The sequence below is a fragment of the Aulonocara stuartgranti genome (assembly GCF_965226115.1).
Source record: "Aulonocara stuartgranti genome assembly, chromosome: 3".
Lineage (NCBI taxonomy): Eukaryota > Metazoa > Chordata > Actinopteri > Cichliformes > Cichlidae > Aulonocara > Aulonocara stuartgranti.
The window spans coordinates 51,755,907-52,044,264 of NC_138941.1; the positions used below are offsets into that span (position 1 = coordinate 51,755,907).

The following is a 288,358-nucleotide window of genomic DNA, read 5'->3' on the forward strand; positions in this document are numbered from 1 at the left end:
TCGTAGGCAACTCAAATAGAAGCAAAGACAGTGTATAGAAACCAGAATAGTCCTCATTATTATTAATAGAAGTCTCTTATTATTATTACCGTTATTATTATTACTAGTATAATTGTTATTAGGATAAAATAAAGTTCCTTGGCCCTTGTTGATGCAGAGAGAGAGGGTGCAGGCTATTGACAGCAGAGCAAAGGTTCCATGCTGCTTCTGTTCATCCCAGTGATTCGGTCAAATTTAAATCCATTGTTCCATGGTTAAAGGGGACGTTATTCCGTGTGCCATCTCCTTCCATTCAGCTGAATGTAAAAGCATAGTTCAATTCAAATTCCACTGGTTTTAAGATGATTTAATTCCATTTTTATTCCGATACAGATTCGAAGTTTGGTTAAAGGGAAAGAAACCATTATGTGAAACTTTCCAAACAGGGATATTTCCTTTTTGAAAAGTCACTTTGAATCCTTGTAATCCCATAATAATGATGTGTGTTTTAATCTTTCGGAAAAAAATAAAATGAACTCCTTTGGTCTCATGGTGGCATGTGTGGAAAATGGCAGATGTATATAAAGACAGTTTGGCTTTTTGAAGGTTGTGAAGATCAGACAAAAAGACGGGGACTGCCATCGAGAGGGAAAAATAACTCCTAACAGACCTTCATCACAAAACAAGAAATCAATGTAATTTGTCCAAGAGCTTACACTTAAGTTCAGTTCAGTTAAGTTCAGTATTTTAGTAGCTCAGGTATACTTAGCTCCATTTGGCAAAGTACTTATTTGGGATGATTGTAACCATCATCCTCCCCAACCCCTTTAATGCGGACCCCAGCATGTCAAAGCACCACAAAATTTTCAATGCAAAACCTGCCTCAAACTTTTCCTGTAATTTACTTTGTCCTCATTTACATCCTCATATTTTTAATTAGATACTTTTACCCCGATATGAAATTCATATTTCCTTCTCTTGTGTTTTATTCACAATTATTCATGAATAATTCATGAATATATATATATATATATATATATATATATATATATATATATATATATATATATATATATATATATATAGCCAATTTTAAATATGACATTGTGATATAATTTGGAAACTGTAATAGCGACAGTGAGAAAATGCTATCATCTTACATAGTTTTTATTTTGGCAGTTAAACATCTGCGGAATTGGATTCTAGCAATGAATGTTTCTTATGTATCCATGGATGGACGGACATGGATTTCTGTGACACTGAAGAAAACTTGATGATAAATGACATTTATCTGTGTTTAGCTAGGTAGCTAGGCTCTCTTGGAAATTCACTCAATGGTGAACTTGCGTGTTTCCATCTTAAAAAATCCCAGACAATGTCAAACTTGAGATACTTTGATTGTCTGGAATAAGTTTTCCAAATAGATATTTATGGACTTTTAACTGAGTTCTAGCAATTTATCTCCAGAACCTTCCAACAATAAAGTCCACATAATAGTGAAAGTGTCTGTTTAAACCCTGAAATATACCAGACAAACTGTCTCTATGAACATCTGCCACTTTAGGATGCCCTCTGTGGTGTTACCATGACGATCAAGTCAATCCTTAGAACCTGCTCCATTCTCGGGTGTGCTGCATTCTAGAATTCCAGAATCCCAAATCCATCCAGGTAAGTTCTAGAACGGATTCCACCAAATTCTCCGCCCTCTCTCTCTGTCTCTCTCCATCTCTGTATATATTCAGCCATTTTGCAAACAAACAAAAACAGTTTGGTAGTCCCTTTCTTCTATAGCTGTGTAGTGACGGAGTCCTCTATGACCTCGCAGCTGTCCTCGATGACATCATCGCAAGGTCCCACCCAACCGCCCATCATCATCACCCCTCCTCCTCCCCCTCCTCCATCCACGCTGCCATCACCCGATCCTCCCATGCCTCCACCCTGGAAAACGTCCTCACTGGAGTCCAGGAGGCGCGAGCTGGACTCAGACATGTTGGAAGCACAGTGCAGGGATTGGCAGGGGCAGGGGGGCGGGAGGGGCAGTGTCAAAAGCGAGTCTCGCCCATTCGTTCTCCGAGGAGAGAACGACGGGTTACTGATGTCAACAGAATGGCCCATCTCGTTCAGGTGAGTCTCGCTTCTGGTCACGTTGCTGAGTCCGAAGTCGGAGTGGCTGTGGCTCCCCAAGGGGCGGAGCAACCCGTCAGAGATGGTGTAGGAGACTGGGGACTGAACAGGGACAGGCATGGGTGGGGCTTTGCGTTTGGAGCGGGAGAACAGGTAGGAGAGGCGTTTGAAAGAGTCCGTCTTTGCACTTGGACCTGATAGGCGCTGCAGACGGCTCCTTGTACGAGCGAGTGATGATGAGAGTGCTGAAGAGAATGATGAAGATGACGACGGGACAACAGAGGTGGAGGATGGAGAGATGACGGTCGTCTTCAGCCCATTGCTCTTTGGTTTTCCCTCCTCTTCCTCCTCCTCTGTCCCCCATTCAATACCTTCCTCCAGCTCCTCCCCACCTACCCCCCTTTCTACCTGGGTCATTCCAGAAATAGAACGCACCAGTGCAGACACGCCGAGCGTTGGTGTCGGCTTTGTGTCGTCTTCTGCTGGAGTCATGAAGGTCACGCTCTTTGATCTCTGGACTCCCAAGCCTCCTCCGGTGCCTTCACCTGACTCGCTGTCGTCCTCAGATGCCATGGCACCATCATCTTTCGTTGTCTCACTGGAGGAGGAGTAGTTACGCCGAGGAGGACGCCGGTTCCCAAGGAGATCTAGGACCTCGTAGCGGAAACTGGAGATGTCTTGCTTCAGCTCCTAAAGATAGACATGAATTCATAATGTAAATCCTAAGGATATAACATTTCTTGCTATGAGAAGCTAAAATTGAGGTTTAAAAAAAGTAGCACTTCTACTTTTCATTCGGAGGGATGTACTGTTAATTCTAAATCCCTATATCAAAAAATATCTAATATCCAAAGGAAAACCAAGAAGTAAAAACCACAGAAAGGGAAGGCGAGGGTGAGGGTGAGGAGGGTAAGTGGGAGAGATGAGGCTGATGACTGGCTGAGAGAGGGGAGGTGAACCATTAGTTTGTAGAAGCAGAGGGTGAAGAGGAGGGTGATGAAGAGAGGAAGATCAAGGTCAAGAGACATGCAAAAAGAGAGGAAAACAGAGTGGATAAATCCTGAAAGTGAGTGTAAAGAGACTGGGGTCGGTGGAGGGGAAATGACGAGAAGCAAACATTTATTCTCAGTTTAGTTGGCATCAATGAAACTTGTAGGTTTAGTCTCAACTGCTTAACATAAAAGAAGAGAAAATAAAGGTTTAACATGGACAAAATGAGTAAGTCTGTTAACCCAACAGTATTAAAATATCAGAAGCTTCAGGGTTTACTCAAAGTTTCTTAAACTGTATAGCCACACATCTGACACCAAGTACTTCTGTACTGAAGATGACAGTGTAACAAGTATTTATGGCAATGCTAATAGCTAGATAGCCTGCTAGCATTGGTACTGTACTGTACTAATGATATAGCTTCCTCCTGCTGATGGAAAATTTGTTGGTAAAACTGATGATGAAGTGACCAGCGTTCCAAACTCAACTTTTTTGACTGTTATGAATACATCATCTTGGGCAGTAAGATTGCAAGTCAGCAACAACATAGTGCGACCCAACTTTGGGAGACACGAGTGGCAAGAAAGGGGTGAGATAAACTCACTGATGTCTCACACCCTGTACCCGATATCACCTTTGCAAATATCCTATGACCAGAGGTGTGTTATATCTTGCAATACAATTGTAAAGAACAATTCCAGGTGGTATGGTCCAAAGTGTCACTTAGCACTGAGTTGTATTTGATTTTGGGGAATGATACTAGAGCACTTTCTTGTGGTTTTTGTCTTTAATGTCTGTAATTGCCATTGTGTGGCATTGTCAGCAAAATATAATGCTAGATCAATGGAGCAGCTAACTTTCTCTGAGTAAAGAAAGAAAGAAGAAAGAAGTGGAAACGTTATTCTTCACGGTCTTTAATGGGTCAAACCCTTAAAACCCTGGTTCTTCCACTTCCTACAAGGTACTCAGTAACTTGAGACCATGAAATCATGATTTATTCTCCACACTTCCAATTTCCAAAGGACCTTGAGAGCCCTAGGACATACCCTCGTGTTTATTTGAACTGTCATTTCTTCTAAAAATTGGTTTACAGTACAATCTAAATCTGTATAGCGACCCAGACATTATGCGATATCTATATTTCTGTGTATTTTCATGGAACAGAGACAAATTAGATCAGTTTCTTCTGACTGAGAGTTCCATCATGTTGTTTGTTTGTATTTTTTTGCTTCAGGCCAAACTGTTAACAGTTTCCATTTGTTTATACTCCAAATCTTTTGCTTATTTGTTTTACAAACAATCTGCATTCGAATTGCTTTGAATTTCTCTTCATCATCCGTATGATGTGGGTCTTCGTACCCAGTTTTCTTACATAATAGCTAGAGGCTGTGGATGGGCGGGGCCAAGCAATTATTTGTAGCTGTTTATTTAGTGTGTATATTATGTAATGTTGCTTTGTTCTTTTTAAATTGAGACCTTTAGGACATTTTTGGAAAATGGGATTCTACATCTAAAAAGATTAGCCTTTTAATCATTTCATCACAGATTAAACGAATTATATTCCTTAAATCAGTTGGTTTCTAGAAATGGATAAGCATTGAAGGGAAGGAATTGCCTCTCCCTTTTCCCCCCAAGAAGAAAGTAAAACAACTATTGGAAGATTTTCACTGTGTTGCTTAGCTCTGAAGCATCCACCAGGGAGGAGGGCTGATGTTTATTCCCATTCAGATCACGTGCATCATGAATTTAGCCTGTAGCTTTAATACAGAAAATTACCATAAATGCCTGCATAAACATGCACTCTGTTTACTGTAACTCGCTGCTTGCTGCATTTTTCTCCTGCAAAACAGAGAGCAACAAGACCCAAATAACTCTGCTAAAAAAAAAATCCTTTTTGTCTGTCTCACCATATGGGATCCAAATGCTTCACTGGGGAGAGTAAAAACTGACTTCAGCATGCACCTGATCTTAGCTATGTGTTTTTAAGCACACAAATGCGCACTTTCTGCACAATTACAACTCCCGTATTCTACATTAGTACACACAGAAGTACACGAGCACACTCGGGGTGTGAACATTGATTGAGTATGATGTGCACCTGATGTTGTTTTTGCATTGAAAAACCCAGAGGAACTTTCCACTTCAAAGCCCAGGCTGGGCTCCAAGGGCTTCATGAGAAACAGACTCGGGAGGTAAAAGCAGCTCAGAATAATTTATGGCCCAGAATATTTTGGAAAGGCAAAGAAGCTCTCTTCAAGGGTTATTGACTTAATGGCTGGTATTGATGAGAGCTGTAGATTTGGGCAGGAGGTGGTTATTAAAAATCTTTTGATAAATCTCAGTAGAGACGAAGAGCAGCTCTGCATCTGGTATCAATGAAACCTGCACTATTATCACAGCACTAACATACATAAACAGTTGCTGTGCTCTGTTTCTGCAGACTGGCCTGTGAAGCTTTTAATTACAGATTTGCTGCAAACCTGAAGAAAGATGGATTTTACACTCATTACTTACAGCATGTGAGAGGTGTTCTGTCTTTATTCTGATCACCCACCTTAAAGTTTTCCTCTGTCAGTCCCTCGTCTGTCTTGGCACTGCGTATCATTGCTGCCACGTACCTCTTCACCAGGTTCCGGATCACTTCCTGTTGGAGACAGGTGCCATAATTTCATTGCTAGCATGTGGTTGTGTTTTTGTGATGGACCTGTCCAGTCTATGCTAACACCTGCTGATAGCTTCACACTCCACCCTCTCTGTACTCTCAACTGCTCTTTCGTTGGTTACAGCCAGTTCACAGGTCATTGTTGTTAATATCAAATCAACCAATCACATGAATTTAGGGCATGTAGAGATTGTCAAAAATCAACAAAGAACTGGGGTGCAAGGCAGGAGGACAATCAACCCCCACCCCTAGGGGAGGAAGCAAGAGTTACTGAGAGTGAGGGGCAAACAAAGGGCAAACGCACACTACCTTAAAAGGATTTGGGGGTCAGGGTGTCAGCACCCTTGGCCACTGTACTAGTGTATTTCTATTGTGGGGGGGAGGAGACCAGAGGTTATAACTGTAACTGTTGTGTGGAGTTCTTTAGATCAGCCTTTAGCATAGGACTGCATAGGAGTGCAGTGTGCTGATCTCCAGATGCATCTGTAAGAATAATGGGTAATAAAAGGATTGTGTAAAACATTGAAACATCTCAGCGTGATCTCTATCAGGACCAAAAGAATTGCAGAGACCGGCGTTGTCTCAACAGTTTCCAGCAGCTTGTTGAATCTGTGCCATGAAGAATTAAGTTAAAATGCTAAATTGGGGTTTTTAAAAAGCCGCGAGAGTGTCTTGTAGTTCTTGGACGTTTAAGCTTGTATGTATCTTCTCTGTAAATCCCTCCAAACAAATCGCCTCCAAATCAAGGATGTGCTCCTACTGAAAAAATAATCCCTACAAAGAGAAACTTCACAAACTTACTAAGTACTTACTATACTGGCTAAATCCATCTCCATGATACACTGACTTTTACTGATTTCTAATGTACTGAAAACCCACTGAATCTTTATTCATTCAGATATTATATTGTTGTGCTCTGTGTCTGTCTGAGCTGTGTGAACATTGCAATGCAGCACAATTCAACCCTGTGTAGGAATTTAAATGTTATTGTCTCATTAAGTAATCAGCCAATGAGGCGGGTCACCCTCATTGATTTACAGACCAAAGACAAATTTCACAAGCATTTGGTGCTCAGTGGGTGGCAATTCAAACCCTGACACACTGCAACAGTGCGCGCACACACTAACACACTGCATCCTCCCACAGTCAACACCTGTGCCTGCCAAACAGGACGGTCTGGCATGCTGTCACTCTCCGCCTCTGCCAAGACACACCACACACTCTTGTTAAAATGCAGGACAGATTCCTGCAGCAAACCTTAAAAAACATGGACGGATATCAAAGTAACAATCAGCACTGCCAAATACAAAGTACTGGCGTTCCTGCGTTTGTAGTCCCTGCCAGTGCTGAGGTGTCAAAATAAAAGAGCTCAGTTTTGGTTGATTTGCTCTACTAATACTGAAAAAAATCCCCTTAAAGCTGGACATCAAACGGAGGGTTACAGCTGCCAAAAACAATGCACGGTTTCGTTTACTGAAAAAGGTGCTCACTGTCTTTGTAACTCAAAGTAGAGCAAAACTCTCAAAACACAAATTCACTTGGATTCACAGTAATCAGACCTTTTGCTATTCACGAGATGAAAAGCACACAAGCTTTTCTCTAGTGATTTTTAAGGCCAAGGGGGTTAAAAAATTCTCAGGTGATAATAGTTACCTGACGTTCAAGAGAAACAGTGAAGATGTTTCAGAGCATCTGGATTACATTGGCCTTATCAGCGAGCCTTTACTGAACCCTACAGCACCCTTGAATCATACACTTTAGAATCACAGATTCACTGGTTTTCAATGTTGAAGCCTCAACATTTGCATTATGGCAGCCAGATGGAAGTACTGGCTTTCTGAAGCCACATGTGGCCATCTTTGGACAAGAGTCAAACAAAAGGAAGCGAGACCGAGTAGTAATACAAAGTGGGGACTTTACATATAACTCAGTGACTATAAACCTGAAGGCACTGAGTTTGCTGGCAAAGCAGTGTGGGGAAAAGTAGTAAGGACACTCCTACTGTATGTCAGTAAAGATGAGGACTGTGCAGGAACTACACACCTGGTAGTGCTGATTCTGCCTCAGACTGTCGGCATGACGCTCCTGCAAAGAGAAGAAACGTTGTGTTAATACATGGTTTTCCACATTTAGCAAAAAGTTATTTTACTCCTGTATCTCCAAAAATGTGCACTCCCTTACAACTAAACTGTACCCTCACTTATGAGCGCAGGGAACGCCCTCTCGCCACCAAAGACCAACAAAGCCTACATAAGGAGGCAAGGAGGCAACAATGACACTTTCATCTGGTATATTTGGGGTCAACTCCTCTATGGGACCATTTTTATTAAGGTTTGGCTCTTCTTCTTCTTGCTGCTGTACCCTTTTAAGGGTTACTGCAGCAGATCACCTGCCTTTATCTTACCCTATTCCCTAGCATCCTCTGTCACTTAACCCTTTGCATGTCCTCCTTCACTACACCCATGAATCTTCTCTGTGATTTGGTAGATTGTGTTAAACAGTCTGGTCACTGCCCTCTCTAATTGACTCCATACCTCCACAGGATTGTCATGAAGCATAAAAAGTTGTACAAAATGCTTTGAGTGCCCAGGTAGAGTAGAGAGGCACTATATAAGACCCAGTCCTTTTACCAACCACTCTTCAACCTCTTCAAAGCTGCCCTCACTTCCTCCTCACTAATCCTCTGCACCTTTTTATTCACCAACTTTCCTCTTTTCTCCCTCTCATTTTCTTATTTTTCATAAAAAAAAAACACCTGCAAGGTTTTGTTTAGAGTGTACCCTTTAACCAGATTACCCTTCTTAGAAGTTTCACATCCAATTTTTTGGGTTGTCAAAGCAGTTTGGGGAAGCTCTGGCTACAATATTTCGACTTAGCTTCTGACAACAAAACCCAATTTGGAGCGGGTGGGCAAACGTTTCTGCCTGTCACTGTTTCAAATACAGGTAAACTGAAAGAAAAAAAACTTTGCTGAATCAAAGGATGACAGCTGGTGAACTGAGCCCGGAAATTTGCTAATGTGTCCCCTCTTTTTGCTCTCCACATAGACTGTTTACCTTTGAGCTAGTCGAGCCTGTTCAAACGCGATTGTGCCACAGAAACGAGACTACAAACAGAAACCACAAATATGCATATTCATATCGGTTTATAGAGATCATCATCAGGATGATAAATCTGACATTTTTATAGAGAGTTTATCTGTCTTCTAGTGCCAAACTGAACCAAAAGCAGCCAGGTAACAAATTGATTTTGGGAATTTCATAAGAAAATTAAGCTTTTACAATCCTTCATACTAGAGAGGTGCCGAATAATGAATTTCATTTAATCATTTTTTTCCACTCAAAACTATTATATATGTAACAGTTTAAAGGGCCAAGTTATGCCCTTCATTCACATTTCAGTGCTGTCATCCAGAATCACAATCATTACAGTGGCAGAAACGAGCAGAAATGTGAATCTCTCCTCTATAAAAGGCTTTTCTCACCTTATCCAATGATAAATTAAATCGAGGCGAGCATGCTGGGAGGATGAAGGTTATTTTTAGCGGGCTACAGCAAACCAAACCTAAGACACAGGACTTGTCACTCTGCTGCAGACTTTGCTGAACTCAAGAAGACAAACAGACATGAATACGTGCAGATTTCGCAATACGATATCACATATAGAATAATAGATAAATCGAGGTGAAACCGTTAAAGGAGTTCAGAAAAAAGTAGAGAAAACATCTGTTTTCACATCAAACCCATACAAGTAACCACTGCACTAAAGTGACAACAGGTTTAAAAAAAAAAAAAAAGCTCAGAAAACACAATAAAATATATGATCGAATTTTTCCTTTTTATTATGAGTCATTTTACTTTATGTGTATTGTGTGCTGATGTTCTTGTAGCTAAGGATTTTAAATGCAGGATCTAGACAGTTATCTGATCACAACAAATTAAATAATATTAATAAAAAACAATAAATCTGCAGTTGGCAAAACACCTCCCACCTCCACCACGACAGCTCCTCACTTTCCTGCTGTGTGACTTCATGTAACATCTACTGTCACATATGTCTGCGCTGCTGTTCTTCCTGCCTCTGGCTTTCCACGTTTGCCTGCTCGGTCCCACAGCAAAACATGAACTAGTCATAAAAAACAATCTGTGTTTGTGATTCAGATGAGTTTGAAAAGAATGCATTTCAAATGGAAATATATTTGTTATCTGCAGCACGTGCACTCAGTGGCCCTTTTTTGGGTACAACTGCTCAATGCAAAACAGCATGGGCATCACATTGAGGAGGAAAGGAGATTAATTAATTAATTCTCTGCTTGGATTTTCCCACACAACCATCTTTAGAGTTTAATGAAAAACTATCCAGTGAGCAGCAGTTCTCTGGGAAAACAGAGCAGAACGGCCAGACTGCTTTGAGCTGATAGGAGCATAAACTCAAACAACCACTCGCTACAACCAAGGTATGCAGAAAAGCATCTCTGAATGCATAGCATGTCAGACCTTGAACCAGATGAGCTATAGCAGCAGAAGACCGGACGCCACTCCTGTCAGCTAGAAACAGGAAACTTAGTCTATTACTGTTATTTCTACCACCTCAGTGAAACTGGACAGAAGACTGGATAATAGCTTCCTGTCTGGTGAGTCTTGATTTCTGCTGAAACGCTGAGATTGTAGCGTCAGAAGTTGGTTTAAACAACATGAAAGCAGTGGATCCATCATGGTTCAGGCGGCTGATACTGTGATAGCATTGGGAATATTTTCTTGGCACGCTTTAGGTCCGTTAGAGCTTTGTTTAACCCATTAAAACCGCTGTGAGCACAAACTACTGTAACTCCTGAACCAATTGAAAAATTTCAGCAGTTCCTGAAAGCAGCAAGTCTGTGCTTTTCAGTGATATGAGAGTCACGGTAAACCCATGCAAGGTGCCTCCTTCCAAATCTCGGCAAATAACACAGGACACAGTAAAAATAATGGTACAAAGAACCCAAAGTCTGTCTCATCTGTCAACAAACCTTTGTCTTCTTGGGGCTGCTGTGACGCCATGACTGGGATTACTGTATTCACCCTAATATCATTGAAAAGTGCAGAGTTGCTGCTTTCAGGAAGCATTGGAATTACTTTAATTGTGCAAATGGTTCAGGAGTTCTGGGAGTTTCGGATGTTTAAAAAAATGTTGCAAAAACCTCTCTGACACCAGCAACAGGTTAGGCTTTAGAGGGTTAAATGCCACAGTTTGCATGAGTTGTATTGTTGCTGATCATTTCCATCCATTTATGACCACAGTGTACCAGGCCTCTGATGGCAGTTACCAGCAGGATAATGCACCGTGTCCCAAAGCTCAAACCGAATCCACAAATCTGGTTTCTTGAACATGACAATGAGTTCACTGAACTCAAATGGCCTCCACAGTCACCAGATCTCAATGTGATGCAGCACCAAACAGTTTAACCCAAACTACGACTTTCCAAAACATGTAGTTTTAATGCTCAAATCATTTTAAATAAAAAAAAAAAGTAAAGTGTTTCACATCCAAATGTAGACTTTTTCTCCTTTTTAAAAGTGGAAAACACTGATTTCACGTAAATGCACACAAATCAGTATCTGACATACGAGAGCGTGGTGTTCAGGGACACGACAAAAGCTGAAAAACTGTGTTCAGAAACATAACTCAACTGGTCATAGGTTGGGAGGATTTTGAACATGGAGGAGCTGTGGTGAGATCCACAAGTTCATTTTACATGGTAATGTAAAGGCTTTATGGGGCAAAGTATCATTTTTTTAACCTCACACATCAACTTTATCACAATCCTAGACACACGAGAAACAGAGAGCTCATTCAAACCAATTTGCTCCTTTTAAAATCTCAACAATATCAGAAAACAGACGAATATTTGGCCGGATATTTGTCGGCCGCAGATGCACGTCAGCCGTAACTCGATGTTTCATTGGCGTCGAGGCGACTAAAGGCTCGTCGTCCTTATCAGCATTCCTTCATTTCTGCATCTGTCACACAAACATCCATCATCTCTCTCCTGTTTCGTATCTCGCATTTTTTCATTTTGTTTTCATCTCGGCCCAATCACGGCCGTTTCACCTCTCCATCTCCACTTCATCTTCGTCATGTTCTACACTTGTCTAACTCGACCCCCTTCGAAACTGTCTCCCTCTCTTTCTCTCACTGCTTGCTGCTAATGCAAAAAACCCGACACATAAAAAACTTCACTCAACCCCGTCCCTTTCTTCAGAGCAATCATTATTCTTCATATCTCACGCTGTTTTTGTGTTTACTCTTAATACACACACACACACACACACACACACACACACACACACACACACACACACACACACACACAGGCTCTCTCCCTCAATCAGATCTCTGCAGTGCTGTGTGTGTCTCTGTGAACCTATGTGGGCTGGTTGGCTTATATAACTCAGCTGACTTCAGTTGAGGTGAGCATGCCAGCTGCAGTGTGTGTGTGTGTGTGTGAATTATCGCTCTGCGCCGCGTGCTCGCCGGCTCTCTCCAGCTGACTGGGCTGTTAAATGTGTTTATCTGCCGATGTTCCTTCTGTGATTATAGAAACGCAGCTGATGTTCGTCCACGTGCGGTGCGATTGTATTTGTTAGGCTTTTTCTGTGTTCGGCTCTTTCTTTGCCTCTTTAATCCACCCTCACTGCGAGCAGACCGAGTCCTTCTGCTTTGATCAGGTGGGCGACTGCTCAGAGGTCAAAAAAGCCACATTCACTGCAGATCATTTGGATCTCCATGATTTTATTAATCACAAAAAGAACATCAGCTGACAAGTCCTTCCTCCGCCTCCCCACTCACTTTTTGTACTAACTCTGCTGCTTTATGCTGCTTCTATTTCAGTCGGTACTTCACAGCAAACCAAACCATCAACCCGAAATGTTCAGTCATAAGAAGAAAAAGCCTGGATTTCTGTCAGGTTTCACAAATCTCTGTTACTCTAGTGTATGTAGGCTGATCACAGTTGTCTGTGTAATAAACCCCCAAAATTCAGAGTCAGCAGAAGACAAATACAGTATGTCAAAGTTTAAAAGAGAAATACTGCTGTAAATATTGTGGCTTTTATATTGGGACTACTGTCAAATCAATTTTGGCTAAAAAAAACCCCAAACCAAACCCAAATACATTATTTTAATGAGAGCTTTTTAAATACATGAGGCATAAACTCCTCACAAGCAGCTGTTCAGCTTTTCTCAGCTAATGGAAATGGACTGTTATTATCATTATTATTATTATTTAAATTAGTTTTGTTTCTTCTGTGATTCAGTCACACTCGAGCTGGGATGTCAAACTAATTTTACACCGTGGGCCGGACCAGTGAAGCTAATTAATCCCTGACATATCATAATATAAGAAAAACAAGTGCAATCTCAAGAATAAGTCCCTGATTTCTAAATGGCAAATGTGCAAAATAAAAATTCCTGGTAGCTTACTGCCCAGACTGTCCTGTATTTATAGTGGAAAATTCCTATGTTTGACACCCCACTAGAGAACCTAAAAATAGGTTAGTGACCTGATCGCTACTAGGAAAGATTGGTTGTCACTAGGGGTGGGTTTTAATAATCGATTCATCGATTAAAATCGATTCTGGCTTGGATAACGTGACATCGATTCATTAAAATCCTGAATTGATTTTTTAATATAAATGTATTTTGCCCAAAATTCCAGAATCTCAGGTGAAACCTCACAAAATTTCAACAACCACCAAACATTTAAAACTGTAAATGAGAGCAGGAACACGGCTTCTTCACAAAGATGTAAACACAAAGCGCCGACCCGCGGATCAGAATCAGTGAGATGTGACTGCACCTGACGGCACGCACACGGTCGGGGCTGAAAGCCGACAGCTCGCCGATTCTGATGTTTCGGCGGGTCGGCGCTTTGTGTTTACGTCCTTTTTGCGCCGATTCTAAAGCTGTTAGTTTGATCTCTCTCCAAACAATATTGACCGAACCAGCAGCAAAAGAAGATCCAAACTGCGCTTCACAAAAACATCGTCATGAATTCACTCTGACTTTTACTGTTTTGCTTCCACCACAATAAAATCACACTTCATGCACAGCTCTCTCTCTCTCTCTCTGTACTTCAAGAACAGTTTCAGTCTAAAAATCTGTTTTCTGCATTATTCGCTTGCTTGTTACGCACAAGTCTACTGTTGTTTACAGCGCTGTCGGCCGATGTTTTTTTTACTTACTTCCGAAAAGAAAACCTCATTTCTGCCGTTCAACAGGCTTCTGAACAAATGTAAACTTTTTAAAATACAAAATGCCTGTTAGCCGTGTCTCTAATAAAACCGCTGTAACTTCAGAGGTAATGTTCATATGCTGATTAATGGTTTTCTTTCGTTTCTGATGTACTGCAGAATACTTATATAAAATCCCAGGCCAGGAAAATCACCTTCATGTTTTTCTGTTTTATCTTCAGCTACTTTGACACAAAGGCCTCTGCTGTGATGCTCACACCTTTGATAAAGTCTGGAAAGTGTCAGCTTCCTTTTTATAGATACAAAAATATGTAAATGTACTGATCTGAATTATATTATTTCTGACTGTCTGAGGCAAAATTTCCCAGATTCGAATCGAATCGAATCGTGGATCAAATCGATTCAGGACATTGTGAATCGGAATCGAATCGATTCTAGAAATCAGTGACGATACCCAGCCACGCAGTGATTGCACTGAATTTGCTTTTAGAGGCCGATTAGTTGACTAAGTAGTTGATTGATCAAGCATTTTCAATTATAAGGCGATTACACATGAAGACACGGTGCTGTCCGACTCGGGCTGACTGCATTTACTCTCAGACAGACTGGCAAGTCAGTCTGGCGCAGACAGATTGTCAACACATAGCAATCAATGGGAGTCAGTCTGTGCAGGTTAGCAAAACGTACACACAGTGTGCCTTTTTGCAATAGTGAAGATGATTCAGCTGTTTTCAATCTGGTTATATTCCTATATAAATCAAGCACCGGTGTCATTTTGCAGGTAAATAACTGTCCTGCAGCGACTACGTCACTATTTGTGGACAAATTTCTGTCTCGGACATAAGAGGCAGATGTAAGATGGCCTATGCATGCAGCTGGCGACAGATCTGCAAGTTCCCATTTCAACTCTAACAGACAGAGAGTTGAAATCATTGCTGTTTTGCTCCTGCACACAAGTAATTTCAAAGGGAACAATCACACGTTTATTGGACAAGGTTGCAATAATCTGTCTTCCTTAGTGTGACAGCAGCATAAAAGTCCCCTAAGGAGCCTTTCTGAAGATTTTAGTTGCATCAAAGACCTTTGTAGTACAGTTTGGCTTTTAAGCTTTTCATTCTGATTTACAAGCTAAAGAAGATCCATCTTTTCATTTTCAGAGTCATGGAGGTGTTTTCCACCCATCACAGGGCAAGAGATGAGGTCCACCAGTCATTCAGCCATCCACTCTCACATTCACACATATGGCCAATTTAGAGTCATCGGTCAACCTATCAGACACGTCTTTGGATGTCAGAAAGAAGGGAATACACACACGGACAGGTAGAATGTGCAAACTCCACACAGAAAAGCCCAAGATTCACTCCATAGCAGTCTGTTGAAGTTTACCACAGTCATTCTTCAGGTCTTTGCCCCTGAAACCGTTGTTTCTCTTTTCTGAACTCAGTGGTTTCTGTCATATTTCAAACAGATTTCCAGTGAGAGTAGTCTCTGCCTCTACAGCTACCTGTAGAAAAACCCAGGAATGATTCCAATGGTCATCAAACCACGACTTTACTGACATACACTGAGGTGTCAAAACTTGTCATTAAGGGTATAGAGAAGATCATCGAATGTAGTCTTTATGAGGGAAGAGTTCAAACCTCCAGCTAAGTTTCCATTTATGGCCTGTAAATTCTTCAGTCTTCAGCCCAGGACAGTTTGTAGGCTTTGCGCACACATAGCATATTAGTTCACACATTAGCAGCGACTCCAGTTTTTTCTCAACGTTGTGAACTTTAAAGGTTTCGTCTGCAGCTGCTGTTCTGAGTGTCTCATAACTGCAGAGTTTTGATCCTGGCAGCTGCATCTTGTTCTGTCACCATCAGTCATTTTCAAAATTCATCTCCATCTTTCCAAATACAAACAGACTAAACCACATTCCTGTCTGGGACTGGAGTGCAGAAGGCAACAAGGATGACACAAAGAATAAAGGAAATAAAACAATACATGTGCTTCAGTACAAACAGTCCATCCTTCCCATCAAATATTTTGTACTTCACTTTTGCAAGAAAACAGGGAAATAGTTATAATTTCCATCTTCCCGTTCATATCCTCAACAAATACTGAACATAACGCAGAGAGGGACTTGTCCAGGGTGGGTGTCTCTCACCCAGTGTCAGAGTTATAATCTATAACTACCGCTTGTCCTCGACATCGTCAGCAAGATTATGAAACAACTTCCAGGTTGAATTTAATTAAACAATGTGTAATATTTCTATCTCTATAAATACATCAAATCTTTGGTTTTGAAATTGTGTCTAGAGAGCAGATTGTGTAGGTTTTTTGGGCTCTTGTTTTATCTGTCTTTTATAGTGTCCTTTTCAATTTACAATTGAAACCTTGCACCACCACAAGGTTGTGAAACCCTGCCCAAGAGTTAAACTCAGAAAAAGCAAATTAGAAAGATGCTGTGCAAACATCTGAACAGACTGTTGATGCTTTCAGTGACAAAATAATAATTTAAGAGGGAACCATTATGGTTAAGCTCAACAAGAATGTCGCAAACAGAATCCAGATACTGTGAGCCTCTACCTTATTCTGCCTCCACTTACCGTGAACTCCCGCAGGTTTTCACATTTGTGCGTCCCCTCCCCGGGCGGCTGCCCTGTCCTGCACAGCTTGTTGTGGAGCCACATGAGCAGGTACCAGAAGGACTTGGGGCTTGGAATGATGTTGAACGGAGGCGGCAGCGTGCCGCCCTCGTCAAAGTAACTCATCCACAGCTTGGTGCGTGCAAACTTCCACTCAATGTCAGCATGGTCCTGCAGCAGGAGAAGGAGGCACCTGAATTTACAAGCTCAAGTGACAAGGACAGACATCTGAAATCTCTGAATTCCTCTTCATTAATGGTTGATAACGTCCACTGAACTTAAATATTTGACTTCAATATTTAACATATCAAATTCTCTTTGCAGGGAGCAGTTCACACCATAGCATGAAATCTTAACTTCTTATAAAAGTAATTTGATGAATTTCATAATTATCATTGATCTTTCAGATTATGGAGAAAACTTGTGGCCATTTTTATAGTGTTTTGTAATTTAACATGCAGTGACGGTCGCATCCTGATTAAAACAGAAAGCACACTAACCCTAAACAAACAAACTTCTCACGGTATAGGAACTGAGATCAAGAGTGTTCACTGGACAAATGACACCAAACAAGCTTCCCCTCACTCATTAATCCTTTCAGCACACTCGTGCTTTCACTCACAGCAATGAGTTGGTAGGAGTTGTTCATCATGGCGATCAGCATGTTGAGCAGAACCACCAGTGAGATAACGTTGTACGTCCCGAACATGGTTGCCCCGACAAACTCCGTAAACTCGTGGCGAGCCTTCACGTTGGTGACGTACAGATTTAACAGCCCAAATATGGACCAGAAGAGAGACTGGAGAGTCTCAAATAACCTGAGGACAGAGAGAGAGGAAACTTCATAAGGTTCTTCAAAAGATCACAACAACAAACTGCTTTTAAACAAAAAGGATAATGCAACAAACCAGACAGACAACGCATAAATAGCTTTTATCTATATAAACCTGTCTCTAACTCTAAGCTTTAATTTGCGCATTATTTAGACACTCACTCAGTTTAAACCACTCGTCTCCCAGTTATGTGTGTTTTCAAATGCAGCTGACAAGCAAAACAAATTTAGACTGATTTGCAATTTAATAGAAATTCAAATCCAAACTGAACACTCAGCTAATGTTGTCAGCATGATTGATATGAGATTTAAACCACCCACAGGAAATGTCTTTTTGGGTAGAAGCAAATGTTATAAGCTGACAGATGTAAGTTCATTATGACTGGGCTAAGCAAAACTGCTCTCACATCGCTAAAGCTGCAGTGAGTGGAGACTAAAACTTTACCTGCATATGAGTTTAACATTTAAATGCACAAATCTGCAATTGTTATCAGAAAATGGCCACAGATCAGAGTTAGTAATATCAGTGCTGAGTTAAACCGAGTCGGCATTTGTTGGCACAGAACCTGCATCCAGATGGCAACACATTACATGCTGCAGCAGGAGAAAGATGAGCATCAAATACACAGTGAAGCAGTTTTTTCCTGCACTGAGACAATACGGCGATGTGTCCTTCCTAAGGGTAGATTACTGACCCGCCGTCACTCCAATGACCCTGAAAATGATGTCTTCACACATTTCATTTTTGGGTAATTAGACATTTGTTCGAAATCTGTTTGCTTAATTACAAAATGCACAACCACATTTCCATCTTGGCTCTGAATAAAAACATGAACAGAGAAAGATAACACTTCAATCCTAGAGAACTGGTTCAACGAACATTTACAGGTCAATCCTTTTCTTGGATAATTGACTGACTTTGTACCCCTTCCTGATGCAACCTTCCCATTAATCTAGGCTTGTGACAGCCTGAGGCTTGTTCTGTTTACCCCAAAGCTACTACCTAAAATGTTTTAGCATCCACAGGCCAGACCAGAGCGAATTTCTAAAATGATGAAATTGCTGTGTAAAATCGAGGTTATCAGGTGCACAGCTGTTCCCTGCCTCGGGCTCCCTGGGAGGTTTGTCCAGCTACACCTCACCCATCTACACCTTCACAAAGCTGTGTTATGACGTGCCGGTGATGTGGTTAAGGCTTGGCTTTCAAAAATTATTCTCATTTTACAAAGTTCATTCACCTCAGGTTGCGTCCGTGCAGCTCACGCCTGCAAACTGAGCTCTTGCATTTGTCTTGTGACCTTTTAAGCACAAATGTCACTGTAGTAAAAAGCCCCCGAGGGTCTGCCTGCAATGGCGTGTGCGTTCAATAAATGCTCAGTTTGTCCATGATTAAAGCGGACCACCTGTGCTTCTGCTGAACACTCGTTGTAAAGGCAGAAAATATGGTTCAAAAAACCAAAAAAGCCTCTGTACCTCACCTCGCTTCTCTGCTTTCTCCTCAAATATGACCCACAACTGTTAATCTTGAACCCAGAAGCAGCGCCTGGATGTAGGTGTGATGTGTGCATGTCACTGCAGATAAACAGCGAACCAAACCTGCTTCACTCGGCTTTGGTTACAAAATTTGGGTTCGGACCTAAAAACAACTCCAGAAGTTTCACTTCTGTAATCTTCACTTATTACCACCCCAGGTTTCCTCTCAGTTTCCATCTGCATTGATTTTTTCCCCACCCTCTCTCTTTTCTCCCCTCCTTCCACCGACTCTTATCATCTCCCTGTGTCACTTCATTCCTCTGTTTACCTCCTTATTTTATTTCCCTTCGCTGCTCGGTCTGTCTCGGTCTCTCAGTCTTTTTTTCCCCTCTGTTTGTGTGACAGTCCCAGTTACAGGGGAGGTTATTGAATTTTTGATGAAATTGGTAGCGGCCGACACTACATCATGAGAATGAAAGAGCGAAAAAGAGCGAGAGAGAGAGAGGTTTTGTCTGCGGGGTGTTATATTTGTGCTGCATAAAATATTTAAGACTCCAGCATTTATTCTCATCGCAGCAGGACTGTGTGTTGTCACCGGCATGTGTGAGTGATCGCTGTATCAATCGGCGTACAGGCTGCGTGTGAGCGATGGTTTCAATGTTTGTGTGCGCGCTCGCTCGGCGCAGAGAGAGACAGAGAGGGCGAGAAACTTCGGAGATTGTGTAAATGAAGAGAGGCGGGGTGAGGGAGGTTGGGGGGTGGGATTGAATCCACGATGAATGAAGCAACCAAGCGTGATATTGCACCACAGTTATGAAACGAGGGGGGGGGGGAACGTGTTTAGGAGGGGAATGAACAATGAGCGGGAGGAGGGAGAAACGAGAGGCGGTGAACTTTCAACCGAAGTGAGGAGGAACAAACCTCCTCGTCTTCTCCCTCGAAATTCTCGCCAAGCAACATTTGATGCAATCTCTAGTATCCAGTAATTCATTAGTCCTCCCCTTCTCCACCTTTCTGCTGTTTCCTGTTATCCAAGCTTGGTTTTTCATATCTCTGCTTCGGCTTCACCCACTTGTCCTCGTCCCCTTCGTCTTGCACGCTTGTACCTTTTATTTGATCTTCTCTCTTTCTTTTCTTTGCTTGTTTCTTCTCCTCTCCTCGTTTGCATCCTCTCCCGTCTCATTGACTGTGTCCTCATCTTTCACCTCACCTTATCTATTCTTTGCTCCTTGTTCTCGCTCATCTATTTTTGTTTCCTTCTCTCCGATATCCTTCTGTTTTTCTCCATTCCTCCTTTATTCTCATGTTCAGTTCTTGTTTTCTTCCCTCTTTACTTTAACTTTTCCATCTCCTTTGTTTACCCTTTCCATTCCCTGCTTTTCTCACTTCCTTCCCTAATTTTTCCTTTCCTATTACTCTTCCTCACTCTCACCATTTCCACTCCTATCCTCACTACCATCAGTCCTTGTTTATTCTCTATTTTTCTCATCCCCCTTTCTCCCCATCTTGCCTCCTTTATGCTTCTGTTCTTTGACCCTTGTGTCCTTATTTGTCTCATTTCTTTTTCACTGTTTTCTACTCTCTCATCATTTCTTCTTCTTTCCACTTTTTGTTTCAACTCCTTGCTTTCTCTCTCTGTCCTCCTGCTCTCCTCACCTTCAGTCCTTTCTCTTCTTTCCATTCTCGCTCCAAATCTCTCCTCTCCACTCCATATTTCTTCCTCTTTCCACCTGCTCCTTCTCTCACCCATAACTTCAGCACTATCAGCCCACTGAATGCCCGTTATCAGTTGTTATCGCTCCCATAGGTACCACCAGCAGGCGGCCTGCTCCGGCAGCTAGGTGAGTAAACAGTGACGAGGCCTTTGCCATTACAGCTCCAAATCTGTGGGACAGTCAGCCAACTGGGATCAGTGCTAACATCACCAGTGCCCTTTAAATCTTTTCTGTTATTCAAAGGATTTCATGAAAGCTTTATTCTCTTCTTGTCTTTGGTATTTTTTAGCTTTCATCTATAATGTTTTGTTTTAATGATTTCCATTTTGAGTTTGTTTTTTTTATTGAATCTTTTAATCTTTTTCTAAAACACATTTTATGGAACAAACATGTTATATAAATGTAGTTTATTTTGATTCTATTGCGCAAAAACAATCTTATGTCTTTCTGCTGAAAGGGCAAAAGAAAGGTGAGTGTTTCCTCCGTGACAGATCAAAAGTAGTCACACTGACATTGAAAAGAATCCACTGCATAGAGTACTGTGCATAAATCTTGTGCCACTCCTTATTTCTCTATTGTTTGCAATCAAAATGGGAAATAGTTGAAGTTTATTCAAACATATGTAAACACAGAATTACAGTATATGAGGCAAAGACAGAGTTTATACAATTCTAATGAGCTCAATAGTCAATATTTGGTGAGCCCACCTTTGTTCTTCAACACACGCTCTCTTAGGCAGCTTTCTTATCATTTCTTTAAGTAGTCTTCAGGAATAGTTCTCTAGGTTTCGTGAAGGACATTGAAAGCTGTCGAGATGATCCCCACACTGCTGAGGTCCGGGCTCTGGGGAGGCCGACCCATGACTGAAAGTGTTCCACTGTGTGCCTTTCTATCCAGGTGTGCTTTTACTGAACTACCAGTGTTTGGTGTCATTGTCATGCTAAAAAAGTGAAACTGTCCACCAATCAGATTCTTTCCAGACTGCACGGTGGATCAAAGTCTGATGGTACTTTTATGGCCTCACAATTTAATCAGTTTTAGGATCTCCAACGCACCTCCCTCCTGACCTATTCATTCGTCCTCGATCTACACAATTGTACAAGCAAACAACCGAGGACTCGCTTGATTTATGACCTCAGGAAACACGTTTCCACTTAATTTATGGCCTGAATTGCTGGTTTGATTCTTAATGTATACAAGAGAATGTTTATGGCGTTATTTTTGTGCCACTGTTCTGAGCGCACGGAAAAAAAAATTGCAGGTGCAAGTGTTGCATTTTGAGGAGAAGTTGATTTTGAACGAAGAAAAACTAAATTTGAGTGAATAAAATTCATTGCTGCGTGCAAAAAATGTATTTCAGTATTTGCTATTATCCACACACACACACACACACACACACACACACACACACACACACAATAGCAGCCCCTCTCGCTCAGTTTTTGCATTTGCACTCGCTCGCAATGTGTTGCTCACGCTCTCAACATTTCTGCCCGTGCGCGCTCAACTCTATGTGTACACCGTTATATTTGTGCCACAAAACCAGCCAATCACAGACTTGGATGCAAAATATCTGACTGGCTGTTCTAGTCTCCAATCAGCTCGAAATGAGGAAATGCAGTATCCCAGAATGCATTTCGTCCAAAACTCAAACGAGGCAGTGGCGGAGGAACACAGAGTGGCAGAGTTTGAAATATTACTCTTTCTGGGTCACAAAATAAACTTTTAAGATATTTTCATGCGAGGATGGTGCTGTGTAAACTTCAAATATCTGCTCGATTTACCAAGACATCACATATTTGCATAAGTGCTCTAACGTTTTCGGAGAGTTAGGTGTTCAGTTTTGAAAAATTTGGTCAATCCAGAATAAAACAGGGTGGAAAATTGAGTATGTCTGCAGTTTTCACACTTTTAAATCTGCCCTAGAAAAGAAAAAAAAGAAAAGAAAACGAAGATCTGACTGCTACACCTGAAGTTTAAAAGCAGTAATTCACAAAGTACTGTTGTCATATCATGGTGCTTACAGAGCCCAGAGTTAAATATACATCAAAACGATCACGTGTTGGAAAGCTCCATTTTCAGTGGGAGATTTTATTATTCAAGATAATCCTCGATAATCTGGCTGACTTTATGTTTATCAGTGATGACAATAAATGATAACACACCTTTTAGCTACAGGAGGGTGTCTGCATGTCAGATGTATGAGAGTGATACCAACTGATAACCACTATTTACTGGGCACGTGCGTCCTCTCATACGCGTCTAATTTTGTATCCCAATATCATCTGCCTTTCTCCTCCCTGCTCTCCATCCTCTCTCATCTTTCTGTCCACTAAGCCGAGCAGTAAACTGCTACAGCTGAGTCTCGCAGCCACGCAGTCATTTGACTGTTATAGTTCTGCAGCTGTGTGGGAGGCGAGCCGAGAAAGCGACTGCGTGCGAATGTGTTGTGCATTGTGACACAGAAACGCTGTATGAAGCGAATCTGTGAGAGAAAACAAAGTGTGTTTAGATTCAGCAGCCAGACAGTGTGCAATTAATCAGCGCAGCCTATAGCGCCGCTCTTTCTAGTAAACATGAACCATTTTTAGGGTGTGAGAAATCAAGCAGCCTGCTGGGATTATGAGCTGCCTGATGCTGTGGCACAGGTTATGCGTTCTTTGTTACATGTAGCGCTGTTAGACATGCACTCCTGTTCACTGATCTGATGTTTGCACAATCAAGTTTGGTCAGCAGATTAGACCTGATCCTTCCATCTCTGCACAGTTGACAATGAGCCGGCTAAACAACTGCAGCTGGTTATAAGCCAACTTTATGCCCGCTAGTTTTAAGCGTGTCTTCTAAAAATCCCGCTTTCACTCTGATAAACAGTTTGATTACAGAGTTTATTCATTAAATATCCGATTCTAATAATGCTAGATCCATTCCATTTTCACTAATGCTACCTAACAACAGCTAACAGGAGGTAACAGGAGCTAAAAGTGCCTAACAGTAGCAGTGTTTAATGGCAGAAAAGTTCAGGACATCCTAAACAAATCAACTCAGTGTCATTGTCATCACTGATTCATCGACTTGTAACAGATTCCTTTCACAAAGTTTTACAGCCTCCTCCAGAGTAAACAGACGTGGACACGCATTGATTTTACACATTGTAACTTTAACTCTTCTCAAATTAAAGAAAAGTGACTGAAGTGAGATCAAAAGACACCGCTGACAGACTGTTACCTAGGCAACCGAAGCTGGAATATGGGCTAGTGACCAAAGGCCTACAAAGAAACCACTTCCTGTGCAGACGCCACCTTAGGTCCACTAATTACAGTCAGCGAAACCATTCGCCACTCCCTCGTTCTCTCTTCCCACACACAGACAGCGGTGCGTCTGAGGTCTGAAACAGTGAGAGCCTCACCTTCACCACATAGATGTCCTGACTTTGACAGTCACTGCATGTGGTATTGAACAGTGCTCTAATAAACCCTCAGCCTGCTCTGCCTAAGGACTGTTCTGCCGCAAATCCAGTTTCTCATTCTGTGCACTCGGAAGATAAAGGGTGGTGGCAGCGCTGATTATTTTAATACATTACCATAAAAGTGACTCTAAATTTAGGAAATTCACATGCTCAATGTGGCAATCTGTCTGAAGAAAAACTATTGTGTTTGTTTGGTTTGTCCTGAGTAGATCTCGGCACAAGTCAACGACTTTTGGTCTGACTGTGCTCGACCCAGAAACGCAGATATGGATATGGGCGATCGTGGCTCAAAGAGCTGGCAGTTCGAGCCCCGCCTCGGACAGTCTCGGCCGTTGTGTCCTTGGGCAAGACACTTCACCTACCGCCTACTGGTGATGGCCAGAGGGGCCGATGGCATGATATGGCAGCCTCGCTTCTGTCAGTCTGTCCCAGGGTGGCTGTGGCTACAACTGTAGCCTCCACCAGTGTATGAATGTGAGAGTGAATGAATAGTGGCACTGTAAAGCGCTTTGAGGGCCCCAAAAAGTGCTATATAAATGCAATCCATTATTATATATTTTATATATCTTTTTACCTGCACACAAAAGCATTTTTTCACTCACACAAAACAGTCATTAGATCCTCCATAACCTGTTTTTTCCACAACATCAGTTTGCAGAATCATGTTTTTAAAATCCAACATTTTTTAATCAATTACTGAACCAAGTGGAAAACAATCTAAAAGTACTCAGAGTTCCTCATTTGAATCAGGTGAATCAGAAACCCCGCAGCTTCCCATGCTGCTGCCGCTGCTGCTGTGGAAAAGAGAGAGATGCAACGAAAGTGTGCAAATCCGAGAGAGCGCCAGAGTTGTGTGTGAAAGAAAATAGATGGGGGTGTGCAGACTGTGAAAGGAAATTAGGGATTATTTACAACATTTGTGTGAAAAGAGAAGGAGAGGCAGAGACAAACACGGTGAGAGACACACACACAGTGCACAGTGTAATCACGCTGACACATTAAAGGTGATAAGTGTGTGTGAAGTACAGATGAGCGAGAACAGGAGGAGTGGGGGGGACACCTGAGCAGAAACAGGAAGTGATCGTGTGAAATAACTCAGAAATGCTGATAAGTGTGTGTGAATTACAGAGCAAGGGAGCAGAACACACACGCAGGAATGCACACAGACACACACGCTCTTGAATGTTGATGCAGGCTGCGTTGCCCGCAGGGCTGCGATCGCTGTTTGCATAATGCGTCACTCTCAGCCGTCATCGCTGTGATCTGCTCGCTAGTTTAGCTCCAGTGTGAGGCTGATTTCTTTCCCCCCAGACTCTGGATCCACCACGTCAGCGCTGATGTACAGATGAGAAGCTTTGATCAGCGCGACATGTTTGTCACTTTGACTCAAGGTTTGCTGAGCGCGTTTATTCTTTTTAGCGACACAGAGAAGAAGAGTTACCGGTAAAAAAACCCTCGTGACTTTTGCACTTTGACCATCAAATAGCCGCATTAAAAAAAACGAGCCCCCCCCCCAACTTTGCATACTGGTTTCAAATGTTTGCAAATCAATAAAATTATGGTCATTTATATGCACAAAGATAAAATAATATACATTTTTAAGCCTTGTCTGAAAAAGGTGTAAAGATTGAGCCGAACACTGTAATTAATTATGACTGCAACTCCTACAGAAAGGTGTTTTGTGCTTTATTTTGCTCCAATTTTTAGGTGTTTATTGTTCCTGGACTATGATGGGATTTACTCCCCCAGAAGAAAATGGACTCCTAATGAGCAGGAAACATTTTCCAGTGATTCCAAAGCAGGGATTGACCAGTGAAAGTAATTCTGACGGCCTGCGATTCATAGACTGCATAGAAAAGATGGATGCAGCCACCATAACATCGTGCCACTGGCTGCTACATCCCTCCTTTGAAGCCACAAATTTGCCATTTGGGCTGACATCTTATGTTATTAAAACTACATGTGCGAGATGAGGACGGGTGGCTTTAATCTGATTGAGAGACACTACACGCTGTTATAATAGCGATTTGTCAAGGATAAGCTAGGCCTGCCCTAAAGTATACCCTGCTTTATCCTCGTTTTGGACTAATGAAAATCATAAAGTACATGTTAAACATCATGTTGTATCATGATAAAGTCTAAAACTTGTGACTGAGACCATCAACTCAGCAGGAAAGTAATCACTGAGCTCATAAATCAAGTGAGACTTTATGCATCTGATATGATTTAAGAAACGATTGTAGTTCAGGTTAAAAAACAAAACAAACACCTTTTATAATAATAACCCCAAGACAGCAACCTCCTCACTGCTTTATCAAAGCTGCCTCCTCCCTTACTTGGGTGAATGATGAAAGAGGCCACACAAAGCACATCCAGTAGTAAGAAAGTGTCAGAGAGAAGTTGTGTGCTACAGGAGAGAAAATAAAAAGTGACTCCTGACTTTCAAACATGTGAGCCTGCTCTGCTGTCTGTGAGTGTCCTGTGTTAAAGGTTTCGGTTAATAATTTGCTCTGCTGACAATTTAAACCAGATACAACCAGAAGAAATCTAAAAATCCCTGAAGATTATACTAGAAATGGCCACCTGCTGTGGTCTTCTACAGTTCTTAGCTGTGAGGAGTTAATATTACAACCAAGGCTGAGTTGAGCACATCTTCAAATAAACACTGGTAAGTAAGAAGCCATCTATGTCCCCTGTGAACGAACATCTTTGAACAGAGGCGGTGGTTTACAACAACTACTGTCTGCCGTCTATTATCCAGTTTTCAGATACCCACTCACATCCTGGGACATTTGACCTCAGGAAATCACATGATAGTGTGGGGCTTGGTCTTACAATGGGTTCACCAGAAACGTTGGCTGCTTGTGACCCACACCCATTTTCACACCTTGGCTCATATGATTAGGTAGAGGATCCATAGTGGGTCCATGACCCTCTTGGGGGGACACTCCCATAGGGCTCAAAATCTCCATTAATTGCACTTAGAACCGAAGAAGCTTCTCAGATGAGAGGTGAAACATCTTCAAGGAAACTAAAAGAAATGCAGATGTTTTTTTTCTCTCCAAGCTCCTTAGACTGGAAATGACATGTTCAGATTTATTTGACTTGAAAGTCTTGGTTAAAATGTAATTGTAATCGTTAATTCAGAGGGTCAGGAACTCCAGTCAGTTTCACTTCAGGCCACTGCAGTATTTCTTTAAAAGACCCACTCTCTTTGCCCAACAAGATAGACACCCTAAAAACAAACTTAGCTAAGGTCACAGTTTGACTTTTCAGCAGAAATAAAATCATTAGCAGCATCCTGGGTCAAACTTTACTTGCATGATAATCTGTGGTTGAATACATGGATATCAAACATACCTCTCTTTTTACCTTTAATAAAAGCAGACAAAGTTTAGAGTGGGAGCTGTTGTTTTAGCATGGTCCTCACGGCCCTATCATTGTACCGAGGACTTTACTGTAATGGAATTGATCGCGAATCAATACAGCTATTATCTAAAACAAACCACTGCCTTGATCAATATTCAGACCACTGACTCATCTTGGCTTTCACTCTGTCTCACTCAGCACTGAGACTCTGGATCTCTGCTGAGCCTGTGAAAAGCTGCTGTATGAACAGTAACTCAAACTTGGCCTCTCCGTGAGTGAAACCTTGACTTGCCTCCACATTTACCGACCTCACATGCAAAGAGAACACGGTATTAATATTCCCCAAGTTCACTGAACAAGCCTGAGCTTCTACTCGACACCAAAAAAATCATTTCCATATCATTATCTGGTGCAACGATGCACAAGACGAAGGTCTGCGCGAATAAGACTTTGAATTGAGATCAATGTAGTACTTCTACACATTTGATGTGTGCAATAAAATAGTCACACATACATCTAGTGCAACTTAAATGGATGTGTACATCACTGTAACCTGATAGTTTCACAGTTCATTTTTATCAAACACTGAAGAGCAGGTTTAAATAAAGGTTTGTTTACAGAAAAATGACTAAAGAAATATCATTTATATTCAACTTAACACAGACAGGCAGGGCAATGGGTTTGTTTCTTTGCTTTAATTAAAAAAAAGGAAAAGTAAACCGGGTCTAGAAATGTACGACCATCGATGGAATTACAGAACGCTACAAAATACAGTAAGTACTTATGTTTTAATCTAAATTTCAAATAAGTTTCATTTTATTTATAAAACAATGCATTTGTTTTCAATTCTGACAGAGAAAATATCAGCTGGAATCAGATTTTTAACTCCCCGGGGTCAATCACATGACCGATTTAAGACGACACAGCAAGAAGATGCAGCGACCCATTTCAACTTGGGTCGACAGTGCGGACTTCAAACTATATACCAGTTTAGGCCTGTGGTGTACTTTGTTGTTTGCAAAACTTGTGTATAATTTTTTAAAAACCATTTCTATTTGCATTTCAAGTTATGAAGATGATTTGTTAAACATGTTTGTAGTTTTTACAGTAAAAAAATAACTTTTTCTACTCAGATTTTATGTTTGTTGTATATCAAAGGGTTAAAACACTGGAAACTGGTCTTAAAAATCCCATACTGGTCAGACTCTAGGAAATACCATCAGCTTTCTGACATGCCATGTTCACCATCTTAGTTTGCAGTGCTAGCATACTAACATTTGATTTAATTAGCATTAAAGACAATTACCAAATGACAATAGATCACCAAATTTAATTCAGAACATCAAACTTTAAATTCCTGGTATTGTTAGCATGACTAAAACAATAAAATGTGACAAGAAAATTATGGAAAGGCGGGAAAATTTAAAGCGCACTTAAAAGGAAAAAACAAAAAACAAAACAGTTTTGCAAAACCAAAAACCAGTATTTATACCAAACTGGTGCAGTTTCAACCCTTTTTCACTTCCTAACAGACTCTACACGTACTCAAGTACATGCAGATATAGTTGGAAATGGTACTCACGTTGAGAAGGCGTTGTTCTGCCTCTCACAGCGGATGCCCTTGCAGTTGTTGGGTTCCTCTGATGCCTTTGTTTCATAGTAGAAATACAGCTGGTTCAAACCATTAGCAAATGCTAACAGGACCTACACATAATGAAAAACACAAGACAAAACACATCAGCGCTGCACTTAAACACCTGATCTAACACATACTCTTAGCAACCACGACACTCCACCCAATGATTTTGCGCCGTCACCTCGAGACTCCACACATTAACCACCAACATATAATGAAATATAATACTGATTTCTCAATATCTGAAAGAAAAAACCCTCAATACTTTTTCATTTTGAAGTGAAGCTCTGCAAATATAACATTTCACTTTTATTACAGGGATTGACCTTTAGTGCCTCCAGGCCATTTTAAAACGCAGCTTTCATCTCAAACAGGAGAGAGCTAACATGAGTAGTGTTACATAAAGCTGCTACTGTGTGAACATGAAGTATTACGGCGTAGGTGCCCGGGGGTTGCTGGGATTGGTTTTAAGACTGTCAGGAGCAAAGCAATTCACACGTGGATTGTGTTGTACGTTAGGAGTTCCTTTGGGGAGGAATTAATGAGTTTCAGATGTAATGAAATGGGCTTGTAATGTCCTTCTACCGCCAATCAAGGATGCAGCATGCTGAGAAATTTGCTTGCTTTCATCATCATCAAAGATGCAGACAGTACTGGATAAAATGGAAACTTCAAAGCTGCTTAACAAGAAACAAAAGAGGGGTGGCCTGAATTCAATTCCTACTGACAACCCGATTGTTGGATGTCTTCCTATCGTTGGGAACGTGTAATAGGCTTGACAATGTTCAAGGTAAATCTGGATGTTTAGCACATGTAAAAAGCAAGTAAGACATCATACTGCCTGTGTAGAAAGCCGGATTGACTGAAATGTTGCATGTCTGTTTCATCGGATGTGTGTGTGTCTGTGTAGACACAGAACCACTTAAACATTCAGACCACACACGCGAGTATCATATTTATATCACGGGAGAGGGGGGAGCAATACAAGCACCACACCAAGGTTATTTCCCTCCACCTGAGACTGAAGAGTATTGATCTTGGCAGGAAGCTACAGTACAGGGAGTGCAGAATTATTAGGCAAATGAGTATTTTGTCCACATCATCCTCTTCATGCATGTTGTCTTACCTCCAAGCTGTATAGGCTCGAAAGCCTACTACCAATTAAGCATATTAGGTGATGTGCATCTCTGTAATGAGAAGGGGTGTGGTCTAATGACATCAACACCCTATATCAGGTGTGCATAATTATTAGGCAACATCCTTTCCTTTGGCAAAATGGGTCAAAAGAAGGACTTGACGGGCTCAGAAAAGTCAAAAATAGTGAGATATCTTGCAGAGGGATGCAGCAGTCTCAAAATTGCAAAGCTTCTGAAGCGTGATCATCAAACAATCAAGCGTTTCATTCAAAATAGTCAACAGGGTCGCAAGAAAAACCAAGGCGCCAAATTACTGCCCATGAACTGAGAAAAGTCAAGCGTGCAGCTGCCAAGATGCCACTTGCCACCAGTTTGGCCATATTTCAGAGCTGCAACATCACTGGAGTGCCCAAAAGCACAAGGTGTGCAATACTCAGAGACATGGCCAAGGTAAGAAAGGCTGAAAGACGACCACCACTGAACAAGACACACAAGCTGAAACGTCAAGACTGGGCCAAGAAATATCTCAAGACTGGTTTTTCTAAGATTTTATGGACTGATGAAATGAAAGTGAGTCTTGATGGGCCAGATGGATGGGCCCGTGGTTGGATTGGTAAAGGGCAGAGAGCTCCAGTCCGACTCAGACGCCAGCAAGGTGGAGGTGGAGTACTGGTTTGGGCTGGTATCATCAAAGATGAGCTTGTGGGGCCTTTTCGGGTTGAGGATGGAGTCAAGCTCAACTCCCAGTCCTACTGCCAGTTTCTGGAAGACACCTTCTTCAAGCAGTGGTACAGGAAGAAGTCTGCATCCTTCAAGAAAAACATGATGTTCATGCAGGACAATGCTCCATCACACGCGTCCAAGTACTCCACAGCGTGGCTGGCAAGAAAGGGTATAAAAGAAGAAAAACTAATGACATGGCCACCTTGTTCACCTGATCTGAACCCCATTGAGAACCTGTGGTCCATCATCAAATGTGAGATTTACAAGGAGGGAAAACAGTACACCTCTCTGAACAGTGTCTGGGAGGCTGTGGTTGCTGCTGCACGCAATGTTGATGGTGAACAGATCAAAACACTGACAGAATCCATGGATGGCAGGCTTTTGAGTGCCCTTGCAAAGAAAGGTGGCTATATTGGTCGCTGATTTGTTTTTGTTTTGTTTTTGAATGTCAGAAATGTATATTTGTGAATGTGGAGATGTTATATTGGTTTCACTGGTAAAAATAAATAATTGAAATGGGTCTATATTTGTTTTTTGTTAAGTTGCCTAATAATTATGCACAGTAATAGTCACCTGCACACACAGATATCCCCCTAAAATAGCTAAAACTAAAAACAAACTAAAAACTACTTCCAAAAACATTCAGCTTTGATATTAATGGGTTTTTTGGGTTCATTGAGAACATGGTTGTTGTTCAATAATAAAATTATTCCTCAAAAATACAACTTGCCTAATAATTCTGCACTCCCTGTAGTGAGGTCAGCAACACATAGTGATGTGGTGGTGCAGAGACTGTTCTGCTAATCAAGCTAACCGTGCCATAAAAGAAAAAGAAATTAAATCTGCCTTCGAGAGAAGAAGGCTGAAGGGTTCAAAATTCACTGATGAATTCAAAGAGCCTGGTTCAAGAATTTTCAGCTACCTGCTAGCTGCAGCTTTGTCCTTACTTCTACTCTGCATGGTAGTAAGGGTGGGAAGGTGTGCTGTAGAACTGACAGATGGGTTCAAGGTGGGGGTAAGATTATATCAGACATCAACTCTGAGCCATTCTTGTTTGCAGTGGTGATGGAGAGGCTGACAGATGAGGTCGGGAAAGAGATTCTGTGGACTCTGGTTTTTACACACAACACTCTGATCTGTAGTGAAAGTAGGGAGCAGATGGAAAAGTGGCTGGAGAGGTGGAGGTATGTGTTGGAGACACGAGGAATGAAAGGCAGTAAGCAAGACAGAAATCATGTGTGTGAATTAGAAGAAAACAGATGGAAAAGTTGACGTGTAGAGTGAGTGAAGGTAGAGGAGATTAAATACCACTCAAAGCAGCAGCCTTTTAGATAAAATTGAAGTGAATGCTAATGTGGGTTCTTAACTTCAAAATGAACTCACTAATACAATTAGAATTCAAAAGACAAAGGCTGAGCATCCATCTATACATATTCTGTTTATGCAGTTCAGGGTAACTGGGGGACTGGAGCCCATCTCAGAGGTCAGGACGGGCTCCATCCTGCACAGAATGGTGGGCGATCGTGGCTCAAAGAGTTGGCAGTTTGACCTTCTTTCCTCCTTTATGTTGACTTACTTCTGATTGGCTGCCACTCATAAACCGAACATTTGAACAGAAGGTAGGTGGGGCTACTATGCTCATAGTCAGGGATGTGGGCCTGAGGGTGCATATTAGGGAGATCCCCTTTCAATACATAACATTTACAGCAGCCTGAATCCTGACCTTTGGCTTACAAAGACTTTTGAATGCATTTAATATGAGCATCCACCACTCAAACAGTGCATGTAATAGAAACTCAGTACTGTTGCTGCTGCAGTAACTTTAATATTCAATATTTTTTCCTTCATTGTGTGGAGCTGGAAAAGAGAACATGATGTGTCCTTGTAGCAGGGAGTGTCCTGCTACAGAGTGAGTCAGATGTTTTCTAAGTGAACATAATTACATTATTCTCCTCTAGAAAATAGAAAAAAATATTATATTGCTATGAATTATATAAGCTGCAACCAGTACTAAAATATAAGATGATTGAGTGATGGTACAGTTTATTAGATCACTGGCTCTCTCAGTCTGCATGTCACACTGTCCTTGGAAAAGATGCTCGAGCCCATGGTACTTGGAATGTATCAGCATGCAAATGTATGACATAAATAAAATGCTGTTTTGTTGTACTATAGGTTTCTGAGTGCTCACTAGAATCAACACTTCACTGCTCTCTGGTCAAGGCCCTGCTTATTTAAAATGATAAAAACCCCAAGCTTGAGCCTTCTTTTCTTAGCAGACACACACCAAACTTGTCATGTATTGCTAAGATCTTAGCAAAGGCTGTGGATAAGGAGCTTATAGCGGTTTTAGATAAAAACTGTATTCTTGATAAATGTAAATCTGACTTTCGCAGCGCTCATTCTTCTGAAACAGCTCTTTATACAGTGTCCATGCACAGTGATGCAGGAGGATGTTCTGTTTTGCTGATGTTGGACTTTACCTCTGCTTTTGATACTGTTGGACATCACATCTTGTACAATAGGGTAACAATAATAGGGTAATAAATCACTGTGTGGGTGCATCAGGATCTGTGTTGAAGTGGTTTGCATCATAGCTGCCTGAACAACGCTTTTCTGTGGCAGTTTCTCATACAGATCCTTGTTTTCTTCTCTTAGCGACAGTGTGCCACAAGCTTCTGTTTTTTAGCCCTTATTGTTTGTATTACACCTGCTCCCTCTTCAGCACATTTTGAGCATCTTTAAATGCATTTGTTACCGCTGCTATGCAGATGACATTCAGTTATGTATCTTTTTTACGCCTCAAGATGTCTCTAAGCTGTAGATCCTGAATAGGATCTATTAAAAGTTAGGTGGCTGACAACTATCTCCAACATAATGAAGGAAAAACTTATTTCTTTGTGTGTCCCTGATGTATTTGTGATTAAGATAAGCTCTTGGACCCCTTGTGACAATTGCTAAATCCTCAATGGGGATCCATGGTTCAACTTTATACTTGTTTTTAACACTTAAGTGTCACATTGTGTTCCATTTGTGTGGAGATTATTATAAATGCATTTATAATTGGTGTACTGTAATTCAATGTCTGCTTGTCTAAGCAAAAACTAGTTGAAATCTCTGCAGGTTGACGTTGACCTTTCACCTCTATATGCCCCAAATAGGTCCCTGAGGTCATGTGATCAGGGCCTCGTAGGAGTACATCATTTGAGGCTAAAAACTAAAGGAGAGAGCTTTTCTAAAAGTGGCCCCCAGACTGCGAAACTCCCCCCCCCCCCCCCCACACACACACACACTTACACAACGCACATGCAAGGTACTCTTTGTGTGTATGTAGACGTCATATGTTAATAAACCTATTTATATTCATGCAACCTCAATAACAGAGCAGTGTTGTGGGGGAGCGGACGAGAGCGACTGGGGTCAGGCGAAGGAACGGCGCTTGTCCAGTTCCCTCCTGTGCACGAGAAACATGAAGAACTTTGCCTACTCGTGTCTTGCTCTTGCTGTGTAGTAGACCTGTCTTGAACGTTCCAGCGAATAGGTTTAAGCTACAAACCCATCAATTATGTCTTACCAGACAGTAAATGAAGAGAAATTTGAGGATGTCCAGAAGCATCCTTCCTAAGGAGATCTGCAGTGGCCCAAGGTGGGAGTTGGCGGTGAAGAGGGAGATGAGTCTGAGAGAGCTGAAGATGTTGGCAATGGCAAACAGAGCCTCGGCTATCAGCGTCGGGTGCCACATCTCCCACTCCTCCCTAGGCCGAGAGGAGTTATACTGAAAGAATAAAAGATAGGAAGGAGAGTGAGGCAGGAGGTGAGAGGAACAGCAGAGGAAAAGATTAATAATATATATATATATAAATAAAACATTTTTTCCATAGTAGCTGGAAGAACATTAGATGGGAACAATGATGTAAGTTTTTTCTATCCATCATAGAGGGTTTAACCTCACTGAGCTGAATGCTTAAGAGGCTTTTCATTTGCCTCTACCCCACATCTCAACTAAGTTTTATCTAAAATGACTTTGTACTTTTGTGTGTGTGTGTCTAATCTCACAAACATCACAGAAAATGTACCTCCGCCTCCACTCTCCTTTTGGCAGAGGAATAAGACCTTTAATGGTGTCCAGTCTCTGTGCTATATTATGCTAAATATCTCCAGACTGAGTCAACCTTGTGTAAAATTGTTATTATTATTATTTTTTCTGCAAAACTGGAGCACAAACGCAGGACAGAAGAGGCAGGTAAACTGAACAAAAGACAAATGATTTTCTAGTTTGCAAAGATCCAGTAAAACAAAGTTCATCTTTTAAAGTGAGAAATTAAAAAGAGTAAAAACAACACAAGGAAGACGCAGGACTTTTTATACACACGGTGACCTAATAGGAAACTTTTCACAACTTCCAGGGAAGCAACTGAAGCGACAACCAATGACAGCACAGGATACCATCGATTGGCATAAGATGTGGTCGTAAGTAGCCTACATTACATGGTTGCCTAGGCAACCAGAGCCTGTAATGTCTGCAAGCCTGACCTGCAGTCAGCTTCAAAGCGATGCTCGACAAGCAGATCACTGCCAGCGTGGACGCAGATTAAAAAACATCAGGAGGGTGATCATGAAGCACAAAGCCTTCAGTGTTTCCCCACACACACACCTGACATGATTTTCTTGTTTAATCTACCAAGAAAACATTCACATTCACAGCTGCTTCACTAGTGGAAAATCCACTTGCTCTTATTTTGAAAGTTAATTTGCTGCTAACTATTTATCGCTTTATATTCCTGTGATTTTTATTTTTTATTTTTGGGAGCTGATGATTGTTTTTGGCTGTGAGAATATTTTATGTTTAATTTTTGTTTGTTGTTTATATGGTGAATGGAGTTTTCAGCTTTTAAAAAAAATATTACTCATTTCCAGTTGGTCCTGTATATATTTAATCCTTTGGATTTAGAAATGTAAAAACCGTGATTATTTTCTAACATTTCTTTTTCTACCCTTGTCAGTCAAGTCTGAGCTTTATTTGTATGTGCCACTGTATATGTTCAGTTATTGTTCGTTTTAGCTACTGGGGATGAACAGTAATTGTATGTCATTCTATCGTGTCACACTTCCTGTTTTATTTGGGTAACAGGTGTATTCCCTTGTTCCATTTCCTGTGTTATCCTAGATTTTTGGACTAATCAGCATTAAGCACTCATGTTAAGTTTGATGCCGGCCTTCTGTGGTTTACATCTATGTCCACAAAAAACTGCTCACACATCCGACACACGACTCAGGTGCTCAGGTGCTGTCGTTGATATCCTTCAGCCTCTTCCTGAAAGAATAAAGGTTGGGACTGTTGTGGACTACGATCCTTTTTCTTTGGCTCTAACAAGTCTAACTAAAGCTGGACGAGAGGTCAGTGTCCTGTGATGCGGTGCTCTTCGATATTATTCAGCTGTCTCTCCAGTGAGCTTCACGTTCAGTCATTTCATACCCCAACTCCACTTTCTCACTAAGGCTGCACATCGGAAGAGTTGCTAACCTCACTGGTGTATTGCTTTGTACACTTTGTATACAAAGTCATTCTATCTGGGTTTAATGAAGAACACTTTTTATAAGGTTCTACCAAGTAAAATATATTTGCATCTCCACTTCACTTGCAGTGGTCTCTCTTCCACAGCATGTCTTTTGTCCCCACTGGTCGCGGCAGATGGTTGCCCCTCCTTGAAACTGGTTCTGCTGGAGGGAGTTTTTCCCTTCCCACTGTTACTAAGTGCTTGCTCAGGGGGTCGACTATTGATTGTTGGTGTTTTCTCAGTATTGTTGTAGGGTCCTTACCTTATAATATAAAGTGCCTTGAAGTGGCTGTTGTTGTGATTTGGCACTATATAAATAAAACTGTATTGAATTGAATCTCCTCACTCTTATTTTGAAATGTCAGTCACTGCCAACCAGCTAGCCTGCAGCTTCTCCCTGTCTCATGTTTCTCTACTGGTGGTTTGCTGGCCTGGGTTGATGATGTGCTGGTTCCAGTGATTTGCTGCACTTTGGGCTTCAATTTCATGGTCTTGCCAAGTCCTCCAAAGCAGAACAAGGAGTGCAGTTGCTAACCACTCTTCAAGAAGCTGGAATTGGAGAGACTCACAGGACAGGCCTCCACTGTCTATTTGTTACAAAGCGGACTTGCTGTATTTACAGAGGGGCACCTTTTCATGACGAAGTTGTTATCGATTTCTTCAGATTTTAGGTGCAACTCCTTTCACAAGAACACACTACTGCCACAAACAGAATCCAAATTTCTGATAAACACCCCGTCTTTCAGAAGACAGTCCCATGAATCATTTTGTGAAGACCACACGCATGTTATACAGACAAAACAGACTAGAGTGACTCTGATATCACACAGCAGCGCAGGTATCCAAAATGTAGGAGCATTCCTTGAAAGATAAACACGCTTTAATCCCCAGGAGCTCCCTCAAGCTCTCAGCTGAGCCTTTAAATCTCTACACAGTTCACAGTCGAGGTCCTGTGTTTCTCTTTTTGCTGTTCCTAAGTCCACATTTTCCTCTGCCCCCAGCTTTCCGCTCAATCCTTCTTCGTGCCACGTGCTTGCACATCTTCCCCGTCTCCTGCCATTTCTCTTCTACTTTCACTGTTAATCCCTCTCTATCCTAAGCTCTCTCTTCAAGCCTTTATTCCCTAAAACCGTGATAAATAACCATTCATTACCCTCTTTCTCCCCCACTCCTCCATTCTCTGTTAGTGTTACCGTTTCTTGCTTCACTCATTTCTGTGACTGCTTCCATCCCATTTGCACAAACCTTCTGCACATCTCTCCCTCTCTCCCGGTTGTCTCATGCTTGGCTTCCACCTCATTATAAATTCAGCCATTAGAGTTCCACAGGACTTGTGTCTCGTTAACTCTGCCTCGATTAGCATTCACCGTCCTCTCAAACACACACACACACGTACATGAAAAACACGGGCCAACCAGAAACAGAAGCATGCACACAGTTGCACTCTCATTAATTTATGGACTCTCTTACACCATCTCTCAGATGTGCTTGCTCTGTGTGTGTGTGTGTCTGTGTGTGTGTGTGTGTGTGTGTGTGTGTGTGTGTGTGTGTGTGTGTGTGTGTCAAATCTTGTGACTCAGGAGGATTTTAAATGTTGATGAATATTTAAAGGAAAAATGAAAAAAAAAAAAGACAGAAAACTAAAATATAATGTGCCTGCAGCTGCCTCTCCCTTTGTGTGGGCATTCATTGTGTATGACCGTGTGGATGTTTATTCTTGCATGAATGCAAGGTTACATGCAGATGCAATGTGCACAACTGTATGTGCGCGTGTGTGTGTGTGTGTGTGTGTGTGTGTGTGTGTAGGACCTGTGTAGGAGGGCCACCCGCCGCCATCAGTGACTCACAGCTGCTGCAGATGGCCCAGCCGTCTGGCGTGTGTGTGTGTGTGTGTGATTACACTATTTGCTCTTAATAAAAGATAAATTGTATATGCATGCAGAGTGCGCAGCTAAACAAGGTATCATTAAAGCTAAAAGCTGAGCTGTGAAAGAAAATCACTGAGGCCATTAAAGTGAAACTGTGAAATATGTAATATGTGCGACCCTCGAAGATGAACAGCGACAAAGGCAGGCTCGTGTTTTTAGGTCAAAGGAGTTGCACTTCACAAAGGGCGTGGTTCAAATTCTTTTTATGGTGACGAATAAAAGGAAAAAAAAAAAACAGTGGCTGGCTGGATGCTACATTTTGTCTCAATTTGACATCCGTGTCTATATATTGGTTTTACTGTATATACATCCATATCTATCTAAATCTCATGTGCTCTCAGCAGTAAAATCGAAACATTTTTAAACAGCAGTTTTGCCAATACATTTTTCCAGAGAAGTTTTTTATTTTCATTTTTATATTTTATTATTTTCTCATGACACATTTGCACAGCCGATTTGTCTTTTAAATGCCTCTGTTGGCACATTCATGCTTTTCCTTGATAAGTTGCCTCAGCCAGCCGTTGGTGGAATCATCAGCAGGACCCATGTACATGTTCACGAGGTGCAAACATGTAACCCACTCTTGAAATCGCTCCCCTATGGTGCCCCATATATGTGTCGGGCTGTGCTCTCGGCATGGTCTCTCTTATGGTCAGTTAATGTTAACATGTCCTATTGTGCATCTGCAAACTGTCATTTCTACTATTTGAGTGAATGTATGGGACACTGCAGCGGGAAATGGTTATTGCATGACCAAAGCCATAAAAAAGAAATGCTTTTATGCAAAGGGGTTTTAATAGAATAAATCTTATCCGTTTCTTTGTCTCCAAATTCTTCCTACAACATCAAGAGTTGAGCAACCAAGCTTTACAAACAGGTAGATTTTAAGCTCCTGAAACTTCTTTCCATTATCAGACCTACACCGTTATATAAAAGCATTATAGGCATAACATAACCGCAACTTCTACATTTTATCCACAATACTTAAATTATGAATGATATACACCATCTAGCTGTCACCTAGCTAAAAAGGACCTTTTTCTTTACGCACTGTGGACTGTGGGGAGTTAGGAGGTTACGTTAAAGCCTTGGCGTCTTTTCTGCTGGTGGAGATCATGGCTAGCATTTCAATGCAAGGATTTCCCATCACCACATTACTTACTCTCGCCTTCTATGAGTGTATTTAATGCTATGTCTGAGCACTGTAGTGCTGCGACACTGCTAGCAGTAAAATCTCCACATTCGGATTGTTTAACAGTCATCTTTCTTCTTCCACACAATGCAAACAAAAGCGTTTAACAGACATTTGAGCTTTGCCTGTTTCCTGCTGTTCCATGAATGCATCATTACACAATCAGCATGTTACTCAGTATCATTTTAGTTTCATCTCCCAGCAAGAACATTAAGCACTGATTACCTCATAAACTGACTGACACTTTATATCTTTCACTGTGCCCATCATCCTCCTTCCTCTCATCCTCCTCTCTTTCTAATACACACATTCAACTTTACCTTCACATAGGCCACTATCTTCAGAGATATGGTGGCCAGATAGAGGGAGTTCATGGCGAAGTCCATCAGATTCCACCAGTCATGGATGTACTCTGTGAATCCCCCGTCCCACATCTCCTTAATCTCTGCCCAGATGAAGCCTAAAACACACATGCACAGTGTACACAGAGCTGGTTATTTACATGCACACACACAGTTGTGTCTATATGATCATTTAATGTCATCCATCAGTGGTTTTTGTTTGCCTCATTTCTGCAGTATGACAAAAGTTCTGCTGAATATTCCCCTTTGTCAGCGGCCTTGGAGCAGTAAGCAGAGAGCCATCATATTTGTTCTGTATGACTGGCTTTAGATAAAGTAAATAATGCACAAGTCATTTTCTATTTAATACTCTCTCCCTGGAATATCTGGCTCTTGGTTAACCTGGATCCCAAGTTTTCACGTATCAGTTTGCCTCTGCGGCACGGTGGGTCAGTGGTTTGGTGTGTTCCAGGAAATGTGACGCCAGAGGAGCTTCCAGTTGGTTCTTCCCAATTAGTTCCGAATTAGACTGGCCGTTACTACCGCCTAGTAATGTTTAAAAGACAGAGCTGGCGTGTGGTTCATTATCACTGCGGCCATTTAGAGAGATGCTGCAGAACTGCAAATGGAGAATGAAAACTAAGCAACGGTTATTTCCTCAGTCAATCTTCTGGGAGTTTTAGGGGTTTTTACAACATCTACGACTCTCTTCCTCTTTCATTGCTCACTGCGTTCTTCTTATCTGTGAACACAAACTCTGTCCTAGCAACAAATCCAAACATAGTTATTATTCTCAGAAACAACAAACAATATTTCCAGAGTGGTCATAGTCATTTAGTGGTGTGAAACAGATCCAACACAATGGATTCTTGGCTCTTGGTTTTGTCGTAAAGCAAAGTGAGGATGATGTTCAAGTATTATGTTATATGTCAAGTGTAGTGTAGAATGACCACAGATTCCATGATAAGATTTACATTTACTGGAGCTGAGCGAGTATCCTGATTACCAATATTGTGTTGCTATGAACTGCAATCAGGGTTTGTGAGTATTCTGTAAAATAAACAAATAAAACAAGCTGACTTTACAGTATTGTTGTATCTTAATTATCATTTAGTCACATCTGGACACTCCAAATGTCATTACTATACAAAATAAAGTAATGAGCATAAAAAGCAGAAGGGTTATATTTTTATGCGATTCAAATACAAGATGTTTACATTATTTTACATTTACATTATAAACAGGAAACATCTACAAAATTACTCTATTAAGCCCCAAATTAAGAACTGACATTCAATTCGTTTTTTAATCATTTCTAATGGAAGAAGTTTAATTATTCTGAAGGTAATAAAAAATGTTTTAAATAACCTCATAAATGCAGCCCTGTAACATATTTGGGGACAGGAGACAGAATCATTTAATCCCCCCCGCCAATTTTGCTGTACACGTACAATGACAATAAAGGGCTACTCTCTTCTATTCTATTCTGTTCTGTTCTTACAGCATTACATAGGTGAAATAAGTTAGAGCAAAATGAACAAATGGACCTGCTGTGAATACTGACAGCTGATCAGTCATATTTTGGAGACTTTTCAAGCGTTCCCTCTTAAAAGTAAAATTTAAATATAAATCAACTCCAACACATTTTAATTTCTGAAATACTTCTACAGATTTTTGCAATTCCATGCAAACAGTTTTAAACGAATGCAGTGATCGATTCAGAGATATCCAATAACACAAGTACTGTTATATAAATGTATACAGTCCACCTTTAATATAGCTTTTGTCTCTCCCATAAATAACATTCTGGTAGAGCGTACCTTACCATACTTTGGTTTTTGACAGCAAGAAAATGTTATTGCTGCTTATATTTCATTTAATCTAAAGTTTATTCCAGACGAAGGAGTTTTTGAAAATAATTTTTGAGCTACCTGTTGCTCATCTTTCAGTCCCAAGTCTTCCAAATCTTGTTATTTAATTTTACTTTAAAAATTATGTTACTTTAGCTTTATTTGTTTTTTAATTTAAAAATTAACATTTTAATGGAGTCATAATGTTCCAGAAAAACAAATATATTAGAAATCACCTAAAATAATGAAAATTAAAAACCACTGTGCTACAGAAAAACATGGAAGTAGTATTGTGTTGTACCTAATCTGAACTTAAATAAATGCATGCACATGTTTTTTAACATTAGACAGATACATAGACGAGTATTGCCACAGACTGCAAGAATGACAGACATGCTGAACTTTATTTTGAATTCTGGGGAGAAAACATTTAACCCTTTAAGACCTACCATAGAACCAAGTCCGCCAGAGCATTATATTTTTACATGCTGTAGTGCCATTTTTGGGAGCATTTCAAGTTGCTATACATCAATACAACTGTTATAGCCCAAATTTTAATAATATGTCTGCATTAAGTGCATAGTAATTACATAAATTGCAAGAAAGTGCAATAAACTACAAAAAAATTTAAAATCTTTTTTTTTAACATATATTTGTAGTTAGAGAAATTTAAGAGGCTTATCCCTCAAAACTGTAAATACAAAAAAGTTGCACAAAATAGTTTCCCACCACAGGAAATTTAATTTGAGTGTCTTCATAGTTTTATTTTTTAAATACACCAATTTTTATATACTGCAGGAAAAACGAAAATAAATATTATAGTGCAAATTTGCAAAAAAGCAGCATATGCATCAAAATAAACTATTTCCAGCAGTGCAATATGAGTCCTAAGCATCCCAGAAACGACACAGAAAGTCATAAAGTCAAACATAACTTTTAAAAACAACAGTATAGGCTCAAAAAACTACATTTCCGCGAAAATGACGTCACTTCCGGTTTCAGACAGGTAATGGCAGACATGCGATAGTTCGCGCTGACGTTGGAAGTGTTATGAACAGCTGATCGGATCGGCAAAGCTGTTTCTGGAATATTATGTTTTTGTTGCTGCAAGTGCTTTTTATGCAGTTTTTGCAAAGCTATATGTGGAAGGGAACTGTGACCGAGGACAAGCTGATGGCATAAGATGTAAGTACAACTCCTCTGATTTCATATGCAAAAAAAATTATTGCGCTAGCTTACATGGTTGCAGTTCTACAAGGATTTAAAAGTAGTTGCGCAAAACGGAGCGTGCCCGCTCTGACCGGTTTTGAAGGGTTAAGCTCTTTTGCAACTATGCCACAGTGATTCTTTGGTATTTAGTGCAGCTCTCATCTGAAATAACTACAAAAGGAAGCAACAGAAGGAAATGTTCCAGTTTTTACCATCAACATGACAACCAGTTAATGGTAAATCATGTTTCTTTTTGTCAAACATGTTTTGTAGCCGAGACTTTAAAAATGAGAAGAAAACAAGCGGAAGAGACGATGGAAGAGAGCAGATGGTTTTGTATTTTTCCAAGTGATTATGGACTGCATTTGGAAATGATTGGTGTCAGCTCTGAGAGAGAAGATGGAGATGTAATCACTCATTTCACACCCACCCACCTACCCACTCTCTCTCTCTCTCTCACACACACACACACACACACACACACACACACACACACACACACACACACACACACACACACACAAAACCAACTCCTCCACAGGCTTGAAAGCAGCCGACCACGCACCCCCACATCCACGCACTTTTACAGACACACTCCGGGGCCTCTTGATGATTAGCAATCAAACAGAAAAAATGAAGCAGATAAGTTTGACTTTATTAATTTAAATCTGGTTGTTTTTTTACTGTCTGGAGGAGAAAGTCCAGCTTCTTGCCGGGCAGTGACTCATTCAAGACTTTAAATGTGAAGTTCGTCGTTAGAGCTCAGCTTAGAATAGTTGATATGAGTCACTTATTAAAGACATATGAAGGAAAAAAGTGTGACATATTTCGTTTGTCTGTGCAAAATGTTTGTAAGCGCTGTTTAAATTTAGAGAAAATATACTTTCAATAACAGCTGAAAAACACTCACAAAACTAGTAGTTTCCTGTTGACGTCGGTTGTTTTGAACAGTCAAATGTTACTCCACTGACCCTCTCCATGCACCATTTCCTGAGCCAAGTCCCAAAGTCCCCTAACTGTCAGTCTGTAGTTGGCAACTTTTGAAACAGATTCCCATAAATCTTCCTCCAGCCTTGTTGTTCCCTCTATACTGATGTTTTAAAAGGTTACCCAGCCCATTTCTGTAACACCGTCAAACTCATGACAGCTGAAAAAAAACCCGATTCAAACTGAAGCAGCAGAGCCTGGAATCTTTTTTTATATAACTTCCAGTTCAGCTTCATCAGAGCCCGCTTTCCACATTACAGACAATAGCAGTGCAGGCATGAGCGTTTTTGGACATCGCCTAACAGAGTTGTTGAATCCGATGCAGTTGGACCGGACACTGAATGGTCCTTAATCTCAGCATCATAGCTGGCAGTTCCAACCCAATCATGCATTTCAGACAAGGTCAAAAAATGTTTAGTGTTTTATGCATGTTTGTTAGAATCATTATAATCTTTGTTTTGTGACTGTCAAGACTTGGGAGAGTAATTTTGTAAAAAAAAAAAAATCAAAACAAAAACAAACAAATAAACACAGGGTTAATTTTAGGGTAAAGGTCAGTGAAATGAGACTCTTTGGAGGACGGCTTAGTACAGCTTCAAATGAACTCCAGGGTGGTTTAATCTATGGTGTGAATGTAGACTTGTAGTCAAGACCGCCTAAACCAGGACCAAGACAATACCAAGACCAGAGGGTATCGAGACATCCAACTCTATATGAATGCGATCTGACCTTGATCCGAACCAGCTACTAGCAGTACGTTATAAGTTCCAGATAAACAAAAATTTCTCATAGCCATGTATGCTTAGTATTCTGGGGTGCGGCAAGATACTGTAGATGTGCAAAAGTATGTACATGACTAGCAAATAGCTGTGAAATGAATGTAAATTCTCCAATAGTCCAGAACACAGCAATTTCTTCATGTTTTTCCTTTTGATGGTCCCAGTAAGTAGACTGGACATTCTCACGTGGTTTGAAGTGACGCATTTTGTTTCACTTGGAGTCCACTTGGATTTTTCTCAGTGTGGAAAGAACCCAAATCTAAGGAAGAACCTAAAAGTTTGAAAACTCAACAATTGATTTGGACCTTCGAACTGTAAGTGTGAAAACGGGCTTAGACCTCACTAGGTTTCCTTGCCAGTTTCCTGGTAAAACGTGTGTCGACATGAGAGCATAATCTCTGAGGAATTCATAACAAGCAGGCATTTGCCCTGTGTCCTCCCCCCTGCATGCCTTGCCCAGTCAACACCCCTGGCTAAACCCAGCTGAGGACTTCTAACAGTGTCAACACACCTATCATTGTGAGAAAGTCCAAGTGGAACTGAATTCATGTGTGAAAATGACTAATTTACCGTGACGCTTTTGCCTGAGATGCTGCTAGTTTTGCTGAGAGCAGAGCCTGCAGCAGTGGTGGAGGGGGCTCCACCGGTGTGGTGAGCCTGCGTCACAACGCCACGCTGTCAAACTGATTTCAAATTTCAAAACTGTCAGACACTTGAGGACATTTATCAGGTCTCTCATTTCCCTGGGGTGGCGCAAGTCTTTCTTCACAGTCTAATTCATAAATGGAATACATTCAATTTTCTACCTCTAGATTTTACAGATTTTATGAAAATTCTTGGAACTGTATTAAAAATAAAAACAAAAAACATGTACACATGTATTCATAGCTTTTTTTTAGTATAATGATGCTACGAGGTTAACACCTATTTTCTGTTTCTTCCATAATTCTTTGCAGAACCTTTTAAGCTCCATCAGGTTGATAGGGACGCATTGCCCAAGGAACAGCCAAGTAACAAACAGGAAGCTAAAAAAAAGTCTTTCTGTAAATAACGCAGGGCTGGCCAACTCCAGGCCTTGATGGATGGTGTCCTGCAGGTTTTAGACGTGTCCTTGATCCAACACAGCTGAATCAAATGACTAAATGACCTCCTCAACACGTCCTGAAGTTCTCCAGATTCAGGTGTGTTGACCCAGGGGGATATCTAAAACCTGCAGGACACCGGCCCTCGAGGCCTGGAGTTGCCCACCCCTGAAATAAAGCTAAGCTGAGGTGAAAACATCACCATTTACCAGGATAAATGCAAAGTTGCTTTTTGAAAAAAAACCCTTTACCATGCTGAAACTCATTGACTGTGTCACAGAACTATTTTATTACATGAAAACATGTCTTCAAAGTGTGATTTGAAGTGGCTGATGGCACACATTTCTCACAACACACAAAAAAAGCAGAATAAACAAAAAAAAAAAGAGTTACTGTCCCCGTCTGTAAAGTCTTTAAGTCCAGTAGAGAAGAACAACAAAGGCTCTAAAAGCTGGATTTAAACTTTGTTCTTGCCTTCGGCAGAACTTGGTTTTGTAGGCAGACAGAAGACATCTGTCGGATCATGAAAATCTTTGTAAAGATGCAAACCCCTGTTGGATACCAGCCAGTGTAAAGGATGCTATGTGACTGAATTACAGAGAAACTTCCAACAGATCTGAGGTCAGAGCTGCAGAAAGGCCAGCCACAAACAGAGCAGATCATTTCAGCAGGTACAGAGTTTTTAAGCACAATCCTCCGAGGAATACTCTGAAAACTTACCCAGCACCCACGGCAGAATCATCCACTCCACAATGGTGGGTGGGGGTCCCTGCATGTGCAGGTTGGTGCGGGCGATGTGCTGCGAGGCCAGCAGCAGTAAGAAGAGAAAGGTCAGGTAGGATGCCGTGTGACAGATGAACTTGATGAAAGGCTTCTTAATGAAACTTCCCAGAGCACTCTTTGGAGCCAACAGGTAGATCTGAGGAGGATGGAGAGAGGGAGATGGACGGGGGGAGAATGGAAAAAGAAAGGATTTCAGTAAGAGCACAAAAGAAGAAGGAGAGGCAAGATAAGAGGGAGCCTGCTTTGTTATTAAATGAACTTTAATGACCAAAAAAATTAATTAAAATAAAATCAGCCGATGGAAGTGGCTTGAAGGCATAAAAACACAGGACTGAATGTCTGCAGAGACGTGACTCTCAAAGCATAGCAACACAAACAAGAAATTTGACATTATGTAACGATTAATGAGTACAAAAAACATCACCTCAGATGCTTGTTGATGCCTTAAACTGATTTTGTCCTCTCAAATATTGTTCTTTTCCCCTCAATTTCAGCTCAACAGGGAAGAAAAAGAAGAAGATGTATGTAAGTCGATAAATGTCCATGCTCAGCCACCGTCACCTCGTGTTTCATCTGTCAGCGCTGTTATTGTTATCGCTGGCGTTATTGCCGTTATGATGCTTGTTTACTTGCTCTGCTCGTCTACTTGCTGCTGGCAACCTCGGCACACTGAGTCACGCCAGTGAAGCTTTTTAACTCGAACTGAGTCGCACGTCGACAGACTCAGAAACAATAAGGCCGAAAGAGAGCGAGAGGGAGAGAGACGTGTGCTTAAATACACAATTAAAACATTAATAACTAACCCCACTGCGGCACCACTCTGATTATTGATATGTAAGCACTTTATGTTAATTATCTCACTCACATCAGCAAAAACATGCAGTGTAAATAACCTCAATTAAGACCAAATTACATGTCGGAGTCTTTGAAGACACCACAAAGGTCACAGTAATAAACGAGAGGAAAGAGGTGCAAATATTTTCCCCTTTTCTAATTATTCTTCCTTCTTAAGCTTTATAGAAAGACAGAAAAGTAAACTAACATTAAAAATGAGCTAACAGCATTCATCTAAGAAGGAGGAAAATTTTTAAGAAAGCCTGTAAGATGGCTCCGAACTTCCAGACCAATTATTGGGTTTAACAGAGTTATGTTGAAAATGTATCCCTGAAATGTGCTGCAAACAAATGTTTTACTTTTCTTTGGCTTTATGTGGGGAATCAGGAAACAAGAGCCAGTATGTAAGTTGACTTGTATTTTGGAAAACTGTGCCCTTTAACTGTCATGTGACTCTTCATTTTAGAACCGCCCATCATTCCTGCCAGGCTGTGAAAAGCAGCAGCACATGGCAGTGAAGGCAAGCACCAATTTTCTTTAGAAAACTGTCTTTGGCTCGTCAAAGTACAAATATCTAAAGCAATTAATTCTCCTGAAGATATCAAGTTTGTTTTTCCCTCTTGACTGACTTGTGGTTTTGTCCCTTTGCCTCAGATCTCCTCCTTGTTTGCATATCTATTGAGTTTCCTGCTGCTTCTTGAATGTGTCAATAAATCATTTAAAGTATTCCTGGAGTTCAGAGCAGTAACCCGGACGACCAAAGAGATATAATCTCTCCAGCGTATCCTGGTTCTATCTAGGGGCCTCCCAGAACATCTTCCCCAGGAGGCTTCCTAATCAGATGCCTGAACCACCTCAACTGGCTCCCTTAACGTGGAGGAGTAGCAGCCCAACTCTGAGTTCTCCCAAATAAAAATAAACTCTTCCCCCCTCCAGGAGGCATCAAAACCTGGAGAAATCTCATATCTGCTGCTGATCTTGTACTTCTTCCACCTTCGATTGCTGCATGGTTGACAAACCCCTGCTTCGGTCAGATAGACCCATGCAGCATGTTGGAGATTAGCCCACCTGGACCCTACAGAGTCATCAGGTGCTCATCAATTAAAGGCTCGCCAAGATCCATGACCCAGGAATGGAAATGAATGTGCAGTTTTGTACAGAATTTTGTTTATTTATTTTAAAATGGCCTGCATTTGTATAGCGCTTTACTCAGTCCCTAAGGACTCCAAAGCGCTTTACACTACATTCAGTCATTCACCCATTCACACACAGGTAATGGCAAGCTACGTTGTAGCCACAGCTGCCCTGGGGCGCACTGACAGAGGCGAGGCTGCCGGACACAGGCGCCACCGGGCCCTGTGTCCACCACCAGCAGGCAGACATGGGGTTAGTATCTTGCCCAAGGATATTTGGCATGCAGCCAGGATGCAGCGTGGGATCGAACCACCGACCTTCTGATTAGTGGCTGACCTGCTCTGCCACCTGAGCTACAGCCACCCCATGTTTAGAGAAATGTTTCTCAATTTCTCTAAACTCAAAGGTTTTAAAGATGAACAAAAGCAGATCTTTATCTGCATCCCAGCATTAATGACTCAGCAAGTTAACACATTGGCTCATAAGTTGGCTGAAGTTCATCTGTGTGTATTTAGTTGGCTCATATTACTGCAGTACCAACAGCATAAATAGACATTTTTCTGAAACGAAATCCTTTAAAACATAAAATGACCAGATTAAATATATAACACAGTCCGTATGTCTGTGACATCTGTTAACTTCCAGGTCCTCTTCAAAACCTTATTTCTTATTTTCCATCGTCCTTCAGTCAGTAAACCGTAACTTTGGTCTAATTACTACCTGAAAACAGTTTGAAAAAGCAGCAGTTTGGTTGCAGCTCTTTGACTTTATTACCCTATATTTCTTCTTTTCCCCATGTCATTGATTTCTTGTCTTTCTCCTTTCTAGGGAAATGATCATTTTGTCAGTTCCTCTTCTCGTCTGTCTTTCCACTTCTCCTGCCATTTATCTCTCACCTTCTTCATTTATTTTCTCTAATTCCCTCTTCCTCCTTTGAACTTTCCTGAATCTCAATATTTCCATTTTTCTAAATTCCTTTCCAATCTAGATTTTCTTCTTCTCTTCCTGTCTTGCTTCTCGAAATCTCGATCCCCCATCTATTGTCATCTTTTTAGAAAGAAAGAAGGTGTACTTTATTGATCCCCGTGGGGAAATTCCTCTCTGCATTTTAACCCATTCACTCAGTGAAGCAGTGTGCAAGGACGGTACCTTGCTCAGGGGTACCTCAGGGTAGCTGTTCAGGGGAATCGAACCCCCGACCTTCCGATCACGGGGCCATCACTCTACCTACTGAGCTATCCCTGCCCATCCTTTACCCACTTTCTTCAAATCTATATACTCCATCCTCCTGCACCCTCCCATTATTCTTTTTTCCTTACCAATGAGAAGACCGGGAACAAGAGTCCGATGATAAAGCAGGTGACCAGTTTAACCGCCCAGTGTCGTCTCCTCCAACCCGGGAAGCCATCATACCACAGTGTGGCCAGCAGCTGCTGGCAGTTTGGCTGTGCCACAAACTGGAAAGAGAACAACAGGGAGAGGAAATGCAGTTTAGTATTTGTGAAAAAGCCCTGAAAAGCCCTTTTAAACGTAGTTCATTAATCATACAGAGGCTTTTTTTTTTTGTGGGGGTGGGGGTAGGGGGGGGTTCACTTTAAAAAAATGTGATCACCCTGACTGCTTAATAAGTTCATGGAAACATTTGCCTCTGCCTGCTCAGTGGTGTTTATTTTGATGCTGATGCCATTACCAAATTATCTCCTCCTTCTTCACTTCATTCATTTTTTCTTAACTCCAGGAGGCTGCGGCCCTTTCATCTTTTCTCCCTCTTCTATCATACCATCTATATGTAATTAAATCATTTTGTTATTCACAGTCACACATTCCCAATAGAGTAAAACACGAGTGGCTCTTAGCGTGTCCTTTATTAGTAGTAGTCGGATATCAGAGTGAACTGTCATCTTGTTAAGGTCCATTTCCATCTCGACTGTGACATTGACTCCTCTGACTGATTTCTACTGGGATTGGGATTTGATTTCCCCTAACCAATCACAAAAGAACAAGGTATCCACCTGAAGCTAATGTGATTAAACTCGACACTGCTGCACAGCAATGCAAACATACAGTTTTTTCCCCAGGGATTTAGAAGCAAAGAACAAAGTACAGTAAAAAGAAAAATAGGTCTTCAAACGAGGTTGCTGGTAAACACGTAGGAGATAACCTTTGCAGATAATTTTCCAGGGTTTTTAGAATCCTTATCTTGTTGTATCCACTGGTGCATCAGTGGATTAAGCCAGGCACAGGAATTAATTAATAACTGAAACCTTTTAAGACTTAATACCGGACAGTTAAGGACACTCAAACAGACCAGACTCACGTCTTTGACAGCCAGAGAGCAGAAAAAAAAATCAGAACAACTGAGTCATTCAGCTACACAACATACATTCATACAGACGTGGCAGAAGCTCAAACTTAGGCATATAGACATAGCCAAGAAGTTTAAACTGAGAATCAGAACGAAGAAGAAAAGTTATTCTGAATGCACAACATGTCAAACCTTGAGGCAAATGTACTGCAGCAGGAGAAGACCACACCGGGCATCACAGCTAAAATAGGAAAAGGAGGGTACAGTTCATCCAGGCTCAACAAAAATGGACAATAAGAGTTTGGAAAACGTTCTCTGGTCTGATGAGTCTCGATTTCTGCTGCGACATTCAGGTAGTAGGATCACAATTTTGTATAAACAACATGATAGCGTGGATCAATCCTGCTTTGTCTGAACACCATTATACCACCAGGGTGCTGCATGTGGTGTCGTGGCGTTGGGGATGTTTTCTTGGCACAACTGGATTTTTTTGTAACTACCACACCCTACCCCAGTTGTTGCTGCCCATGTCCATCCCTTTGCTACCACAGTGTATGCATCCACTGATGGTTTCTTCCAGCAGGATAGCACACCATGTCACAAAGCTCAAATAATCTCAAACCGGTTTCTTGAACATGACACAGAGCCTTGTAGAAGCCTTCTTCAAAAAAGTCCTGTTACATTCAAAAATAAAAGCCCCAGCTACTTTTTAAGGAATAAACACACACACACACACACACACACACACACACACACACACACACACACACAAAGAAACTAGTCCTAATGGCTTTTTAGCAGCAGGAATCCCAGCAAGGACTGTTCTTTTCTGCCTAACTACAGTGCATCACAAGATCAGCACCAGGGACAGCTCTTTCCACACTCTATACTACAGGATGCTGAAATGTTTGAAGCAAAGCTGGTAAAAATTCAGACAGTCTCATAAAAAGAGCTTATGTTAAGTTATAGACAGTGCATATACAATGCGCCAGGATCAATTATCTCCAAGCCCACACTTACAGAAAAAAACACAAGGAAGTGAAGAAATCTGCAGTTATCACCAAATGTTCAGCCGTCAAAAGTTGCAGAAGATAATTTTTGACTGACAGTTTCAGGTGTCATCCTGTTTTTGTTTTTTTTTTCCTGTTCTTGTTTTCCAGTTTTCCTCTTCAATCTATTAGCTAAATGTTTGGTTCATAACAGTTTCCCGTCCTTGTGTGAAGGTGGATGTGCCAAATTGAGCTGGATGTTTATTTAGCTCATTTATCTAAAAGGATGTTTGTTTAAAGGAGAAAAACATTGTTAACATTCTCTTATACAGATACAAAGACACACAGACATGACTCGAGGTGACTGATAACCTTCAGTCTCTGAAGCCTTTTCAGAGTATGAGAGTAATTTACAGTCCTGGGATTTTTACCAAGATTAAAACTAATCACCGAAAAGCAGAAATGAGAAGGGAGGAAGTAAATAAATTGAAAGGTACTGAATGAAGAAAGGAAGAAAATGAAAGATGGGCCTGGCAAGAACAAGGAAGCAGAGGAAGAGAGAAGAAAAGAAAAAGGGGGACACAATGGGAGAAAGAAAATAAGAGGAAAAGTCAGACAGGAAGGAAAGAGGAATGGTTCTTGGTGACTCAGAGGGCACCTGAAGGTCTGATGGGGACAAACAGCCTTTGGCGTAATGCCAACAGTATTAGCGGTTGAACTGTAATGAGATGTAAATGGAAAAAACAGAGGAGCTACAAACCTGTCAGGGCTGAAAGTAACCTTTGGTTTGTCATAAAAGCTCACAGAGGAAGATAAAGCCTCCCCAGATTTACCCGTATGATGCTTGCTGTGGAGCATTTCTAAGTGTAAAGATTACACATGATTCCTTTGTCAGGACTCATGTCACCATTTTAATGGAAACAAAAAGGTTCACATTGTTTGCAGGGTTAGTGTATGTCGACAAGCAGCAGCAATTGCTACATGTTTTTTACATTGTTGAATTATTGTTTAAATCACCAAGATAAATACTACATATTAATGCTATGGAGCATAACAGTATGCAAAGTTCTGACTAACTGTATGGATTTCAGCTTATTGACTGTTGCTGTGATTTGGACCTATTTAGATAAAGCTTTAAATGTGATGTACAACACAAATAAGAATAGGAAGATTTTCTGATTTTTCCTTTTTCCACCAACTTAGCATGTTTTGTTTAATTCCACCCCTCAATTTCTTTCACCTCTTTGTTAAATCAGTTGTCTTTGCTACATCCCATTCTCAGTGTTTTCTTTTTCTTCTCTGTTCTACATCACTGAGCTTCTTTTCGTTGTCATCTTGTGTATTTTCTTTTTCATTATATGACCCCCAATCCTCTTTACTTCTCCCCTTCTATACATTGCATCTCTTCTCAACTGATTCTCCACCACCTCTGAGTTTGGTCTCCACTCCCGTCCTTCTCACTTTGTATTTGCTCGCTTGTCTTTCTTTTCTGCTCAGTCGCATTTCTTCTCCTCACCCCTTCTTCCTTACCCTATCCTCCCCTCAGCTCCAGCATGGTGTCCTGTTTCCATGGCAGCAGTATGCTAATGAGCTAGTTGATTTTTTGGCTTCACTAAACTACAGCAGTCTGCTCCTTTCTCTTCTTTCCTGTTTTGCTGTTGATAAATATGCTTGTCATGGTTTACTGTTGACACAAAAACACTTGCTGACGTAACAGCACCATTTGAGATGGCCTCTAGACCAATCAGAAAGTCAGAGCAGATCAGGAAGGAGAAACCTAAGAAGCAAACAGATCTCAGGCATAACTCTGTTTTTGGGATATATAGAACAACGTGAGACATCACTGAAATAACTTATAAACTCACAATGAATCAGAATAAATTACACAACACTCTGGAAAAGCTGGGGTGGTGGGTGGTATAATTTCATCATCAGCGATCAGTCAGCCAGTAGCATGAAGATGATAGAAATACATTGTCTGGATCCAGGCAGTGAATGGTAAATGACTGTGGTGGGTGACTCGGGTCAGCTGAACTGGGGACACAAATGACATCATTTTCCGGTCTGAACCTACATTAGGTTAAGAGATCTACATTTTACCTGCATCAACATTGAGACATGGATGAGTGGCAAATTCCAGACAGTCAAACTCCTACTGAAGTGGAACAAATGAGAATAGTGGCAATTTATGCCCTGATGATCAGTTTATTCTATTCTATTTATATTAAATTCTATTCTATTTAGCAATATTCCCACAGATATTCTCTTTTGATATATTATTCTTTTTTATCTTTAGAAAAAAAAAAGGTGGCTAGGTTGATTTAAAAAACATGCAGCAGCATCATTCATCATTTTCAATATATCTTTAACATGTCGTCATGATAGGAATCTTTTTTACTTCCTAACGATCTCTTTTCTTTTTGAATGAAGAATAAAATGGTTAAAATACATGGTTACCTAAAATTGATTGTAATTTGGCCAAATTGCACTAGCAGAAGGGTGTTAATAAAGTAAGAATTAAATGGTCATGTTATATAACTTATAACATGTGGTGGTACCACTATAAAGCTTAGCTGTCGTGTGCTCTGGAATATATTGTTAGCTTAGTAACTTGTCAGACGCAGCAGCTGAGACACCTGCTCTGTATTAATATCAGGCCTCCAGCTTGATACATTTTCTTGAAATACTGACAAAAAAGGAAGCAGGCACCATCAGTTTTTTTAGTAATTTAGTATTGCCCCCAAAACCAGACTGTTAATATGGCCCAAATGTAACTGCCAGCTCTGGGACCCGTTTTTTTATTCCACTGTACAAGTTAATAATTTTCTAAATTTAACTGATCCAGAATCCAATTTGCAAAATAAACTATCACATATTACAAAATACGAGCAATGGACAACACAAACAGCTGATATATTCACCCGACTGCCAAAACCTATAGTATACATTTAAAATGAGCTCATGTTTAATGGCAAACAGCAACCACACATGGATACTTATCAGGTTTTGCTGTCTTGTACTGAAATTCCTTTTGTCTCACACTCTCCGTCTTTCATGCTAGCACTGGAAAAGTGTCACTGCGCCACCATGACGAATTTCCAGTCCAACTTAAATTGATTACCACGGTCTCTCTCCGGCAGCGCTTTGCCTCCTTCTCCCAGCAGGCTGGGTCAGTGGTGTGAAAACTGCAGAGGATAAAGTCTTAAACTTAATCTCAGTGTGCCTGCAGCAAAGAAACCACACTCTTTCATGCTAATCCAATAGCAGCTTTACATAACACACAGTACTTTTACTGGTCGGGGCAAGAGAGAGTTGTCTGAAAATGACTTTAAGGGATGTAAACATGGGGGGGTTTCCTGTAGAAATAATTTAGCGACCAATCCAGGGAAAAAAACCCAACAAAAAAAAACAAAGCAAATCTAGCCAATGTAAAATTTCTAATTTTAAAACGCCACATCTTCAGTGTTTTGAGAAATATACAGATGTTTCCATGGTGAAATGTGGGGGAAAAATTAAGAGGTGGGAAATTTTGGACTTGGATATAATAAAATCTAATGGGCAACAGGGGGCAGCATTTCTCGATTAAAAAAAATAAGTCTAAATGTATGCCGTGCCAAGCCACTACCAATATGAGTGCACAGCTGGGTGTCTGTAAAAATGTCAAATCTAAATGTGAAAAAACAACCTGTCTTCCTGACTTACGATGCTCACTACAGGCCAGATCTTTCTGGAAGATCATCATAAGATCAAGTTACATCGCTCAAAACATTTAAGAGAACTCAGGAGACCGTTGATCTCAGTATAACACAAAGTCAGTAAAACATCAGGTATATTAGTCTGTCTACTTAGAAACCATAAATCATTGTGAATCCAGTTCAGCTGCTTTTGTGCAAGTGGAAACAAGTGCACTGAAGAAGCAACACTAAAACACACACAAATCACAAATGGGATGATTTCTGGAGGTGGTAGCCATGGACCATGGCTCTCTCCTTATCCCTCCTGGATAATTTTTATTACATCCTAAATCTGATCAGTTTAGTGTTTGTGTCTAATGTGAAGAACAGAAGGTTCTGACAAGACAATGGCTCAGGCCACAAAATAAGATATTAAAAATATATATTGTATGTGCTTCCTGTGGGCCCAGATCTGCAGCATTAACTAAGCAGTTTTTATTTTATTTCAGGGGGGCAGAAACCAAAGCTTCCAGGAAACTTTACTTAAGCACAGGAACAACGTGCAAACTCCAAACAGAAGGCGTCTCGTGCTAAGAGACAACACTCTCAGTACTGAATCACTGAGCTGCTTAACTAAACTATAAGAGTGTATTTAAAAAAAAGTTACACTGAAGGCTTATTTTACTTATTAGTATCATAAAATATCATTTTAAACCTCAAAGTTACTGCTGCAAAACAAAATGCTTCAAAGGCACTTTAAGCTGTAAACTGAACGACTGTTTTCTTAGATCATTTCTTGTATAATGACCACACAATATCTTCTAATCTCTCAAAGCATCAACACAATGTAACAACAAAGATTCAAATTTCCCCCCAAAAAAGAAGTAAAGTCAGCGCTGATCAGGCCTTTTTGTCACTGTATGTATTTTATGCCAGGTTTATATCGGGACAGCTTGTTTATCAGGATTTCACTGTCTCTATTCTTTCATAAAACATTTAAAGACCTGAACAGAGATTAAAAACAAAAAACAACTCACGCCCACGCAGCAACACATGCACCCACAGCCGCACACAATAACAACAGCAAGAAAAATATACCATGAAATCTGCACTGCTGGCAGCCCACTGAGTCTCAAACGACATTAGCAAAGTGAATGGAGAAAAATGCAGGAATGAATCACAGAGACGAGCATTAATAGTGAATTACAGGGAAGCGCAGTGGCCAGTTAAGACTCATGTTAGATAAGCATTCCTTATTAAAAGTCTTCATTCCTGTTAGCTGTGATGATAAGGACACAGACTATGAAAAGAAAAAAAAAGAAAAAAGTATTTTCATCACTAATAAATGCACCGAGTCATCCAGCAGATACTCCAGGGAGCTGGCACAGACAAGGAAATTAGCAGAGTGTGAAACCAGGCTCTCCAAAAAGGACCCAAACTCCTTTTTATTAAACTCCTCGCAGAGAGAGGCTCGGTCGAGTTGTGATGACTCATGTTAACCTGCTGAAAGGAGCAGCAGCCTGGAGTGCTGCGAGATGAATAGGCTTTTACATTATTTGCATTTCCGCTTGTTCAGGAAGCCTCTGCGGGTTACGTGATGGGCACAGCAACCGTTATACAAGAATTCAAACTTGACTTCTGTGTCCTACTTTAGCCCACAGACGAAAGATCTGGCAAATGTGCCGAAGCACTATCTAGAAATGCTCTGAATCTTTTAGTCATGTACATTACTTGTCCTCACTTTCCTTTAAAGCTCCCTTGATGGCTGGCAGCATGTTCTTCTACTTTGTTCATCTATTTTGTTCTTTCCCTGAGTGGGTCTGTGTTCATTGATTGGTTAATTTGTTGGCACACCTGTGCTGATGCAAACAGGACCAGCGTGCAAGAGATCAGCACCTCTTATGTGACCTGAGGAAAGGAACACGAAGAAGTGGTTCTCAAACTTTTTCCTGACATGGACAACTTGTGACTTCAGCCTCAGTCACATAGACCTAGAGACCGATTAGAGACCCACTATAGGCCCATCAGTTACTAGGGAAAATTGTGTAATTCCAAATTGGTTGGTGTGTGATTAGGCACAAACTGGCTACCAAAGCTTTACATTAAACGTAATTCCACAAGCACTGTGTTAGTGAAATGCAGTGAACTGGTCACGCTCCAAAGACTCCTCTGGGATCCTTTAAAATCCAAATGTAAGAAAAAAAGTCTCAGCCAATGCAAAAGAAGCTGAGCTAACCAGTTCATTGTTATCACACCCTCAACATGTTTGGGTTACTGCTTTTACACACGCTACCATCCAGCTAATACAATTTCAGTTGTCAGTTTAGTCACACAGGTCTACAGACTAGTCGGCAAAGCCATGGTAACCTCTTGCTGCTAAGGAAGAATATGTTTTCATAACGTGTTGATGAGCGATTCCCGGAAATTGCTGGGAGTTGCTAAGTGAAATTAGTCACTAAGAAGTATGGAATATAACAACTTGTCTGCAAACACTCACCAACTACTTGCCAAGTGGTAGTAAAACTAAAAAGTGTGTTTCCAGACAAGTCTTTGTCTTCCATGTGAACTGCAGGCAGCCAATCCCTTTTTTTCTTTACTAATATAAACCAAAGAAATCTTAAGATGTTTTTTCAGTGCAGCACTGCACTGAAAAAACATCTTTGCAACTAATTTCTCTTAGCAACTTCCAGCAACCAGTTGCCAAGGGACCAGGGTTGCACATTTAGTTTGAGTGGTCTGCTGAGCAGTCTGTAGGTCAGTGTGACTAAACTGAGGGCACAGAGACTAAATATAAACCAGCCACAAAAAGTAAAAAAAAAAACACAGCTAAACTAAATAATGACAGTGGGAAAAGACCCACTGGTAACCACATAACAAAGTAATCTGTGGAAAAATTATATATATGTAGATAGGGAACACAAACAAACGGAGGACTCACAGTGAGAGATAACTATTAAAGGGACAGAAGAAAAACTGAAAACATGGCAATGTTTACTTCTGATGTCATTATTTTTTGTTGTTTCTTTAGTTCTGTTACTTCTGGGGTCCCACTTATGCTGATGCTGGGAAATAAGAACTCCTGGCTACTTGAATCACAGCTAAGTTATATAACCAGACAAAGCAAAATAGGCCTCCTAAAAATTCAGCCCGCATTAAGGAAACACAATGTATGACTGGCTGCTTGTGTTTTTTAGTGCAGGTTGCTGATGCTTGTGGAGATGTTTGGTAATAAACACAACTTGAAGAACATTTATAAATGATTCAGCACTCATCTTCCTTTCAGTAACATACCTAGGAAAGTAATTTCCACTGAGAATCCTCTGCTCACTGCAGCTCAGACTGTTTCATACTGAATAATGCAACGTCGTATTTATGACCAATGCAGGGAAGAATCACACAGTCATTAATGAAGCAAGATGTTTCTTCTCATCTTTCCACAATTGTTTTTTTCCGCATTTCTAACCCATAGTTGATAAAATAATGTAAATATGGGCTGATTATGCCCAATTTTATAGTGTTTAAGATCATTTAATCATTATTAGGAAATACAGATAATACACTCAAACTGCAGATGTATTGAAGACATAATGCAGATTTTGTAGCTGTTAAACAACACCCATAAATAAATAAATCCATAACGTTAATAGTCGCTAAACAAAAACTATTCTCCTACACTGTAGTATCATTTTGATCCACTCTGCAATACCATCTATCTGACTGATAAGAGCTTCATTTGTCAAACATGCTACTTATGCAGAAAAAGCATTACTGAAACACAGTGAGATTATCTCGACAGAGAACAGAACAAAAACACAGCATCCAATGAAGAGCTTTGAATGTCCTTCAAGAAGCCTGGAGAAGTATTCCTGAAGACTGAAGTTCAGGCTAAGAATAAAGGTTTTCATATTAAACGCTGATTTTAAAGCTTGTTAAAAATCCACAAACTCTGTTTTGTCCTCTATACTGTATTTTCTTGTATATTTGCACATTTCAATAAACTGCTTAAACTATTTCCCATTTTCCCAGCAAAATATAACAAATATCTCTGTGAAACCATCTTCTATCTGACTGCTTCTCCCCACAAACACTGCTGGTACTTCAAATGATAGTAAACATCCTCTAATAAATGACATCATTGCCCACTTGCATGTAGCCAGGCTGCCGTACACAAGCTATCAAATCTTTATATCAGACTTTGTTCTCCAAGCACTGCGACTACAGGCAAATGTAGTCAGTGGTCCAAAGAGTCCTGCCGTGTCGTCAATATCAAAGTGCGATAACGATTTTCAGCCAGTGCAAAAGATGCTGAGCTAACCAGTTCATTCCCCCCCCCCCCCCCCCACACACACACACACACGCGCGCTTGGGTCACCGCACTTCCTCCTGCTTCTGACACTAAATGGCAATCTGCTACACAAACTACTTTCCAGCTAATACAATTTCTGGGCATTTTGCCTCAACCGCTAAACCACTAAGAAATATGCTAACCGCCGCTACACAGCAGCAGTTAATTCAATTTCTCTACAGCCTGATGTAATCTAAACAAAGCAATACACTAACTCAAAGCCATGCTAACACTAATTCATTTTGGCTGTCCACATGCTTGTGATCCATATGCAAATACCCTAAAGCCCTTGTGTGCGTCTGTGTGCTCCGTGAAGCTGATTCATGTATTCATATTTGATCTGACGTGCTAGGCCTTTCTTCTGTTAATCCTCTCTGATTTCTTTTTTTATTTTGTCTTTTAGAAAAAGAAATCTCTCTCTGTCACACTTTCTTCCTTTCCATCGATCTCTCTGGCTCTCCTTTCTCTCCACCCACTCAAACTGCCCTCCTTTCTTACACTGCTTTCAAATTATTCTCTTCAGTTCAGCAATGGAGCATCGTGCAGTCATTTTTGGATCACAGAAACTCGGCACTGTAAGCTGCTTTCTCAAAAACTTCAAGAAATGTATTAATTAATAACTACTACAGTGAAAATGTTTTTGTTTTATTTCTTATATTCTTTAGATTTATCTATAATTAATCTATCTATAATTAACTTTAATATCCAACAGGTTGTAGGCAAACAGTATGGGACAAGTTTAGGGTCAGATTGCACTTCAGTCAAATGTTAAACAAGCTCAGATTCATTCACCTCTCAGCTTCAACTTTTTTTATATAGCACATAATTTCTAAATTATTTTATAGATAAAATCTCATTGTTAAGGGCCACACATTCTTTGGTAGTAAATCAAGCCCCAGCTTCTGAATGTTCAACGGTTTTCCAACAGTTCGAACCTGTGTCATTTTTGACTTTAAAGGAAATAATTAATAATCTGAGAAGCTCAAATTCTTTGCACGACATTATTCCCTCTCGTATCATTAAGGATGCATTGAATACAATCGGGTCTTGTATTTTATTTCTAATGAACTTCTCACTGTCATCTGGCTATGTTCCGACTGTCTTTAAACATGCAGTCGTGCAACCTGTCATCAAGAAAAGTTCCCTTGATCGTAACATTCTAGCTAATTACAGGCCGATTTCTAAACTTCCTTTTATGTCAAAAGTCTTAGAGAAAATAGTGCTTCGGCAACTACAGACCTATTTAGAGAGCAACGGTATAAGTGATAAATTTCAGTCTGGATTTAGACCGCGTCACAGCACCGAAACTGCCCTACTAAGAGTCTTTAATGACCTTCTCTTAATTGCTGACTCTGGGCGCTCTGCGGTCTTAGTACTATTGGATTTGACCTCAGCCTTTGATACGGTTGATCATGATATCCTTTTGGCAAGATTGGAACATGTAGTAGGCCTCAAAGGAAATGTTTTATCTTGGTTTAAATCATATTTTTCTGAGAGGTCGTTCTCCGTCTCGATGGGAAAATATTCCTCTTCTTCTGCCCGTTTCCGCTGTGGTGTGCCCCAGGGCTCGGTACTGGGTCCTGTGTGGTTTTCTCTGTATATGTTGCCCTTGAGCTCCATTTTTGAAAAACATAATGTCTCTTTTCACTGTTACGCTGATGATATTCAAATCTACCTTCACCTGACTGGGGATGCTTTATCCTCACCACATCCTCTGTTTGATTGTCTGAGTGATGTCAAGGACTGGTTATCACGTAACTTTCTTACTTTAAATGGAAAGAAGACAGAAATTATTGTTTTTGACCAAAATATGCCTCTGGGACAATTGACTGACACATTTGGGCCTGTTGCTAACTACCTTACTGATACTGCCAGGAATCTTGGAGTTTTCATGGATAGTTCCTTCAAACTTGACAAACAGGTCTCTACTGTGGTAAAAACTAGCTTTCATCAACTACGCCTAATCTCTAAGGCTAAACCCTACATACCACACAAAGATATGGAGAAACTCATTCATGCTTTCATTATGTCAAGACTGGACTATTGTAATTCTCTCTACTTGGGTCTACAATCTTCTCTTCTGCAGCGTCTGCAGCTGGTCCAGAATGCCACAGCACGTCTCTTGACCGGCACTAGAAAGTTTGACTCTATCACCCCTGTTCTGAAAAATTTACACTGGCTTCCTATCAAATATCGAATTGATTTTAAAATTCTATTGTTTACTTATAAAATTTTGAACAATATGGCACCTGACTACTTAGCTGATCTCCTCTGTCTGTACAGCCCTCAGAGAGCACTAAGATCATTGGGCCAACTGCTCTTGGTGCAACCTAGGTCTCGGCTGAAGACCAGAGGAGACCGTGCCTTTGCCGTTGCTGCACCCAGGCTATGGAATACTCTCCCTCTTCATATTCGCGCGTCAGATTCCATTCAGTCTTTTAAATCACGTTTAAAAACGTATTTGTTTGATCTGGCATTTAAGGCGAATTAGGGTAATTTACATCTGGCTCTGTATTTAGATTATGTAATTATCTTATATTTTATATATTTGTAATTTATATTTTATTGTGATTTTATTTGTACTGCGATTTTAATGGAAAGCACTTTGGTGTACTTCGGTCTTAAAAATGTGCTATATAAATAAATTTTGATTTGATTTGATTTGATCTAGAACAACAATAGTTAACCAGGGTGCTGTACAGCTTCGGGTAGCAATAAACCAATGACAATAAAGATAAGAGAAAACACCAGAATAAGATAATATAAAATACAATAAAACAGGGATGCTCCGAGATGTCTCAACACAAACTAAAAGCAAGAGAAAACGGTTTGAGTTTTGAGAAGGACTTGAAAGTCTCTAAATGACTGAACACATCTGATGTTCTGAAGTAGGCTTTTCCATAGGACCGAGCCTATAGCCAAAAAGGTCCCATCCCCTCCATTTCTTTAGCCCGGGAACATTGAGTCATCTGATTATACGACCTTTGTGGGGTCTTGTAGCTGGGGTGTGGATAATTAAAAGCTCAGATAAATAAGGAGGGGCAAGCCCATTCAAAGCCTTAAAAACAAGCCATACAATCTTAAAATTCGTTCTAAAAAGGGGCAGGAAGCCAGCGAAGAGGGGATAAAACTGGAGTAACGTGCTCTCACTTTTGTCCTGGCAAGAAGCCGAGCAGTCGCATGTTGTACATATACAAAATTCATATGGTTACTGTAGTTTGACGTTAGCCAACTGTCCGAGTTGATAAAGACCTGTTTGAGGACACAGCTAATCAGTTGATCAAATTTAAAACCACTGTTAAAAATGAAACCAAAATGCTCTGTAAAATGTCAAAATCAAGTCCGAAGTTTCAAAGTTTCAAATAAAAGTTCTTGTACTATAAGTGTTTTGGCCTCACAGGATGCTTCTTGTATTCAGGTATGCCAAATATGTTCACATCTGTTAGATTAGACGGATTTTCAACCAACTCTACCCTCAACAGGTGACTTGTTAAGACTATAAAAACTAACATGTGGGTAAAACGGGTTGTTTTAAGGATAATTCACATTATGATGGACAAATTTCGTTCTTGTACATTTAATCTAACCTGGGCTGCTTTTATGGCTCAGTTAACGAGTGCCAAATGCTTTGTGGGCCAAAACCAGGTCGGATGAGATGATCAAAAAGTTTAGACCAGAAATTAGTAAAAAAACAATTTCTTTTGTTTGTTTGAATCGATGGTAATGAGAAATGGGACCCGAGCAGTCTGGAGCAGTCCTGGCTAAAAAGTTTTTAAACCCAACGGCAGAGCGTCAGGTGAGAAGAGGTCAAGGGAAGAAGTCTGTCCTGTTTTTGTTCTTCTAACTTTCATCAGGTGTCATCCCGAGGCGTGTGAGGGGGAACAGTCACAGGAAATGATCCGAGTTGTGGTGTGTGCCAGCGTTCAGAGTCAACACAATCTTCGCTCACCACCTGGACCACTCACCAGATGTGCCTCTCTGCAACTTTGCTAACTTCCTAAAATTAAATCCAAGTTAAAGGATTATCATTATATGGCACTGAAAGAAACCCAGGGCTTGTTGCGTAGGCACAAGTGGAAAGAGAAATAATAGGTCTACTGAGAGATTGAAAACAAGAAAAAGTAGCTGCAGTTAAAAGTTTAGAAACTCATAAGAAGCTGATTGGGAAAATTAGATCGGCCAAATGTAAAAAAAAAAAAAGATGATGCTTTAGATTTTTGTGAACCTATCTTCTAAACTTTCTGATCACATCTTGTAGATCAGGGCCAGATTTGGTTAAAACTTGACTAGTAATTTGATATCTGGCCTATAAAAGGTGAAACTACGGCTGAGCTGAGTTGAGGCAGCCTGACTCGACACCATCAATCAAGGCCAAAAGCGAACAATAGAAAGCTTCCACTTTGTGGTCAAAAATATATTGGCATTCAGGGAAGAGGTTGTCTTTGGTTCGTTTCCAGATGGCTCTAATTCCCAAACAGGCTTAAGATGGTTTTGAAGAATGTGGCAGGTGGCTTAATTCCCCAAATTGCACCAAAGTTGAACACAATGTTATGTTTTATCATTTAGAGTAAAAGATTCAATCCAAACCTTAAAAAAAAAAGAAACACAAATTGAGAAAAAAAGGTCATCAAAATCATGTGTTAGTTATCTTTGCTGCTGATGCTACACTGCATTTTTGCCCACAAAGCCCTGCTGAGGTGTCCTGCTGTGTTCTGTCGAGAGTTGTATGAAAAGGCTTTATGTGTGTGTGTGACAATAGTCTGGGCATAAACACAAATGATTTAGTACAAGGCAGGATGCCGCAGTTACAAAAGACTGCAGATGTGGTGTGCTTGTGTGTGTACGTTTGTAATTGAGGACGTATTGATAGATTAATTAAAGCAATAATTAATTTGGATGTGGTGAATAAAGATGAATGAAGGTCAGCACATTATTCGGCTCCTGCAGCGGATTATTGAACCTCACGCACAGATGAAAACAAATATAGTAACACAACTGAACAGACACACACACACACACACACACACTCCATTTATTATTGAGACTGCAGTTAATGTATAATTTAAAAAGAGAACAGGTATCACAGGCTCAAAGAGAGAAAAAAGGATTTAAATGATTCAAATGCACACAAACAAAAATACGCATGAACACACACACACACACGCACGCACACACACACACTTTATAAGCTTTACTGTGGGTTAAATGGGGTTAAATGGTCATGATTGAAGGCTCTTTCATAAAACCTTCCTTTAATCAACAGGTCGACACTGGAGAGCAAAAAGAAGAAGAAAACAGTAGGAGGGAGAATGCCAAAAATGGCAGCGTGATTTTCTTTCAGTTTGCATAAAATTTAATGGAATTTAATAGAAAAAGGAAACTGGGAAAAGTGTAGCAAAGCACAAACCCTGCCACGCTCTCCTTCAGTGCTTCCATCATTTCTAATAAAAGGTATTTACCAGCCATTAAGGTTTGAATGTTCAGTGGAACATTTGTATATACCAGTACCAAGAACCACCAGAACCAGTAAAGGCTTAATCTGTATGGCCGCTGTTGTGGATTTGTGTCTCAATAGACAGGCGATAGACTATCCGTGAACGTGATGCAGCAGTTTTTACCATAAGTCTTCATATCTAACATTCACACTGTGATGGACCATCGGAGACCTACTTGTGGTTGTGCATCTTACTCTGGCACACACACCAGAGCAGCCAGGGATTGAACCACCAAACCTCTGATTAGTAGAGGGCCTACTCTACATGCTGAGCTACAGCCACGCTACATACTACCAGAATGTACTCAACTGGGGAATAACGTCATTCCTGAGATCCAGTATCCAACTTCCGATTTAGGTATGACAGTGACACTCTTGTTTCTATTGGTTTACAATGTACTCACAATTCGAAGTTTTTAACTCCGGATCCGAGCTGGCCGAGTGAGATCTCGAGGGAGAACAAAGGGAAGCGGCGGCGGCCTAGAGGGAAGCGAGCCGGCGTCAGGAACAGGCTGAGAGCTCGTGCACACCGCACACCTCTGCCTAGCATCCTGCTCGCCAACGTCCAGTCACTGGAGAACAAGCTTGACGACCTCAGGGCCAGGATAAAGTTCCAGAGAGACATTTGGGACTGCAATCTCCTCTGCTTCACCGAGACATGGCTGAACCCAGCGGTGCCGGACCACGCCATCCAGCCGGCCGAGTTCTTCTCGGTTCACCGCATGGACAGGACACGGGACTCGGGGAAGTCAAGGGGAGGCGGCGTGTGTTTAATGGTGAACAACAACTGGTGCAACAGTGCGAACGTTGTTCCTCTCACACGCTCCTGCACACCAAATCTGGAACTACTGTCCATCATGTGTCGTCCTTTTTATCTACCTCGGGAATTTACATCGGTCATTGTAAGTGCCGTTTATATTCCACCACAAGCGGACACGGTCACCGCCTTATGCGAGCTGCATGAGGCACTCACACAGCACCAGACACAACACCGGGACGCTGCGCTTATTGTGACGGGGGACTTTAATAGCGCCAACCTCAAACGCGCAGCGCCGAACTTTTATCAACACATCACCTGCCCCACCAGGGGTGAAAGGACACTGGACCACTGCTACACTACGGTCAAGGACGGCTACAAGGCACAATCCCGCCCCCCGTTTGGCAAATCTGATCACGCCGCCATCTTCCTCATGCCAAAATACAAACAAAGGCTGAAACAGGAAGTTCCGGTTCAGAGGAAGGTTGCGCGCTGGACGGATCAATCGGTGGCCGCGTTACAGGACGCACTCGATGACGCAGACTGGGGCATGTTCAGAAACAGCTCCGACGATGACGTCAACGTGTTTACGGAAGCGGTTGTGGGATTCATCGGGAAACTAGCGGATGATACCGTGGAGACAAAGACTATCACAACGTTTCCCAACCAGAAGCCGTGGGTGGATAAAACCATCCGCGACGCTCTGAGATCCCGCACCGCTGCCTACAACACGGGACTCATGACGGGGGACATGGACCCGTACAAAGCCGCGTCATATAACGTGCGGAGGGCGGTGAAAGAGGCGAAGCAGCGCTACGGGAGGAAACTAGAGTCACAACTCCAACAGAGTGACTCTAGGAGCCTGTGGCGGGGACTAAGGACAATAACGGACTATAAAGCACCAACAACCGGTATGACGAACGCAGCCGTGACTCTGGCAGACGAGCTGAACACTTTCTATGCTCGCTTTGAGGCTGCAGCTAAGGTCTCCAACAATGCTAGTGTTAGCGGCGCTAACGGCTGCAGACAGGAAGATACTGCCAGCACCGGAAACGTGCTCGTCATCTCCGAGCATGAAGTAAGGAGAGCCTTCAAGAGAGTGAACACCAGGAAAGCAGCAGGACCAGACGGCATCCCAGGTCGTATCCTAAGAGACTGCGCATACCAGCTAGCTCCTGTGTTCACTGAGATATTCAACATCTCTTTATCTCAGTCGGTGATCCCCACATGCTTCAAAGAGTCCATCATTGTTCCTGTCCCGAAGAAACCCCACCCTGCTTCTCTCAATGACTATCGCCCTGTAGCCCTCACCTCAGTAGTGATGAAGTGCTTTGAACGCCTGGTCAGAGACTTCATCATTTCTTCACTACCAGACACACTGGACCCACTACAGTTCGCTTACCGTCCAAATCGTTCCACAGACGATGCCATCTCTCATCTCCTCCACACATCACTCACTCACTTGGACACTAGAAGGGGGAATTATGTTAAAATGCTCTTCATAGACTACAGCTCTGCATTTAACACCATAATTCCCTCCACACTCACCACCAAGCTGGAGCATCTGGGACTCAGCTCATCTATGTGTCAGTGGATCTCCAACTTCCTAACTGGCAGACCACAGGCAGTAAGGATGGGCGGACATGTCTCAGCCTCCACCACTCTCAGCACTGGAGCCCCCCAGGGGTGTGTTCTGAGCCCCCTGCTGTACTCTTTGTACACATATGACTGTGTGGCCACTACCAGCTCCACCACCATCATCAAGTTTGCTGACGACACCGTCGTGGTGGGCCTGATCTCTGATAACAACGAGACGGCCTACCTGAAGGAGATTAGGAATCTGGAGAACTGGTGCCAGAGGAACAACCTCCTTCTAAACGTCAGTAAGACAAAGGAGCTGATAGTGGACTTCAGCACTAAGCAGGAGAGGAACTACCAGACCCCCGTCATCAACGAGTGCCCAGTGGAGAGAGTGGACAGCTTCAAATACCTCGGAGTTCACATCACGCAGGACCTGTCATGGTCCTGTCACATCAACACCGTGGTGAAAAAGACCCGACAGCGTCTCTACCACCTCAGATGCTTGAGAGACTTCCAACTGCCCTCCAAGGTGCTCAGGAACTTTTACTCGTGCACCATAGAGAGCATCCTGGCGGGAAACATCTTGACCTGGTTCGGGAACAGCACCATGCAGGACAGACGAGCTCTACAGAGGGTTGTGCGGTCAGCTGAGCGCACCATCCGCTCCGAGCTCCCTGACCTGCACTCAATCTACAGCAGGCGGTGCCGGACCAAGGCCAGGAAGATCGTGAAGGACCTCAGCCATCCCAACAACAGACTGTTCTCTCTGTTGAGGTCAGGAAAGCGATTCCGCTCCCTGAAGACCAACACAGAGAGACTGAGGAGGAGCTTCTTCCCGCAGGCGATACGGTCTCTCAATCACACCACCACACAGTACTGACCCACACATGCAGTTCTTACACACACACTGGACTTTCTGGACTTTGGTTTTGCACAACACTGGTCACTATATTCTTCATTTCCGGTTAATACTTGTACAGCTGCTGTTATTGTGTATATATTTATTTATATTTAGATTTCTTCATACATTCTTATATAGTTCTATATTGTGTATTGTGTATTTTGTTGTACAGTTATTTTATTTTCAACTTTAATTTATATATTTATCTTTATCTTATTCTTCCCAGTTAAATTTACCCTTCATTCTAATTTGTGTTGTACAGTTATTTCATTTTTAACCTTAATTTATATTCTATTCCTTCCTAGTTAAATTTACCCTTTTTAATTTTTCATATTTATTTCCTATCTTATTCATAGCCTTTTCCTTTTTTGTTTTCTTTAGGTCACGAGCAGTTGTCCAAGCATTTCACTACATATCGTACTGTGTATGACTGTGTACGTGACAAATAAAATTTGAATTTGAATTTGATTTCCAATATCCAATTTCTGCAACATGGCTATTTTGAGTTTCCTATTTTTTGTTATATGGTTAGGTTCTGATTATTTTGGTATCCTGTGTTTTGGTTTCTGTTTGTATTTTGAGCCCCCTCTGGTCCCACATCGCTGTGTTCCCTCTGTTGTCTTGTCCACAATGTCATAGTTGGCTGCTCATGAGTCTGTGTCTGTAAAGTTCAGTGTACTTCCTGTTTTACTTTAGCAGTCTTCGGTCTGTGTGCGTAATGTTATGTTTGCTCTCCCCTGTCTCGTCTGTGTAATCAGTGTCAGCTGTTTCCCCTTGGTCCTGTGTCTTCCCCTGATCGTTGTCATGTCGTCCATCATACTATGCTGTGTGTTCTGCCTGTTTGTGCTTCGTTTACATTTCCAGTTTAGCAAGTTTTCTGTTCTTTTGCCGTCCAGCAATAAAAGCTGAGTTTTGAGTTACTTTTGCCTCCTGTAGTCTGCATATTGAGTCCTACTTTCCTGCCTGCCGGACACAGTCCATGACAAAAACAAAGTAAGATGAAGAAGAGAAATAACCCTCCCCCCCAAAAAAGTGCTGACAGGTGAAAGTTACAACTTCCTATCTTACATACTTCTGTCACTTCCCTCCCTCAATCCTTGCCTGCTGCTCCTCAAAATAACTCCTTCCATTCTCACTTTCGTAATTACTTTTGGTCTCCCTCATCATCCTGCCTCGATTGCTATCATTTATCAAAATGTCACACAATCTTTACCCCATTTGTCTTTTTTCCCCTCTGCGCTCTCCTTTTCCTCCTCCTGTTTTCCCCAACTCACCTTTTTCTTACTTTAAAACAAAAACATTTTCTTTCTTCATTTCTTTTCTTCCAAACTTCAAGCCCCAAAAGAAAAACAAGAAAGAGAAGATAAATATATGTTTTGACCGCCCTGCTGTAATGTGACTCACTCGCTCTTCTGCTGACTCTATTTCTGTGCCGGTTCCCTCTGTTCCACCTCACTCAGGTTTTGTTTCGTCTCTCGCTGTTCACGTCTTCCCTCCACCTTCCGTGTCAGCTCATAACCACCGCTCTGTCTATCACAGCAACCCTCCTTCATCATCACCCTCTGCTCACTCTCCTACAGGCTCTCCACTTCCTGTTGCAACCCATCAAAACAAACCGTGTAAACACTGAATATCACAAAGTCGTTTAGCTGTATTTCTGTCAGCTCAGCTGTTGGGAAGTAAAAGCACTTCCAGAATGTCTGAAACAAGTACGCAGAGAAATGTGAATGTATATCAGCTTCTTCATTTTCAGTTTAGATTTAGCAACTGCTGCTCACATTTGACACTTTATAAGTTAAAAAATAAAAACAAAAAAAATGGTACATTATCTGTCTATATCTATTTTGCTCTATATCTAACGTTCAAGAGAGTGTTAGAGATCTAAGCATCTTGAATAAAAGTTAAAAAAAGGTTTTCAATTTTTAAATCCCATACTTGTAATAGAACTATTTTTTATTATTTAAGTGTCTGGGCCATCTGACCTCAGGAAATCACATGATAGGGTGGGGCTAGGTTTCACAATGAGCTCACCCGAAACCCTGGGCTGATTGTGACCCACACCAGTTTTCAAACCTTGACTCGTGTGAGGTAGAGGATCAATAGGGGGTCCATCATCCCTTGGGGAAACTTCCAGAGGGCTTAAAATCTGGGACTCGCCACCATTTGTTCATCTTCAAGGAACTTAAAGAAGTCCAGATGACAAGTCCTGAGTAGTTTACCATCTCTATCTCGTTATGGAAAATGCTTGCGTTCCCAGTAGTGTGACGTCAAACCATAAAGTAGAATTTGTGCTTGAATGACACACAGAAGTGACTTGTGTTTTTCATCAAGATATTTGTTTTATTTTCTAGGGTTTTAATGCATGGTTGGAATGACAGATCAAAAGATCCTTGGCTACGTCTTTGTTTTGTTTTTGTTTTTTCTTTATTTTGAGATCCAGGGATGCCAGATCTAACAATGTCTAGTCCAGAGGCTTCAACACACAATACATATGCATTTGAAAGGATTTCGATATCACTTTCAACTAAAACATGGACAGTAGGTGGAATTTTTTTTTGCCACAGATTGTCTCATTATGTGAAGGAGGACATGAAGAGATTTGATGTGACAGAGAAGGATGCTAGAGGCAGGGTGAGATGGAGGCAGGCGACACAATGTGGCAACCTCTAAAGAGGAAAGTCGTACGAAATATTAGTGACTGATGAGTAAAGTCAATTCAAAAGAAATTTGAAGACTTCTGTTCTTGTGAAATTCTTTTTGGCTGTGATATTGCTGCATACAGTTGCTGCTGCTTCTGCAAGCCACTCTGCAACCCATCTCCATTTCATGCCATTCCATACTCCGTGTGATCTCTGTTATGTCTCTTCTGTTCTGTGAGGCATCAGGGTGGTGTTCTGCCCTGTGTTCAGTAATTGTTTTGAACACTGACCTATGAATCATTCAAGCATAAAAAAGAGACCTAAACTCCAGGCATGAAGCAGTGTTGTGTCTAAACATAACAGACAACAGATTTTAAATGGTGTGATACTTTATTACTAGCAGCCTGTCACAAAAACACACCATTTGTTCAAACTGGTTTAGCTGAACCCATTCAAAAAGACAAAAACAACAAAATCTGACAGGATCACCATCAGCACAATTCCCCAAAAGCCAGAAATGTGGCATATTTGAGCACAGTGTGGATAAACTAGAGGAAAAAAGACACACTGTCTACAGCAGATGAAAAATATCTCAGTGTTTTTGTGCTGCACATAACTGTCATTAGCAATGAAACTATTTTAAATTGTATCTTTAGGCACTTTGTTACCAGCAGCCCGGCACACAAACAGACAATTTGTTACTTTTTCTTTTGTTGAATGTACGGTTAATGGTAAAGATAACACTGTTTGACAGGCATGAAATTGTATTTTTGTACCAACAAAGTGATGCATGTTTACACAATTCAATAATTTGCTGCACCTATTTCCCCATTTACCAAAGAAAATGTATTAAAATCAGGGGTAACTCATGACTTTTGCACAGTACTTTAGTGCTGTAATACTAATACATTTTATCAGGTGCAAATAATCTCAAAAAGCTGAAAGAAATTAAAACTGAAACAACAGATCTCAGGGGTCTCGACACAGTTGAACTTTCAGTTATTCAAATATTAATTCATTGAGTAAGTATTCTTTTTTTGAATGAAATGTCAACTTGACTTCCTTAGTTTGAATCACTGTTGAGAACTGTGTGTGCCGTCAACTGAAGCTTCAAACTATTTACTAATGACTCCCACAAAAATTATTACCCCTCCACAAAAACAGTTCTCAACAACGAACCGTCAGTCTGATGATAACGACTATATTTTCTAAAAAACTTTCCATCTGCATTTAGCCACACTGCGTCTTTACTGCCCAGTTATTTATGCTCGAACACAATGCTTAAAGTTACTGCAGCGTTGCAGATGTTTTCGTCGGCTGCATCTTGTTTTGTACTTCTCTACACTAATGATAGCTCCATCACCATCCCGCTCTCCTCCCGTTCTCTCGCTCTCATTTCTCTGCAGCAGCAAAAGAAGAAAGTGAATAATTTGGGCTGTTATGGAAAGCCTCCGAGCTTTCCCTCTCTCCCTCACTGTGTCAGCAGTGTTGGATGGATTAAAGCACACACGCACACACAGAAAGATGCCAAGAACCACGGTGAAGAAAAACTGATGTGAGGTGCATCATTCACAGCAGCCACTTCACTTCTTCCTCTGGCTCCATCCCATCTTCCCATCATCTCCATCAATCTTTTCTTTTCTTCTCTTTTGTTTCTGTTCTTCCTGTAATTGATCTTTCCTCTCCAGGTTATGCCTTTCTGCCATTCCTCTGCTCTTGTAACTGCTAACTGCACAAGCAATTATCAAAGCTATATAAATGAACAAATAAGTGAAGTTCTGATGAACGAACCAAAGACCAATCAATTACAGGTATAATTATTCGACACCAGCAGCAGCAGCAGCACTTTGTCTCAATTTAAACTACTGCGACAGGTTTTGATTTATCATAATTCTTAGATTATTCTCATTATTCATTCTTAATCACAGCTGATTCAATTTTTCTACCTATTAAATTAGCACAAACGCTCAGCAGCAATGTTCACTACCTCTAAACAAATGACATAAAAGTTCACAAAAACAAAGTTTAGTTTATCCAGTCGAAGTTGAACACGGTTGAAAATGTATCCCCATAAAACCACCATTAATTCATAATTCATCAATAATGCCAGTAACTCTAACTCAGATCACTCACGTGCTGGTCGTGTGTGGCAAAGGGGAGGGAGGTTTAACCAAGATGGGTTTGTGGTCAAACTTCGCCTCAGGGTGACCCTCACTCCTGACCTAAGCAATGTAAGGTCTCTCCCTCCTTATGGGGACGACGCTACCGTTAAAATATCTGGGTTTGGTGTTTCCAGCGTGATATTAGAGGACATCCAGTATTACTTGAAGCAATTTTTACAGTATTTTTTTATTGTGGTAAGTAAACAATTTGCATTTCAATAGAGAAAAAAAGGCTTCTTCAATGTTGCTAAACAGCTATTTATTCTCAGGGATATGGTCTTAATATTCATCAATAAATCAACAATTAATAGTTGCTATATATTAACAATAATGTTACAAAGACAATACTGAGCGTGAGCCAAGACTGGGACCTTCTCAGATTAGGATCAAACAACAATGGGATAAAAATCAGGTTAGTATCTGACAGGAAGTGCAAGGTACTACACCATCAGAGCCTGCAGTATGTATGTGTTTGTGTGTAGACTTAAAAGGAGGGCAGTGGTTTAACCAGGGAGGTCCAATCAATACAAGCACGTTTCTTTATGTGCGTTTCTATACGTGGTTGTGTGTAAACATGTGTCTGTTGGTCTTGTCCCTACTGCCAGCGATCCATGTACACAGACTTCCCCTTTAAATGGCAGCCTTAATTATTAAAGGTGTTTGAAGTGGATGCTTTTAAAGGTTTAGTACGTATAATCTCAGCATGAATAATACAGTGTGGCGTAAATACAGAGATGTGCTCAGATTTTCACTGACTTTCACCATATTTTTTTTTGTTATAAAAACAGACAAAAGGAAAGTCTGCACAAACCTGGATGAGACTCTACTGGATTAAAAACAATGACAGCTGAAATCATTAACTTAAGTATAAACAAACTAATATTTACCCAGTCATTACACAACACACAATTGAAATATCTAATCTCCCCATTACATTAAATATATGTCCAGCAAAACCTGGTTAGTGACAGTTTATGAACTCACTGTAATGTAAACAGGGAGTCTCTTTTACGTGAATAACGCTGCGTATTTCTCACGGAGTTGTATCGTGAAAATGTGTTGTGAATCAGTGGCTCTCACCCACCATCAAGGGAGATCGTAGCCACCATTATAGTGTGAGTAAGGTCAGGTTAGCCAAGCAGCTTCTAGGCATTCAGGCACAAACTGTACAAAGATCTGAAAGAGGAGGCCTGAAGAGTAAAGCCAGCATAGAAGTGGATTCCAGCTATTAACCCTTAGCTATTGCTGATATAGACTCTTTTTGGACCAGGAGTCTATGTGAAGATGGCAAAAGGTAGAATAAACACTTTCCTGCTGAGTTTATGGTCATAAACACTCATTTGGGTCGTACCTGATAAAACATTGTAAACTATTTATTGCACTTTTTGGTCATTCTAAGCACCAGCCTTTGAATGTTCTCAATAATCCTCCTTCCTAAAGACACCTGATTGACAAGTCATTGGCCAATTAGCTTCACAGTCAGAGCCACCTCTCGATGTCACATTCAAAACACTAATCTGGAGACTTCAAAGTGGGAATTCAGAAATCAGTGGGTGATGTCATGGTAGTTATATCCTTGTATATTATGGTATCAGTCAATTTTTAAGCTAAGATTAGTTAACCCGCGGAGTTAAAAGTAGCTGGCAGGTAATAGTGACTTTTTTCTGGCTAATCACACTAGTTTCTTTGGCTTACTTAATTTTTTTCAACCAAGTTATCACACTACACTGTATTCGAAACGAGACACTCAAATATGGGTGATATATTATTTTAAATACATTGCATTGGCCCTATCTTTGGAGTTAGGCCTAACAAATGGGATCAATACATTTGTTCTGGCCTAACAAATGGGCCAGAACATCTGTGCTTTTCTAACAAGTATAAATGGTTAGTTCTCACTGACTTGATCTTTTTTTTTATCCGTCTTCTTTTTGAGTCTTCACCTTTTACAAGCCTATTCTTATGATTGTTTTGTGATTTTCTGATTTCTTTATTTTGAGCTGGGGGATAAAATAAAAACCTATTTTCCAAACCGCACACCTATTGCTGTTTGTTCTTTCACTGCTGGCTCCCTCAATAACGAAACAATCGTACAAGGAGCTTGGCAACAACCAACACTATCATCTGTTAATAAAACGAATTTGTTGTTGTGGTCGATTTTGTATTTTCCTTATTTTATTATTGGACATGTAGTACTCAAAGCTTCTTCTGCAAGTAAACTGTTTTCTCTCTTTAAATCCCAGCGACTGGGACTATCACCACTATAGCTGGTACCACACATGCACTGCAGACTGGAACATTTGTAGACATTACTCGATGGAGGTGCATGTGACAAAGCACATTTCTGATGCATTCTAGGCAAATATTACCCGTTATTAAGTTCCTGTGTCCCCAGTACAAAGTCCGCTTGATGTCCGATTGAGCAGATTTTCACAGATTTGAGAACACCAGTAACAGTAATAGATGAATTTAAACTCCTTATGTATTCTGCCTCCCACACAGCCTCTTGATCTGCATTTCCTAAATATCGGAGGGAGGGGGGCGGGGCGCACACCCCCAGAATCCCACCTGTAATCTGCGCCTATGCCCATCTGCCTTTCTAGTTTGTTAAACTTTTAATCCTACTTTTTTTTTCCTCTCTTTGCACCTCTACATTCATTCCATCTCCTCACACCCTCTTTACTCGACCCTCCTCTGTTTTGCCTCTCTTCTTCCAGCCGTTCACACTTTTTTTCCCTCATTTATCAGCAGCTACCCGCCATGCTTTGCAAAGGTGTTGTGAAGGGTATCCGCCACTTTCCTACACCTCTCTGCCAGCCAGCTGGACACAGTTCATTAAGTCCCAGGTGTCAAACAGCCAATCTGAGAATTCATTTGACATTTAAATGCCCTCAGCATGAGGTAGCCTGTGGCAAGCCTGTGTGTGTGTCTGTGCGTGCGTATGTGCACAATTTACCCATTAAGTTGGAACCAGTGAGTTGAAACCCAGCGTTACATTGCTGTTACGCAACTCCTCACACTTCAAAACTTAATGCACTCCTGTCTCCCCCACCCACCCCCATCTCCTTGTCTCCTTCTGTTCGCTTTATCAGAAGAAAGGTTGGAAGTTCGATCAATAACCACGACCACGTCTACAGGGAGAAGACAGGACAGAAGACAAAGGAGGAGGAAAAGGCATGATGCGCAGAGGACAAGGAATAGAGAGGTGTGGAAAGCGGCGATGAGTACAGGAGCTGAGAGATAGGCAACAGAGAAGCAAAGATGATAAAGAGAATGAAAGGAAATGAGAGAAAAATGATAGACAACAAGAAAAGAGGAGAAAGTGGAGAAAAATTCAAGGGTACGACAGAAACAAGACAAAAAAGAAAAAGGAGAAAAAGTAAAGAAAGGAGGAGAAGCAGGAAAAGCAGGAGAGACAAGAACAATAAACCGGAAAGGAGATAAAAGGAGGCAAAGAAGAAGGGGTGAAAATGAAAGCGGAAAACAAACAGAAGAGAAGAGAGCATAAGGAAAAGAAATGAGGAGTAAACCACTAAAAAGAGAGGTGATGAGAGAGGTTGGAGAAGTGGAAAATGGAAGAAAAGGGTGCAGAAACAAAGATGAGAAGAAAGAGAAAGGGGAAAACAAAGGGAAAAGGGAGAAGGAAACAAGAGAGAAGTCAAAAGGAAAGGGAAAATGTGAAGGAAGAGGGGGGAGAAAATGAGAGAGAGTGGAGACAGAACAGATGGAACAACAGAGGTGATAAAGTCAAGAGAAGACAAAATAGCAAAAAAAAGAACATAAAGCAAAAAAGAAGAAGAGGAGATATGTGCAAGGCACAGAAAATGGAGGGAAAGAAGAGGGCACAAACAGAAGGAGGAGGAGGAGTGATGAAGAGATTGGGGAGTGCAAGGAATGGAGGGCAAGTTGAATTTAGAGATGCAAGGTTAAAAAAGGCAAAACGGAGAGAGACGCAAAGAATGAGTGTGTGTGTGTGTGTGTGTGTGTGTGTGTGTCAGTGTGTGTGTGTGTGTGTGTGTCAGCCAGCATGTATTGATCCCAGAGAAACATGGGGAGTATATTGGAGATGTAATTTGCATTGATCTTGCTGGAGAATGCTGACGAGGGTGTGCTCGTGCTCTCACGCTCTGGGACAAACGTGCACACACTTGCCGTACACCTCAACCCCGTTACACAGACAGGCTGTCGTGGTCGCTAGACTGCTGTCAGGTGTTAAAAGCCCCTCCCACCAAACAACACTGCAACTGATTGTTATTTCAGAGCGTGCATCGTGAAGCTCGGTTTAGACTCAACAGGTCAATGAGAGGTTGTGCTTTATGCACAGTGGAGTTTGTGCTTCCATTGTCTTTGTGGTGCAGACGCGTTTATGCGATTGGAGATGCGACCCTTCTAACCGAACCGGCAAGCACATTACCCAATCGGGAGAGCCGATGAATGCCCGCAGTTAATGTACACAACATACATGGGCATGTAATGACTCTTCCCTTTCATTTAAACAGAGGCATCAAAGTAACTGCCTAAACACATCACCATGATGGCTGGTGATTGGACAGACCTGCTTTTAGAAAGACTTTAGTTTAGCTGCCTGAGAAGAGCAGACTGTTAGCTGTGCTATTTGCACATGTCTATGGTAGCTGCCATCTTCATGCTGCTGCTGAATAAGAGATGACCACTGTGCAGTCACTGCGTGCAAAACACAACCACACTGTCTTTGAAATCCTTGTACTGAAGCTTCCTTATTTAAACACTTTGTCATGTTTTGACAAATGTGAATGACTTTTTCGCTGTTTTTGGATTACACACTGAGTGACCTCTGAAATACTTCTAGCCTGCATTAAGGTGGCCCTAATTTACTACCTCCAAATATCTCATAACTATACTAAAGTAGATTTGCATGATTCACAACCAATTTGAAATGGGAGGAAGACCATAAACTTTGGACTTTTAACTATTTTCTAGCTTTGCTAGATTCATACCACACCAAAATAACTGAGTAATAGAAAAACAACAAAATGACAGAAAAGTTCAGTTTTTACACTTTTTTTTATCAGTAAGAAACTAAAATGGTTGTGCATGAATAAAATCTTCTGTTTCATTATTATAAGACAGTTTGTGCACTGAGCTGCCAGGACCTTTTCTTTTCTTTCTTAAAACATAAGTCCAAAGAGTCGTGCTGACAGATTTCCAACATTTACCACAGCAGCATTTCTTCATTGTGTGGAAAAACCGAAACATGCACTTCCCTTTCTTATATTACCATTTCTCAGGGATTAAATGTAAAGTCAAACTTCTTTACACTGACAGAAAGGTGGATTTCACTTTTCACACCTTGAGGCGACAGTTGTAATTTGGAGCTTCGTAAATTAAATTGAACAGACTTGGTCCAACCCACTTAAGATCAGAGCTGGCTATATGTGGCCAACACTGTAAAAGGACTCTGACATCCCTGCTTTAAGGCCTTTAAGGTGATATTGCTCCTTGCAAATAAGAAGTATTGAACCGCAGGGTTGTGATATCTATTTTTAGTGACATCATAGAGATCCAAGAGTAGAAAAAAAAAAGACTGTCCAAAGTGGAGTGTTGAGAGTCATCTACAACCTGAACTTTTGGCTCACAGCAATTATCTGTACATATGTTAAGCAGCTTTAGTAAGAGTATCCACCACTGTAAAGGTTTAAATTTGCCAGTAAATAACAGATTATGTCCACATCAAAGTGTTTTTTTATTTTTATCTCTCTGATGTCACACATTTGGTTCCACCTCCATTGTGAACCACGACATTGTGGCTTAATTTCAAAGCCTTACTACAGATGTACATGTGATTCACATTTATTTTCCAATTAAAATGAATTTTTCCAACATCAAATGCAGCTTCATTCTTAATAAGCTTTTTTAAAACACATTCCTACAGACCTAATCTGTGATCGATGTCATGCCCACTTTATTATTTCTACAGTCATTTTGCAATTTTCTGTCTTTTTTCTCATTATTGCACTGATTTCTCAACTTTACCTTCATTTTATCTCCTTTCTTGCCTTACTGGGGGTCCCATATGTTCTCCTACTTTATCTATCAAACAATTTCATAAATACTGTTTTAAAAACTGCTGTATAAACAATATGATTACTTAATGAATACAAACATGAGTATGAGCTTGCAGATGTATGTGAGTCTTTGCAAACACAGTATGATTCAGGGACAATAAAAGCGTGTGCAGGGCTACGTTTTGTATCACAAACACGCACACAGAGTCACAGCATTATATAATTTGCTCTAAAAGCCTGGTGTTGGTGGAACAGTGTGGCAGCACTTAGTGTGCGACACCGTGACCTCTGTCATGCAGAACGTACACACCGACACATGCATAAGCAACACACACACAAACCATAGATGGTGAATACAGGAAGAAGGCTTGGAGCTAAGAGGAGGTTAGCCACAGAGAGAAACAGACTAAGAGAAAGAGATGAAAAGAAAACACAATGAGAGAGCGAGCGACTGAGGGAGGTCTGGAGCAAACCGATGTGGCAAGAATAAAAGTGATGAAAGGAAAGATGCAAGAGATTAAAGTAAAGGAAGATGAAGATTGTAAGATCAGGTAAGACAGAAAGAAAGAGGATGTCACCTCCCTTACTCTTGCTGTCAGAGAGAGGGGAGGAGAGCGAGAAGGCGGGAACGAGGTTGCAGTATGTGGCAAGCTTATGTAAGTGTACTGACGGCGTTCATCACCCGTCTCCTGAGAGTGCCACAGATGCATGTGTGCACGAAAGAAGAGAGAGGAAAAAACCAAACCCACACCCGTGCGCTCGCGTGCACTCAAATAAACACCTGCGTGCTCTCGCTCGCCAGTGCACCCATAGGCAAGTGCACACATGCACAAAGGGCGCCTGGAGAGGCTAATGTGGCATCACCAGTGTGTGAATGTGTGTGTGAATGGGTGGATGACTGGATATGTAAAGCGCTTTGGGGTCCTTAGGGACTAGTAAAAGCGCTATATAAATACAGGCCATTTACCATTTACCATCTGTTTGTTTGTCAACATCTGTTGTTGTCATGGTGTCCAGGGGCCACTGTTCCTGTCTGCAGCCTTTCTAACCACATGTCCCTGCCGTCTTTCATAACGTGCTCAAAGCTAGGGGCAAATTTAAATTGATAAACTTTCCAAGATTCTTAAGAAAAAAAAGCACTAAAAAACTTTTGAGTTATAAAGCTGGAAATGACCCAAATTCAGACATTAGGTGGTTTTCCCCTGAAGGACTTCCTTCATAGCTGTTCTAATGGAGAAAGCAGTATCTGCTCTGGGTTTCGTACTTCTGAGCGCACCAGCATTGACACACTTACATTCAGAGGTGCTGATAACAAGAAGCACCATTTTTAAATAACTCGGCCGCTTACAGCAGGAGCCAGATGAAGAACAGCATGACAAAAGTGAAAGTCACCAATGGATAAATGAGGTGCTGCCAGAGATTTTATATCAGAAAAAGATGGTGAACGAGGGAGAGTAGAAGGTGGAAGACGAATGAAGAGAGCGGGAGTAGTGGGAGATGAAACAAGGGAGTGAATTAGATAAATGAAGCAGTGTAAACAGGTGTTGCTTGTGACTCAGTCTGCTGTAATGCATGTTTGTCATGGCTGCCACACACTCAGAAAGAAGGGATGGAGACAGCGTAGAGGTAACCTGGTGAGTACTCGTCTGCAAAGGCCCGCATGTAAAAACATCATTACTTAGCTTAACTTTTGAAGACTTCCATCACGTTGTCTGAAGGAATCCATCAGTGCCATGAAAAAATGTCCAATTATGAAAAAACAGCTGTTAGCACAGTTAATAACACTGACTATGATTTAAATCACATCCATCCAGTTTTTCAAGTGGCATCATCCAGGATTCTATGGTCTCCCCAATTATTTTTACTGCTTACAGGTTAGGTGAAATGATTGAAAACATCCATCCTCTTCCACTTATCCAATTTAGGGTTGCAGAGGGACAAGTTCACTGTACTTAAATGGTCTCCACAGTCACCAGATCGTCATCCATTAGAGCACCTTTGGGATGTGGTGGGACAGCAGAGTCATATCAGCCAACAAATCTGCAACAACTGTGTGATGCTTTGGGGTGAATATGGACCAAAATCTCTGAGGAGTGTTTCCAGGACCTTGTTGAATTTCTGCCATGAAGAATTAAGGCAGTTCTGAAGGCAAAAAGTAGGTCAAACCTGCCACTAGCAAAGTAACTAATGAAATGGCTGGTGAGCATACTTATGAAGTATTATGGAAACAATCAACACTGACACTAACTATGTATTTACTAATATAGAAACCGTACTCTTTCTTCCCATTTCATTTAGACTTGCCTTAAGTCCTCATTTTATTAACCAATCACGACATTCTGCCCTGGTTTCCAGACCTAGATATTTCCCCACTTTCTTAACATCTCTCAGACAAAAATTCAAAAACACATTTTTGTTAATATCGTTTTCTCTTTCTCCTAAATTCTGTTAACTTCCTCACTCCATTTTTCTCTTTCCTTCGCTTCCAATTTTCCTCCCGCCTTCTTCTGTCTCTCACTTTATACCAAATTCGAGAAAAGCCTGATCTTTGCTAACAACTGTCTCTTCTCACTTGCATGCCGTCCTCCTGCTCCTCCGTCCATCTTCCACTTTCTTTCTTCTTCTTCTTCTTCTTCTTCTTTCTTTCAGATCACTCACTTTTATTGGTACGAACACTTATGTGTGACAATACTGACGGGATTCCCATTTGTCAGGGCATCTGTAGTCTGCAGACTTTCAGAGTTTTTCATACTGCCACATTCTTGTTGTGTCAACATACACAAACACAAAAACACACGTGCTTGGATTTCGGTAAGTTGAAGAAAGAAAAAAAAACAGAGTGCCTATGACTACACTACAAGAGGAACTCCAAGAACTTTAGTATAATATAAACAGTAAAAGGGAAACATTTTGTATGTGGTTTAAATTTCTTATAGCTGATCTGTAGCTAGCAGATCACGTGAAAATTTAAGTTCTTATCAGTCCTAAATCTGCCCTATAACAGACTCAATACACTGTCCTAATTAATAAAGGTCTAAAAGCCAAATCCTATGCTCGGTGATGGACGCAAACTGTCCAGGCTGTACCCTGTCTCCCACCCTAAGACAGCTCGGTCACTTTCCAGCTCTACTTTGCTCCAAATCAAATATTAGACATGCCAGGATTCCTAGTGAAGCCAGAACCTGCTAACGCTTGCTTTTAATGGACACAGACTGCTAAAACATTGCCATTCACACCAGTTACTCTGGTGTGCCCCCAAGGGCTTCAGATGACCGCTCGTGTTCAGCTTGTTGCTGCTACTGTGACTTGTGCTAAAAGCTTTAACATCCCAGTACACCAGTGTGTTTCAAGGGTATATATGTACAGAGTAGTTGAGCACTAATGATGTAATTCCCTATATTTAAGACTGTCCACTTGTGATCTGATCAACCATAATGTATGTTAAAACCAAATGTCAACGCAATAAATGGACTCAAATCCATCAAAGTTTCAGCCTTACTGTAGAGAAACTTGGAAGCAACCTACTTTTCCACCAATACCAATACAACAACAGCAGCTGCAGGAATGGAAACAAACCGTTGTAGTGTCTGACTCCAAACATTTCCAATTCAAACTCCCTCCAGAGATGAAAGTCTTTCTATCCTGTTCTTCATTCTCTAACTGAAAGCGCACGAGCTGGGTCTTCAGCTGAGCATTCAACTTAGTGCAGACTCCAGGGAGAGAGGATCAACCTGGGGCAGTGTTCCTGGATTTTCTTCCTGTACACCACTTAACACGCCAAGAGTAGATAACAGGTGGTTGTTGTTCTCCACCACCAGAGAAACAGAGTGACCCCGATTTTGGCACAGCTGTCACACCACCAGCTGTCAGATACAGAGATTTTAACATGAAACGTGTGATGTTAAGGAAACAGTAGTTCGTTGCAATATAGTTGTTGCTTATTTTAAACAGGTACTGCTTGATTTGAATAATTCAGTCAGTATTATATTACGTGATAACTATGCTATGTTTGTGTTTACCAAAAGACATAAATAAGACAAGATAATGTAATTTACTGTAGTAAGATCAAAATCAAAAGAGTTGTGTTTAACCCTTACATCCATTCATCATGCAGTAATTTTGGACTTTCAATTTCTTTGAACCGTTTTTGGATTTTCTCCAATCCGTGCATGGTCAGAAGTATTGGTTAAATGTTTGCTTGCACCTTGAGCCTGATGCTACCACCGCAATGCTTAACAATTAGTGCAGTGGTTTACGATGGAAAGGTTAACCTTTACTTCTCCAAATATACCTCCTCTTACTGAAGGCAGATAGCTCAATCTTTGGCCGTGTCTCAAATCAGGGGCTGCATCCTTCAGAGGCCTGAAGGATGTATTATTACCCACTTAAAGGACATGCATATCTCAGCTGGCATCTCTTTTGACCCAGCCATGAACTGTCTGCCTCAGTCGCAGCTTTTTGAAGACATGCATATTTTCTGCAGCAGCTCCACTTCATCTTTTTCTCAGCAAACCCTTCTCGTCCTGTTCATCTCCTTTTGCTTCTCATCCATTTCAGAATGTCTTATTAAGCACTGACAATTCTCTCTCTTCCTCCTTCCCTCTCAGTTGCTTTACTTCTTACATCTTCTCACTCGCACTCTTCCATTCCTCCCTCTCTCCCCTCAGTCTACATCTGAAGATGTCTTATTTTAAGAGCCAAGTGTCACTCGCGCAGTCTCCAGAATGCCATGGGATGTTTTGAAAAATACGACTTTCTGCTTTCTGTAAGAGTCTCGCTCAAAGGACTACTCTGCCAGCGCTGCAGCCAATTATACCTCCCAGCAAGGTGTAGTAGGTGTCAGCCCACTCCAGCACCAGCAAACAGCAGGAAGGCAGACCGTTAGTCAGTTTCCTCTGATTTAATGTGAGTTGCACTGCATGGAAGCATGACAGATTTTTTTTTTTAAATTAGTGTATTATTGTCACAAGTTGGAAACTGATGAACAGTGAACATGTTTCAATTGTGCAAACTGCCCATAAAGCTAGCTCCCATAATGTATTTACTTAGCTAAATCCCCACTGTGTATCAAAAGCTGTATTAAGTAGCGACATTTCTATTTCTTCTTAATGAGGCTTCCACTGCCTCATTAAACAAAAACAGTCATTTTGGGTTTTCCTTGATTCATCGACAAAGTATAAAAATTAAAATAGTTATGATGCTTTTTTTTCTCCACGTTTCCATTTTGAATTAAATGGGGTTTTTTCAGTTTAATTTCAATTGGTTTCCCGAGTGAGCTTTTAGGTTTTATTATTTAAACTCTTGAAATTGCTGTCGTTCAGTATTTAAACTAGTACAATTACCATATAGCTCCACTATGGCTACAAGAAATATTAAAAGCCTACACCAGGCTTTACTTGTACTAAGCGAGTGTAATAATGTTATAAAGCTAGATGCAAATGATTCATGCTTGTCTGATTTGTTTGATAAGTATGCAGTCCCATTGATCCAACTATGTTTGTTTGCAACAAACAGACTCAGACAGTTCCTCCCAAAAGCCATCAAATACATTTATGTCCCCTGTCAGACAAACAGAAAAGCCCTTCGAAATTACCGCCATGATCACAGCACTTATTGTCTGCGTTTGAAAAGATGTTAAAAACAAATTCAAGACACATTCAGTATTGGCTGATAGAGTCATACCAAAAAGAAAGTAGTCACAGAGCTCTATGCAGAGTCGAAGCATAGACTCGCATAGCATAGAAGTTGTTTTAGCTGCACAATGGATTCTCTAAAGCTTTTTTTTTTATGGCTCCATCAATTTATATGATAATTTCTTAGCAGGCTTGCATTATATTATCTCCTCTGTCACTAATACACAAGGACAACTAAGCAGTTTTCATCTCTTCCCTATGTCCCATTCACATCAGTGTTTTTCCACTATAACTACTCAGGAAAGACACCCTCCATAACTCCAACTCCCCTTCACGTTCTCTCTTTACTTCACTTCTTCCCACCATACCAGAGACATAAAGTGCCCTCCTAAATCTCCATGTCACCACGCCTGCCAAGGCAAAATAGCTCCTGCCTCCATCCTCTTAAATCCTTTGCCCTGGAAAAGCACTTCAAGCCCCCCACTCATCTTCTCTTTTTTAATATCCCCCATTCCCGTTAATCTTTTGCAGCACCAACACACCTTCAAAGGTGAAAAAGTCATTCACTTTTCCTGCTCTCCATGTCTATTTATACCTCAAACTACTACTACAACACTTGAAAAGCCTACACACATCTGTCATCCAAAAGTGGGCACACCAACTTTGTTTTCTGTCTGGGGATTGAACCCCAGTCTTTTTGTCTTTTTTGGTGTGGTTTTGAGTGGTACCAAGTACCAAAAGCAGCATAAATAAACATATAGTGCTCAAACACTTCCTCAACACCTTTCTTTACAGATTTGAATCACAAGTTTGCCTGTTTCAGCAAGTTTGTTTGTAGTGGGTTATCATTAGCATAGTCAGCATAATGACTGATACAAAGGTAGCATTCAAATTTTAAATATGCATATAACAAGTACAAGAACATTAGTAAGCAATCACAAAGTTTAAAAAAAATCTTATTCAGCTAATGTTTAATGTATCATTCAGCATGCTTTATTAGCATGTCAGCTGCAGGGTAGCATACACCATTGTTAGGCATGTTAGCCTATTAGCATGTCATATATGCATATTAAAAGTTTCACTTACAAGTTAGCATGTACAAATGATTCCGACATGATATCACATAAAACTATTAAACAGTATAATGGTTACCATGTTTAGCATGAAAACTGTCACTTTATTGTGGATATTGCAAACTTCACTAGATGTTCAGATGTTCAGCTCTGCTTGCAGGAATGTCTATAACCTTTAACTGTAAGACAGTTTTGAACATTTTGAAGATTACTTTAGGGTATGATTTTTTTCTGTGCTTTTAAATTTTCTCTACATTAAACAACACAAAAGCATTTAATGTTTAATTAGTAGGGCTTGTGCTAAAGATTAAAGCAGAAAATTCTGATTTGGTGCATACTCCTTAAAGCTTCTCACCTTAACCTGTTTGATCTTCCTTCCCCAGGGAGGGAGAAATGCCATCCCTCTGTCTGGCACTCAGCGTGTCTATAGCCTCTCTTCAGATCTTTACCTTTGTCACCTCTTGCACTCAAGAGAGATAAAGCATTTCATTTTCCTGCTCTTACGTCTCCCCCAGTCCATCTACGTATCTTCCTTGACACCCCTCCTCTCCTCCCCTTGTTCTGGCCTTTCACTTCTGCTTTCATCTGTCTGGCAGTATCCCTCTGTTCCAGAAAGTTAGAAAGTGTAGGAAACAGACATGTGGATGGACGGGAAGAGACACAGACTGCCTTGGGGTTTTCCAAAACTCTGTTTTGTTCTCTAACTCTATCCCATCAAATCTCCATCTCTTTCTCGCTCATGCACTCGTTTGATCCCTCTAGCTCTCCATTTTTTCCCCTCACTTTCTGTCCCATTAAATCTCTCATTTGTTTGCTGGCTTTGTATCTACTCACTCTTGTTCCAGCTCATTATCTCACTTTCCCTCCCTGTCCCTTTCATCCTCCCTCTTTTATTTAACCCTGCACCTCAACCGCTCACCAGCCTTCACCCTCTGTTCCTCCCTAGATTTTTGCTTCTACAGTGTACATCGGCTAGCATCCTCATCTCCTTTGACAAACCCCTATATAGTGAACTATTAGGTCCACCAATTCCTCAACAACATTACAGGAGGTGTTCTATTTTGTTTGTTTTTTTAAAAACAGAGCAGGAGTCGCAAGTTTGATTCCCACTCGGTATCCAGTAATGGTCCTGACTAGACCCCCTGCCCCATGCTAAAACTAAGCCCTGGAATGGCGCAGCTACATCTGCAGCCTGTCCGCAGCTTGGACACAAACATTTCACTACATGTTATACTGAGTATGTGACAAACAAAATTTTAATTTAATATATTTATATAAAACCTACTGATCTCATTAAATACATTAGAATGGGCATCATATGCATAGAAATACACTAATAGTTTAACCTAGAAACCTTCAATTATGAATGTGACTAAGATTGGAGAGTTTTCATCTGGCAAAGACCAATATAAATGTAGAATGTTTTGTGCTGGTGTGTGGGTTTATAAATCATAGTGTATGTGGTCAAACCCCGCTGCATGTTAAAGGTGCTACAATCATTGAGAATAACTGAATATGACACTAGACCACCAGCATCTTAGACCAAAACAAGCTGATTGGACACAGCTCCCAGCCAACAACAACAAAAGAACCCATGAACAACCACTGAACCGCTCCAGGTTTGTAAAATGACTATGACACTGTCAGCTTCTCTCTTTGCTTTTAATGGAGACAGATTTTTTTTGCCAGGCCTTCTGACATCTAAGATTAAAGTTATCTTAATCCCTCTCTCCTCTGCTCTGCTTTCTTATTGTCACTTGTTTTACTCCACTTATATACACACACAAAGTGAAATACAGGGAGTGCAGAATTATTAGGCAAATGAGTATTTTGTCCACATCATCCTCTTCATGCATGTTGTCTTACTCCAAGCTGTATAGGCTCGAGAGCCTACTACCAATTAAGCATATTAGGTGATGTGCATCTCTGTAATGAGAAGGGGTGTGGTCTAATGACATCAACACCCTATATCAGGTGTGCATAATTATTAGGCAACGTCCTTTCCTTTGGCAAAATGGGTCAAAAGAAGGACTTGACAGGCTCAGAAAAGTCAAAAATAGTGAGATATCTTGCAGAGGGATGCAGCAGTCTCAAAATTGCAAAGCTTCTGAAACGTGATCATCGAACAATCAAGCGTTTCATTCAAAATAGTCAACAGGGTCGCAAGAAGCGTGTGGAAAAACCAAGGCGCAAAATAACTGCCCATGAACTGAGAAAAGTCAAGCGTGCAGCTGCCAAGATGCCACTTGCCACCAGTTTGGCCATATTTCAGAGCTGCAACATCACTGGAGTGCCCAAAAGCACAAGGTGTGCAATACTCAGAGACATGGCCAAGGTAAGAAAGGCTGAAAGACGACCACCACTGAACAAGACACACAAGCTGAAACGTCAAGACTGGGCCAAGAAATATCTCAAGACTGGTTTTTCTAAGATTTTATGGACTGATGAAATGAAAGTGAGTCTTGATGGGCCAGATGGATGGGCCCGTGGCTGGATTGGTAAAGGGCAGAGAGCTCCAGTCCGACTCAGACGCCAGCAAGGTGGAGGTGGAGTACTGGTTTGGGCTGGTATCATCAAAGATGAGCTTGTGGGGCCTTTTCGGGTTGAGGATGGAGTCAAGCTCAACTCCCAGTCCTACTGCCAGTTTCTGGAAGACACCTTCTTCAAGCAGTGGTACAGGAAGAAGTCTGCATCCTTCAAGAAAAACATGATTTTTATGCAGGACAATGCTCCATCACACGTGTCCAAGTACTCCACAGCGTGGCTGGCAAGAAAGGGTATAAAAGAAGAAAAACTAATGACATGGCCACCTTGTTCACCTGATCTGAACCCCATTGAGAACCTGTGGTCCATCATCAAATGTGAGATTTACAAGGAGGGAAACAGTACACCTCTCTGAACAGTGTCTGGGAGGCTGTGGTTGCTGCTGCACGCAATGTTGATGGTGAACAGATCAAAACACTGACAGAATCCATGGATGGCAGGCTTTTGAGTGCCCTTGCAAAGAAAGGTGGCTATATTGGTCGCTGATTTGTTTTTGTTTTGTTTTTGAATGTCAGAAATGTATATTTGTGAATGTGGAGATGTTATATTGGTTTCACTGGTAAAAATAAATAATTGAAATGGGTATATATTTGTTTTTTGTTAAGTTGCCTAATAATTATGCACAGTAATAGTCACCTGCACACACAGATATCCCCCTAAAATAGCTAAAACTAAAAACAAACTAAAAACTACTTCCACAAACATTCAGCTTTGATATTAATGAGTTTTTTGGGTTCATTGAGAACATGGTTGTTGTTCAATAATAAAATTATTCCTCAAAAATACAACTTGCCTAATAATTCTGCACTCCCTGTAGAAAGCAGAGCAAAGCCTGCACTGTTTGTAATCACTCTTTTTTGTCTCCCTGTAACAGCCGAAATAGCCAACAGCTTCCAAGGCAGGAGCTCACATATATCAACATGAATGTGTGGCCGGACAGGGTAAACTTTATAAGGGAGTTGAACTTAATTTGTGGCTCCGGACACCTTTACTTCATTATTCACAAAGCAAATCTTTGACTTTACCGTTGGGTTGTAATGTTATGTTTAACTTTAGGACCAAAGTGCTTATTCAGCCAGCTGATGGTCACTCTGCTCACATTGGGTAAAAGTATAGCAAATATGAAAAAGACATGCTACCTTGACTGTGATGGTCATATATAAAGCATCTTGGACATTCACACAGACTGTTTTATTCATAAGAAACAGAGTGATTTGATGAGGAGTGGTCTGAAAGATTCTTTAATAGGAGTTCCTATCCAAGCCGAGTCCCTACCTCTTTTTGGTGGTACTTGATGGCGAGTTTGAGCTTGGCCAGATCATGGCACTGTCTAGGGTCTAGTTCCTCACTCTGGTCGTTGTCTCTGTGGTTCAGGATGGTCTCAAGTTCTCTAGAACTCCTGGCCTGATCCAGGAGGTCCTTGGCGAAACGCTTGCACTGCTGAGACAGTTCCTCATACTCCTGACGAAACTCATTCTCCACCTGAAATAAGGGTGGAGTAAGATTAAAGCTGTAGGATTAATGGGAAACATGTGATGGCTCTTTGATTTCCTCAGTTTTAGATTTCCATCTGGTGTTGGAATAGCTTAACAGCATCACAATCTCCTTGTGGACCCCAAAAATGAAAGTATTATTTGACATAAACCATTCTGAAGTCTGCATCATAGAGACTCAGTATTGGAGAAGAAGTGTGTCTGTTCTTGTTACCCGAGAAAAGACTGCAGGGATTATAGTAAGGTATGGTGAGAGTCTTTTTGCTGTTACTTTTGAGACGATAAATACTAGAAAAAATGTGAGGCAGGGGGAGACTAGTCACTCTTGACAGCATAAGTGAAAGAAATACTTGAGGCAAATGAGTAAGAGGAAGATGATGCTGAATGCTACTCCTTCCACAGTTAATTTAACATCCCATCAAGTTTTAGGAGGTTGCTTTCCTCCAGTACATCTGTACCTTGGCTGTTTAGAAAAGTAATGGGCTATGTATGAAGAGAAGGAGTTTTGTTAAGTTTCTTCTTTTGGTCAACAAACATGACATCAACATCCATACCTTGCTGAGTTCTTTGAGTTCCCAGCCCAGTCTGAAGGCAGTGAGGATGGGATCTTCACTGGACAACGCAATGAGAGATGGTGAGGCCAAAGCCTTGTAGATGTTGAGTCTAGACCGTGAGTGTCGAAGGCTGTCGACCTACAAAGAATCAGGAAAGGTTTTTACCCCTCCTTTAAGATTTACATTAACTACGAGACTTGCAGAAGGCACCGTTAACATTGAGAAACAGTTTCAATCGGTATAACAAAAACTAACACACTGGCCATCTAACGTTCCCAGAGTGGATGTTCAACATGCATGGTTCAAGTGTTTTAACTGCAGGCCAACTATGTCATAGGGTAGCATCTATCACAGACAGAACAAGATGGTGAACTTTAGTTTTTCAGTTTTGTCTTCAGATTTTGCACCAGCAGTGTGATAACACTCGTTTAACCAGTTTGTATGAGTGACTATGGTGTGGTGTGTCTAGACTATGAACAGTCTGTTAACGTTTAGTGTTCATTGTAAATATAGATTAATAGAGAAATATTGCCTAATGCTTTAATGACTTATTGTCTGTTTGAACAAAGTTCTTTTCATTTCATTCCCTGGGCAAGACTAAAAAAAAATAAGAGCAGCAAAGCAGCTTAACGGACATTATTTTTATCATTATCATTAGGGATGGGTACCGGTGTCCGGTGCGTTCTGACATAAACGGTAGTAACCAGACCGAAAAGCACCGCACATTTCGGTGCTTTATTTCGGTGCTTTTTTTTCCTGAGCTGTGATACACTTTAGATTCTAGCCAATCATTTTACGTTTCCGAGGATAGTAGGCGGGGCCAGGTACGTACGTTCTGTTAGAGCAGAGCTACAGATTAAAAATGTTCAAGGCGAAGCGGTCAAAAGTCTGGCTGTACTTCACAGCAAAATATGCAAACTCAGCAGCAACAAGTGCTTTAAGCTGATACTGTGATACTGTCAAAGGAGGTAACACCAAGAATCCGATGAAACACCTGGCGACGCATAGCGTTTTTTTTAAAAGCCCAGAAATGCGCCGTATTTGATAGCTTGCTGCGAGACCTCACACCGAGCACATCTACTGCGGGTGGGTTGCCTGTTATGCAACATCCCCCAAAAACAGGAAGAGGAGAGTCCTGGCCCCTAGTCCTGCCAGTGTAGCAGAAATGATGACGGATGATGGTGGCAGCAGCCGTTCTTCTCTGCGTGAGTAGCTAATTTACGTTGAGTAGGCTAACCACGTTATTACATTAATGCATGTAAGGTGAACTAGCAAACATCATCATAGCTACATGCTGCTGTCTTCTTGTTTGATGGCAGATACTCCCTTCACCCTGGCTAAAAAGGCTAAAATGACCAAAGAAAAAGTGGGAAACAGCTGAACATGAGAGGTTTAGGACAAAGTTTGTGTTTTTTTCCATTGTTTAAGCACTGCTTCCAGCCAAGAGTGATACCATATATGCCCCATAGCTGCAGAAAAGGCTAACATTGTTATATTTTTACAAAAAACAGCTGAACATGAGAGGTTTTTGGACCAATTTTGTGTTCTCCATTCTTTAAGCACCGGTTTAAGCACCGGTTTGAGCACCGGCACCGTTTCAAAAGTACCGATTTGGCACCGGTATCGGATAAAACCTAAACGATACCCATCCCTAATTATCATCATCATCATCATTATGGTGGAGCTGGGGTAAATTCGGTTTAAAGTTGCAGACTGCACCTTTTCAATTTATATAACAAAGCTGAGATCTACAGTATTCCTGTGTAATAGAGTTGGTGGTGCCTTGTATGGAAAGCATAAATAGAAGACAAGTCTATTTTTACATTGGATCTGAGGGAAATTTACTAAACCTATTTGCTGCTCTCAGGCCTGAAATGATTAAACAAGATTTCAAGAATTTACTATAAAGCAGTTTTGTACCATGACCTTCATAAAAATGTTTAAGTCTTCAAATGTAAGGCTCAGAGCCTGGTTATATCACTAAAGCATGCTCATTCATCTTTCATATTGTTGCAAAGTATAAAGTAAGAAAATTAAATGTGGGCGAGTTCAAAAAGTTGAAATGATGTTGGAAATTTCTGATGTCTAATCTAGGGTTCATGCTGGAAGTTAAAGTTTGTAAAAGCAATTTCAATATATTCAAATATAAATGTTTAGCAAACCAAACACAATGCAAGCAATGCAAAAGATGCAGCACTAAAGAACGAAAATCCCTTACCTCTGAGCTGGATACACACTCAACACAGTCGCATCGTATCTGATGTGGTCTGGGTATGGTGACCTACACAGAGCAAAAACATCAAACAACAAATCACTGATAAAATAAAGATCTCGCTTTATTCATTGACCATCAAGACAGACAAAAAAAGAGCTTACTACTCATTATGTTGATAACTTGTGCGTAAAACAACCATTACCTTCCGCTGGACAAGCAGCTTGATAATCTCATAGTTGTTTGTATGAGCAGCAAGCATGATGGGAGTTATATCTGGGGTGAACTCTGAAAACTGGCTGTCCATCATCAGAGAAGGAACCTGTAGGAGAACAAAGTAAAAACCTCTTAAACTGGCTGTTATCTACCTTTTAATATTTGGGTAAAAAGCCTACTGCCAACCGCCAGTTAAACAGGAAAAAATGACTAAGAAACACTTTTATTGTCCAATTAAAAAGCTTTGATTCAGCTCCACATGTGACACTGTTACATAGGGGGAAAACTGGAAGTGAAAGACAAATTAAGCAAATGATGAATCCAATCAAACACTCTTGAATCAGATTAAAACAAATTAAATTAGTGTAATATATTTGATAAAAAGAAATTTCCTGCTTGACAACTCTGCAGAGGTATATTATTTAAAGCCACATCCTCTCCAAAACTCATTTTATCCCTCATGGATGCAGCTCTGAACACCAGCTGTACCTGGGAGAGAAGAGGGGAGTGGAAGATTGTTTGTTTGCCACGTGAATACCAGGAGGTCTGTCATTACAGGAAGACAAAGGAGAGATGGAGAGAGAAAAACAAGAATGTAACGGCTGCATATAAATAAAGAAAAAGAAATGCAGACGCATGTTAACAAGACGCCTTAACTAAGAGGATACAGTTTTCTAGACTAGTGCCACGTCTTCAGTCTATGATGCTATCGATCACTAGGTTAGTCCAGCCCATAACGGACACGTTACATCTGCTTCATATAATCTGTACAAAATGTAAACACGACCACTTGTAGCTTTACAGTCAGTTATATCAGGGGGCTGTGTGCCAGACTGTTTCTTGGCCCAGAGCAGGAACTTTCTGGAATCTCTGCCTGGCAACCTCACAAAGACAACAACAAGAGTGCCAGCCATATGTAGCAGAGCTTGGAAGATTGTTTTTGAGGCGGAGATCACATCGTCTTCAAACAAAATGCTGGGATCTTCAAAACACCCAAAACAGCTGGGAGTGCACTGCCATCAAATTTGTAATCTGCAGCTTTAAACGTCAATATGGAGTTGAGTGGTCACAAATCATTTTTAAGACGCAACACAAATGTGCAGTATTTGCCATCAATTGCATTTTCCAAGTAATTTGATGTTATATTTATTACTGCGTGTTTTATTAATTGTTCTGCACTAACCTCTGTAGAAAGATAACTGCTATAACAATAAACTTAAAAAATATGTATCAATAGAAACGTGGATGGTAGATTTTCTTGAGCATATTTTAATAGACTCTCTTCAAAAATAACAATTCTTTAAAATCTCTTCAAAGTTTTGTTGAAGCATGCTAGAAATTAAAACTTCTTTGAGAAACTACCACAACACAAAGATGTGTGTAAAACTCCATTTACAGTACAACACAAACCACATCTGGCCAATGTAGAAAGACAAGGTACAGGCCCTGCTGCTGAGTGAAAAAGAGGGTAAGTACATCAGAGTGTCTGTGTACTGCTATATTATTGGGTCCTTGTCATCCAGGTCATAGTTGACCTGAGTTAAAGGCAACTCAAACTCACACAGAAGGCTTCTTCATTTTCCTTCAGATCAGGAGTCCCAGGTATTTAACCACAAGTGCAGTTTCCATAGGCTGGTGGTGGTTTATAAAGGGAGTAAAGTGTAGTTTAAGGTCCCAAGTATGTGCACACTTGAGCCAGTTGAGGGGTGTTTACCCACTGCAGTCGTGCTCTAGTCTAGACCTCCAAAATCCCAACTGTGTGTCTCTGGAAGTGGATGACATAGGCATCTGCCAAGTGCAATATTCCAGGAACAGGAGAGGTGTGAAAAAAAGAAAACCCTTCAAAGATCAAGACCACATTCTTTGTACACCGTCTCCATCAACAACAGAGCTCTCTGCACATAGATGGCATGCAGTGCTACACCAGTCTAGCAGGGGAAGCACTGCAAACAAGCTGAATAATGCGTACTGTTGTGTGGACTCTTTAGTCTTTTGGTAATTTCCAATTGTAAATGGCACAGAATAGGATTAATGGTTTAGAAAACAAATATTGCTCCAGACACTCAACTAGCCAAATGTCAACAAGCTTGAGCTTTGCTGAAACGACCAACAGAACATGGAACATAAGAGCGATCAATGTTGAAAATGAGTGTAGAGATCTCATTAAAAATAAAAGCTAAAATTTATTTAAAAGGGTATCTTAATCCACTACTAACAGTGAAGGAGACATTCGTGATCAATTGATGGTATATTATATAAAGTTGAAGGCTGTCTTATGCTGAAACCAGGACCCTAAAGTAAAAGTTAAGAATGAGGCTGACAGGGTGCTGGTATGTCAAAGAAAAGCACACACACATGTACTCCCAGACATCTGAAGAAGAGAGAGGAGGGGGGGCTGAGGAAGGAGGGTACACGTGTGGACTCTTTCATGTCTCAGAGGGAGAATGACGGAGAGTGCTTCTCCTCACCCTTCCAATCTTTCTGTCTCCATCTTTTCTGCTGCCTCATCTTCTCCTCGCCTCCCCTTTCCACATTCTATTTTCTCCCCCCCCCTCCAGCTTCTTGCATCTCTCTCATTTCCTTGTTTTCCCTTCATCTAACCCCCTCCTTTCCATCAGGTTACTCCCCTCATCTCTCTCTATCGTTGTCTCTTCCTCCTCTCACCTGCCACAACCCTATTTTCTTCATCCGATCGCTCTCTCTTTTTCTAATCCCTCTTTTTTTCCTGCCGTTATAAGGAGTGTGAGAACAGCTGCCACGGGCTGGGCCCCAAATAAAAATTAAAGAGACAGACCGAGAATACACAAACAAGTAAATATAAGCAAGGACACATGCAAATACAGAAACGGCAAATAACAGAATTTTCCCCCGATTTATTGCTGGCTGGATTATGTTCAGAGGAAATGTTTATCTTTATCTGCTACAACGGTGCAAAGGCTGGGTTTCATAGCTTGAGTCCCATCTAAACTTGACTGCCACTATATTAATCACCTGGCAGCACTTTAGTGCACTGGGTATCGGTCAAAATGACGTACTGAGAATCAGAATGAAAAAGAAAGGTGATTTAAGTGAGTCTGAATATGGCCGGTTGTCTGAGACAGGCTGATCTGAGTATTTCAGAAAGTGCTGGGATTTTCCCACACAACCGTCTGTAGGGTTTAGGAAGCCAAAGAAAATCTGCAGCAACTGTGTGATGCTATCATGTCAATATGGACCAAAATCTGTGAAGAATGTTTCCAGCACTTTGTTGATATCACAAAGAATTAAGGCAGTTCTGAAGTCTAAAATGAGGTCCAACCCAGTACTGGGTGTACGTAATAAAGTGTGCGTTGAACGTTTAGATTTAGCCAAGAAAAGCACTTTAAACTTTTGAGAAAACGTATGGTTTCAGTTATAAGTTGGTTATCAGGTTCATTCACTCATTTGTGGAGTCTTGAGTATTGAGCCAGTTTCTGCACAGAACTGCGAGTGCATAAAGTTTTAAAATACTGGTATTCTGATACAAGACTTTTGAGTCATTAAAAAATACTTTAAGGGATACTTAAATTACTGGAAAGAAATGATAAGTTACCATTGTGTGTGTCTCATAATCAATTTTGGATGGACCAAAAGACAAGTTTAATTCAAAGCACTGAAAGTCCCTGAGAAGGCAACTCCAGGAAAATAACCCAAAGAGTAAAGGTAACTTTGAAAATAATTAAGGGCAAATAAACTCACAACAGACACAGGAGAGATGAACAGGAGAAGATCTGATAAAAGCTTCAGGGTGGGTAGGACTATTTATAAACAAGTAACTGATAACTGAAGGGAAACAGGTGAAAACAATCTAGACTTGGAGAATACAGACAGGAAGCAAACCTGAGGCAGGAAACAAAGTAAAACTGGAAACAACCGAAGGAAAGAAAACAAGAAAACACAAAGTGGCTGAGGCATGGCCAAAGAATCGGGCAGGACACTGAGGGAATTAAAAACAAATTCAAATTAAAATGGGAACCCACACCATCAGTACACATGTACCAAAACTCCACAGAAGTGATAAAGATCAAAGCAGAAGTGAGAAACTCAAATATCAAAAGCCTCAAAGACCAACAACACAAACTACAGAACCAACACAAGACAATAATCAAGACACCATGTAGCATGTGATCCCACTGCGACAACACCAGTAATCCTGGGACGGCATTTGTCTCCACAGTCTGTCTTTACTTAAGTGTTGTCTGCAACCCTAAAGTCTCTTGACTGTGTCATGCTGGACTGTGACTATAGTCTTGACAAAATCCACAGACAGACACATAAACACAAGCCAAAGTACTCAAAACTACCTGGTAGTGGTAGTAACAAGTGTCTCCAGGACCATATGTTGCCATGATAACACCACACACACACACACACACACACACACACACACACACACACACACACACACACACACACACACACACACACACACACACAAGGTGAAAACAATTTCAGCCACGACAGAGTGGCACCTGTTAGAGCAGGTGTCTCTCAGACCACATTTTGCCATGATTACACACAAACACGCACCCACACAGACTTACACAGTGGAAAGAAAACCAGCTATGTCATTAGGAGGTACTAATACATTAAAAATGGCAATAAACAAAAGGGCTTTTAGTAAAACAAAGCCAGTGTATTTAATGGCAGGCTGATAACCAAGCAGTCTGATATTTAGAACATTTTATTGATCCCAGGGGGAAAGATAAAGCTAACAAAACAGTTTTGTGTTTCTCACTCCCAGGACTTCATCAGCACTGAATATCAAATATTAGTATCAAGACAAGACCTATATCAGCCTGCTCTATCCTTTTGCTCCTGATACCTGGTGACTTTATTCAGTAATCTGAGGTCACACCACATAAAACTTTATACCCAAACCTTCACATTAAATTCAACAACTCAAAATGTCTGGCGCTTATAGAAACTGAAGTAAAAATAAAAAAAACAAAAAAAACCCAAACTTCCTTAAAATCTGTCCACAAACATATTAACACCTCCCAAAGCAGTACAGCACCTTTAGTAGTAGCTCCAGGTCCTATAAGCATCTCCAGGACCATGTGTTGCCATGATAACCACACTCAGATGCACATTCACAATCCAAAACATTTTTCAGCCACAACAGTGTCGCTGTCAGTCAAAAAATCCAACATATCTAGGGCACGACTGCTGTTGACCCCTTGAAAGGAGAACGATTGAAAGCAAAATTTATATAAAAGGTTGTTTTTGACTCCAAACTGTGTCAGAATTTGGACCCCTTTTTATTCTGGACTCCATTTATTCGTGGCTATTATCTGAAGCACATTATGATTTGGCTCTCAAATTACCCATTCATACGCTGATGGCTGCAAGCTCTCGTGAAAGTCACTGCAGGAAATGCTGGGAACAGTGTGGGGGTACTTTGGGATGGGGGCACACAGAGCCAACCATCAAACTGGAAATTTTCCAAAGAGCAGTCAAATGGTTTCTGTAGTTTATCACAGTGGGTCACACTTGCTTTGTTACACTGTAATGTGAAGAAGAAAAAAGTCCACAAAGGAGCTGCTGGTTTACTGAAAATGGATCTCAGCTAGAGTCCTGTGAAGTTATAACAAGAAATTAGGAGTGAAATTGCAGAAAGTTTGTGCAATGTTTTTCTGGCTAAATCATAAAAAGATGTTTTGTGTTATGGATTTACTTTAAATTAGATTTCACTTTAAAAACAAAACCAGACAATGCATGACAATAAAAAATCCACTGTATTGTCTCCTCGCATCCATCAGTGCAGACACACGTGCATCCAATCCAGATGAATACGCTCAGATCAAAACCCAAATTAACACTGACTCCAGTTACACACATGCAATTCTAATTATTTGCTTCACACATCAAAGGACACACAAAACCTTCCTTCATCTGCATCTCTCTTCGCAACTATTTCTCACTTTGACTCCCTCCTAATGTGTCTTGTTTCCTATATTTTTCCTCAATGCCCATCTGATTTCCTACATGTTGCATTTGCTGTTTTTCTTCTTTGTTTGACTCCACTCCATCTCTGTTTGCGCTCTTCAGGGCAAAGAGCTCCAGATCTAATCCTTTTGTCCATGTTTAAAAAATAAAAATCATTCTCTTCTTCCTCCTTCCCTCCCTTTTGTTCTTTGGGCTGTTGCCTCAGTCCTTCTATTTCGAGTATGCTGGTAATGAAGAGTGAGGAGTGGATGTGAACAGGGGAGTGAGGGAGGATGGACGCAGAGATATAGAGAGGTAATCAAAGAAAGAGGGGGAGTCAGACTGAGTCAGATGGAGAGGGATGGCAGAAAGATCAACAGTTTAACTTTGCAGGAGCAGATAAAAGGCCCTGATTCTACCTGTCAGTAGAAAAGTGCAGTTTAGAAACATACGTAAACTCACAAAGCACACATCCAGCTCTTAATATAAGTATCGAGCACTGATGTGCGAGTGTGCATATGTTTGTGTGTGCAAAACTCAATACTGTGCCCTGAATATTGGTGAAATAGATAGTTTCAGGGGCGTAATTTCCAGGGGGGTTAGGGGGGTTATGACCCCCCAAATAATCAGATCAAACCAAAATAACCCACCCAATAAAATTATGAATTATCTTGCATAAATAGGTGTTGATTTTCTTTACTCATTACCAATCTCTCTGTTTGCCACACTGCTACTCGTCTCTTCCTGTATCCATCTTTAGACTTCGGTAACTGTGCAGCAGCAGAAAAAAATTTTAATATTGTAGTAGAAAAGCGTTTGGGTTTTTAAAGCCACCCCCGATGATAATTGTGCAGGGGTTGAATTTTTTTCTATAACTCTAGTTGGGGTTCATTTTTTCCTACAGAAACTCCCACAAGCACAATTTTAAGCCTGTTATTCACTTAGCAAACTTGGTATTCATGTAATTTCACCCTGAATTACACCCCTCGCTAACCAAGCTAGCCAGCACCAGCAGCTACACCCTCCAAATTCAATCCTGATGCCGTAGCCTACACACACATATTGTTTTAGCATGCTACAAGACTGAGATCTTATTGAACGTATTGGACAATTGAAATAAACTGTATATAAAAGATAGACAAAAAAAATAACAACATTAATATGGGAGTAAGTTCAATTTGAATTCTTTCTAACGGTCAGCAGGGGGACATGTAATTGCAAAATTCCCATACTCCACGACCTCAGTACTAACTTTTCTGAGGATTTTATGGTAACAAATGTTAGTTTCAAGTCTTTCTGGTTAAAGTATGATGTTTGTTTTAGTCAAAAAGGATAAAGTAACATTTTCTTGGGCAGGTCTAACTCCATGCGGTGTGATTAACAACTACATTATGAGCATCCGGTGACCCTCGGAATCGTGGTCACATCCATCTCGCTTATGATGTCCTTGACAAAGCTAATATGACAATGACCAAAATACTCAATGCTTCAACAAACCAACATCATGGTGGTTATGTGCATCTTTCATATACAGTCTGTGCAATTCTGAAACAACAACACGGTGCTGCATGTCTCTTGCTTTCTAAATCTCACACATAGGCCAATATTTTATACAAGACAGTAAAACAGATTAACATGTATGCGTTGCTGCCCACTGCTTTATTATCATTATTACAGAAATCTGCGCTGTGCTGACATCACTGTGTATTACGCATGTGTGATGTGTAAGGTAACTGAAGAGAGACAAAAAGTATGAGAAGATAAACAGAAACACTGGAAGAACAGATTTGTTCTCATCCACATCCAACTGAGAGGCAACCAAAACCTTCCCACAATCCTCTGCTTTGGCCAAGGGTTGGTTGCTATGGTGACATCGAACCTCACAGCCTCAACAGTCCAGGAATATTTTTCAAGAAGACGTCTTTGTTTCACTTATTTATTTTTTACATTTTGCAATTTACTTCCCGTTCGTTCCGTCTTCACATTTACTCCCCTGTCAGTTTGAATCGCTGTGAATCAGTTTTTTAACTACCCATCTCTGAATCTCTCCATCTTAACCCCCTAACACCTACTCTTTAAACTAAACTGTGGTGTGTTTTCCTTCCTCTGCTCCTCTTTCTCTCTCTGACACACAAACAGAAATGCAGCAGGCAGACAAACATGCTGTCTGTCTCCAAATCCTATTTCACAGTTTGTCTGTGAAACGGGCTGTTTAATTTCCCTCCTCTCAGCAGAATGTGGCATGGAGCATTACAATGAATGGATGTGCTGCTCATTATCTCTCTCTCAAACACACACACACACACACACACACACACACACACACACACACACACACAAAAATGGAAAAATACTCACACAGGCGCACATTCACGGATGAGTAAATGCAAACACGTGCATGCATGGATGTGTCTGGATGCAACACGCTAACATATACCCACAGAGGGCTCGCTCTCCCTCTCTGTTTGGTCTGAACCAGTGGTGTCGCCAGAAACATTTCCAGAGTCCAGATGGGGCCACTGAAAATGTGAAGTCGGTTCACCACAAACCAAAAGACATAAACTTTAGGCGTAGTTAAAAAGAAACATCCGCACACACCTGTTTCTCTCCGCTGGGCCTTTTGTGTGACAGCAGCAGTTCCACGGCACCCACCACCTCCTTCCTGATGGCGTACAGCAGGGCGTCGCCCGTGTGGATGCCGTGGTCGAGCAGGAGCTCCATGATCTCCAGGTTCTCGTTCTCGATGGCGATGAGGAGAGCACTGCGGCCCAGCGGGTCCAGACAGTTCACATCCATGTTGTAGTACACCTCTGCTTCGCGAAGGGCATGTTTCACTCCCGCATAGTCACCTACAGGAAGAGGATAGTTGAAGTGTGCAGGTGGCTAACCATGCTTCATCAAAAATTTCACTTTCTCACCCAAATTATTCTTTATGTGTCTACTGATGTGAAAGTCTGTAAAATACAAATCTGTCAGGGAGCTAATGCCAATACAGATATGTGTATGATATATATGCTTATTCATTTATACTTAAATATATATATTTATACACACAAACTCCTCGAAGAAGGGCCCACGCAGGTTTGTGATGAAATAAATGCCATCAAACTACATTTAAAATGCGGATATGAATAAAATATGTATAACAAAATAATTAAAAAAAAAAAGCAGGGTAAGGTATCCTGAGAAAGGGCTAGTTACTGTGCAACTTACTATTGTTGTTTGTTGAAAAGCACTGTACATGTGTGTATGACTAGTATCTAATGTATAATGATCTTTTTAAAAGCAGGGGTGTCAAACATAAGGCCTGGGAGCCAGAATTGGCCTTGCAAAGACACTTTGGAAAATGTGAAGGAGTGTAAAGATTTTCAACTTTTAACTGTGTTTTCAGGAGTTGAAGAACAAAACAAAAACAAAAATCATTATAAATACGGAATAGTCTGGATGATGGAGCTACATGAACTACTGTACTATTACACATTTATTATGCATCCTGTACTTTTTGTTACATTAAGACATCTCAGGGATTAAATATTTAGCTAAATATCTTTACGCTAGAAAATGGAGTTTCATTTGGCCCACGATGTAAACTTATTTAAGGTTGTCTTCATTTTTGTGTTTGAAATATGTTGATGAACTTGATTTAAACTTAATGCTACGTTGCTGTATAAGCTGCATGCAGGACTCTTGTGAAAACCTTTCCTGTGTTTCTTACAACTGGTTGCAGGAAAGTGACATATTTAGAAAGCATAGTCAGGTCGGCAAGTGTTTGGAAAATGACACTTTTTGCTCTGCATGAGCATCACCCAGTGCTGTGTTTACTTCCTTAAGGTGCTCTGCTAGGCCTCTACTCCAGCTGCTTTCAGTTGGTACTTTTCTGTGGGTCTCTCTGCCTTCAGATTTGACTTTAGAGTAAAATGCTCTGTAAGGTTGTGATCAGGTGACTGAACTCATTTCTTTGCTTTGAGAAACTCTTGGGTTGCTTTTGCAGTAGACTTCACGCTATGAAGCTGTGTCCGATTAGTCAATGAATTTCTGGTTGCAGCATCTTGTTCAAGGACGTTTGCTGCAGCACACGTTGCAGAGACACCTGTGTACTGACACACTGACTGAGCAGCTGCTCAGCTATCAGAAAGTATACAGGGAGTGCAGAATTATTAGGCAAGTTGTATTTTTGAGGAATAATGTTATTATTGAACAACAACCATGTTCTCAATGAACCCAAAAAACTCATTAATATCAAAGCTGAATGTTTGTGGAAGTAGTTTTTAGTTTGTTTTTAGTTTTAGCTATTTTAGGGGGATATCTGTGTGTGCAGGTGACTATTACTGTGCATAATTATTAGGCAACTTAACAAAAAATAAATATATACCCATTTCAATTATATATTTTTACCAGTGAAACCAATATAACATCTCCACATTCACAAATATACATTTCTGACATTCAAAAACAAAACAAAAACAAATCAGCGACCAATATAGCCACCTTTCTTTGCAAGGACACTCAAAAGCCTGCCATCCATGGATTCTGTCAGTGTTTTGATCTGTTCACCATCAACATTGCGTGCAGCAGCAACCACAGCCTCCCAGACACTGTTCAGAGAGGTGTACTGTTTTCCCTCCTTGTAAATCTCACATTTGATGATGGACCACAGGTTCTCAATGGGGTTCAGATCAGGTGAACAAGGTGGCCATGTCATTAGTTTTTCTTCTTTTATACCCTTTCTTGCCAGCCACGCTGTGGAGTACTTGGACGCGTGTGATGGAGCATTGTCCTGCATGAAAATCATGTTTTTCTTGAAGGATGCAGACTTCTTCCTGTACCACTGCTTGAAGAAGGTGTCTTCCAGAAACTGGCAGTAGGACTGGGAGTTGAGCTTGACTCCATCCTCAACCCGAAAAGGCCCCACAAGCTCATCTTTGATGATACCAGCCCAAACCAGTACTCCACCTTGCTGGCGTCTGAGTCGGACTGGAGCTCTCTGCCCTTTACCAATCCAGCCACGCGCCCATCCATCTGGCCCATCAAGACTCACTCTCATTTCATCAGTCCATAAAACCTTAGAAAAAACAGTCTTGAGATATTTCTTGGCCCAGTCTGGACGTTTCAGCTTGTGTGTCTTGTTCAGTGGTGGTCGTCTTTCAGCCTTTCTTACCTTGGCCATGTCTCTGAGTATTGCACACCTTGTGCTTTTGGGCACTCCAGTGATGTTGCAGCTCTGAAATATGGCCAAACTGGTGGCAAGTGGCATCTTGGCAGCTGCACGCTTGACTTTTCTCAGTTCATGGGCAGTTATTTTGCGCCTTGGTTTTTCCACACGCTTCTTGCGACCCTGTTGACTATTTTGAATGAAACGCTTGATTGTTCAATGATCACGCTTCAGAAGCTTTGCAATTTTGAGACTGCTGCATCCCTCTGCAAGATATCTCACTATTTTTGACCTTTCTGAGCCTGTCAAGTCCTTCTTTTGACCCATTTTGCCAAAGGAAAGGAAGTTGCCTAATAATTATGCACACCTGATATAGGGTGTTGATGTCATTAGACCACACCCCTTCTCATTACAGAGATGCACATCACCTAATATGCTTAATTGGTAGTAGGCTTTCGAGCCTATACAGCTTGGAGTAAGACAACATGCATGAAGAGGATGATGTGGACAAAATACTCATTTGCCTAACAATTCTGCACTCCCTGTAAACTCAGCATCATTTAACGGGTGAGTGGATCAGTAGAATGCATTTATGGAGGCAACTATGCGGCTAAAAAAAAGAAGATGGCTGTGCAAGGCTGTGTGTGCATTTACCTTTCTCTACAGCTGTGAGGTAGGCCCGCTCCTCAGCAGACAGCTCCACCTCAGCACGGACAATCTGAAGTGGGATGCGGTCGCGGTACGGCGAATATGTCGCCTAAACCACAAAAACAGAGGACGCCAACATGAGGCAAACTGCATGTAAGTAGCGACATGAACAAAAAACAAAAAAACATATGAGCCAGCTATGTTATTGAACTAATGCACGTGCAAAATAAATTTTCACCAAAGTTGCACCCGTGTAGTGGTGGGTACACAGTTGTTTTGCCAAAATACAGCCATCATGGCCATACATTTAGTTTTTTAATAATTTATTTAAAACTGTTCTTTTTCCCAGAGTGGTCTAACTGTACAGCTTTAATGACTTTACACAAAAACAAGACCTGGGTGTACAACTTATAACTTATTTTGAATTTAGAGTCAACAGTATACATACAGGCTCAAATATATACATACCATTATATACCATTTATATCTGGCACAACTTGCATAATTTTGGCTGGATATTTGACAGCTCTCGGTGGTCAAATGTAAGCCTTGGTGGAGTTTGAAGCATAGTTAATTCGTTTTTAACAGGGTTGAAATCGAACCTTAATATTAGCCTGCTTTATCCACTCTAAACCCACTTCAGGTGTGTGAGGTGAACTTGAAGAATTAGGAGATAGCACTCCTCCTCCATCATTTTATCCACTTTACTACCAGTGGCAAAAAACAGCCCCAGAGCATGACGCTACAATCACCATGCTCGCCAGCTGATGTAGTGGTCTTAGGTCTGAAAGCCTAATTATTACTTCTCCAAACAAACCTCTTGTCTTTGTTGCCAAATAGCTCAATCAGCTGACCATAAACCTTTCCTGCAGATGGCATTTGGCTTGACTATGTGGGCAGCTGCAAATTTCAGTCGAGCCTTGAGCAAAGGATTTAAAGCTGGCTTCACTGTGGACAGTAACCCTGGTGTTCCAGCAGTTTCCAGTTCATGCCAGGCTTATGCTCTGGTATTTCCTGGGTTGATTCTTAGCATCCTAGCCAATTTGCTCTCAACTGAGAGTGACAGTTTGGGTCTAAGCAAAGTGGTGAAACATCCAAATTGCTTGTTTCATGCAACTGTTTGAACTGATGATCTTGGAATCAGCAGTCGTTTTAAGCTCTTAGTTTTTTGGACATTCCCAGTGTTCTGATGTTTACTCAATCCAATGACCACTGTCAAACAAACATTTTATATGTGTAACGAGCAACTACCAGCTGTAGTCAAATGTATACTTTCCACCCTCTGTTGACAAAAACAGCATTTATAAAAATTTCAAATGTGTGTAAAAATTTGTGTTTTTTTTAATGTCATTAAAGATGTTTGCTGTACTATTATTATTATTATTATTATTATTATTATTATTATTATTATTATTCAGAATAGTTCACAGAAATCAGTAAAGGCATCAAACTAATACGAAATTCATTCTTACGATGAGCAGATTTAAAATGACAACAATTTTAACTTTATTGTTAATTAATTGATTTTTTTGTTTATGTTATTCGGAAACTATACGAAAAACATTAACATTGAAATTTGTGTTGATAATGTATATCTAGAAAGGGTTAATACCATAAAATTTCTTGGTGTAATCATTAATCAGGCCTGTTGGAAATCACACATCACTTATGTGAGGGGAAAGTTAGCTCGGGGCATTGCTGTCGTGGGGAAAGCAAAACAATTTCTGGATAGGAAAACATTGTATGTGTTATATTGTGCTTTACTATTACCATACGTGAGTTATTGTGTAGAGGTTTGGGGAAATACATATAAAAGTAATATTCAGACTATAATCATAATGCAGAAAAGGGCTATTAGACTAATAAATCAGGAGGGGTATAGGGCTCACACAAACACACTTTTTATTAAGACGGTGAAGTTTAAAACAGTGCAAATAATATATAAGGCAAGGAAAGGGATGTTACAAATCCAAATAAGTAAATGGTTCTTAGAAAGAGAAGGGAGGTATAATTGTAGAGGGAAGTGGAAATTAAAATTGCAAAGAGTAAAAACAACATTGAAAAGGATGTCTATTTCAATAGCGGGAGTTAAATTCTGGAATGAGTTACAAGAAGAAATAAAGGTTAGTAGTGATACTAACCAGTTTAAAATAAAACTCAAAAAATAAATTTTAAATAAGTATAAGAATGAAGAAAAGGCAATTAATGAAATGAAATGAAAGCAATATTAGGAAATCTTCTGTCTCTCTTGGCCACTTAAAGGGATCAGAAGCAGTTCTCATGATGACTGGAAAATGAAACTACTACCATTGGATAGTTTTTTTTTTTAATACTTCAGTGTATTTTAATGTGTTTTTCTTAGGGCAATGTGCTAAAAATTATTTCTGTCTTTAAGATACAGTTCATCTACCATCATCAATCAACAAGATGCAAGCACACTGAAACTCTCCAAGTGAAGCCTTTTCACTCAGGTATCTTCTCCACACACCACTGTAAACCCAGCAGAGTGATGGAGAGGCTGAAACACCAACGTGTCTGCTTTGTGCAATTCAGAACTTCTAACTTTGTGGAGATGAACAAGTTCCAATTACGAGAATGAGGTTAATTTTACAAATCAGCACATCTTGTAAGTTGGTTTCAGGATCAAGAACGAGACTGTTTGACTCACCTTTTTGTAGTACAACTGTGTCATGGGATTCATCTGGCCAGTCTGGAAAAAGGAAGAGAGAGCTGTGTTACTACCACGAGTGGAGCAAAAACAGTGTGAGGTGAAAGACAGGCGTGTGGACGGCTGCACAGGTTTGGTCCAGTTATCATTACGGTCAACAGCTGAAGCCACAAGAGCGGTTGCGAAAGAAAACTCACAGAGGTTAATCGAATAACGTGCAACCCCAAGCTCAGGATTGCGGACACCTGAAGTCTGCTTAAAACCAGACTCGTCAGTTCATGGACATTTTCCACTTGAGGACTTTTGCTTCTGGCCACGGAGAGAGCTTAAGCATTATCGAGGAAGAGCTTTTACTACTGCTGCAATCGTAGCACACAATGCTCCATGAGTCATGTTGTTCACACTGACACAGCACATATGCTTTTTATGACGATCATTTTATTTCTGTGCCATTTTCACTCAATGGTGTTATCATTAAAGGAGAACCATCACCTCATAACTTCAGGTTTTATGTAAAAATATTCAGGCTTTATATTTTCTGCAGGGAAGTAATCTCGTGAACAGCTGTTTCTAAATCTCAGGTACAATCCACACAAGAAACGCTAAAGATAATTCTGCCACTCCACCAACAAAAAACTGAAAAAGGATTTACTCCATGCTCATTTACTCAATACACGTTTCAGATCATCAAACAAATTTAGCATAAGACAAAGATAACCGAGAAAAAAACTGCATTTTTTAAATGCCCCCGCCATTTCAGGCTGGGAAAAGTTTGCAAACCGTTACCGTCTAATTTCTAAATAAAGAATGTCAAAATGCTGCAATCAATAAGTAAGTCTGCACCAATGAGTGCAACTCACCTCTGACACGACTCTTTGCAATAAGGGACTCGACCCACTCAAGTGCAGACATTTTTACATAAAAAGCAAGCATGCCAAATGCCGATGTAAGTTTATTATTATTTGTATGGGAATTTTTTGAATTTCTGTTTTAAATCTATGAGGTTTGCAGCACTACACTGAATTTGCACTTCTGTGTATTTAGATGGACAGACAGCGAATTTTGTCTATTTATAACCGTTGACTGCTTTATTCTCACAGACTTAATATAATTGCCAGGTTGACCCCATTCGAATCGTAACATAACAGCATGCGGACTAGTCTCTCTTTACCACTATCTTGTTGCGCTAAAGCTACTTTGAAGAAGGCAAAAGTGTGACTGGTTGCAGACCTGGTTCCGGTCTTAGAAGGAGCCACTTCAAAAGGAAATGAGATCACAAATTCACTGCACACAGTTACAGCAATAACTGTGCTCTTTCTTTGGTCTCCAACCACAAAATGCTATAATTGTAGCATTGAGCAGGTTCACTCTCAGTGACATCATGTGGAGCAAAGAGTAGAAAAAAAGAGCCTGAGAGCTTTTCGCTCATAGGGACTCCTTCCATATACAAATACAATATGAAGATTCATTGTAGTAACAACACATGTATGACAGAAAATAAGGAAAAACATAACAGGTAACCAACACCGATGTCTTTACAGAAACCATTAAGTAATTCTACTGGATTTACAGTCACTGTGGAAGACTTTAAAAGCAGCAATGAAGACCTAATATCTTCAAATCTACTTATGGCTTCAGCTAATTCTACCTGATACTTAAAGAGAAGCTGACACAATGAGCGACTGATGAACGAGTGGACAGCTGGAGCAGTGCAGAGTAGCGAATCCACATACATTCAGCACAATACACAGCATGCAGGATAAGCCTCCAGTATTAGTGTCTCCAGACTCATTAATACATGTAATCCCCATGAACCACTGACTCCTAGAGAATGTTTAGAAGCTCTTCATATTTGCACATCTGTGCGTGTGATTGTGTATGTTACAAATCACATAGACACTGCACAGTAATTACCCCACAGTTGTTTACTTTAACAGTAAGCATTGAGGATGTTTTCCTACACTGTGTGACATCCGCCTTTAGGTCAGGAGATGCACACGCCTACAGTACAGCCAGGGCTAATCTAAAGAAGGGCATCAAAAAAGCCAAACACCATTACAAAAAGAAGGTAGAAGAACACTTCTCCAACTCCAACCCCCGACGCATGTGGCAAGGACTCCAGACCATTACAGACTACAGGACCACCAAACCCTCCCCCGCATCCTCTGATGTCTCCTTCCTCAACGAGCTCAAAAACTTTTATGCTCGTTTTGAGCGAGGGAACCCCACAACCACAACCAAAGCAGACGTGACGCCAGACCACCAACCTCTGACTCTCTCCCCCACCGATGTAGGAGCGGTGCTGAGCAGGATCAATGTCCACAAGGCTGCAGGTCCTGATGGCATCCCCGGGCGTGTTCTCAGAGTGTGTTCTGGGGAGCTTGCAGGAGTGCTCACAGACATATTCAATCTGTCCTTGGCCCACACTGTGGTACCGGCCTGCTTCAAATCCACCTCCATCGTCCCGATACCCAAAAACTCCAACCCATCTTGCCTCAATGACTACCACCCAGTAGCACTCACCCCCATCATGACTAAGTGCTTAGAGCAGCTGGTCCTAGCACACTTCAAATCCTGTCTCCCCCCCACCCTGGACCCCCACCAATTCGCATACCGCCAGAACAGGAGCACAGAGGATGCAGTCTCCATCGCACTGCACTCTGTCCTCTCACACCTGGACAACAACAACACCTACGCCAGAATGCTGTTTATAGACTTCAGTTCAGCATTCAATACAATCTACCCCTCACAACTCATCAGGAAACTGACAGACCTGGGCATCAGTTCCCTCATCTGCAAATGGTTACTGGACTTCCTGACCAACTGCCCCCAACATGTCCGGCTGGATAACTGCTGCTCATCTACCATCACAATGAACACCGGTGTACCACAAGGCTGTGTGATGAGCCCTTTCCTCTACTCCCTCTTCACCCACAACTGCAGACCTGCTGATGGTTCCAACACCATCATTAAGTTTGCAGATGACACCACGGTGATTGGCCTCATCAGTGACAACGATGAGGCCGCCTACAGGGAGGAGGTGGATCGTCTGGCTGAGTGATGCGACAGAAACAACCTGCTGCTTAACACCGAGAAGACCAAGGAGCTCATCGTGGACTACAGGAGGAATGCTGAGCCACATCCACCCATCCACATTAAGGGGACGGCTGTGGAGCGTGTGAGCAGCTTCAAGTTCCTGGGAGTCCACATCTCCGAGGATCTCACCTGGACGACCAACTGCTCCAAGCTGGTCAAGAAGGCTCACCAGCGCCTCTTCTTCTTGAGGACTCTGAGGAAGAACCACCTGTCCTCAGACATCCTGGTGAACTTCTATCGCTGCACCATCGAGAGCATCCTGACCAACTGTATAACAATCTGGTACGGGAACTGCTCTGCCTCGGACCGGAAGGCGTTGCAGAGGGTCGTGAAAACTGCCCAGCGCATCGCCGGAGCACCACTTCCTGCCATGAAAGACATCTACAGGAAGCGGTGTCTGAAAAGGGCTGGGAAAATCATCAAAGACCCCAGTCACCCATCACATGGACTCTTCACCCTCCTGCCCTCTGGGAGGCACTACAGGAGCCTCCGGATTAAGACCACCAGGTACCGGAACAGCTTCTTCCCCACAGCTGTCAGACTCCTGAACTCTGCCTCCTGACATCTGACCCACGTTAACACATGGACTGAACACACACACACACCCACAATGGACAACCGTACCCTCAAACACACAATAATAACATGGACTGAACCACCACTCACAACCACTAGCACTTTATATAGCCTCTGTAGAAACTATCTACACCCTCACTTATCTTAACTGCACTACTGTATAGCTCTGTGTAAATAATCATTCTGTACATTCGATAATTTTTAACCCTACAACTGTTTACAACTTGCATAGTTCCCATTTCTGTATAGCTGTATATCCCAGATTTCTGTAAAGTTATTTATTTCATATTCTGTATAGTTTTTCATATTTATATCCTGTACATAGCCTGTACATAGCTTGTACTCACTACAGCCTGTACATACTTATAGTTATAGAATATTCACAACATACTTCATACCGTGTACATTATAACATACCATAATAGACCCATTTCTGTAATATACTCACATATCTATATTATTGCTTATTCGTTGCCCTGTACCTGTGCATGTGCAATGACAATAAAGTTGAATTCTATTCTATTCTATTCTATTAATAATCCAGCGGTAGGAAGCCATCAGAATGAGAGGGGGAAAAATGCAGATAACAATCTTCACGTGTCTTTGAGTAAGAAAGAGCAAATTAATGAAGCTGCTGGTTTGAATACTGATGTAAGCAAAGTAGTTAAGATCTTACTCGCTAATTACTGCTGTGGTGCTTCTGTGTGAAAGAAAAAAACACAACTCTTTAGTCAAAAAAGAGCAGTTCTGTAAGTCAGGAGAGACAACAGAATGAAAACGGTGGAAATCAGCACTGTGTTACATCTGAATATCATTAGTCACACAAGTTAAACAGAGGCCAGGGGCAAACTGCAGTCAGCACAGGTGCTCATTTCCAGCTGTTCTCTCAACCGTATAAACACCCGAGGAGGTAAAAATAAAGCACAGACTGCAGAGTTATGCAGAGCTGACTGCAGTAAACAGGGAAGGCTTTTGAGAGCTGGTTCTTAAAGCTCTGATGCCAACAAACTTAATAAGGAACCTTTAATCACCCTTTGCTCGCCCTCGTTTTTAACTGACGGTTGCTCTTTAGAAAAGCTGCTATTGTAAGTGGTGGATCAGATCAGCTGTGGCAAACCCAGATCACATTAGTTCAACACTTTAATCTGTGGATGTTCAGTTAGACATGTTTGTGTGGGGCTGGAACTTATCCCAACAGTTAGTCCAACCAGGACAAGTAAACAAATGGTCACATCCATGCCTACACCTAATATAGAATCGACAATTAACCTAACAGACAATCAACATTTAAAATGGCCTGCATCATGTAAGACTAATGTTAGGTGTCTGCTTAGGATAATTCGAAGCTTATTAAGTTACTGATGGCCTAGAGACCAGTTAGCAACCCCTTGAAACATTTGGTCACTAAGGCACAACTAGTCCTAAGTGGTTGGCGACTGCAGTCAGGTTGCTGCCAAGTGAAAACCGGTTCACAAAGAACTGCAGCAAAAAAACATTTGTGATTACTTTGGTTGTTACCACAATCCCCTGCTTACCCACAGTTTGCATGGAAGATACCAACTTGTCTCCAATCACTTGCCAACCAACCATTAAGAAGTCCTAAAAATTGGAAAAATCTAAACCAGAAACGGGAAATCTTTGCCTTCAAAGTAAAAGTTGTGGCACATCATGAAACCACCATTTTTCAAAGGGTGCGACTCTTACATTTAAGGCAAATGGTTATACTTTCTGGTTTGTGTCACACTTTTCACAATTTCCCTTCCATAGCAACTTCCACAAGACTTCTATACAAAATATATGCGACTTCAATTTTTTTTCTTCCCACTCTCACCAAGTGCTTGGTCATTTAGGAATTTGCATAGTTTGGTTTTTCTGAATTGCTGAAGGGCTTTTAACTTATAATATTTTATACATTTTATATTGTAACTGGCTTAGACATAATTGTTGAGTCTTTAAAAACAACTAAAAATAAAAAATGCTGATGATGAGCTTAATTGTCACATTAAGATAAGAAGAACACTAGTAAGCAACGGAGTTCTTCAAGTTCTAAAGGCTTTAAATGTAGACTCCAGTGATGCTCCAGTCTGTGACCAGCACACAGACTTATGGACATAATCTTGCAGATGATGACAGATATGCTAATGTCACAGATGTGGGTTAGGACTCAGTCTGACACTGTAAAATGAACCTATTATTGCTGCACCGATATAAATCTGCATTTCAACAAGGCTGTAATTGGTTTGGCGACGCAGCAGAGAGGGAAGAAGATGCTGATGGAGCACAGAGAGATATTTTTAGAGGCTCTGCCATTTGAACATGAAGAATGGAAAAAAAAAAGCACTGGGCTTTATTTGGTGAGGGGTATGAGCAGACCTGGTTTTACAACAGTGACTGAGGAGAAAAAAGAAGAAGTGCCTGCTGGTCACAAATAATGATATAGTTCTTGTACTTTGTTCAGGTGTAGCTAATTTCACAGTTCATTATCTTCGGTGTGTAAACATTAAATGGCACATCTCAGAAGACAATAAAGAGTCAGAACTTGATTGCTGGAGAAAATGGCAACAACAACTCAGTCTGCCATCAGTCTGAGACTGAATGGGGTCAAGTTGGCAATGTGTTTGTGATAATTCAGTGATTAACTGTGATAAATCAGCAATAATCACCAATCTGTTGCCACCTGCTGTGATCTACATACACATAAATTTACATTATTTACATATCCAGCAAGAACATCACAGATTTGAAAGAGAAACTCTTTCAATTCTTCCATAAACAGTGATGTAGTTGCTGCAGGACAGCAATTTAATCATAATTTAACATTCGGTTTGGCTGTGAAAAAAAAAAAAATCAGTCTGTGCAGAATGAAGTTTCCGTTCAGGACAAACATGCAACATGATCTAGAAACAAACTAGAGATAGAAATTACAGAACTGATTGAACTACAGTAAACTGAACTTAAACCACCATCTCACACATGCACCTCGATAAACACACTACAACACTTTTTTCACATTTGAATCAGTAGTAGAGTACCTTCTAGGTAAAAGTACCGACAGAAACAGTTCCAACATAGAAGAAGTGGTTGAAAGCTGAACAATACAAAATAAAGCCCAATAAATTCAGGACTTTAAGACCAATACTGATATTTGGTGATTTACGATAGGCATCCCAGTGTAGCTCACCAGTTGAGCCACATGGCTGAAATACATCAACCTGGGTTTGAGGCATGCTCTTTTTTACTTGCTACATGTGGTCCCTCTCTCCCCACTTCCTGTCAAATCAAATCTACCATGTAATGAAGGTAAAAATGCACAGTGCCCTCTGGTGGACAGTAGACACATAACATGCTTGAAGGGTGTTTCTCCCATCCCGTTTTTACTTAAATTCTCATTTATTGGTCACCGATATGTAAAAATAATAATAATAATAATAATAATAATAATAAGGTAATATTGGCTAACAATATTGGTTTGGCTGATAATAAATTCCAACAAATATAACATGTTAAAAAAAGGATGACTTTACAAAAACAAATGAATAAAGTTTATAAGCTCTCTGGGTCAAACTCAGACAGCTGCTTAATAAAAACAAGACCAAAAGGTATGCTTGTGTGAATATAGTCATTTATTAAAATTTATCTGAAATGGATAAAAAGCAGCCTAAAGAACAACTGAAACACAGGAACACTGTGTCAGTGATGGATGCATCACACAGCGATAGCAGAGGTTCTTGTTTCCGTCTCATCCTTGAAGACCTTTAATGGAGCTTAAAAGAAGTCTTCAGTGCTGACTCACTGCCCTCATCAGGACACCAAAGATTTAAAATACTCAAAGTCCACACACACACACACACACACACACACACACACACACACACACACACACACACACACACACACACAGCTCATCCTGTCAAGTTCAAGCAGTTTGCTTCTTTGGAGAAGAGCGACAAATCACTGGCACAAAGCTACAAGTCCTGAATTCTAAATGTGACCACAGAGTCCACTGTGAACGACCAGGTGGCAGGTTATCTGCGCGCGCGGATAGCCGTGGTTACAAATCAGAGATTTCTTCACCTGAGAGTGACGCAACCGGCTTTCTCTGCTGACACTGTCGCACTTTCACAGTATTAAGTTTGTCATGGGGAAAAAGAAGAAGAAGACGTCGCCGCTGTCAGTGGCCCCTTTATCAACAGTTGACAGACAAATTAATACCTCCAGTTACCACCATTGTCAAGTCAACTGAAAATGACAGTTGCTGACTGGCAGAGGCCGTTTCCATGGTGCTTTGAAGCACAAGCGCTACCGAGGGTTTTTACACTGAGTGCAAGGTCGACCGTCATCCCCAAATCCTGAAAGCACTTTGGTCGTTGCACCTCAGATCATTTATTTCTACGTTAATGAGACTGATTAGGCTTTATTAGCCACACAGGAAGGAGGGAAGAGGAAAACGCCGTGACCTCGGCGTCATGTATGTGTCTGCCCTTTGTGTAATGAGCTCTAGTTTGCCGTTTTGATGCAGCCGATTTATTATGCAATGAATTCATTCACGGCCAGGGTGACCTTCACACCAGTAGAGGACTGGACTGGATCAGGATTCAGGATGTAGAGCGGTGAACCAGTCTGAGCTGAGCTGGACTGCAGCAGACAAAGCTGGACTGTAATGTAACAAAGTGAAAGTGACTTGACTTGCATTAAGTGCAGTTTCATTTACTGTGAGTGGGCACTGCCAGGACAGTTTCAGTATGAAGGGTGGGTGAGAAGATGAACAGAGTGTGGTGTCCAGCAAGCAGCTTTTTTTAAACTATTGATTTTGTTTGGGACACCTAACACACATCAGCAAGTTGCTCCTCAAGGGAAAGAGAGCTGAAAAGTGCTGCCCCAAGGCCTTTTATTCAAAACTGAAAAGCTATTGTAGTAAAGTAGCTCATGTCTTTCATCCTGTCTTTTCATGCCTTTATCCCGTCTTCCTTCTCCCACCCCAATCGGTCGCAGCAGATGGCTCCGCCCCTCCCTGAGCCTGGTTCTGCCGGAGGTTTCTTCCTGTTAAAAGGGAGTTTTTCCTTCCCACTGTCGCCAAAGTGCTTGCTCATAGTGGGTCATTTGATTGTTGGGTTTTTCTCTGTATGTATTATTGTAGGGTCTACCTTACAACATAAAGCCCCTTGAGGCGACAGTTGTTGTGATTTGGCGCTGTATAAATCAAATTGAATTGAAAAGTCCAGGAACACAAGTGTGGAAGTGGGGATAATAGAAAGAGATAAGAGGCAGCTGAGCTCCTAACAAAGCTAAAGAGTAAGGGATGGAAACATTATTGTCTTTACCCAGGCACAATTCCGGTTTCTCATGCAAGTTAGCAACAGACTCTCGGACTAAAGCAAGTAGGCAAAAGATTTTTAAAAAAGGCAGCGGCATTTGTTAACCAGCCTAGAAGTCTGTAGTGTTGATGTCTGTGAATGTGCTGAGGGTGTTAAAGTCTGTAGTGGTACTGATGGGTGAATGCAGAGCTAAACTTTAGCTCAGTGCAGATTATGGAGAACCAGGAGAAGGAAAAACATCATAGTTTGTCTCCCTTTTATGTAAATACCTCATCAATAATGTAGCTTTCATCATTACTGTCTCTAAAAAACTCAAAAAACAAGACATGTCTGCTGCCGTGCTTTTCTTTGGTTTGCAGCAAGGTTACTAAATCTTAACTAAAGACTAAAAAGTAAGTGTGGGAAAAAAGTTTAAATATTCATAAAATAAGGAAACGTACAAACAATATTACAAAAAGTATTACACTTAGAAAAAAATAGAGGTGTCTGAGAGGTAACAAGTAAATGAAACTAAAGTGAATGGAGACTAAAAATAAAATAAAAATAATTAATCACAATGGCTCTGGACTGAACATCCAATGTGTGGGCAATAATGCAGAACTTTATTTAGTCACTCAAAGGTTTATTAAAGACCGACAGTCAGTGAGTTGGTTGTAATGGAGCTACAACAGGACAAACACTGCAGGATCCTCCCCACTGGGAAGTTTGCTGTTAAATGGAATAAATCCAGGTTGTTTGTGGTTTAACACTTATCCTACGACTGAAACAATGACATCGCCGTCTTGCTCAAAAGTGGTCCCAAACCAAAACAACAAAAACAGAACCAGGGATGGAAAAACAATGATGTTGATTCCACGTTTACTAGCAGGTCAGTTGGACTCAGAACAAAAGAAATACTGTTCATATCGCTGCATTAGAGATCGTTCCATTAAAGATTTAATACATTAACGGGAAACTAGTTTTGGTTGCCATCAGGCTGTGACTGAATCAATTGATAAATAAATATATACAAAAATTAATTAATAAAAAAATTAATCAGGAATTATGTCTTGTCAATTAATTTCTCTTTGCTGTAAGTTCAGGCAGGACTCCCAGATGGCGACATCACAGATTTAATGTAGGCACGGCTATTTTAGGGGACCGGTTTAATTTAATGTAGAAACCCTTTATGGGCGCGCGCACACACACACACACACACACACACACACACACACACACACACACACGTTATCGATAACCCGCTCACATATTAAAGGATGGATCGGTGCAGGCTCACTCCATCTACTGAGGGACCGTCACCAATTAAATAAGATTATAACACAAAATGAACCTAAAAGAAGATTGATCTAATTAAGTTACACTCTCTCACCAACCGATGGGAAAAACGTGTATATTTTAGCTCCACGTTTCACAGGCATTCATTTTCTCGTGCCACATATATCACACTGTACACGACTGGGAACATTTTTTTATCCGTACGCCTCATTTTTCTTGTTTTTCTTGCGGGCTGTTTTGGGGAATAATCTGTTATATCCTCCTTCACGGTTGTTTTGACAGCCAAGCGATGCAACAAATTATGCTTTTCATGCATCCCAGTATAGATGTTTTCCTCTGGCAGGTCACTGTGTGACAGAGAGAAGCCAGAAGCTTTTAAATCTCACCAAAAAACCCAACAAAAATACCCACAGCAATTTCGCCATTCCCTGCCTCGGACTACTGAGCGAAGCCTTATGTTTACTGCTGCAGAGCTCTTGCTGCCCCTTTGCTAATTAACTTGTCTCCCCCCCCCCCAGTAAGAACACAGGCAGAAACAAACACACAGACATGCTGACTCTGCTGCAAAGAAACAGCAGTTTGCTGATTTAGCTCATTTCTGCAGTTGCGTCTGACTTTCTGGCTCCCCTAACCTTTAGGGGAAGTTCTGAAAAAAATAAAAATTTAAAATAAAATTCACTAGAGATTCAGTTATTTAACTTTTATGAAAACAGGAGTTACACAAATCACGTCTTACTCATGCTTAGCCGAGCGGCTAAACAAGAATATTGTGCATTCACAGAAGTGGAAGTGATGGGATCTACTCGTGCCTGCAGGTCATTGTTGATGGCTGAATTATGTGGCTGGGTTTAACTCTGCAGTGGCGGGCGGGCAGTTGCTGGAATGCAGATGCGTTTAAGATCTGCATAGCGAGGAGGAATTTATGCTGATGGCTTTACAACGCTCTACTGACTTGTGGTACAGCACTGCAGATAAACCCTCTAACTCACCTCCTATCTTGCTCCTTTGCTCCCTCTTTCTCTCCTCTTGTATTTTATTTTTTACAAAAGTTTTTCACCACCCACGGCACACATCCATCTATCATTAACTCCCCGCCCGTGCCGCTTTCCTCTCTACCCTGAACTGTGTTCCCTCTTCCGATCTACCCTCATCTCTTCTCTCCTGCCAGCTTTCCCACCTGCGTTTTGTGCATGCAGCTATTTGTAACCACTCTTTATTTCCTCTCTTTCTTATCTGCCTCCCTCAGACGTCTCTCCAGCCTGAACATCCTCATTTTTCACTTCCTGCATCTTCAAATTTTCTTGTTCCTTCATTTATTTTTTCCTTCTTTCTTTGGCTCTTGTTTCCATCTCACACTCACTTCTCCTTACACTTCTAATCTTTCCTCTGTTTCCGTCTCATTGCTTTTGGGTTGCTGTTCCCATCTCGCTCTTCTCTTGGCTACAGCAGAAACAATCCTCCACAGCTCTGCACGCTTGGCCCACTCTCTTCTTCTCTTGCATTTCTTAAATCGTTGTGCTTGTTTACAGTGATACCACACCATCATCCCAAGCTCTTGTACAATTTCCTTTATTAAGACGAATAGAATAGAATAGAATTCAACTTTATTGTCATTGCACATGCACAGGTACAGGGCAACGAAATGCAGTTTGCATCCATCCAGAAGTGCTTTAGTGATATAGATATATTACAATATATATTAGCAATAATATAGATATGTGAGTATATTACAGAAATGGGTCTATTATGGTATGTTATAATGTACACGGTATGAAGTATGTTGTGAATATTCTATAACTATAAGTATGTACAGGCTGTAGTGAGTACAAGCTATGTACAGGATATGAACAGGATATAAATATGAAAAACTATACAGAATATGAAATAAATAACTTTACAGAATCTGGGATATACAGCTATACAGAAATGGGAACTATGCAAGTTGTAAACAGTTGTAGGATTAAAAATTATCAAATGTACAGAATGATTATTTACACAGAGCTATACAGTAGTGCAGTTAAGATAAGTGAGGGTGTAGATAGTTTCTACAGAGGCTATATAAAGTGCTAGTGGTTGTGAGTGGTGGTTCAGTCCATGTTATTATTGTGTTTGAGGGTACAGTTGTCCATTGTGGGTGTGTGTATGTTCAGTCCATGAGTTTAACGTGGGTCAGATGTCAGGAGGCAGAGTTCAGGAGTCTGACAGCTGTGGGGAAGAAGCTGTTCCGGTACCTGGTGGTCTTAGTCCGGAGGCTCCTGTAGCGCCTCCCAGAGGGCAGGAGGGTGAAGAGTCCATGTGATGGGTGACTGGGGTCTTTGATGATTTTCCCAGCCCTTTTCAGACACCGCTTCCTGTAGATGTCTTTTATGGCAGGAAGTGGTGCTCCGGCGATGCGCTGGGCAGTTTTCACGACCCTCTGCAACGCCTTCCGGTCCGAGGCAGAGCAGTTCCCGTACCAGACTGTTATACAGTTGGTCAGGATGCTCTCGATGGTGCAGCGATAGAAGTTCACCAGGATGTCTGAGGACAGGTGGTTCTTCCTCAGAGTCCTCAAGAAGAAGAGGCGCTGGTGAGCCTTCTTGACCAGCTTGGAGCAGTTGGTCGTCCAGGTGAGATCCTCGGAGATGTGGACTCCCAGGAACTTGAAGCTGCTCACACGCTCCACAGCCGTCCCCTTAATGTGGATGGGTGGATGTGGGTCAGCATTCCTCCTGTAGTCCACGATGAGCTCCTTGGTCTTCTCGGTGTTAAGCAGCAGGTTGTTTCTGTCGCACCACTCAGCCAGACGATCCACCTCCTCCCTGTAGGCGGCCTCATCGTTGTCACTGATGAGGCCAATCACCGTGGTGTCATCTGCAAACTTAATGATGGTGTTGGAACCATCAGCAGGTCTGCAGCAACAAATGAATTGATGCAGGAAGTTGCAACAGTCATACTGGGTGTGTGTTAAAACAGCCTGCTTTGTTTACCATTAGATCCTCATCGTGCACACTAAGTGGACTACAGACAGGGGCGGAGAGCTCGGGTCTGCTGATAACAATATGTCACCAGTTACTGCTGCTCTGAAGTGCTGATGGGAGTTGGTCCTGGCAAGCGCCTGATGCAGCACAGCCCCAATCTGCAGAGATGCTGCTCACTGCCAGCAGCACGTCACATGAACAATAGTGGCACTGCAGGCTGCCTCTCACTGTAAACGGAGCCTCCAAACAGCAGCATGACCTCAAGCCCCGAGCTGCAACCACAAAGGCTGAGAAGAGGCCGGCATGGTGTAAAATGTCCTCTGATGCAGGCGTCCTGTCGTGTTTGTTTGATTCCCCAATAAGCTGAAGCTTTGCAGCTTTTTGAGAAGTCAAACAAACACAACAGGGGGAACCAAAAGAAATTCGACTGTACACAGAACACTCAGACTGTATGGGGAACAATGAAGGAGTATTAAGGCCACATTAAGAAAAAAAAATATTGATAATTTTGAGAATAAAGTTGAAATATGGAGATTAGAGTTCTTGTTTAAAGGGAAAATGGCACAGCTGCTATACTCTCTACAAAAGTTCTTAGTTGGACTTTGTTTCACTAATACTAATGAGTTAGCACATAAACACAGTGTGGTGATAAGAAAAAGGATGCTGAAGGTGCAGGAAGTTGCATCTGGTCAGAAGTTTAAAAAACAAACAAACTTGGAAGAGTTAGTCAGATGTGCACAAAATGAAATGTCCCTATGAAATGGACACATGCAAGGTTATCCATGGTTACAGCCTCGTACAATAAAGAGGATATATGATGTATCACACACGATAAGGCGCCTGATCTACAGGGCATTTTGTAGAGGGTACAGCAGCAGTTTGTCTTAAAACAACTGTAATCATAGTTTATGTTGCTTTATAAATCTTTGCACACAGCGCTGTGCTTTTGCTCTCGCTTAAAAGCCCAAACTTCACTCACTAATTATTTCAGCTCCAGGCAAGATGATGTGAGGCTTTGGTCAGCAAGGTCTATCCAAAGGAGTGTAGGATGAACTTTTAACAAGGTTCCTGTCTGCACTCATGCAAAATCCCTCCACTGTCGCTTTTGTGCAGGTCTCAGGAGGCGTACCATTCTGCTGTTCACAGACCTCCCGTGGTGGAGGCTGCAGCTAGCTTGGAGCAACGGTTCCTCTTGTGAGAAAGGCATCATGGGTAAAAAGACCCCCAGTATTTTGCCTGGTCCAAGCACTAGACCCCCAGCACATCAACCCAAACCCATTTCCCCACAACTGATTTATTTTGCTCTCAGTTTAGTCATGTTTAAAGTTCGAGGAAATCACTGGTTTCGCACCAAATCACTGAAAGCACAGCTAAGTGCTTACTATTCGTATGGTTTGTAGTCTCAAGGGAGGTAGTACGCACTCCATCTGTTTGTCTGTTCGCTTGAAGCATCCACAGTTTTCAAGATATCATTCTGAGATTTTGTGTGATGGTAGAAACCAACAGCTGATTTAATTTAGGTGAAAACTGGGTCACACCAAATGTGAAAAATCTGTAAAACTTTTATATTACCAGCAATTTTTAGACTTAACAATATACTAGGCCTTGAGGGACGCAAGTATCTAGGTTGGCTAAGCATTTTACCTTTATTGATAGGAAGCAAGGTCAAAGGTCATCTTTAAAACAGATTTCAAGAAACCCAACTGAGTAATATGAAAGTAATGAAGAGAGCGTTACAAAACTGTTTATTTTTTCAGTATAAAGTCCAGCAACTTCATAATGATGCCATGATGTTTCACAAAATCAAATAACGAATAAATGAATAAAATGTACATTTTCAAGTTTTTACAGCTTGTAGAAGCAAAAGATTTCAGATTTCTTCTCCAACTATATGGGCAAGATAATAAAATACACTGTTTTAGTACATAATGTTTCAAGATCAGGGGTCAAAGGCCAGCATGTTGCTACAAAAGCAGACTGATGTTTTAATTAAAAACATCAGAACATCAACATTTTATTACAGCCTTTGCCCTTCAGAGGGAGTTGCACTCTCTCACTGCTCCTGTTTAGTTTAGTTTGTTATTTTAATTGTATGTGTTAGGGAAAATGTTCTAAAACACTTCTTCAGTAAAGACTCAGAGAAGAGAAACACACAGAACTTCTTGCTAGCAAGGGCAGTCTCCAGACTGAGAGACTCGCACTAAGAAACTGCCCCGGTCTTTATTTATACTTCAGTGTGTGTGTGTGTGTGTGTGTGTGTGTCCTGCTGATCAAAGGGTCATATAACATGAAGGCACAAAAGGTACATCCTTGGTCACAAAGAGGGCAGTCTCCCCCTCACCCTAAATAACATGGTGAGGAAGTCCAGCAGTTCATCTATATGTAAAGAAGCACTTAAACTAAAACAGACATAGCTACGTTAATCCTGCCGTAAAACAATAAGAGAAGGTATGACCTCTCTCGTGCTCCCAGGATGTGGGTGTGCATTCTAGTGTGGAATACACACCAAGCCTTTGCAGCCTGTTAGAGATCACACACAATTAATTATATGCCTCTAAGTATACATGGTTGAATATTTCCTAATACAAATGACTACATGCAGTATTCTACCATATGCAAACTTATATCACTAAAAGATTATACTGACTACTAAATACAATTTTCCATTAACAGTATGAAGGGAATTTTTTAGATTTTTGATCATCTGTTTCCAAAGTCACACAGCCTTAGTTTACGTACACTGTGAGCTACACTGCTGGAAATCAAAACAGAAGACTGAACCTGCCCAGACGTGTTCAGCTAAACAGATCTACAATCCTGCCTTTTACACAGATCTTCTACTTTTCTGTGAAGTTAAAATAACAGGGGTTGTATCAGCCAGTTCACCCCTCTCACATATTAAGGTATATGGGTTATGCAAATATGTCTTTGCAATAAATGAATTTCAAACATCTAACCTTCAAGTCCATATGCAATATAAATGAGCGAAAAGGTTTTAAAATAGCGGCTCAACGACTTGAGTCCATTAAATTGCTGCAAAGCTGTCAAACTGTATATTTATTAAAGCGAGTCAATTAGAAAAGCTAAATTAAACATTTGGACTGGTGTAAATCAGGCCCAGAGCAGCCAGAGCCTGCAGGTAGAGAAAACAAATGGTTCCTGTTTTAAAGTCGCTGCACTGGTTGGCAGTAAATCACCAAAGACGTTTTATGATACTTGTAGCAGCTACTAAAGACTTTTGATGGACTCGGCCCTGAGTGTATTAATGACCTGCCCGATGCTCTGACTTCCTGCCAAGCTCCCCTCACATTCTCAGGCTCTGTTCTTTCCAAAGTCCAACCCAAAACCAAGACATCAGGCCCTCACTGCACATCAGTCAGCAGCAGAAAACTCATCTTTATTAGCCTCAGCTTACTTTAAAAGATCACTGTTAGTATAGTGTTACCCAGAGACACCTGCACCTGAACAAATGGAAATAAAGGCTTTAATCTCTGACACTCGTAACTGACACTTTTTTGCATCGCTCTCCTCCCTTTACTGATGTTTTTGTGATTTTGAGTTTAAGTGATAATTGAAAAGGAAAAATAATCCCACTATGATAAAGTCTTCTCAAACTTAATGTTCAGCACATACAGTCCCGATCAGAGGTTTTTTGCATGCTTGGATCATAACAAGTTTTCCCGGTAGAGCTTCAACATGCCATGTCAAGAAGAAATGGGAGTGAGAACTTACTGAAAACAAAGCTTAAATTGAAAAAGGCTTCTACAGCTGATCTAAAGTTTAGCACCACATGCCTTTAAAAGGCCACATCTGTGCAAAAACGTTGATTCATTGTCATTTTCTGTCAGGTAGTCACACTGTCATGACATTCTGATGGCAAAGGTAAACAAAGTTTCCCCTTTTGGACGTGGTTGGGTTGTTGAACTGCATAAACAGGGTCTCTCGCACTGCGTCATCGATGCTGCGGTGGGACACAGTAAAACACTCATTTGGAATTTCTTACATGATACTGAGGGTTATGGAACAAAAAAGTCAAGGGGAAGACCCCAGAAAATGTCTCCAGCACCAAGCCAGAGGACCCAATTGGCTGACACTGGACAATCGTCAACCCAAATTAATGCTGTTACTGGTGCCGACTGCAGCCCCATAACCATCAGACGGCATCTGAGACTGAAGGGCTTCAAAAACAAAAAACGTCCCCTTGAATGCCACAGAACTGACCGTTCTGAGCACCAAACATGGGACATTGAAAGGTGGAAGAAAGTTTTATTTTCTGATGAGAAAAACTTAACCTTGACCTGTTTCAGTTTTTTCAAGCAGTCAAACTTTTGATCGGGACTGTACAAGTAACCATGTTTGGATGAAAGGGTGGAGTGCTCAGTGATGCATTCAAAGACTGCATGGGTGCAATGCACAAATACAGCTTACTGAAAGCATACTAAATAAATAAAAAAAAATAGTAGCATTAATTAATATCTTTTGATAACTGCATTAAATTGTGTTACCAAAGGGACAAAAAAAAAAAAAAAAAAACACAAATATGTTAAGATGTCCTACTGAATGCCTTGAATTGACTGAGGCAGTGATGAACTGACAGCTACTCTCCTAATCAGCCCCTTTACCTTTTGCTCCCACACCAATAATGCAGAACACATTTTGTTTGCAGGCTGTAAACATGTTTATAGCCTCTTTAAAACTGGCCATTTTAACACAGACTCTATGGTGACCGACCTGCTTTCGGAGCCAGCCTCTAGTGGTCTTTAGAGGAAGTGCAGTTTTGCACATTTCTGCATTGGCTTTGTTTTTCAGGACCAGGAGAAGCTGTTTGGTAATCATCACATAATCAGTACCAACACTGAATTTTATATGTATATATTAATATGTACCTTAAAGGAGAAAATCTACAATTCCCATTGAATGCCTAATTTTTTAATTAAGCACATGTATCAGCAGCAGAGATTATATTAAAATTTAAAGGGCAGACAACAGCAGAAAACAGCAGAATAAGCAGCGAGTGTCCTGTTGTCTTCAGCCACTCAGCAATAAAGGCTGCAGTCTAATGAGAAAGTGCAGTGAGGAGAACTTGAGAGCCAAGCACTCACTGCTTTTTATTGTATGTGGGTGGTTCTCTGTTGGTTCTCTCTCATCACTCATCCTTTACCATTTTTTCTTCCTCCTCTCCACTCGCCCTCCCCATCTCTCCAGCTAAGTATGACCGCTCTATGTTTTCCTAATGCTTCTCTCCAGCCTCAACACTCTCCCTCCTTCACACGCCTCCCCCACACTGTCACTCCCATCTCTGTCTTCTCTTCACTCTCTACTCTCCCCTTTCACTCATTTTTCAACTCATGTGAAGACTTCCTCTTTTACTTCCCTTTTAATTTTCTCTCTGCAATTCGTTACTCATCATTTAACTGATATATCCTGTTTAAGATTGTTAGATTATCTCGCCACGGTATAGCTCCTGCTGTCTGCAACCATTTCTAATGGTAATATGTCCTTGTATTTCTTATGTACAGGAAACGACAAGTTCTCAAAATTAAACAGCAGATTTTTTTTTTTATTCTTTTCCATAACTGGGCATAAAAAAATTTTCTTATCTGATGTTCAGGTTGTATATTTCTATCACTCTTGTAACAGTTTTCTGTGGTACTCCACCAGACTTCTGTTTGCTGATTTCTCATCAGCGTTCAACACTCTGCTGCCTCATATCCTGGCCACTAAACTTTCCTACCGATTTCACCTGGATGATCAGCTAATCCTGTAGATATTGGACTTTTTGACCAACAGGACTCAGAAAGTTCGGGTCAACAACTCTCTTTCTGGTCTCCGTTCCACTTCCACTGGCTCCCCCCAGGGCTGTGTGCTCTCCCCCTTGCTCTTCATCCTCTACTGCAGATTCACACATCCCAACTGTCACCTGGTTAAATATGCTGATGACACAGTTCTCCTGTCACTGCTGTCAGGCCCCTCACAACACCACAGGCCTACTCTGCAGGAGTTTGTAGAGTGGCGTGACAGCTCCAAACTTGGATTGAACGTGAGCAAAACCAAAGAGATGGTGATGACCTTCTCCAGCAGGCAGAGGGATGTGGCTGCTTCAGTCACCACCACCATCCACAGGAAGCCAGTGGAGGTAGTTGAGTACTAATACCTGGGAACCATCTTTGACAACCTCCTGAAATTCTCTGCCAACACAGAGGAGATTCTCAGGAGGTGCCACCAACGACTATACCTCCTTAGGAAACTCAACTCCTTTGGAGTCAGCACACCCATCATGATGACTTTTTACTATGCCTTCCTGAAAAGCATCATGACCTTCTCTGGCACAGGTTTTCAGCCAACAGGTCCTTAGACAGGCAGCCAAAATCATCAATGACCCCTCTCACATTCTTCACCCTGCATTTCAATAGCTCCCCTCTGGGCGACGCCTCCGCTGCATTTCCTGCAGGACTGAGAGGAGGAGAGCCACCTTTGTCCCCAAAGCCACCCTGCTTTTTAACTCCAGCAGATAAGAACATTTCCACAAACATAAACTACTCTATAATCTTTTTATACTGCCGACACTTTACTCACTTTGACTCACTTAGTTATTTATTCACCTATTCAGTCACTTTAATTTTAAAACTGTTTATATACTGTATATTCTGTGCATTTATTATCTCACTCTTACTGCCCTGTCCTTATCTTCAACGTCATGCTGCTCTGTTTTTATCTTAAATGCCCCTTGGGGATAAATAAAGTATCTTTGATTCTGATTCTGATTACAGCCTTAGTTGATGTTTGGCTACAAAAACCACATTATTTGATTTTTGATATTTATGATTTGTTCTTAGCTTTGGTTAAATGAAATATTTATTTCACCAGAAACTTTCAGCAGTCCTCAGCTAAAGGTTGCAATGTGCTCTGGATCTTGGCAGATATCCAGGGAGTCTGAGCAGCTGCAGTGGTGGAAATATATCTGGAGGTGCAGGAGAAGGTGATCTTGAAGGAAAGATGGGCCTGTTATTGCAAAATGGGCCATCAATAAAAATGTATGCTACATGGTATAAATATAAATATCCAATGTAACTACTATAAAAATCAATGATGTAAAAAATAAATAAATAAATAAATCAAAGTTCAGCAAATAGCTGCAATATTCTATGAGCTGAGTGATGATGATGATGATGCCAAAAAATAAATAAAACAAAATAAAAAACAAACCCATTTTGTGAGTTATGTTACATATGAGGTATTTGAATGCGTCTAAATAATTAAATTACATACAAATACAGCCACTGATGTAATACAAATAACCAGCCTTAAAATTACAGAAGAGAACTGTCACAGTCTGGTTATGGTTATATTATGGTTATACTGGTTATTAGGGGTGCAACGATACTCGTATCGATATTGAACCGTTCGATACAGTGCTTTCTGTTCGGTACGCATATGTATCGAACAATACAACATTTTTTATTTATTTTATCAACTTTCCTTCTGACGATGCTGTCTGTGTTGAGCGCTCAGTGGATCTGCGCTCGACAGTGCAGCCTAGGCGGAGTAGTCGAACGCAGATTCACTGAGCGCAGGGCAAGCTAGCGAGACAGAAGTTAAGCTCTCCTTGCAACATGGCAAATTGAACCTCCCCACCCTCATTCAGATCTGGCGTTTGGAACTATTTTGGTTTTCATGTGACGTATGACCCTGAAGGTAAGCGGGTCATGGACAAAAGTAAAACAGTATGTTGGATGTTTTATTAATCCTTTATTTATCTAGGTAAAAATCTCATTGAGATTAAAAATCTCATTTACAAGAGAGACCTGGCATCATAGCAACAAAAGTCACATACCACATAGGTATATAACATTTAAAACAAATACAATATCCCATACAAACATGTGTAAAATATACAATAACAGATCAAATTAAGAGTACATTAAAAACAATCACACTGAGTAAAAGAGCTGTTCTCTCGTTCCTTTAAGACAGACTTAAACTCTCCCAAGGTAACCAATTCTGATAATTTCAGTTCCTTCTGCAGATTATTCCAGGAAGCAGGGGCAGCGTATTTAAAAGCCCTTTTCCCCAATTCTGTTCTGATTTTTGGGACAATCAATTGTATGATTTTGTTCGAACGAAGGTTGTATTGGTTGTGGTTTTTACACATATAAACAAATAAATAAGATGGAACCAGCCCAAGGAGAGATTTATAGATAAAAATCAACCAATGGGAGAGTGTACGAATATGCAAAGATGGACATTTAGCAGCAGCATACAAAGAACAATGATGTACACGACTTCCATAGCCAGTAATAAAACGTAAAGCACAATGGTACACAGTATCCAACCTCTTTAGGTAGTGGGCAGGTGCATTCATAAAAAGCAGGTCACCATAATCTAATAAAGGTAAAAAGGTTGCACGAATCAAATGTTTTCTCACTTGGAGGGAGAAACAGGATTGGTTTCTAAAAAAGTAACCTAGTTTTAGTTTTAACTTCGACACAAGCCTTTGAATGTGAGTCTTAAATGACAAATTCTGATCTATAATGATCCCTAGATACTTGTAAGATGTGACCATTTCAATTTCAGATCCTTGAATTGTTTTAATCTTAGGAGACGTAGCTAACAACTCTTTGCCATTTTAGAATAACATGAACTTGGATTTCTCTGGATTTAACACCAACTTAAGTTGAGTTAAATGGGACTGAACGACATCAAAGGCAGACTGCAGAAATTGCAGGGTTTGTGCTACTGAAGGGGATGAACAATAAATAATTGTATCATCTGCATAAAGATGAAATGCTGCATTTGACAAATTATCACAAAGGTTGTTTATGTAAAGAGAAAATAGCAATGGTCCTAATATGGAACCCTGCGGAACTCCTTTGGATACTGGGAGAAAAGAGGAAGAAGACCCAGCAGCACGGACACACTGTTTTCTTGCTGACAAGTAATTTGAAAACCAACTTACAGCATTTACAGATAGACCAATATTGTTTAGTCTATTTAATAAAATAGCATGGTCAACTGTATCAAAAGCCTTTGACAAGTCAAGAAAAAGAGCAGCACAGTATTTTTTGCAGTCCATTGAATCAACAATGTCATTAACCACTTTAATAGCAGCAGTTATTGTGCTGTGTTGTTTTCTGAATCCTGACTGATGTTGGGAAAGAACTGAATTTTTGTCCAAAAAGTCTTTCAGTTGTTCACTAATGAACTTTTCTAGAACTTTTGCTAGAACACACAATTTAGATATGTGCCACGCAATGCTCATTTACATGGGTGTGAACTAGTGTGTTATCGCAGTTAGCTCGTTAACGTGTTTCCCGTCCAGCCCCATGCACGGGGCGATCCGAGGTAGCTCGTTAACTTGCCGTGTTGTGGCGTTAACGTCATTTCAACGAGATTAACGCTGACAGCACTAGTGGGAACACAACAAATATGACTGCACATTTACTCCGACATCATCCTAGTGCAAAGACAAGTGGAAGCAGACAAAAACAACAAGCACGCATGCTACATACTTTACCCGAGTCATATAGACAGCCGTTAGCACATGATTCTCCTTATGGTGACCTGATATGTTTAATATGCTGCTGAGAATATAGCCCAGAAGAAGCGTATAGTATAGCTTTTATTTTGGAAAGAGCCATTTCTCTGTAATAAACTCTCTTTTCCAAAGATGAGTGATTTCTCGATCAGATATATATATAATTTTTATTACTTTGTTGTTTCAGCAACATTAAATTTAAAAACTGTACTTTTGAGTTAAAATATATATTTATAATTTTAATAAATGACAAATTAAAATGGCATGAACATTTTTTTTTGTATCGAAAAACTATCGAATTGTGACACCAAAGTATCGAACCGAACTGTGAATTTTGTGTATCGTTGCACCCCTACTGGTTATATAATGTACTGTGTTTAAAAAAAAAGTGAAGATGTAATTCACAGTTAATGTAATAAAACGATATATAAAAATCAACTCAAAATACTACAATTCTAACAATGTACTGCAAGTTATTGATTATATCAACTGTAACATGGGTTTTTATGTGTAACTTTACAAAATACTATTAGATGTTTCATAGATCTGGAAAATGTCAATATATAATTATAGTGGATTTAGTCAATTTAAAAGACGTCTAGAAATTTTTCTTGCAATAATGTATCCTGCTAATTAAACAGATATTTGTTCTTCCTCTTCTTTGTGTCTCTCTTCCACTACCTCCTCTTCTCTGCACATTTTATAATCCCTTTAAATGTTCCAGCATGACTTTAGACATTTATCTCACTCTCACTACCTCCACTTCATCACTCACTGTGCCCTCGGGTAGCTTTTCCTCCGGGTGTCTTAGTCCATCTTTTCTGTACTTAATCAAACTCCCTCTGTCTGTCTTTTACTCCCACTTCCTGTCTCGGTCTTGTCCTCTCGCTTACTACAGTCTAATATGATCTCATCTTAGACGCTGATGTTTTTGCTACTGAAAATTTCTTTTTAGAAAACCATTCTCTCTTTTTCCCCTATTCACCTCTCTGTATCATTATCCACTGTACCCCCATATATTTTACCCCAAAACTCACATTCTTTTCGGTATCTCTGCTACCACTTATCTTTTGCTTTCTCCTTCTCCATTTCAGCCGCTTGCTCTTGAGTTTTCCTCACATCATTAACCACCATCTTCGCTGTTTCTGCTCCTTGGGATACCATATCTTCTTTCTCCCCCTTTCCCTCCATCAGGGCCCTTTCCTTTAAAAGTGTTTGCACTGCTTGTGTCATGTGATGAGTTTCAATAGACATTTATTTGACTCTTTTTAGGAAAATAACATGACTTTTTTTCTAAATTTTGAGATGCATTTGGTTGATTTACTCTACAGTTTAGGACACCATGCAGATAATCCATGAAAATCTCCCAAATATGGGCACACCAAAGAGGTTTAAAGAGAGAAAACCCCTCTAATCTCTGTGTCCGCAGGACAGCACAAACACAACATAATCAGCCTAAAAGGAAGAAAATGCTAATGTTCACGACCGCGTGCCAAACTGCAATCAGATAAACATTACCTGAAATTTTAGAGCCTGCTGGGAGATCAGAGTGCAAAAACACTGAAATTAGCAGCTTTGTGAATTGGGGGGTTTTCACAAAAACAGATGCCCTGCAGCAAGAAATACAACCCTCCTTAATCATGTCAGTGTTGGCACAGCAAGAGGTCTTGTCACAGAGGGCCAGAGCAATAAACAAAATGGAACAAAAACAAGAAAACTTCTGATTCGAGTTCCTGTTTACACCCTGTGAAAATTATTACACTCTTTACTAAGTAAAACAGAAACGGATGCATCAATATTGTACACAAATGTGGGCAGTACAGTCAGCACTTATTACTCAGTCAGTACAAACTGAAATCATTCTGACAGAAGAGTCTGGGTTGACTGTTTACACCAGATGAATTTTACACATGATTTATTGTACTGTGCAAAACTGTTCAGCCACTGCTTTTATAAAATGCTCTTGAAGAATAGTTCTCCAGCCTCCATGGAGACCTTTCTCTGGACATTGGCTGCTTTTTCACTCATTGCCAGTAAAGTTATACCAGGTTATATTTACAGAGAACAAATTGAACCATTGAATACCCAACTATGAATCATTCAAGCATAAAAAAGGCATCTGACTCAAGGGATGAAACTGTTTTTGGTACACAGCAGTCAACTTAAAAGTAACACAAATAAACAAAGAGTATCTTTTAATACTTGCTGTTGCTAGCAGCCTGTCACGTTTCTTTAGCTGAACCCATGAAAGATGAGACATGCCAATATTACTACAGTTTGACAGATATAATATAGCACTTCTGCTTTTAGCTGAAAACTTGGCATATTTCAGCATGATGTGCAGTGTTTCCTCCTTAATTTTGAAGAGGACAAAAGAAGAAATGGCAGGGATAAAAAAAATCTCTTCAGCAGATGAATGCTATCCTTTTTGGTGTAAAAGCCCAAGTATCCACAAGTGTTGGAAATTAGTAATAGCCACAAACTCTAAATATTACAAATAATCACTAATATTACTGATATTAAAAGTTCAAAGTACATGGTTCTGATAACTGTGACCGGCACTGATACCACTGCCTGTAGTGGTAGAATTACTTTTCTTATTAGACTGAATGTGAAATTGGTGTGGACGGATGCTCAGAGCTGAGCCCCATGTATCCATAGTCCCCAAAATGCTGTTAATGAGGAGTTAATGCACTGCAATGAGTGTTGGATGAAGGAAAAGAATCATTCATCGAGAATAGATTTCTGCATTCAGACTATTCTCCACAGCCGCACACTACCTGCTCATCTCAGTACAAAAGCTGCTCTGTTGATATTTTAAGCTTCTTTTGGTTTCATCTTCTTTACTTGTAGCAGCACCTCAACACACTAATATTTATATGCACTACTTTTAACTAAAGTCGCTCATTGATGACAAATTAAGCCATGAGGTGAAATGCATTTCCTTTTTTAATGAGAGCAGTTTAAAAAGGAGGATCATACATTATCGGATGGCAGACTAAAGGAGAGGAAGCACCAAAAAGATGGTTGGAAGAGCCATTTATTCTATTTTGAAAAAACGCATTCATGTTTTTCTGCTCGCACACACATTCCTAAATATTTAGTGTGGCCATGCGAAGTGAACTAAAATAGTATAAAGCGAGCCAGAGGAAAAATATGGGAGCTGATGGATAGAGGACGAGCAGGGAGGAGAATCAGAAGAAGAAATCCACGGCAACAGAAGATAAAAAAGGAAAACATGACAAAATGGGGTAAACTAGAGGACAGAAAGGGGTATTGCGTGGAGAAGAAAGAAGGACTAACACAGGAGGAAGAAAAGATGTGAATTTCAATGAGTGCCCTCACGTCATGTTTAGAAGAGATAACCAAAAAAAAAAAAAAAACCCACATCAAGCTCTGTTGTGTTTTGTTTAAGGACTACAGTGCTGCCTCTTTGATGAAAAAGGGCAAGAGGGGTGAAATACAGGGTAAAAGGGGATCCCCCCGCCCATCCACCAACGACCCCAAAATTCAACCTAGAGGAGCCTTCATCTGCTGTGAGCGAGGTTTAGGAGGATTTAAACCAAGACCTGCAGGGTTTTCCTCCTGCTGTTGGAAGGGTTTAAGGTGTCGGGCCCTGCCAGAAAAAGGGTTTGCCATCAACAGGGACTGGATTCAACTGGCAAGCTGCAAAACAGATTGTTAACAGTCCACTGAGAGCACATGCCCAATGCGAAGATCAAATTCATACGCTCAGCCAAGCATGTTAGAGCCAGAAGAGACCCAAAGTTTTGAATCGCAATGATCATCGTGTTAGGAGATTTAAAACTTTATTTGGTATATCAGAGACGACATTTCATTTTCACGTTTACTCTTGTGCAAAGAGAATCTCACTCAAACTGACTTGCTGTGCAATCGCACCCACGCACAAGCATCTTTGATTCAAATCTTACTCACTTAACAGACTTTATTGCATTTTAGTGAGAACCACTACAGTCAAAAGGAGAATATTTCCGGCTGCAGTCATTTCTATTTGACTGTGTAGCTCTGTCCTCCTCGGACCTCCTCACCCCTGAGCTACAGGGGTGGCTGTAGCTCAGGCGTTAAAGCAGGTCATCTACTGATTGGAAGGTGGTTCAATTCCTGGCTTCCCCTAGTGTGCATGCCAAATATCCTTGATCAAAAGATACTAACCCCAAATTGCTCTCCAATGCATCCATTGGAGTATGAATGTGTGTGTACATGTTAGTTAGAAAGCACTACTAAAATGTGGTTGTGCGAATGGGCGTGAATAGGTGAATGCACAAGTTGTGTAAAGCACTTTGAGTGCTCAGAAGAGCAGAAAAGCACTATATAAGAATCTGATTGGGTGAATGAAACTTGCAAAGCAAAGTGCTTTGAGTGCTCAAGTAGAAAGGCTCTATAAGGACCAGTCCATTTATGCAACAGCAGTCGCAAAATCCCCAATCACGAATGGCCACTGATATGACTTTAAGACAGTCCAAAGACATGCAGCTGGTGAGGTTAGGTATTCTAAATTGCCCATAGGTGTGAATGTGAGTGTAAATGTGTGTGTCTCTCTCTGTGTTAGCCCTGCAACAGATCAGTGGCCTGTCCAGGTTCTACTCTGCTGTTCGCCCTATTGTAGCTGGGATTGGCTCAAACCCTAACCACAATCCTGCAGTGGTAAAGTGGAAGAGAATTGATCAATGGATGACAATCTGACAAACACAGAATGATGTGAGGAGCTTGTCCAGAGGTGGGTTGCAAAGGTGCTTGCAGATATGCTGCAGCAATGGGCACCAAAAACACTTCCAGAAATTTTACTCTCAAGTGGAATGTGGGGGTTTAATTTCAACAGTCACATCAGACAGAAGTATTAGTGAAAAATGATACATGTTACAAAGGAAATCATTGGATATTTTTATGTTTAGCGCATCAACGGCACTCCAAAAAGGACAAAAAGAGTAAATTGTCCTAAATTTCACCTGGAATTTCTTCTATTGCAGGCTATGCTGCATCACACAATTCTCCCAAAGATCTCTCTATTAATATCTCAGATACCTAAAATTAGATTTCAGTACATGTGATAGTAGTGGACCAGCTGAAACACTGGCTGACGTGAGCTGGCACTGAGTTTGCTGTATTAATGCCACAGTTAAACCCAAGCTGAATATGAGCTTTTGTCCCAAATGCAGTTTCATTCGTGCAGCCCAGTACAAAAATTTGGTGAACTGGGGATTTGTAAGACAAAGCTAAACATGATTTCTGTGTAAATTTGTAGGTTACGTAAAACTGTGTGGAAGATGAATCCCTGCTCTGTGGGTCTCCTCCACCTGTTTTCTCCATCCACACCTAGATGGCTTTTTTTTAAAAGGCAGTTTTACTTCAAACTGTGGCTGTGCAAAGTGTTGAGCACCATGTGGCAAATTTGATTTCAGGCTATTTAAATAAAACTAACTCAGTTTGACTTTAGAACCTGAAGCAGCTTGGGCAGGTTGGATAAAATCCCCGGTAGGCTACTTACGGCACAAAATAACAAATCAAATTGACGGCAGAACAAAAACAACACAATGAGAAAACTCCTCAAAAAGCTTCAGAGAACTTGTAAACAGCTTTTCTGCTTCTTATTTGACCTCGGTTTAACATAGAGATGTTAATTACAAACAAACCTCAACCTCAACCTCAGTCTGGCGCAAGGCAGAAGGAGCCACTGAAGAAGAAAAAAAAAAGAAAGACAACAGAGAAAATTCTGGCAAACAAAACTCTGTTGGCAGATGATGCAATCCTTTGTTGTATAACACTCTAAATATAGACCCAAAAGGCATTCTGCATTTGGGAAGATGAGACCACAAGCTGAACTGAATATATCCCAACCCCAGTGCGACCTAAAATCCTGGGGGAGCCACTGCTTCTGTATCCCTCCACCTCTAATCCCTCTATTTCCCTTCTTTCCTTCTTCATCCGTCCCTCAGTTTTATTTCACCGTGACTAATTTCACCCTCCTTCAGCCTTTTCTCTTCTAATCCCACTTCTCCTTTTTCGACAATTCTCTTCCCTTCCTCCCTTGTGCCGGTTTCCTAATCTCGCACCTCTTTCTGAGGCTCTTCATTGCTCCTCCACGTTCATTCATCCTTCCTCCATCCAATAATCCTCCATTACCAATCCTACCTCGATTTTTGCCCTTTTTAATTCACTTGTCTCTCTTTTCTCCATCCATCATTTCCTGTCATCCTTCACCTCTCCCACCTTCATCCATCGTGCCATCTGCTAGCATTCCTCACCTCTTTGTCATTTTGACTGTCACCTCTTCCCTCCATCTTTGATCCCACCTCCCTACCCGCCTTGCTGTGCCCTTTCTTTTCCTCTTCTCCCGTTCATTAATCCGTCATTTTATTCCTCTTTCTCCTCCCATTTCTGTCACGTTCGATATTTCTCCTCATTTTTCATCTGTCTTTTCTACTTTCCCTTTCAGCTGAGTTTGATTTAATTAACATTGTCCTCCTCTTCCTCCATCTCTGTTCTCCAACCTCCTTTTTCCTTTTTCTGTTTTCCTGCTTTGATGCTTGCGGCCGACTCTTGCCCAGAGGTCATGGCACCTAAATGAGACACAGCTTGCGACGTTGTCAGTGTGTTTTTATAAAACACCTAAACAACAAACAGCCATGAACAACAAAAAGCTTTCCTCTGACAAAACACAGATTAGAGCAACAGCTGCGCTGATCATGCAATCTCTCTGCTCTCAATTAAATTAGGTTGCATTTGCAGAAACTTTGAGCGAGATTCAATTAAAACTCCACTCATGCATTCATTCAGCACTTTACCCCTCGTTCCTGATGTGACTTATTTGGTTGATATGGCAGAAAGAGCAAAATAATAAATAAATAAATAACTTGGCAGTTGGTTTTATTTGAGTTGGCATGAGAGCAAAAAAAAAAAAAATGTGTGTGTGTGTGTGTGTGTGTGTGTGTGTGTGTACGTACACGTGCAAGAGAGTGTGTAATGTGTGTCGTTGTCATGAAATATACTGCCAGAGGCAGACAGAGATGGATCTGGGAGAACCGGGCCATTCGCAGCCCCCCAAGAGTACAGAAGACTTAAGGCCACACATCTCGGTGATATCTGTGCACCCGTCACAGGAGGAGTAGCAGGGAGCACCTATATGGGGCGCCCACGACCAGGATGTGGGAGTCCCAGTGGACCAGAGGTAATGGGCCAAGGAGACCCCGGTGAGAGCTGAGATCAGGGTCTCAGAGCTCCCAGCGCTCAAGGAACACCCAGCCCCCACCAAAAGCTAAAGGGGGTCTGAGCCACCATGGACTATACCCACTGAGGGAATGGGTCAACTAATGTTGGGTGGGTGTGTTGTGGTGTGTTTGAGTGTGATCGTATAAAGGATGAGTAATACTGTATGAAAACTAGAGTGCTGCTAAAATTGGGGGAGGGAGGGGGCATAGCTTTTAGTGGCACTTGTGCATTTTAAGCTTACAGGAAGCAGCAGAAACTTTAGTGAGAAAAAAAATGCTGCCAAGAGTGTCCAGCCTCTAATTGACTTTTAGATCAACTTCTTCATCCCTGGATGTTCTTACAAGCTGCATTTTACATGAACAGATCAGTTTAACTTAAGTCAAAAAGTGGAGCGACGTCAAGTCAGTTCATCACGAGACACCTGCAGCACCATTTGACCTAGCAGGTAGTGTATGGGACAGTTTCTCTAAAGAACTTCTTTTTTCCCCATTTTTTTTAGACGTTACAATCTAAGCAACAAAGCAGATTTTCAACCTGCTGTACCGCATCATCTGTGTTACGACTGCTTTACTTTAAAGCTGTGAAACTGTGCAGTGAAATCCGTGCGTTTTGGTGCAATTTCTGCCATTAATTGGATTCACTTGCGAGCCTGATGCAAGTCAGAGCAACTCTTTCAGTAACAAGTTAAACTTTGAGGAGCTTTGGCACACAAATAACTTATCAGTCATCGCTACCTTCCTGATAAAACTTAACCAAGAGCAGAATTAAACCCCCACACCCTATGACCATGTTGGATGATCATCAATTTTCTACTATTTTTGAATAAAATCAACACCTGATAAGACTTCAGGAACAAAAACGAGGATATGTGTCAACTGAAAAGGGTGCCGTCAGGGCACAAGTTCCTAGACTGACTAAGCATTTTACCTTGACCTTCAGTTTTATACTGTAAGGTCAAAGTTGTTCTTGGGGAAAAAAACTAAACAAAACAAATAAACAAGTCATCTCAAACACTCCGGTTAGCATTCATCTAAAGTTCTGATCAATGATGGAGATACTGAGGTGAATTGGGACATGGCTGTAGCTCAGGAGGCAGAGGGAATCATTGAAATTGAATTGAAACGTTGATGCTTTTTGTTTGTGTTCCCTGGCTGCTCCAGTCTGCATGCCAAAGTGTCCTTGGGCAAGATCCTGAACTCCATGTTGGTCTCCAGTGTGTTCATCTGAGTGTCACTGCTAGTGAGAAAGATCTTGGATGTAGATAAAAGTACTTGTACGAATGGGTGCGAATTGGTGAATGAGGCATGTTACATAAAGCGCTTTGAGTGCTATATAAGAAACAGTTCATTTGTCCAGGATATCCTGAATTTTTCTGTCACAAGCGTTGCTTTTTTGCCAGTGTTAGCTGCTGTTAGCCCCTTTTAGGTGTTGTTAGCTGCTTCTTTAAAATGGCTCTGATGTTTTCACACTCTGGCCTGCAGTGAATGAACTAATTACATTCTCATATCATATCAAAGTGTTTATCAGAAGGAAAGTGAGATTTTTACGACACACACTAACATTAGCTGGCACACCATTAGCTTACAACCAGCCATCTGGAGACGGGATGTTCCCATGTCTAATCAGGTGACAAAAACGAACTGTGACAATATCAGCTTTATTGACCAGGTATGTTTACACAATTGTACTGTGCCTCTCAATTCATGTATCAGAACTGCCGACAGACAGTAGTGAAACGCAGCACATATAGCATATTTATATCATGAATAAATAACCATGTTTATGCATGTATTCTCATGTTAGAGTCCTGACTTCAGCTCAGCAGATGAGGCTTCAGCTGAAGAGTGAGTGAATGAGGTGGAAATGAGGCAGAAGAGAGCAGTGGAGGGGGAAGCAGACGCACAAAAGGAAGAGAAAGAGATAATGAAAAAACCCATTAAGTATTAAACATATTAAATGATCATACATAGTTCAAACAAGTTTTTTGTGATCTTTAAATTCAAACAAACTTATGACTGACACTTCACAGCAGTTATTTTCACTTCTCAGGAATCTTCAGCACCAAAAAGTCTCCTGGGGTACTCCTTTCAATTCCATAACAAACATAAAAAGATGGCTTTTAGACAGATATGAGATTGAAGTTGAATACATGTTTTAGTAAAAACTTTTGACTGGATCAGTCTAGATGTCAACATGTTGGTGTTTCAACCCACCAGTACTCAGGACTCCTTATTGCATTATGGGTCAGCACATACCCATCTTCAAATTTCGACTACAGTGTAGGCCGTATAGCTACAGCACGCCCTCATGCTGACAGTCAAGTGATGACCATGCTCCTGCCCCAAGCCCCTGATTGACACTTGGACACTGTGCACTTCTACTGAAAACTGATGGCTCGGTTTGACACTGAAGTTGTATTTTTCACTATGCAAGACTGCCTTCCAATCTCAGATCGCCAATGCCCTCCTGCAAGTGACCAGAATAAGATGTCAAAGAAGAAATCCAAAAATAGCAGGAGCTCTGAAAGCAGTGCAGCATTTCACAAGGAGGCAAGCTCGAAGGAGATAGTGGCCAAACTTAAATCTCTTCTGGTTTCTGCTTTTTATATTCTGCAGTTGTACAAACTCCTGATCCAACTGTAATACCAAGCTAGGTAAAAGGGGGACAATACAGTATACAAAAAAAAAAAAAAAAAAAAAAAAAGCAAAATACGGCATGTGTACAAATTTTCTAGATTTAAAGAAAAAAAACTTGCTTGTTACCTTCTCTGCCTCCTTTCTGCCTTTAATTTAGTCATACGTAATTACACAATGAGCTATAATTGAATTTGTTGCGCTACATCAGTCTTCTTAATTGGGTTAATCTGCATGTGTGTGTATGTATATGTGTGTGTGTGTGTGTGTGTGTGTGTGTGTGTTGGGGGGGGGGGGGGGGGGGGCTCTGCATGCAAATATTATGGTGATGGAGTACTGTGCAAGTATTTTCAAATCTGTGTATATGTGTTAGACTTTCACTGTTAATCAGTAAAATCATTGTCCTGATATGCATCGTTGGACCCCATATTAAAGGAGTGAGGTATCCAAACACACACACACACACACACAGAATTTTCTAAAACGGTGATAAACTGAGGTATTATCATATCCATGTGCAGCCACAGTGTGCTCTTTTTATATTTGTTTAAGTTTGTGTTAGAACTGTTTAAGAGCGAAATAACACATTAAGAATCTCACCACATTCAAGTGTGTGTTTGTGTGCGTGAGTACGATGCAAAAACAAAAACAAAAATGATGCCACAGTGCATATACAAATTCTGTTTTTCCTGGCATTCACAAGCTTGCTCTCTCTCTCTCTCAAACACACACATGCACACACGTCTCTTGTGGTGCTTAGTCATGACAGCAGAAGGGAAAAGGATCGCCATGGAAACAATACTTGGAGTCGACCAGTCAGAAAGCAGCTCTTATTTCTCACAACATCAGGTTAGAGGTTAAAGCAGCAGGTTTGTTCGTGTGTCTGAGTGCCATCCTCACTATCTCATCTGAGATTAATATTAAAGACTTCCGGCAGACTCCTGTCCCTTTCCAAAAAACCGACACCATCTGTCATTTTTAAAGCAGCTTAAAAGGAAATTCCACGGGCAATTTAAGAAGTCTAGATCTTTTTTTTTATTCAGCATGTAATACTATCAGGGAGAACGCTGATGGTTCCAAATTTACTCAGCAATAAAGGCAACCAGCCCAATCCTAGGGTCAGTTGGGAATAATGGGACGAGACATCAGAGCTGTGGCAGTTCTGCAAGATTCCAGAAAAGGATGAAAAAGAACTAGATCTGTTAACCAGATTCACTTTATAAAGTATAAAGCATTGACAAGTGAAAACTATTCACATTATTTTAGTAAACACTTACTTTCTGCAATATCTTTAGTGCAAAGTAGAAAAGTATGAAGTTTCAGCTAAAGGACTTCAGTTCAGCACCACGGACAGCTCAGTGACTGATGGGCATACACTGTGCAATCTTGGGCCATCCCAGAGGAAAGATGACCAGTGTGAATTATAGTGTCAGCTTTGATCACAACATTGAAACTGTGCTTCCGCATCACACAGTGAGGGTGGTTCAAAGTTGATTGTAGTAACCACAGTAACCAAAGGTAACCCAAATCTACTAACCTACAAATCTAACCAGCCAGTAGGAATCCAGAACAAAATGATGCCTTGATCATACTGACAGAGGTGCTTATGGTTGGGATTCCAACAAAGGTTCAGCAGGTATCATCATAGTTTAAATCTATTAAACTTGATGCCGTACCAATAACTATAAGAGCCACGTGGTACACTGTAGCAGTCCAGCTTTGTCAGACAGACCCTTCTAAAGGCACTAAAAGCAGGGATCTTAAGTGTGGTGTAACAGCAATGCTTGGTAAGAACTTGTTTGTCCCAGAAAGGCAACAAAGAAAGAATTTCCCACTTTTAACTGCACATTCTACTCATAGTATGACATAATAGAGCAGAGCAACACCAGCATTTCTCCACTAAATGTTCGACAGAGTTCATTGAAGTACGGTGGCCTGTTGGAAAATATGATTTTAATGTTTGCAGCCAAGTGACAGACAGACACACAGATATTGCCCACACACAAATGACCGTTCCTGCTGTAAAGTGGAGCCCTGAGCAGGAAAACAAACAGTAAAGGTGTTTGATGTCTGCATTTGTACTTGCATTTGCTCTCAATCTTATACTGGCTCTAGAAATTGGCACTCAGTCACAGAAACTTTTAAAATCCCGTCTAGTTGCCAACTAAACATTTGCTGTGTACACACATATACTTTGTTACCTATAGGGCAGGTTGGCTCAGAGCCTGATTTTGGCACTGCTATATTTTCATCTCCTTGATGCCTGTGTTTTTGTACCTAATAAGGACTTACAGGTGCAGTTGGTGGCACCGCACTAAGACACATACATCCGCTAATACAGATAATGAAATTAGTGAGCTAGACTGGAGGCACAAGTTCACTTTGTGCTAAACAAAGCCTGAATATTTGCCCAATGCTGTACTTTCAGCTGAAGCAGTGATCCAAAACAACATACAAGAGTTGGGTGATTGGACAAATATGGCAGCTGTTGGTGACTGGAGTCCATTGCTAGTGATTCCAGGAGCAATGCTTTTAACATTGCCCCGGACTTTCAGCAGCTCCATAAAGACAACTGCAAAACCATCTTGCTGCCATTTTGAAAATATAGCAGAAATTAAAGGATGTCCATCTAAAGCAGTTCCACAGAAACTTTTAGATGAATCAAACTGTTGTATCTCTTCCATTATTATATTCCATTATATATTATGCCATTTTATAGAAATACCATGACCCACAGCTAGCAGATGTATCTATGGTATAAATGTGAAAATACTAGAGTTTTTTTTTTTTTTTTTAATGAAAGTTGACCTCTGATCTTCAGGTCAAAGTTGCTGGGATTCAGACTCGTCTGAGATTTTTAGTAGATGCATCTATGGTTTTAATTTGAAAATCCTACATATCCTCATTCTCGAGTTCTCACATTCACACACTCAGGTGTCCATGCTGCCCACCTGATGACAATACCCCATCAGCCTTTCACCTCCAAGGAGTGAAAACGCTAAATATTTAAGCGATCACCACTTGTTGCTTGAGTGATCATGTGTTGTGTTGTCCTCTAGTATATTATTTACTGGACTACCAAACAAACAAACAGGGGATTTGATTTTGAAACAGCACTTTTGGTGACTGGTGACCTGTCCAGGATGTACCCTGCCTCTCGCCTAGAGGTGCAACGGATCACGGTTGATCCGTAACTCGAACCGATCCCACTCCACGGTTCGGCACGCACGTAATCCGAAGATTTGAAAAAGAAGGAAAAAAAGTATGTGTATGGTGCGCGTGGTCAGTCTGTCAAGCGATAGTTATGGCCAGCGCTAGCGGTGCAAGTGGAGGAGCAGGGGAGTTTACGGCATTTAAGCAGCCCTTTGCAGGCCAATCCGACCGGGGTAAAGCTATTACATAAGCTACTGGGGTGTTTAGCTGCAGACGGGAGGCTGTATTCCCTTGTGCAAAACAAGGGGTTTAAACTATGATGAACGTGCTTGAGCCACGCTATGACATCCCGTTGCACGTCCACTTCAGTGACAAGATCGTACCCAGGCATGTATGAGCAGGAAAAGTTTAAAGTTATGGCTGAACTGTCCCAGGCATCTTCTCTTGCCCAACTACAAATGGGTGGACCTCCAGGGCAACAGAAAGCTATGTGACTGCTCATTATATCACAGCGGAGTGGTAGATACAAAGCTCTGTACTACTACTGCCCTATATTGAACCTTAATTTGTTTTTATATAATTGCGTGGAATGAGTCTGGAGTTGAATGTTTTTAATAGCAAAATATACTTAAAAAGTTAATAAGTGAATGTTAAAATTTTTTCTTTTTTTCTTTTTTGCTGATCCGAAAATTTATCCGATCCGTGACTTAAAACCGTGATCCGATCCGAACCGTGAGATTTTTGATCCGTTGCACCACTACTCTCGCCCTAAGACATCTTGGACTCCAGAAAGGATAAGCAGAAGCGAATGGATGGACAGTGTTTTTGGTCACGTCTGAGATCTCTCCTTTGTTCACTCAGTGTTCCTTACATAATGGACATAATGGTGAAAAGTTGCCTGAGATCTTGGTTTTAATCATTAACATTTTTGCTTCATCACTGACAAATGGCAAAGGTCACTCTGGCTTCTTCATCTATACACCGAGAACACTTTGGGCTCTAAGAACAGCCTGAGAACACTTCCAGTGGATCCTGCTAACCTTTAACAATTAACATGTTCCTTTAACTTCCTAAGACCCGAATCCTTCCACGACAGGCATTTTTAAATTTCTCTTTATATTTGGGCATTTGGGCCCGATGAATGTAAAAACATTCCAGATTTTTTTTTACCTTATTTTTGTTTTTAAGAAAAATAAGAGCCACATATGAGGATATTCGTTTCAAATTTTGATAGAACAGTAGCAGTATAATGTCCTCGTAAGTGGATATCAGGCCCATGTAGAGCAGAATTGAGTATTTTGGTCTAAATAACCCAAAATGTGATGTCCACATATGCGGACGGCAGGTCCTAGGAGGTTAAAGTGCTTTAATATGGACACGTCCGTCACCTTGTTCACATGCTTCAAGTTATGATCACTTCTAAAAAAGTCACACACGTAAGCGAGCATGCCAGTCCGTATTAAAAAAAATTAATAAATAAAACAGGCCACAAGCTAATTAGCTTCCTCTGTATGTAATCTCCATGTTAGTCTGTGTATGTGTGTGTGTGTGTCTGTGCACGCATGCGTCTGTGCATGTGTGTTGGGTTAATTAGCCAGGAAGACGACAGGCAGACGTTAGATGGCTTCCTTTGATCTGACGCTGCTAAGTACTTCCTGGAGACACACACACAAACACACACACACACACACCTTCGAAACAGAGATGACAATAGCAGGCTTTGCTGTGACATCTGCACTTTTTCTAATTATAGATCATTGAGCTACACTCCTGAGGGTTACACTAACACCGTGTCCAGAGTTACCTAACCTGTGTGCGAGGGTGTGTGTTGATAGAAAGTTAGAGAACAGCAGGTCAAAGTGAAGGGCACTAAAGCACTTTGCACTTAAGAGTTAAAGCAAGATAAATGAGAAGAGAAGGGCTGAGAAATTGTGCTCAGAGAGGGAGCAGTAAGGGAGGAGGAGGATAAGAGGACAAGGGAATAAGAGATTTTTGAAAACAGCAGAACAACGTCAGGAGAGACGACAGCTACGTTTACACAGCGCTCAATATTTCTGTTCTAATTGGTCTAAAAACCCAGACAGAATAAAAATACTCTTTATCAACACTGCAGTGAGAATACAACAAGCCCAGTCTAAAAACGGTACCGTAGAAAACAATTTAACATGATTACTTTCAGGCAGTTTACTTCCCTCGCTCCATTTTAATTATGCTCCTCATCCCAAAATAGCATCATCAGAGCCAAATTGGCATTCTGTGAAGAGTTTGCTCAAACTCTTAAAGAAATAAGAGCAACACAGTAACTACAAATCCCCCAACAGAGGAAGGACATCCATCATCAGGGAGCTGAAACACGTGCCAGAGGAGACAGTCAATGAGGAAGATGAATACAAGACTTTCATCACCTTTGTCACACTTCCCTGATTTACTATGACATGTAAACAGCTTGGGATTGAGGACACACAGCGGTAAAGTAAACATTTTAATTGTACTTAATTATTTTAATACAGAGTGCATTTGATTGCAGACTGCCGTCGTCGCCTATAGTTTGCATGGAAGACATGGATTTCTCTGCAAACACTCTCCACCAACTTGCCAAGCAACTTGGAAGCTCAATAGTGTAATGCAAACTGGAAATGAAGACTACCGAACTTTACAACAAACTGCTGCCTTTAAAAACATGTTCGTTTCAAAAGTAGGAAGCACCTTTTCTGTTGCACTTTTCACAATTTCCCCTACGACTGCTTGTGCGAGTGTTTTTTATGAAAACTAAAGTGAACTGCAGCAATTTCGTAGTGACCAAAAAAACCACAAGGTCGTCTTTGTTGTAGCAACTACTTTGCCACCAATTTCACCCATTTGCCAATTAAAGGTATGATATGTCAACTCTTAGCCGTCTTAATTGAGGCTACGTCCACAAGTGTCCGGGTATTTTTGAAAACGCAGATTTTTCTAGGCACCTTTGGTCCACACGTAAACGGCGTTTTCGGTCACTGAAAACAGAGATTTCTAAAAACGCCTGCCAGGGTGGATATTTTCCAAAACTCAGTTTTTGCATTTACGTGTGGATGAGGAAAACGGAGAAAATGCAGCGTCAAAGGTGTGCGCCTTTTTTGACATCACACTGTGCACCACGTTATTGTTTAGGTTTAATGAATTTCTACAATACTGTTAATTGTACTCTCTGCAGTGTTTAAATGCTTACATATACACACACAGTTACTGTCCCTCCACATATAGGACTCTGTTTTGCTTCTATGCCCCATTTTTGTTTACTATTTCCCACCGAGGCTTCTAGACTTCTGATTGGCCAACATTTCTACACGGTTAGGAATATATCGCCACCTGTTGCTTTGGCATGTTCCTAGCAGCGTTTTCCTTCATTTCTGCCTTTACATGTGGACGGGATTATTTTTTAAAATGAAAACGGAAAATCTCTGTTTTCAAAAATACCCGTGTACGTGTGGACGTAGCTTGAATTGCAAACTCCTAGGTACGGTGGGCACTGTAGGACAAACATGTTAGTCAAACAAGAGGTTTAAATAAAAACAAAAACACTCAACACCATAATAGGCTGCAGCCGGTTGCTCTGCTTTTCCCCATAATATGCCAGCTATCATTTTTCTTTTACTGTTTGTGTATCAAAACATTCTTATATGGATTATATTTGAAAGTATTTGTATAATACAAGTACTTTTTAATAGGAATGAGAATAATAAAAATTTTATAAAATGGATTTGTGTCAATTCTGTGGCATAAATATTTTGCTATAGTTTTTTGTTTTTACCCTCAAGTTACCTCAAAACTCTATGCGCTGTTCATCTGTAGTGAGCCTAGGCTTGTAATTGACTGTTGATGTCGGCTGTTAATGTGCCAGGTGTCTACGTCCATTTACTCTGGAGGCTGTAAAACTTTGTAAAAGGAGTCTGATACGGGTCGAAGAGTCGGTGATCCTCACTTCTGTCCAATGACAGCAATACTGAGGTGAGTTGTTCAGGATATCCTGAATTTTTCCGTCAGTAAGACCTGCTGTGTTTTTGCTGCTATTAGCTGCTGTTAGCCTGTGTTACCGGAACTTTCTTTGAAGTGGATCTAGCATTGTAGCTCTAAGACACAGAAATATGTATAAACAAGTCTGACTTTGGTTCAGGAGATGACGCTTGAGGTGAGGGGGGAGAGGATGGCATTTTATCTTTTGCGGTTTTTGTTTATCTGGTGAACAGGACCCGTTCTCAGTTGTTTAAACACAGGTATGATCCTTCATATCTTTCAGTCTGAAGGTACAGACACAAATTAAAAATCACCTCCACGGCACACAAACGCCTACAAGTTTTCCTCTCCTCCACCTTTGGCATACTGCGTATGGGGCTCGGTCTCGAGCCTCATGCATAAAATATGATTAGGCAGAGAGGCGATGTTCATCTCAGTCACTGTATTCAAGAAGGCAACATGGCGGCTCCCATGAAACTGTGCCTATGTAATTTTAAAGAATTAATTCCAAGTTTATGAGAACACATCAATTTGTTGGAAGACATTTTTATGAGCAATGTAATATTTATGAGCACATTCTTTTCTTTTAGATATTAACTAACCTCAAAACCTTGACTGACTATACCTTCAGAGAAGCTGTTGTTGGAGATTACAGCTGTAAAACAGCAGGTTAATGCTGGCAGGTGTAGCAGCTAGTACTGAGGACATTTTCTGTAGTGTAGAGGCAGCTGATGGCAGGTAGAGAGCTGAAATCATTGAGCTCATATGAATATTTATCTCCATACATCGTCAGCTTGAATGTGTCATGCCAGTGTGAACAGTCTGTTCCTGTTACAGCAGACAGGATACATGATGGATTTTCTAGACTGTGTCGGTAGTTGTGTTTTTTCCTCTCTCCGCACTATGATCCATATCAGCTTAAGTAACTTTTAATGAATTGAGCAAGTTTGAAATTAAATCCCATCTCCTCCTCTTTTCTTCCCCCTCTCTCTCTGTCTGTCCTATAAAATATTAAAGTGATGTGGTCTTTCCTCCCATTAAATAGCTATTAGCCATTACAGACTGGGCTGGCAGAGAAATGAGAAAAACATAAAATTCTGATCATTAAAAACAAACCAAAAAAAAAAAAAAAAGTGAGTGAGAGCGGGGCAGAAAGAGTTATCAAGGAAAAAGAGGGACACAAGACAGAAGCACTGAGTCAGCTGCTCTTGTACAGTCTGTGAGATCGTGTCAGCTAGAAGTTGTCATAATGTCAAAATAAAATTGCAATGTCAAGGCAGAAAAAAAGCTGATCGGGAAATGAAGAATATCAAAGTGGGAGAATAATGATTGGCAGCTGGAAATACCAGGACAGGGAAAAAAAAAAAAACAGTTGAAAGACGAGGTTTATTTCCTCAAAAAGTGAGTTAAATTAAGACTTTTGAAGCTTCTATGCTGCAAATTATACCAAAAAATAAATAAACGATAAATGATGCATGGCTCCTAAATGGGGGGGTGGTTTGCCAATGAGCTTTTCTGCTGCAAAGAAAAACAATCAGACAGAGGAAAAAGTGGAAGAGAGATGAAAATCCAGAAGGAAAATAAAAGACCCAGACAGAAAAGTAGACAGATGGAGGAGAATCACTTCCTCCTTCAATGTGAAAACAGTACTTAATAAGAGCTATTCCAGGATAAAACTGTGAATATATCAACATGTCTTTGCTTCAGTGACATGAAGGGGAGGGGTCTAAATATTCATCGGTGAGGAAGAAACTGCCAGATAACTGTCTGACTGCTACCAGAAGAAGAGACACTGAGTCAGTAAGTCATCTAACTGTTCACTCGCTGAATTAATTTTCTTCTTAGTAATGGACATTTACTCAGACAGACACAATGGGAGAGCAGCCACGGCTTGTGTGCGAGTGCAATCAAAGCTTTGAAGCAGCAGAGTGAAGTGAGGGACAAACACAGAGGCAAAGGCAAAAGAAAATAAGTGAAATTGAGGAGAAAAAGGGGCGAGAGCAGTCTTGATTAAAGCTGTTGTATTATGCATATACATACTTTACAATGGTGTAAGATCATACTGAACACAGTCAAAGACACACAACAGAGGTCAACGTCTGTGCAAATGATCCCCGTGGGACAAACACTCAGACTGGCCTGTTTTCCTACTCTTGTGTCTGAATGATGTCAGTAAGAGCTGAGATGCCATAGATGGTCATATGAGCTGACTGTGAGGACGAAGAGAGTGTGCCCTTAAACAGAATGCAGTTAAAGCAGCTCGTTTCAGACAGCGAGTGAAGCACTGGTCTGCACAAAGACCCCACATAAGATGAATAACGATCATGTTATACTATGAGTGAGTAGAGTTGGAAGAGAGTGAAATAGACTGTTACTTTTCTATTCTAACTGATCACTCAAAGCAATTTTTACTTGAGCGAATCCACACATCATTTCTTTCAGCTGCTCCATTTGAGCTCATTCTTACATAGCATTTTTCTACTCGGAGTGCTTTATACAACATGTCATTTACCCAATCATACAAGCACTTTGTCCCATAGGAGCTTTCGTCCAACATTCACACACTTTAATATGCCGATGAGGTGTATTATAGGTGTCTTATACTGTATCTTTAGTATCTTACCCAATGACACTCTAGTGAGCAGACTGGGATCCAACCTTCTGATTAGTAGATGACCTGCTCCTGAACTACACCCACCCAGTTAAGGTGCGAGTTGTCAAAGCAGATAATCTGCCCCCTGTCACCTGTTCTCCAACAGCCTCCACTATCACACAAACCTTCTGCTTGTCCTCCATCTTCAGTATCCTTTGTCCAATATATCCACTATCCCTCCTCTGCACATGTCCAAACCTTCTCAACTGTGTCTCTCTGATATACTCACATCTAATCCAATCCATCCTAGTCACTCCCAATGAAAATCTTAACATTCCAATCCAGTCTCCAAACCAGAAATCAGTGCAGTTCTCACTAGTAATCCTTTATGCTTTCATACAGTGCTTTCTAACAGTGCTAATCCATAGATATTCTCATGCTGATAGTTTCATTAAAAAACAAAGCTGTGAAAAGGAAAAGATGCACAAAAACTGGGCGAGATTTTAAACTGTATAGAAACCTTGTGGGACCATAATTTCCTCATGTAGAATTTTTTTTCCCCTTCTTTTGCTCCATGGAGATGCAGAGTTACAATATAAAACATTGATATATTTATGATGAAAACACTTGAAGTAGCCATCCACTTTATATCCTCACAGGGAACGTTCAAGTCAGCAGTTTATGTTTCCCCTTACTTCTGTATGAGGTACAAAGTCCCTGAGATCCAAACCATAGCCTTTCAAATGGTGGCCCGACATCCACTGCATCTTCCTTTGTATGCAAATGTTTTATAGGCTGTGCTGAAAACAGAGGCCTGAGATGGTCCAGGACTGTAGGTCCTTGTCAGACTGATTAAGTAACTCTGAAGTTTGATAGCATGCTTCCTACCCCTTCTTTAACCCACATAAATATGTGTCGATAAAGCTGTTGGAGCGGTTCTATGCATTTCATCCATCCATTTTCTTCAGCTGGTCCAGTTGTGGGGCTTTGGGGCCTGTCCCAGCTGCCTGAAGCAAAAGGTGGGGTACAGCCACCAGGCTGTTGCACAGCTCTATATATTCCAATATAAAAGAGAAAATTACAACTATTCCAGGTAAATAGAAACAGAATCTCAGAAACTTTAGAGCAAAGCATCTACATTTGTGAGGGAAATTAACTAAAAAAAAAATCAAACATAGATGTTCAGAAAAAGAAAAAAAAAGGATGAAGAAAATCAGACAGCTCCCTGATTTAAGGGACTGTGGAAATGAGTTTTGCCAACTTGAGTGCAGTGAGGCAAAGCTCAGCTAACTGCAGAGGTGCTTTTAATATTTAGAGTACCCCCATCAATGCATAAATAAGAGAAAAAGCTCACAGTATAGCACTGTGCAGTCACTGCAGCCTCCAAAGGTTTCAGAGAAACCCAAGATCATGAGCCCGCCGATGGCAGAGATTGTTCTCATTATGTGGACACCATCAGCTGTGAAATGGGTACATTCATCATTGCATCATGAGTAGAGATTTATACAAAGTCATTACCTCGGCTGTTCCTAAGCTTATTTATTCTGACTGTATTGAAAACGCGTAAACTCAGAACCTGTAAATAAGATCTTTTCTATACCAGGGAGTGTGAGTAACAAGTGAGTGGAAAGAAAAGAAATCTGTGAATGAAAACGAAGGTGCAAAACACAAAGGTAACAAAACAGGACAAACTGTGGTCTCCTGGCTTAAAAAACTGTGATTGCCTCCATCCAAACTCTAAATGTAGACCATGCACCATGCTGAGAGGGCTGCTTTCTCTGTGTATTTTATTTCTAAAGCCAGTGAATCAAGGCACTAACACCAAATGACAAAGTATCAAAATATTGCTGGTGTTGTGTCCCAAGGACTCAGCTACATTCAGATCTCAATGTTAAGCACCAATCAGTCCTTTACAAGCATTAGCAGGCAGTTAGCTGGTACTGAGGACAACCTACATAGGGTTTAACATCAAAGGACACATTTTTTGTATTTATGAGACACAGGGCATCAGTCTTTTAGGCCAAGGGAATGAGAACAACCTAGCTTCTTTGATAAACATACTAATGAAAAATAGGAGATCTAGTAAGCGCCCTGTACCAGTTGTCTATAGCTGGTGCATGAAAAACATTTTGGAAAATGTTGAGGTTTGAAACCTCTGTCCGAGTGCTTCTTGTTAAAAATCTGCTACATATATACTGCTGCACACGTTGGCACATGATCCATGCTGAGCTGCAGTTGCTTTCTTTGTAATTTCACCATCATGCATGGTTTTAGGAATAAAAGTTGACTACCACCATGGCGGCAACAGATTGTACAAGAAAAGAGACAAATAATGTTCCAAGAAACAGGAGTCGCTGCCAGCTCCCTCTGACCCGTTTGGTGCCAGTGGAGTCATACAGATGAAACCACTATGGTGCTTTAAACCGGACCTCAGCGCTGGTGTAAAATGTGAACAGCTGACCTGTTCTAAACCGACGACAAGACCAGAGGAAATAAAGTAATAAGAATTCTAGATTCAGCAAGAGGAAGACGTGAAATGTAGCAGCGTTTCCTGTCCCGACGGTCATCAGTTGTTGCAGAGGCTCCCTAACGACCACGGCTGTCATGGTTACCAGCATGGCTGTCCTAACAACAAGCGTGGCATGTCATACAGCACAGCGCCGTCTGGGAACAATCTGTCTGGATGTGACACATCTCTCTCACACACACACACACTGACATATATGCCAGGACAGACACACGAGCCCACATTTGTACTCGCTGCACACTGAAATATACCAAGAGACAAAATGTACACACAGAAATGAACACTAAACACATACTTGACGATTAAAATGCTTAAATATAACAGGATTTATTCACTCTGTGGATCGGGCTTTAAATCTGCCCTCTATCAGAAGTGGAACCGTTAAATAGAGACCCTTAAGTATACAAATACCAACACACCATTTCATGAAAACACATAGCTTAACCTCATGATTTGCAGCCAGCGGGGCATCAGGGAAAAAGATCTGCACGCTCTCACTCATACACTATGTATGCATACACACTTTTGTTTATCCATTGAGCTGCATGCCAAATATGTGCACAGAAACACAAACACACACACACACTGCTGTGCAGGTCCAGCACTGACAAATGTCACTTCCTCTGTGCGTTTCTCTTTGATCTCTCTCTCTCTCTCTCTCACACACACAGCTGCAGTGGTGCATGGCTACTCTGCAGTACTTGAGCGTGTCTGCATTCAGATATAAATACACAAAAGCATGAATATTAAAACGCGCAGTAGGAATGACAAATTCTGGCTCTCTTGTGAAGGGCACTCTTGCACCATCTCCCCTTTTCTCAGGTCATGTGATCTCCTTATCAAAGCTAATGTGTTGCTCTAAGTGTCTTCAGAGGGCCATCCATCAATCAGACAGACCCCCTACAGAGAGCACAGATTCCTCCCAGGGTGGGTTCGGTGGGATTAGTAAGCACACTCAAGACTGCAGAAAGAAATGTTTCAACATTTTGCAACAAAAAAAGAAAAGAAAAGAAAAGGCACATCTAAAAAACTAAATATTGCACAGTCGTACATGTACTTGCACTCCTATTTTGCTACGCTGCAGGGGGAGAAGTGAAGGAACCTGTGCAAGGATTATTGATCCAGTGTCTGCTCTTAACACCTTTATTTTTGTTTCTCCTGCAAAGCTGCAGAATTTACATTTCACATGTTGTGTTTAGGGTCTCGCCCTCACTGTTGGATATACAGCCGCTTAAAGGATCAACCATGCGACATTTAAATCTTCACAGATGCAAATAGTTGTAGCAAAAAGTTTACAGTCAGTGGTACAGTCAACTCCTTCTGTGAGACTGAGAGACTCAAATCCTCTGTACACAGTCTTCGTGTTTTTATTATATGAACATTTTAGGTTATCAGTAAACTTTCTCTTTATTATTGTTTTAATACTGGCCTGGGAAACAAATTTGGTTCTTTCATTATTTTAATGATGTTTGGTTGTTCCTAATTTCCACTGCATCGTTTCCCAGGGGTTAAGGAAACCTGAAAGCTGTGGGAGTAGTTTGCATAGAGGGTGAGAGTGTAACCCTACTTATTTATCTAAAGCTACAGTTTACACATGTAAATGTCAAACACCTGCTACTGACAGCGTCTACTGAAAATACACGTGTGTAATATGATTTAATGATGTTACCTAAATGCCTGATGTGCAGTAGTTTGCTATACAGCATAGCAAACTGGCCAAAATTATGGGTACAGCTCATTCAAACATCTTCAAAATAGACACTGCACTTTCTTAAATGTGCCAAATACGAAAGACCATTGAATATCATTGCTTTATAAATACAACTGAAAATACTAAAAATGAGTTGAGTAAACACTTGTATATACCTACGTATGTCTTCTATGTTTCATAGTAATGTCCACATCTTCTAACTTGTGGCTACTTTTCTTTCAATCAGCTGATAACAGAAAAAAAACCCACTGAACATTGTCTACTTGAAAAGAATAATATATAAAAATAACTGAATGCTTGATCCCTTTCTCCACCTGAACATTGCCCTGTAGTAAATATGATCCAGCGCAGACAGATACTTTATCTCCCCCTTTTGACTCGCACACAGCCTCTAGCCAAAAGGCCATGTGCTGTCGTTTACAAAGAGACATGGGAGCTGAAATTTAATTTTACCACTGTGATATCAGCTGAGGTTAAGAAAAAGGAAAGCTCACCATAACATGGAACAGATATTGCTTAATGCCGAGTTAGAGCAGTGACAGAATCAGTTCTCTTCGAGTAGCTTTGGAGAACTAGCTCACGTTTGGGTAGCTTTGAGGAGAGATTATTAATTAGTGTCATTAGAAGCTGAGCTAATTTAGATTGGACAGAATCTTAAGGTCAGATCCGCCAATGATTGTTGGAGCCAAAGCATCTAGGTTTAGTTGGGCCTCACTAATCTTAACCATTCTCCAGTCAAGCCTCATTTCATCACGTTTTCCTCCTTGCAATTCTTAAAGTAGTAGTTCTAAAGTAGTCTTGACCAGTGTTGGGTAAGTTACTTTAAAAGTTACTTTAAAATAGTAACTTAGTTACATTACTAGTTACTTCTCTCAAAAGTAACTCAGTTACTTCAAGTTACTCGTTACTTTCAAAGTAACTAGTTACTAGGGAAAGTAACTTTGGTTTTACTCAGAATTCTCTTGTTAATGTGTTGCTTCCATAACTTTGCCAGTCTTCTAGCTTGCTTACTTGCCACAAGTGCACTGTGCCACCTACCAATAGAAAGGAAAAGATAATGTGCATATTTCCACGAGAGAAATCCCACGCCTGGACCGTCATTGACTGCTGCCATGATTCTAGCCTACGTCACAGCGTCACGTGCGCCTTTTACATCAACACAAAAACTGCAGTCGTGGTGCTTTCGATTGTACTCAGAACTCTGAAATTCTGCCTTCTGAATAGGAAGATGTAGGTAACACCAGACTGCAGATGAGCTGCATACAGGGCTGGACTGGGACAAAAAAATCGTCCCGGGCATTTTGACTAGAGACCGCCCACCATTATAGGAAAAATCATAAAGCCTTTGAATGAAAACAAACACTGTTGTGACAGTGATGTACACTGTTCTGATGGTATATATGCATCAATCTATCAATCGTTTGTTGTAAGATTCAGATAATTATTTTTTAAAAGCTAGACATTTTAAATAGGAATAAGAAAGAAAAGTATTTCTTTGTGCCCCCCTTTCCCTGTTAATGCCCTACATGCCCCCCTGGCAACACTTTGCTAGACCCGCCCCTGCACAGTTACCAGCTGTCAGCTACTTAGAAAAGGATCCTGGTGTTATTTGTCTCTCAGAAACAGTTCCTAACTTCCCTTCAACTCATTCATGTCACCTAAAAGGTAAACCTGTTTCTCCATCACCTGTTCAGCTCTGATGATCCAGTAAGGACATCTCCTGGTTTCATCTTCATGTTTCCCTCTCACCAGTTAACCAAACCATATCATGACCAGCAGGTTTACAGCTGTGGCTCCAGCAAACATCAGCTGATACTAGAAATTAATATTAAATAAATTCTAACAACAGCTGATCAAGCTTAAACATGCTGCTGTTGTTTAGCGCGACATCTGCTGGTTTCCTCTTTCGGCGCAAAGTGAGCGATAAACAAACAAGAGAGCCAATCAGCTGATCATTGATCAGTTTCATGATTGAAGTAGAAACGGGAGAGGGAGGGGGGAGGATGAGAGAAGAGGCAGCTGTGCAGCAAAGACACAGAGTAACTCCAGCTTTGTGTCTTTTTCATTGTAGCTGAATTACGGGACAAACTGTTCCTTTTCACCTCAATAAGAAACGCGCAATATTTTCTCTGAATACCAGACGGGATGGTTGGAAACTCTAATAACTTATGAACAAAATAAAGTGCAACATCATTAACTTCATAGCACCCACCCAGCTGTATAGAAACTCCATCATGCTAGCTAGCACGCAGTACGGAAAAAGTCAGCATAACGAAAATAAACTCCACCTAAACTTGGTTTATATCTGACCCAGAGAGACTGCAGGTCATAACTTCTTACCTGAAGTTCAGTTCACACTTGGACCGGCGGCCGCCTCGGGTCTCTTTTCCTTCTGCGTCCCTTTTCCTTCATCCACCTGCTGGCCTCCACCACTTGCTAATGTTACTGAATCTGTGGAAGCTCCGCGATAGCCACCACACGAAGTAATGAGTAACGACCCTATCTAAATCCCAGTAACGACTAACGCGTTCCTGATTTTGGCATAATAACTAGTTACCGTGCTCGTTACCACAATAATAACGTAGTTACTGTAACGCGTTACTTAATAACGCGTTAGTCCCAACACTGGTCTTGACCAATAGTTATCCATGCTTTCTGAACTTTTCAAAGTTCTTAATTGAACACTGGCTGCTTTTCCACTCATTTTCAGTCCAATCCTTGAATCTGGCCATTTTCAGATAAATTAGTTTATTTAGCCACATAAGCCTGCCCTATGAATCATTCAAGGCACCGAACTCCGGAGATGAGCAAGTGTTCAGTCTACACATAGCAGAAAAATTGGCCAAGAACCAATTTTGTCTTGTATCTTTAGGCCCTTTGTTCCTAGAAGCACATTTAGTTATTACAATTTCTTCAGCTTCATTTTAGAAAAATTCTAAAGAGAACACAGTTTGACAGGCATAAACAGTACTTGCACCAATGAGATGCTTCCCAAAGTGCTCTTACCCAAAAACTTGGCAGGCCTCGAGACCACCTACAAAAGCATCGGAAAACAAAGTTCTTAAAAATAAATTAATAAATTAATTTAATTAAATCCAGGAAAGACCTGACAAGACTCAAGAGATGCATCCAGGCCTTTCGTCAATATGAATGGAAGTGTTCAGAGAAGAGGTACAAGAGAGAGTGGCTACAGCCAAATGAATGAAACTCATGGTTTGGTGCTGCCAGTATTGTTGGAGATCAGAGAAACATGATGAGATTGCGATCCAACATGCTAATCAGGCCCATCTGGAAAGGCAACAGCTTCATAGCAGCATGACAATGACACCAAACACACTGTAAGTTCAGTAAAAGCAAATCTAGATTGAAAAGCACACAGTGCAACACTATCAGTCATGGTCTTGATGCATTCTCAATCATCCAGGAAAGTAAGTCTCCAAAAAGTTGATTCTGTTCATCTGGACGTGGCGTTTTGTGGGAGAAATGTTTCGTCACAAACGTTTTTCTCCCACAAAACACTACGTCCAGATGAACAGGATCAACTTTTTGGAGACTATCAGTCATGGTTTGGCCTCCCCACAGCCCAGATATGAACAATACTGAAGCAGTGTAGGATCATGTTGACAGAGAACAGAACAAAAGGAAGCCAACATACAAAGAAGAGCTTTGTATGTCCTTCAAGAAGTCTGAAGAACTATTCCTGAAGAATACTCAAACCAACAGTTTAGATCTTCTAACTACAGGTAGCAGAGAATCAGAAAAAGTTGCTTTAAAAGGAGGTGGAGGGGAGCTAAAAACTCCCTGTCAATTCACAATTCAACTTTTAGTATACTGAAAGAGATGTATTTATAATAATGTTCACAGTAAGACCCATTGCTTCTACACAGACACGAAACCCAAACTTTTACACACTCCTGGTTTGAATTATACATTAGATGTTGGTGAAGATCAGATCAGATTTGTCTTGGTTGGATTTGTTGAAGCTTAAAGCTCACAAGAACATCCAGGGTAACGGTGCAAAGCAGATCAGGGACAGAGGACACATGAAGACGTGACAATGGCAGAAAAAAAAAAGATCAGAACCAGAATCAGCGAAATCTAGAAGGGAGTTGTTCTGGTTTGCTGCATTAGGAAGACTGTCTCCTTCTGCTTTTTTTCCCCGTATGTGTGTGGTCTTGAACCCAGATCAATGTATCGATTGTTTCTCAGCATTTAGCTGAACCTCTACATCAGTTTGGAGCTGTTTCCACTAACGGCACCAGCTGACCAGCAATAAACCAACACGGGGACATGTTTACGGGCTAAGAAGAGTAGTGATGTAAGAGGTGAAATATCAATACAGTGCCATCACAGAGGGAAATGAGCAGCAGACTCCAGATAGGAGCTGCAATATTATTACATTTCACTGCAGGTGGTGAGAATCTCTGCCTGACCAGCTCTGTAGCAGGAGGAAATGAAGCTTAGAAAATGTTTTTGTTTTGTTCTGAAATATGAAAATGGTGCAAAAAGATGATTTCAAGAGGCAAACCACTAAATAGTGGGTGCATTTAATGGTTTTGTTTTAAATACCGGATTGAGTTGCATTGCAAAAACAAAGCTTTCTTATTGAAATAAATAATTCAATTACAGAATTAGAACTTTTCTAAACAGACTAACATTCAAAGCGCACACTGTAAGAAGTCCATGAGAAGCCCATTTGCAAACATTTCATTACTTCATACTTGGAGTGTTCCTCATCATAGCACGATGTGTTCATGTTATAACTTTTGTTGTAATTTTAAGTAAAAATAGACAATGTTTTTTGTTGTTGTTATGGTATATAACCAACAGGCACAGTTTATTCCAGAATTAGCAGCCCAATTAGACTGACCGTAAATGTCAATTTTAGATGCACCTTGTTAATCAAGGTAGCAACACTATTGCTATGGCTAATTATTTTTGCTATGCTACAATTATGGATTCCCAAGTGAAATTTATACCTTGCATTTTATATGCAGTTCCAACGTCCAAACATAATGTCCACTTCTTTAAAGCTGTCTGAACTTAAAGAGGAAAAACTTTATTATTCTTTTAATTACCGTGCTAAGCTGAGTGAATGTTTGTTCAATCTATCAATTCAGACAGCTAAAGAAAAGATACGTTTGATGTCATAATAACACTGAGCGTTAACTGCTAGACTGTAACTGATCACATTCTGAGAGCATCTCTACAACAAAGTATGTTGTCTGGATTTTGTTTTGGTTTTTTTGAAAGATGATGCAGTTACTTAATTTGGATTTTAATTAAAGGTCGCCTTTTTGTATCCTAACAAATGGCGTCCTTGGAAATTGAAAACCTTGTGATTGAAAGCATGCTCAACACTCAGAGGGCTCATTAAGCAGAGTATCTCATCCGTGGCTTTTTAATCACAGCATTGATGCAAACATTTTATCATCGAAAGGTTTCATATTACAGCTTTTTTATTCTTGACAAATGATGGAACAAGACTTCATATTATTGATGACAATCACTGAAGGAGTTAAGACACTGGTCTAAGGACAGTTTGTCACTGACAGCATTTATTGTCAGGCTAGATTTTGCAGTGACAGTGTACATGACTCCCTTATTTACACAGCCTGGCTATACAATTGAAACTATTGTTTCAAACTTGGGTATTCTTGTTAATCATCTACATGAGAAAAAATTTCTTACTTTTGAAAATAACCCATTTTCTGACGGGATTACATAAAAAAGATGATTTTTAAAAAAGGAAAGAAAAGAAAAAGATTTCCTGGATCTGTTCAAAAGGCAGCAAAATATTCTATCATCTTCTCAAAAAGGTCACTCATTAACTCTGATTTAATCAGATTAAATATTTTTTTTTGGCACCAGTTTCTCCTGAAGGAGTGCTACAATAGCAATATAGACTGATATTTTGTATACATACAGAATTATAAAAATATTGAGGTCAATGTTTATTAAAGTTTCTGTGATATGCATTAAAAGCTACTTACCAAGACAGCTTGACTTCTTATCACAGCTAAGTATCTGCTTAGGGGTGATGCTACTCTGCAACATGCGCTGAGTGTATTAACAATCAGCTCAGTCATGTCAACCAACTTTTTCTGCATTTTATTTTGAAAGGAAAATGTTTTAACTGGAAAATACAGGAAATACTGATCTTTGCGATCGGTTACAATCAGCCAATAATATTCGTCAGGCTGTACTTGACACATTTGCATTGGTGTGTGTTTCCTTTAGGCAGGGTCTGGTTATCCATTTCCATTTGTTTCCTGCCTTCATGCTAGGCTAAGTCACTGTAGCTTCATGTGTCACAGGTACTGTATGATTAACACGTCTTTCCCACATGGTTAAATTGCACAGCCCCAAAGGAGAAGTCTGTCTTGTTTTAGAATATCTCTTCACATAACGACAATTTGTATTGTCTCATAGTAAATTCAAATTATTTTGGCTTGCTGTGGTATTGGGAGACAAGGAGTTTTGATCATGGGGTTGAAAACATTCAATTGTCAAGGAGTTGAAGAGGTTTTTAATGTGCTATTGATTTTTCTGACTGTTAAATCAAATGTCAAAGCACTCTGTAGCTTGCAATGATAGACTGCAATAAGCAGCCCTTAAACACTGAGATGTCATAAAATTTAAACTGAGTGTGTGATCAAAAGTGTTTGCAGCTTCAAAGACACCGGGTGTGTTTGGTTTCCACATTAGCACACCGTTTCCCCCTTGATGTCGTCCATTAAGTGATGAAAACTGTTTCAAGTGCACACAAGTTTTAGCCTCACTACAATTCAGAATGAGAACAAGCAAAACTAATCAACTTAAGTTCAAAGTCCCATGGCCCTTGAAACCAATAAAACCAAACTGCATTAGATCCTAAAAAAGAAATAAACACAAAGTGCTTTGAAAGGGGCCGAGAGTAGAGCAGTGCCAAATACAAATTATAACAAAATTCATGCCCAACATTTCTGCAAGCTATTGTTTTTCCATAGAGCACTCGTTTATTTTACGATGAGACAGAGCATTTAAAGGATTTATTAAGCTCATTTCCACATTTAGCTACCCATCCTCCAAGCCAGCTTTACTTTGGTTGGCTTCCCCTCCTAAACAGAAGGTTTGAACCCCAGACAACAAAAATGCACATACATAGCCATATCACCCATTCATTTCTGCCTTGTGTGACTTGTGACTATTTGTCTGCCACCATGTTTTTATTTTTTCATTACCTTGAATCATATGAAGCTCATATGGTTGAAAGAGTAGAGGACTAAGCCCTCAGATAGTACTAGCATGCTTGGTTATCAAACTGTACCCATATGTTTTATGGCTCTGACCCTCAGGCACATATATGAAATAATTATTGCCAAGCAACAGATTCATAAAAAACAAGAATGTAAACAACAAACAAAAAAGCTAAAACATCTTGAATAAACTGTACCGCATAACAAGCCATATTTTTATTTAGATAATATATTAAAATGCTTCAAAATATTCAAAGCTGCACAGAAAACTGCACAGAAAATCCCAACCCAGATGAAGGGCTTAGCATGAGTAGTGGTCAGAAGAAAGCAGAAAATGTATACAGGGAACAAACAGAGCCATTTCCGCTATACCTAGTGCGGTGGGAAACATCAATATGCTTTTTGTGACATTTTGTTTGGTGGTGTGCTGTGTGGTTTTTCTAATGTGAAATATGTGCTCCAAAAGGTTGGGAAACACTGGTCTATGGGAACTGACTCGATTTTGAGACACCCCCAATGGCACTTAGAGGAACTGCTTCACTGTTTTTGTTACTTCCACACTGGCTTCATTTTTCAGATCCTGAGGTTGCTTCGTGGTTTGAACAGCAGGTGGTTAGGGTACCTGTGCTCACAGCAGAGCAGTGTGGCTCAAATGACCCTATTTAGATGACCTCACACTGACATCATAAAGGTTTTTGCTCAGAGAGATTACTTGCACACATGTTAACTTCATTCAAAAAGCTTTGCAGTGAGAATCCACCAATGAAGCCATATCTTAGATATGAAAAACATTGCAGTCAAAAACTTTACCGTTTTTCACTGCCACCTTTCCACAGTCATACTTTAAATTTTACTGCAGTTCACTTGGGAGCCAGATATGACATGTGTAATCTTGCTGGTAACAAAGGTAAAAACAAGGTGTTATTACAGCTTCTATACATATACACTCAAACTAAAGTTAACTTTCTCTGGCAGCCTATTTCATCATTTTGGGGGTTTCTTCCTTGATTTAAGGCAGTACGACATCTTAATAAAAATAAATAAATAAATAACTTGAAACAAAAGCTCCCACCATCTTCTCTCCTGGTGAAGTGGTTAAATGAGACATTTCTGTAGCTGAAGAATCTCTTTTCTTTTCAAAAACCAGACTGTCAAGTAACTGCCAAGCGTCCTTGAATAACAACCTGTGCCTCCGTCTGCTTATTCACTGTGAATCACACTGGATAAGAGCATCAGCTCAACACAATGAGACACATCAGTGTATCTCAAAAGCACACGCATCAGGAATTTGACACCAATTCTCAGGTTAAGCTGTAAATATCCCTTTGAGCTGGTAAACTATTTCTAGTTTTTGTGCTGAAACCTTGAAAGAATGTACGATGACATGGATATTATAAAAAAACAAAACAAAAACATTAACCTTGAGCCATCTATAAAAAGGATGCACACACAACATAAATCAGTATTAGGTCCTTATTAGCACAGGGAAAATGACCAATGGATGACAAAATTAAACAAAAGTACACAAATTCTTTATGCCAATTTTGTTTATGACTGAAAACTACTTAATTAACCAAAGTAATAAAAACACACAAAATGAAGGATTAAAAAACCTGAATAAAGAATATATTACGTTTTGTTTTCAGTTTTTCTGGCTGTCGATGTATTTGCATCAGTTGCTAAGTAGCGCAAACTGTGAGCTTCCAGTTATGCAACAGTCCTGTCAAAAGCTCATCGGTTAAAGGGTCCTCAAGTAGGAAGAAAATAGCTGAAGACAAAACCTACAGAATGACATATTGTCTTATCTGGGCAGTTTTAAAGAGCTGAAATTGGTGGATTTGATCTTTTTCTAAATGATTCCAAAAGGCTGCGAGCACTTCACATTTCATCATCTTATTGCACCACATGTTTTTGCTGAAGTGCTCTGATCTTGAAAAATCTAACTGTACTCAGAAAAAACACAAAAAAACAAACTCAAATAAAATACAAAACAATCAATAAAGAGGAGTCATTTCAGCACAATCTAGGGCCAACAACTAGAAGTTTGGCAATTACTGAATTAAGATTTAAAATGTTTTAAGTCTACATGAGTGGCTGAAAGTGGCAATGTTCTTTAGAAAGACAAAATAAGATTTCACCACAAGATGATCGGTAGAGTGTATGCCACATGTGTCAAAGTCAAGGCCACATCCGGCCCGGCGTACATTTATATCCGGCCCGCGAGATCATTTTATATAGATGTACTATTATTGTTATGCATGACCCGGCGATATGAGGCGCTAATAATATACAAACTACAGATCCCATAATGCAGCACTGCAGCCTCCTTGCTGAACGCTGGGCTAACTGGGAACATTCCCGCGTCAATCAAGTCAAACTTCTGTTATTACGAAGCTAGCCGCTCACAATGGTGGAGAGAAAAGTTGATTCTGAAAGCAGAGCCTTTCAGCGCCGGTGGGTGACTGAATATATGTTTACAGACATTACTGGTAAACCCGTGTGTCTTATTAGTGGAGCTAATGTGGCTGTAATTAAGGAATTTAATTTAAGACGGCACTACGAGACAAAACGTCAGGATAAGCTAAAAAACCTAAATGCAGAGAAGAAACTAAAGAAAGTAGAAGAATGAAGAAGAATCTGACATGTCAGCAGACTGTTTTCACCAGAGCAAAATCACAAAGTGAAGCTGTTGTGAAAGCAAGTTTTATTGTAGCAGAGGAGCCAAATCAGCCCGGTACCACTCTGAAGAGCTGCATGATGAAGCTGTGCGACGTCTTGTGTCCAGACAAAACGCAGATTTTGTGAGCCTGAGCAGAAATACGATTGCTGATCGGGTTTGTGAGATGGCCACTGATTTAAGAACACAGTTGTGTGAAAGAAGCAAAAACTTTATTGCATACTCTCTTGCTGTGGATGAAAGTACAGACATGATGGACATTGCACAGCTGGCCATCTTCATCCGTGGAGAGGAAATAATGAACATTAAATCGATGCACGGGACAACGACAGGCAAAGACATTTTTTAAAACGTATGTCAAAGTGTAACCAACATGAAACTGCCCTGGGACAAACTTGTTGGACTTACAACAGATGGAGCGCCGGTGTTGTGCGGTGAAAAAAGCGGACTAGTCAGCAGGATGCGAGTAAAGATGCAGGAGGAGAAATGTACCGGTGAGTTAACAGCATATCACTGCATCACACACCAGGAAAGGCTGTGTGGTAAAGTCCTAAAAACGGAGCATGTAATGATCACCGTAACGCAAACCTGCAACAGCAGAAACCTTGCATGTAAAACAGCTTCTATGGTCCAACGTTTTGTCAAATTTAATCTACTGATCCATGTCCTGTAAGTACTCATTCCTTATAATAAAAAGCTGGTTATGAAAGGTGGTCTTCAGGCCATGAAGTTCATTTTAATAAAAACCAAAATTGCTGGTGAATGTCCTTAATCAGGTCTCGCTCACTGTATGTCTGTGGAAATTAGTCTGTTAGCTAAATGACTCAAATGTAAAGTGGAGGCTCTCTGGTACAGCGGCTGTGTTATCGCCCTGTTTGCCTGCCAGGATCCCTGCTGTGCTGATGTTCCCTCTGAAGCTGTGGAAAAACCCCCAGACAGCAAGAATCTGGTCCTCTTTCACACTCGATCTAGCCAACAGGGCCTGATGCTAAGCACTTCAATCACAAATTCTTTTGTCTGAGTGAGACATCTAAGGGGATGGCTGGTGAAAGCAGCAAGGTGAAAGTGAGGTTGTTGCCTGTCAGAGACCATAAAGATATAGGATGTAGGTGGAGCAGAGAAAGAATAAAGTTGACTGACAGCTACACAACTAAAGTCACCTCCGGTTCATGGCAACCATGGCTAAACAGCCAGCGTGTAGCTGTGCGGACAGGATTTCTTTCTTTCATTGGTGGATGTGATTAAATATGTAACACATCGTTTCATTCCGTTATGAATGTATACAATTTTAGAACACAGGCTAGTTTTATGTAGCTCTGTATTCAACTGATAACACACACAAAGTTATAGCTTCAAAAAATTCTGCAGCCGCTGTGCATGTTATATGATGAACTTGACAGAAATAGTCAAAAAAAAAAAAAAAAAAAAAAAAAGTCAAACCTCTAAAATCTGTTTAATAATAACATTTATTAATTATTGAACAAATATATTATTTAGGTGTCCTATTATGATCACAAATTATATCAAAAAATATATTACCCTTTTAGGACTTTTTGCCATTTCATTTTTCCTGTCTTTTGTTTCTTGATTTCATAAAGTTTTTGCATTACCAAAAAATACAGAAAATCGTGCCACGTATATATGCACACACATGTGAGTCAAATGAACATGTAAGTCAAGTGAATTTATAATGCTCTACAACTAACAGGAACAACAAATCAAGAAACTAAACAAAGTGTCAACAACAATTAAATGCAAAGGAGTAAAAGGCAAGGTCCTAAATATAAGTCTATCGAGAAGGTACATATGAAATATGGATGTTTTCTCCTTCATGTCAACCATTGCTTAAGCTAGTTACTTTTCTGGTGCATTGAGCTGAGGCTTGTTGTTGCATGTCTCAAAACTGGAATTAATACATGCGGTGACAACCCCAGACAAGAAACTTGACAGTCACAAATATTTTTCACATTTTTTGATTTTAACAAGATCAGAGTTAAAGAAAAATAATCATGATGCAGAATTTGACACTTTAAAATAGAGTTCTATACAAGCAAATGTCTCTTAAACTCCCTGCTGGCTATTATAAAGAATGCAGACTTAAGGCACTTTTCTTTCTTTTCTTTTTTTTTTATTACTGGCTCAACTCCAATAAATGATTACTCCTCATTATGATATAGCTACAGTACTACTGACAGTACTGCACTAAACGAGTTTTAGCAGATGTTTCTTCAGATAGTTTTCAGGAACTTCACTAATGAATTCTGTTTACAACCACTGCAGCAAAAACGTCATTTTAAAAGTGCCTCACATATCCTGCGAAAGCCGATACAGGGAAATGGTTTCCACCTGGTTTCTGACAATACCGCATCCAATCAGTTGAATCCTCTAACCAGTATAATTACATCTATTTCCCCTGATCACTTTACAGATAATCTTATTACTGCTTATAGTTGAGCTTTCAAGCTATTTCTCAGGCTTGCCTTGTTTTCCTAGTTTCCAGAAAAAAAAAAGATTTCTAAAATTTCTAAAAAAGTAAAGAATTAAGAGAGCTTGACGCATCAATCGCCTTAATTGAAAGCAAGGAGGATAGTTGTAAGGGAGAAAACGGATCACTTTTACATGCAAAACAAATCACAACCACCCCCAAGTGCAAAGATACACCGGTTAAAGTAAAGAGAAAAACTGACTCTTGACATTATTGCAAAAGCCAATGGCTTTTACAGCTTCAGCTGGACCAGGGATGTCAACAGCCCTCAGCCCGAGCGAGCTGTATGTCAGGAGAAGCTGGCTAATGCTAACATGGTGTCAAGCAAGCTAAAGAGGCACCTTGAAACCAAACATCCCTTTAGAAAGAGAAACTACTACTTAGAAAAGCATTGGATTTGAACCAAGACTATTTTATTGTGAAAAGGCGTCTGATCAAGGCAACGGAGCTGTTTGGAGCTGTATGCTAGCAAAGTGACGGAACACTAGGTCCAAATGGCATAAACGTGTCATCAACAATGCCTTCATCTGACAATGCAATCAAAAGAATTGATGAGATGTCAGATTACACAGACAGATGCTATTTGCTCTGGTTTAATGGTTTACTGTTATGTAACATCACAAATCGTCCCAATAGAAAAATAAGGAACGAATTGACTAGTTAGTTTCAAATGGCTAGAAAACAAATCAGTTATCAAGAGAGCTGATAAATTATCCATTTCTGCTGCTCAATAATGCATTAAATGTCTCATGTCAGCTTCAGAGTGCAAAGAAAATGTGTAAAAATATATTTAAATAGGTCACTGAGAAGAAGACAGAAATATTAAGAATTGAAATTCTGCTCTTTAAACATGAGTGACCTATCAGTGTTTACACATTTATTAGAAGGGACATTTCCACAGTGGAAAGTCACAAAATCTCCAGAGATGCCAAAATTGCTGGATGTGAGTTCGTGAACCCATGAGGAGGCGTGTTCATAATAGGAGGTGAAATAAACAGCAAAAAGGAAAAGATGAACATGCAGTGCCACCAAAATGAGGTGGCAAATACTGCAAACCATAAATGTGGTGTATGACAGTGATTTCAGCAACCCATCCCTTAGCTGCTCTCCCATTTTCATTCTCGGTCTCAAACACACATATGTACACACACAGAGGGTGTTAATTTTTAATCCTATCTGCAGCCTGCGGATGGCCGGGATAAGAGTGAGTGAGTGAGCGAGCAGAGAAGGCAGCAGGAGCAGGAAAGGAGGGGGATGACAGATATATACAGCCAGAGAGATGATGAGACAGGCCATGTTGGCACACACACACACGCACACACACAGCAGAGGTGAGAAGATGGGCGAGAAGTAGAAGAGACAATGTGACAGCCAAGCGGATAAAAGTGGTGAGACAGAGTGGCATGGAGACCCTCTGCACTAAAGACGGCTTTCGCTGCTGCAGCTGTAGACTCCCAATGTTTCAGTAACCCTACACCCACAAGCTAGTGCACACTCTTACATGTTTCTCTGTAGCTTCATAGCTGTGCGTCTTCCCCAGTAACATATACACATTTATTCTCCTTAAGGTGATCTTTAAGACGCACTTCTCCCCTAGGCTGACTGCACTTTTGGAAGGTGGTTGAATGGGTGGTTTGGGGTTTTCAGAAATGGGAAACTATGAGAGAAACAGTGTAACACAAACCAAGTTTAAAAAAAAATTAAAAAAAATAACATAAACAAACAAAAACCATTATTTTTCTCTCCTCTGTCTTCTTTAGATCTAGGCTATGCAAGTCATTTCTTGGAAATGTGTATATTGCAGTCAATAGCATATTGACTGCAATATACACACAGGATATGTATGCATGAGGAAATTTGTTTTACACCTTCTAGCTTAAGGACACTTCAGCATGCGGAGGAGCCAGAAATTGAACCACCAGCCTTGTGATCAGCAGACGACCCACTCCGCTTCCTGAGCCACAGGTGCACCTGTGAGCTGAAATCATTAGTCAATCTACAGAAAACAAATTATCACAATTATAATAATTGATTGATAGCTGCAGCCATTTATCAAGCTGTAATGCTGAAACACAACAGCTCCATCCTCCTTTAAACGGGATGACTTGCTGTTTTTCAGCCGAGTATATACACAATACTTTTAACTGCATGAGGGGGACAAAAAAAAAGCAAAAAAAAAAAGCAGATTCTTTCAACCGATCGATTTCAATCTTGAAAACGAATTGATAGATGATTTGATCATCATGATGTGGAAATAATGCAGCTTCTTCTTCATACTTCATCATAGACTGAATCTGTGTGCGTTGAGTTTACACTCAAATTAAAACATGCCTAATTTGCATAAATTCAACTAATTAAAAAGAAAAACTGAAACGTAAAAGTTTTCTGGACCCAACAGGAAGTTCTCGGGTGTTGGGGAAGATCAGGCAATTAAGACTTTGACAAAAATTTCTATATGAAAATATATATTATTTCCTCTTACAATAAAATATTAAGGATCCCCCCAAAATAGGCTTTTTGTTTTGGTTTTAAAATTCATTCATTACTTCATTCATTTAGATGTAAAAATATCAAATATCCTCACATTTCTACAAATCAAACACAAGGATTTGACACCTTTTTAAAATCATGATATTACTGTTGCAGCTGTTCTTAAGACAAAAACAAGCAACTGGAAGGCAGCGAGTCTGGAGATGTTATAAAAAACTGTTAAGTTTCATATTTTACAGACAAGCATGACTAACAAAGTGCAGAAAATGATGGGAAGACTAACAAATGAAAATAAACTTTCTTAATTTTTCTTCAGGTTTTAACATTTTAGTAAATTAAAAAACAAACAAAAAACCCAAAACACTATTTGATGAGTTAGGTGGTTCATTCATGATCATTCATGCAATACAGTAATTAGCTGATCCACCTCCTGTAATAGTTGTAAAACCCTCAGGTGACCAGTTTCCCCTGAGAACCCCTGAAGCTGTAAATTGTCTATAAACAAAACAAATGTCTGTAGAGTAGAAAACAAAAGTGCATCATCATGGTGACGATGTAATCTAATCAGTGTAATTTCTAGACATTGATTTGATAATGGCATTATTAGATTTACATAATTTATAAAAGCAAAATAAATTTTGAGGGAAATCTAATTGCAAGTATTTGCAGCAACTACAGCATGATCTACATTTTTAAGGGGTGTGCATGTTAGATCAGGGATGGGGAACTCCAAGCCTTGAGAGGCGGTGTCCTGCAGGTTTTATATGTGTCCTTGATCCAACACGGCTGATTTAAATGGCTAAATTACTTCCTCAGCATGTCTTGCAATTCTCCAGAGGCGTGCTAATGAACTAATGTGTGTTGACCCAGGGTGAGACCCAATGTTCCCTCTAAGCTGCGCACGTGCGCAATTGCGCACTGTTGGCACGGTCTCTGCGCGCACAAAAAAATAAAAAAGAAAGAAAGAAAGAAAGTTGTGTTTTCGAAAGTTATTTTTACTTCCAATAGTGTTAACATACTACACAGGTCATGAACAAGATTTATTTATTAATTTTCATTGTAAGTGGGCTAAAGCACTTAATTAAAAGTAGTCTAACATAAATGTAAACGCTGTAATTTGATTCTTCTAATAAACCATGTAACTTGGATGGATAAGATGCCGGCGTGACCACAGTGCACACGTCTGCTGTTGCTCACAGTGGTCCACGGGACCGCTCAGGGAGTTTGTGTGTTCGCTCAGACACGTGAAAAATTAGAGGGAACATTGGTGAGACCTAAAACCTGCAGGACCCCGACCCTTGAGGCCTGGACTTCCCCCACTCCTGCTTTCTTTATGACCTTAAAGATTGTGGTCTGGTTTAAAAAGGAAGAGTCTTTGGACCTTAGAGATAGCAGGAAAAAAAATCTTTGAGATGAAGTTTATTTACATGTTACTTGTAGCCCAAACCTATAATCTTGCATGTGACTGTAGACCTTGGTTTTTGGTGGAAAACTGTATATTTTCTAACAGCTCACAAATATCTCTCTTCATTCATTTGTAACAGTCTGAATGTAGTCTAGTCAGGGTTTATGCTGCACCAAGAAAACAAATTTGCTGTATAAAAATCCAATTTCCAGGAGACACTGTTGGATAATTAACAACGGAAGAGAACTGATGAACCAATATAATAAAGAGTACAAGTAATCAAATAACAATTTTATATACTTTAATGGCACAGTGACAAATAACTGGATGACATTACCAAATCATGTCCAGAGGCCTGCAGTTACCGCCATTAAAAATTCAGTACAGTCATCAGTGAAATGGCAGAGCTGCACATCAGTGCTGCCGGTGACAGATTGGTCGATGTGGCACCAATCTGTCACTGTTCTGGGAACAATTTCCTGTAAAAGCACTGGATATCAGTGTATCAGGGCATGGGGAATTTGGTGTTAAAGGAACATTCATTGTAGGTTGTAAAAGCCTGTTTGTCAGTTTGAATCCCAAGTAAGACGAGGACACCAGAGGAGAATATTGAGGGAACACCTGTCAAGTCGCTCCCTGGTTCTGAATATGAAGCAGAGCAGAGGCCGAGCTCACGGGAGAAGCTCTGAATTGGACAAATAAAGATTTAAGATAAGTGCATACTCCTCGAGGGCTGTTGTGTGGTAGCACTGCTTTCTGCTTTGAGAACCCGACTCTGACTGATTTTCATCATAAGCCTCAGCGGAAGACGTTGGTCCACGAGCACAGAGATTTAGATCGTTTCTGCGATAAATCCCTCCACAGAGCTGAAGACCAAGGTTAATTTGACACAGTTTTCCACTCACTCTGGGTTACTGATTTGCAGCAAAGCCTTTTGACAAAGCTACTACATCTGGAATATTGCAATTAGATACTACTGCCATACCATAATGAGTGTCATCAGTCATTTCAATTTCTGAATCGTCATTCAGAAGATATGGGATGAGAAGGGCATTACTTTAGCAGCTTTTTCCATGAACTCTTGCCGGTATGTGCATTTGCTTTGAAACTCTCAAATTTACATTCCCTCAAACCCACTGTCCTTTTGCATTTCTGCCACAATTCAATAAACAGCACCATACCAACCAAAAATAAATTGAGATGTGTGCATGAACTTGAACATGAACAGAAGAAAATAGATGGACGGTGTCCTTTATAGCTGGATAAAAGACATTTTTGCTACCGACCCCTTCAACAGCAGTGCATTGTTTAGCATGGGTACTGGTACCTTTGTTTGTTTCTCTAAACAGGTAGTGTGCCAACTGCATCTCCTGTGGAAATACTCTAAGCATAGATAGTCGGAGCAGTCAGAAAATCATAAAACAGTCTTCAAGGAAACAAAGGTTTTCTTAACTGAGAGAAAACAAATGTAACCAACCATGATCCATCCTATAGTTAATTGTGATGTACTACCTTTCAGTTAAACATATTTGTACTGTATATATTGCTAACAAATATGTATTACATTAAACACACGGTTAAAGTGTGAAGAGAAACATTAAAAAATACAGCAAGAAGTTTAGAGGGGGATAAAAACTCATATTAGCTCGTGGTTAAAAAGAAAAAATGAAACAGAAATACCATTGGACTCATTTTGATTCTCTTCCTTTAGCCGACTTTATGAATCCCTCTGTTTTTCTTAGGTTCAAGTATATTACAGATAAAATGCTTTCATTGTTATCTTTATATGTAGTCCTGAAGAAATCAATGGAAAACTAATCGTTCAAGTTCTCTGCTCCTATTGTAGCAACACAGTATCATGTAAATTAATGTATTTAGACTCGACTACTTGATTCATGATTATAAACGATAATTGTCAATTTTATAATCAAAACAGTCGTTAAGGTTATTTTATAAATAAAATACTACATTTAAAGAAAGTACAGTGTTAAAAGGCTCAATTTTTCCATGTAAAAGTGACGTTAAGCAGGTGACACTACCACACATCAAACATTTGAGCCTCATCAGTGAGACATCGGTAGCAACCATTTATCCATTTATTTCAGCAGAGAGCTCTCCCTTTAAGACTTTGAACAATAGTATCTAGGAGCATTCAAGAGGTTCACTCAAAGGCAGTTTGACAGCAATGAGAACAGTATCCTTCTGCTTCTATAAAAATATTATCCACCAACAGGATGAATGAGGTATTCTGGATGCTGTAGCTGGAGGTTAAACACTTCACTTAAAGGGGCCTGGGTCAAAGAGGGTAGTGCTGCTCTCGCACATCACATTTGGCCTGATTTGTATTTCTGACCTGTTCTCACTGCCTCTCACGGCCTAAATCCCCTCTAGCTGTATCCTTTCTTTTTAATTTTCAAACTGCCTATTTTGATATGGCCCTGCTCAGAGCAGTGCTCTCTCTCCCCCTCTTAACGCCGTAGGCAAAGTGACTCGCTTTGTTTAAAGTTTGATCAGATCAAACACATCTCTATCCATTTGGCTTGGCCACTCACATACAAAAGGTGAATATTTCACTAACAGAAACAGCAACAAAAAAGGCATGAAGAGCAAAGGGTTTCTGGCCTGTTACAGTGTCAAGTATTTCAGGGTCTGTGATTATTCTAGACCTAATGTCAGTGCTCTCTGTACTACGTGTTAAAATCCACATACCTCACTGAGTGGAATTCATTGAGTTTTAAAGAAATGTAACAGATTAAATCTAACACACTTAGATCTTGTTGGTGGCAGGGAAGCTATAAACACACGCATGCAAGTACACACATGCGTGACCAAACAGAAGTTATTTTATTTGCCAAACACTAAATTTGCTGCTCTCCAGTCAGTCTATCATCCAACTCCACCATCTTGGACTGCATCTGCTTCATGTGAGCTCTGCGGAGCAGCACATGAAGCAGTTCTCAACATGCTGCAGGTTCTGGCTGCAGCAGATTGGAAAGATATCTGATCAAGAAAAATCATTATTGTTAGAGCCTGCAGTCTAACACAGGGTGATGGGTGAAAACATCTGGATAGCATCCAGCTATTGGAAGGTCAGTGGCTTGATCCCCAGCTCCTCCATTCTGTGTGTCAAAGTATCCATAATAAAAGCAGGAGGAACCACTGTGACTGCCCAACTCGAGTAGAAAGGCACTTTACAATTACCAGTCCACCAGACTTTTGAACTAAGAGCGAGTTAAAGCTAGTAAAGCAACTGTGGATGACGTAATTTAGCATAAAAAATATCCTTAAATGACTAAATGCATTTACATCTGGGTGCTGCGTCCAATCAAAGCATACATGTAGGAAACATGATTACTGACAATTAAGTTGGATGAACAGTCATGACAGAACAAATGTAACAGATGCTGGATCTGGCTGTTTTCACTGCAAGCATTTTAGTTGAAGTATTTTGATGCTTCCTCAGTACAATGTTCCAAATATAAGTGTCAACATAATCTCAACTATCTTTAATGAAGGTCTCCCTTCATCCTTTCCATCATCTTAAATTTCTCTCTTTACTATAATTCTCTGTACATTAAAATGAGAGGATCACAGTTTTTATGCTATTTGACTTAAGATCAAACCAGCCCTTCACACACAGGCAGAGGTTTCTGTTATCCCTGATTTAGGAACTTTAGGAACCTTTTCAAACTTTAAGTATTCCAAATTACTTTTTCTACCATTAGTCCTTTTTCCACAACTAACATGGGTTTGATCTAATTTAGAATCAAATCAGTAACTCAGATCAAATAAAAAGGTTTTACACATCACGTAGAAACATGATGGCTAAAAGCTTTTCAGTTGTGGATTATTAATCACCATGCAATATGACAAAAAAAAAAAAAAAAACTACATTCAAGTGGTTTGAATTTTGAATTAAAAAATTAAAAGTAAAAAAATATATATATTCATGAAGCAAGTCTAAATGGACATAACAGTCAACTGTGGCTAGCTCAGTGCAGTTCCAGTTAATGCTGTTTATTTGTAAAAACAAAAAAGAAATCCACTCCATGCTTTGTTAATCCTCCATACACTCCACATTCATTGAACACAAAAGACTCTGCTTTAGGTGCGTCAATCACGAAGTAAAATAAAGAAAAATCACAAAACCAAACCAAGGCCAGCGGTCTACTAGATCGGCCTTAGGGCAACGAAGTAAGGTCGGTAGTTCATGGCCCAGCTTGTTCCCAGACGTACATCTGGCTGGAAGATTTGCTTCCCTGGCTGAAGGGTCTGATTATTACTGATTGAGAAAGAAATTTTGCCCGAGAGGCTTTTCCCACACTGACCGCTAGACTGCAGAAAAAAGGGAAAATAGCCTGAAGATCTCCAGCACGCCAAATCAGACTGATCTAACGAGTTGACAGCCAGGAGGGTGTGGACGTAAGTTCAAAGGTAACCGTCGAGCAATCGCCACACAGTTACGCAATAGATAGATGTTTTTACTTTCAATTGTTCTGCTGATATGCATCCATTTATGTTCAGCAGTTACAGGAGACTAAATAATTTATTGACGTATGTAAACAACGTTAACCATGAGTTGGTACGATCCTGCTCCTCATGCTGAAAGTTGGAAATGATATCCCTGGTGGCTCTCTCTCCTGTCGTTCTACTGATACTGTTACTTTAAAAGATCTGTGCTGTGTCCCCAGTGTACCTAAAAACATGGCTGACGAGTACATCAAGACCTAAATGCATTGCTGTCACGTCCAATACACATCGTTGTCTTCCCTGAAAAGAATCTTGTATAATTACAAGCGTGCTGTGTGTGTTCAGGCACCATTTTCCCTCCCCTCCTCCCACTACCATGAGGCCTGAGGACTCTTGTGGCGGGAACCCTGATCGTCCCAAAGCAGAAAGTCCAACAGATACTGACCTACACGTGCACACATGTAGAGAAAGAAAAAAAAAAAGCCAGAGCTGCTCTCCGACACATGGAAAACACAAAATTCAGCCCATTATCTAGAAGTAATTGCTGTGTTTTGGTAATGGCTCTCTGCTCATTATTCGTCAAATTATGGATGACTGCTTTTCCCGCACATCAAAGGCCAAAATAAATTGCTTCATTTCAACAATGAGACTCTCATTGTGCTGCTGCTGGTTTTTCTTTGTCAGCTAATGGATTGGAGTTGTGTATTTAAACATGTCAAGCTGGATTCATATGAGGTCACTCTGCAATTTAGAGGATCATATGGGGCAATATGGTGACTATTATATTACTTCACTGAGTGCACGCCGTTTCTGGGGCTGAAAATACAAAAAGCTCACCTTTTTTCCTCCTCAGTTGAGAAAAAAGGTCTTATCTGTTCATGTGGGGACAGAAAATGACACCACCTATCTTCTGGTTACCTACAGCTCCTTGCAGAGACCCTGAGAGGATACAATTCTCATTACAAAACCAAAAATCAATAACATGCCATAAAACTACATAAATATTTGAGGATGGCACAAAAGTGCTGCATGGTAAAAATTTAAGGACCTTTCAGAATAAGGTCTGCATCACTTAACCTTTATGAATCAAAGCTGTGAGCCACCAGTCTCAGATCCACCGTTGCGGTTTTAGCATTATGCTAAGACTTGTATGTTTTTTGGTTAGGATAAGTGCTGTTTCAGTCTTTTGGGGACAAGATCAATTAGGCAACCTCGAACAGGCTGCTTTACCTCACACACAGTATCCAATAGCAACAACACTTCTCAGCAACATTGGCCTAGTGAAATACAAGAAGAAATACCAAGGCCTTCAAAAAGTCGGGGGAAGCATCTGAGAGACGCACTCAAATACACCTGGTGCATCGAGGCTCTACCCACAAACCATATAAGCCAAAGGGTCCAGACTCCAGAGGTCACTTGTCAATATGCTAAAAGGTCAGAACCGTTTAAACTAATATATTCGATGTGGTTTTACTGTGTGGCTGCTTGGTGTATAACTAGCTCAACATACACACAGATGCATGAATGTTTACAGTCCTGTGAACAAACACACAGGCTGCACTAAACATACAAACTGATGCAGAGAACAGACACAGGTGCTCACATACTTACAGCAGATAGCCACCATGCTAAGAAGACATGAGGAGAATGACTATTGGCAGGGGCAAAGGTCAGCAGAGGACGAGGTTACAAAGAAGTCTGCATGTCAGCTGGTGTTAAGGTTTCGACAGTGTAACCTGCCCTTTGAACTGCATGACTGTGAAATCAATGCCTTTAGATATGGAAGCAGGCTGTGTATGTTTATGTTTGTGTGGTTTACTGTGCAACTTTATCAAAGAAAGAGCTCAGGTCTAGTTCTTTTTACCCCTTTTCCTTGTATGGTCCAGTACTTGGGATTTCTGCTTCTCTTGCATTTATTCCAAAACTGAAGTGATCAATGTAATTTTATTTATTTATTTATTTATTTATTAACCTTTATTTAACCAGGAAGATCCCATTGAGATTAAAAACCTCTTTTTCAAGGGAGACCTTGAAAAAGAGGCTTTTACTTGTCAAATAAAAGCTGTGTGAATTTGGCTGAAGGTATTCTGTGAGAAACTTAACACAGTAACAAACATTTAGGCTTAAAAAGGAAATATTAAACTTGAGGCTCAACTAATACGTAGTCTTGTCTTTGTTTGATATGATAGTTTTGCATTTTGGATTGTTAACACAACATTTATACATGGAAGACAAACGACGCCCAAACCTTTCCTGCATTATTTATATAAGTTATATAATCCTTTGTCATTTTGTAATCAAGTCTGAATAAAGAAGTATGAGGCTGAAATGAAATTCATCCACCAAACTGTGGTTTTTATTGTTAGAACAGGACTTCATGAAGACACCAACAAATACCTCTGAAAACACGTGGCTTCTTTTTTTTTTACTGAGTAACTGAAATTGCTTAACTCCAGGGATAATGGGACAAAATGAAAAGCTTAAAATCTAACTAATGCCAAACATGATGCAAAGAATAAATATTTACAAATATACACATGTCAAGAAAAAAAAAATAAAAAAACAGACTAGAAATACCTTGACTAAACTCCCCTCACCGTTTCCCCATGTGCCCTTAAGCACAGAGGCTACAAACAAAGTTAAACACAGTAACCCTTATTTGCGTGGGCTGGCTTGAACCCCCCAATCCCACTCCAAAACCTCAGTTGCAGATAATAGGTATCATGATGCTCGTTTCATGGCCGTTTCATCCTGTATGCAACTTCTTCACTAGATGATCCCTATGAGTGCCACACATTCCAATTCCTGGAGTACCAATTACTATGGCGATTAAAAATGTATAAAGAACATTAAAAAAAAAAAATAGTAACATACAACATTGTTGCAAATAAGTCAAAAAATCTTTAATCTTGAGATTTAGTCCCCTGAAATCTCCATTAAACTTTTATGTACCTGGAAAATATCAAGCAATCCAGAATTATTTTGTTTTTGATGCATTTAATGGTATATTCCCTTTATTATTTTCCCACTTATTTTAGCAGTTTGAAGCCTGCATGCTGAGGAGACTAAAATCTAAAATTTTACCTATAGCATGCGCCATTACTCCCCTGGCTTCAGTTTCTCATCATTTTAAAGAAAAACACCTCATGCTTAGTTTTCCCTTTGTGAATAATTTAATGTTAAATCGTGGAGATCTGCAGACTGTCACAGGAGAGATGCAGTGACCTGCTGAAGGGGACACACAATCAGTGTTGCCAACTTAGCGACTTTGTCGCTATATTTAGCGAGTTTTCAGACCCCTAAAAAAAGACGTGAAAGTGCGTATGGCTTTTACTCTCAACAAGCAGCGGGTGCTGTAACGCAGTCAGTTCTTCTTTTACTCTTGTGCTGTTTTGTGGATCACAAGGTTTAAAACTACTTATAAACACACAAAGTAACTCCACCAGAGTGCCTATATTCCGGGTCACTTTTGCCGGTCCAAGCCTGGGTAAAGGAGCAGGGTTGGAATTGTGACATTAAAAAAAAAAACAATAATTGCTAAAAGAAATGTAATTTGTAGTTCTAAATAAACTCTAAATGCATTTAGGACCTTTTTTACTCACTTTATGTCTCTTCCACGATGTTATTTCTCTCCAACAACATAGGTTACAATTAGATTCGCATGACCAATTATGCAAATTAGGCAATGACGTCATTTAGCGACTTCTAGCGACTTTTAGGACAACCAATAGCGATTTTCCTTACTGAGGAGTTGGCAACACTGCACACAATAACTCTCTCATTGACCTCAGAGTCTCTCTGAACAGCTAGACTCTTCCAGCTTACACTTCTTCCATTACATTAAGTCTAGTCTGGATCAATGCTTTTAATACCACAGACCTCTTTTGAACTTGGTTATATAACCAAAGTGGGGAGAAGAACTTAAATTTACTCAGAATGTCACAAACAGCTTTGTCTGTTTTCCTCTCTTTCTTTGCAGCCATTTTCTGTTTGATTGAATTTTAATGACTTGTATTTGCCATTTTTAGATTCTGCTTCCTCTTTTTCCCCCAAATAATGATAGCGTATGTCACAGGGGGTGGGCTGTGGTGATGGAAAAATAAAATTCTGGCAATTTTAATTAATAGCCAACATCTACTTGAATATTTCACACTGTGATTTGCCTCGATTTGGCAAATGAACAGTAATATTACAGTGTCTGTAAAGCCCTGTGTATCTGAAGCCTGTTACTCATAAATCTGTCTTTTTGACTTTGACTCTCTCCTCAGTCTCACTCACACAGAAACACCTTCCTCTGAAGCCTACATGACTAAGCTGTGGAGGTCAAAGGCTGCACATCAAGATGTCTAGACAGCGTTCTCCAGACAATTTGACATTACACCCCTTCATGACGTCACTACAGGGGTGCGTTTCTGTTTGTTTGCGCGCATGTGTGTGCGTCATTGTGGTGAGAGGTGAGGACAATGTGTGTTATGACTGAGGGTCCGACTTACAGAGTGTCTGTGACACCGTGTCTCAAACAAGCCACCCCACCCCCTGAAAAAAATATTAAAAATTCTCTAAAAATCCTTCTGGAAGTGTTTAACAAGCACACAGACTTATTTCATCTTCCCCCCTCTTTTGTTACTCGATGTCACTTCCCGATCTGCTCTGCCCCATCAAAAATAGACCTCACTATTTTGAGCAACAGAAAGTGTGGAGCTACTTCTGGGATGCTTCCACAACTGATGGAACTGCAGTTGGAGCACAAACAATGCAGCCCCACCCGGCGTATTTCCAAAATTACTCACAATATGTCACCCGCAATTGTCAGAAATGATACGTCCATGGAGTTTCTTCTTTCATTTCACCCTCATTTATGGCAAGTCACAGAACAGAGTCAAATCAGTAGAGGATTATGGTTCATTGCAATCTGAGAATACAATGAATGCATCAATACCATTTTATCCACATGAGATGCAATTATTGTTTTTGACCTTGTATAAGTACGAAAACTGCAGGGGAAGGGCGAGATCCTCCTTTAACAGAAGATGCCATGCTATATTTTTCTGGTTAAAAAAAGAAATTTACCAAGACTTATGAATGTTGTAGGTCACTGATCAACGACAGCATTGCCATTTATTTTAGCATTAGCAGAAGAAATGGTAACTACATGCCAGAAACAATTCTTGCATGTTCAGTTTAATACATATGACTATGACACTGACAGCTGTGTTTTAAAGCCTGAATTATTTGTTCCCATTTTTAAGTGTTGTTAAGTGTTAAATCTAGATCAGTGTCTTAACACTAAGCAATTTACTTTACAACCTTTTTTTTTCCTCGTCTGGGAATGAGTGTGTACTTACCTAATGAATAAGATTCATTGGATTCGTCTGTTTGTGCTCCACATCCAATAATCCATCTTGCTTTAGCTTTGTTTAATCTCTAAATATTTACAGAAGAGTAAAACTAGTATGCGGTAACACAAACAACGTCTGGCCGCTTAAACTAGAATGAGAGGTTTGCCAAGCTCCTCCTGCCCCAGGTTGAGACACTGAAAAGCCTTTTTTTCTCTCTGATGGTTACATCACCAATAAATAGACGGAAGCACTGACTAATCAATGCAGTCCATTAACTCCATTTACAGAAATGAAATTGTCTCTGGTATCCACAAAACCATAAAGAACTTCTACAAAACCATCCATAAAAACATAATTGTTCCTAATCAGTATTAGCCAAAATTCAACTTATTGTGTTAGATTATGCTGAAATATTACCCCATTAATTATCTGCACAGGAAGTACTTGGATCATTGTCATGCTGTAGTGCTTTCCTGAATAATGAACGCAGTTGGCTGCTGGACGCTATAGTTTGATTTTCGTCTTTATTGACAGCCGTTTGAGACAAAGAACTGCAGGAGTTGAGGGAGCACTTTGTGCATGTCAAATTAACATTTCATTTCAGGAACAGAACAAAAGAAAACAGAAAGAAGCCAGAAGAATCATGACAGGCGTATTGCAATAATGGAGAAATCTGTCTGCAATATAAGAGGTACAACGTCTAGCTCAGAAAAACAATATCACATCCAGTGAAATTATATTTAACATCAGGTTTTAGTTTTCTGTAAACCTTTGCTTTTATGGTGACTTCTTATTTCTTGCCTTGCTAACTGGATATAGATCCTTGGAACAGCATAAAGTGGTCCCTCGCTATAACGCGGTTCACCTTTCGCAGCCTTGCTGTTTTAGCGCATGGTGTTCTCCGTCCTGATTGGCTGTAGACCATTGTACAGAATACATTCAGCTTTTAAAATTTACATAAATCTTTGATGGCTAGCAGTGAGTCTGAAGTGCTGTACTGTATGTTTGCAAGTTTTCTCCCCGACAAACAACAATGTCGACAAAACGTTTTGCACCGTCAAAGGCAACCGCGGTTCATTCTATAATATCATCATATCATCATTCTATAATAGCGACTTATTTTTCTTGCGGGTTATTTTTGGAACGTAGCTCCCGCGATAAACGAGGGACCACTGTACACCAAAATCCAGAATGGTTTGGTTACTACACTACATGGCAAAATGCCGGTGTTTTACATATGTACAAAATAGTCTGTGTCACTTTGTTGTTTAAAAGCTGGAAAACAAAAGTGATCTGACTTGACATTTAGTGAAGGTTTGCCTATTTTATATCTTATATATTTTATATAGATATTATTTCTCCTCCTATAATACTAATTATTTTACTATTTTAAGTATTTCTGGAATTTTCCCATTTTTTGAGCTGATCAAACTAATTATTTTTCACTATAGTGAATTACTGTGAATTTTATGTAGTCCCTACCTAAAAGTATGAAACCACATGAACACTGGAGCAGCTACAGTGAACAAGTTGAGGATTTTTGCTCGGGAAAATTATGAATAGAACCTAAACAAAAAATCACACTTTCAGTTCAGTTTTCCAGGTTAGATTTTAATTACTTTTATGTTAGCATTGAAAACCTGTAACACAACAATTAAAGTCGGTATATGAACTATTACTGATGTAAGCAGACGCTGTGTTTAATGTGAAGGAAAGGAGTCTTTCAAAATAGATTTTTATATAGAAAAAGTGGATAATAAAATTAAGACAAAAGTAAGTAATTTGAGAATGTATAAATGTCTTGTTTCTATAATTCTATATCGCTTTACTAGTCCCTAAGGACCCCAAAGCGCTTTACACATTCAGTCATCCACCCATTCACATACTGGTGATGGCAAGCTACATTGTAGCCACAGCCACCCTGGGGCGCACTGACAGAGGCGAGGCTGCCGGACACTGGCGCCACCGGGCCCTCTGACCACCACCAGTAGGCAACGGGTGAAGTGTCTTGCCCAAGGACACAACGACCGAGACTGTCCAAGCTGGGGCTCGAACCGGCAACCTTCCAATTACAAGGCGAACTCCCAACTCTTGAGCCACGATCGCAATACCTGCATAGTTGAGACTCTGCAATCGCCGGCAAACACTTGTGAATTGATCAGGGAATCTGAAGTGACCAGTGGTTACCAACTGGTCTCTTAACCAGTTATGGAGAGGTTCACTGTCCAGACCTTTAGGGTTATGGATAAATGATGTACAGTTAATTCACAGTCAGAAGGACTCTCATGTATTAAAAAAAGATAACTCCCCCTCGCAAACTACTAAAGAATCTGTAGTAGTTAAGTGGCACCCTGAGGCAGGTGTAGGCGATAATTATACTGTACATTAGCTGTGTTTGAACAGCTAATCTGATAATAGTGAGTATAATGCAAAAAAAAAAAAGAAGAAAAAAAAAAAGAGGTGACCATGTTTTCCAAACTCTATGGAAATGTCCAGTGTATTCCTATAAACAGTCTAACGCATAAAGATATTTGGAAAAAACAAAGATAATTTGTTTCTCTTTATTGTATTTTGTTAGAACTAAGTCCTTACTTTCCAGGACACAGACAAACAATTTTGTGGTATTGTAGTTAAAAATGACACCTTTTAAACTAGGGTTGTCAAAAAATGAAAATAAACTAGAAAAAGTTGCATTTCCTGCAAAAATGCTCTGTGAATGCTGTGTAGTGGAATCTGCTGAAAACAGCTGAATAAGGAAAACTATGTGCTGAAAGAAGGTGAAGAAAATGAAAATTATGCTGGAAACAGAGGAAGAAGCAGAAATTTTTGCTGAAAAGGGGTGAAAAAACTGAAAATTCTGCTGAAAAGTAGAAAAATTTCTGTTGAAAAATAGTTTTAAAAGTTTAACTGTTAACTGAAAAAAATGTTGCCATAAGTGGGATTCGAAGCTGGGCCTCCTGCTCTGAGAACAGCTGCTCATCTCACTGAACTAAAATACAGCTCACCCTGGCAAGCAAAATCAGTGACCACACTGATAATGTGGTCCATTTATTTTAATGGGACAAACAGATAATAATAATTTTAATATGTCAAAAAGTATTGAAGTTATAAGCACCGGAAAGAGCAGAAATAGCAGAATATTGTAAAATTTAAACGTTAAGTTAAGCGCCAAAAAACGTACGGAAGCAACTAGAATAATATAGTGGAATAAAGTATAAAGAGAAACTGGATCTCGGATTGGGCACTCATTTGCATGAGTTTCAATACCAATAGTGCCGTCTTTGTCTATTCCAGTTGACAAATAACCGCAGACAGTCGGGCACACAGCTCCTCCTTCACTAACAGCTGAAGTGTTTCACATTGACAACACTAAACAATGCTTCAGGAGGAATTTTGAGAGGTCAGCCTAACCCCCAAGAATATTCAAGTACTAAACAATTGTCATAAATGTTAACCTGACAGAGCACATGTTAACGTTAGCTGCTTAACTATTAGCAATTACCCTTTAGTCACAAATCCAGCCTCAGGGGGTCACAAGCTAATGCACTCCCAATAACTGGCACTAGGATAATTAGAATGGGTGCATCGGAAAGCAGAACTGGAATAAAATCTGTAAAAGAAAAAGAAAAAAAAAAAGCAGATTCATCTGCACCCAAACATACCTTTATCCAATGGCAACATTATCCATCTTTTAACTTTAAAAACATATTTATAACTCTGTTACCTTTATTAGACTGCCAAGTTACCATTAAGGTGACAGCTAGCCACTTTGGTTAATAACAAAATGGTAACATTAATGTGGGAGTTAAGCAGTAAATGATATCGGTCCTGCTCATCTCTACCATTACATTTATATTATTTAATTTTACAGGATGACACAATAATTTGTCTGTAGAAACTACGGTTTCTCTTAGCCTTCAATCACCCAAGTATCATACATTCTGCCTCTGCCTTAAGTGTTTTATCTGATGTAGGTTACTACAATGTTGTAATTTACACATCCACAAATATGTGAGGGTCCACATAAATTCAACTGAGGGTGAATGCAAGGATGTCCCCATATCTCTAATTTGTTGTAACCGGGCTCAAATACAAATGCACGTCTCCTCCAAGTGAAGTACAAAGTCATGTAGTAAGCACCACTGCTTTGTGTAGTGTCAGCTTTAATCCGCCTGATCTCTCAAACCTGATAACAAAGTTCAGTTTAAAATCAAGATACTTAGACGAGAATTAAGCCATTCAGTTGATAAATCGTCCAATAAAAATTTCCGTCAGAAAGCCTGTAATGATTGGGTGACTGTGTTTGACGGCCTGTGTGTGTGTGTGTGTGTGTGTGTGTCCATCAGTCCTTTGGCTCATTAGCTCAAGGTCCCGAGGGATTGTTTTGAGGCTGCTGTTTTGAAGGACTGGTGATGATGTTCCACTCACTGACAATATGACTCTACTACCAGCTGTATGTGTGACGTGTGTGTTCTCAGCTAATAAAGCATATATGACACTGATTAGTGTGAAGCTACAGTTGTGTAAATATAAGTGTGTGTTTCCATGCGTTTGTGTACAGAGTGATAAGTGATCACTCTGCTGATTAACAGCACCACCACTTCCTGCCCCATCAAAACAACTGCATTAAATGTGTGTGTGTGTGTCTGTGTGTGTGTATAATGTGACTGGATCAGCCACTTCTGGTGCTATCACACTGAATGAATAGCTGTGATCAGTGGTTATCGCTGATAACATGTTATATAAGAGATATAACCTGTAGGTGCAATGACATCCACCATCATTATCATCCATTGTAATCTGTGATAAACAGAAAGCTACCCACATTATGTAATAACTGTCTAGCAGTTGCATAAAATACATGTAAAAATCTCTGTTTAAAACGTGAGCTTTTTCACTGGTTGATAACAACATGAGAGCTTTTTTTTGGGTGCATAAACCTAACCAGCCTCGCACACTCACCTCCAGTTGTTTAAGATGCAAAAATATATTTATTTGCAACACTTACCATTACGCCTGCACCAGGCAAGTGTTTGATCACAAAAAGGCCATTTTATTTAAGAAGTGACTGAAAAACTGAAAACAGCCAGCGTGTTTCAATGACTGCAGTTGTAATTTTTTTCCATACGAATTAAGATCTGAAAGAATGATTAGATTAAGGTAGAGACGTAGAGTACCTGTGTTACATTAAGGCCCAATGGTCTGCAACATCATCAGTCCCTTTTATATATGCTTGCTCTTAAGGCAAACAAAACAAAACAAAACAAAAGGTTCAATGACTTATTTACACTAAGGTTGGGCAATAAAATCTTTCCAACTGACAATCGTTAGTCCAATAACCGACCATAGGGATATACTCAAGTATGTAATCATGCACAGACTGATTTGCATGTTTACAATTTCTAAGTTTTGTTATGAGGGAATATTTGACCTTTACTTGTTTGTTTCAGTATTAATGAAGCTACGTTTTGGATTATTCATTTATTTATTTATTTGAGATGCAACAAATCGCACAAAAGACTTAACTTTACATAAAATATTTTTTTAATGTTTGCTGGAAGAGAGATTTAGATTTTTGACTTACAAAATTAAACAAAAAGTATTTGTTGTTTGGTTGAGTGTATGAGACAGATAAATGCTGGAACAGCCTGTAAACACGGTTATCCAGTCTTTAAGCCTGACATAATTAGCCGTGCCTGGGTCCAAATTCTTCTGCAGATCCCCAAGTCACACGACCACTGCAGCATCACTGAGAGTTAAAAACTGTCCAAATCCTTTCATCTTTAATAAAGTGATCAGTGTTGCTGATCTAAAAGGTGTAACAATTAAGTTTAACGTCCAGGCATCCATGAAAACCGAATTTATGAAATTTAATGGAGTTAGAAGTTAGCAGGAAGTTAGCTTGCTAGTTTCCATCTAAATATCATATACCATGTTCTGACTGAGGGATTTATGAAACAAATTAAGACGTACAGCTATGGTATCATTTCTGACATAAATGAAGACAAGAAAGTAAACAGCAGTGACTTTTATAGGGTTACTGAAGTTTGGCTAGCTGGTATATAATGATGTGCTATGTGATCGCTAGCGACACAGCTATGTTAGCATAATGTAAACAGTGAAGCTGGAGGATGAACAGCAACTTTTTTTCCCACTCGATAAAAGTTAATGTGAGGGTTCCCGAAGGTTCGGGACAAATGCAATCGAATGGCAGGATGCAGTAAACAGACCAAGCTTCAGTCAGGAGAACAACTGAGATAATCAAATTCAAATCAAATTCAAATTTTATTTGTCACGTACACAGTCATATGCAGTGAAATGCTTAGACAACTGCTCGTGACCTAAAAAAAAAAAAAAAAAAAAAGGCTATGAATAAGATAGGAAATAAATATGAAAAATTAAAAAGGGTAAATTTAACTAAGAAGGAATAAAATATAAATTAAGGTTAAAAATGAAATAACTGTACAACACAAATTAGAATGAAGGGTAAATTTAACTGAGAAAGAATAAGATAAAATATATAATTTAAAGTTGAAAATAAAATAACTGTACAACAAAATACACAATACACAGTATAGAACTATATAAGAATGTATGAAGAAATATAAATAAATAAATAAATATATACACAATAACAGCAGCTGTACAAGTATTAACTGGAAATGAAGAATATAGTGACCACTGTTGTGCAATCCACATTATGTCTTGTGCAGTGCAAATATGCTTAAAGTGATTTAAGTGATGAAGTGAAAACAATGTCCAGAATGTCCAGTGTGTGTGTAAGAACCATATGTGTGGGTCAGTACTGTGTGGTGGTGTGAATGACAGACCGTATCGCCTGCAGGAAGAAGCTCCTCCTCAGTCTCTCTGTGTTGTTGTTGTGTGCTGTTCCCGAACCAGGTTAAGATGTTTCCCGCCAGGATGCTCTCTATGGTGCACGAGTAAAAGTTCCTGAGCACCTTGGAGGGCAGTTGGAAGTCTCTCAAGCGTCTGAGGTGGTAGAGACGCTGTCGGGCCTTTTTCACCACGGTGTTGATGTGACAGGACCATGACAGGTCCTGCGTGATGTGAACTCTGAGGTATTTGAAGCTGTCCACTCTCTCCACTGGGCACTCGTTGATGACAGGGGTCTGGTAGTTCCTCTCCTGCTTAGTGCTGAAGTCCACTATCAGCTCCTTTGTCTTACTGACGTTTAGAAGGAGGTTGTTCCTCTGGCACCAGTTCTCCAGATTCCTAATCTCCTTCAGGTAGGCCGTCTCGTTGTTATCAGAGATCAGGCCCACCACGACGGTGTCGTCAGCAAACTTGATGATGGTGGTGGAGCTGGTAGTGGCCACACAGTCATATGTGTACAAAGAGTACAGCAGGGGGCTCAGAACACACCCCTGGGGGGCTCCAGTGCTGAGAGTGGTGGAGGCTGAGACATGTCCGCCCATCCTTACTGCCTGTGGTCTGCCAGTTAGGAAGTTGGAGATTCACTGACACATAGATGAGCTGAGTCCCAGATGCTCCAGCTTGGTGGTGAGTGTGGAGGGAATTATGGTATTAAATGCAGAGCTGTAGTCTATGAAGAGCATTTTAACATAATTCCCCCTTCTAGTGTCCAAGTGAGTGAGTGATGTGTGGAGGAGATGAGAGATGGCATCGTCTGTGGAACGATTTGGACGGTAAGCGAACTGTAGTGGGTCCAGTGTGTCTGGTAGTGAAGAAATGATGAAGTCTCTGACCAGGCGTTCAAAGCACTTCATCACTACTGAGGTGAGGGCTACAGGGCGATAGTCATTGAGAGAAGCAGGGTGGGGTTTCTTCGGGACAGGAACAATGATGGACTCTTTGAAGCATGTGGGGATCACCGACTGAGATAAAGAGATTTTGAATATTTCAGTGAACACAGGAGCTAGCTGGTATGTGCAGTCTCTGAGGATACGACCTGGGATGCCGTCTGGTCCTGCTGCTTTCCTGGTGTTCACTCTCTTGAAGGCTCTCCTTACTTCATGCTCGGAGATGACGAGCACGTTTCCGGTGCTGGCAGTATCTTCCTGTCTGCAGCCGTTAGCGCCGCTAGCACTAGCATTGTTGGAGACCTTAGCTGCAGCCTCGAAGCGAGCATAGAAAGTGTTCAGCTCGTCTGCCAGAGTCACGGCCGCGTTCGTCATACCGGTTGTTGGTGCTTTATAGTCCGTTATTGTCCTTAGTCCCCGCCACAGGCTCCTAGAGTCACTCTGTTGGAGTTGTGACTCTAGTTTCCTCCCGTAGCGCTGCTTCGCCTCTTTCACCGCCCTCCGCACGTTATATGACGCGGCTTTGTACGGGTCCATGTCCCCCGTCGTGAGTCCCGTGTTGTAGGTAGCGGCGTGGGATCTCAGAGCGTCGCGGATGGTTTTATCCACCATCGGCTTCTGGTTGGGAAACGTTGTGATAGTCTTTGTCTCCACGGTATCATCCGCTAGTTTCCCGATGAATCCTACAACCGCTTCCGTAAACATGTTGACATCATCATCGGAGTTGTTTCTGAACATGTCCCAGTCTGCGTCATTGAGTGCGTCCTTTAACGCGGCCACTGATTGATCCGTCCAGCGCGCGACCTTCCTCTGAACCGGAACTTCCTGTTTCAGCCTTTGTTTGTATTTTGGCATGAGGGAGATGGCGGCGTGATCAGATTTGCCAAACGGAGGGCGGGATTGTGCCTTGTAGCCGTCCTTGACCGTAGTGTAGCAGTGGTCCAGTGTCCTTTCACCTCTGGTGGGGCAGGTGATGTGTTGATAAAAGTTCGGCGCTGCGCGTTTGAGGTTGGCGCTATTAATTATCTTTGTCTTAAAATCGTTGGGAGCCAAAATCGCAACTGAAAATATATTTACTGCACGGCCCCGATGCAGATCATAAATATCAAATAATGCAATTAAAAGAAAGCAGTGCCTCTAAAGACAATTCATTCAGCAATTACATTTTCCACCCCAACTCTGAAGGCAATTTAATAATACATGATGATGATGAAATTTCTAGGAGGCTGTGTTGCTGTATGTGTGAGTATGCACTGCAACACGTGCAGCTCCTGTCATGTATCAATGCATGCTCAGTCGAGTGTATAGGCATCTCAAGTGTGCTCACATGCATCACAGTGTGCGTGTGTGTGTGTGTGTGTGTGTGTGTGTGATGAGGTATCATGGCAATCATTTGCCTTCTGAGTGTCTCCTGAAAGATCATTGTGACTGTTATTACAGAGAAAAGAAGAAGAGTGGACATGAGGAGGAAGACATATTGGTTTCACAATACTGGCGCTAAAATTGTGACATTTTGACCCACTGTTTTGTAATTACCGTCACATGACTCTGTTTTTGCAGAGAGAAAGGCCTCAAAAGAGTGTGCATTAGGAGGCAGGAGTCACAGTGCTGTGGGAGACCAGGAAACAAGATCACATGAACATCAATCACATGAAGTACCTTGATTTCTTTTTCCCCCTGGACTTTTCACACTTCATTTCATTTTCAGTCGCTGTGAAGTACATACTCCACAACCATGTTCACCCAGCCATTACTGTAAAAACAACAATCTACACTGTGGACCAATGTACCGTTACACACTTTGTTGGTAGAATAAAGTGGAAGGGATAGAGGAAGACAAGAACGGGGAGGATGGTGAAAGGGGTGAGGTAAGAAGAGGAAAAAAGGAAGGGGACTAAACAAAGACTGAGCTATCATTTTAAAGAAGAAGAAGAAGAAGAAGTACTAGTACTGCAAGATGACGGAGAGAAAAGCAGCAAGGCGAGGGGAGAGAAACGAAAAGAAGACCCAAAATAGAAAACCAAGCAGAGAGAGAGAGAGAGAGAGGGGCAAGGAAAGAAAAGAGGTTGCGTGAGATAGACAAGACACTCGACGTCACAGCTTTGCCTTTGAGTGAAGTGATGAGAGGAGAACGGGGAGCGGAGGGAAAAGAAAGGAAGATGAAGGGGGAGAAAAATAAGACAGGAGGGCGACAAGTGGAGCGAAAGAGAATAACAAAATGAAGGCAAATGAGCTAAGTGAAAGAGGCGGAGTTAGAGAAGGAAGGAGAAGTGATGGAGGAAGATCAAAGAGGGAGCAGCATGGACAAGGGATCATCAGTGAGTGATGAGAAGGAGAAGGGGGGAGTGAAGAGTCCAGGAAGGATGGAGTGCACTGCCTGTGTTTCACTCTGCTGCACAAAACAATCATAAGCCAAGCACCTCTCTCTCTCAAAAATAAAAGAGTGGAGGAGGAACAAAAAAGTGATGGAAAGAAAGAGAGAGAGGACTGTGGTAGTTTAAAAAAAACAAAAAGTCCTCACCCACACAGGTCAAAGCTGAGCAAAAAAACCCAAAACGCTTCCTGTCAGCTGAAACCCAGCTTCATATCACACATGTGAAAACTCAAAGAGCTCCAAACACCATCGCAATACCAGCTGCACATTTACTTATTGCTCGTTTAATGACATCACAAGCCTACAAAATGGAAACGAAATGAAAGAAAATAAAAATATTCATTCTCAAGCTTTAGGCCAACAGTCTCTACGAACTCACAGTGAAAAGCCAAATCTGCAGTAATGTCAGCAGGCAGAAAGGAGCAAATCCTCATTCACAGAGGATGAATCTTTTCTTAATAAATGCCCAAACCTCTTTCTGCAATAGCAAATTCTGTAAAACTGATTTTATCCACTATTTAATACTTTTTCAATATATTTTCTGTTAGTCGTCCTACATTATCCCTTTAAAAGTCAGGGGCAGTGATATACTAGTGAGAAGCTTAGGGTAACATCACATTGAAACCTGTATGTGATCAAGTTCCCCTTTTGTTAAAAAAATGTTTTTAATTCTTTTAGCCACTTTTTCCTCCTTTACAAAGAAGTCCCACAGAGTAGGACTTAGCAAAAACGATTCTGCACTGTGCATGATACTCCTACTCCCAGCTCATCATTTTTCAAAATGCAGTGACTGTCGAGATGATGCATACTTTAGTCCAAACCGGGATCAACCTTTTCTTCTTTCAGCTGCTCCCTTCAGAAGTTGTAGTCGATCATTTTCATGATCACCTCCATCTCACTCTACCCTACCATCCTCCTCTGTCACACCAGCCTTATGCACGTCCTCTTTCACCACATCCATTAATCTTCTCTGTGGTCTTCCCGTTTTCCACTTACTTGGCAGCTCCATCTTCAACATTCTCCATCCAGTATATCCACTATCCCTCAGTTTGACATTTCCAAACCATCTCAGCCTTGCCTCTCTAACCTCATCTCCAAACTGCTAAACCACACCTGTCCCTGTGATGCACTCATTTCCAATCTTCTCCCTTCTGGTCAAGCCAATGAGAATATCTTCAGCTCAGCCTCCTTTTTGTCAGAGCCACCGACTCCAAACAATAAGTCACAGCAGGTTATACCACCAGCTTCTAAACCTTCTTCTTCATCCTTCTGGCACAAACTACCCCAACACTCATCTCCTCCCACTCCAACCTGTCTGCACTCTCTTTGTCACCTCTCTTGGGCACTGTCTGCTTTGAATGGTCAATCCCAGGTATTTGAACTTCCATCCCTCTTCTCTCCGGCGCTTACCTCCACCTCTCCAGGATCTCTTCCACCTGCTCCCTAGTTTCACTACAGGTGTCTGAACCTAACAAGCACCTGAAAATCAAACACATCTGGAATTGGAAAACAAACAAACAAACCAAAAAAAAAAAAAAAAAGAAGGAGGAAGAAAGAACCCAAAACACAAAGGTCTAATTAGGACGTGAAGCACAGCCTTCTGTCTCCTGAGGTTAATGTGGTTACTGCTGGTTAACTGCAGTTGTTGTGCCTGAAACTGCATGTTTCAGGCACAACAACAGTAACAGAGTAAAAAAAAAACATTTTAAGGACAAAAACCTGTCCTGGGAATTTCCCTGTAAAACACATGATATGTGAGCAGCGAAAGTAGGAAAGGAGAAAATAGGTGTAAAGTGCTGACAACAGCTTACACAAGGTGAGAAGCAAATACAACACACTGAATTCGCACATGATGTTATCCAGTGACTTGTTACCCCCCCTCCTGTCTTCCTCACGAGTTGCAGACACACACAAGCCAAATCTGTGTGACTTTTGTCAATTACAGCTCAGCTGGAACATAAACATGTTTAAAGCAGCCACGCTACTCCCAACTAAGCCCATGTTTTGTGGGCCTACAGACAAGGCCAATCAAACAGTTAAGACCAAATGTGACCCATAAAAGGGCTAATAAAGGAATGCTCATTGCTATCTGGATACAGCCATGAATACAACCTAATTCACTGTAAAACCTTTCTTCTCCACAAAATAAGGCAAAGTGGGGTGAATCTGCATGCATTCACAAATCTAAATATAGCCAAGCCTCTTCAAACTAAAAAACGAAAACAAAAAAAACAAAAAAACAACGCAATTCAGTCAATAACGGCGGAGCACGCATCATGTTAACAAACCTGGTGGATGATCATAAACCTTCAGCTGCTCCTTTTTCACATGTTCAGATTTTAGATTAACAGAGAAGCTGCAGCCACCTGATGATAATGTTCAACAATGCAAACACCAACTCCACTGGTTCTCTTATGCATGTTAAAGCCCTCTCAAAGCACTTTTACTCCCATGCTTTGGGTTCTCCACTTTTATCTCGTTTTTTCATCTCTCGCCTCTGTATCCCAGCACCCTCGTTGATGCTTGTGCTTAAGAAATGCTAGATGCTGGTTAAAAGTCACACGTCAACTTTCCATCGTTTATAGTGCAATTTAAGAGAAAGAAAGCACACAAATCTGACTCCAGTATAAGTCTTTAGAGCTCTATCTGCACACCTTAAATGCATCCCTCTCTGCAGCTGCTGAGGTAACATTTGGACGAAGCACAAAAAAAGATGGGGAGGGGGGCTCACTGAAGTGTGTTGCATAATCAACACCATCGGAACAAACAGCAGAAAAACATGAAAAACCCTGACATTTTGTGTCTTGGGAGACGTTCTGTGTCAGAATACAGATTGACAGACCACGTGACTTTTGCGCATTGCTTTGTGGGTACCCGTGGCAACAAAATCAAAACACTGCATCGAGCGCTAGTATTTCCAGCACCGGTAATCATTAATTCTGCGGTTTTAATCCCTACTTGCATTTTATTTGGCCCCAAAAACAGTTCTGTACAAAATGACGGAGAACACGGCAGGTCCGTACAAAGACTGACTGGACGAAAAGGCAAAAAAAAGGACGGGGAAAAAAAATCAAAGGAGTGAAAGGGTCAGACCCATACGAGCATACAGAGTGGAGTAAGGACGTTAGCGTGCTGCCCAACTTTCATCACGCACATATTTATTATTATATGGTAATAAGTGTGAGTGCATACACTCACAAAATGTTTAGTAACTTCAGATCCCTGCAACAAGCCCAGGTCCAGTTTACTTTGGTGATTTGGACTATTCCATTTCCCAGCTGTTCTTTTGTTTCCCCCCTTTATTTCCTGTACAGGCAAACACAATCGTTTCAGGTTGTAGTATTACACAACATTTTCAGATCTAATAGAAATAAAATGAGTTTTTCGTAATTCATTCAATTTATTGTCTTTATTTATAACTGACATTGTTTCATTCTATTATAGAATCTTACAGGAAAGAGGCAAAATTGTAAAAATCCATTATGCTTTATTAGCTGCTTCGGTGAAAAACAAATCAACAATGCAAAAAAACCCCAAACATTGCAAAACAACATATTGGAAAACATGTATTCATCACTTGATTGCTTCAATACAACCCTTGGGCACATATATGCGGGACTTTTCGTGGCTGTTTTGAGCTCTCTCTCTCTTAACCGATCAAATCTTGCTGTGGTAGCAGCTTTAAACTCGGTCTGACACAGGCTGATACAGGTTGATAGAGGGTGCCCAGTCTGGATCGCATTCCAGCATTTTGTAGGCTGGTTTTCCTACAAAACACAACAAACATTAGCCCACAAAGCCACAGTGAACAAAGCAGCATAGCACAACGATTTCAATTCAAATCAATATAAGACTTATTTGTAACCTACATCAACAATTATGTTATGATAAATTAAGTAATAACTACAACAGAAGATGTACCTTTGTGGAAATGCTTGGAGCAGACTAACCTGTGAGCTGGAGTGTTCTGGGACTTTATATTTGGTCTTCGAATGGCTGCAATCCAGGCCATCCGTCGCCTCTTTGTTACTTCGGAAACATGGCTTAAACAATTTCTCTTCCACGACGTAATCCGATAACAACCGATCTCTTTACCCGTCGGCTTCCCGTGGCTGACATGCGACCGGCTATTGCAGTTAATAATACAACAGCTTCTTGCTATTTTTTGTGTTTCTTTTTATCTCCATGTGACTGTTTTCATGTGAATGCCTGCGTACGCTAGTACCACTTGCCACTCGTTCCCAGAATCCTTTGCGGTTTTACCCCTGAATGACGTCACATTTTCAATCTCTATATATAAAGGTGGATGAGACTGACTACCCATCTGCTTTGATCAGAGCCAAACTGGATGTTGTGATATTAGTCAGTGCTTTAGCTGAATCTTCCTTAGACATTTAATGTGTTATGTTGATTTCATTTGATAGATTCCCCCCCCCCCTAAATACTTACTCACTGTTAATTATTAGATTTGCCAGGGTGATAGATCACCCAGTATTAGCTACAGTATTTGCTATATTATCTTATATATTCATATTTAAAATGATGAATGAAAATGTAAAAGGTAATAAAGAGACAGGGAACTTTGCAACGTCTCTGTTGGAAACACCACAAACACAATCAGTGTCTGATCCAAGCAGAGCCGTAGAGAGCTTAAAGGGGTAATCCATCACTCATTCTCACATTGACACTACATAACTATTGGCCGATATATCAGAAGATCTCATTGTTTGAATCTAGCTAAACAGTAGTTTGTTTAATTTGACATTTAACTTACATGAAAAAATATACAGTGATTGGATACATCCACCAAGCACCTCGCTCCTGAAGGATACCTGCAGTCCATTCTCATTCCCGAGGCACAATATACTGACGATTTGTCAAGTCCCGCGGCGTTCCTGAGGAATGCGAAAGGTGACCTTCCGCATTCTTATGCTACGTGCCGGGTTATAGATAAAATCCAGTACAATAACGCTCCCGAGGTAGTACTCATTCCAGCCATGTATTCCAGTCCTAACGCTAACCAGAACCTTATCCCAAACCTTAACCAGCACTTTAATCATTTTAGATAGTGTTTTCCAAAACGATTTAAGTAAAATGAAAGTACATATGTAGATTCATTCCAAATGGTTCTCATATTTCCTTTGTTTTGTTTTGTTTTTTTTGATCTTGTAATCTAGGGACGTCTTGGGTGCCTGGAAGTGTAATATATCGATGATTTGTCACCTAGCATATGCTTTGGGAGTAAGAACGTGTTAATACCTGCACACAGATCTGCTTCTGATATTTTGATGTGAATACCAACAAGAAGTCTACTAATATTCTATATTTCAGTTTCATATGTTTGTGAAACATATTACCCCAAATGGTAGAGAATTAGTCACCATAGACTGTAAGATGTTGCAAAGACTGGCGATCTTGCAGAGGCACAATTTCAGAAACTATAGTTAGATTAACACTAAGACTTTTCCCATCATGCTCCAGATGAAAATTTACCACAAAAAAGTTGATCAATGGATCACATACAGAAGCAGGTTTTTGTGTTTCTACTGAAAAACAAACAAACAAAAAAACAATACAAAAGTGTTGATTTAACTCGAGCATCAAGACCCTAATCCAAGACAGTATGAGCATTTATGTACATTAAAAATATAACTGTGACACTGAAAGTGTTGGAAAACTACTTCAGAGTAAGGTTGTCCATAACTATACAGTCAAACAAACAAAAACTGAACGCATAAATTGAACCAACCACAAAGCTCTTTGTCAGAGGTAATTAACAGAGACACAAAACAGACCAACAAATGACTAAGACAACGGATTAATAATCAAAACTGATTTGTGTCAAATGACTAATCACTTTAATTGTTAAAAAGGAAAAAAGGGTCTCCTCGAATCTGCTCCGGCAACAAATATTCAGCTGCTGCTACTGCTGCTGTAATTACTCGTGATAATTAGGAGGATCTAAATTATTTTGTTGTCCTTTTGTCCCGACTCACACAAACATGTCGGCTTTCCCTCACAGAGGCGTGGAGCTCGGGCTGAAATGAACGTTTCACAATTGCTGACAAGTAGATGTTTCGCAATTAATTAAAATCTCAAGCTACAACTGGGCGCAATAATTGTTCCTTTGCTGCTGGATGTTCGTGTTGTGGAGCCACTGCTGTGTGTGTGTAAACTTAATGTTTAGTCTGACATTTCAAACAAAGCTTCCCGTCAGAAGGAAAAGGGAAACGCTTAAATAAAAGTGTGTGTTGGGGGGGACGCAGCTTAATATGCAGGAAAAGCCGTTGGGTCCGCGGTGGCGTGCGCACTCATAAAAACAACACATGCGCACGTTCTGCAGCTCCATCCGTCTCTTCTCACTTTTTTTAATTTGTTTTTTTATTTCTTCTCTTATGTGCTCTCATATACACGCGCGCACGTGTCTGCATGAACAGAGAAAAGCACAGTCTAGCCACACGTGCACGCCCGCCCCCTAAACCCCCGCCCCCAAAAAACACTGCACAACATCCTTCTCGCACAGGCAAAACGCACGAACGCGCAAGAATCGAGCCTTCGGAGACCAACACAAACTCTGCAGCCCTCCTCTCTCTCCTTCTCTCTCACACACACACACGCGCGCGCGCACTCTCTCTACACCCCCTCTCTTCCCAGCATTAGTCAATAGAGTCAGGATACATAAACCACCCACCAGTCACCCAAAGCATCTCCCAGCCAAACCCTACCTCTCTCTCTCTCCCTGAAACAACACACATACAACCCGCAACAGCCTGAGCAAGAACAGGACAAGAACAGCAAGAACATTCAAATTCTTAAATTAAATCAGGCCGTGCCCAGAATTCATAAACACGCAACAGCACGAATTCAGGTAAGCAGCGCACCCAGGTTGGCTTATCAGCACGTATGAAAGCAGCTCCAGCTCAAGTGTGAAGGTGTAATACAGTCAGAACATGTGGGAGGGATGGACGAGAACTGTGGCACAAATTCAGTCTTTCTTTGGGTTTAAAGCACATCTGACACACTCCAGTCTTTTTTTTTTACTTGTTGTTGTTGTTAAGACCAGGCGTGTGGAGGAAGCTCTTAGTTGAGGACAAGCCGTATATAAAAGCTGTAAAAGTACCAGCTTTATTGGCCCTTCATTGCTGCTCTTGCTTATGTTAAAACTGACGCTCCAACACCATGGCCGACGTTTAATTTTGGGGAAACATGATAACAGGTACAGCCGAGCGCTGGCGCAGTTTCCAGGCAGCCTTTCAGTTATCTTGTTTATTTTTTAAAACCGGCCACAGCTTCAGTCAATTAATCAATTACGGACGCATACAGGTGTTAATTCGCGCTGTTTGCCGGTTTAAGCCGGATTTAGAAGAAGTCAATGTTTGGTGGCTCTTACCTTTTTGTCCGGAGACCTTGTTTCTCCGTTGGTGTGGGGAAAAAATAATAAATAATAATAAAAAACGGCCGCTGCGCTCCTCCAAAATGAACGTTAACTCCCTTCTCCCTGGAGGTCTCGCGCACTTCACGTGCGGAGCTTTCTCACTCTCTGCGCTTGTCTGTCCGTCTTTCTGTCTTTTCTTTTCTCGCGGGATTTCCTCCTCCACCTTCCAACCGTCTTCTTGTACTTCTCCTCCTCCTCTTCTTCTTCTCTGCTTCTTCTTCTTCCACCACTTTCTTCTTCTTCTTCTTCAGCTCGTTCTCCTCGCGCCATCCGGACGAAGACGGAGCGGCTCGCGACGCTTGTGCTCGTGCTGCTGATGCTGCGCCTCCATCCTGACGCCGGCGGCTGCTTCAGCGGGAGATAGCAGAGATGCTCTCTCTCTCTCTCTCTCTCTCTCTCTCTCTCTCTCTGTGTGTGTGTGTGTGTGTGTGTGTGTGTGTCTGAAATCTAAATCCTGTAGCTACAGGTGATGATTTTTTTTAAATCCGAGATAGAGTCTTAGTGCAGCCCACGCGGTTGCTTGCAGAGTGTCTTGTTTCCACAGAGAGGCGTCGGTAACCGCAGCGTTTGACACGGACGAGATACCACTTCACGTCCTCTCGATCTCTCTCGCTGTTGACCCCCATCAAACGAAATGGTATAGATCCACTCCATTTCCACTCCACTGCATTTGGAATAGGAACGCTCCTCTCTGTTTCTTTTTGATTTATATGGTCGTATTTTTCTTTTTTGCGACAGGCGTGTTTAATAAAGACTTTGCACGTTGATGTTTTCTACTCAGCTCAACAAATATTTGATAAGGCATCCAGCACTTTAATCGTTATATTATGGAGTTGTTAAAACAGTGGTGCTTCAGCATTTCATTACACAGTTAAGGATCTTTATGCTTCTTTTGTTGCAAGGAATACTGAATTATCTTTACCCTGCATTTATTTGTGACGTTTCTGACAAATAAATGCAAACTAAAGGATGGACAGATAGATCAATAGATGGTTGCAATAATTTTTAAGCATGATAACTTCATAAAAGCACAACACAAGGGGAAAGCATGACATTTAAGTAAATCTGTCAAAAACCAAAAAGAACATTTCAGAAAATAGCACACATAAAGCATGTTTCATACAAATAACTATTCAGAAAAGCAATGAAAGCAAAAACACCCGATTTCATCTATTTTTTTCATAACTTGTTCACTACACCAAAATAATCCAACTGTTTAGTTTTTTTTGTCTTATTTTCAATGAAACCTTCTGTTTAAATTGATTCTTAAACCACTTTTCACCCCTAGAACAGCCTGTAGACTGCGTATGTGAAATTCATTTTACATTGTGGGCCACATACAGCTCACTTTGATCTTAGGTGTGCCGAACCAATGAAATCCCTCTTTCTGCTTCTGGGAAAAGTGCATTTTCAACAGTATGTCTCAATTTTTTCACATGATAAAGAAACATTGCTGAAGTAAATGAAAGAAATCTCTCAGCGTGGCTGTTTGGGGTTAAATTATAAGCAATAAATGTGTAAAACTACAGAAAAAGTTCTGGTAGCTCGATGACTTGATTGTGTGGAATCTCTATAAAACAACACACATTTGGAGAGTCAACGGTGACAAAAAACAAATGAGTAGACTTCAGTTATTTGGGGTTTTTTTTTTGTCTGTGTAGTATGAAGGACTAGTATTAAAACACATTTTTAAAGTCCAAAATTTATGGCCTCGTTAGCATTTTCCAAAGCCCCCCAGTGGGCTGTAGTCTTTGCCGGACTGATAAAAATCTGTGATGGTCTAAAATGTTACACAGAGGTGAAATTGAAATATGAGTATTACAGTCTTAATCCATGACATGTAATCTGCTACCCTGCACCATCTCCGTCAACAGGATGGATTTAATGTTGTGGATTTGTTTAGCAGTTGCACAGTTCAATCAGCTGCATTACTTTTGCTCTTCCTCCCCCTATAGTTTAAACATTAGTAGGCAACTAATAGGTGCCTGGAATCTGATCATTACTGACCCTTTTGAAGGTTGTTTTTTTAAATTTCTCTTCCATTAGTATTACATCCTTAGGACTAGCTGAAGTTTTCTATCTGATGCTGGACAGTGTTTAGAGACTTTCGTCCATGCTCTTCTTGCTAATTAGAGCTGTCAGTCATTGCCAGGGGGCGGGTCTCAAGTGCAGAGGCCAGCTGGAAATTTGAGGGTGCAGCTTGAATGCTAAGGAGGCTTTGAAGCAAAGGTCCAGTTAGACGTGCACTGAAATTAAATGGTGACCTCTTGTAGTTAATTAAGGGCACAGCAGCAGTCCCCTTTATGAACTACAGAAAATAGAGACTGATAAGTTTGAGGAGATAACTATTTTCATTTTATTTTATTTGAAACAAAACTGGTGCCTTATTGATTTTCTGATGCCTAATGATCAACAGGTAAAGATTTACTGTGACAGACTGGCGACTTGTCCAGGATGTACCCCACCTCTTACCCTATGGCACCAGCTGATGGATGGTAAAGATTCACAACAAGAGGTCACAGGTGTGTGTAAAGTGTTATACTGCAGCTGGTTGTAATTTTCATGGTGACTGCTGTCCTGTCAGAGGTACACTAATGCCATAAAGCGGCTTGTAGTGCAAGAAGTTGTTAATACTTAAAGAGAATATCTATTTTCTAATTACAAACCATTGAAACTGTAAAGAAAATCCAGGAATATCTTTTAAAAAAACATGTAAAGCACTAGTTAAAGACTTCAGGCTGAACCACTGGAGCTAGACAGGCCTCAGACAGGTGTACATACAGATTGCAGTTACACAAGACTGAGACAATCATATGTTCTCCCACCTTGATGTAAAATTGAAGCTAGCCTTTATTGATTCCCTTAAATGGATCCATTGTATTTAATAATATTTAATTTTAATTATTAGGAGCATTGAGCAAGCATTGTGCAGTTACCTTGGGATGTTTGGAAGACTGTAAAGGTCAAATCTCAGACAGGAAACCAAAACAAGAACAGGAAGAACATGCAGACTTGGTATACACTTGCTGCGAGGTGATATTGTTTGCCACCTGGCCATGAGTTCTTATTGTTTTCATCAAGACTTGGTGTCCCATCAAGACTTAATATATTGATTAAAAACAACCCCAATTAACCAAAAAAGTTTGGATATTGTATGAAATATACATTAAAAAGATGCAAGAAGACGTTCTCTCTCTTTTCTCTTTTAAAATCTTTAAATACAGCAGCACAGACCAGACTGATGGGAGACTACATTCTGTAGTGGTCTTGCAGAAGCACCTTGTTTGGCCTTGGGGTTTACCCAGAGTAAAGCTGACCTTACTAGCAGGTCTTAGCCTCCACATTCTCTTTTGTCTCTACCATGAGGGGGGACAGAGAGACGAGAACCATAAAGTTAGAAATGCAACATGATTTCAGTGTCTTTTTATTCTGGGGAAACATTAGTCCTGTGCACACACAAAATGTGGACTCGAACTCTAAAAAGAAAACTGCTTCTTTAGAATTGACGTCATTGCCTTTGAAGACCAAAATGTACCAAATTCACTCCCTGTGTTCATCTCATCTGATGCTAAATGTTCCAAAAGGAAAGAATGAATACATTTGTGTGTGTGTGTGTGTGTGTGTGTGTGTGTGTGTGTGTGTGTGTGTGTGTGTGTGTGTGTGTGTGTATGGTAGCAAGTATAATCCATCATAACGCAGACACCTGGTGCCTCTGCTATTGCCCCTGCTTTTCCTGGACAGTGTGTGTGTGTTTGTTCTGCCCAGTGTGTGGGAGTCGGTATCCATGGGACGCCTGATTCAATTACTGGATCATCATGAAGAGATGAATGGAAAGATAGAGAGGGAAGGAAAGAGAGACAGGGAGGGAACAATTGTAGGAGGATAAGATGAAAAGAAGAAGAAGAGTTAGAAATAAGTCCGAGAAAGGGGACAAAAAGGAGATCAGTGGAATTGAGTCTGTGTGTGTGTGTGTGTGTGTGTGTGTGTGTGTGTGTGTGTGTGTGTGTGTGTGTGTGTTTGGGGGGGGGGCGTCACAGCGTGCAAGAAAATTGTTAGATGAAGGAATTGAAAATACATTAAAAGATGACGAAAGAACAAATTGAAGGGAAAGGACTGGAAGGGGGCCTAGACTAGTAGCAGAAAAGCTGGATGTATAACAGAGCCAGGTTGGGGGTTGGGGGGGGGGGTTAAAAGTGAGAGATGGATAAAACAGTGGAAAGATATAAGAGCGGAGGGAGGCGAGAGACGGTTGTTCATCTCTACAAGTGTGTGACATTTTCCAGAATAGCGGCTTGTTTAAACCAAAGCGTTGCGACGAACAAGCATGTGTGTTAGTAGAATCTGGCTCCGATAGATTACTCTGAGCTTAACCAGCACACACACACACACACACACACACACACACACACACACACACACACACACACACACACACACACACACACACACACACACTCTCTTTTAGGTATGCTACCATAAAAGCAGAAGGGCAGAAGGCAACCTGCATCTTTATAATAAATGGAGTAAGAAATATGTGTGTTTATAATTTTTCACTAATCCATCTCGGCTGTATTAGACTCTTACTTTTTCTCAAACATGAAAAGACCAGCTTGCTGTTCAGAGGCCATATGGGGCAAACAATCTTATCACAAAAACAATTTGTTCCCAAGAGACCCGGTTAACCTCACTGTAATGGATAATCATTGGTGAACAAACTTACAGTATACACAGAAATTAACAGCTGATTCAGTCACCACATCTTTCCAGTCAGAGTGGTTAGAGCCCATTACAATCACATGTTTTCCTGGACACTATGATATCATGTTATCATCATGATATCCAAACATATTTCCTGGGGTTGTTCAAGGAACGCACGTCATTGCTCCTGAAGTGTGTTACACAACGTAAAATCTGGGTAACAATTTGTGATCAAATTGAGTAGCTGAGGCTATGTGGCACACGACAGAACATCTGGAAAACCTTGCCTGATCTGATAAGGGTGATTTTTGCTGCAAAATTTGGATGCGAGAGTCAGAATTTGACATAAACGTGAAAACTCTGATCCATCCCCCCTTTACTAGTGGTTCAAGACAATCCAGGCTGCGTGATAAAATTATCTGGGGGATATTTTGTTGGCACACTTTGCTTCTGTGACCATGTGGTCACAAGCTTAGGTGGTGACTGAAGAAGGCAATCTTTCTCCAGACGGTGGCTGGCCTTCCCCTCAGAGATAGGGTGATGAGTTTGGCCATCTGGGAGGGTCTTAAAGTAGAGCCACTACTCTCTACACTGAAAGGAACCAGTTGAGGTTGTTTGGGCATCTGACAGGGACGCTTGGCACCTCCTGGTTAACATGTTTCAGGTATGTCCCACCAGAAGAAGGCCACAGGGCAGACCCAGGACATGCTAGAGAGATTATATCTCTCAGCTGGCCTGAGGACACCCCTTACAGTAGCCTAAGCTAAGATCATCTGATGAAAATGGACGAACAGATGGATACTTTGGTCACCCTTATCACCTTTTAAATGCCACAGCTCTCTGGGTACTGTGTACATTATTGTGTCCATCCCTTACAAACCACAGTTTGCCATCTTCTGATGGCTGCTTGTAGCATGATGACACACTACTAAGTTCAGATCAAACGGATGTCTTGAATGGACTCTAAAGTCTAATTCAATATGTGGTGGATCAGGACATTCACATCATGGATTTGCAGCTGACAAATCTACAACTGTGTGATGCTGTCATGTTGAAATGGACTGCACCATGAAGAATTAACCTCCTAGGACCTGGACATCAGATTTTGGGTTGTCTAGACCACGATACTAAATTTTGCCCTTTCAAATGAGCCCTATTGCTCAAAGGGGCAATTTGTTGCTTCTCATTTTGTTTTTGTACTCGGGAAAAATGCTGCTGTATTCACCAAATAAAGAGTTTTGCACATCATTACTGAATTGTGGCTTTATAGGTTTCTATTGAACACTATATAAAATCCCTAGAATATCCCTAAAATGGGGCAGCTGGAGAATACACTCAGTCATTTCCTGTCTCTCTGTATGTCATGTGATCTCTTGGGCAAACTGTGCGGGGTGGTTCAACAATTACCGTGGGGTTGCTGACATACTGGCCTCCTCTCCAGTCTCGGTGGCTCCAACTTCTGAACTTTGCCAACTATTGTAGTTCCTTCCCTACTCACCCCCCCCCCCCCCCGGTTTGTCAAGGACAACACTGCCAACTCACTGTCATCAGACTGGGCCACCGCTGCCTGCCTGCAGCTTCCACTCTTAGCTCCCCCCGTTCCTTCTGTCTGACTCTCACTCTAAGAGTAAACAGCTCTCCTCTAACTGCCTCCCAACCGTGGCTCCAGTGTTCCAGCTTTCACTGTGATCCATCTCTCTTCACTTCCATTCGTTCTCTGGCTCATCTCTCTTAAAGGGCTGCACTGACTTGGGGCAGCTCATTAAATTTAAAGTGAATTAACTAAAATAACAAAAAAAAGAGAGGAATTTTCACAATAAAAGCATAAAAACAATTCCAATCCATTTACTAACAGCACAGTAAATGAAATCACACAAAGCCATAAAAAACAACTTCATTTTGTGGAATGTGAATCATTGTATCCATAAAAAAAGCACACAAAGAAATGCTGCTGTTTTGGCTCTTATATAATCTCAGTTTATTATACTCGATAAATAAATAAATAACAGACACTTCAAAGGGCTGTCAGTGTTGAGGCAGTTGAGTTGATCTCGAGGCAAGAATGAAGTATTTTGCTATTGCTATTAGTGCATCTTGGATAATTGGTTCCCCACATTGTTTTGATGTCCCAACTTCCCCTTGTTCATACACGCAGGTGTCAAACTGAATGTAACGTCAGCTCAGAGAAACTTCTGCCTTCAGCAGATAAAGGAGAAAACAACCTTTTAGTGTCAAATCACATTGTTACACTCAACTATCTTTGCTTTTTTCCCCCCAAACTTTACTTGGAGAAGATTCTTTCCTTATCTCATTTGTAAAGCAGAGCCATGAGGGTGGATGCTGTACAATATATATTTGCAAGCACACTGCACAATAACTGCAATATTAGTCCCTCTGTTTTCCCTTTAACCATCACTTTTTCTGACCCAATACAATTCAAAGACTAGATAAAGAGAAGAAACTCTTTCTTTTGCCCAAGTTGAGCCTGCACATTTGATGGGGATCATTAAAAAAGTATATCAATCTTTTTTCATCATAAAATCAGTTTTATCTTTCTTTGAAGCTTCTACTTTGCAAAGTGTCCAGTTACACGTAAAAGTAATTAAAATTATGATTAACAGCCGATCTGGAGCATTGAATTACTGTTAAATCTCCTTCAGTTCTCACTGAATTTAAAAGATTCACATGCAAAGAGTCAAGCACTCGATGCTTGGTAGATATAACGTTCAAGGTGTTCTTTAATCTTTCAAGAACTTGGTCCTGGGAACCCAGAGCCCAAAACATCCTTAATATAAGATAATTAATTTAATTAATTAAGTTAATTAGTTCCTGTCAAAATTACTTTACAGGGTGAAAGGAGGAAGATTGCCTAAACTGAAACCTTTGCTCTCTTTCTAGTTGAGTTACCTTTTGCTTCACCTGCTGGTGAATCTCTTTATTGCACTACAGAAACAAAAGTACCAGTTAAACAGAACCTTGTTTTTGTTTTCTCCTTTTTTGCATTAATTTCACTATTCACCTTAGATACATTTAGATTTTACTCGACACCCAGAAAACAAATGTGTCATCACATTCTGAGGGAAATGAATTTAAAGGGATCTGTTTAGTGAAACTTCTGAAATTTGATTAAATAAAATAATTTATCTCACTTCAAAAAATGTCATGCAGGAAGATAAATCTAGAAGGACATCCTCCTTCACGCCTTTCTTAATCCCATTAATTTATGGCTTCTCCTCTTCTGTCTTTCCTACATCTCCTTGTCTCTTCCTTGTCCTCGTTTCGCTCTTTGTTTCATATTTCATTTCCTCTCTCCTCAATAACATCTCCTCCTCCTGCCATTTCTTTCTTATTTTTCTCCATTGGTGGGAGGGTGAGGGTGGGTGTGTGTGTGTCAAAAGGGTAGCTTTTATTGCTCTTGTCATGAAAACACCCAATTAAAAGAGTGAAGATTTAGTACTGGAGAAACAAAGCCAAAAGCTTTAAAGGTGAAGAGACAGATGGATAGGAAATTAAATGTAGTGCTAAGGAATAATAATAATAATCATGATAGTAATAATAAATGAATGACACAGAGAGCTACGTTAAGCGCACACATCATTTCACCGACAATGAAAATGATTTTGGCATGGACAGACGGGAACATGGACCTGATTAAATCTCCACTGCAGCGATTATGCCATCATCATCATCACAGATCAGTCTAAAAGCAACAAGAGCAATCTTAATCTGGGTGCGCTTTTATACTGTAACACGACTCAGAGAGGACACGCTACCCACTTCATGCTTCTGTCAGTTTCTCTAAAATATAAATGATCTTTCCATTTCTGCATCTGCCCTGATTTTCTGAGCCCGTTTCAATTGTTTTATGTATAATCTGCAATTGATTACAAATCACTGCAGCTCCTTTTTGATGAAACGTTGAAGTAATTTTTCAGAAAAACTCTGAAACTGTCACCAAACTTTAGCTGAAGTTCAACAACAGAAGCACAGAACATTTCTGCACTGGCAAAGTCAGATTCCAAGTTTATTTAATCAGAAACCAGAAGTCGGAGATATTGAGAAGGGGATTTTATTTATTTATTTATTTTTGTACAGTTTAGCATCACTTCAAAAAGTGCCAGTGTCAGTCAGTGAAAATGCGCATAAATAAATGTTTGTTCAAGTTTGTGTTTTTTCCATCATATTTCATATACACACTTTTTTGAAAAATGTATACCCTAATATGGCCTCAATCTAAACCCTTAAAGTGAAATGTGCTTAAAAAGAAAATCACAGAAGTAAAAAAAAGAAAAGAAAATATCATTTAATATGCTCCAATTACGCTCTATGTATGAAAGTTTAAATTTACATGAAGTTTAATAGGTTCTTTAACTAGTGCTGATGTTACATTACCCACAGTTACCAGATTTATTCTGCTTATTGTAGAATAAGTTGCACATTTTAGCTGTCGTTCCAGTTCAAGCCTGTCTGATGCTCTCTGTATCAGTGTATACACATAATCTCCTTACTGAGTGGCCTCTGGGGTGTGTTCAAATAGTTGCAAGCTTGATATCTTCGGTAGAGGGCAGAGGTTAGAAGAAATGGCTCTTAACTCCATGAGGTCTTTACATAACACCATAAAGCTGGTCTCATGTGAATAGACGACTTTGCAGGGAAAATTCAGCCGGCTGGAGGATTAGAAACACTTTTCTTTCTCTGTCTCTCGCTCTTCTCTTCCATCTTTTCTGTGTCACTTCTTCCCCTTTTTCAAAACTGCACTTCCTGTTCTGTCGTTTATCCTCCCGCTCTTCCATCCTTTGTTCGGTCTCTGTCTCCCGGCGGAGTTGTTCTCAATGAAAAAGAAAAAAAAAAATCTAATTAGTGGATTACAACAAAGTCACCTTGCTATGATATTTCAGAGAGACACACACAGGCTTATGTCTATCTATGCACTTTGTCTCACAACTACATTTCAGCATCATAAAGAAAATACTTGTAGACTGTGTGAGCTCAGAGGTACGCCGATGTATGGAAAAGAAACAAAAAAAAAGAAGAAAAGTTCAAATGAAGATTTAAGCCTATGCATATATCTCCTGGGTGTGCCTAATTCTTTCCATGGATGTGTAAGAAAAGCATTTTAAAGATAAGGTAAAGATGTGTGGTTTTCCAGGAACAGTCACTGTTACGATAATTCTCATTTTAATGTATTGTGCAGTTACTCAAATCTCCATAGAGTCATTTTATCTATTTTTTAGGTCATTATTGTGGTTTTCTGATCCAACCTATAAAAGCATAAAATGACAACCAAAGGCTGCTGTTTGATACTTTGTTTCATTGTTCATTTTTGTTTTCATGTTTGGTGTGGTAAACATTAAAAAAATACTTGATTTTGGTTGGACACAATTTAAACACATTAAGAAGAGCACAGTTCAGCTCGATCCAATGGGCCAGTTACTGGTTGTGCTGGTTGCAGCATTCTCCTGAATGATATGTGTCATCACTCAGACAAGCACTGATAAATGAGGAGAAGAAGTTAAAACCCAAATCAAGAAAGTTTTTCCCCAAATTTCTCCAACTGTTTCATTATTTCCCTCTATATAATTTATCATTTATTCATTTATCATTTATCTGTGAACTTCTGTACTGACACGTCATTCAAATGGCAGTAATAATCAGCATGATTGTATTCTTGTGTCCTTGATCTGATTGCAAGGTTACAAAATGTGAGAGGTGCCCAAGTGGCTGAAACAACGCCAAAGTGCCAGCAGATGTGACGTCATTTGTGTCATACAGCGCTGTTTGCTAAGAGAACAGCAGCGTAAACAGACCATTAAAGTACTGCAAGCTCGCTTTCTGTGCGCACTTCTTCAAATGATCACTAGAGATCTCTTTACTTTGAAACTGAGGGGCAGATAGTATCAGCTTTCACATGTTACTTCCTCTCTTGTCAGGGGAGTGTACTGTCCTTAATGATGTTGTGGGTCCTCCTGATGTTCCTGGTGGTGTAAATATCCTGCTGAGGTTGGAAGGATGCTCCTGAGATGAACTGTGCAGGCCATGCTTCCTTGTCACACTGTAAATGAAATGATGATCCTTACAACTGCACTTCTCTAGAAGTTGTTGATGATATCAATTGAGACCAGATGGAATCTTCACTGATGTAGGAAGGAAGTGTATTTTGGAGTGTGTTGTAAATTCCTCTTCCTTGATCTTTTCTGCATTTAGGGAGTTTACTTTCCTCACTCTTCTTCACTTTATTGCCACTTCCTTTCCATTAGTGATCAATTTGACAATCAGAACCACTCATTGGTTTTGGTCCATTGACCTCTGGGTTATGAGCATGCTTCCTCTGCAGAGTTAGCTAATAACTCTCTTCTACATATGTTCATTTTAGAGTCTAAGAAACTATGAGGGCTAAAGCCATAAAACTAAAGCTGAGATGAAGATTTGGTGAAGATGTGTAATCTGCAGATAGTGGTCACATATGTGAATTACTAGGCCCCACTACCAGACGTTATCACCCATAAAAATAAAATACATTTGAAAAGTTTGTCAAATAGAGGGTTATCATAAACATCAAGCGACCAAAAGCCAGGATGTGAGATTAGCAAAAATGTGATCAACATTTGCAAACAGTAAAATATGTTACCAAGTGTCAGTTATGGTAATTTTCATAGTTTTCAGGCTGTTCCCTCAGACACTTACCTCTGAAGCATGCTGACCCGTTAGTGGTGAAAGATGAGCAAGGTTTTCCAAGATGATGTTTGGCTGTGATTCAGGTATTGAGGGGAGTGTTGCTTCTAATAATATTTCAATTTAACCGAGTTAAGTGTTGGGCAAATACCAAGATAGGCATCACTTATCAGGAGCAAGGGAAACTGCTGAGCATCGATATCAGGCGGTGAGAGGGTGAAAAAAAGATAAAGGCAGACAAACCAAATTCTGTTATGTTGTATTATATTCTGGCTTCCACACAAGGTTATCAGGCGTCATTCTTTCACCTGAGCTGGGAAACAGATTAACGTCCCATCGTGAGAACACAGCAGCGCCAATCCCATCAACCCCCGACTTCCTGTGCCCATTATGCTTGATAACAGGAGAGGGAGGAGCGGAAGAGGATTTTTTTTCATCTGATGAATGGCAGCTCAATTTTACATTTGCAAAATGAGAGCGGACAGATATGATGGCAAGATGTAAATGCATGCTTGCTTAAGAGAGAACAAAGTGAGGAAGAGTCCAGGATAACTAACCAACGTGGAAAAAAAGAGGCAGTTTCAGTTCCACTACATTTTTTTTGGCAGAAATAATCACATTTGCTGAGTAACCCAAGTGGCTGCTGTAGCCGCTGGGAGCTGAAGAGCAATTTTAGGCTGGCAGCTGTAGTGATTAATGTGGGAAGTGACATTAAAGAGATTTTTGAAGAATTATATAAACACACTTATAGTAACATCCAGGCAGGGAGAGAAAGATCATCCCTGGTGTTGGGCTACAGCACATTGCTGTTCAGCAAGAGACTCAGATGGAAGACTTTTTTGGGGTTTAAAAAAAACAACCAACACTCTATGTCAGTGTTGTACTACAGCATCAAATAACATCTTTATGTGGAATATATTTCGTTATAGATAAATAATGCTCACAGATTTTGTTAACGAGCCATGATTACAAGTTTTTGTATATTAACCTGTTATTTGAGAGCTAATATGAGCTGACATCAACATACTGTCAAAGCTCGACAGCTTCTATTTAAGATGCGCACTAGCCGGGTATGGACTCCTATATTTCAGTATGGGTAAGAGAACAATTCAGTTCATCCAACCATTCTCTTCCCCTTATTTTTATCATGATCACAGGGTGCTGTGAGGCAACAGTGCTAATCTGTTCAGTTCAATCCAATTCTTTTTTATATAGCGCCAACAAAGGTGATCAATTGCAGGTATACAATGAGAAGACTGATGATAATTAAAAACATGGGGCAGACTAAACACAGGGCATAGTAGTGAGGGTAGTGCAAAAGATCATTAAGCAAAGTACAGAAAGACAGACAATAAAACTCTGGCATACACAAAGACCTGTAATGACAGGAACATCTTACACTAGTGACATCTGTGAAAGGTGGCACAATAAATAAATCGGGTGCCTTGCCAAAAAAAGTAAAAGGAATGACACATCACAGTAGTTTTAAAAACGGGAAATTAATGCTCCACTATTGCATCTATTGGCACAATTACTGCAGACAACCATCTGACAGAAGAATGCCAAGAGTAGTTTGACATTTCTTGCTATATTATATGCATGTATGGATGCAATAAAAATAATCCAATAAAAATGAATCCCATAAACATTTACTCTCAATCTCTGTTAAAGCCTATAAAGACGTAAGCTGTAGTTGATCTGCTACATGTGGGAACCTCCTGACTGTCCGTGATGGCTGGTGCTGAGTCATACAGCGGACAGCAGATGGCAACAAAAGACTACAATCTGAGAAACCATTGTATCATTGTATGTGTTCAGTTGAGTAACACATCAGTATAATGTGTAGATGGTGTTATGTATGTAATTTTAATGTTCACAAGTAGGGATGGGTATCGTTTAGGTTTTATCCGATACCGGTGCCAAATCGGTACTTTTGAAACGGTGCCGGTGCTCAAACGGTGCTCAAACCGGTGCTTAAAGAATGGAGAACACAAAATTGGTCCAAAAACCTCTCATGTTCAGCTGTTTTTTGTAAAAATATAACAATGTTTGCCTTTTCTGCAGCTATGGGGCATATATGGTATCACTCTTGGCTGGAAGCAGTGCTTAAACAATGGAAAAAAACACAAACTTTGTCCTAAACCTCTCATGTTCAGCTGTTTCCCACTTTTTCTTTGGTCATTTTAGCCTTTTTAGCCAGGGTGAAGGGAGTATCTGCCATCAAACAAGAAGACAGCAGCATGTAGCTATGATGATGTTTGCTAGTTCACCTTACATGCATTAATGTAATAACGTGGTTAGCCTACTCAACGTAAATTAGCTACTCACGCAGAGAAGAACGGCTGCTGCTGCCACCATCATCCGTCATCATTTCTGCTACACTGGCAGGACTAGGGGCCAGGACTCTCCTCTTCGTGTTTTTGGGGGATGTTGCATAACAGGCAACCCACCCGCAGTAGATGTGCTCGGTGTGAGGTCTCGCAGCAAGCTATCAAATACGACGCATTTCTGGGCTTTTAAAAAAAACGCTATGCGTCGCCAGGTGTTTCATCGGATTTGAGGTGTTACCTCCTTTGACAGTATCACAGTATCAGCTTAAAGCACTTGTTGCTGCTGAGTTTGCATATTTTGCTGTGAAGTACAACCAGACTTTTGACCGCTTCGCCTTGAACATTTTTAAGCTGTAGCTCTGCTCTAAAAGAACGTACGTACCTGGCCCCGCCTACTATCCTCGGAAACGTAAAATGATTGGCTAGAATCTAAAGTGTATCACAGCTCAGGAAAAAAAAGCACCGAAATAAAGCACCGAAATGTGCGCTGCTTTTCGGTCTGGTTACTACCGTTTATGTCAGAACGCACCGGACACCGGTACCCATCCCTATTCACAAGATCATTTGGTCTTATGTACATCGACAACATCAGATCTATCAGTAACTGTTATAAAAAGGTACTCAAAAAAGTCTTCTTGTCAGTCTTGATGTATTTACAGTAACATTTAATAATACAATATTGTTCTACAATAATAATAACATCTAAAGTCATTGCTGTTTAGATATGAGCATTAATGCATCTTAAAAGGCACCACAAAGCACAGCACTCCTTAGTTTTAAACTTTAACCCAGACATTAAGTAGCTGCTCTAGAGCTTGGTGAAATACTCTGGACAGCTTTTAAATGTTCAGGGGAAATATTGCAGTGTTATTAAACTGAAATCGGAGGCTTTACAACCTGATTGTGCCAGAAGTGTTTAAGAAATAGATTAACAATAGAATAACAGAAAAGTTCCTGTTTTTCACTACCATAGACATTTTGGTAAAAAAAATTAAATAAAATCAATTAACTAAAACTTTGATTTGAACAATGGGACAGTTTGGAATGCAGTCTAACTTCTTTATCTTATATCAAGAAATCTTTGGGATTAAATGTGTAGTTAAGCATCTTTTTATCCTTGATTTAAAATTAGTTTTGACCTTCCTGCTCTATATATAGGTAGAAGATCATTAGACATTAATTTCATAAATCCCAAAGTGTGATCTTGCATTTTTTAATAGTGTGCTGACAGCAATCCATCTATTTTCTTAGCCCTGAATTGGATAAGCAGTTCAGATGGTTATGAGGATACCCCATTGGGGTTCAGATAGAAAAAAGTATCTGGAGACAACAAATGGAGGCAAGGGAGAACGTTCAAACTCCACACAGATACCAACAACCTTCTTACTGTGGGCAACATTGGTAACCACTGTGTAATAAGGGAAAAGGGAGAGGGAAGTCCCCTTTCCATCAGGTGGAGACCATTGAAAAACTTTTTTTTTTAAATAAAGGGGTCATAGTAGCCAAACAGTACAAAACTCAAGGACCAAATACAATTTATTTAGGATAAAAATGAGAAAGAATGAGAAAAAAGTCTAAGGACTTCTTTAAGTTGCTTGGAGACGTTTCACCTCTCGTCCGAGAGGCTTCTTCAGTTCTAAGGTCAAATGGTGGAGAGTCCCAGATTTGAGAAATGACAATGAGAAAAAAACGAACAAAAACCCAGCTAAGAGTCATACACACACATATAATACATATGCACAAATGGTAAATGGTAAATGGCCTGTATTTGTATAGCGCTTTACTAGTCCCTAAGGACCCCAAAGCGCTTTACACATCCAGTCATCCACCCATTCACACACTGGTACAACAGTCTTGAAATGGATGCTCTAGAACCAACATCACAGAAATCACTTGCTTCCACTGGTTGTGTCTTGCTGTGAAAGGCCTTCTTACTGCATACAACTCCTCCACTGTATCTGGCACCAGTTCCGCAGACAGGGCCAGTCTCCTTGGCATCTTTCTGGCTTCTCCTTCCTGTTTCTCTCTCTCCTGTTTCTTTCCTGTTTCTCTCCATCTTTATAAACTAGCACCACTGAATAACAATGGGCTGTGAGGTCAGTTTCATGATCGTTAACATAAACATTGTGATGACATGATATCATGATATCATGATATCATGATATCATTGACATTAGTACCATACACCGTGAGTTAAGGAATGACTGTAATCACAGCATTGTACTGTGAGACAGTGAGAGATGATGAGGCACCCTCTTCTCAGTGGCCACGCTTTCAGTGATCAGGATGTCCATGTTCTTGACAGAGAGCCACGCTGGTTTGAGCGGGGAGTTAGGGAGGCCATTTACATGAACAGTGAGTGACCATCTCTGAATTGATGAGTGGGCCTAAGCACAGGTACACACTGGACAGGCTGCCAATCTGTCACAGGGCTAACAAAGAGAGACTGACAACGATTTACACCTATGCGCAATTAGAATCACTAACCCACTAACTGCATGTCTTTGAACTGTGGGAGAAAGCCAGGTGCCTGGAGGGAACCCAGGCAGACATGGGGAGAACATGCACTCCACACAGGAAAGCCCGAGTCAGATGATGGATTTGAACCTTCTTGCTGTGATACAACAGTGCTAAGCACCATACCCTGCTGCCCTCATTTATCATATTGGATGTGTCTGTCATCCAGTTTTTTTAAATATATGAAAATAATGCATGCAGAAATAGAAGGGGGCTGCAATATTTGTTCAACACAATACAGACACCACAGAGGCAAGATACAGGACAAGAAAGTTCAGACAAAAACACAGATAAGGTTTGTGTGTTATTAGTTTATTTTACATAGTATTTTGTGCATTTTTAAAACTGTATTTTAATATCACAGAACATGAAACTTGCTACATGGTGTGTCGATAGAGTGGGAACACTGATCATTAAACACTTGACACAGTGGGGTTTGCATATTTTCTTTGTTATATGGGCATTATCTAATCAGGTGAATTCTGGCTGATACAGTTAAAAAATTGTTCTTTACTTGACTGGTGGGAGTTTTTAAACTTAAAGCTGCATGTAATCATATTATTTACCCATGTAGACAACAGAAAAGATTTAAAATCTTTGACACAGTCTCACTGCAGTGTGTGTACCATAAATATTTAATCTATTATCTATTATTTATTTTCTATTACCTTGAAAACAAAAGTCGTGCTCTTACACGTTTGTGTAAATAAATTTCTCATCCTGATTTACATTTCCCTGAATGCAATGCAAATACTCGTTTCCCAGTCTGATCTCATGCAAAATATGAAATCGTCAAGTACAGTAAATGCAATTGCTGGACAACAAGTCACTTACACTGGAGATGAGAAAACTACTTTGGTTTTGATTGGTATTGGTAATTTTTTTATTTCAACATGTGAACAATATACAAGTACATTTAGAAAAGAAATAAGAGAGAGAGAAAAATACTATACAAATTACATACAAAAAAACATTCTGATTAATTTACATGTTGAAAGGGAGTGGGAAGAAGTATACACTTATTTAATCCCACCCCTTTGCCATAAATTATCAGTGAATATTTAGTCAGCTTCCTTACTGATATAATTTGTAATAAAAATAGTGAACAGATTTCTGATATACTATATACTATAATATCACATCATGAATTTTTTGTTTGTTTGTTTGTTTTTAAATAGAGACATTCACTTAATTTAAATATTTTCCTTTTCTTTATAGATCGAGAAGATCATATTTTTATAACTCTTTTTGAACAGTTTTATGTTTGGACATTGCTTTAATTCCATATTCAGTTTGTTCCATAGTTTCACTCCATGAACAGAAACAAAAAAGCCTTTTCTTGTAGTACGTACCTTCATTGTTTTGAAGTTACAAAAATCCCTTAAATTATAACTTCCTTCTTTCAAAAAAAACATACTCTGAATATTACCTGGCAGTTCTTTATTTTTTGCTTTGAATAGAATTTGTGCTGTTTGGAATTTTCTTTCTTTCGTTTTCTTTTGGTTATTATTTTTTTTATAGTATTTTGTTATTTCTAACAAACCAAAATAAACTGCTCATTGATTTAGAATTAAAAAAAATATTTAGGATTAAAATAAAATAAAATAAAATAAAAGGTTGCTACTTTTTTTTTTTTTTAACCACACGGTTTTCTTTTTTTGACCACTTAATTACTAGAACTTCATTACTGTAATGGTCTTTCTATTTCTGTTCTTTGTTCAGTCTATTATGTTAGGCCCATACATATTAAGTACTGTGTGTCAGTAGCAATATTAATCTTGTATACAGAGTCTTATTTTGGGAAGGGGCTCTGTGTCATTGCCAAAAATCTATTTGTGCCAGAAAACATTACAATGCATTCAAATATAAAAAAAACTGAACTTCCCTTCACTTGAGAAAAACAAATTAAAAAAAGCTATTAACTATTAACTTATTAAAAATTTCCCTTGGAGAAAACAAAAAAAGATTAATACCATTAAACACACTTTTACCCCAGTTTTTGTACATGAGGTCACTTTTCAAGAAAAAAAGAAAGTTTTAATCTATACATCTGATCTGCTTGTGTGTCAAGTTGCACTTTCTCTTCCAGACATGCCAGCCAGCTCCTCATCCTCCAACAACTCTCTCTCTCAGCCACCCCCTTCCCTGATGATGTCTAACCATCTATTATACATCAACTGCTTCACCACCAGACCCGGTTCTTTCATCTTAATGGCATATCTTTGCTTCCACATCCTCCTCTTTCCTCTTTGCATCCTCATCCTCTATCATGGTCTTCAGCAGTGGTGGAGAAAGCGCTGCACCTCCTCAGCAGTTGTAATAAGTCACTCTGACAGCTTCACCTATCATGTGGTTGTAATGGAGCTGATTTGTAACTTTGGATGTATCTTCACCATTTATGGTATCAATTCATATGATTCCAGCATAATGTTTTGGGGGTTGGCTCTTATTACGTTCACCTGGTTAGGAGAGACATTCTTCCATATCCTGACATCTGTGGAGCGCTATCTGGCTGTGCTTTATCCCATCACCTACGTTAGTCTGAAATATGAAAGAGGGGTCAGAATCAGAAATATCTGCATTGTCTGCATTTGGCTGCTTTGCTGTGTGGGGACAGCTCTGGTAGAGGTAACAGACTTGCTCGTAAACCTAATGTTTAGCCTTGTGGTGTTATGTTTTATCATCAACTCCTTCTGCAGCCTCTCTGTTCTCTACGTTTTAATACGTCCAGGTCCAGGAGAACAGAGTTCAAACAGGGAGAGGTCAGTCAAACTCAGGGCATTCTACACTATTCTGGCCATACTGGGAGCACAGGTGGTGAGGTTTGTGGGGGGTCTATCTTGGGGTGTGGCCAACATGTCAGGAGGAGCAAATGCGTGTATCATAGATGTATCCAATATGTGGTTTAATGTTCCCAGCACTCTGGTGTTACCTTTGCTGTTTCTTTACAGAGAATCCAAGTCTCTGTGCTTTAAGAACAACAGTCAGTGACTCAGAAAATTGAACAGGAGATTTTTGACTTTTAACATCTGTGTATTTGTGCTTTTTAATGATGCTTTAACTGAAACTGATGATTAAATCAAACTATGCATTTCCAGCATAGTGATTGTTTAAATCCAGAAAATAACAACCCTTAAGACTGGACTTTATAAGCATACACTCAGACTCATAGCACTATTCATTAAATGCTAACAACTTGATCCTGATGTAATATAGAAATGGGATCCATTGTTGTGCTGTCAGGGCCCTCAATACTGTCATTCCTGCCACTTGTTTCTGAATCTTGTCAGAACAATGGTTAGATTTTATGAGTATATGTCAGTCTCCAAGACGGCGTCCTCCACCTAGTAGTAGGCCACCTCATTCAGCGGTGCTCAAGATTAGAAGTTTTTTCACGTTAGCATAGCAATAGAAACATTTGGAATGATCCTGCTTACTTTTGTAATGTTATGAGATTGCTTTTAATTTTAAGAACATAGAAGAATTGGTTAGTGCTAAGAAATAATAATACTTTCAATTAGAAAACATCCTTTTATTGAGCCAAGCACGTTTGGTGTTTGCCAGCTCAAGATAGCATTGATATACTAAAGAGTTTCTGATTCTGTGTCCCTGAAATGTTTCATCACCAATAATCCAAGTGAAAGAGAATTCTCAGCTGATTGCAGGTTTCCCCAAATTTAGAAATAGTTGAGTTATATAATAAATTAAACTCGCTGTTTGGCCATAAGCACAGCTTCATTAACATTTAGGGACATTAATCAATGGTTATTCATTAGTTGCCATGAATACAGAAAGTTGGGGAATAATTGCCATCATAGCAATATAAAATGGTGAAAGACGTATTCTTAAGCCTTTATTCAGTGGTGATCATTTGCTTTTTACACGTCCAAGGATCAAACGGACATTCCACCCTGTTAAGGATGCATTCATCCTCAACACTGAAAGGGTGGCCACTGGCCTGTGGAGCACGTTTTCCATTAGTAAATAGTCAGATTGACTCAGCATAGTTCTGAATGGTTTTCAGGGTTTTCCATTAGGTCAAAATCAAGTAGTTTTTAAGTACCTGCTTGCACAGGGTTCCAAGTGATCCAAGCAGGTACTAAAATGTGACATCGTCAGACTGCATGCCACTGCTGGGCTGGTCAGTAGCGTAACTCAGTGAGTTATGAGAGCATCTCATTCACGGAAATTAAAACCGCCTGCTGTGATCCCTGTGTTTGACGAAATGTTCCAGACCGAGAAACAGGCATATTCTTGCCTCGACATCTGCCTTTTTTGTAGCATTTGTATCACATATTTATTATGTCGTGGGATGCTTAGATGCGTTGCTCTGATGACAACCATGCATGTTAGGTAGTACTGGATTGTAATGGAAAAACCAGTTGATCCAAGTCGAGTCATGGTAATCTGAGAAGGTACTAATGGAAAAGGGCCTTAGGTGTAACTAGAAAGGAGAGTACAGATTTCTGATCCATTTCACATGTCTACGGTATCTGAGTTGATCTGTGTTTATCAATGGTTACCATGAATGATAATTGTCGAGATTAGACATGAACTGGGAGAAAGACCAGGGAAGGCAGTAAATGGCCTCTGCATGAGACTTACAGCATTTACATGAGTCGCCTGCTCTACCCAGTAAATTAAGCATGTGCCACCAGCATATATTTATTGAATGGTACTACATGGCATTGTTAATGTATTTGTGAGATCTGTCTTAATAAATTGAAATTTTAAAATCGTTTATAGATTTATCTGAACACTATTTTATTAATAAAGTTATTCATAAAATAAAAAATAAAGAATGAAAATTAAGTCTGTGAAGGTTCTCAGTCATCCAGGTCATCGTAGTCAAAGGAGCTTGCAAAGAAAAGCGTCTGGACTTCTTTAAATTGCGTGAAGACGTTTCACCTCTCATCTGAGAAGCTTCTTCAGTTCTGAACTGACAATGAAAATTAAGATTCATTAGAATGATAATATCCAGATTTCTTGCCTTTAACCTTAATGCCAGGCTTTGAAATGGTTCCTGTTTTTTTGCTTTGTTGAATAATGTTATTTTTTGATTAATATTTACCTTTGATACCAGGTTCCTGTAAAAGCAAGTTACAGATCATTATTTTACTTCTCTTACAGTATATACTCATGATTACACAACAAAGAAACATGGTTTCCATAAATGTACATGCTTTGTAACGTTTTTGAACATGTTAACCTAAAAAATTAAATACAAAATACCATCAATAAAATGTGATTCTTATTGTGATGTATCACCACATTGATGTATCACCGCAGGTATGTTTAAAATAAAGTCCACATCCACAGAAACACCCACATAGCACACCATGAATACTTTAGTTCATACTTGATTACACATCACTCTGCTTCTTTCTGTCCTGTTAGAATAAAAACAAATAAAAAGACCAACATGTGGAGTGAAGTATGCATTCGAATGAAATAATGAAACACTTTACTGACACTAATAAATGTTATATGAGTATAATGCGCACACTTTGTACTTTTTCTCTCTTTGTATAAGGTTCTGTAAATATCTATTAAGATAAATCTGCTTTACTTTATTTGTATTTTACATAATAGATTTGTTTCTTGTCACTGATGTACATTAGACTCACTACTTGGATACGACAAAGGAGAGACACAAATGGAAGAAGCCCAGAGAAAAAAAAACACTGGCAAGGTTGATATTGTTAATGCTTTAGTATCAGCATCATTTGAAGTACATGCCAATGTGAATGAATTTTTTGAATGAATGAATTTGAATATCTGAACATTTTCTGAAATAATTCAGTAATGTTTATATTGTAAAAGTTTTCAAAGTGAGCTCTTATGAAAAAAAAAAATTAAAAGGGCATCATGATTATTTTACACATAGAGATCAGTTTACTAGTTATGTAACAGCAAGTGAAGACAATTGATGAAGAGAAGTTGGAGGATTGGAAAACATGGTATAAACTGTGGGCAGGATATGTTGTGTAGGTGATGCTTAAGTTCCATTAACGGAGATGAAGACAACTAGCAGCATTTCAACATGCCTTTTCTCATGTGTGTGTGAGAGGACTGAAGTGCAGGACTGAAGGTTATCATGGTTTGTGACTTCACTGTAAATAAACATATATAGCACTGAGTGCTGAGATGCAAGTGGGGAATGACTCTCAGGGATCCAGAGGGATAGGGAACAGACATCTGGTCTGAACAGTCACTCAGGCTACATCCAAAACTGGATATTTTTGTAAACTGAGTGTGGTGGGCGTGGCCTGCGGTGCCATGCAGGGAGGGCGGATGCACCTGCACGGCATCCTTAATCACGCCCACCAAGTTAAAATCACGAGGACTCAGGGGTTGGGGGTTTGTGTTGTGGTGAGATGTCAATAAAGATGGCTCTGAATGATACTCCGTGGTCCCGCCGTGCCTTATTCTCGCCACATTGGTGCCGAAACCCAGGAGGCGCCACGGCGGGTCCTTATCGGAGCCAGGGTAGGGAGGAGCTGGCCCAGCTGGGTGGCCGACATAATGGCCACCCAGCGGGAGCAGGTGGCGGAGGTGCGTCGCTAACAGGAAGAGCTGCAGAAGGAGAGCGAACGCCACCTGGGGAGGATGGCGGAGCTGGCAGCGCTGCTCCAGGCCTGGGCGACCTCGATGCCGCCACCCCCACCGGGGTATACTGACGGTGGGAAAGCGGTGGAGGAGCGGTGTGGGGCACCTCGGCAGCCGGAGGTGGTGGACGAGTCACGCGGGGGTCTGAGCCTGCCTTAGGAGGAGGAACAGCCGGGTGAAGGGCAGCTCCTGCTGGGAGCGGTGGAGGAGCCGCTCCAATCGGAGGGGGAGGACGAAGTGGGCGAGGGTCTGCGCCGGCTGGTGGGAGAGGAGCCGCGGGTGGGGTTGCTCGAGGCGGCGCCCGAGGAGCCGCTCCAGCCGGGAGAGGCAGCGGCGGAAGTGGCGCCCGAGGAGCCGCGGGATAAGTAGGAGGTGCCCGTGCTAGGGGAGTCCGCGCCACCGAATCCCGAGGTCGGCCCCATAGCAGAGCGGCCTCGCCTCCACCAGAGGCTGGCGTGTGGTGTGGTCCGGCGTGCTGGACTCCTGCCCAGCCGCCCATGAGCCCCGGCTCAATGTCACGCCGGCTGCGCTGCTGCTTGCCACATGGGTGGCCTCCGGTCCAGCTCCGGGGCTGCCATTGGATACATAGGTGACCCCTGGACCCACCTCATCACCAGCGCCGCTGGATGAGTGGGCGGCCACCAGAACAGACATCTCCCTCTCGCTAGGCCAGGGCCCGGGGTGCCGACGGTCCGGGCTGATCCCCTCTCCCGCTTGCGGTGGGGGGAGTAGGTTCGGCCGGATGGCTCCCCGGCCTCAGTCGGGCGATGGGGGTATGTGGTGGGCGTGGCCTGCGGTGCCGTGCAGGGAGGGCGGACGCACCTGCACGGCATCCTTAATCTCGCCCACCAAGTTAAAAACACGAGGAATCAGGGGTTGGGGGTTTGTGTTGTGGTGAGATGTCAATAAAGATGGCTCTGAATGATACTCCGTGGTCCCGCCGTGCCTTATTCTCGCCACACTGAGATTTTCTGTTTTCATTTAAAAAAATAAATAAAATCCCGTCTACATGTGCAGTTTTCAAAAAAATATCGTCATCCAAGTCAAACGCTGTCAAGAACATTTTCAAAGCAACAGGTGGTGTCTGGATTTGGGTTGTGAGAGTGTCTGTGTCGAATGTAGAAGCCACGTCTAAAGTTCACTCTGACGCCTCTTTGGAAATGGAGGGACAGTAACTGCATGTTTATATGCAAGCGTGTAAAAAATGCAGGTAGCAAGGTTAACAGTGACAGTATTTTGACTGTATCCGACATTGTAGAAATCCATCTCTTGTAAACAATAATGTGGTGCACAGTGTGATGTCAAAAAAGTTGCACACTTTGATGTTTTTCCATCAGGTTGAAAATGAGACTTTCCCTCGCAGCCAAGAACCCCCCAAACAAAAATAGAAAGGGGTCGTATTAGCCAATGAGTACAAAACTCAAGGAGCAAATATCACTTAGAATGAAATGAGAATAAAAAAACCCTAACTAACTAAAACCAAGCTAAAAGTACCAGTTCAAAACAGGTCCAGAAAAGTCCACAAAAAGCACTGGAGCACATGAAATAGTCCAAAACAGAATGTTCACAAAAAGGCACTGAAGCTCCACATCACACACAGTTCAGGCGGCTGGCCTGGAGGTTGATGGCACAACAGTTCATATTAGTGTCATTCAGAGGGGCAACCCAGCAAGTTCGGAGGCCAGCCGCATGTAAGATGGCGGCAACACAGTTCAGGAGGCCGTCTGTACTGGTAAAGATGCCCAGCTGATGGCCTGGAAAGTGGCCAGCGACGGTGAGGTGCTGGACGTTCACGTGCAGGCTGAGAAAGACTGTACAAGGCAGGCCCAGACAAGCCACTCACTTCTGGCTGGGATACAGCTGGACCAGACGGCAGCATGGTGCCTGCAGATGGTAGCACGGTAGCCATAGATGGTTGAGCTGGCGCTGATGAATGAATGAATGAATGAATGAATGCTTTATTGGCCATATGCAGGTTGCCCCACAGAGGAATAGGACCCCCCCCGACTTACACACACAACAAAGACATCACATGGGAATACAGTCGGAGATCGGCAGCGTTGCAGAGAATAACACTGAAAAAATTACACAACAATGGGAAAAGTACAAGAGGAAAAAAAGAGACCTCTTCACACGCTGGGCAACCTATGGGAGGACAGCATGAGAACAGGAAACAAAAAAACTCCTCTGCACAGAGAGCACATTAATGTCCACAGCACAACATTAGAGCACATGACAAGCCACAGGGGATGGAAAGGGGGGTGGGGGGTAATCCGAAGGAACACAGCAGTTGTCCTACACCATGCTATCATTTCAGCGCGGTGCGCAGACCCGCTGTCTTCCCCCACAGGAAACAAGCATCAAAGGCGTTTGGAAGGGAGGGGGATGAGTGCGTGCTTATCAGTGTAAGTGTGTGTGTATGCGTGTCCAGAGTTCAGCGGAGACAGTGTCCTTCGCTCTATCAGGCTAAGTAAACAGTCTGCCAGCCAACCCAGGTGGCCTTCATGGGACGGGAAGAATAGTCATCACACAGTCGTTATCAGGGAGTTGTTTTGGTGGGCTCCAGCCTCGGGCCTGAGCAGCTGGCGCCGTGGTGTCCAAATGTTGAATATTGTTGATTTCTCCTTTGTGAGCAGCTCGAATTTAGCACTCTGACACTGGTCCCTCGATCTCCCGTTGGAGAGCCGCGAGCCTCCCCATGATGGTATCAAACTTCTGTTCCATGGTGTTGTCAGTCTTTTGATTCTGAGACCTCACAACTGCAGTGATCCGTTCCGCGATGTTTTCCAACTGTCGCTCAAGGGTGTCATTTTGAGCAGGCCTTTCTCTGATGTTTCCCCTCATACGCTCAATGGTGTTGTTTTGAGCCTTCACAGCAGCTGTAAGCGTCTCCAAGGTGTTGACCATATTACGTTCGTTGTGAGAGGTCGCGCCTCGTCCCGTCGCTTCGAATCCAGCGGGCAGCCTTGTGGGGGTTTGAACAGCCGGTTCCGCTCTCTTATTTCTCTGATAAACCAGGGCTAAGCCAACGCTGATCAGCATGAACCCTGTTATCATGGTTCCGAATAGCTAGATATCTTCAGCGTCCTCGATCGACAGTCCCGCCAGGCACACGGTCCTCCAGTTCTGCCACCCGTCCATCGTGTAACCGGCAGGGAAAGTCCCTCCAGGGCACTCAGGCTCTCCCGAGCCCCGACTTCTCGTTGAGAAAAGGGTGTCAATAGCAGTCAGAGACCAGTTGATCAAATCCATAATTCTCTTCTAGGTTTTAGAGAACGACAGTGAGAGACTGTTCCAGGGAAAGTAAATGCACACAAGACAAGACAAGGACATAGAGGCTAAGCAGGGAAGATAAGGGTGAGGAGGAGAGGAGAAAAGAAAAGTAGAGGTTGTAGTGGTTGCTGTAATGATGGTTGTAGTGGTGGATTAGCAGGTGGCTGACCTAGTTCTCCCGAGCCTCCAGTACACGAGGGAACCTGCTGGATGGGCTCACCTGAGCCTCCACCAGAGACGGGGATGGGTGCAGGCACCTGCCAGACACTAGCTGCTCCAGCGCGAGTAGTAGGTACGGAGGTGTGCTGTGTCCGTGCTGGGCTCACCCTGGGGACTGGCATGGGTACTGGATCAGACTGGACACCAGTGACTCCCACCAAAGGAGGAGGTATGGTTGCTGGAGTGAACTGTTTTATGGCTGCTGTCACCCTGGGAGCCATCTCATTGGCCATCTTTTGTTGATGAGGATTTACGTGAAAAGTGAATGACCATCTCTGAACTAAGGAGGAGGCCTAAGCACAGGTACACCCTGGACAGGCTGCCAATCTGTCACAGGGCTCAGGGCTCTAGAGTCCGACCAATTTGGTCGCAAATGCGACCAGATTTTTCAGTGGTGCGACTAAAAAAAAGTATTTGGTTGCACCTGTGCGACCAACTGTTCGGGTAACAAAAAAAAAAAAAAAATCTGCAACCTTCCCTGTGGTCAACAACAGACACACATTATGCCCCTATCGTGGACTAAACCAATCAGAGATAGTAAGGGGCGGGACCTCTCTGATTGGCCGTGGTCCAGTTGAAAGTGCAGGTGGAAGTGGGAAGTGAGTAGCTTGAATAAAGCGATATCGATTCATTAAATCCTGAATCGACTTTTAAATATAACTGTGTTTTGCCAGAAATGCCAGATTCTCAGATTAAAGCTCACAAAACCATTTCAACAACAACCAAACAGCAAATGAGAGCAGGTACACGGATTCCACACAAAGACGTGGAATCTTTGTGTGGAAAGATTCCACGTATCCAGACCGACGCATCAGAATCAGCTTTGTCTTTCTCGGCTTTCTCACCCGACGGCCCGCAGACGGACACGCTGTCGGAGCTCGGCGATTCTGCGTCGGGTCCGCGCTGTGTTTACGTCTTTTTGCGCTGATTCTGAGCTGCAGGTTTTGTCTCTCCAACCAAAATTCGCCGAGCCAGCAGCAAAAGAAGCAGCAAACTGCGCTTCACATTTGATCAATGTCGTCATGAATTTTGCTGTTTTCCTTCCACGACTATTAAAATCACACTTCATGCACAGCTAGCTCTCTCTCTCTGTACTTCAAGAACAGTTTCCCTTCTCCAATCTCTGTTTTCTGTATTATTCATTCGCTTATTACCCACCAGTCTACCGTTGTTTACAGCGCTGTCGGCTGCTGTGTTTTTCTTTTCTTTTTTTCACTTAAATGACCTCAGACAAGAAAGCCTAATTTCTGTTGTTCAATACTGAAGAAATTTAAACTTTATATGCAGAACATTGTAGAATATTTTTAAGGTTATCTGCTATAAAAAGCCAGACCAGGAAAATCTCCTTCATGTTTTTCTGTGTTTTATTCTCAGTTACTTTCACACAAAGGCATCTGCTGTGATGCTCACAATTCTGATGCTCACAATTCTTTGCCCATGGCAAAAAGTTAGTCTAGAGCCCTGGGGCTAACAAAGAGAGCTAGACAACCATGCCTATGGGCAATTAGAATCACTAACACACTAACTGCATGTCTTTGGACTGTGGGAGAAAGCCAGGTGCCTGGAGGGAACCCAGGCAGACATGGGGAGAACATGCACTCCACACAGGAAAGCCCGAGTCAGATGATGGATTTGAACCTTCTTGCTGTGATACAACGGTGCTAAGTAGAGCTGGGCGATAGAACGATAACGATATGTATCGCGATATAACTTTTACTCGATAGAGAAATTAAACTATCGCGATAGACTTCGCCGCTCTTGTCCTCTTAAAAAATAAAAAAAAAGGTCAGCCAATCCAAATTCAGTAGCGCAGAGCCGAACCAATCACAGCCGCAGCGTCACGTCGCGTGACTTGTTACGTACAGCACAAGTGCCAAGCCGCACGTGTGTTTGTTTGGGAAGCAGCCAGCGGGTAATGGAGGAAATGAGTGTGCCGACTAGAAAAATCAACCGAGCGTGACCAAAGAGAAAACAGATGATGGTTCCAATGCCGGAGAGATTGTCGAACGGAAGAGCCATAGAAGTTCCGTAGTGTGAAGGTATTTCGGCTATTTCAAGTCTGACAAAAAAACAGAGTAGCTTGCACTGTAAATTGTGCCGAAAGCAAGTCTGGAAATACAATAAACTGGTGCATGCGTCACACTGTGCGCCACGTTATTGTTTCGGTGAAATGAATTTCTACAATACTGTTAATTCTACTCTCTGCAGTGTTTAAATGCTTACATACACAGTTACTGTCCGTCCACACATACGACTCGGTTCTGCTTCTATGCCCCAGCTTTGTTTACTTTTTCCCACTGAGGCTTCTAGACTTCTGATTGGCCAACATTTCTGCACGGTTAGGAATCTAGCGCCACCTGCTGCTTTGGCATGTTCATAGCAGCGTTTTCCTTCATTTCTGCCTTTATGTGTGGACGGGATTATTTTTTAAAACGAAAACGGAAAATCTCCGTTTTCAAAAATACCCGTGTACGTGTGGACGTAGCCTCAGTCTCTGACTGGAAGCGCTAATTCGTCATTCGGCTTTTGTCAGACTAAAGTAACTGTTAAAACTGTTTGAAAAGCTCAGCTATACAACAAGGAGAGATTGAGAATTTCCTTTTAGTTCTCAGTTTATTTGATATTGACAAAAGTTAGTCAATTTTGTCTGTTCTTCTGTAAAACAAACTAAGATTTATTTTTAGAATTAATATTTTGTTTCTAAGTGGAATTGACAATTTAGTCTGTTTCGTTTGTTCTATTTTGAAACTTAAACGCTTTAGCGGCTGCCTTTTGTGTAGTTTGCAATATTTGCCTTTATTTATCTGAAAAAGTCTCATGTTCCTTAAGTACATCTACCCTGTTGAACTTATTATGGGAAATAAATATTTAAATAAAAACAAGCTGCTGATTATTTCACATTTTACTTGTGAGCAACGGCACATTTAAATCTTACAAATATAGTTATTTGGCTTATATCGTGATAGATATCGTTATCGCCTGAAATGAAAAAAACATATCGTGATATGAAAAAATCTCATATCGCCCAGCTCTAGTGCTAAGCACCATAGCACAGTGCCACCCTGCTGCCCTCAATTATCACATTGGATGTGTCTGTCATCTAGTGTTTTTTATATATATGCAAATAATACAAGCAGAGACAGAAAGAGATAGAGGGGGACTGCAATATTCGGCCAATACATCACAGACACCACAGAGGCAAGATACAGGACAAGAAAGGTCTGACAAAAGCACAGATAAGGTTTGTGTGTTATTAGTTTTACATTTTATTTTATTTTTTGCGTTTCCACATATAGCTTTGCAAAAACTGCATAAAAAGCACTTGCAGCAACAAAAACATAATATTCCAGAAACACGCTTTGCAGACATCAGCGTGAACCTCCGCCATTACCTGCCCGAAACCGGAAGTGATGTCATTTTCGCTGAAATGTAGTTTTTTACCATCAGGGCCTCAGGGCCTATACTGGTGTTCAAAGTTATCTTTGACTTTATGACTTTCTGTGTCTTTTCTGGGATGCTTAGGACTCATATTGCACTGCTGGAAATAGTTTATTTTGATGCACATGCTGCTTTTTTTGCAAATTTGCATTATAATATTTATTTTCGTTTTTCCTGCAGTATATAAAAATTGGTGTATTTAAAAAATAAAACTATGAAGACACTCAAAATAAATTTCCCGTGGTGGGAAACTATTTTGTGCAACTTTTTTTGTATTTACAGTTTTGAGGGATAAGCCTCTTAAAATTCTCTAACTAGAAATATATGTTAAAAAAACAAAAACGATTTTCATTTTTTCTGTAGTTTATTGTGCTTTTCTTGCAATTTATGTAATTACTATGCACTTAATGCATACATATTATTAAAATTTGGGCTGTAATGGTCGTATTGATGTATAGCAACTTGAAATGCTCCCAATGCTCCCAATGAAATGCTCCCAAAAAAGCAAAATCGTTTTTTGGACAGCTGAGCAGAGAACCAATTCCAACAGTATTACTGAAGCCCATAAGCAGCCTGGGATGGTGGTATAATGCAGACCTCAATGATACGTGGCAACTAGAACAACTAAGGCAGAATTTATGATCTCAAGTGGATTAACAACACTGCACTGAAGCTCTGGTGCTTCCAGTTTGGGATGGTACCCAGACCACTGTGGCCATTGACAGTGTATGAGGTCTTACTCAATCATGCCAATCGACTAGAGAGGCTATAGAAAGGCTATGTTAAGAAGTGGCTTGGACTTCCCAAATGCCTCAGCAATGTTGGAATCTGTAGCGATGGGATACTGTCATTGCCTATCCCTGGCCTGGTAGAGGAGTTTAAAAGTGCAAAAGTGAGGCTTGAGATGTCCCTAATGGACTCCCAGGACCCCATAGTGAGAGGCACTGCTCCCATCCTAGCAATGGGGAGGAAGTGGACCCCAGCCACATCTGTTCTACAGGTCAAATCTGCTCTTTTGGCACTGTGACGTGGTGGGTCACGTCCAACAGGGTATGGAGGACCACAAGAGCCACGCACATCGAAATAAAGAATTCTGTGCTTAAATAATGAATTGTAGAATAAATTCTGCATTTGTAAATTCATTTTTGAATTCCAATTTAATAAACTTCATTTTAAAAACCTTTTTTCGAATTCCACTTTAATGAAGGGATTTTCAAAATGGTGATTCCACTCCTCATTTCAAAATCCATTTCCCTTTTCTGTTCGCTCAGGGATTAACATTTGGATTAGCAATTAGATTAGCAACTTCATTCTTTAAAAAGCATTTTAAAAAGCATTTTGAAAATCACTTTATTAAAGTGGAATTTGAAAAAGGTTTTTGAAATGAAGTTTCCCCCAAGCCGCCAGACTCCTGAACACTCAATGACTGGACTGACACACATGAGAAAACAGTACAGAAAATAAGGTAGTTCACCTCTTTCGCTTCAGTAACTATTTACACATGAAAAGTATCTACAATCTATTTACAAAACTCAGCATTCCTCAGGGAGCACAAACACAAAAGTCATCAAGGGTTTTGGAGGCCAAACACAGGTCTGCTGCCCTAGGACAACTGCTGGAGAGGGTTTTTCAAATCAGCCAGTTGATCAGGAAACAAATCAGAAGCCACCAGCTCTCCAATCAGGAAGGACCTGCAGAGACTTAAAGACACAGTAAATACAGAACAAAATCTAGCCATCATGGTCCACAGCCTACAAATATGACAAACATCTCAGAAGGGGCCACAAACCACAGCATGCCTTAGCTTTAAACTTTGAAAGTGAAGTAAAATACCTGCTCTAGAGCATGGTGAAATACTATGGACAGCTTTTAAATGTTCCAGGGAAATATATAGCAGTTTTAGTGGGACAAAACATTTCATCACTCATCCAAAGGACTTCTTTAGTCTCAGTTACCTGCAGGTTTCCCCTACTTTATAAACGACACATTTGCTTAATGACCAAAACTATCACAACTGAATAACAATGGACTGTGAGGTCAGTTTCATGGTTGTTAACTTCAGGAAGAGCTCAATGGCCCACACCCCACTACACCTCAATGGATCTGATGTTGAGATGGCAAATAGATGTTCCTGGGTGTGCACATATCAGATGACCTCCCCTGGACCCTGAACACCACCACCATCATGAAGAAAACCCAACAACGTCTTCACTTTCTTCTGAAGCTGAAGAAATCCAGTCTCCCTCCTCCCATCCTTACATTATTTTTCCACAGAACCACTGAGAGCGTCCTCTGTTACAACATCTACATCTGGTATGGGAACAGCACTTTGCCGAAAAGACGTATCTGCAGCAGATAGTGAGGACAGCAGAGAGGATCATTGGAGGCCCTCTCCCATCCATCTCCCAACTCTACGACAAACACATCATCCGACATGCGAACAGCATAGTGAAGGACACTTTCCACCCCTCACATGTACTGCTATGCAGGCTGGCAGGAAATGACCCAAAAGCAGAATCACAGAGGCAGAATGCAAACTCAAAACAAGACATACATGATGGAATAAAACACAAGGATGGGAAACAAGGCACAAGGAGTCATACAACTGTATAAACACAGTCACACAGAGGGCAAAGATACAAGGGGAAGTCTAATAAACAAATCTAAATAGAACCACCTAGGTATTACAGAATAACTCCAGACAAACACAGTGGACTTAAACATAAATCATAATACAAAAGGACAGTATACACAAGAAAACACAAAACACTGGGTAAAATGACCCAGGACCATGACACGGTCAGATGATGGACTTGAACCTTCTTGCTGTGATATAACAGTGCTAAGCAACATAGCACAGTGCCACCCTGCTGCCCTCATTTATCACACTGTCATCCAGTTTTGTTTTGTTTTTTTTTTTTATATGCAAATAATACATGCAGAGACAGAAAGAGATGGGGGGACTGCAGTATTTGGCCAACACAATACAGACAGCACAGAAGCAAGATACAGGACACTAAAGTTCAGACAAAAACACAGATAAGGTTTGTGTGTTATTTATTTTACATTGTATTTTTTGCATTTTTTAAATTGTCTTTTAATATCACAGAACATGAAACTTGCTACATAATGTGTAGATAGAGTGGAAACACTGATCATTAAACACTTGACACAGTGGGGTTTGCACATTTTCTTTGTTATATGGGCATGATCTAATCAGGTGAATTCTGGCTGATACAGTTAAAAAAAAATCTTTACTTGACTGGTGGGAGGTTTTAAACTTAAAGCTGCATGTAATCATATTAATCATATTATTATTATTTATGTAGACAACCAAAAAGATCTAAAATCTTCAACATAGTCTCACTTTAGTTTGTGTACCATAAATATTTCACCTATTATTTGTGTTTCTTGATAAAAAAAAAATGTCATCCTCTTACACATTTGTGTAAATTAATTTCTCCTCCTGATTTACATTTCCCTGAATGCAATGCAAATATGATTTTGCTGGACAACAAGTCTGGAGACAACAGTTTCAGGAACAGATTTTTTTTTTATATGTCAATTGCATCATTGCCTGTTACAAAAAATACTTTTTTTGTTATAACAAACAAAAACAAATAGCTGATTGATTTAGATTTTTTTTAGATTAATATACAAAGATTTCTTTGTTGCTAGGGCGACATACTTCCTAAATTTTGCGATTATTTAATTACTAAAATCTCATTTCCGTAATAGTCTTTCTATCTCAGTACTTTGTTCGGTCTGTTATGTTAGGCCCCTATATTAAGTACTGTGTGTCAGTAGCAATATTAATCTTGTATACAGAGTCTTATTTTGGGAAAGGGCTCTGTGTCATTACCAAAAATCTATTTGTGCCAGAAAGCATTACAATGCATTTAAATATAAAACACCGAACATACCTTCACTTGAGAAAAATGAAAAGGAAAGGAAAAAAGGAAACTCTTAAATTATTAAAAATTCATCTTGGAGAATACAAAAAAATAAAATAAAACTCCCCCCCCCCAAAAAAAAAATCACCATAAATCACACTTTTACCCCAGTTTTTGTATCAGTGGGGATGTCACTTTTCAACAAAAAAAGAAAAAAACAAAAGAAAGTTGCTTCTCTTTCTTTTCCAGACATGCCAGCCAACTCCTCATCCTCCAACAACTCTTTCCCTCAGCCACCGCCTTCCCTGGTGATATCAAACAATATCATCAACTGTCTGACCACCAGACCCGGTTCTTTCATCTATACAGCATATCTTTCCTTCCACATCCTCCTCTTTCCTCTTTGCATCCTCATCCTCTATCATGGTCTTCAGCAGTGGTGGAGAAAGCGCTGCACCTCCTCAGCAGTTGCAATAAGTCACTCTGACAGCTTCGCCTATCATGTGGTTGTCATGGAGCTGATTTGTAACTTGGGGAGTATCTTCACCATTTATGGTATCAATTCATATGATTCAAGCATAATGTCTTTGGGGATACCTCTTATTATTTTTGCCTGGTTAGGAGAGACATTCTTCCATATCCTGACATCTGTGGAGCGCTATCTGGCTGTGATTTATCCCATCACCTACGTTAGTCTGAAATATGCAAAAGGGGTCAGAATCAGAAATATCTGCATTGTCTGCATTTGGCTGCTTTGCTCTGTGGGGACAGCTCTGATAGTGAATATGTATGTTCTTCTAAAGGTGATGTTTTTCCTTGTGGTGTTATGTTTTATCATCAACTCATTCTGCAGCCTCTCTGTTCTCTACGTTTTGAAACGTCCAGGTCCAGGAGAACAGAGTTCAAACAGGGAGAGGTCAGTCAAACTCAGGGCATTCTACACTATTCTGGCCATACTGGGAGCACAGGTGGTGAGGTTTGTGGGCGGTCTAGCATGGGCTGTGGCCAACATGTCAGGAGGAGCAAATGCGTGTATCATAAATGTCTCTAATATGTGGTTTAATGTTCCCAGCACTCTGGTGTTACCTTTGCTGTTTCTTTACAGAGAATCCAAGTCTCTGTGCTTTAAGAACAACAGTCAGTGACTCAGAAAATTGTACGTATTGAACAGGAGATTTTTGACTTTTAACATCTGTGTATTTGTGCTTTTTATTGAAGCTTTAACTGAAACTGATGATTAAATCAAACTATGCATTTCCAGCGTATTGTTTGTTTAAATCCAGAAAATAAAAACACTTAAGACTGGACTTTATAAGCATACATTCACACTCACAGCACTATTCATTAAATGCTAACAACTTGATCCTGATGTAGAGAAACAGATGTGTAACAAATATGTTGATATTAAGTTTTATATTGAGTTTCATCTCAACTTTTGTCCATCATTTGTGCAAATCATGACTGAATTAATATAGATATGGAATACATTGTTGTGCTGTTACAGCCCCCAATATTGTCATTCCTGCCACTTGTTCCTGAATGTTGTCAGGACAATGGTTAGATTTTATGAGTATCTGTCAGTCTGCATATTTCCAAGGTGGCCTCTTCCATCTAGTAGTAGGCCACCTCATTCAGTGGTGCTCAAGATTAGAAGTTAGTTTTTTTTTCACGTTAGCATAGCAATAGAAACATTTGGAATGATCCTGCCTTTGTAATGTTATGAGATTTTATTAATTTTAAGAGCGTAGCAGAATTGGTTAGTGCTAAGAAATAATAATATTTTTAACACATAATTTTATTAAGCGAAGCACATGTTTTAAGAGGGTATTTGCCAGCTCAAGATAGCACTGATATACTAAAGAGTTTCTAATTCTGTGGGTGAAATGTTTCATCATCAATAATCCAAGTGAAAGAGAATTCTCAGCTGATTGCAGGTTTCGCTAAATTTAGAAATAGTTAAGTTGTATAATGAATTAAACTCGTTGTTTGGCCATAACCACAACTTCATGATCATTTATGACCATTAATCAATGGTTATTGATTAGTTGCCATGAGTATATGTTAGGTAGTACTGGATTGTAATGGAAAACCAGTTGATCCAAGTCGTGTGGTAATCTGAGAAGGTACTAATGGAAAGGGGGCTTAGGTGTAGCCAGACTGGAGAGTACATATTTCTGATCCACTTCACACAATGAACACATGTCTACAGTATTTGAGTTGATCTGTGTTCATCACTGATTTAAGTGAGTGATAATTTTTGAGGGGAAGGCAGTAAATACCCTCTGTATGAGACTTACAGCATTTACATGAGTCACTTGCTCTACCCAGTAAATTAAACAGGTGCCACCAGCATATATTCATTGGATTGGAATTACATGGCATTGTTAATGTATTTGTGAGAGCTGTCTTACCAAATGTACATTTTAAAAATATTTTTAGATTTGTCTAAACACTAATCTTATTAATAAAGTTATTCATGAAGTAAAGGATAAAGAATGCTAATTAAGATTCAGCCCATATGGAAAAAAATAAATAAATAAATCTTATAAATCTTGTATCTGTCTTGTGTGAAACTTGTATGAAAAGAGTGAAAATAGATATAAGATCCCTTGAAAAATTATATAAATGAAACTTTTATGTTTTGGATACTTACTAAAACAATATATGAAAGTAATGAGAAAGTGGCCACTTTCATGAGTAAAACATGTAAGTTTTTACTATTTCTTTTCCATTTGGGATGCTTCTTCCCATATGGAAAGCTTCTTCAGTTCTGAACTGAAGCTCCTTTGACAATGAAAATTAAGATTCATTAGAATGATAATATCCAGATTTGTTACCTTTAACCTTAATGCCAGGCTTTGAAATGGTTCCTGTTTTTTTGTTTTGTTGAATAATGTTATTTTTTGATTAATATTTACCTTTGATACCAGGTTCCTGTAAAAGCAAGTTATAGATCATTATCTTACTTCTCTTACAGTATATACTCATGATTACACAACAAAGAAACATGGTTTCCATAAATGTACATGCTTTGTAACGTTTTTGAACATGTTAACTTAAAAAATTAAATACAAAATACCATCAATAAAATGTGATTCTTATTGTGATGTATCACCACATTGATGTATCACCGCAGGTATGTTTAAAATAAAGTCCACATCCACAGAAACACCCACATAGCACACCGTGAATACTTTAGTTCATACTTGATTACACATCATTCTGCTTCTTTCTGTCCTGTTAGAATAAAAACAAATAAAAAGACCAACATGTGGAGTGAAGTATGCATTCGAATGAAATAATGAAACACTTTACTGACACTAATAAATGTTATATGTGTCATGGTCCTGGGTCTCTTGACCCAGCGTTTTAAGTTTGAGTTTATTTTGTTCATTAGGTTATCTAAGTTCATTTGGTTATTAGACTCCTTGTGTTTTCTTCCCCTGTATTTAAGCTTCCCCTCACCCTTCGTGTTTCATGCTGCGTGTCTTATGTTATCAAGTTTGTATTATTATGCCTAAGTGTTTCTAGTTATTATTTTCCCCTCGTGTTTCCAACCATGTTAAATCTCCCCTGCTCTTCATGCGTTTCATGTCTGTGTCTTACGTTGTCAAGTTCGGGTTGTCATGTCTATGTCTCATTATGTTTCCTGTTTTATTGTGAAGAGGTCTGGTGTTCTGTGTTCATCATGTTCAGTTTTACTCTCCCACTGTGACGTCATTATGTTCATGTGTGCCAGCTGTTTCCTCATGTGTCTCCACTTCCCCTAATCACCTCCTGTGTATTTAAGTCCTCTGTTTTCAGTGTGTGATTGTCAGGTCGTCTGTTGTCCACGCCATGTTTCCTATGCCATGCTTCCAAGTTTCTTGTCTAGGTTTTTCTTATTGTTTGTTTAGATTTCCCAGTTTAGTTTTGTGTTAATTTTGCTTCAGTTTGCCTTGCCCTTTGTTTGTACCTTTTTTTCCAGCCATATTAAACGGCTCGCTTTTTGTTAACATTAAAGTTTTGTTCCCTGTTCCTTGGAGTCTGCATTTTGGGTCCTTTTTCAATTCATACAGTCTGCCCTCGCCAGACTGTGACAATATGAGTATAATGCGCACACTTTGTACTTTTTCTCTCTTTGTATAAGGTTCTGTAAATATCTTTTAAGATAAATCTGCTTTACTTCATTTGTATTTTACATAATAGATTTGTTTCTTGTCACTGATGTACATTAGACTCACTACTTGGATACGACAAAGGAGAGACACAAATGGAAGAAGCCCAGAGGAAAAAAACACTTGCAAGGTTGATATTGTTAATGCTTTAGTATCAGCATCATCTGACGTACATGCCAATGTGAATGAATTTTTTGAATGAATGAATTTGAATATCTGAACATTTTCTGAAATAATTCAGTAGTGTTTATATTGTAAAAGTTTTCGAAGTGAGCTTTTATGAAAATTTTTTTTAGAGGGCATCATGATTATTTTACGTACATATAGAGATCAGTTTACTAGTTATGTAACAGCAAGTGAAGACAATTTATGAAAAGAAGTTGGAGGATTGGAAAACATGGTATAAACTGTGGGCAGGATATGTTGTGTAGGTGATGCTTAAGTTCCATTAACGGAGATGAAGACAACTAGCAGCATTTCAACATACCTTTTCTCATGTGTGTGTGAGAGGACTGAAGGTTATCATGGTTTGTGACTGTAAATAAACATATATAGCACTTAGTGCTGAGATGCAAGTGGGGAATGACTCTCAGGGATCAAGAGGGATAGGGAACAGACATCCGGGCTGAACAGTCACTCAGGCTACATCCAAAAATGGATATTTTTGTAAACTGAGATTTTCTGTTTTCATTAAAAAAAAATCCTGTCTATATGTGCAGTTTTGAAAAAAACATCTTCATCTAAGTCAAACGCTGCCAGGGACATGTCAAAGCAACAACTGGCGTCACGACTTGGGTTGTGAATTGGGTTGTTGAATGTAGAAGCCACGTCTGAAGTTCACTCTGACGTGGAGGGACAGTAATTGCTTGTGTTTATGTAAGCGTGTAAAAACTGCAGATAGTAAGATTAACAGCAACAGTACAATAGCCATTGTAGAAATTCATCTTATGTAAACAATAACATGGTGCACAGTGTGACGTCAAAAAAGGCGCCTGACTTTTGCGTTACATGACTGAATCTCAATTTTTGTCCACATGTAAACACAAAATCTCAGTTTTTGAAACTCTTCCTGGCAGGAGTCTTTACAAACCTCAATTTTCAGTGATCCAACACAGTACAAAAGGCCCAAACGACCCAAGCTGCGCTTTCAAAAATACCTGTTGACGTAATAACATAGCTTGCCTTGCCTGCTAGTATCTTGCACCCTGCTGTTATGTGCTGGATTGCCTCTGGGGCATCTTTACACAGCCTGCACCTGCACCTCCATGCATGGTAAGGAGCTTTCTTGTCTTTATGTCAGTGGCTTCTATCTCCTCCTTTGGCCAGCCTATTACCCCAGCAAGGTACCTGATCACAGGCAGGGCGTAGGTGTTGATAGCCCGGATCTTGGTCTTACCGTTCGGCCGACTCCTCAGGACTTGCCTGACCCTCTGCAGGTACTTGGTGGTTGCAGCTTTCCTAGCGGCCTCCTCCTGGTTTCCATTTGCCTGTGGGACCCCAGGTACTTGTAAGTGTCCTCTATGTCTGCAATGTTGCCCTCTGGTAGTTCAATCCCCTCAGTTCTGACTACCTTCCCTCTCTTTGTTATCATCCGACTACACTTCTCCAGTCCAAACGACATTCCGATGTCATTGCTGGATCAGTGAATCGATGTCTCGTTCACTCTTGGCATACAGCTTGATGTCATCCATGTACAGGAGGTGGCTGACAACTGCTCCATTCCATAGTCGGTATCCGTAGCCAGTCTTGTCAATGATCTCACTGAGGGGGTTCAGGCCTATGCAGAACAGCAGTGGGGACAGTGCATCTCCTTGGTAGATCCCGCACTTGATGGTGACTTGTGCTATGGGCATTAGGATAGCCTCTAGTGTTGTCCGCCAAATCCCCATTGAGTTCCTGATTAAGGCTCTTAGGGTCCTGTTGATCTTATATAGTTTTAGGCATTCCAGGATTCAGGTGTGGGCCTTTGAGTCATAGGCCTTCTTGTAATCAGTCCAGGCAGTGCACAGGTTGGTCAGCCTAGTCCTGCAGTCTCGGTTGACTGCTCGGTCTGCCAGTAGCTGGTGTTTTGCGCCTCTGGTATTCTTGCCCATCCCTTTCTGTGCCCCGCTCATGTATTGACCCATGTGCCTGTTCATCTTAGCCGCTATGATGCCTGACAGGAGCTTCCATGTGGTGCTGAGGCAGGTTATTGGGCGGTAGTTGGAGGGGACCGGTCACTTCTGGGGGTCCTTGAGGATCAGGACGGCAAGGGGGAACCAGGATGACAGGTCAGGGGGGAGATATCATCACCCCCACCCGAGATTGGGTACCAAGCCCCAAGTGCGATTGGAGAAGGATTGTTAAGTGTGAGAGGAACTAACCTGATAGACGGGATCATGGCAAAGCTTGAAACCTGGATGCTCCATAGCCGTTTACAAAGACTACGTAAAGTACCCTCATAAGATCTCCTAGATGATGTGACTGCAGCACTACGGACGATACCTACAGTCACCATTACCAAAACTAACAAGCATTGATAGGCAGTAACGAGTTACAAGCAGAGATGGGCAGTAAGGTGTTACTTGAAGAAGAAAACTTCTTTCTACAGCGAAAAAAACTCTAAACTTCCGAGCAAGCACTGAGTGTGCTTCCACCTAATGGGAAATTCACAGAGAAACTCGCAGATTCTTCAACTGACCGCTGCGGCACACCTGCACAAGGGCAAACCTCCGCCTTCCCCACTCCTGCTTTACAAGTGAAAATAGAGCAACAAGATCGCTAGTCTTTGATTTTATTTATTTTCTGCTGTGTTTTACTTGCATCTATTTGAAAGAGTGAGTGTAAACACAAAAAATATCTTATTTTATGTAGTGAAATGTGCAGAAAATAGGTTTAAATGTTAAACAAATTTCTTCCAGTCAGAGAATGTTGCATATAATTAAATTTTTGCTTGATGCATGAAGTTAAAAGATTAAAACTAATAAAACAAGTTTTAAAAACAGACGTTTCCATCTGATTACATTTTCTATGATGGATTATGCAGAAAAAGTAGAATTGGGTTGAAAGATCTATCGCTTTATCACCTATTTAGGTTGTAAATCATGTTTTTAAAAAGTAGCTAAGTAATTAATTACTTTTGAAAATAAGTAATCAGTAAAGTAACGGGATTACTTTTTGGGGGTGTGCGACGTTCGTGGTAACCCGCCCCACTACTGCTAAACAGGTGAAAATACGTAGATTTAAAAGCGACAGGACTTAGTGCTGCTTAATCTTTGATTTTAATTATTTTCTTTAATTATTTTATTTTCTGCTGTGTTTTACTTGCATCTATTTGAAAGAGTGAGTATAAACACAAAAAATATTTTATTTTGTATGCTGGAATATGCAGAAAATAATAGTGATGGGTCGTTCGCGAACGAAATGGCTCTTAGAGCCGGCTCTTTGACGTGAACGACGCGAGCCGGCTCGTTATCGCGAGCCGTCACGTGGTTTTTTTTTTCTTTCTCTCACCCTCTCTCTCGCACTTTTTTTCCGCTTCACTCTGCACGCGAGCCTTGTGCTTTACGCTGGGCAGAGGGGGGAGGGGCGGTAGTTACACTCAGTAGCACAGGAACAGAGCGGGAGGGAGAGAGAGAGAAAGAGAGCCAGGGACAACAACGTCACATTAGAAAGGTTTAGTAATCATCCACAACTATTTTCAGTTGCAGATGATAAAGGATTCAGAAAGTTTATTCATGCAGGCCCATATGACAGAGAATATGCATCTTCTTTTTGTTTTCATATTATAATTTATATTTAATTGTGTTGTGGTTTGCAGTGTTTTGTGTTTCACTTTACATTTCTTTAAAAGGAAAAAAGCTGAAAATTTAAATAGTTAGAAGTTGAAATGTAAATAGTTGTTTTTTGTATTATATGATTTATTTATTACATTTTATGTGGAGTGAATAAATAAAAGTATATTTACAGTGGCCCCTAGAGACAAAGCACATACAAACTCCAAAACACGTAAAAACACGTACAAACTCAGAAGCACATAAAAACTCAAAACACGTACAAAAGACAACAGAAGTGCTCCAGGATGCTAGGCGCAGTGTTGAGCTTTTGTTACCTAGTGGCTACACAAGCCAGCAAGTACCAACGACCGGATTTGGTGTGTGGTAATAACAGGTAAATGAACTTTTTTTTTAAATTATTTGAATATATATGAGTGCCTGTGTATAAATACACAAACAACACACATATGCTTTCAATTGTGTAATTTAAGTGATCTAGTAGCTCTGCTTTGGAAGTTCAGTTCATGCTAGAAATGTGTTTTGTAGTGATGGGATTTCCGGCTCTTTTTAGAGATCCGGCTCTTTCGGTTCGGCTCACTAAAAAGAGCCGGCTCTTTCGGCTCCGAACCGGCTCTTCAGGTTGTTTTGTTGCTTTAATTAATTTATTATTAACAATAATATAAAATTATGCACAAAAGGAATTACTAACGTAAAAACAAGTGGTTTTATTTATATATGTTTATATATAAATATATGCGGTGGCCCCTAGAGACAAAACACGTACAAACTCCAAAACACATTTCTAGCATGAACTGAACTTCCAAAGCAGAGCTACTAGATCACTTAAATTACACAATTGAAAGCATGTGTGTATTGTTTGTGTATTTATACACAGGCACTCATATATATATTCAAATAATTTAAAAAAAAGTTCATTTATCTGTTATTACCACACACCAAATCCGGTCGTTGGTACTTGCTGGCTTGTGTAGCCACAAGATAACAAAGGCTCAACACTGCGCCCAGCATCCTGGAGCACTTCTGTTGTCTTTTGTACGTGTTTTGAGTTTTTATGTGCTTCTGAGTTTTTATATGCTTCTGAGTTTTTACGTGCTTCAGAGTTTGTACGTGTTTTTACGTGTTTTGGAGTTTTTACGTGTTTTGGAGTTTGTACGTGTTTTTACGTGTTTTGGAGTTTGTACATGCTTCAGAGTTCGTACGTGATTTGAAGTTTGTATGTGCTTTGTCTCTAGGGGCCACCGTAAATATACTTTTATTTATTCACTCCACATAAAATGTAATAAATAAATCATATAATACAAAAATCAACTATTCACATTTCAAGTTTTAACTATTTAAATTTTCAGCTTTTTCCTTTCACAAATTTAAAGTGAAAAGAACACAAAACACTGCAAACCACAACACAATTAAATATAAATTATAATATGAAAACTAAAAGAACATGCATATTCTCTGTCATATGGACCTGCATGAATAAACTTTCTCAATCCTTTATCATCTGCAACCGAAAATAGTTGTGGATGATTACTATACCTTTCTAATGTTGTTGTCCCTGCCTCTCTTTCTCTCTCTCTGGCTCTGTTCCTGTGCTACTGAGTGTAACTACCGCCCCTCCCCCCTCTGCCCAGCGTAAAGCACAAGGCTCGCGTGCAGAGTGAAGCGGAAAAAAAGTGCGAGAGAGAGGGTGAGAGAAAAAAAAAAAAAAACCACGTGACGGCTCGCAATAAGGAGCCGGCTCGCGTCGTTCACGTCAAAGAGCCGGCTCTAAGAGCCATTTCGTTCGCGAACGACCCATCACTAGTGTTTTGGAGTTTGTATGTATTTTGTCTCTAGGGGCCACCGCATATATTTATATATAAACATATATAAATAAAACCACTTTTTTTTTTTACGTTAGTAATTCCTTTTGTGCATAATTTTATATTATTGTTAATAATAAATGAATTAAAGCAACAAAACAACCTGAAGAGCCGGTTCGGAGCTGAAAGAGCCGGCTCTTTTTAGTGAGCCGAACCGAAAGAGCCGGATCTCTAAAAAGAGCCGGAAATCCCATCACTAGAAAATAAGTTTAAATGTTCAATAATTTCTTCAAGTCAAAGACTGTTGCATACAGTTTAATTTTTGCTTGATGCAATATGCATACACTTAAAAGATTAAAACTAAGAAAACAAATATTTAAAAGAGACTTTTTCATTTGATTACATTTTATATGATAGATTGTGCATTAAAAATAGAATTGGGCTAAAAGTCTATAGCTTTATTACTGTGGCATGCAGAGGAATCTTAACAAAGAAGCTCCACACAGAGACCGAGCTTGCTGTTTGACCCCAAGAGCTCTTTATTAAACACTTGGTGGTAATACAATGTACTTTGAGCGTCAATAACAGCATAACAGAACTCACTTATGGTACTGCATTCTTTCTACAAAACAGTAATTGTCAGTGACTTTGTACCGCAGTATAAACACAACATTCAAGATAACAGTTAAAAGTAACATAACCATAAACAATAAAACAAGAACACCTAAACAGCAGCATGTCCCAAGGCATGATGGGAGAGAACTAGCTGCTCCCTCAACACGCCACATTACCTATTCGGGTTGTGTATCATGTTTTTAAAAAGTAACTAAGTAACTAATTACTTTTGAAAATAAGTAATCAGAAAAGTAAGGGGATTAGTAATCAATAATTAATTACTAATTACTTTTTTCAAGTAACTTGAACCAACACTGCTAACAAGCTGATCTACACTACAGCAACAGTGATCAGTGAGATACTTGGCTACAAGTTAAACAGTCACAAGGAGCTGTACCGTCCATAGATCTCCAAAGGTTGATTCTGTTCATCTGGACGTAGCGTTTTCAGTGGGAGAAACATTTCGTCACTCATCCAAGTGACTTCTTCAGTCTCAGCTGGCTGCAGATTTCCCCAGTCTTATAAACAGTACATTTGCATAATGACTGAAACCAGCCCACTGAAGGAACAATAGGCTGGGAGGTCAGTTCCTTCATTGTTCCACTTGATCTGTCAGTACCTATGAGCTGCTCCGAAATCTGACAGGCTAACCACCTCTGGTGTTCACCATTTGGTTCGGGGGTTACCACCAGGCACTGTCGTATGGGTTCAAAATGTGGTCATAAATATTTTGTACTTGTAAAAAAGATTTGTGTGTGCGTAAAAAAGATTTGTATGTGTAAAAAGAATTTGTGTGTGCGTAAAAAAAGATTTGTATGTGTAAAAAAGATTTGTGTGCGTAAAAAAGATTTGTGTGTGCGTAAAAAAGATTTGTGTGTGCGTAAAAAAGATTTGTATGTGTAAAAAAGATTTGTGTGTGGACTTAGAAAAAAAAAACCTGCAAGTTACAACTACAGATTTTTGACCCTATTTTTCTTCCCTTCATCTGATTGGTCAATGTCATGTCAATCACAAATGTAACAATCCAATCAGAGAACAGATGGGTTTGGCTGTCGAGGGGCGCTTTTTTTGAACTGCAGGTCTTTGAAGGGAATAAATGCCCTTTTACATGCCAACCCAGCGTTTTCCTTCATCACCACGAAGGAAAACAGTCTGTGGTCGTCCGAGTTTGGTGATTTTTATGTCACAGGTCTACGTGTTTAATACAGGGACTTCCACAGCCTTTTCAACAGCACTGCGGACCGCGGGGTGGGGGCAGGCAGTGTTTTGGAAATGACAGTCTTCATTACAAAGCTTTCTTCGTTATGAATTAGCATACATGTTTTTATTGAACATTTGAAGAACTAGCAAAAAAAACAAACTCTTGTAGAGGACATAAAGTCAGAGATAGAAAAGACAAGGAGCAGGTGCATCTAGTACAGGTAGAGCAGCTGCAAAAACCCACAGAGCCCAGCAGCCAGCGCAACAAATTCTGGATCCTTTGCTTTTAGTTAGCAGTTAGCATTAGCAGCGTATCCTGCATCCGATGTGAAAGGACTTTTATGCTGCCACTGTGACTCACAGCAATGGTCCTGGGTCAGCCCTGACTTTGTGTTAAACTAATCCTAAAGTAATAATGTTATTTCTAACCACTGATATACCACAACTTTTTCCTTTCAACAGCTTCTGAAAGTTAGGGGACCTAGCTGCTATCGGATATTTATATAGCGATCCTCCAGCTTCAAACGGTATCACCCTTCAAGGACCTGCAGTTCAAAACAGCGCCCCTCCGACAGCCAAACCCATCTGTTCTCTGATTGGATTGTTACATTTGTGATTGACATGACATTGACCAATCAGATGAAGGGAAGAAAAATAGGGTCAAAAATCCGTAGTTGTAACTTGCAGGGTTTTTTTTTCTAAGTCCACACACAAATCTTTTTTACACATACAAATCTTTTTTACGCACACACAAATCTTTTTTACGCACACACAAATCTTTTTTACGCACACACAAATCTTTTTTACACATACAAATCTTTTTTACGCACACACAAATTCCTTTTACACATACAAATCTTTTTTACACATACAAATCTTTTTTACGCATACACAAATTCCTTTTACACATACAAATCTTTTTTACACATACAAATCTTTTATATGCACACACAAATCTTTTTTACACATACAAATCTTTTTTACAAGTACAAAATATTTATGACCACATTTTGAGCCCATACTGTCTGACCTGTTGCTCCATCTTGAAGCAACAGTGCTTCAGAAATGGAGGTGCTGAATATGGTCCATTCAGACTCAATATACCTAGTTTTCCCCCCTGACTGCTGTTTAAGCTCTGCTGGAGGTGTGCGTTGAAGATCTCACAGATCGGGACCTTTGCCAGACATTCCCAGCTCACTCACTATACCTTTAGGTGTGCCAGGTCTGTCCAGCAACCTCCCTGGTGCATAAGCGCAGACAACATTCAGGACCTGTTCCCTGACCTGAAAGTGCAGGGTACAAACCCTCTCATCCACCGGGAGTAATCCTAATGGCAGCAAGCTGAGGGGATACTAAGAAACCCATCTCAGCCCACTGCCTCTCACCAAGGGCAAGCCCCGATCCAGGAGGCTGGTTCCAAAGCCCAAGCCATGCGTTGAGGTGAGCTCAACTATATCTAGCCGGCACCTCTCAACCTCATAGACTAACTATGGCTCTTTCCTCACAGAGAGGTGACTTTCCATGCCCAAGTTGCTAGTCTTGGTAGCCAGGCCTGCTCCTGGCTGGACACACATTGCTCTAAATCGAGGATGCACAGATACACCCAGGACAGGTTGCCAATCTATCACAGGGCTAATACAGAGAGGTGGACAACCATTCATACATATGGACAATTAGAATCACTAACCAACTAACTGCATGTCTTTGGACTTTGGGAGGAAGCCAGGTGCCTGGAGAGAACCCACGCAGATATGGGTAAAATGTGCATACTCCACACAGGAAAGCCCGGTCCGTCATGAAACAGCTATGCAGGCTGGCAGAAAAGGACCGAAAAGCAGAATCACAGAGGTGGAACATGAACTTAAAACAAGCAGCTTAATTTGCTGGGAAAATAGCGATACAAAACTAAACTGAAAAATCAATTAATTTGAATACACCGGGAGAGACACACTGCCATGAGGGAAATCACCACAGGACCGAGGGAGATGCTGACATAAATCCACAGAAGGATAACGAGAGAAATGAGGAACACTGCTGATGCGGAAAAAACATAACGAGATAGAAGAAGCAAAACTCAACAGAATGAAAATGGAAACATGAAACCTTCACAATAAGACAGGAAACCGAGGAACATGATGCAGGAGTGGAGGAAAGGCAGATGAGAGGGTGCAAGGGAACATGAGGGAGAGAGAGAGAGAGCAGACATGACAGGCTGGGGAAACATAATGAAATAAAAAAAATGAAACTGAACACTGGGTCAAATGACCCAGGACCATGACACGGTCAGATGATGGATTTGAACCTTCTTGCTGTGATACAACAGTGCTAAGCACCATAGCACAGTGCCACCCTGCTGCCCTCATTTATCACATTGGATTTGTCTGTCATCCATTTTTTTATATATGCAAATAATACATGCAGAGACAGAAAGAGATAGAGGGGTACTGCGATATTTGGCTAATTCAATACAGACACAGCCGAGACAAGATACAGGACAAGAAAGGTCAGACAAAACACAGATAAGGTTTGTGTGGTATTAGTTTGTTTTACTTTTTATTTTGTGCATTTTTAAAAATTTCTTTATCATCACAGAAGACATGAAACTTGCTACATAGTGTGTATACTGTATACTGTGTGGAAAACCACTGGTCATTAAGCACTTGACATAGTGAAGTTTGCATATTTTCTTTGATATACAGTATGGGCAATATCCAATTGAATTCTGGTTGATGCAGTTAAAAAGTTCTTTACTTGACTGGTGGGAGGTTTTAAACTTTAAGCTGCATGTAATAATATTATTTACCCATGTAGACAACAGAACAGATCTAAAATCTTCAACATAGTCTCACTGCAGTTTGTGTACCATAAATATTTAATCTATTATTTGTGTTTCTTGATAAAAATGTTGAGTTCTTATTTGAATGTTTGTGTAAATTAATTTCTCCTCCTGATTTACATTTCCCTGAATTCAATGCAAATAATTGTTCCTCAGTCTGATCTCATGCAAAATAGAAAATCGTTGAGAACAGTAAATGCATTTGCTGTAGTGATGGGAATTCTGGCTCTTTTTAGAGAGCCGGCTCTTTCGGCTCCCAACCGGCTCTTCATGTTGTTTTGTTGCTTTAATTCATTTATTATCAACAACAATATAAAATTATGCACAAAAGGAATTACTAATGTAAAAGAAAACGTGGTTTTATTTATATGTTTACATGCAAATGTATACGGTGGCCCCTAGAGACAAAGCACGTACAAACTCCAAAACACATTGCTAGCATTAACTGACCTTCCAAAACAGAGCTACCTAGATCATATTTACACAATTACAATTGAAAGCATATGTGTATTGTTTGTGTGTTTATACACAAGCACACATATATATTCAAATAATTTAAAAAAAATTAAAAAAAGTTCATTTACCTGTTACTACCACACACCAAATCTAGTCGTTGGTACTTCCTGTCTTGTGTAGCCATTAGGTAACAAAAGCTCAACACTGGCCCTAGGATCCTGGAGCACTTCTGTTGTGTTTTGTACGTGTTTTCGAGTTTGTATGTGCTTTGTCTGTAGGGGCCACCGTGAATATAATTTTATTCATTTACTCCACATAAAATGTAATAAATAAATCATATAATACAAAAAATAACTATTTACATTTCAACTTTTAACTATTTCAATTTTCAGCTTTTTCCTAAACAAATTTAAAGTGAAACAGCACAACACAATTAAATACAAATTAAAATATGAAAACAAAAAGAAGATGCATATTCTCTGTCATATGGGCCTGCATGAATAAACTTTCTGAATCCTTTATCATCCGCAACTGAAAATAGTTGTGGATGATTACTATACCTTTCTAATGTGACGTTGTTGTCCCTGCTCTCTTTCTCCCTCCCGCTCTGTTCCTGTGCTACTGAGAGTGTAACTACCGCCCCTCCCCCCTCTGCCCAACGCAAGCACAAGGCTCATGTGCGGAGTGAAGCGGGAAAAAAGTGCGAGAGAGGGTGAGAGAAAAAACCAAAAAAACCAAAAACAGAATAAGGAGTCGGCTCGCGTCGTTCACTTCAAAGAGCCATTTCGTTCGCAACCGACATATCACTAATTTGCTGGACAACAAATCACTTACACTGGAGACAACAGTTTCACCAGTTGCTCATGGGAGAGTTTTTTTTTTTTTTTTTTTTTTTACATTTCAATATCATCATTGGCTGTTACGAAAAACTATATTTATTTTTTCTTTGTTATAATGCTATTTTCTATTTTGTTATTCCTAACAAACCAGCAAACCATTTTCTGATCACTCGCAATACTGTAATAGTCCTTCTATCTCAGTTCTTTGTTCAGTCTATTATGTTAGGCCCCTATATTAAGTACTGTGTGCCAGTAGCAATATTAATCTTGTATACGTAGTCTTATGTTTGGAAAGTGCACTGTGTCATTACCACAGATCTATTTGTGCCAGAAAATATTACATTGCATTCAAATATAAAACTCCGAACATACCTTGATTTGAGAAAAATAAATCAAACAGGAATCTAGTAAATTATTAAAAATGCACCTTGGAGAATTCAAAAAAAGGATTCATACCATAAAACACAGTTTTACCACAGTTTTTGTACATGAGGTGATATCACTTTTCAAGAAAAATGTAAAGTTTTAATCTATACATCTGCTCCACTTGTGTGCTATGTAGCTTTTCTTTCTTTTCCAGACATGCCAACCAAACTCTCATCCTCGAACAGCTCTCTTTTTCAGCCAAACCATTCCCTGGTGATGTCTAACCATCTATTCTACATCAACTGTCTGACCACCAGACCCGGCTCTTTCATCTTTAAAGCATATCTTCCCTTCAATATCCTCCTCTTTCCTCTTTGCATCCTCATCCTCTATCATGGTCTCCAGCAATGGTGGAGAAAGCGCTGCACCTCCTCAGCAGTTGTAATGAGTCACTCTGACAGCTTCACCTATCATGTGGTTGTCATGGAGCTGATTTGTAACTTGGGATGTATTTTTGTGATTCATGGTATCTATTCATATGATACAAGTGTAATCATGATGGGTTGCTATTTTATTAATTTTACCTGGTTTGGAGAGACATTCTTCCATATCCTGACATCTGTGGAGCGCTATCTGGCTGTGCTTTATCCCATTACCTATGTGAGTCTGAAATATGAAAGAGGGGTCAGAATCAGAAATATCTGCATTGTCTGCATTTGGCTGCTTTGCTGTGTGGGGACAGGTCTGGTACTTAATATGGACTTTGTCCTAAACCTGATGTTTTTCCTTGTGGTGTTATGTTTCATCATCAACTCCTTCTGCAGCCTCTCTGTTCTCTACGTTTTGATCCGTCCAGGCCCAGGAGAACAGAGTTCAAACAGGGAGAGGTCAATCAAACTCAGGGCATTCTACACTATTCTGGCCATACTGGGAGCACAGGTGGTGAGGTTTGTGGGGGGTCTAGTTTGGGGTGTGGCCAACATCTCAGGAGGAGCAAATGCCTGTGTTATACATTTGTCTGATCTTTTTTTTAATGTTCCCAGCACTCTGGTTTTACCTTTGCTGTTTCTTTACAGAGAAGGCAAGTTTTTGCACTGTAAGAACAACGGCCAGTGACTCAGAATACTATATAATAAAAAGGCATCTCTCATGACAGCAACCACTTAGAATGTGCAATGTATAACTGTCACTAAAAATGTTTTAGGCCAGAAATGTTTAAACACTTTCTAGTTTGTTCCTCAAGTACTCTTTCATCACTGTAAGAGTGGCCACTGACCTGTAGGTGTAACTAGACTGCAAAGTAAAGATTTCCCATCGATTTCACACAATGAACACATGTCTACATGATCTACATTGTTTGCTGTTCATATCTAATTACAGTGAATTATAATAGTGGAGATCAGACATGAACTGGGAGAAAAACCAGGGAAAGACAGTAAATGGCCTCTAACACCATTTGCATGAGTCACCTGCCCTGCCCAGTAAATTAAACCATTGCCACCAGTATATAGGTACTACATGGTATGACAAGGTATTGTTGCATTTGTATTTTTAAGAGCTGCCGTCATTAATTTATATTTTAAAATCTTTTTAGTTTTTTGTAATCACTAATTTTATATATACAGTTAAAGAATGATAATTATGATTCAGTGGAATGATGACATCCATGGTGGTTGCCTTTAACATAAATGGTAGGTTTTGAAAATGCTACTATTTTCTTTGCTCTGTTGAATAATGTATTTTCTGTTAATATCTTACTCATGATTACACAACAAAGAAACATAGTTTCCATAGATGTGCATGATTTGTAACAGTTTTGAACATGTTAACTTAAAAAATTAAATAAAAAAATACAGTCAGTAAAATGTAAGTATTATTGTGATGTATCACCACATTGCACTTCCTTTTAATCACAGGTATGATTAAAAGGAAGTCAATACCCACAGAAACATTTTTGGTTCTTCAATGTCAGCATCATCCAAAGTATATGCCACTTGAATTTGGGAAATTTCTTAAACCAATTTACTGAAGGTATCAGTGTTTTGAAAAACATGCCTGTGTAGCCCATATCAACTACTCCCTGTCACATGACCCACGTCAGCTAATTTGTGGTCCCTCTTCTGATTGGCTCCTAATCTACCACTGATTGGCACTTTTGGGTATATCCTCTGCTGGTTTGGTGTCTACACAGATGATTTAAACCTATCATTAGTAGGGGGGCTTTTCTTTTGATTTACATCATATGGACAGATCTTGTTTCATGCTCTGACCTGTGTAGAGCGCTACTTGGCTGTAGTTCATCCCATCACCTATGTGAACCTGAGAAATGAAAGAGGAATAAGAATAAAGAACATAAGCATTGACTGTGTCTGGCTTATTTGTTTTGCAGGGACATGCTTGGTCATGGTGGAGGACTTATTCATTATTGGAAGTTTCTGCTTAGTGATATTATCTTTACCCATTGTCTCCTTATGCAGCCTTTCTGTTCTCTGTGTTTTATTTCATCCAGGGCCAGACAAACAGGGGTGGAACAGGGAAAGGGTTAACCAGTCTGGCTTCACCTCTACTGAGAAGGAAAGATTCACTTATTGGCTTCATCCTGGGCTCTCATGTTAAAATGCTTAACTTTACTGCAGTACTTGAGTGTTCTATTAATTCTAGCAAATTTTGGAGTCAATCTCAGACAACAGATTTGGCAGATCAATGCTAGCCCATGTCAGCTGAGCTCATTCCCTTCTGTAACACTCACATGGAGTATGGTGCTTAAGCTGCTTCAGCCAATTTGTGGTGCTACAGCAAACCACTTTGTTAACCAAATCTCCATCTTAGTGCCTCCACCACATTATATGTCTGTGTCATGGCTAAAGTGGAATTGCATGATCCATTATGCAATTCCAAGGTCTGGAAACCATCTAGCAACATGCAAACTAACCTGCTTTTAGCTATTATGCACCTACAACACCGTATGAAAACATTCTGTGATTTTAATTTTAACAATAACATCCATTCAATTTACTTGAATTCAGTTTTTTATATACCACTAAATCACAACAACAGTTGCCTCAATGTGCTTTATATTGTAAGTTAAAGAGGTTACAAGAAGAAAAATGGGAAGGAAAAACACCCTTTTAACAGGAAGAATCCTCCAGCAAAACCAGGCTCAGGGAAGTTCAGGCCATGTGTTATGTGACCTGGGGGTGAGGGGAGAAGACAGGATGAAGAAACGCCATGATGTTGATATTCACAAAAGTTGAGTGATACATTTCTTCTTCAATGAATAATCATGATTAAACTAATATTTAGCATAGTTTAAAATTTCATTTATATCAATTTAAAATCTTTACTTATTTTTTGAGAAACATATTTTTGCAAAACAGTATAAATTTCCATTGATGAATTCAAACAAACAACAGATATGTAAAGCATCAGTGTTCAATTTTGTCATTTACCGAACACAACTAAACACATGCAACCCTGAATGGCTACATAATTCAGGACTCTTTGCCTATCTAACCCTCACAGAATAAACGCTGGTCATATATTGCTAAGTTAAAAAAAACAGAGTAATTGGAGTAATTGGTTTAAATGTTTTGCCGTTTAGAACATGTTGTTTTAATTTAGCTTTAATTCACTTAAAAAGTGGTTGATGGTTAATAATGAAAAAAAAATTTAGTCATTCAAGTGGTGTAATAAAATAAAATAAAAAATAAATAAAATTGTGTTGTGTATATGTTGATGAAGTCCGATTGTGCTTTAGTAATGGTTTCTTTATTAGGTATGTCTTTGCCAATTTGTTGGTCAGTTTGTCATTGTCACACTTTGTTTTGATGCAAATCAACTGTATTAGTGGACAGACAGGTGAAGTGGGACTGCAATATATAGCCAGTAGTGTACATTAGGATCAACTACTCAAGAATCCACAGAGGACAAATAAAGAGGGAGAAGGCTAAAAAACACTAATAAGGTTGGTGTTGTTTTACTTAATGTTAAATGCTCATTAACACTGATCACTGAACTGAAGTGACAAGAAAGCTTCAAAATTCACTTATTATCTGAAATATTAAAGGCAGACTGCAGAGAGTTTACATGATAAAACACTCACTGTGGTTTGCCTGATATTTATTATTATTAGGGCCTGGGCACTTACACTGTTTAAGCCCTAGTTTATGTAATTTTAATATTATTATTATTACAGTTACAGCAAACTGGGAACAACATGTTTGTTTTAAATATCTATCGATCTATCTATCGATCTGATCTGAGTTCAATTACTCTGCCTAGGCTTCATTGTCGAGCGCAGATCCATTGAGCACAGCCCATATGCATTTACTCAAGTTAGTATGGCAACTGCCTCAATGCTACCCGAAATTGAACCTCATTCACCGTCATTCAGATCTGGCGTTTGGAACTATTTTGGTTTTCATGTGAAGTATGACCCTACTTAAGCCTGTCGTGGACAAAGTACAACAGTATGTCGGATGTGCTACGCAATGTTCAATTACATCGGTCGGAACACAACAAATACCACGGCACATTTACACCGACATCACGTTGGTGCAAAGACAAGTGGAAGCAGACAAAAACAACAACAAGCACGCATGCAACAAACTTTACCCGAGTCATTTAGACAGCCATTAGCACATGAATCTAAGAGGGCAAAAGAGGTAGACAGGGCAATTGCTACTTTTATTGCTGTCGACAAAATAGCTTTTATTTTGGAAAGAGCCATTTCTCTGTAATAAACTTTTCCACAGATGGGTGATTTCTCCATCACATACATTTATTAATTTTTTTATTAGTTTGTTGTTTAAAAACTGTACTTTTGAGTTAAAAGAAATATTTATAATTTAATAACTTAAAAAAAGGCATGAACATTTTTTTGTATCAAAAAAATATCAAACCGTGACACCAAAGTATTAAAACGAACCAAACTGAATTTTGTCTATTGTGTATATATATATATATATATATATATATATATATATATATATATATATATATATATATACATATATATATATAGCAGACACTCCTGCAGATAGAAAACATTCCATGGGAATCAGCACAGGGAGGAATATTAGGAAAACTCCCAGATAAGGTGGGTCTTGTTTATAACTTTCAGTTATAGCTTTATTTCGAATACACAGTAGTATTCACCAGTTTGCATCTGGTTAACTTTTCAAATTGTATAACGCTGACACCTTTTTAAAGCAATGTCAAAAAACAGTGTTGTGTTTATGTTTCATTTACATACTAAAAATGTTAAATTTGATAATGTAACAACATTATCCTAACTTTGGTATCAAATTAGTACTAATTAGTAAATAAATGAGTATATAATACATTGTATTTACACAGTTTGATAATTCAACAACAAAAGAAGTCTGTGTGGTTTGGTAAATTTGTGACCACAGCTGATCTCGCAGGCTACTAAATAATGCCTTTGCATTCACTAGGGTCCAGGGTATAATTAGCCATTTTTAACTACTTTAACCATTTTACCTCTACATTTCAACTTTAAAAACTATTTACTTTGCCTTGTGTCACAAATCTCTCGCATCTTAAAAATTGCTCTCTCTTTTTCTGCTGTCTTTCTTTCTCTCTCTCTCTCTCTCTCTCTCTCTCTCTCTCTCTCTCTCTCACCATCACTCCTATGTCATCTCATGTTGCCATATCATTTTTTGATTGGTCGACATTGTACATTTTTCCACCAACACGAAAGGGCGGGTTTTTTTGTTTTGTTCTGTTTTTTAATTTTTTGGTCATAAGCAGAGAGTGCTTACTAGCGCTGTAATTAGACGTTAAACGTGATGAAACTATTTAGGAAAAAAACATGTTTATATTGTTTATCATGACTCTGGTTTTCCGTGGCTTATCAACACAATTTAAAAACTGGTATATATCACCTTGTTGCTTTGTCATCTTGATGTTGTAATGTGATTGGCTTACCACGACTACTTTATTTTTCCTCAGCCAAACAGCAGAACTCATGCGATTGTTTTGCCCTCTTAGCTCCAGGTGTTGTGCCAGAAAGTGATTGCTGTCCGCGGGAGTGTGCACACCTGCTTACGATAGGAATAGTAATTAGTTAGATTAATCGTTACTGAAAACAGTAACATTGGGGCCAATCAGGTTAATAAAACAGTTGAGATAAATATATAAATTGAAGCAGGAATCTTTACCCTGCTGGAAAGATCTCCAGGCTTGCTTAGACAAAAAGCCTACTCCTTTTACAACAAAGCTAGATCTTCCTGGGCCACTCCTTATATTTTAAGATGAGCTATATCAGAATTAATGAGAGCAGCAAAGATGACATCCTTCTCCTATGATAACTTTACTGAGAAGTTAATTAAAATGTGATTGTGATATATTTTGTCTCTTTCAGATATGTCATCAGACTTCTTGTTTAACGATTCCCTTCTTCATGCATACCTTTCGTCAATCAATTCCACTGTTTCTTTACCCATAAATTGCTTTCTCTCTACACCAAGTTCCTTAATCTTCACCGCATTCATGATCACCAACATCTTCCTCCTCCTCCCTCTTGGCACTCTCATCCTGTATCGTGGTATCGAACAATGGTGGCATAACAGCTCTGCTTCCTCGCCAGCAACAATAAGACATTCTGACACCTTCATCTACCACGTGGTCATCCTCATGCTTATTGGTGTTTTTGGGTGTGTCCTCTGCTGTTCTGGTATCTACAGTGTCCAATCCAACACTTTAGAAGTGGGGTTTACTATTTATTCTTTCACCTGCATTGGAGACATTTTATTTCACATTCTGACCTGTGTGGAGCGCTACCTGGCTGTTGTTCACCCCATCATCTACCTGAGCCTGAGAAATGAAAAAGGGATCATGATTAGAAATATCAGCATTGGCTGCATCTGGCTGCTTTCATTTGGAGGGATGTGTTTCATGATGATTAAAGAACTTGTTGTTAGTTTGAATTTCTTCATTATAACTTTATCTCTAACAGTCATCTCCTTCTGCAGCCTTTCTGTTCTGTGTATTTTGATTCGTCCAGGCCCAGGGGAACAGGGTGTAAAAAGAGAGAGGGTTGACCAATCAAAGCTGAGGGCATTCTACACCATGGTGGTTATACTTGGAATTCTTCTGTTGAGGTTTGCCTGGGATCTTTGTTGGATTTTTCTCTATGTGTCCAGTGAAGGCCTTTATTGTCTGTCAGCAGCATGTAGTATATGGTTTAATTTGCCCTGCACTCTGGTATTACCAGTATTGTTTCTACAAAGAGGAAGGACATTTGTGTGTTTCAAGAACAGCATCCAGTGAGGGGCGAATATAATTTGATTTCATTATGATTTAATTTATTTATTTTTCCCATGTAATGTTAAAATAAGTCTAGCTCTACCTGACTTGACCATAATCTCACTATAGTAAAGTTTGCCCAGGCTCATAGAAAACAGGTCTGCCCCGGATTGCATTTATTGTTATACTGCTATGGTAGCCAAAGTTTCCAGGTTTGTGAGTGTACACTTTATCCAAAACCTAGTGAGGGTTTACTCATGTTTACTACTGGGTGACTGTAGCTCAGGCTTGGTTTCAACGTAACTTTTTTCTTTCATGAGTTATTTACAAGTTTCTGACCACTTATAAAATGTGTTCAATGTGCTGCCCGTTGTGTTGGATTGTCAATGCAACCCTTTTCTCCCACTCTTCACACACTGATAGCAACACCGCAGGAGAAATGCCAGCACAGGCATCCAGTATCTGTAGTTTCAGGTGCTGCACATCTCGTATCTTCACACCATAGACAATTGCCTTCAGATGACCCCAAAGATAAAAGTCTAAGGGGATCAGATCGGGAGACCTTGGGGGCCATTCAACTTGCCCACGACGACCAATCCAGTTTCCAACTGTTCATCTAGGAATGCTCGGACCTGGCACCCATAATTTGGTGGTGCACCATCTTGCTGGAAAAACTCAGGGAACCTGCCAGCTTCAGTGCATAAAGAGGGAAACACATCATCATGTAGCAATTTCAAATATCCAGTGGCCTTGAGGTTTCCATTGATGAAGAATGTTGTATAGAGCACAGAGTAATGTGGGAGAGTAGAAAAGCGCTATATAAGAATCAGTCTGTTCACTGTCTGAGTAGAGTTTGGTTGTTATGTTCCAGCAAATGTTGTTATTATATGACTTGATTAAGGTACGCATTAGGCTGACATCTGGGGCCAGAGCTGAAGCTGTTCTGGGCCAGCAGCATGTCTGCAACTGGCCTTGTGTGGGCCACCAAAGGGCCGTCATTCTTTGCAGTGTGTAGGCCATGTGTAAGCACATTGTGTGGGCCAGATCCGGGCCATACCATTTTGCTATGTGGGATGCAGTCAGTACTGCACATTAGAATTACATGCTAAAGAGAGGATAGACATTAGAGAGAGAAGACTAAAAAACACTGATATGGCTGCTGTCATTTTAAATACAGATTTGCTGTTACATACTCAACAGCACTGATGACTGAACTACAGTGACAAGAAAACTGTAAAATTCACTTATTGAAGGGACACTGCAGAGATTTTACACAAGACAAGCTTACTCATTGTGGTTAGACAACTGATATTTATTTTTGTTAATTGTTTGTTAATTGTTAATTTGTTAATAGGGACCAAGCACAATTTTTCTACTCTATTCTACATCTGTTATATTAACAATGTTGTATATATAATAATACATATTAATATTGTGGGTAATATAGTGGTTAGACAGGACACCTTTGGAGCGGGAATTGCAAATTTGATTCCCACCCAGTATCCAGTAAGGGTCCTGGGTAGGGATGGGTATCGTTTAGGTTTTATCCGATACCGGTGCCAAACCGGTACTTTTGAAATGGTGCCAGTGCTTAAACAGTGCTCAAACCGCTGCTTAAAGAATGAAGAACATCAACTTTGTCCAAAAACCTCTCATGTTCAGCTGTTTTTTTGTAAAAAGATAACAATGTTAACCTTTTCTGCAGCTATGGGGCATATATGGTATCACTCTTGGCTGGAAGCAGAGCTTAAACAATGGAAAAAACACAAACTTTGTCCAAAAACCTCTCATGTTTAACTGTTTTCCACTTTTTCTTTGGTCATGTTAGCCTTTTTTGGCCAGGGTGGAGAGAGTATCTGCCATCAAACAAGAGGACAGCCGCATGTAGCTATGATGATGTTTGTTAGTTCACCTTACATGCATTAATTTAATAGCCTACTCAACGTAAATTACACACGAACAACATTAAGCTACTCACGCAGAGGAGAACGGCTGCTGCTGCCATCATCATCCATCATCATTTCTGCTACACTGGCAGGGCTAGGGGCCAGGACTCTCCTCTTTGTGTTTTTGGGGGATGTTGCTCCGGGTCCGATAACTGGCAACCCACCCGCAGTAGATGTGCACGGAGTGAGGTCTCGCAGCAAGCTATCAAATACGGCGCATTTCTCGGCTTTTAAAAAAAACGCTATGCGTCGCCAGGTGTTTCATCGGATTTGAGGTGTTACCTCCTTTGACAGTATCACAGTATCAGCTTAAAGCACTTGTTGCAGGCTGCTGAGTTTTCATATTTTGCTGTGAAGTACAGCCATACATTTGACCGGTCCTCCTTGGGCATTTTTAATCTGTAGCTCTGCTCTAAAAGAACGTACGTACCTGGACCCGCCTACTATCCTCGGAAACGTAAAATGATTGGCTAGAGTCTAAAGTGTATCACAGCTCAGGAAAAAAAAGCACCGAAATAAAGCACCGAAATGTGCGCTGCTTTTCGGTCTGGTTATGTCAGAACCGATACCGGTACCCATCCCTAGTCCTGGGTAGACCGCCCACGCTAGAAAAAAAACCTAAGCCCTGGAATGGCTTGTCTACGTCTGCAGCTCAGACACAGGCATTTCACTAGATGTTGTACTCTGTATGATTGTGTATATGACAATTAAAGGTTGTTTGTTTGTAATGCAGTTTTTTGAATCGTTAAAGCACATGCTCTAATTCATTGAATCAAATTCTCAAGCCTGCATATTATGCGTCACTCTTTTGTCAAAATAATTAAATAAATATTAAACATATAATTAAACAGTTAATATCAATAAGAATCTCAACAGGAAGCCTTGGTAAAAAACTGTATATAGTCCAAAGTGGGAGCATCATAGTTACAGCATCATAAGTTGGTAGTACTGGTCATGCAAAACAGGTCCGTAGGTGTGTCACGAGCAGAGTCAGTTTATCACATTAGGAGCTCTAGAACACTTAGGAATTAACTATGTGATCCCCATCTGAATTTGGTCCATGTCTCTCTTAATAAGTTATTTATTGATTTGCATTAGACTGAGTGACTTTGTACTTAGAGAAACCCTTGATAGCAAGCATATTTGCTTACCAGGTTTGCACACATCTCCTGAAGGTTTTTGGCCCACTCCTTTATACAAAAACTCCCTTAATCTTGTACCTTATATCTTACAGTTACACCCACTTTAGAAATATGAACACATTTGGCTCCAAAGTACAAATATGGTGACAGCTAGCATTCGAAATTTCAAAAGAAGTAACCAGTAACTACTTACCAGGTCATCAAGTTTTTTAAATCAACAATAAATCAAAATCTTTACCTGGTGGTGTCTTACTAGGGTTGCCAACAGTCCCTTGAAAAACATAATCGTCCCATATTTAGAAACAAAAGTACACGTCCCGTATTGAGCTGAACAGGGACGCACTTTGTCCTGTAATACAGTGAGAATCAAAAGTAGTCTATAAATGTTAATGGAATTAATGCTCTGTTTGAAAACATAATTCCCAGCCCCTCTCCTGCTCTGTGACCAATGAGCTGACAGCACACTTACGCACGAGTATGACAATTCAGATTACGCTTATCTCGTTGGTCGAGTAAAGGTTGCTTGCGGAGAAGATACCGGAAGACATCAGATGACCACAACAAGAAGCATGGCCTACAGGGAAACAAACGCCGATACCGCGGTGCAAGTCTCGGACGACAGTACACTTTCGACCAGCAATTTTTGTACCCCTCCGAGAAAGAAATAAAAAAGGCTGCAAAAATACAGGGAGGAATGGGAAAAGGAAAACACCTGGCTGGAAAAAGTGCGCGATAACACCTATAAAGCGCACTGCACTGTGCCGGCGCACTTTTTCCATAGGCCATGGTGGACTGACTGACCTCAAGCAGCATGCTTCTAATGGTGGGCACATGAACAACATGAGGGACGTGAAAGCTCGGGGAACCCTTGATCAATTTGTTGTCCACCACACCACAGCAGAAGCAGATATGGTATGTAAACATTGTTTTTATTTTTAACCTTCTGGTTAAGGTTAATATGGGCATGTGCAGTGAATATCAGCGTTATGTGGCCAGAAGTGTGATAATATAATTTATTTTGTGTAATAAACAACTGCAAGGATAGATGATTACAACAAATAGATGACTAATACATAAAAGTAATACATAGATTAATAATGATGATGAGTTATGATGCGTAATCATGGTAACAAGCGGGTTTACAAACAGGAGCAGCTGATTAGCATTAGAAAAGCTGAAATAATACCTCAACTGAAGCCACAAATCCCTGATGAGTTGACACAGAAGAGGCTTCTTCAGTGTCAAGGAGAGGATTTTCTCTCTTATGAAGAATAAGTGGACTGATGTGTGGAACAAATGTTCTACCGATTTAATTAGAAGTGAGCTCATTGTCAGTCTAAATTATGATATGTCTTGCTCAGAGTTTTACTCTGCAGTACTGAAAGACAAACAACTCCTAACTGCAGCAAGAGCTCAAAAAACACTTGAAATGGAAAAACTGGTCTGTTTCCACTTAATGTAGCATTGAGCTTTTGAGTTCATGTGTTTGTTCTTTTTTTACTTCAACTTTCAGCTACAGTCAAGGCCTTTGAGGCACATATATTGTCTTTACAGGTGTTCCACAGACTTTCTGTTTGTACTTTTCTAATTGCACTAAATGTGCACTGTTACAAGAATGTTTTCTTTCTATTGTTTTCTATTAATTTATATAATTTTAAGTTAAGCAGGAAAGAGTTCTTTTTAATAAAGATATACCTGTGTTCTCAAAAGTTAAGCATGACAGGCTTCTGTTTAAGAAAGAGACCTTTTTTATTGTTAATTTTGTCATTTTGCACAAAACGTTTAGCATAACAGTCTTTCGTTTGGGAAAGATGCCTATTTTATTGTGTTAATGTTGTCATTTTGCACTAAAAATAAACGGCTAAATGATCATTTGTTTCCCATGTGTTCATATCACAAAGAATATGCAACTTCAAGTCAAATGGTTAAAAAAATAATTTCACACACAAAAAAAAGAGCTAAAAAATTCACCACACTGGGTGAAGGGTGAAGACAATCGGGTCGCCCGGCCCTGGCCACGAGGTGTCCCTTATTTATTTTTCAGGGAGTTGGCAACCCTATATCTTACAATGTGAGATGTAGCAGAAGGTTAAAAAAAATATTTATTTACACATCTTTTAGGTCTTAAAAATAGCTCTTTAACAGATACATATGTATATGTTCATTAAGCAGGATATACATTGCAAAAAATAGGATGAGCTGCAGAGCTCAATATCAATCCCTGCAAGATACGCATTAGTCATTGTGAATGCAATTTGCCAGATTCACACAATAAGACTTGAGAGCCACCAGCTCTATGGGTCCACTTCAGTATTTTGAACTGTACTTCTGTGAAGCTAATCTGTAATATTTATTGGCCTGAAAAACATGACAGTCATGATAAAACCTTAGATCGTAGACCTTATGCAGCAATTCTCTGAACTATGGTTATATTCATGTAACATTCACATTTGTTTCATTTGAATGCACACAAAACTTTTCTACTCAAATCATTTCTTTCACCTGCTCACCCCAAATAAGACTGCTGAATTTATATATAGTTGAAAAAACTACAATAAGATAAGATAAGATAAGATAACTCTTTATTGTCATTGCACAGTCATACATAGTACAATGAAATTGGAAAATTGTCCTACGTCGGCACTACATGTAACACAACACAACACGATACGACACATCACAACGCAACACAAACAACACAACACAGTATAATAACTTAGTGATAAAAAAGAAGAATAAGTGTATTTGTATTGCACACTGTTATTATTGCACATTAATTATTATTGCACCTTGTTATAAATATAAATATTTTTATTATTACTGTTTTTACCGTTGTTAACCCCCCAAAAAAGTCCAGGGAGGTAGCCAGTCAGGTCAGCTATTTGCATTGATCAGGGCTATTGCCCTGTTGTAAAAGCTGTCCTTGAGTCTGTTTGTTCGGGACCTCAGCAGCATGAACCTCCTGCCAGATGGCAGCAGCTTAAACACCCGGTGTCCTGGGTGTGTACCGTTCCGTAGGATGCTGCGTGCCCTCTTGAGACAGCGAGTGCTGTACAGGTCCTTCAGGGAGGGAAGAGGATGTCCAATGATTTTTTGGGCCATATTGATGATCCTCTGGAGTGCCTTTTTCTGTGCTGTGGTGCAGCTGGAGAACCACACACCAATGCAATATGTCAGCACACTTTCAATGGAGCAGCGGTAGAAGACGGTCAGCAGCTCCTTCTTCAGGTCCATTTTTCTGAGGATTCTCAGAAAGTGGAGACGCTGCTGGGCCTTCTTTAAAACCACAGAGGTGTTAGAGCTCCATTGGAGGTCTGTGTCTATGTGCACACCCAGAAACTTGAAACTGGAGACCCTTTCCACGCACTCCCCGTTGATGCTGACAGGCTGCAGCTCAGACTTCCTTCTTCTGAAATCAACTACCAGTTCTTTTGTCTTGGTGGTATTGAGGTTGTTGTCTACACAACAATCTGACAGCCTCTGAACTTCAGCTCTGTACACCGTCTCATCTCCCCCAGAGATGAGCCCTACCACGGTGGTATCATCTGCAAACTTGATGACTGTATGCTGACTGTAAGGCCCAGGTGGACGATAGATGATAACAAGTAAGACTGGTTTCTGAGTTTCACAGCTGGGGTGGACAATGTTAAGCATCAGGCTTTCAAATGAATTAAAAGTCTGTCTTGGTCTTTCATTAATTAATAGGCTGGTGTGAAAAATTGCTGCCACACCGCCGCCTCGGCCTGTGCTTCGAGATTTCCGGTAGTTAGAATGACTCGGGGGTGTTGATTCATTTAAACAAATGCTGCACTGTCCAACCCGAGAAGAAACAATAGACGTTCGTCTTTTTTTTCCTTTTTTTTTTTGCTTTTCTGTAGAGGCCTGGTCCCCGAGCTTGAGGATCCTCTCTTGCCCACGGGAATTGAAAAAATATACATATATTTAACCTCCTAGGATCTGGCGTCCACATATGTGGACATCACATTTTGGGTTATTTAGACCAAAATACTCAATTTTGCTCTACAAGGGCCTGATATCCACTTACGAGGACATTATACTGCTACTGTTCTATCAAAATTTAAACGAATATCCTCATATGTGGCTCTCATTTTTCATAAAAACAAATGTAAGGTAAAAAAAAAAAATCTGGTAATTCTTTGTTTTTCCTTTTTATCGGGCCCCAATGTGTCCAAATATCAAAGTGAAATTAAAAATGCATGTCGTGGAAGAGTTTGGGTCTTTGGAGGATATATATATATATATATTCACAGGGTATGTATCTGTAATGTGTAATCAGAATCAGAATCAGAATCAGAATACTTTATTGATCCCTGGGGGAAATTATTTTTTGTTACAGTGCTCCATTTTAAACCAACATTAAGACAAGACAGACAATACGCTAACTAAGAATAGTACAATATATACATATATATACATACATACATACATAAGTCACTTATAAATAAATATTTGGAAAAGAAACATGTGTAGTTGTAGCAGCAAACAGTGTGTTAAGTGGATGCGTTGTACAGGGAGATGGCCACAGGCAGGAATGATTTCCTGTGTCGTTCAGTGGTGCTTTTCGGTAATCTCAGTCTCTCACTGAACGTGCTCCTGTGACTGACCAGCATGTCATGGAGTGGGTGGGAGGTGTTATCCAACATTGTCTTTATCTTGGACAGCATCCGCCTCTCCGACACCACCTTGAGGGAGTCCAGCTCCATCCCCACAACATTGCTGGCCTTACGGATCAGTTTATTAAGTCTGTTGGCATCTGCGACCCTCAGCCTGCTCCCCCAGCATGCAACAGCATAGAGGATCGCACTGGCCACCACAGACTCATAGAAAATCCTCAGCATTTTCTGGCAGATGTTGAAGGACCTCAGTCGCCTCAAAAAATAGAGACGACTCTGGCCCTTCCTGTAAAGTGCTGTGGTGTTTTTAGCCCAGTCCAGTTTATTGTCAATGTGTACTCCAAGGTATTTATAGTCCTCCACAATGTCAACACTGACCCCCTGGATTGAAACAGGGGTCAAGTGTTTCCTGGTCTTCCTGAAGTCCACGATCAGTTCCTTGGTCTTTGCCACGTTGAGCTGCAGATGATTCTGCTCACACCACGTGACAAAGGAGTCGACCACAGCCCGGTACTCTGTCTCATCATCCCTGCTGATGCATCCAACCACCGCAGAGTCATCAGAAAACTTCTGAAGATGGCAGGTCTCTGTGCAGTGGCTGAAGTCTGTGGTGTAGAGGGTGAAGAGGAAGGGGGAGAGGACAGTCCCCTGTGGTGCCCCTGTGTTGCTAATCACCTTGTCAGACACACACTGTGGGAGACGTACATATTGTGGTCTTCCTGTCAGGTAATCAACAATCCAGGACACCAGAGAAGCATCCACCTGCATCGCTGCTAACTTATCACCCAGGAGGGTCGGCCTGATGGTGTTGAAAGCACTGGAAAAGTCAAAAAACATGACCCTCACAGTGCTCGCCGGCTGGTCCAGATGGGTGTAGACACGATTGAGCAGGTAGATGATGGCGTCCTCTGTTCCGAGACGAGGCTGATAAGCGAACTGAAGGGGATCCAGATGTGGTCTTACTATGGGTCGCAGCTGGTCCAGGATGAGCCTTTCCAGGGTCTTCATGATGTGGGAGGTCAGTGCCACGGGCCTGTAATCCTGGGGGCCACTGGGACGAGGCGTCTTTGGTACAGGGACGAGGCATGATGTCTTCCACATCACCGGGACCCTCTGCAGACTCAGACTCAGCATAAACAGTTTATGAAAGACTCCACACAGCTGGGGGGCACAGGCCTTGAGGACAAGGAGACTCACTCCGTCTGGTCCAGCAGACTTGCCTGAGTGAAGTCTCCTCATTTGCATCTCAACCTGGTATTGAGTGAAGGTGATGGGTGGGGGAGGGGTGTCAGGAATCTCACAGGAGGCAACATGTGAAGAGAGAGGCTGGCACAGTGGTGTGGCTCTGGATTCCAGGCTGACTGCAGGTGAGGTTGTGGGGGTGGGAGCAGACACTGTGGTGTCGAATCTATTGAAAAACAGATTCAACTCGTCGGCTCTATTCTCACCTCCCTCAGCTCCCCTGCTGTTGGTTGGCCTGAATCCAGTGATGGTCTTCATGCCCCTCCACACCTCTCTCATGCTGTTCTGCTGGAGTTTCCACTCCAGCTTCCTCCTGTAATTGTCCTTAGCCTCTCTGATCTTGTCCTTTAGTAACACCTGGACCTTCCTCACCTCCTCTTTGTTGCCCCCTCTGAAAGCCCTCTTCTTGTTGTTGAGGAGGGCTTTGATGTCCTTAGTCACCCACGGCTTGTTATTTGGGTAACAATGAACAGTCTGAGCTGGAACAATGGAGTCGGTGCAGAAAGTTATGTAGTCTGTGATACACTCAGTAAGCCCATTGTTGTCCTCGGCGTGAGGCTCACAGAGTGTTTCCCAGTCGGTCACCTCGAAACAGCCCTGTAGTTCCGCTATTGCCTCCTCTGACCACCTCCTAACAGTCCTGGTGGTCACAGGTTCCCTCCTCACAATTGGCACATAGCGGGGGGTGAGGTGAATCAGGTTATGATCTGACCTACCAAGTGGGGGGAGGGAGGAGGAGCTGTATGCATCCTTGACGTTAGCATACAGTAAGTCTAAAGTTTTCTCTCCCCTGGTGGGACAGTCCACATATTGTTTGAATGTTGGTAGTGTATTGTCCAGTGATACATGGTTGAAGTCACCCGAGATCACAATAAAGGCACTCGGGTGCTGAGTCTGTAGCCGAGCTATGGCAGAGTGGATAGTGTCACATGCAGCTGTGGGGTTAGCAGAGGGGGGAACATAAACAGCCACCAAGATGACGTGAGAGAATTCCCTGGGTAAATAATACGGCCTGAGTCCAACAGCACACAGTTCAGTGTCCGGGCAACAAATCCTTTCTTTGATTGTTATGTTGGCAGGGTTACACCACCGGTTGTTAACTAAAACAGCAAGCCCACCTCCTTTACGCTTACCGCTAGCGATGCTGTCCCTGTCTGCCCGAACAGTGTGGAAGCCTTCCACGGAAGCATTCTCATCGGGAATGACCTGGTGCAGCCATGATTCGGTGAAACACATCAGGCTACACTCTCGGTATTCCCTCTGACTCCGTACCAGTGCTGAGAGCTCGTCGATTTTACTTGCCAACGATCGCACATTTCCCATCACGATAGACGGCAGACACGGTTTAAACCTCCTCCTCGCTTCGAGCCTCCGCTGTCTCACCGTCACCTTTTTTCTTCTCTTCTGTCCTTGACCTCTGCATCCCCGATGTGTTTTCCTCCAAATTTCAGCTGGTACTTCTGCGGGCACTTCTGCGGGCCTGGCCAGCGAGCCGGCCGGCATCAGGGCGATCAGCTGATCTCTGGAGTAAACAGTCCGTGCGTGTAGGAGATGTGCCGCGGTCCCGTTCCATGATAAAAGTAACAGTTCCACGGCCACCAGAAGAACAAAAACTCTCTCAATCCACATGATTGAGTAAGAGATAGAAAACGGAGGAAAATACAAGTCAGAAAAAAAAAAGAATACGTAAGAAAAAAGAGCTAAACTAAGAGAAAAGCAGGAGCGACTGTAACAGGCTGCACGCTGGTTGGCGCATGCGCACTACACTGTGTGTAATGTGTACTGTAGTAGCTCCTTTGTTAAGTGTTTATTCATTTGTTATTCATTTGTCTTTGTCATTTTCAAATATTTTTCTAATGCAAATAAGAAACATATTTGAATTGAACTTTGATTTAAGGGAGAAGAGAGGTGGGGTGCTTATACACAGCAGGTAATACTTATTTGGCACAAATATTCTACAGGGAATCTGCACAGGGAGAACTATTATAAAAACTCACTGATTAGGTTGGTATTTGTTTGTTTCCAATGACTATATATATGTTTTATCTGACTAATATTCAATGATTTTGGAAAACCAATACTAACTAATTCTACTACTTGTTTCATTTAGTTACAAAGATATATTTATCTAACTGTAACCACTTTGGAGGCAAAGCAACAACATTAATGATAATGATGATACATTAAGTTGTTTTTGCAAATATATATAATGAACAATTTATCTACACACATATTCAAATAATAGAATTCATTGTTATTCTACCAAGTTTTTGAATGAGAGTGCTGTTTTAACAGTTTTTGTGTAAAACTTTAAATTAACTGGCTTGACATGATAATTTGTACAATCTAAGTCAGATGCATTGTTTCTGCATATGTGCTGATTACAGTCAATGAAGACGTACAGTGATAGGGGTAGTGATGGGGAAAAATCAGGCTCAATATTATGGTATACAAAATCAAATAATTTGTAAATGATTAGGTTAATATGTTTTGAGTTATAATTCAAAACATATTTTTCTACCAGTAGAAAAATTATGTTGTCACCCCTGAAAAACACAGTTGAAATAAACATCTTTCCTAAAAATTAACCCATGTGACATGTTGGGAATGCTGACAACATAAACAGAATTTTTTTTGAACATATTACATTTGATTAAGTTTTGGGGTTGATGAATTTCTATCAATGAATTAACTCCTCATGACATGGACAATCAAGACAAACACATTTAAATGTGAAAACTGTGAATGACACAAAATATCTCCAAATGATATCTCAATTTGACAAAATTTTATATAATTTCTTTACTAAAAATTAAAGCAGGAATGTTTTCCCAGGTGGAAGGATCTCCAGACTTACACACACACACACAATAAATACATTTTACAATAATGTGTATTATTGTATTTTATATTACATTAATGTGGTGCGAGATCTGCCCATGTTACTGCCTAACATATTTAAAGAGGAGAGGTTTCACATTTTTTAGATCAACACAAATGGATCCATCAGTGATAGATTTACTGAGTTTGATCAAATTTGATTGTCATATCTTTTTATTCTCTTACAGATATGTCACCAGACTCATTGAATGACTACTTTCTTCATCCAAACCTTTCCTCCATCAATTCCAACTTACCTTTGACCTTGAAGTGCTTTGTCTCCAGTCCAAGCTCCATCATCTTTACTGCATTCAGCATTACCAACATCTTCCTCATCGTCCCTCTCTCTATCCCTATTATCTATCATGGGATCCAACAAAAGCGTACCAATTCCCCCTCAGCAACGTGTCACTCTGACATCTTTACCTACCACATGACCATCCTGACACTTATTGGTGTTTTAGGGTGTATCCTCTGCTGTTTCGGTATCAACAGTGTTCATTTCAACACAGTGGAGGCAGGATTTTATCTTTATACTTTCACAGTCTATGGTGAGGTTTTCTTTCAATACCTTACCTGTGCGGAACGCTACTTGGCTGTTGTTCATCCCATCACCTACCTCAGCCTGAGAAATGAAAGAGGGATCATGATCAGAAATATCAGCATTGGCTGCGTCTGGATGCTGTCTCTTGTATTCACTGTTTTAATGATGGTTCAAGAACTGGTCATTATTTTGAATTTTTTTATTGGGTTTTTATCTGTAACCATCATCAGCTACTTCAGCTTTTCTGTTCTGTGTATTTTGATCCGTCCCGGCCCAGGGGAACAGGGTGTACATAGAGAGAGGGTTGACCAATCAAAGCTGAGGGCATTCTACACCATGGTGTCCATACTTGGAATTCTACTGTTGAGGTTTTCTTGGGGTATTTACTCGGTTTCACTCTTTTTGTCAAATGATGGTGCTCATTGTACAGCAACAATAAGTGGTGTCTGGTTTAATCTGCCCTGCACTCTGGTGTTACCTGTGTTGTTTCTATACAAATCGGGCAAATTTGTGTGTTTCAAGAATGATATCCAATAATAAGAGCTCTTTCAGTCTAATAACAAAATTGTAACATATTAAAGTTTATAAAAAATAGTTCATTTATGAGTCCTGTAGTTAAAGAAACAAGAGCAATGTTAATGTGAAGGATTTTATTCCCCATCTTCGTGCTAACTTTAATCAACCTGTACACATCATGTATGAAGACAAAAAAGTTTGGTTTTAGTTTTTCACTCTGATAGTAGTTGTTTCATACAAATAACACTCTTGATTCTTGAGCAGCTTTGTAGGGAGGTATTTTAACACATTATGTTAAGCAGTTTCCTAACAATAACATATGCACTGAGGTCATTAAGGCTATTTCACATTTACGAGACCGTCCTCATAACCTTTAAAAATCAAGTGTAGTCCAAAGATTGTCCTAAACCTGCATGCACTTACACATTTTTAATTCCATTAATTACATATTCTTTTAATTCCAAGGACTTCATTTATGGATGAAATGGAGTGAATTTTTAGCCTTGGTGGTGTTAAGCAGTCTGACTTTATTTCAACAGGTTTTCAAAATTCTAAAATAACTATTGTGCAATTTGTTTGTTTAACATTTTGACAGACATTAATTTGACATGATGGGTAAATGTGTACATGAATGATTGTTATGGCCCTGTCCATAATCTGTTTTGGTGGCTGTTGTTGTCTGTGCCTTTAAGTCTTTGCAGGTCCCGGAGTGGATGAGCTGACGGCTGCTGATTGGTCCCCTGGCCATGTGATCTTCATTCAAATCCCTCACCAGCAGTTGTCCCGGGGCAGCCACTGACAGCAGCAGCAGACCTGACCCTGGCCTCCAAAACCTGAGACTTTTGTGCCTGTGACTTTGTGCGACTTTTTTGGAGTTTTGTATATAGTGTGTACATTAGTTTTCATTGTAAATAGCCTTGTAAATAGCACTGCAACAGAAGGGGTGAGCTGCCTTATTGTTTTTCCTTGCACTGTTTTCTCCTGTTTATTTCAGTTAGGGAGTTAGGTGTAGCTAGTGATGGGCAGATGAAGCCCCATGAAGCACTGGAGCTTTTCATCCAATTGGTTCACCCCAACGTGAAGCTTCATGAAGCTTCATTTGCTCTAGCAGGACACCTACTGGACGTAAAAATAATAGCTGGCATGAATTTGAAGAGTGTGGCATTTTGCACACAGCCTGTAAATGTCAACAACAAAAGGAGTGTGTAAAACATGTATATTGTAGTGATGGCAGTATACTGTGTATATTTATGCTGGCAGTATGGAAAATGATTATTTGCGGCAAAGTTCGAACCGCTTCATGAACCAGTCACGTGATACAGCCGGGCAGCGAGGCTTCGGACGTCATCATTTTCAGCTCCTCCCATAAATGAAGCAAGCCTCGATACGCGCTTCGCGGAAACGCCCCCTCCATTACTCGACACACGCTCCGAAGCCTCGATACAGAACGTCCCATCACTAGGTGTAGCGCTTGTCTTTTGTTTGATATTTGATTTCACATAGGGTTGTAGATAACACCTCCTCCTGACTTAGCTTGTTTTGTTTGTTATTTTGGCCTTTGTTCACCCCGGAGCTTCATTTTTGCAGTGCAGAAAAATAAATCACGATTCACTAAGAAATTGGTTTCCCTTTGTGTATGGTTTTGGGGACCAGGGCGGGGCAATTCTTTCAAACTTGTGTTGCGTTCCTGTACCCCTAGACTGGGGCGTAACATAAAGTGGGGGCTCGTCCTTTTTTTTTTTTTTCTTTTGCCATTCTTTTTGCTCATTGTATTTTGTGGGTTGTCTGCAGTTTTTGGTTGGCAGTTTTCTTGTAGTGTTGGGGGTGATCTAGTCACAATGACTTTTGATGTGGATGATTTTGCACTACAACCCACCGTGGATAAGTTGGATCGATGCACAAAGGCGGATTTGTTGTTGGTGGCAGATTTGTTTAATGTTAGTGTGCCTTTACATGCTAAAAAGGCAGAAATTAAGCAGTGCCTGACAGCTCAGCTGGTGGATAAGGGGGTTTTTGCGGAGTCGAAACCTCGGCCGGTTGAGGCGACTGGAGGTTTGGTGGTGGATGCGGGAGCAGAAGCTGCTGCAACCATCCCAAAAGCTCCCAGTGGACGGGTGTCGCCAGGGGCGGAGGCTCCTGCTGCCATTCAGATCCCAAACGTTAGCCCAGCCGGACAATCAACAGGATTGGTTACGGAGGATCTTGGGCTCGCCCTTCGCCTGAAAGAGGTGGAGCTTGCGACTAAGTCCAAAGAAGTTGAGCTTATGCATCTCCGCATAAGGGCTATGGAGCTGGATCCTTCCCGGCAGCGCAATGTTACCTCTACCCCAGTGAGTAAAGTTGTGAGTAAATCTTCTGATTCACTCTCCTCTGACCAATTTGATGCAAGCAGGCAAATTGCTTTAGTGCCACCTTTCAGAGAAAGTGAGGTTGACTCTTACTTTGAACGCATCGCAACCACTTTGAGATGGCCCAAGGATGTGTGGAGTTTGTTGCTGCAGTGTAAATTGGTGGGGAAAGCACAGGAAGTGTGTGCGAGCTTGTCTATTGATGACAGCCTGGATTATGAAATTGTGAAATCCACTATTTTAAGGGCTTATGAGCTAGTTCCAGAGGCATATCGCCAGAGGTTTCGGTCGTGTGAAAATCTGCCAACCAAACACATGTAGAGTTTGCCAGGGAGAAGACTCTCTTGTTTGATAAGTGGTTAGCTGCAAGTAAAGTGAAGGACTTTGCTCAGCTAAGAGAATTGGTCCTGCTGGAGGAATTCAAAACGTGTCTTCCAGAGGATGTTGTTGTATATATCAATGAGCAAAAGGTGGATTCGTTGTCTAAAGCTGCTGTTCTCGCAGATGAGTTTGTGTTGACCCATCGCGTTGCGTTTTCAGCTGTGCGCCGTGAATGTGCCCCGTTGTCGAAACCTGCGAGGAGTTTGAGGGTTTCTCCTAAGCGTCAAACGCGCCCTGATCAGGTCCCCATGACTGTCCGAGAATGCTTTTATTGCCATGATACTGGCCATCTCATTGCCAGTTGTCCGTCGCTCCGTCGCATAGAGAAAACTCACACATGGAAAAAGCCAAAAAGCATTGGTTTTGTTCAATCGGTTGCTACTCCTAATCCCGTCAGTGATGAACCAGGAAATGACAGTCTTGACAGCAGTTACCGACCATTCATTTCACAAGGGTTCGCCTCACTGACTGGAATAGAGGAGGATCGCGTGCCGATTGTAATTTTGCGCGACACTGGGGCTGCCCAGTCTCTCATTTTGGAAAGCGTGTTGCCTTTCTCAAGTAACTCGTTTTGTGGTGCTGATGCTCTCGTGTGGGGAGTGAAAATGAGTGTGTTACAAGCTCCGCTGCACAGAGTCTTCCTACAGTCGCCTCTCGTTTCGGGCCCGGTAACAGTTGGGGTGCGCGCTCGCTTGCCCGTGCAGGGGGTTACTATGATTCTGGGGAATGATCTAGCCAATGGGAAAGTTTTCCCGATCCCTGAAGTAATTGAAAACCCCGTCGATGATTTTGATTTTGTTTCCGAGTCTGCTGCTGACAGTCTGCCCTCTGTTTTTCCTGCCTGTGTTGTCACACGCGCCCACAATTGTAAATATGGTGATGTTGACTTGTCTGACTCTTTTCTATGTTCTGAAGCTGTTCCTGAGAAAGCTGAACTGCCTGTGGAAAAAGCTGAAAAATGTGTGTCTGATAAACTGCTACCCGCTACACCTGACCTGTCTTTTGAGGTAAACAAAACAGATTTCGTTCATGCGCAACAGAATGACCCGACTTTAGCCAAATGTTTACTTGCCGCAAATTCAAGCGATCAGAATCCCCGTGTCTACAGCATTGAAAATGATGTGTTAATGCGCAAATGGCATCCTCCCTCCTCTAGTGATCTTGGCTGGAACGTATTTCAACAAGCAGTTGTACCGCAAAATTTCCGACACCAAGTACTCAGCCTAGCACATGACAGTTTCTCTGGACATTTAGGAATTAGGAAGACCTACCTTCGTATTCTGCGTCACTTTTTCTGGCCAGGTTTGAAGACTGATGTGACCAAATATTGCCGCTCTTGCCACGTTTGCCAGGTCAGCGGAAAACCCAACCAGGTTATTCCTCCTGCTCCATTGCACCCAATCCCAGCCTTAGGCGAACCATTTGAGCACATAATCATCGATTGTGTAGGTCCGCTTCCAAAAACCAAGTCAGGACATCAGTACCTCTTGACTTTAATGTGCGCCGCCACACGCTTCCCCGAGGCTATTCCGTTACGCACTATCAAAGTCAAAGCCATTGTCAGAGCATTAGTAAACTTTTTCTCCCTTTTCGGTTTGCCCAAATCAGTTCAAACAGACCAAGGGTCTAACTTCATGTCCAAGATATTCGCTCAGGTCTTAAAATCGCTATCCATCAAGCATCAAAAATCCAGTGCATATCACCCCGAATCACAGGGTGCGCTTGAGCGTTTCCACCAGACTTTAAAAGCCATGATGAGGAAGTTCTGCCTCGAGTCAGGAAGAGAGTGGGACGAAGGTCTGCCACTTCTCCTTCTAGCGGTGAGGGAGAGTGTGCAGGAGTCCACGGGTTTCAGTCCCGCAGAGCTGGTGTTTGGACACACAGTGCGTGGTCCCCTGCGGCTGCTTAAAGAGAGATATCTGTCCGACACAGCTACCCCCGAGCAGAACGTATTAGATTACGTAAGTTGTTTTAGGGAGCGTCTGCATAAAGCATGCGAAATTTCCGCGTCTCAGGAAAAAATGAAAAGGAAATTCGACAAAAAGTCCGTGCAGAGAAAATTTGAAGTGGGTGACAAAGTTTTGACTCTCCTACCCGTTCCTGGATCCTCTCTCCAGGCAAAGTTCTGTGGGCCCTATACTGTCCAAGAGAAACTGAGTGACACAGATTATGTTATAGGTACCCCAGACCATAGGAGAAAGCGTCGTGTGTGTCATGTTAATCTGATGAAGCCTTATTTTGTTCGTGATGCAGGTGTAAACTCCTCCTCATCCCCTGCTGCGCTGTCTGCCGTGTCGGTAGTTGTGCCAGCATCCCCGTCTCAGTATAGCCCAGAAAGTGATGGCTTAGCTTTCGTTTGTGCTGAGGGTTGCTCCCGACTCAGAAACTCTGAAGTATTGGATAAGTTGAATTCCCACCTAAAACATTTAGATGAGGCCGCCCAGACCGATGTGTGTTCTCTGATCAATACTTACCCATCTCTGTTTGCTGACACTCCGTCTCGCACTACTGTCCTCGAACATGACATAGATGTAGGTGACCACCCTCCGATCAAACAACACGCTTATCGTGTGAACCCTACCAAACGTGCACTTTTTCAGCAAGAAGTTTCCTACTTGCTGGAAAATGGTCTTGCTGTCCCTAGTTCGAGTGCCTGGAGTTCCCCATGCCTTCTTGTGCCGAAGGAAGACAAAACTCCACGTTTTTGTAGTGATTTTCGAAAAGTGAACAGTGTGACCAAACCCGACTCCTACCCTCTTCCCCGCATGGAAGATTGTGTTGACAGGGTTGGCTCCGCAAAGTTTGTCACCAAACTGGACTTATTAAAGGGTTATTGGCAAGTTCCCCTCACTCCGCGTGCATCTGAAATTTCTGCTTTTGTCACTCCGGACCACTTCCTCCAATACACCGTCATGCCTTTTGGCCTTCGAAATGCCCCTGCCACATTCCAACGCCTTATGCACATTGTCTTAGGTGGTGTCACAAACTGTGAAGTGTACTTAGACGACATTGTAGCCTATTCAGAGACTTGGTCAGATCACCTTGGAACACTCACGGAGATTTTTGAAAGATTACAAGAGGCATCCCTTACCCTAAATCTTGCCAAATGTGACTTTGGTAAGGCCACTGTGACTTATCTAGGGAAGCAGGTGGGTCAGGGACAGGTGCGCCCCCTGCTGGCTAAAGTCCAGGCTATCCTAGATTTCCCTGTGCCTCGCACTAGACGTGAGCTTCGCCGGTTCCTTGGTATGGCCGGCTATTATCGTGGCTTCTGTAAGAATTTTGCAGATGTAGTTGCACCTCTCACCAGTCTCACAAGTGTGTCAAAACCATTTGTATGGTCCCCCACATGCCAGAATGCTTTTGAGTCTGCCAAAGCTCTCCTCTGCAGCACACCAGTACTTGCCGCTCCTGTTTTCACACATCCGTTTAAACTTGAGGTGGATGCCAGCGCCAACGGTGCAGGTGCGGTACTGTTGCAGGAGGATAGGCAGGGTGTTGATCACCCAATTGGTTACTTTTCGAAAAAATTCAACTCCCACCAACAGAAATACAGCACCATTGAAAAAGAAGCCCTCTCTCTATTGCTTGCTCTACAGCATTTCGAGGTCTATGTCGGTTCCAGTTCAGCACCTGTCATTGTTTACACAGATCACAACCCCCTCGTGTTTTTGACCCGAATGCAAAATTCTAACCAAAGGCTCATGAGATGGTCCCTCTTAGTACAAGATTTCAATCTGGAGATCCATCACAAAAAAGGGACAGAGAATGTACTGGCAGATGCGCTGTCACGTGGTTTTCGGAACCCCTAAGCGCCAAACATCTTTAGGGGAGATGTTTGGTCTTGGGAAGGGGGGTGTTATGGCCCTGTCCATAATCTGTTTTGGTGGCTGTTGTTGTCTGTGCCTTTAAGTCTTTGCAGGTCCCGGAGTGGATGAGCTGACGGCTGCTGATTGGTCCCCTGGCCATGTGATCTTCATTCAAATCCCTCACCAGCAGTTGTCCCGGGGCAGCCACTGACAGCAGCAGCAGACCTGACCCTGGCCTCCAAAACCTGAGACTTTTGTGCCTGTGACTTTGTGCGACTTTTTTGGAGTTTTGTATATAGTGTGTACATTAGTTTTCATTGTAAATAGCCTTGTAAATAGCACTGCAACAGAAGGGGTGAGCTGCCTTATTGTTTTTCCTTGCACTGTTTTCTCCTGTTTATTTCAGTTAGGGAGTTAGGTGTAGCGCTTGTCTTTTGTTTGATATTTGATTTCACATAGGGTTGTAGATAACACCTCCTCCTGACTTAGCTTGTTTTGTTTGTTATTTTGGCCTTTGTTCACCCCGGAGCTTCATTTTTGCAGTGCAGAAAAATAAATCACGATTCACTAAGAAATTGGTTTCCCTTTGTGTATGGTTTTGGGGACCAGGGCGGGGCAATTCTTTCAAACTTGTGTTGCGTTCCTGTACCCCTAGACTGGGGCGTAACAATGATAAATTTAAGAAGCATTTGAAATAAAGTAATACATGCAGGGATTTTCTGACCGTAATAAACTGATACACAAAACGTTCTGTATCACTTGTATACACACCATTATTACTAATAGTGTGTATTCTTGAAGTGTTTCTATTTTGGTCTGCAAATAAACCTTTTTACACTTTATTGCACAGCTGAGTTGGTTTGCTCTTTTGGGTCAGTTAACTGTAAAACATGACAGACATTACTTTACAGAAGAGATCTGTACTTATATAAAAGACAGTTTATATAAATCCTCACTTATCTATTGATCTGTTTTTAAGAGGCCACTCATTTTACATTACGTTATTGCTTTTATGCAAATAAATCTCATTTGAATTGAACGTACATACATAAAAAGACATGGAGTGGTGCTGCAATATACAGCCAGTACATCCTATCTGAGGCAAGTACACACAGATACAGATGAAGAAGGCCTGGAGACTGATTAGGTTGGTGTTTTTTTTTAATAGTCAGGCATGTGTAATTAACTGCATTGTGAAACACTAAAATGGACACATAATGATGGTTGGACACTTACAGAAACTGCCATGGAAACAGGTAAGGGAAACTCCACAGAATTTACATCTGAATCAGTTTACTTATAATTACTATGCAATCCAGTTCCAACATGCTTTCTATGATTTTGTGGAGGATCTTTAAAGGGGTGAACACAAAGGAATGCAGTAACTACTGATCATGGCATGTCAGTAAAATCCAGTGATTTGTAATAACAACAGGTGAAATCATTAGCCATTAGCAATGCACAGTGTGTTCCAAGTTAAAATTTCTTGTTATTTCCTCCCTCAACACCTTTATTTCATCTACATAAAGTTGCTGCTTGCTTATGAGTTTCTCTGCAGTCAGAAACAGAAAAGCATGCTCCAGTTATATTATATAAATAGATATTATTTTTGAATGTGACTTAAAAATGGAGCTCCGATAGTCATCCGGACTTTAAATTTTGAGTTGCAATCTGTGAGTCTTTGGCCTCTCTTAAACAGTTTAAAAAAAATGAAAATCAGAAGTAGTGATATTTGACAGAATCTGTTCTTTTTTTCCTCTTTTAGATATGTCAATAAACTCATCTTGCCCTTCCAATGAATCCCTTCTGGACTTGCAGACTACCTCAGTCAGCTCTTACATACCACCATTCGTGCATTGTCTTTTCTCCAGACAAGATTCCTTCATCTATACATCTGCAGCTATTAATAATGTCATTCTCCTCCTCCCACTCTCCATCTTCATCCTCTACCATGGTCTTCAAAAATGGCAACAAAAGCGCTCTACATGTTCTGCAGCAACGATAAGTCACTCCGATAGCTTCACCTATCACATGGTCATGATTGAGCTGATTGGTGTCTCTGGCTGTATCCTCATCTGTTATGGTATCTACACAAAGGATTCACGCATGATAGTATTGGGGTATTTCTTAATTTATTTCAACTGGTTTGGACAGATTTTCTTTCATACCCTTACCTGTATGGAGCGTTATTTGGCTGTAGTTCATCCCATCATCTACCTCAGCTTGAAAAATGAAAGAGGGATCCAAATCAGAAATACCAGCATTGGATGTGCCTGGTTGTTTTGCTTTGTAGGGATCGGTTTAGTCATGATACAACATTTTCCCATCATATTGGATCTTGCCATTTCATTAATATCATTATGCATCGTCTCCTTCTGTAGCATTTCGGTTCTCTGTGTTTTGTTTCGTCCAGGCCCAGGAGCACAGGGCGGGAACAGAGAGAGGGTTGATCAGTCAAAGCAGAAAGCATTCTACACCATAGTAGCTATACTAGGAGTTCTGATGTTGAGATTTACTTTTAGTCTGACTTGGGCTTTACTGTATGTTGTAGAAGAAAATAATAATTGCATGATGTTGATGTTTGAAATCTGGATTAATTTACCTAGCAGTTTGGTGTTACCTCTGCTGTTTCTACACAGAGCAGGAAAATTACTGTGCTGTAAGAATAACGCACAGTGAGGGTAAGATGAAAAAAAAAAAAATGGAACAGTCACACTTATCCTAGCATCAAATTCAACCTGATTTAAAAGAAATCCCACATATCCTTCCACTAGTGTTTTGTTAGGTAATACCATTTAGACTGCTTTAGCTGATGCATCAATCCAATGTCACCGCATAAGCATGTAATGGTCACGCCGGTCCACCATGTCCATTTCACGCTTTGGATAGGCAAATCAGAAGCTGCATTACCAGCGTTTATAGTTGCATTCCAGGTTATGAAAATATAATTAATAATTAAACATGTTTGTTGTTGTTACTGTAAAAATATAACTTTTTTCTACTCTGATTTTATGTTTTCGTCTAAATTCAAATCAATTGTGTTAATACGGTATATCAAAAGGAAAAAAGATAACAGCTAATTCAGACATAAAAGGAAATTATACTAAAGGGCTTTTAAAGGTGAGATGTAAATGTAAAAAAAAAAAGCGAAAAAAAAAAAAAACGAAAAAAAAAAAATATTACAACATTCCCAAATTTCACAGTCATTTGGGGCAATTTAAGATGCCAAGTCCTATAAAGTGAACTGGTATAAAGGCACTCAGAAACTGGGGCAAACTCTGACAGGAAGAGGTCTGGCAGAATCAAAGCTACAACTGAAACAGAGGAGTTTCTGAGAGTTAACAGCTTATGTGATAGGTGAGTCACAGGACAACAGCTTTATGAACAGCTTTACAGTGGTCATAGTCTTAGTTACAATTATAAATAGAAGAATCTGAGCTGCAGCCTGGGCCATTGTAAAAATAAGACAAAGAGGCTTGCCTGGGCAATGAAAAACTGCCATTGGACTACTAAGAACTGGAAGAAAGTGTTATGGATTGATGAATCAAAATCGGAAAGATTCAGTTCATCATGAAGGATGTTTGTGCGGCATCAAGTAAGCGAAAGGATGTTTCCACAGTGTGTGGCATCAACTGTCAAACATAGAGGAGAGGAGGAAGTATGATGGTCTGGGGCTGTTTTGCTGGATCCAGGGTCAGCACAGTCTGCAGACTTAAACCCCATCGAGCTGGTTTGGGATGAACTGGACAGAAGAGTGAAAGCAAAGAAACTTACAAGTACCACACATTTATGGGAACTTTTTTTTTTTTTTAACTACAATTGCCTATTTTTACTTTTGCTTTAATTTCAGACTGCAATCACACATTAAACTACATTTCTATCCATCCATCCATCTTTACTTTGGCACATAACCACCAATCACCAACAATAAAGCATACATATTGATGTTTAACATATATAACGTTGAAAACTTTCCTGACTTCTAAAAATCAAAAATGTTCCAGGTTATTTGTTTGTTTGCTCTTGCAAATAATAACTATATCTCTTTTTAGTGGCATAATTATGTATTGTGTGTGTTGAGATTTTATACCATTAAAATAAAATGTTGTAGCTATTTTTCTGTCATTTAGATGTAATTTGTATTTAGAGTGTTTTATGTTACCACTTTTGCACATCATTTTCTTTTACCTCACTGCAAAGCAGCTATGATAGCATGGTTGTCACATTTTCATTACACAATTCTCCTTTTAATTTTTTCCATTAATTTCAGTGATTACAAACAACAAAAACAACAAAAAAGAAAAAAAAATGCGCAACATGTTAAAGTTTTTTTAATGGTTAAACTTATATAAAACCTTATATAAACCTATTATTTGACCTTTGATTTAGTGAGCTGTCAAGATAAAACACTTATGAACCTGAACTGAATTAGTTGATGTAGAACTTTGCATAGTTTAAATAGCTTGTTGTCAAAGAACTTAATTAAAAATAAGCTATCAATAATAGTTTGACTGCAGCAACAGCTGTCACCAATCACATATACTGTGCACTCGGACACCAACACACCAACATGGCTAATGACCCTGATTTGGATACTAAAATTTGTTTGCACATAATTTGAATTCTCTCTTCGGTACATTGGAACGGTGTAATAAATCAAACTACAGGTAGCATGACAAGAGCACTTACAGTATATCATAATCAAAACTACACAGAAAAGATGCAGCAAAATTTTGATGTATGTCAATGTTGATAAGAAATTTAAATCTGTATGACTGTATGTGGATTTCTTATAGGTTCAATATCAATAAACTGTAAATTGTTGTCACTGTCATAAATTGCATGTAAACTGCATTTTAATTCGACTTAAAGAGAGGGGTGTAGTTGAAGTTGCAACATACAGTACATAAGGATATATTTGTAACATCAGAGGGGAAACTAAGGAAGGGATTCAGAACCACACTAATACAATTTGTGATCTTTTTTATTTTCAAATGTATTTATTTATTTTATTTAGAAAGAGGGGTGATACATATTAATGAACTTTTTTTTTTTTTTTTTTTGCCTGTCCCGTTTGGTTCTTTTGCCATCAGAATTGTTGTCTAAAGGCAAAGAAAGATGCCCAACGGATTTACTTTACCAAATTGACCATCCCAGCCTTGCCATAATGGTCCATTTGATTCACCTTTTATTGTTTATTTTATTTTCACTTACTGAATATGGGACAGACTTGACTGGGGGAAAGAAGGGGAGAAAGAAAGAGGGAAAGAGAAACAGCTGAGAAGAGGGACGGGGGAGAAGGGCAAAAACCAAAAACCAACAGAATGAGCAGAAAAAGAAAAAAAAGAAGAAAAAAATGCATATATCAATCACCTGGGTCACCTGCTGAGAAAGAAAAAAGAAAACAAGCAGAAGAGAACAAGAGTGATAGAATAAACAACATCACAATGATATATGGGAATATGACAGTAAATACTAAATGTTAAACATTATTGTGCAGCACATAAGATCAACAGAACACAGTGTGCTTTGAGGTAGGAGCCAAAAAGGGTGTAGTTTGTGGGTGTGATCACCCGTGTGTACACCTGTGAGCATGGACGCATTTGTTTTTTGTTTTTTTAAAAGGTTCCTTCATGTAATGATCTGCTAGAGGGTGTGGGGGGGCCACAGCCCCGTCCTCCAGGGCATGAAGCAGGTATGGAGGAGATCAAAACTCCAGACATCCATTAATGAACATTTTAACAAATGTAAATATGCCAGATTATAGCATTGGGCTAATTTCCATCTGCAGACCCTCTGCAATCACAAGAAGAGTGGACAACAGAGGATGATATAGATATCAATAAGATAAACACATCAATTATATTGCACAAACCCCACTATTGCACATGCCCTGACTGTCCTGATATTGCACTGACCCATTACACTATTAGTTGTCTCCATTTTTCTAATACATTAACTCTTTTTCACGTCCAATATAAAGCATGATTATTAAACATGATCACATGTTTGTGTGTCCCTCAGCCGCCCTTTTAAGTGACTCTTAAAGATGGGTATACTTGTACTTTCCCTCACTGACAGTGGAAGACTATTCCAGAAGCTCACTCCCTGATATGACAGAGCATTCTGTGAAAAGGTCGTCCGCCTGAATGTCAATTCACCTCTAACAGTGGCTCGAGTCAGTCAAGACCCGGCAAATATGCTAGACTTTTGTTTAATAAAATCACTCATTAGTGGACGCGCCAGACCATGTATAACTTTGTATATTAGGCAGGCAGATTTAAATAATTTGAAATGAGTAAAATTACAGTTTGTCTGTGACAGAAAAGCCTGAAACACAGTGTTATGATTGGAAATAGATTTTAATATACATTTTAAAAGTAATATGTAAATATTACTGTAAATATAAAATATGTAATGAAATATATGTAATGAAAAGTGGTATTTTAAAACTTTATATAAATAAAGCTAAAACTTACATTTTTTTGTGTCTTGACTTTAAACCTCATGCTGAATTCCCTGATTTTCTGTTAAAGGCATGGATGTGTTTGTGAGCACCTGTGAACTATGTGGAGCTGTGGAAAAGCTATTTGGATTTATCTGACAACAGAACTTTTTGAAATTTTAAATCTTTGTATTATACAGTATATAACAGAAACATGTAAAACAAAATCTAAATCAAAACTGTTTAGTTGAAACTAATAAAGAACCTTTTTGAGATTTAACGACTTTAATGAATCTTACTGTCATAATCTATGGGGTACACAGTTTATGTGTTGAGGTGTATAAGGACCAAAAAGCAGACACATAAAACAGATTGGAAAATTCTTCTTTTTTTTTTTTTTTAACAACCAACCAACAATCTTTACATCTGCTCCTATGGGCAGAAATCTGTGCCATCAGAAACTGAATTTGAATAAGTTAAATTTGAATTTGAATTGCTCAGATTGAATCTGAATTGTAACTTGAATAAATGCTTTTGAAAACTGAATTTGAATTAGTCTAATTTGAAATTGAATTTATGGTTTGAAAATGATCATCACTAAATTGAAATTGAATTTTATATTTTGAAAATGAATTGATTTGCTTTGAAACTGCATTCTATCCTTTAAAAATTCAGCTCTCGAATAATTTCAGTTTCATTTCTCACCATTCAGTTCTACAATTCAATTTCAGTTCCAAAATTCAGTTTTTTGGAACTTACATCCGGTTCCGGTTCAAGCGCAGATTAATAGAACTACGTTTTACTAGTGGACCGAAAGTGTTACTGACGGGAATCTACAGCATTTTGAGCTGAATTAAGACTTCAGAAGTCATTCGTCATGTCGAATGACCAGCGGATGAACTCCCAGGTTGGTAATAAATGTACTACATGTATAAGAACAAGCGTCATGTTAACAAATGATAGCCGTACGGTAACTTTTATGCTTATTGTAGCTGCTAGCTAAAAACGCTAATTTAGCGTAGTTTGCCCTGAATTCAGCTTTGACAAACAAATATGATCGACTGTTTCTAGTAGAATTCCAAAGTTGTCATCTTGGACCCCCTCTGTATGCTTGCAGAGACCCCTACAGTAGGGAAACATGCAAAACAGTTCCCAAACCTTTGTATTTTAGCTTTATTTATGTCTTACACAGCATCCCAACTCTTTAGCTAACTTAATAACTTTAGCTAAAGTGAATAGTTAGTCTAATTCATTAGTGCAGCATTACTGGATCACCTCTGTTTGAAGTGATATAATATGATATACAACCATCACTGAAACAGCAAACTTTGTAAATAAGCAAACAACACTTCTCATTCTCTAAACGTTTGGCCACAGCTGTAGATTACACTATCAGTGCTTGTTCACTCTTGACAATAATTACATTTCTAAATTTACTTTGTGCATTTACAGGTAAACAATATCTAATATTTTATCTAAATGACTGCTTTGTCTTTGAAAAGGGTGAAGAGCCTGAGGCCGGTGACAGTCCAGTTCTACTCTAAGTACATCCTTACAGTGGCTCACAGGACAAGGCCACATTCCTGTCCTGCCAGAAGAGAAGAGAAGCTTCAGTCTTCATGCAGTTCAACCACACCTGTCATATTCCATATGACAGGGGTCTCAAACTCCAGTCCTCAAGGGCCAGTGTCATGCAACTTTTCCATGCCCTCAAGGACTGGAGTTTGAGACCCCTGCCGTATGGTGTTTATGCTGTTTTCTACCCCACAGTTACAGCATGTCTGACTGCCTGTTCAGCATATGCAAAAATATATGAGTTTAAGCATGTGATGACTAAGGCCTTCCATTATGGTGTTTGTCATCACATGTCACAGACATCTGGATGATCATTTGGAATAAACAAAAAACTAAAAACTTGTTACTTCATCTTATCTTTATTATTGTTCTTATTTTACATTGTTAGGCATTAGGTTTATTTGTAGTAGTCCTTTCCAACTTCTTTCCCTCTTCCATGTTACTGTGGCAGCTTGTCAGCATCTATTTGGGGTTGGGAGTGGAACAGAAAGTAAGGAAATCCAAAGTGCCATTAAAACCAGGAGAGGTTCTTATATTTTAGAAGAAGGGATTAATTCAAAAGACCTCAATGCCATATTTTATTTAGGAACCCTAGAGAGCACTCTGAGAGGGTCCAAGATGACAACTTTGGAATTCTACTAGAAACAGTCGATCATATTTGTTTGTCAAAGCTGAATTCAGGGCAAACTACGCTAAATTAGCGTTTTTAGCTAGCAGCTACAATAAGCATAAAAGATTCAATCTGAGCAATTCAAATTCAAATTTAACTTATTCAAATTCAGTTTCTGATGGCACAGATTTCTGCCCATATGCTCCCTGTTAAATTGCATTATTGATTTTAAAATCCTTATCATACAAAATCCTGAATAATCAGCTACTACTTTGATATCATTTGTGGAAAGGAAGCTGTTCCAGAACACTTGTGATTAGTTCAGATGTAACTTCCTAAACCTAACCCGTCTTTGTCCTTGAAGGCCCAAACAAAGAAAACTCATTCAAATTTTTTTCAAATTAACACGGTGCAAGTAAATTGTTGCATTGTGTTACCAACCAATAAACTGTTAAAATTTCTGCTTTTATAGACACGGTCACACCTCATGAAGATCGATTACCCAAGGTGTACTGATTAGCAGACCTTGCTTCTGCTGCCCTTTTAACCCTTTTTTGGTGTTCATATTTTTGTTGCTCAGCCAACATTGGCAGGTTTGGCTGGCATTATTGTATAAAATATTAAATCAACATACCCATAACATTTTAACAGATGACTACTTACTATCTCATTTACAAGAATTGCAGACCATGTGCATGGTTAATATATATGGAATTTATCTCTAGATGTAAAATCGGTTGAAAATGTGCTCACACACATTGCAAGTTGTTAGGTTTTGTATTGTTGATTGTCATTTATGCTTAGAAATATTTAACCATATATGCTTAGAGGTGCATAATCGATTGTGTAGTGATAGGATGTGTGATCTTTAACAGGCTGCAAAGGCTTGGTGTGTATTCCACACATGCACACCTACATCCTGGGAGCATGAGAAGAGGTCGTACCTTGTTTTATTGTTTTATGGTAGGATTAACGTGGCTATATCTGTTTTAGGCTAAGTGCCTTTTGTTTAGATGAACTGTTGGACTTCCAGACCAGCAGGTTTAGGGAAGTCATTTATGGGGTCACACTCTGACCCCACACACACACACACACACACACACACACACACATACACACACACGGTACTCTTTGTGTGTATGTAGACGTCATATGTTAATGAACCTATGCATATTCATGTAACCTCAATAAAAGAGCAGTGTTACGGGAGAACGGAGAGAGCAACTGGGGTCAAGCGAAGGAACGGCGTTTGTCCGGTTCTCTCCCGTGCACGAGAAACATGAAGAACTTTGCCTACTTCGTGTCTTGCTTGCTGTGTAATTATATTGTCTTCAACGTTCCAGCGAATAGGTTCAAGCTACAAACCTATCACAAGTGTTACGTTGTTACTAGATCTATATGTTTGTGAAGGTTCTCAGTCACCCAGGTCATCATAGCCTAAGGAGCTTGGAAAGAAAAGAGTCTTCTTTAAGTTGATTGAAGATGTTTCACCTCTCATCCGAGAAGCTCCTTCAGTTCCAAGGTCAAATGGTGGAGAGTCCCAGATTTAAGCCCTATGGGAGTGTGCCCCAAGAGGGACATGGACCCCAATTGATCCTCTACCTAATTACACGAGCCAAGGCGTGAAGAACGGAAGAAGCTTCTTGGATGATGTCAGGGTTCCTGGGTCGGTGACCCAGTGTTTTCAGTTTTGTTCATGTTCGTGTTCAGTTTATTTTGCCACTTCCATGTTCTCACTCCCTGCTTTTCCTGTGTCAACTCGTCTCGTGTCATTAGCCAGATTATGTTCAGCTGTGTACTCACCGGTCTCTCATTATCATCCTCATCAGTCTATGTATTTAAGCCCTCTCTTCCCTTCAGCCCTTGTCGTGTCATTGATGTTATGTTGTCGTTTCCGCCTGCGTTCAGCCAGCCAGCCATTCAGTCAGTCCTTCAGTCCTTCAGTCATTCGTCCAGCCAGGCAGCCAGCCATTTTCTACCTCTGTTCTGTTCATCCACTCCTTATAATAAACCTTCACCAGTCTTCACCTACCTGCGAGTCCTGCGTTTGGGTTCCTTCTTCCTTGCCTCCACACAACGCCTGACAGATGAGAGGTGAAACATCTTCAGGCAACTTAAAGAAGTCCAGACACTTTTCTTTCCTACAGCCTAGTAGTAGTATCAGTGGAGCATATGCAAATAGATTACAGCATCAGATGAATGCAGGACATCCCTGACTCTAATATTAAAGATAAATACAAATTCTTACGCATGTGCAGTCCTTGAAGGTAGATGTATTCAGGCTATGATACTGTAATTGTATATTTATCAAGTATTTACTGATGTTACAGTTTGTCACATTTTTATATTAAATGCAAACAAGCTATAGTTCAACTGAAATTGAAGAAACAGAGAGGGGTGGAGTGTGGCTCCAGTATGTTGTGAGCAAATACTAACTTAGGAACAGGAGTCCACAGTGAAGAGACACATACAATTGACAATGTGTTTTATAAAGTTTTCTGGCTGCCTCTCTAAAAATTGTTGTATAGTTTTATAACTCATAATATCAGGATGATTTTGAGTCAGTAAGTGGCAGCAAATGTATTGTCTTCAATTGCTTTAAATTTGTTTTGTTTTTTTATTTTATTTTAGTTAATTCAACACTACTGAAGATGTCATATCTTACAAATGAGTATTAGGGCCATAGATCCCCTTGCATCTGTCCACTGCCAGCCACTTAATTTTGTACAAATGAAAAATGTTGTTTTTGTTCATTCTTGCAGTTTTCTGCAAAGCCTCCTCAACATCCTTAAACTTATCGCTACACCGTATTTATGACCTAAAAAGGAAATAATTTCCTTGTAACTAGCACTTTGAAGCACGATTTGAACAACTTATCTACACTAGCCATTTTGTAGTGGGTATAGCAGCTGTGGCAATTTGTCTTGGAAGAACAACTGTCATATTCACATTTCAACTTTTTTTCTCAAAACTGAATTTTAATGTTTTTCTTGAAATGTTGACTTTATTCTCAAAATTTCTAAATAATTAATAATTCTAATTTCTCTAAAAATTGCGAATCGGAGAAAATATTACGCGTTTCGTAATGTGCTGAAAAGGAACAGTTTGTCCCGTACTTCAGCTAGAATGAAAAAAATAGAGCTGGAGTTATTCTGTCTTTACGCTGTCAGCTGCCTCTTCTTCTCTCATTCTATCCCTCTCCTGTTGCTACTTCAATCATGAAACTTATCAATGATCAGCTGATCGGCGTTTCTGACTCAAGTCTCGTCTGTTGCTCGTTTATTTCTCACTTTGCAGCAGAAAGAGGAAACCAACAGACGTTGAGCTAAACAACAGCAGAATGTTTAAGCTTGATCAGCTGTTCTTAGAATTTATTTAATATTAATTTCTAGTATCAGCGGATGTTTACTGGAGCCACAGCTGTAAAAGCTTCTGGTCATGATATCTAGCAAAGTTTTGCCAGGGGGCAAGGTGGGGCATTAACAGGGAGAGGGGGGGGGGGGGGGGGGGGCACAAAGAAATACTTTTCTTTCTTATTCTCATTTAAAAAGTTTCACTTTTATTAAATAATTATCTGAATCTTACAACCAAAGTTTTCATCTGATGTAAAATGTATAGAAATCATACATGTAGCAACAAGACTGTACATCACTGTCACAACAGCGTTTGTTTTCGTTCAAAGGCTTTATGGCTTTAATACCTGGTGGGCCGGTCTGTAGTCAAAATGCGCGGGCTGATTTTTTGTCCCAGTCCAGCCCTGGGCACGACACACAGTGAATTAATCTGAGAGGGTGCATTAAAAAATAAATGGCCAGGCCAGCGGTGCACATCACAAATTAGCTCGCATAGACACATTAGTTGTTCCACTTCTTAATGACAGTATCTTAGCTAACAACCCCAACTACCAGATTCAACTTGTAATTGGCTATAAATACCTTAGCCTACCGGTGAGAGGGACGTTTTTAGCTGGCAGTTTTTTCAAGCGATGTTAAAATTTCCACATTCCAACACTTCAAACACTTCAGGAGCTGTCCGCTCAGTGCAGTATCAGCACCACAGAAATATATGGATACATTTGTTTCGAACGCTGTTTCTTCTCTCCATTCCTTCTCTCTTGATCGTTTCAGTCTTTTGTTGTAGGTTAACTCCCAGCATGGCAAATATGAAACTCAGTGTCCAGTGCTGTCCAGTGCTTTCACACAGTCATCTCACTGCTCAACTTCCCAGCTTGTAATTCAGAGTGCATGTTCCATCAAGTGTTTTCTTACATGCTGCTGCTGGAGTCTTCTGTGTTTTAGTTCAGTGTTATAGTGTTATAGGTCAGTTGCACTGTCTTTTTGACTGCTGTTAATTCTTCGAGTACACGGTGTTGCTCTGTCTGTCTTCTGTCTTCATCAGGAGATTGACTGTCCTTTAAGCTTCTTCTCAGGATAAGGACAGAATGAGAGGTGAAGCTGTCAAATTTTTAAGCCAAAGCCTGGCCTGTTTTTCGTCCCAATTCTGTTAATCTATCATTTTGCCGTTGTACTCATGTTTTCAAGTTGAGAAGAGTCCACCTGTATTGACACACTGAAACATTTAATTAATATCATTTTCCTTACTATTTCTTAATACATTCAGTCTGTAATTCCTCTGTTTTCATGTTGCAATGTCACAAGCTCACAAGCTATATTCAGACTTGCTGGTGCACTTCCTGCTTCACTTCCTGCCAGACACACACACGGCAGTTTGCATACACACACACTTTATATTTCACTGGATTTTCATCTGTTTCTACAACGTAACCGAACTCTTATTTTATATTTACAGTCTATAGACCCTCTGTAACTCTATATAAAAAGAATGCAGATCAATGAAAAGCATGCAAAAATTTGGAAAAAATGGAAAGAAGATGTTGTACTCCTCTCCAACTTCCATGTGAGTAGGCAAGAGACATTGTGCCTTTCTCATTGGGAAATCAAGAGTTTCTCCGCTCAAGCAAGTCACAATTCCTAGGCTTGAGCTGACTGCAGCAGTGATTTCAGTGAGGATGGACAGATTACTGCGACAAGAACTTCAAGTTCCTCTGCAACAATCAGTCTTTTGGACGGACAGCACAACTGTGCTTAGATACATTGATAGCGAAACATCTCGCTTCAAAACATTTGTTGCAAATAGAGTTTCACTGATTCGAGAAGCAACCAAGCCATCGGAATGGAAGTATGTGACATCGGCAGAAAATCCTGCAGATCAAGCAAGCAGAGGCTTAAAGGCAAAAGATCTGTTGGAAGGAGGTTCATGGATTCACGGGCCGAACTATCTTCCAGATGAAAACAAATGGCCAGAACAGCCAGTGAGAAAGAAGGAAAACCTTCAAAATGATCCAGA

General features: G+C 40.4%; 1 protein-coding gene across 1 annotated transcript; it reads right to left on the reverse strand.

The window, feature by feature from the left end:
* Positions 1–1,072: 1,072 nt before the first annotated feature.
* trpc5a (transient receptor potential cation channel, subfamily C, member 5a) lies at positions 1,073–131,593 on the reverse strand (the record flags this gene model as incomplete). The annotated part of the gene is made up of 18 exons (XM_082528691.1): positions 1,073–2,793; positions 5,648–5,737; positions 7,799–7,840; positions 16,577–16,786; positions 17,238–17,433; positions 29,053–29,174; positions 34,540–34,740; positions 39,964–40,103; positions 46,612–46,810; positions 49,962–50,099; positions 90,059–90,265; positions 90,831–90,968; positions 93,049–93,111; positions 93,248–93,364; positions 101,803–102,053; positions 105,011–105,113; positions 107,673–107,714; positions 131,549–131,593. 18 exons carry the CDS (start codon positions 131,591–131,593, stop codon positions 1,765–1,767), a joined length of 3,333 nt encoding a protein of 1,110 aa, XP_082384817.1. The 3' UTR covers positions 1,073–1,764.
* Between the last annotated feature and the right edge of the window lie 156,765 nt (positions 131,594–288,358).